Raw genomic sequence first — 223007 nt, 5'->3', positions numbered from 1 at the left:
ACACACAATGGATAGCGAAGGATCGTCGCCCAATCCAATCCACTGGACGGTCGTTCGTTTCCAGCGACGTTCATGGGTGTTGTTGGACAGTCGTTGTGCGCTTTTTTTTGGTAATGATTATCAGACGATCAGTCATTCGCCATTCCAACGATAAATCTTGCACGTGTGTACACAGCCTTAGTATGTTAGGATAACAATGTATACAGATGCACACTGCCCGCTCGCCCATCACCTTGAATAGGGAAGTAAGCAGGACACGTGGCTGTATAATAACAGACATGTTATGGGGAGTGCAGAGAAAGCTGACCACACCCCATGTCATATACGTCACGGTGACTCTGCACTTTAAACCCCGCCCCATCCTCGCGCTGCGTGGAACTTTACAGATTGGCCGTACATTACACAGGAGGGTGGGGGGTCACTTTGATCTGTTCCGCTTTATTTCTCACACGTCATAACACCGCACATCTCACCTAAACCGTAATATGTCATCCCTGTGCTCGGATAGACTCGCATTTGACCGCCACTTCTTTCCTGACGTCACAATGCAGACTGATGTCGAGCCCTTTTAATATGACGACCAATCAGATAAAAAGGCTGCGGCCGAGCCCCCGTGTTTACAGCCAATCAGCGTACGTAAGTGGTGATCGAGCCTCCCCTAGTCATGTGAGTGTTGAATGCCAGCATGGTAGACATGAGCTGCGGCAGCGCCATGCGGGCCCAGAGGTAGCACGGGGGACGGTGTGTGTCCGACAGGTGAGAGCCTACGAAGTGGCAGTTATTGCGATAGTTTATTCAGCTGTGTTTGCGAACGTTATTCACTGGAATTGTAATTCCGTACTTTGCTCGTGTGGCGAAAGTTGACGTGTTGACATTTTACACAGCGCGTGCTAGTGCGTGCCCACACCCACTCCTGAATCCGTGCGTGTGTGAGGAGGACAGGCTGTGTGGCCAGCTCTGGGAAGGGAGAGTACATTGCAGCTTATTCTAGAAATATGTTCCGGAACGTCACCCCATACTGTGACCACATTGCTAGGCCGGGGAAGTTATTTCCTGAGGTGTCTTCCCTGTCACAGGGGAATTCCACACACGTGCTGCCTTCCCATTTCTACATATGTCCTGACATACAACAGGAAATGATTAATATTTATTTCCTGTCATGTCACTGCATCCACAGATCGCCATATGTAACACATTCACACAAGCAATTCTCATTCCTAATAAAAGTGTGTAATGAAACTCTGCACATTCCCTCTATATAACATACATGTGGAAAGTTGTTCTACGAATGATGGCTGCCAGTTCCTTTCACTGCTGACAACACTTTGCAAAGCAATATTACCCGTAGTCAGGCTCTGAAAGCCAGATCTCTCTATTAGTTTTCACTTACATGCCCACAAATCCTAGGCACTGGCTGTCATGTGACCATAAAGAAAATGCGAATAAAAAAAGTATTTTATTTAGGAAAACATAAATTCATGGTACAGCACTGTGTAATATGTTGGTGCTATATAAATCCTGTTTAATAATAACATAATGTAGTGTAATAAAAGCTGATTTGTGTTCTGATCCACTTCTTCTGTATGGTTAGTTCTATATGAAATGTTTGTGTTTACTGTTATTTTTCTTATAGTGCTTAGTGGAAAACCAACTTTTGTTCCAGTTATGGAAATGAGCATTTTTTTCTTAAACGGTTTACTTATAGTTCTGTGGGTAGGTTGAAGGCAGATCTACTTTTATTTATTTTTACACGGTATTTATATAGCGCCATCATATTACACAGCTCTGTACAAAGTCCATAGTCATGTCACTAGCTGTCCCTCAATGGACCCTCACAATCTGATTTTGGGAGAACAGATGAACACCAGAAGCCATTTAACGTAACTGCATGTTATTGGGATGTTGGATGAAAACCCACACAAACATGGGGAGAACCTGCAAACTCCATGCAGATAGTGTCCTGGCCGAGATTCAAACCAGGGACCTAGCGCTGCAAAGACCAGAGCACTTACCACTGTACTACCACATTTAGGCACAAATAAAGAAAAACACTTCTGTTAGCTTTCTGTAATGCCTGGCAGTGATATTGATAATCTGGGTTTAGCAGAGAGTCATGATCATAGGAAGCTATGTGCACACCTGTCCTGGGCCAATGCTGCTGGTAGCACAAGGGCCTAGAGCTGGCCTTGATGGGAGATCTGTGGTCATGTGAATCTCCATGTAAATAATGCAGTTGGTGTGCAGTCTTGTTTCTCTGTATAAGTTTTGTAAGAATGTGTTTCTGTTTAAGTGTAACTAGGTGAATGTTATGTTTGTTCCTTACAGATTCATTTCAACACACAGTGACAGTGAACAAAGCGGTGGGAAGGTTCTCTGTTATCTGCATAGCAACTAATAAAAGCAGTAAAGTGTACATTTATGGGAGAGACGATCTTTTGTTTATCTACATATCTTTCTACATGAGGTTCATGGATAAACAAAGAATGCTGGCTACAGTAATTTTACATTAGTGTTTGGGGGGTTTTAGCAATATCTTTTCTCCATCAGGGCCGTGTAAGTAAACACGTCACTATTCTTTGCAAGGTTAGCAAAGTTGACTGAGACTTAAGCTGCCTACACACTTGCAATTTTTGTCGTTGGAAAGGATCTTTCACGATCCTTTCCAACGACAAGGGTCTGCACGATGCATGAACGGTGCTGTACATACAGCACCGTTCATGCTCTATGGAGAGGGGAGGGGGAGAGCGACGGAGCGGCACCCTGCTGCGCGCTCTCCCCCTTCCCTTTCATTACGATCGGCTGTCGTCCATCGTCCGTGGATCCGGCAGGACGGTCGTTCGGACGATGGACGACACCGACTGTACACACGGCAGATTTTCGCCCGATATTTGGCCGATGCCGATTATCGGGCGATAAAAATCTGCCGTGTGTACGTAGCTTTAGAAATGTTAATAAGACTAATGTCAGTTGTATAGTGCCATCACTGAAATGTATACTACTGTCCGACCGCTAACTGCATAGATTCTCTTGAAGCAAGATACTGTAAACAAAGTCATGGCAAGGAGAAGTGTGTAAAAATAGGTGGGGGGTTATCATATAATATACAATGGTTTAATGCACCCTTCACAGTTTAAGGACTGCACTATTGGGAATATAGTTGTGGGAAACTGTTGATAAAGACAGATGTTGATGTTAGATTGTGTATTGTTAGGTGATATGTTGAGTGTTTAGTTTTTTGGCAGATGGGAACAGATGAACACCGTTTTGCATCAAGTGTATCAGTATTACAAAACCAACGTTGTACTTGTTTGAGTTTAGATGATGCGATGGGCTATACAGACATGAAGCAAGATCCATACATTGGATCAGCCATTCTTGTGCGGAACTAGAACCGCTCGACTCACCTATCCACATTCTCCATATCCACCTATCCATGTTCTATTGCAGAGCTCCGCCATCTTCCTTCTTTCTTCCTAGGGATGATCTTCAGCCATGTAGAGTGGCCATGTTGGGATGATTGGGAGTTATTTATCCCCAGCACACCCAAGGGAAACTGGGATTCATCTGACGCTGTGAATGAGCAGCTTAACCTTTTCATCGGTGTGATCAGATGCAATATTCACTTGCCATTTCCTTAAGTTTAGTTCCACTTGACCCTGGGTTCAGTGGAACCTTAGATTTTTCTCCAGAAGCTGTGGCTGTGTGACTTGCATAGCTCTAGGGCCAATACCACTTGATAGAGTTTCCTACATGAAACCAAGGACCATTTTAGCTGCCCGTATTTGTGGCCTCCTGGGCACTGATGTATAGAGGGCATCCTTTCTTTTGGCACCAATGTACATACCATTTTTCCCATTGATTGCTTTAAAGCTGGGGGTTCCCCAACACCTGAAAATTATTTTAAGGGTTCGCTGGGGGAAAAGATTTAGAGAGCATATTCGTCTCTAAGGCCCACATATTCCTGACAAAGGGCACAACCCTATCACAATGATATGGTATAATGCACTTCGTCTAGGAACCAATGGGTTTCAGTGCATACAAGTAGTAGGGTCACAAAAAGTAAACCATTCTTAAGGCAGAATTGATGACACTAGCAGATCATTAAGTGGTACCACAGAGTTAAATAGCATTTATTACCCACTAAAAAGGTTCATATTGGAATGAATGTGTTTGTTTGTTTTTTTTTTTATTGAATGCTACATTCAGTGTACACAGGTGTTTTGCCAACCAATTTTTTTACCACTTTTGCAAGCAGTTTCAGGTGTTTTGAAGGACAGGAAGGGGGGGGGCAGAAAAAGAAAACTTTGTTGCAGCTGCCTACACAAACGTTTTCCAACACCTGTAAAAAGCCTATTGGTTACTGACTTGTGGTATTGCCATTGCTGACATCTCTCGGAAAATTGTAGTTACCTATCTGTTATATTGCTTATTATTTTTTTTTTTTAATAACTAACTTTGAACCAGAGATAATCAACCAGCATTTGTAGGAGGTCAGCAAGGCTACTGTCATATTTTTTATTGGTTATTTTAGTATTGTAAATTTGTTGAGTCATATCATCCTTACAAGTTCTTTTCATTTTCTCCTGGCTGTCCCAATAATAGAACAGAATTGCCTCATGCAGTATATTCTATACTGTAAGCAGAGAGCTGTGTATGATAAGCAGCTGTGCTGCTGACATGAATGAGTTTAAATATGTAACACAGAAAAACAACTTGTACAAATGCAGCCACACTCCCAATAAAAAGTTTAAGGCATCAAGTAACCAGAAACACATAGTATAAAGTGTAGATATCACTGCTTTTCATATCACCATTAAAGTATTTGAAGTAAAACCACACCTTTATCAGTAAACTGGCAAATACCTCAGCTGGATCTGTAGCAATAATTTACCAATAGCACTGTAAGTATGTGATCCAGACTAATACACTCTGTCTAAGGGTGACTGCTCTTAAGCTACGTACACACGTCCAATGGTTCTCGCCCGATAATAGGCTCAGGGCCGATATCGGGCGAAAATCTGGTGTGTGTGTACAGCGCTCGCCGTCCATCCTTCAAACGACCTTCCTGGCGGATCCACGGACAATGGACAGCCAACAATCCGAATGCAAGGGAAGAGGGATAGGGCAGCAGGGTGCCGCTCTGTCGTTCTCCCCCCTCCCCTCTCCATGGAGCAGAACAGTGCTGTATGTACAGAACTCGTTTATGCATTGTGCAGTCCTTAGTTGTTGGAAAGGATCGAGAAAGATCCTTTGCAACAACAATAAAGTTGAGCTTTATCTCCTAAATGCTACCTTTTTCATTTTTATTTATGTGGTTTTATCTTGTATCTATGTTGCAACAAGCTTCCAGATTTTCACATACACTAAGTTCAGTTCTAAAAAGCTAATAATCTCAATACATATTTTTTGGAATGTCAAGAGGGCACCTACGTGAACAGAGAGAACTCTTCTCCTGTAGTGTCCTGGCAGGGATTTGAACCTAAAAAACTCAGTGCTGGAAAAGCAAGGGTTATAGCCACTACCGCTTTCTAGAGTGGTAGTGGGTGAGACACAGTGCTTAAAGAAAAGAATTGTAACGAGTAACAAGAGTAATGATTTGTACTTCCATCTAAGCATTTTGTGGCAGACTACATGTATATGGAAAGGGTTAACATTGCCCATGATGGTCCTTCTCAGCCTGCTGGTTCTTACATCATTGCTGAGCAAGCTGGAAAATCTCTGCACAGGCTGAGACTGCAATTATCAGTATGTAACAGCACAAAATAATTCTTCAAGGGGTAATGGACCTTAGGAGCATAGGTGGTCAAACAAAGGTGTAGACCAGGGTCACTCTTTTTAGTAAAACATTTAATTTAAGAAGACTTCACAGGAGTTAATAGGACTGTTTATTTAATATGCGGTCATAGAATCACCTCCTAAAGTTCCAGGATGTCTGGTAATATAACTTTTCAAACAATACACTCAGGTTCACAGCAAACAAATATAATGAATGTAAATCTCCATAACACAGTGTTTGTTTGGGCAAAAAGTGTAACTAGTTCAAAATATGTAATGTACATGCAAACTATGGCCATTTATTTCCTCCATATATATTCCTTTGAATTTACCTGTTGATCCTGCTAACAAATGGCAGTGGATTTCTGGAGTAGCACAGATAACACCTGCTAAGATTGGTTTGACAACACTTGCTTAGTTCCTACAACTATTATTCACCTTTCAGCTGTAATGTAAGTGTGGCACTAATCCCCACCCACTAGGTAAAGAGAATGGGAATAAATAGAATACTTTGTGGTCATGTGACTGCATTTAAATCACATAAAATATGGCATTTAATGTTACCAGCAGAGCATGACTGGGAAATCTAGGAAGTGGCTTTTTGTGGAATATTATGCATAGAAGTATGCTGCCTACCATCTGTTCGATTATAACCTCTTTTGGGCAGCGTCCTCTCCTCCTGTGTCGCTGGTTATATCTGTCTGTCATTTGCAACCCCTATTTAATGTACAGCGCTATATTATATGTTGGCATTATATAAATACTGTCATCCAGATTTAGCCACAGTTCCACCAGACTTTTTCCTAGTTGTTTATAGCTGGTTAGTAAAAGTCAGACTGGGTTGATCATGTTGGGATTAGGGCTTTGAGGGTGCATATATACCGCCTGTTGCATGATTTTTTTTTACTGCATATTCTGTTCCTTTAGCCATGTGTTTAGGGCTGCAGAAAAAAGTTGTCCTTCAGAAGTCTTTCTGATGGCACTACAGGATATGAAACCAGTTCTGACTAAACCAGTTTCAAAACCTGCAATGAAACCTCCACTGTGCTCTATTGTTAACATCTTCATTTATTTTTTGTTCTCAAATCCTTTGGAGAAAACGCTTGCCAAAAGATGCTAAAAGAATTACCATGAATAAATATACCCATGACTGTTCTTGGACACAATTTGCTGGTCACCTTGAGGTTTTAACTTTCCACCTGGCTAGTTGGCTATCAGCACACAGCTCAGTCTGGGCCTCTTGCAGAGAGAGCTGTCAGTGAGTCTGGGTAGCTGGGAGGATCCACACGATTATTATACATTGTATCTTTCTGCCAAAGTCTGCCAGCAGAACTGACAACCCCTGGCTCTCACTAAAACTTTTCAACAGGTCAGATCATTAAGTGATTTGTTGCCCACAGCAGAGCTGTGGCATACCAGGGTGTAGACTTGCTGTATAAGGACAGGTTTAGACCTGCAGTGGGAGCCAACAATCCTGCACAGCTCCCATTAGCTGGTAGTTTGCCAGCTACTCAGCACACACCTGAAAAAGCCTAGCCGTTACAGCCTGGTATAATTGCCAGGTGCTTTTTGCTTGGTAGTATTTTCCATACTTGTAGAATCTTTATTGAAATAAAAATGAAGATTTGTAAATGTATTGCAAAGATATACTGCATTTTTTTGGCCTGATATACAATTTAAATCATTTTAAAAACTGATGTGGGGATTAAGCAAGAGAATAAATACCTAAAAAAAAATAGGTATGGTTTATCCCCTTCACTATTTATAATACATCGATTATACATGAAATACAGTTAGGTCCATAAATATTTGGACCGACAACTTTTTTCTAATTTTGGTTTTGTACATTACCACAATTAATTTTAAATGAAACAGCTCAGATGAGGTTGAATTGCAGACTTTCAGCTTTAGTTCAGTGGGTTGAAAAAAAAGATTGCATAAAAATGTGAGGAACTAAAGTGTTTTTTTTTTTTTACACAATCACTTCATTTCAGGGGTTTAAAAGTAATTGGACAAATTAAAAAGCTGAAAATAAAATGTTCATTTTCTAATACTTGGTTGAAAACCCTTTGCTGGCAATGACACACTATAGTCTTGAACTCATGGACATCACCAGATGCTGGGTTTCCTCGTTTTTAATGCTCGGGCAGGCCTTTACTGCAGCAGCTTTCAGTTTCTGTTTGTTTGTGGGCCTTTCTGTCCGAAGTTTAGACTTCAACAAGTGAAATGCATGCTCAATTGGGTTCAGATCAGGTGACTGACTTGGCCATTCAAGAATATTCCACTTCTTTGCTTTAATAAATTCCTGGGTTGCTTTGGCTGTAAGTTTTGGGTCATTGTCCATTTGTAATATGAAACGCCTCCCAATCAATGTGACAGCATTTAGCTGGATTTGAGCAGACAGTATGTCTCTGAACACCTCGGAATTCATTCGGCTGCTTCTGTCTTGTGTCACATCATGGATAAACACTAGTGTCCCAGAGCCACTGGCAGCCATGCACGCCCAAGCCATCACACTGCCTCTGCCATGTTTTACAGGTGTGGTATGCTTTGGATCGTGTTCCACGCCTTCTCCATACTTTTTTCTTGCCATCATTCTGGTAAAGGTTGATCTTGATTTCATCTGTCCAAAGAATGTTTTTCCAGAACTGTGCTGGCAGTTTTAGATGTTTTTGAGCAATGTCCAATCTAGCCTTTCTATTCTTGAGGCTTATGAGTGTCTTGCACCTTGCAGTGCACCCTCTGTATTTACTTCCATGCAGTCTTCTCTTTATGGTAGACTTGGGTATCTACTTCTACACCTACTTCCTGGAGAGTGTTGTTCACTTGGTTGGCTGTTGTGAAGGGGTTTCTCTTCACCATGGAAATGATTCTGTGATCATCCACCACTGCTGTCTTCCGTGGACATCCAGGTCTTTTGGTGTTGCTGAGTTCACCAGTGCTTTGTTTCTTTCTCATGATGTACCCAACTGTAGATTTTACCACTCCTAATATTGTAGCAATTTCTCGGATGGGTTTTTTCTGTTTTTGCAGCTTAAGGATGGCTTGTTTCACCTGCATGGAGAGCTCCTTTCACCGCATGTTATCTGCTTAATTGATAATGACCTAACGAAGGAATTGCCCACACCAGCCCCCATGAATTAGCCTTTGAGTCAATTGTCCAATTACTTTTGAGCCCATGAGATGAAGTGATTGTGTAATCACTTCACTTTTTTGTAAAAAAAAAAAAAAAAATAGTTCCTCACATTTTTATGCAATCTTTTTGTTCAATCCACTGAATTAAAGATGAAAGTCTGCAGTTTAACTGCATCTGAGTTGTTCAGTTTATAATTAATTGTGGTAATGTACAGAACCAAATATAGAAAAACGTTCTCTCTGTCCAAATATTTATGGACCTAACAGTATATTGCTCTAAAATCTTAAGGATGCAACATAGCTGACAGTCTTTCATTGCTTCAAGGGTTTTGCATTATTCTCTCTACATAAGTTTCACAATTGTGCTGCTGGCTAGCTGAGGTGGAGGCACTAGAGGGATACATATATCTATTCCTGTACCCCTGTTTTTCTTCCCTACCTTCTTTACACTCAATCTTTTGTATATTTATTGCACCCCATCATTAGCCCTAAAAAATTAAAACGCGGGGATAACAATGCTGGTAAACGCCCAAAAGCGCAGGTAAACTCTTCCATTGATTTCAGTAGGGCGTTTTACCGCATTTATAAGCACTTGAAACTTACACGTGTAAAAAACGCAGTATAGTCGTTTTCCAGCGTTTTAAAGGCAACGTTTACATGCATTTTAAAAACGTCTGTGTAGACCCATCCTAAAGCTATGTACACACGTCAGATTTTTATCGCCCGATAATCGGCATCAGCCAATTATCGGGCGAAAATCTGCTGTGTGTACAGTCTGTGTCGTCCATCGTCCGGACGACCGACCTGCCGGATCCACGGACGATGGACAACAGCCGATCGTAATGAAAGGGAAGGGGAGAGCGCGCAGCAGGGTGCCGCTCCGTCGCTCTCCCCCTCCCCTCTCCATAGAGCATGAACGGTGCTGTATGTACAGCATCGTTCATGCATCTTGCAGCCCCTTGTCGTTGGAAAGGATCGTGAAAGATCCTTTCCAACGACAAAAATTGCAAGTGTGTACGCAGCTTTAGTCAGATATGTCTCAGTTGCTGAAAGTTTTTTGTCTGACTGGAATGTGACTGAAATGTTTTGACGAAGAGTAATCTCCCTAAGAAATGTATTGTTGTATCTGAATAAATTATAAAATCATCGAAAAGTTAATTTATTTCAGTAATTCAAAAAGTGACTTGTATAATATATACAGTTGACTTTCAAAAATATGCCAACCACGGGATCCTGAGGTGTGCTAGAGTTTTGAAAATTCCAAGTTTTTGAAAGTAGTATTTGCCTCCACACACAGTCCAGCCTTTAGTTTCAGAAAGCAGGCAGCAGGGAAGTCTCAATGTGTATTTAGTTTAGCAAGCAAGACCTAACAGCTGTTTCTGCAGAAGAGCGCCATCAAAACACAGGTGGCCAAACAGTGTACTACAGTCCCTGTATTGAAAATGACATCCGAAATTCAAAACTGAACGACCCAGATTATCGGTGGCCGGATTTTCCATTGTCAACTGTAGATGAATTACACACAGTGATATTTTTAAGCATGTATAATTTTTTATTTTGCGAATTATCAGCAAGGGCACTATGTCTGTATATGTCTATGCAGCCCCATATGCTGTAATGAGCTGTGTGTTCTGATACCTTTGGCGATCATTAGGTTTTTCAACAATTTGTTCCACAGTAGTTCTGTACAATCAGACAAGATAACTTTCACCTTGTGTGTCCTTGATCCTTGAATGCCCATACCATTTGATCATCCTAACAATAGAACAGTCAGATGTTAACCTGGCAATATCTGCAGATCCTTCCAAATATTTTTGATAAGACTTTTCTTGTTGTAGGGTAACAATGTTGTGTCCTTGTCTTCCAATTTTACTTTGTCATTGTCGCTCTGTTATAAGATATATTGGTGGTGACTTCAAGTAACTAGTTCAGCATACATTACACAGGCATGGCCCACAGTTGTCGCCATTAGGATTCCTGCAGTAAGAAATGTCATGCAGCCATTGATGAAGTGTATATATAGTCCTTAATGGCAGAAGGTGATCAGAAGTAGCCCTGTAAACAACAATAAACTGTCAATTGTTTGATACATTTACTGCTACATTGTACTTTAACAAATTACTTTGACTCTGAGATACTAGTTTGCTTTTACTGGTTGGTTATAACTTTGTATTCGACTTATCTAGTCTACTGAGAAATTAATTACAGAGTTGTTTCTAGTAAACTACTGTATAAACTGTTTAAATGATGCTCACTTGTATTCTGATTAGTTCTTGTCTCTTTACAGATCGTTGAAGGGATATACAAGAACAGTTACATTTTATTGAGCATTTCCTCTACCCCATCATATCTAGGGGTAAAGGAATCCTTTCAAGGGAAATGGTTTCATTAAATTGCAGTGAACCTCTTTCTGCCTGTGATCTTCTTTCCAATGCTGCTTCCTATTGTGAACACAACATGGCAGTACCTCATTCTGGGGAGGTATCATTACTCACCCTTCTTGAAAACAATGCCAGCCCCTCTCCATCCCTGGCAGAACAGGGTAATAATGCAGCTGTGTCAGTAGAAGAGAATGGTGAAGATGAAGGTGGCCTTAAAGAAGTTGAAGGAATTATTTTGTCCCAGCTGGTGAGAGCAGTGGAGGATTCGAAAGAAACTACTTCTTTGGCACAACTAAAACTTCCAGACTTTTGTGCGCAGATTTCTGGGGACTTCTCTCCTACTCTTGAGGAAATTGAGGAGTTTTTAAAAGAAAACATGGATCTAATAAGAGAAGAACTGGCTGAGAAGCAGCCTATCCCTGGCACGTGGCTACAGGGCTGCATGACAAATGAGTCTGTGACTCAAACTACAGATCCAGCTCAACCAACTGAGGATGTGCCAACTCCAGAGACACCAGTTGTTTCAGATAGTTCACCTTCTGCAACAAGCAGTATTCCTGTAATACTTCAGATTCAGCCTATGTCTGTGCCTGGTACTGCTTCTTTGGCACAGAACCCAACAGGTGGTGTACGCCTTACACAGCTTGTAATCAGTGTACAAGGCCAAAACCTGTCGCTGGCCCCAATCCCAGGGCCTACTTCACCTGGGGACCAAAAGTATGTTAGAATTGCCCCCTTGCCAGTGGCGGTCCGACCTCTGACTATAGGAGGAGTATTTGTGAGCGAAGGACAGCAGAAGATACAAAAGGGAACACCAGCTGTCATCAGGGTTCATAAGTGTAGTCACCCTGGCTGTAACAAAATGTACACCAAAAGTTCACACCTTAAGGCCCACTTTCGGCGGCACACAGGGGAGAAGCCTTATGTCTGCACTTGGCCAGAGTGTGGTTGGAGGTAAGGGAACTAGTTTTGCTTTTAGTATGTTTTATATTAAAATCTTATCCCAGTGGTTGTTTAGTAAACCAAGATTAATAATAAGTCATGGTTAAGATGATACATTTGAGAGGCTACAGTATACCTTCAATATATTGAATATACGGAAACACAGGATTGAATGATTGGTCTGTATAAATCCAGTAAATAAGTTGCTCGGAATGAAGATAATAAAGACTTTGCATAGAACCTGTGTGTGTAAATTATAGTGAAAGTAATAAAAGATTACACCAAATACCATATCACATTTAAAGGTGATATGATTATGTTGCTGCACTTTGTAATATGTAGGCACTATATAAATACTGGTTAATAATAATAAAGGTCTGGTGACAATTGAATAAAGATCGAAAATCTATATTTATTTAAGATTAGAATGTATGTTGAATTTAGTCAGTGCTTTTGCACATTAAGTTCATGTACATTGTAACATATTAAAAAAAAACCAAAACATGCCAATGTGCATTTTTTAAAATTTGTTTCCCGTAGCATAAAATACTTTATTTTCTCTTAACGTGTTAATGTGGGAACATTCATATTTCTCAACTTGCTCAAATTAATGTTTAATGGTAACATGTTCTATTTTCACCTAGTATAGCGGTGTCAGTACATGGGGCCTACTCAACCAGTGCAGCCCAACAGACATGATGGGAATAGGCCCCTAATTATTTATAAACCTGGGAGCTGATAAGACATTTCTTGTTGCCAAATACTAATCAGCATTAATAGGTCAAGGCTGAAAAAAATTAATCGACACCCACTAGAAATTAACAGGATTCCTGTCCAGGAGGACCTAGCTACGGTTTCTAGCTACGGTACAGCACCCTCAGGAGATCACTCCTATTCAGAACCCAACTGAAACTGGAACTAAACCCCCATGTTACCTGTCCCCATTCCTTCATAGGGCATTACCCTCTTCTGTATTCTCTTCCCTTTGACATTTTTTGGCCATATTGATTGGCCAGGCTGGGATGACATAACTCCTGCACAGGCATGCGCAGGGGAAGCTGGGCTTGCTGGCAACCAAAGCGGACTCTGAGCATGTATAGCTCAGCTCAAGGGACATTGCCTGTCACTTAAAAGTAGAATTTTAATGAAATAAACTAAAGATCTGCTTCGAAAATTGACAATCTGACAGTTTTTCATTGAAGAAGTAGTCAGGCAATGTCCCTTCTACAATAAAGCATACTTACATGCCTGATTGGTATCTTCTTTAAAAATAAAAAGTATCCCCAGGACAGAATGAACTCTCATAAGAATTATCTAATCCCATCCTGGCCAAGGGCAGTAGAGAATAAAGAAGATGGTTGCAACAGAATAGAGACAGTTGAGTGTATTAAAAGAAAATTATTTTTAGGCAGGTAAGGTTATCGCCTGTCGCTTCTGCAATAAAGGACCTGGTAGCAGTTTTTTATTTTTAGAATTTAGTTTGGCTTTAACTGTGTCAGCTGCTGAAGGTTTTTTTTTTTTTCTTTTGATGCTAAAGCCTGTTAATTTTGATACAGAAATAATCCTGTTAAGTTCCCTACTATTGCTTGTCAGTGGTGGTCCTGTTCACATTCCCCTTTTTTTTTTTTTTCTAATGCGTCTGCATTACACAATAAAGTCTAATAACAATTTCCGAGCGATAAACGCTGCTTTAAAACTTCTGCACCACATTCAAGATTTCTCAAAAAAGTAAAGCCTCAAGCACCCTTAAGTAAAATAATAAATGAAAGGAGAAAATAGAAAGAATATGTTCTTCCATTGTCACGTGGGTTTCCTCTAGGCACTTTGGTAAAATTGCATGCTGTGGATGTGCTATTAAAATAAAGAATATACCAAATCAACCAAATATCAATTTAAAAGCAAAAATATATTTTGTAAATAAGGACAGATCATGCACAGAGCCATAAACAGAAGTATTTTCCACATTTAATATTCTAACTCTGAGGAGAAAAATATTGTGAAGAAAGTACAGGACAGCAAGGGGGATAAAGGGACTGGGGGGGGGGGGGGATATCATTAAGTCAAATCAAGAAATGATGCAAGGAACCTTAACTGATTATATGAAAGGGGTATTGAATTGCTGTCCTCTGTGTGTTTCATGGAAGTCAGAGTACATGCATTGATTGGTATATATTGGTATTTTGGACACCTAGCTTTTGCGTTGAGAGGTGCTTTAATGAAAAGTATTTTATTTAAACCTGTGATCACAGGTCCTATACAGTGGAGTAGGACTACCATAAATGCATAAGATGCCCCTTTTAGGCTTGGATGCAGTTTGGAAAGCTGCTGGAGATAGCTTTGGTACCACCAAAGTAGTACTTCAGCTAATGTCCCTAACCCAGTCTGAACCCAGTTTTTCCTTTTTTGGGGGAGAGGGGGGGGGGGGCACATTTAATTTACCAATATGGTTTTGGGATTTGGGAGGAAACAGAAGAGTTTGGAGGAGAACATTCAAATGCTGATGGTGTTCTAGCAGAGATTAGAATCCAGAATTCTAGTGTTGCAAGGAGAGAGTGCAAGCTTAAATTTAATTTGAAAGTCACAGTTGAATTGGCAATGACAATGTAATCATCTGGGATATGTATAAAATGGTTAGTTAAAAAAATAAAAATAAATATATATATATATATATATATATATATATATATATACAAACCAATCAAATTAAAGACTTAAACACTTTGAGTGTCTAGTGAGCAGTGTTTAAAAGTGTCAATGTTTGAGATATCTTTGAGGATGTTAGTTTTTATTATTTATACCGTTTGATTGCACTTTCTGCAGATTCTCCCGCTCTGATGAGCTTTCAAGACACAAAAGGTCCCACTCTGGTGTGAAGCCATATCAGTGTACAGTGTGTGATAAGAAGTTTGCACGCAGCGACCATCTGTCTAAACACATGAAGATTCACCGTGGTCAGCGAGTTGGTGGCTGTCGGACACCACGAACCAGCACTTAATGTAATCTTTTTAGTATCGTTCCTCTAATTGGCCAGACAGGGATACTTGTTTCTTCAATCATAACAACTCCTTGGATGTTACCCTAAACAAGACTTCCTGTACACAACCAATGTGTATAGGCAATTTAATCCAATCAAGATCAAGACCTGCATAATGTTATAGAACACCATATTGCAGGGTTTGCAAACAATGATCATACAAGCCAGGATACTGTATGTTACATTTTCAGTACCAGTTCTTCTATAGGTGTGGAACAGAATCTCTGTGAATGTTGCCCTACCTCTGACATTAACGTCCTGTTTCTGTGGGCTATAATTTGGTTACGGCTTTGGACATATATGTATGTACATATTTTGGACATACAAGTACATTGTACCATACTTCTGAATATTTGTACATGTGTGTAAAGCCTTGTTTTAGTTATATGTGATGATGTTAAATACCTTACATATGTGTAGCCATGCCTCTATTGTATGCATTTTAATATGTCCACATTTTAATGGTAATATGTTAAAGACCCTGTCAGGTCTTTACATACATTTAAATGAACACCTCCTTTATTGGAAGTGGTAGTATAAGTCTTTTTAGTTGTTTCTACCTTTTTTTTTCCAGAGCTGCAGGCTTTGTCTGTATCCTTGGCATTTGCCACTTTTGCAAACTTTGAATGCCTGTATTGCTGTTGAACTTCAGGGTTCCTTCCTCAATCCCCTACACCTGCAAGACTCAGCAGTTACATGGTGCTCAAAGTGTGAAACTATCAATTGAGACGGGAAACAACACTGGAGAGGTCATTTTACTTGCTTTCCCTGTCTTACAGGGAGCTGCTTTTTTATTTCTTTGGAGGCTTAATAGGCTCTTTTTTTAATGCATACAAAAAAGGGAAAATGTATATACGTAGGTAGGGTGCACTTAGACCAGTTTCATAAATACTATGAACACACGCATTCCCTATTCACAATTGGAGCATCCACTAATCAACCTTTGACTGTTGCGTGTGTAATTAGGAATGCTAAAAAACCTATTTGGACTTGTTATCTTAATTGGTCCGTTGTTCTCAGAGCCAATGGAGGTTCAGCTTGGTACTGAACAGGGTTGTGTATTATTCTTGCTGCTGAGTGTATATTTATGTACAACATATATGTGTATATATATCTGTAAAACAGATACTGAAAGCTGTTACATTAAAAAAAAAAAACTTCCAAGCTGTGATGCTGCAAGGTAACACTAATGTTAAGAAAAAAGTTAAAAGTATACTAATAAGAAATTTAGCTGGCATACATTACTGTTTTTTTTTTTTTTCCACACAATAAAATGCCATCGTATGGAGGATATATCCCACCTGCCCCATTTTTCTGTATTTTCCCCCATATGTCACAATGCATTCTCCTGTTTCCCATTGTTACAGAATCGGTTACTGACATATAGGGGGTAGGTGGAATGCCCGTGATTCCAATGCAAGCCACTGTAATCTCCTCTTTACTTGGAGGAAATGGCACTGTATAGAATCATATGGTCTCTGAAAGCCGAGCCACCTAGAAATACAGATTGCATTGTATCCAGTTTAACATTATTTTCTAACCCAGTTAAAAAAACGTCATGTGTATATTTTTAAATGTGAAAAAGTGAATTGGCTGTAAGAATACAGGTTGCCTCAACATAAAACAAGTGGTCTACGGGGCAACTGTCAGGAGATAGGGAGTGGTGACTGATGTGATTATCTTTCACTATCTTTAAACAGTTATGCCACTGAGCATGTATAATTTAATATAGTATCTTAAAATCTAATGTAGTATTTACAAGTTCAGTAGACTGACAAAGCATTACAATAATTGTAATTTGCAAATTTTAGGTTACTTTGATGTTTTCAGAATGGTAAACAAGTTATAGATACAATCGTACAAGATTTTGAATGTGTGTCTCAGTAAGACACATCTGAATGTTAAAAGTTAAATGGTTAAATCAACTATTTTTAGTTGAAGTTAAATAACGGTTATCATCACGCCAGTTGTAAAAGGCATGGATGTAAAAAAAATTATACAGGATCAAAAAGTTAGGGTAGCTATTTGGTCAGAGCACTTACCTAGTATACCTGAATTTTGAGTTTTACTACATTACCCAAATATAATTTTCATAATTTAGGTCTTTTCTGCAGCCTCAGGCAGAAATAAGGAGTGTGGAGCCTGTAAAGAGGCAAGAATTCAACATAATTTTTTTTGGACTTTTCACAGTAAATTTTGTCACTTTAGGTTTATGATGCACATCTATTATCTGTAAATTGGTTAGAAGAGAGGACAGTAAAAGATCTGTATCAAAGTGACCAAAGTGCTGAGTCTGCTTAGTTAAATATAGATCATCTAATGTCACTGGGCAGCAACCATCCTCCTGGGTATGTGTTTAGTGTAGCACCGATTATATAGCACTTAGGAATATTCAATATTCCCTATTTGTTGTTTGTCAGGATAATGTTTAATCCACAAAAGGAATCCTTATTTTAGTCTTATATGACCCTTATATAGAATTTCTGTGACTCAAATAACATTTTAACTAATTGCAGTATGCAAATGTGTTTTTTATGAAAAAAAAACTATTGGGACAAACATATATTCAAACTATTACGATAAACATGCAGTTTTTGTGTGTCCATTTTATAGTGTGCAAATCACTCCAAATGTGTCTTTATAAGAATTGCACACAATAAAAATGCCCCCAGTATATTTTTTTGATTTGCTTTATACTCTTGCCATTTATTTTAAATATCCACAGATGTAAATCTAATTTTTACAGGTACATTTAAAACTGATTTGTTGTTAGTTTTTTTTTTTTTTTTAATACAATTAATAACTAATACAAAAAGCATGTAATCTAGGCATAATGCAATCAAAATGCAGATCATGTTAAACGTTGAATTGTATCTTACACTGTTTTAACTACTCTACCCATTTTATACATTTGTGTATAAATCTGTGTATCCTGCTTTTTACCTTTTTACCTTTTTCACTGGGCGGTGTTTGGGAGGCATGCGCCCCCCATCCCCCTAAATAAAAATGTGTAAATGCAATCTTTTACTCAGACCGTATGTTTTAGAGTATTATGTATGGATTACATGTGATTAACCGTTTTTTATGTACCTGTGTATCGGTGAATATTTTGGATTAGTACAGTGGGACGTTGAACGAATAACCATAGAATAATGATTATATCTCATACCTATTTTTAGTTTATTGCAAAATGTATTTTGAAAAGAAATGTGATTTTGTTTTCAGTGTTGGTTTGTGTGTGCGCATGATTTTGTTTTTTTTTTGTTTTTGTCTTATCTTGGTATAGTTATTTTTAGAGACTACACCAATGTGTTATACGCTATGACCCTTATTTAATCAGTTGGCAACCAAAATTTCCCTGTATAAAGTTTCTGAAAATAACTTCTGGTTTGGGTAATCACACTTAATCTTAATGCAGTATTCCTAAATAAAGGCTTGTGGTGAACCACTGAAAATAGAAATATTGGAGCTGCCATTGGTGGCTTGTTATCAGAGATGCTGGTTTGATACTTCCAACCTTATTTTGTCTTTACTACCTTCTGAAACACTGCCTGAAACAATCAGTGATGTCTAAAGGTCTGATGTTCTAGGTTAGAGGTTCACTAGATAGTGAAGCCACTGAAATTCTATATATAAGGTGTGTATTTTTAAGCAGTAGATAATGTACACAAAAGTGTTACCTAAATTCCTAGACGCAAAAAATGACCACTGCATTTGCCAGTCTACAGGCCATGTACTGTATATATTTTATTTTAACGAGTTAAGGGCTCTGGAACAATGTTCTGTGCTTTTTTTTTTTTTTTTTTTTTTTTTTTTTTCTTTTCCAGAAATAGATATCCAAGCTGATGCCTTTCATAAAGTAAAGCATCACAGTTTTATTGTCAGGTTCTTCATACTGCTACTAGTCTGACCGCTTTACACTTATAGGTTGCTCCCATAATGTTCATTGTAGCTTTTGGCATCAAAATCTAAATCATTTAAAGGATTTCATGTTATGTTTACATTCTAAATATTGTATAGTTTTTATATTATCTTTCAAAGACGATCCGTCTTAGAGGTTTAATAAATATCACATTTTTCAGGTGCGTTTTATTTGACATAATAAATGATAATGTATCTTGTTAACTTTAAGTTGCTGTCTGTGTATTTATTTATTCTGTTTTTGTTTGAAAAATTACAGCCTTTTTGCATTACTCTGATTTTCTTTCAATGCCAATTCGAATCTGTGGATTGCTTTTTGACGAACATTGCATTTCTTTATTCCCACATAGTGCAGTAGTTATGTATATACAGTATACCGTATGTGGTGTGTTGGTTCTCGACAAAGGTTCTTTATTTTGTTGCGGTCACAACAGCTGCTCCACCTTTTTTCCCCCCACCCCACATTAAAAAACAACCTAGTAAACCAGCCATGAAAAAAAATTCACCACCATGACATCAGCAGCAAGGCTAACCAACAATGCATATGTACATATGAAAACGTAAGAAATGAGACTTACGTTTTACAAACTGTTTTTTATTACCTCTCAGCCACTACTTTCCCACTTATCTTGACTAGTGCCTTCTCATTGCCCAAACGTACTTTGCCTTAGAAATGTACTATTTCAGGAAATATCTATATGATTTTATTGCCCTAAAACTTTCATCGTTGCCCATTAAAAAAAACAATATTTTTAAGCTGATCCTGCTAAAATAAAAATAATTCAATATGCTTGACATGGATCATATATGCATACTTTAATCATACATGTATTTTACAGCTTAGCTTTATCTGTAGTACTGTTTGTGTAAACTACACTCACTGTGCCACTGATCCAAGACTGGGAAGCCTTTACAGTCTGATTGAAAAGAGCTGCTGTCTGGACTTGACAAGACTATTTTTATAGTTTATGGGTGAGTAAATTATATGCTAGTCAATTCTAGATATAGCATTTTGTGTAGCAGCATATAGATAAAAAAACCCTGGTACCAAAATAGAATATACCATGTGAAAATACCACTGCAGTTTACGGAGACTATTTATAGAGCTTGAAATTTATATTATGTATATTTTCATGGCCAAGTAACATTCCCAGGGGGTTATCTTGTTTTTTTTTTTTTTTTAAAGGTACACAAAATATTTTTTCCACTTGCAAATGCTATAATTCCTTTAGGTTATAAGTAACTGTGAAAACTAGATTACACTAATTCACAACTTTTTTTTTTTTAAATTAATTTACACTATTTTTGTATTTAACCACTATACCACTGTGTGTGTACACCGCCATATACCATTACCTTTAATAGAAGAAAGCTGATAAAACAGAACTCTTTTCAGTTTACATGGTATCAGATCCTTGCAATCTCTGTTTAGCAGGGCAGGAGTGTGAGAGGAACAAGCACAACATGGAACTTATCTTTCCATGTGCTGACAAGGAACAGGTTGTCAGATAGAGAAATCAGTGACAGAGAGATGAATTCATTATTTCCTGCCTCTTTCTACTGTCATGTAACAGCTTTGGCATGTTTATGACATCCAGTGTGAGTGAATGTGTTTCTGGCTGAGGCCATCTAGAGGAAAACAAAATGTACTTTCTTTGGAGTTAGGGTGACTATTGCAGAAGTTTTGGTACTTTATCTGATTTGTATCTTGGTCCTATTAGCTGAAGTTATTCCTTTAAACTGAACTGCAGGTAGCACCTTAAAAGTACTCTCCAACCTCCACCTCCTTCCCCTGTGTAGTGTCCCTTTGTAGTATTTTTTTTTAATTACCACAACCCCAATATGTGTAATTCGTTTCCCTATCCCTTGTGATCCCATTACAGAAGCTGCAAAAGATCTGTCCTTATAATCAGATGAAGAAGTCCACAGTCTCTGTGAAGAGACCAACTAGAGGAAGGGGACAGTGCATGGATAATCCCTCTACTGCTCTCACAGCTCCGACCACCCCACTCATCTCTACTACCATACATGGTTCCCATATTCTGCAGTCATGCTGTACATTATAGTGCTCAAGCAACCCTTTATCTGTCTCAGGCAGTTAAATCATCACAACCCTCTCTCCTCCTCTCTCCATTTCCCAATGGGCAGCTCATCCAAACAGTTTTTCACTAACTTTTGCTATTAGCTCTACTCTGTCACTGCTATCAGCACAAGATATCACAAACTTCAGATTCTTTAACTTATGGTTGTGTTTGTGTAGTCACTGCTTAATGACTCCAATATGTTTAAGTTAAGTAGTCCATCTGAAATAAACACAAGAACAAAATAGTAGGCTCCTCAAAGGACGAGGATTCTCATCTCACAATGCTGCCTCTCACACACTGTATCAGCACATAGGCACTCCTGGATGGACTGTATTTCCCTGCAGACCACCTTAAGAAATGCCAACATATCAAGCTGAGACTAAATGACTGACATGATGTAATGCAAATAGCTAAAAGGGGAGGGAAAGAACAACATAGAAAAGGAGGAGTAGGCTGAAGGAGTCTGTTACTCTAATCAGATAGAAAATTAAATTGTCTTAAGTTACTAGCTCTTGCTTCTAAAGCTACGTACACATGTCCAATGGTTCTCACCTGATAAACGGCGTGTCTACATCACCAGTTGTCCATTGTCCGAACGACTGTCCTGGCCGATCCACGGATGATAGACGAAGGATCCTAAAGCAAGGGAAGGGGAAGAGCGCACAGCAGGGTGCCGCTCCGTCGTTCTCCCCCTCCCCTCTGCATAGAGCAGAACGGTGCTCTATGTACAGCACTCGTTCATGCATCGTGTAATAATAGTCTTTGGAAAGGATCGTGAAAGATCCTTTACAACGACTATTATTGCACGTGTGTATGCGGCATAAGGCTTCTGTCAAAGTCACACAGGGAAATGAGACTCTTTACCAAGACAGGACTATCTACAAGCATACAAAATAAGAGTAGGGCTTTAGTTTTATCTACACTTTACACTACAAATTTTGAACTTTTATAAACATGGGGTGTTGACAACAGAATCAGTGTGTTACTAAAATTGCGAAGGACCTCGGGTACTGCAAATGAAAGAATGCTGTGGTGTGTGTGTGTGCACAATCAATGCTTCAGTCAGTGGTACGAGGTGATGGTGGTGCCAAGTCTTCAGTGGTCTTTTTTTCCCTCGAGATAGATATGGTACAACAAAGGCAAAAAACCTGAGCAAAATGATGTATGTCTGTGTTTCAAAGCAACACTATGCTCCAAAGTTTTAATTCATAAACTAAAATACTAAGTAATTGGTTTTGCTTTTTTTAATTGCCTTCCAATCAAGTGGTGGGCCATTTTTATGGTGGCCAGTAATAGTTCATAACTTCTGTCCCCCCAGCATGTTTATAATTCAATTAGACATATATTTTTTTTACTAGGACTATGGCTAAAGTGGAATCTTCTCGTCAGGAAAGCATGTGCAGATTGGGTGAAGTGGTCAGTTATCAAAAAGATATTCATCGTATAGGGCTTCTAGCGCAACTAATCCAATTACAATAACTCCATGGCACTTTGACTTTGTAACATTAAAGCTATTTGATTGGGTAAGATATTCAACTGTATACCACCATACCCATTCTCCATTCTTCAAAAATCAACTTGGCTCCTGCTAGAAATTCCATTTGCAGGAGCATTAGTCATTGACTTTCTGTTTTTAAGAATCAGTGAACAAAGGGGGTCTTCCAACTAATTTTTTTAAGACATGTTTACTTATATGTAGGATAAGGATAGGTAGACATATTTCTCTTTTTGCCATTTTCTGTTTGTTGTGATATTTTTAAAATTCCATTTAATAAAGGTTTAACGAAAATACACAAAAGCTATAAAAATGGCAATAACTTGACAGTTGATATAATGTGTCAATTAGAAAAATGGTGATAATTATTGCCAAAATAGTGTTCGATGTTACATTGTGAGTTATAAGCAAATTTTTTTATGATGAATTCAAAAAAGTAATATAATTTTTATCATTTTCTGACACACCCAAGTACATTATGCTATATGTAGGTAAATATGGGTAAATTAGGCTAAATGGAACCAAAAACACCCCACATACTGGGTCTGATTAATTAAAGCTCTCCAAGGAAAGGATACACTTTTATCAGTGAAGCTGGATGATATAGCATACCTGGAATGGATCTGGTCCAGGATTGAACACATTTCCTGCAAATAGCTAATGACCTGGAAGCAATCTATTCCAGGTTTGCTTGGTCATTCAGCTTCACTGATGAAAGTGTATCCGCTCTAGCCTTGAAGAGCTTTAATTAATCAGGCCCACTGTGTGAAAGAGGGTACACCCTAAAATGAAGGACAAATGCATTTGCAGGCCAGACACAGGCCTTTTTTCTATTACAAATCCAAAATTATCCAGTATGTCACCTATTTTTGCATATGTGGCAAAGCATTTAAATCATTGCATACTTGCTCCAAGGCCCAACTGTCAATCCAGAAGCAATAATATCCTATTGTCATACCTAATCAATCAGGAAACCCTTCTATTTATTAAAAAGTTAGTGGTCAGAAAACTTTATGGCCCAGTTTTTATAAGTTTTATGAAAATAATGCTTGAATGGGATTGAGCCTATACCTTTGTCTTTGAAAAGCAGTAATTATTCAATCAATAAAAAACTTACAAGGGAAGTCTACACTGGCCAACTAAGAAACAATACAGAAAATTCACCAGTGCTCAGCTCCAATAGGCAGCAATGGAGGACTTGTTAAACCCAAGAAAGTCTGGAATTCTCAGGTTACTGTACATGGAGAAGTGATATAGCCTCCAGTTAAGACTGCTCCTACTTTTTTGTTTCAGTTCAATTGTCACTGCTTTTAAAGTGGAACTTAAGCCCCACTTTACAAAAAGTAAAGGGGGAGAAACCTCCCAGAGTGAGTCATTGTGATATAACCCCGCCCACTGGGCAGGTTATGTACAGGGTCACAGTTCCCCGAGCCTGGGAACTGCATGGGGGACGTGGTCCACGCCTCTGGCCCGTGTGCCCCCCCAGCGGGGTCCTTTTTACCCTGCTCGGGGGTGCACCGGCCAGAGCCGCGGACCACTGGTTGGTGACCACTGTTTTATGTTATTATTAACATAAGGGTGTACATATTATTATTTAGTATTTATAAACCATTGACACACTGCAGTGTCTTGTAGTATAACGTCTTATCCATAAATTTAGTCTAAGGCAGCAATCGCAAACTGGTGGTCTGCGAGAAAGTTTTGGTGGTCCTCGGCTCTGTCTCCCGTTTGGACACAACCCACCCACTCTCCCATTGCAGGCTCAGACCTGCTTGCTAAACATTGTGGCGGGACAGTGGCGCAGGGCTTGGGACACTTTTGTTGCGTCCACAGACCTGCGCTACTGTCCCCCGGGACTTTAGCAAGCAGGTCTGAGCCTGCGATGAGAATGGGCCGGTTCTGGCATCATGACGTCACTCTGGGGGAAGTTTCTTGGCCTTTGAGTGACACATGGCTCCCCGTGCATGTGCAGTCTGGGTTTGGTGAATTTAGCGGTCTGTGAGGTCAGTAAGGTTGGCGACCACTCGTCTAAGGTCAGTTGCAGGGGAAGCCAATTATTTACCAGTATGTTTTTAGTATGTGGGAGAAAAACATTTTCCATGTAGACAGTATCCAACTTCCTATTTACAGTAGATGGTGTGCAAAAATAAATGCTCACACACATTTAAATTAGAACAGAGTCAATTGATAAATCTGAGGTTTTCTAGTGCTGTACATAGTTTTTTACAAAAGGTATTTTACATGTAGCATGTATGAATTTCAGTCACTTAACCAGAATACATATTCAAACAGGAGCTTTACCCTGACTTTCCTGGTACAGCAAATAAAGCACCACATTTGTTTCAGAAAATATTTCCTTTAATGTCACTGACAAATATATCATTGACCACTAGTTTCCACTGTGACTTTACTGATGGATCTGCTATGTGTATGTTATTATTAGTATAAGTTGTCAATCACAAAACATCTGTACGCACCATATTACTACAAGGATTGTGTATTACTAAAATTTCTTTGTGCGGAGTCATTAATCTCTAAATCATGGATGGATGTGTAGATCAAGCAGTCAAGAAGTTATAACACAACGCCAATGACAGATGATTAATATCAGCCTTTAGCAGAACATTTTCTATAGTTTTCTATGTATGATTTACAGGTCATATTTGTAAGACTTAATAGTAGGACCAAATATGTGTTAGTGGAAGGAAGCACAGCATACAGTGGCAGACAACATATTACAGAAACATTACAACAAAAGCTGGGCATCTGCAAACAGTGAGATGTGAGGACGCTGCTCATTGAAAACATTAAATAGTAAAGGTAAATTCCAGATTAAAATATTTTTTTTTTTACTGGAGAATCTGTCAGTTACACCATTTTCACTCTTACACTCCCTCCCAAGTTTAGACAATTTTCGTAGACCACTTACTGAGTTTGAAAAACTACGTGTAGATCAGGGACCCATACGCCACTTGACTTCTATGCCCGATTCTGAACTTATTGCTCCAGCTTCACACCGAAATACATATGGAAGTGGGAGCAGGACTTAAATGTTACATTTACTCCAGCACAAATAGCTATACTATCTTCTACTGCCCAGACCTTCATCAATCAGTTCCACATACCAGGAAACTGGGTACAAGCTTCTAGCGAGATGGTAGGGAATCCCTTTTATTCTACATAATATATACTCAGGTGTATCAGACAAATGTTGGCCATGCAACACAGGCAGGGGCACATTCTTGCACTTTTTCTGGATTTCCTAAGGGTTCATCCATTCTGGGAAAAGGTACATAACTTGCTGTCAAATTTTACTGATTTACCCATACCCTTTCAAGCTGGGTTCTTTCTCTTACACTATAACAACTTTAAACAAAAAATCTGCTGCAAGTCACTTTTAATACAATTTATTGATACGGCGAGATCATATATTCCGGCACTGCGGCGTCAGCAGGGGACCCCCTGCATAACACAATGGTTTGAGCGTGTGAACGAGCTCCAATAGATTGCAGGAACTCTCTTTGGATACATAAAATCGCATTGCATCACATGTACACTTTTACCGTGAGTGGTATTACCTTCCTGACCCTCCCTGTTCTCCCTGCTTCATGCTTGCCATACCCTAATTGCCAGGGAACCCCCTATCCCCCCCTTCCTTCCACTGTGCCCACTCCCACTGGGGGAGGATGGGGGCGCTTTGTACTTGGCGATTTTTCCCTCTGGATGACGTTTTTATTTCTGTTAATAGCAACCCTTTACCTCTGTTAACGATACTCCCTTTTATTATTGTAATCCTGATGTTTTCATTTATATGTTGTTAATTCCTCATGTTGAATTCACCACATAAAACCTTAAAATTATAAAACGAAATGTGTTTTTTATTTTTATGAGGAAGAGAAAATAAACATTACAACAGTTGCATATATAATGTTTACAGAAAGCTGTACAAATTTAACATAAAGGAGTGCAATAGTTATACAACTTGTTCACAGAACAAAAAGGAGTATTAAGGAGAATTACAACAAACACCAGGAAAAAGTTAAATCTCATTCGGAGGATCATTAGATAGCATCCAGTAAGCATACTGAGAGGTTTGCTAAAACGTGGATGTCCCTTGGCAGAGTGGCTATGTAGGATTCCCATAATTCAAAAAAAGGGGTGAGCCTTCAATTCTTTATCCAGAGAGGCCTTAAACCAGTCCATCTGGAATACATATCTCAGTTTCTCTAGAAAAAGGCCTAAGGTCTGGACTAATCTAATTGTGCAGTATTGACTACTTGGCTACCAGTGATATGATTGCCTATCCTTTTCCATATCCCTTGGTAACATGTACTCCCATAGGGTTAGGGGTAAAATTGTTTTATGTCTTTTTATGTTTATGTTTTTTTGTGTATGCAGTGTAATCTACCTTTCAATGGGGTAGAAACTCCAGTAACTAAATAAACATCTCTTCATTTTCAGGCTAATGGACTACAAGCACATTGATTGATCCCTGTCTTTAATATCTCTCCATACCTGGCTTCTCTCCATTTAGTTATTTACTTCCTGAGTTGCTTTTCAAGCCCAGGCAGCATCGTGTGTGGGGATATACTCTGTCCAGCCCCATGGAAGCATGAGAAAGGTAACAATGGTTCTACAACTTGAAAGTGATGTTCCACATTTAATTAGCTCTACCCACAGGAATGAAAGTAGTAAAATGAAAGCTACCTCAACATGTAATAGAAGATTTCAGTAAAAGTAAGGATTATTGTTTTAATTACTGCAGTGGTTGTTCATAGCAAAGGTGAAGGGAGTTAAGTGGATTTTTATGAGAAGACTAGAGTTTTGCTGACATAGTTTTACTACAGAACAAGTTAAAATAATAAAAAGCAATAAGAAAATGAAGCAGGAATGTATAATCCTGTTTTTTTTTTCTTATCAGCAATGACTGTGCATTTAGTATGGCTCACTACAACATGTCTATCAGGAAACAAAAGGTTTTCTGACCTTATCTAACATTTCTTCTAAAAAGAACTAAAACAGGTTGTGCCGGTAATCTGGTTTAATAGGTTTAGGTTATTAAAATGTACACACACACATACCCAGAAACTAAATAATCAAGTATCAGATTTCAAAGTGCATGGTGACATATTGAAAACAATAATCTGTGATATGCCTTCAAGACCTCTTTGACTTTTGTAACATTTGAGTTAATTTGTATTCCAAATGCAAGTTCAGAAAACTATTCTGTATTTACTTTTTCTAAATATTTAAATAATCGCTTATATATACAGTTAAGGGTTTGACTTTAATTTGAATGATTAATCACATTTAATAATAATTTGTTCTCCCACTATTTTACAATTTGTCCCTTTATTATTTATCCCTTTGCCACTAAGTGATTAAAAAAACATATTTATTAGAGGTTTTATGTCATTCATACTTTGTAACCTGAGTTGAAGAGCATTTCAAACCTCACTCAATTAATTAAAGGGAGGCAAGCTTAACCGGTAATGGCTGTGGTAATAATGGATGAGGAAAAGACATCCAGGAACAAGATAGCAAGATAGGTAAGATAGCAAATACATTTTGATACAAACTGTTTGCTTTTGGACATATGAGCTATTAATTCAACTTAAGTTTGTTCCTGACAAATAGTATTCCCCTCCCTGGGGTCCCAAAACAAACAGGCAGCTCCTGTACCTTTTGTATGCAGTCAGCCTTTTTACCTAGCAGCAAGCTCTTACTACAAAGAGAGTCAAAAATAGGAATACTATGCATTATCCAGCAACATATATTAGGATATCTACAAATCTAAGAATCATAAAAAAAGTCTGGCTATCAGGTAAGATGTGCATCTAAAAATGGAGCATTTATCCCACCCAAAGCACATGATGACAAAGATCCTACTTTCTAGAGAAATGTTCTCTGGTCTGATGGATCCAAGATTAAACAGTTTGGCCAAACTGACCATTACCTTTTATGTTTGGAAGACCATACCTTAAATTTGAAAGAAAAACGGTATAGTTTATAAGCCAAAGAACACTTTTAAGCATAGGGTGGGAGCATCATGTTGTGCTTTGCTGCAGGATGGACTGGTGCACTTAACAAAATAGATGCCATCATGTGGAAATTTATTTTAGATTGTAGGCTATAATTCACCGAATTACTCAATAATTACTTATAATTCACCTAATTACCGCATAACTCACCGAAATATGTTCAAAATTTTATAAATTTATTAATAACATTTTTTTTATAAAACATAACATAAAAAAAAACAACCTTTAAAAAAAAAAATTAAAAAAAAAAGTGTATAATGTAATTTAATTGTACAGTAGCTTATATAATATATATATAATACAATTATATATATATTATATAAAGATTTGTTTGTATTGGATTCAATATTTTTTTTTGTTTTGAGCTCAATACAAAAAGTTATTTGAATTTCCTGCCCCGCCTCCCGCACCGGCGCATGCAGCGACGTCACCGGGAAACCCAGAAGATCGTCACTGCACTCGCCGGGAGAAGACAGAAGAGGACCAGAGGAGCTGCGGGGACCGGGTAAGTATATTCTTTCAATTGTAATCGGATTGTCATACAATGTATGACAATCGGACTGCAATATAATGTTTGTTTACCCACCTGAGAAAAGTTCGGGTTTAACACGTGTTTTTACCCCGAACCAAGGTCGGGTTTAACGGCCGGGTGGTTAATATTGTTGAAAAAAATTATTTTTGCCCTGCTCAAAGTAAATGTCCGAAATAATATGCCAAACATATAGTTTGTTAGTATAAAACCTGTTAAGTGGCTAAAAAGTAAGCTTTAAAGACTCCATCCTAAATAAAGTATCACCTCTATTTATATGGACTGTTTAAAGATCTAATCTTTGCTCAAATATGTAGACGTCAACAATTTCCATGGGGGTATACACACTTTTTTTTTCACATGACTGTAGGTGTGATGATCATGTGTTAACCCACAATTTCATTACCTCACATAATTGTGTGAATGTGTGTGTATATATATATATATACATATATATATATATATATATATACACCAACTACAGAATAACATCATTTCCACTTAGCTTAAAGAATAAAGTAAAATGTACTGACTTCAGTCTTTTGATTATTCAGAATAAATATCAAATTATGCTTGCGAACATCCTGTTTGTTCTTACACATTATTAGGTATTTTGTAAGTGAGTTTTACTGTCATCTATTTAATTCATATAGATAAATTTATTTGAAAATAAACTGCTCATACAGCACAAAAAAATGTTCACCGCATATTCACCAACATAGTATGTAAAGTAAATGTTTGAAGAGAATGTTTCTCTTTTATATTTTAACATACATATCTCCCTATCAACCGTACCTATATACTTATCTCCCTATTGGTATTAAAATTCAATAAACCCCCAAAACACTATAAATCTTTCTAGAAAACAACATATATTTATTGCCGGTGGCTACAAAATATGCTCTGTTCAGAATCGCTTTATTTGTAGCCATTTTATTTTGTAGTAGAGAGCTGAATACCCTCATCCCTAATATAAATGCAAACAATTAAAGAGGAACTAAACCCAAAAGTGCCTAAAACAAAAAAAAATCCACTTACCTTCAATCCCGCAGGGCAGTCCGATCCACCTGGAGGTCTCTTCCATCGGGTACCGCGTCGTCCCAGGATCTGTCCTACATCACCCGACCCAGGTGCGAGATCGGGTAAAGTAGGTTGGAAATTTTTTTTTTTTTTCTCTTTGCGTGACAAAGCTCCTCTGCGCAGAAGGAGCACCCAAGAGCCTCCTGGGATGCCTGACGTAGGTATACGGGGAGGCGAATAAATGCGCTCCCATTCATTCTCGATCACCTAGGCGATCAAGCATTAGGGGGTGATGCTGCATTTTTTTTTTTTTTAAAAAAAGGGTTGCCAAAAAAACAAACAGAATTTTTAACATAACCAGGTTGTCTACCCTTTTATGTAAAGTAAAATTTCTCAGTTTAGGTACGCTTTAAGAGATACCTAGTTCTCTTTTAAGCAGGAAGCTGACATTACAGGATATACGCTGCCCTCTAGTGTTCAACCATAAATAGTAAAAACAGTCAGCTGCCTTTACAAAATTTGACTGTATAATCAAATACTTTAAAAGTAAAAACAAATAAAAAAAACATATATTTTACTAATTTAATAATGTGGAGACTGTGACCTTTAAATGTAGTAGAGACAATTGCATACAACTTTATTACCAGTTGTACCAGTTTATTACCAAAAAGCTTGGACTTGATCTGATCTTGGATTTGATCCTACTGAAGAGTGTAGAATGAAATAGACCTAAAACAGCCCTTTACCCTAGGGTACCTAAACATGTCCATAAGAAAATCGATACAATCAATTCACAGAAAACGTGACAGTCAGGCCATGTATTGTTTATGTTTCAATAGTTTTTATTACATTTTCCACAAAAAAACACACAAAAGTGAATTTTTAACCATATTTTTTTATATCACGTTATATTGGTCCTCATTGCCAAAGAATATCAGAAGTACAGAACCAAAAAAACAATAAAGTCTTTGATTTGTGCACAACCATCATGAGTAGTCTTGAGAGAATAGTAGGAAAAAGAGAGAGCCTAAGCTCCCCAGAATGCAATATTTTACTTGGAAAAATATTCAGTACACGGGTCTCATGTTTTATAAAAGAGCAAGACTAATGTTAAAAATATATTATATATTTTCATGACTTTGGAATAGTAATAAGTGCCACCAGCAACAGGTAAATTAAACAAGAATTATGTTGGGTAGCAGTATTTATAACTTGCTGAACAAAGCACCAAAAAGAAGTAATCGGTGTTATATTTTGGACCATCATATATTTCTATCCTACCCTACTGCCCACTGCCACTGAAGCCTAAAGAGCATTGTGTATTCAGACAAGTGCCTATCTGGTACAATTCACCACCCTAAAATAGATTTTTAATTTAGTTATGAGCTATCAATGATAAATTACACAGGTCAACATGTAATTTTCATCAGATATAAATTTATGTGGGCTTTGTAGTATTTTTGATGCGGATTTCAAATCTGTGTTCAGTTTTTCTCTAGCACGTCTACTTTTTGTGATGCAGCTATTATATATTGTGTGAAACTTGTTATAAATAGCCTTAATGAATTACAATATTTAACAACAGTTTTCCTTTTTAAAGTCAGAGACCGCACTAACTGCGATTGATTTCATTTGTCATCATGCCTAGAAATTGCCTTAATGATCCAGAGAGTTTCTGTTACGTGTGTGGTTCATTCATGATGAAAGCACAAAGTTGCCAAAAAAGAACTTAAAAAGATATACAAATTATAATTCAACTGTCCACTTGGTGACCAGGATAAATCTTGGGCTCCACATGTCATCTGTACCAGTTGTTCCAACAGACTGTGTGACTGGCTAGATCGGCGTAAAGCAGCAATGCCATTTGCAATCCTGATGGTGTGGAGAGAACCGCAAGACCATCTAATTCACTGCTATTTTTGCTGCCTCAACAAAAGTGGATTCTCAGGTAAAACTAATCACAAAATTGTATACCCCCATGTTCCCCATGATGATTTATTGCCAGTTCCGGTACCACCAAATGATGGACTTCTGTAGGTGATGCGTTGAGGTTGCAGCCGGTTACAACCCTGAATCTTCTGATCCTGACTACTTGGCCGATGAAGATTCAGAACCAGAGACCTTTACACAAGCAGAGCTGAGGGATCTAATTCATGGTCTAAATCTCTCCAAAGTCAAAGCAGAACTTTTTGCTTTAAAGCTTAAACAGAAGCACTTGCTTGCAAAGGGTGTAACTAACTACAGAAAACGAAATCATAACTTGACAATGTTATTCACTAGCGATGGCTCACTGTGCTACTGTCATGATATAAATGCACTCTTTAACAGTTTGTCACAAGAGCGTGTTCCATCTGAATGGCGTATCTTCATTGATTCCTCTAAAAGAAGCTTGAAAGCAGTCTTACAGCAAATTGGTAATTCCAAACCAAGTTTACCAATTGCCCATTCCGTTAAACTAAAGGAGTCCTATGACAACATAAAGTTACTACTTGAAGCAATCTATTATAAAGCACGCCAGTGGAACATCTGTGGGGATCTAAAGGCTTGCTGATGGGAATGCAAGGAGGATTCACAAAATATTGATGTTTCCTATGCCTGTGGGACAGCCGACCTACGTGAGGCCATTATGTCAGGCGTGATTGGCTACCAAGAGATACCCATATGCCCGGAACTAGCAGTATCAACCTTCTGCCTCTGTTTGATCTGCATAAAATATTTCTGCCACCTCTCCATATCAAGTTTGGCTTGCTGAAGAACCTTGTAAAGGGAATGGGTAAATCAAACTCCATGGGTTTTCAGTACCTTGTTGCTAAGTTTCCAAACATAAGCACTGCAAAAATGAAGGAAGGGATATTTATAGGGCCACAGATCAAGTCTGTTTTGCAGGATGATGTTTTCAAACAATCTCTCTCAGCAGCTGAGCTAGAAGCTTGGGATACGTTCAAGTGACTGTGTGAAAATTTCCTGGCCAACCATAAGTCTGCATACAAGGAAAGAGTTCAGAATCTGCTTGATTCATACCAGAAACGGTGTTTTCGCATGTCATTAAAAATAAATTTCTTGTACTCACATCTAGAATTCTTCCCGGAAAATCTTGGTATGGTGAGTGGCGAACAAGAACGTTTTCACCCGGACATCCAGTTATTGGAGCACCGCTACCAAGGTTTCTGGCATGAAAGTATGATGACTGACTACTACTGGTTGCTGTACCGCAACAATCCAAACAGTACACAAGAAATTTATACTCTAAGTATTTCTGAAGAAACAATGGTAGCTGACATTGTTCAGTAGATCAATACCAGTGTTCCTTATTTTACTTCACACTGAAGATGCATTAACATTCACTTCAATAGTGCTTACATTTTAGTACAAAATACATGCACGTACAATGTTAACTTTAATAGTACTTATAACTCAGGAACTGTACACGTTAAGGAACACTGAAAACGGATCTGAAATCTGCTCAAAAAACTGATTTAGAAAAGTTTGCTGTGGTTTCTGATTATCAAAACTGATTTTTTGTTGACCTGTGTTATTGGACGCTACGGAGAGGTTATATACCTCATTTTTCCACTCTTCCAGGTCCCAGATTGAATTTAAGTTCTGTTCCGAGGAAGACATGTGAGGATGCTAGAACCTTATATAAAGTGGATATTTGCCCCCTAGTGCAGGGAGTAGACTGATGTGGCTGTCCCAGGAGAACTTTTGTCCCTGTAAGAGAAGACAGGTAAAAGTATTTCAAAATATTTGTAGATGAATAATACTAGTACTAGTAGTAATACTAGTAGATGAATAATACTGTTTTGAGAAGAGTTTCTAACTTCAAAATCCCAGCAGACTATGGCTATATACACACGTGTTGTATGTACAGCTCATTCATTCATCCTTCAGTCCTTTGTCATTGGAAGCAATCGTGAAAGATCGTTTCCAACCACAAAAATCTAGCATTGTGCAAGAGACACAATGGACTCAGAACCTAGTTAATAAAACTAAAGAGAGCTTGGCAAATACTGCTTGACAAAATACTGCTTTGTAAAATGAAAAATGCAGTAATATTGCCTCTTCCAGGGTAAGTATCTGATAACAAAAATGTGCTTCTAAAAAGGGACCAATGTATTTTTATTACATATAAAAAAAATGGTGTCCACACATATAAAAAAATATATATTTTGCGTATTCAATGTGTTATAATCCAAATGAACTTGATAAAATGACAAACCCATGACCCTCCATGGTATTGATTCCACAAGTGGTTAATTTCATTTTGCCTATTCCAAGTCACAAGCAAAATCTGTCACTTCTGAATAAACAAACATTTACATATCAGGGAATCATTCAAAATAAAGATTAATTAAACAATGTTTCTTTGTTCGGATTTAGTCTACCTACACACACGGAATAATTGTAGTTGGAAACAAACGATTTATGACCGATTTTTTGATAATCATTAACAAAAAAAGTGCACAACAAAAGGCCAAGGACGCTGATGAATGAGGAATGTCGCTGAAAACGAAGGACTGTCCTGGCAGATCCGTTTGGGTGACGATCGTTCACTATTGTGTATAGTCGTTCAGTGATCGTAGAGCATCGTTCAATCGCTCACATATTACACAGCACTGTACAGTAGAAAGGGGTTGCAAACGAGAGATAGATACAGACAATGGCACAAGGGAGGACCCTGTCCCGGAGAGCTTACAATCTAAGAGGTAACACGGTTACTATTTAAAGTAAAATATTAATAGATGCAGGTTATGAAAACACAGATTGCTTTGCTGTGCTTATTGTTAGCTGCAGAATACGCTGTGATCAGCCTGTACCTATAAATGTATTGTAGTACCCAGTGCAGCCAGCAGCCATCACAACCAATGTAATGTACACTACTAGCAGCAAGTAAGCAGCCCTCCTACGCATTGTTCCTAATCTATCTGCAGAGCTATCGTGCTGCGCTGGTTTACATGACGTTATTTTTATACAGCCTCGTACACGAACAATATTTTGGGTGATCCTAACGATGATAAGAACTCTCCCAACTAATCTCTAGGTAACGCATTCACCAAATGTTACACTACGACACTGAGGTAAAAACCAAACATTTCCGGCCACTTGACCCGGAAGCGGAATCGTGTGTTCGGGTCACGGCACTTCCGGGGTCAGGAGCGCTGAATGTTTTGCTCAGAAGTAGTGTATGAGTAGGGACAGCTGTCATAGAGGGCCGGCTGGCTGGGGATCGGATGGCGGTGTAAACTGCGACAGGTAAGCGGCTCTGTGTCTCTTATTGAAGAGTTTATTGAATGTTGTTGCTGACACAAGTTTCGCTGCTGGTAACTCTTACTGAGGTGTTATATTGCGGAGAGTTAGTTGGCTTTTTTATGCTGGCTTTTACCTACTTATTTCATGCTGGCTCATTTGATTTCCTTCATAATAAATGCTTGTGCTTGCAGGCAGAGAGCCTACTTTCAGTGTAAAATGTCCACACTAGGCAAACTAATAATATTATATTAATTACTAATAAGCAGGATTCATATAGCGCCAACAAATTACGCAGTGCTGTACATTATATAGAGGTAGCAAATGACAGACTAATACAGACAGTGATACAGGAGGAGAGGACCCTGCCCTGAAGAGCTTACAATCTAGCAGGTGGGGGAATTCACACACAGGATGGGAGATATGTAGTGATGGTTTCAAAAGACAGAAGAAGAGGGGTAGGCAAGTTTGAAAACATGAGTTTTGAGAGCAGAAAGTAGAAGCAAGCTGAATAGGACAAGGAAAACCATTCCAGAGAGTTGGGGCAGCTCTAGAGAATTCTTGTATCCATGTGTGTGATGAGGTTATGAGTGAGGAAGACATTGGAGGAACGGAGGGAGAGGCTAGGGGAGTATTTTTTTTACCGGTTTAGAAATGTAAGTGGGACAATAACTGTGTAGGGATTTGAAGGCAAAGCACAGGAGCTTGAATTTGATTCTAAGGTGAAATGGAAAGTTACTGAATCTTATGCGTTTCATGTAGATGTAAATATGTTCCTATAATTTGATTGGCTATATATTTTTTTCACCAGGGTTTAATAATGGATAGTGCTATTACACTCTGGCAGTTTCTTCTTCAGCTTCTTCAGGAACCTCACCATAAGAAACTTATTTGTTGGACGTCAAATGATGGGGAGTTTAAACTTCTGCAGGCTGAGGAAGTGGCAAGACTGTGGGGTGTGCGCAAGAACAAGCCAAGTATGAACTATGACAAACTAAGTAGGGCACTTCGCTACTATTATGTAAAGGTAAATTTAAATAAAATACACATAATGCCTAATTGTGAAAAAGTTATGTTTTATGATCTCATGAACATAATGTTCTTAATAAATATGAGAAGATATGGTCTCTAAGAGTAAATCAGTTTTATTGCAACAGCAGCAACTAGCAATTGGACTGAATTGCTTGAAAAGCCATCAATAGAAAACATAAAATGGAAGTATTTCTTATAGGTATGGCATACATTTATCCAAACATCAGGAAATATTGCCACTGAGATACAAGATTAGTTGGTAAAATATAAATAAATAAATGGCTTTAGAGCCTCATGTGTCTGAATTAAATAGTTGTGACCTATATGTACAATTTCATTACATAAGATATAACTCCCACGTTCTTGCAGTGCAAAAGTGTGATGCCTGCCTTAGACTTCTTTAATTTATGATTGCAAATTCGAAGATGTTAAGAGGTAAAGTGTACCTAAACTGAGAAATTTCACTTTACATAAAAGGGTGCAGCACCACCCCCCAATTGAATGGGAGCGCAAAGTTCCCCGGGATACCTACGTCACGCATCCTGGGAGGCTCTTGGGTGCTCCATCTGCCTTTTCGTGTAAAGGGAAAAAAATTGCCGATCTCACACGCAGTGAGATCTGCAAGTTTTTTTTCCAAACTATGTCACCGAATCTCGCGCCTCTATCGGGTGTTGTAGGTAGAGGAGGCGAATATGGCTGGCTGGCTTGGAGACGGACACCGGAACAATGCGATTGTCCCGATAGAAGACACCTCCAGACCGACTGTTCTGCTGGATTGAAGGTAATTGTATTTTTTTTCTTGTTTTGGGCACTTTCGAGTTTACTTCCTCTTTAAGTTACATTTTGACTCGCAAGCAAAACATAACTACATAATACTCACCTTGAACTGCTATAAATTCATCCATTTCTAGCTGAAAAGTTTAGATAAGATCACCCCATTTTGCTGTATATGTTTTTTACTGCTATTTATGATGTGTGATGTGAAGAATTATTTCAAAGGGAAAGAAGATTAATAAAAACTGGTCAGAGCTACCTTCGGAGCAATTTTAGTACTAGGGCATCCACAGCATTATAATTTAGTACTCTACAGGAGTGTGTGTATTATATATAATTAGTGTCCTGAGGTCATTGATTATGTAGTTTCAGAATATATATAATATATATAATAATTCAATAGCTGGAAGACTTTTTTAAATAAATTATATTTTTGTTCCTTTTAGAACATTATCAAAAAAGTAAATGGGCAAAAGTTTGTCTATAAATTTGTCTCATACCCGGAAATCCTTACAATGGATCCACTGGCTTTGAGTAGAGGGGAAGAAGTAGATGGAAACTCAACTGATGTTGCCAACACCTGTGTTTTGAGAGACAAAGAAAACTGTAACAAGGAGCGATTGCCATGTCTTCCTGCCAAAACCTCAGGTCGTAATGATTACATTCACTCTGGTCTGTACTCATCTTTTACCCTTAACTCGCTGAATACAGCTGGAGTAAAGCTTTTCAGACATGCTGCTGTGGAAAATCCAGCAGAGAAGAATGTAGCATTAGAGCCACCCACTTCAGTGATTAAGTTTGTTACCACGCCAGCCAGAAATCCAGAACCTCCACAAGTTATCCCATCAGATTCTCCCCAGCCTCCAGAGTCTCAAAACAAACCTGCAGAGTCTCCTTCAGACATTACCATGCACTCTTGTCTTCCTCCACCTGCCCCTTGCATCTCACCCATTCTTGTATCTTCTGGAACATTATCACCCACTTTGACTTCTAATCAGGATATGACAATAGATACTGATTTGGAATCAGTAACTTCACAGGCTCTTGATTTTCCAAGTGAAGTATCCATGAATGTTCAAGACCCAAAGCTACAGTTGCAGGAGGCAGAACCTGAGCCTCACACTCGTCCCGAGTCTCATCATGAACCTGAACTCGAACCTGAGCAGGAACCTGAGCAAGAACTCTACGTTCTTGATATGAAGACTGGAAAATCAAAAAAGCCTAAAGAGTTGGAGTTGACTCCCACACTGGTAATCACCACAAGTGATTCCAATCCCTTGGGTATTCTCAGCCCTTCACTACCAACAGCATCTCTTACACCAGCATTCTTCTCCCAGGTAATGTTTATTTTATTTCTGTCTAGGCTTTGAACTGAAATAAAGCATTCACACCCACATCTTTTTATTCCATACTTCCTAATGACTGGGCTGCATAGCTTTGCTATAGCTGCATTATTTTGTCCATTCATAATTGGTATGTATGTCATGATATTTTTATTGTAGTATAGCTAAAACAAGCTTTACCAATATACTAGAAATACACATATTGAAATCGAATCTTTTCAGCATTTTATGCTTGGTATTATGTACTCTAATTTTATGCAAAGAAGGATTGTTCTTTATTAAGGGAAGTGTCTGCTATTTCTCTGTAGGAAGGAGGAAATAATGACACTTGACCAAATTCTATAACTACACATGTTTGTAGTCTTGTGTAAACTACTTCATGGTGATTTGTAGGTTACACAGTTGCAGGAGGGGAGCGAAAGGAAGGTAAGCATTTGTGGCTGCAAAGGGATGTAATAAAGTGAACCTGTTTATGTGCTCTTTGTACATTCCTGAAATTTGGTTTTCCTCCTCAGTACTAAATCTGTCTTAAAGTGGAACTAAACCTTACAATAAAAAACTGTGACCAGACAGTCCCTTCTGCAATAAAAAAATGTGCAAGTCAGATTGCAATTATTTCGTTGCACTCACTTGTTCTTGTTGTGTAGCAAGCAAGAACATATTCATGCAGTAATCATACACTGGGCTGTACATGTGCAACTTATTGTACTTTAATACATATCGCAAACGGACAGGTAAGTAGGTTTTTGCCTCATCACAATCAGTAATTGTGAACTATCGTTCTGCTTTAAGGGGCAGATGAATAGACTCCACTCAGTGACATTGTGTTCCTATTTTGCTTGATATGAAGACTGGAAAATTGTGTGTGTGTAAAAGAGGACTGTGGGAATTTTGCATTTGTGCCTTTGCAAACCCAATTATTACCTTGCAAAATTTGTGGTGACCTCGAGCCCCACTGCTTTTAGCTTGTGTAAAGAGCAGAGCTGTGAAAGAGGCCCAATATCCCCCCCGCCACAAATTTCATGCACAAGAAGAGAACCAGTCTGTCAGAACGGAGGTAATTCGCAGAGCCAAAATTTAGAAATGCACAAAGCACACTAAGATTTGAGGGAAACGCATGCCTTTTGTATTTAGACTTCAAACTTTGCAGTTTGTAGGGAAATCACATTGCTTGAACCTTGCGGCTTTCTTAGTTAAAGCATTCCTGCATTACTCTCATTGCATCTATGTTCATGCCACGGTATATATCCTTCCCTTTTGGTTCTATTTGACTACTGTTTGGAATTTTTCTGAGGTTCTTTCTTTGAATCTAATACCTTCTATGTGTTTGATAGATGTGTTAAAACACAGATTAAATCTCCACTCCCAGATTTTCTGTTCTAGTGTTGCATCTTGCCTGTTCAGTCTTGTCCTAATATGAGTAAGCAATGCTGTTTCTACAGGAACTGATTTCTGTATTCTTTCTAAATTTTCAGTGTGTACATATTTCACTAGAACTTTGCCTCTTTACATATCAGTATATTATTAGGGTTACTACTGCCCCAATAAAAAATATTATTGCTCCAATAGTAAAATAATTTGGGTGCAGTCACTATCAGGGGTTAGGGTAAGGATTTTAATGGATGTTCAATGCAGACACAAATGTAGCATGTAGCTAGTTTTGAAAACATTTTGGGAACCACAGACAGAGGGAAGGCAGATGTCCTTGCTTGTTTGTAAACACAAAGGTTGAACAAACTGCACCATATGGTCGAAGTTTAGGAGTAAGGTTGAGTGTTAAAAAGATAGAATTTGCTAACAAAGTAAGGTTTGCTGTACAATAATAACGATTAGGAGTATGCAGTGTTTTTAATCAGTTGTCTGACTTATAGGTGTGTGTAAGAGCTATGAAGCTCAGTGTAATTTTGGTATACAGGGAGCGGAGTTTGCATGTGATAATGATTTGCTGTCTCCGTGTACTTTACCGATATACATAAAAACATTAACCCATACTTGTACAATTAAATATATATATATATATTGTAATTACAGTAAATCTAAAAAAGATTGTACTTAGCTTTACTAATTGCCTGATTTACCTATGAGTCTGAGATGTAAGGCCCACTGAAGTCTAATGCTAACTTGCCAAATGTCTTGACTAACGCTAGTAACATACTGCTTTTCCAGGGAGAAGGTGGAAGCATTGACATTAAATCACTGGAAAAGGGTGGTTTGCAATACAGGTGTTCTAAAATGCACAAATACTGTATATGCTGTGTGTACCAGTACATTGAAGTAAACTCCTGGGGGCACACATTATTGGCCTGACTTATTAAACCTCTCCAAAACTGGAGAAGATAGACTATCATGGAAAAACCTGTGTGAACCAACAAGCCTGGAATGAATGTGGTTCAGGATTGAAAGCAATTACCCAACTAATAGCAAAGGAGTTTTAAGGAATCCATTCCAGGTTTACTGGATCATACAGGCTCATCCATTATAGTCCAGTGCTTAACCCAGAATTTTTTTGAAGCCGTGTGGGAAAAATTGTAGGCGGGTGGAAGCCCATGAATTGTGACCCAACTCTTCAGTAACCACCCAAAAACAGCCGGGTGGTTGCTGAAAAGTGCCGGGCGGTGCACCCAGCTAAAATGGGCTGGGGAGAACACTGATAGACTATCTTCTTCAGTTTTGGAGAGCTTTAATAAATGGTTTGTGTCAAACACAGAGCACAGTCTTCTATTGCTTACCTGTGATCTATTGCTTTCTGTTGTGGTTAATGTTATACATGGTCAAGTGACAGCTCATTTTCTCATCTTGAGTTCAGCTAGTTGGCAGAGCAGCACCTATTAGACATCAGTTGGCCTTTAACTGCTTACTTTAGTGGCATAGAGAAATCTGTAGACTTAATGTGTAAAGCCTAATTATGTGGCAATGTAAATCTTACATAAATTAACTTTTAGCTATATTTGCATACAAGAATCCAGTGTATTTGTATTGATCATCTAGATTTTATATATTTAAAAAATACAAGCCGAAATAAGAATGTGTAAATTGGTACAAATTAACTTTGTTTTTGCATAGCCTGTCAGTGTATGGCTGCCAAACATCTGCATTGCCATTTTTTATTATTCAAATTCTATTAGAAAGCTGTTACTTGCATCTACCACGATAGGTGACCTATGATAAGAGAAAATAAAGGCTGTGATTAAAGCACTTTGTTTCTATAAATTGTAGTTGCATGTCTGGTTTTTAGAGGCTCCAATAACTATCTACCTAGTAAAAATATACTGATCAAGAGTTCTAGTTTACCTTTGTAATCTGCATGCTTGTTTTGGCATGGCTCAGAAAATTATTGGACAGAGCCAGGCAATAAGTTTTCCACAAAGGTGATCTACATTTGCAGTACAAGTTTTCTTAAGTGAGCTGCTGACAGTCTCTATACACAAATACTTGGGCTGTCCAGATTTTTATGCACGCAATAAAAAATAAAATTATATAAAAATTTAGAGTAAAATATATTCTGTCTGTAAGCACCTTTTTAATACTCCAATGTACAGGTTTTTGTATTATTGTAAATGTTTTCTCTTTGTAGACCCCTATATTGCTAACGCCAAATGCCATGCTCTCCAGCATACACTTTTGGAGCACATTAAGTCCTGTGGCCCCTCTCAGCCCTGCAAGATTACATGGTGCTAATACCTTGTTCCAGGTAAGTGAGACATTTATTCAATGCCCATAATGTCTTATTTTTATAATAGTTGTTAGCTTCTTGTTCTTGAATGGCAAATTCAAATTATTTTATGTGGCAACTATGGGGCTTGCTTTTTCCTTTCTTAAAATCCTAAAGAGAAAGTTTTCAAGAAATCGGAAAAAATACCACACATGGATAAACTCTGAGAACGCGTTATACTTCAGTTCCTGAGAATGTGACCTAATTAAATCTTATTTTAAATGTTTTTTTCTTTTCATCTTATAACACATTCTGAAAGTGTTGTTCTGCACCTTTGGTGTATGTGTTGTGTTCACCATAGGTCAACATTTAATTTGCGCTTTTTGACCCTATATTTAGTCTGTGGGATTTAAGAGCTACCCCCTTAAAATATATTGGGGGGTGAAATCTTAAACGATGAAGCATGTATGTATATTTTGTATATATTTTTTTCATATTGTATTTGGCTGAAAATCTGTGTTTTGTTTATTCTTCAGTTTCCCTCTGCCTACAACAGCCATGTTCCACTCACATTGTCAAACTTCGACAGTCCATCCACACCAGGGCCCTTTACTCCTGATTTGCAAAAGTCCTAGCAGATATCCAGGACAAAAATGGGAATATCAACATTTTTATACATATTTGTCAAGTTCCAAATACAGCTGCCATTGTGGAGCACCTTTGCACCTAAGTACTATTTGATTGTAAATTTACCCTTTCAAATATTGCTTCTAGTAATGCAATTTCACAAAATTTGAGCCCGCTGATAAGCATATGCCATTATTCTTGCACTTGGCTTATTAGAGTGGATAAAATGGAGCAATGAACAAAAACCCCAGGAAGAGCACTATTTTTTTTCTAAATGATTACTAATGGGACCTTTTTTGATACAATTCCATCTGGCAAATTCCTTTATTCTGTAAACTGTTTTAACAACAGAATTTAATTTTTTATTTTTTGCCAAAAAAAAAATTTGTCTAGTAAAATTTAGTTGCACAGTGTACAGAAATAGGACCCCATGTTTCAAAATGACAAGTAAAAAACACAAAGCACTTATGCTGCATGGAGTCCAGAGGAATGGAGAAGACCTTCATGTTATGCACTGGCAATTAGAAAAAAAATGACAAAGAAAAAACAAGTTTGAATAAACATTATTATTCCGAAATACAAGCTTACAGACATAAAGTCAACCTACATCTAACTTTTCTATACATTTGTTTTGTAATTTAAAACTCTAGCAAAAAACTTCATTATGTAATGAAGTTGAGGGGAAAAAATGTTATTTTATTTTATCAGGAAACCTGATATGTCATAATTGCAAAAAAAAAAAAGCCACCCGCCAATATGCCCTTTTTTTGTGAGCTTTAAAATGTTATTACTGTAAGATCTATGCAAAATATTCATTTGAAAATCTGTTTTATTAGTGTTTGATGCATATTCTTTACGTACGTATATATACATATATATATATATATATATATATGTTACCCTTTATATTATAAAAAATATCCTATTTGTTTATATGTGGGCAATATTGCTCTTTTATAAATCATCCTATGTGTTCATGTGCAGTCTTTCTTGTTACAAGGGCAGAAAGTACGATTTTTACAATTTTTACTTGCATTAGGCACAATATATTCTGGTGACATTTTATTCTGTGAGGTAAACACTGGTACTATCTGTGAATCTTTTATCGTTAACAACAAGTATATTGTATATTTGTGTTTATTGTCATCCTTACATTTGCCAGCATATGATTTCTTTGAATTCGCCACCCTGTACCTCCTTAAGGATAATCTGTAGAAATGTTTAGGGGAACTTGGCAGATGTTGGCCAGCACTGTAAAAGCTGTGTTAAATGGATGAAAATAATGGAAAATATGGAAAAAATGTAATCCTATACACCTAAGCCATCTAAAACAGTGATTTTCAACCACTGTTCCGTGGCACACTAGTGTGCCGTGAGAGATCTTCAGGTGTACCGTGGGAAATTATCCAATTATGATTGTCGAGTGCCTGTGCTGTAGTGACTGGCAGAGTAATGTAATACTCTTCCATGTCAGTGGGTGGCAGTAGGTAGCTCAAGCGCCTTGTTTATTTTTAGAGGCGAGAATTAGCTACAAAGTGTATTTTGATTTGTGGTGTGCCGCAGGATTTCTTTAATGTAAAAAATGTGCCGTGGCTCAAAAAAGGTTGAAAAACACTGATCTAAAAGGTCGAATAGTCTTGATTAAAGGCTCGTTGCCCATCATGCATTGTGTTAATGCACACATTTACACACAAAAAACAAATTGCAATACACACTTGCCATGCATAGATGCTTCATTGCCTCTAATTACTAATTTCTATTAAGGCACCCCTAATGCACCCCTTCAGCCTAACAAACAGAAAGCACAACATGCATAATTTTCTTTGTGTCATACAGCAAATATATGATAATGTCTATGTGCACAACAAAAAATGGGTCTGGCAGCCTGGCGTAAACATGCCCCTAAATATAAATGTATTTGTCCTCAGCTTGAAGATAAATTTGTTCCCAGGATACTTTATTTCTTTTAAATATGCACTATAACAGGTAACTGTTCAAAACAAATCCTGGATGGAAAATTTTGGCTCTTAAGGACTTTACATCCCTGCCTGAAGTCAGTTAATAATTGTTTATACATTGACTAGCACTTATGTTTGTACTTATTCAAGAAACATTTTGAAAATTAGAAAAATCTTTTTCTGTTCCCAACATCAGGTAACAAATCTTTTGATTTCATTTGCAGCATTGGCATACATTGTGCCACTTCTTTGAGCATATGAACTCATTTCAACTACAGCTGTCATCAATTCCAAAGAGCAGGTATTGGGTTATCTACAAATCTACAAATGTCATAAAAATTCTCCAAATTAATTTTTTGACTGGCACCTGATTCCAGGTTCCATCTTTTTAATAAGCCTTGGATTCTGTTTTTTTATATAGCCCCTACTTCAGCAGGGCTAGATTTAATTCCAAAAAGGGGCGCATGCCCCCTTCTGAGATGAGGCATGTACCTCTTCTGAGCATGCTGGATTTGGAGCATGCGCAGAAGGGGGCATTTTTCTTTACTAAAGGGAAAGAGTTGCCGATCTCATGCATGCTCAGTGAGATTGGTCCCCCCCCCCCTTTACAGCTGGCTACATCACTTCAATCTAGCACCTGCGCAGTGCAAGATCGGGTGACATAGCCGGAAGAAGAAGACTGAAGATTGCAGAAGCCGGCACTTTCTCCGTGACGAGGCAAAGAATTACAGGATGGAGGTAAGTGATTTTTTTTTTTAAGTTTTATTTCATTTTGAGATCATATATCTTTTGGTTAGTGAAAATGATGGACGTCGTACTATGCAGCAAATACTTGCAATGCAAACTGGGAATGTGAAAAAATTCATACACCAGTTACCTTTTATTAAAACCTCATGTAAAAAGAACTCTATACAGCCCGATAGCTGGTGACACTGGCCTGCTTCTGTTCATTTTCTATTGGGAAGATGTCCATAGAAAAAAGAAATCCATTGCATACATAACAAAAAAACAAGTATGTTTTACTGGACAAACCCAGTTTTTCAGATTTGCTTATCTCTTGTTGTTCAAGGTTTAATATGTGAATGCATCATGTGGGACCTTTGTGAGGGGTACAGGTTGGGCTATATTCCCTCTTTATTAAGGAAGCACAGACATATTGCTGCATTTAGTTTTGTTGGTGGTCATTCACAGTCAGTCACAATCAGTACTGTCAGTTGGCTTCTAATATCTGTAATGGATTTTCTTTTCTAAATTAGAATTTTGTCTGCAGTCATTTTAAAGAAATTTTGTGCAATGAGATTTCTACTGTGTGTGTGTGTGTATGTATGTATGTGTGTGTATATATATATATATATATATATATATATATATATATATATATATATATATATATATATACACACATACATAGATATATATGTATGTGCTAATTTGTGTTTGAGCCTTTAACTTCCATATTGTTCTGTCTTTAAAAATCTTTAAATCAGCATGTTAAAGGGTAGCCATAAACATTTGGTACTTAAAATACATATCCGCAGTCTGAAATCTGATATTTTCCTAAAGAAAATATATTTTAATGTAATAGATACTATATATATTTTATATAGCAATATTTTTAGAAATGTTTGGTAAACTGTTGAAACAGTTATCACAGGTTTGTCTAGTCCAGGGGTCAGCAACCTTTACTATCAAAGAGCCATTTTCCTCCTCTTCCACTAAAGAAAAATAGTCTGGAGCCGCAAAACATAACACAGTTTATAAACTTTTAAAAGTTTTAATATTTTTTTAATTCTACCTGTTACAACAAGTGTGCATGTGTAGGCCTACTTTGAAATAAATTAAACACTGAACTATGCCCCTAGAAGCCTCCAGCTTCTAACGTATCATCCTGTTACATTAGCTGGAGGCTTCTTAAGTAACAGGGTAGATTTTTTTGATGGGCAGAGTTCTTTATGTTCTGACGATGCCTTAGCGATGAAATTTTAAGGGGTGTTAGCCACAGGTGTCCTCCACTTGCACCTCTAATTTTGTTCACCTGTACCCCCCAATCTTGAGTAATTGGGGTTTAGGTGCTAGAAGCCTCAAGCAATGTGTAACAGGGTAGATTATTTTGATGGGCAGAGTTCTTTATTTTCTGACGATGCTCTAGCGATTCAATTGTAGGTGGTGTTAGCCATAAGTGTCCCCCACTTGCACCTCTATTTTGGTCACCTGTACCGCCTCCCCCCTGTTCCAGAGAAATTGGGGTTCAGATGCTAGATGCTTCCAGCAATGTGTAACAGGGTAGATTTTTTTGATAGGCATTTTTTTTTATGAATTTTTAGGAGGTGTTAGCCACAGGTGTCCCGTACTTGCACCTCAAATTTTTTTCACCTGTACCCCCGTTTCCAGATAAATTGGGGTTTAGGTGCTAGAAGCCTCAAGCAATGTGTAACAGGGTAGATTATTTTGATGGGCAGAGTTCTTTATGTTCTGATGATAGCCTAACAATTAAATTTTAGGGGGTGTTAGTCACAGGTGTCCCCCACTTGCACCTACATTTTTGGTTTTGTACATCTCCCCATTCCAGAGGAATTGGGGTTCAAAGGAGGGGGATGTCATTGTACACACCCATTTGTACACACCCCGTGGTAGATTTATTTCACCGGTAGATTTTTTTTCATTAGAACACCGGATAGGGAATCCCCCTCCTCCGCAGTGTCTTGGGAGGAAGGGGATCCCCCATCAGAGATCTCCCCGCGGCAGCCGAAGGGAGCCACAACAAGGAGCCGCAGGTTGCAGACCCCTGGTCTAGTCAATGATCCTAAATCCAAGGGGGAGTGCAGGAAGGCTGCATACTATGCTTGCTGTATGGCAAAGTAAATTATGGGACATGTATTTATTTTATCTTTCTTTTTTTGTTAGTTATATCCTGAGGTATGCCTGCATTAGTTTCATTGGTTAGCTCTGATTAAAACAATCTTTATGTTCTTGCATGTTTTTATGTTTATTTTGTTTGAATTTATGGAATCTTGTATTTCAAGAGACATTCTATGACTGCCAAATGTATATGTTGGTTGTCTTTTGTGTATTGGGCCCTGTAACTTCATATTGCCATGAATAAGGTCTACCATGGGATGAAATTGAGCAAGCTGGGTGTATCATAGTAGCTGCTCAATAGCACTTATTTTCCAGCTGCAGACAGGCAAGGGGTTTACCGCTCCAGAATTTATCTGAGGAATCACATACCTAGTTATTATTTCCTTTAACTGTCTTTAATGTAGATATTATCAATTTTGTTTAAGATGGTATGGTAAACAAGATATCACGTGACTTTTTATTTGCAAATTTTCTATGGTAAACAGGCTGATCTGTTCAAGCACCGTATGTAGGTGTCCTAATTTTGTTTAATTAATGTTCTTTTTAAAATGGGTGGGTGAGAAATATAATCAGCTTCAAGCCAAAAAAGTGCATTTATCTGCTTTATTGGTAAATGTGCAGCCAGAAATGCAATTTTTTATTTTTTTCTAAATAAATATTTTAAAGATTAGTATGTCTGCTGTGGTGTTATTTTACAATCTAGACTACAAAACAAATATTTAGGCATTATTCCTAACGTGGCTGACCAGTTTCTGATATTTCTGATGGTTCTGTACGTAATGCACAGTAAGTAACTCTACAGAACTAAATTGTTAGGTATGTGGTGTTTAAAAGCCATGTGCCATTTTCCAGTTCGTGGGTCTTTTTTAATAACCCTTTAAAATAAATGCAATTCTGTGAAAATTTATGTAATCTCTATGGAAGTGTGTGTGTGTGTGTGTGTGTGTGTGTGTGTGTGTGTGTGTGTGTTATATAAAATAAATACAAACGTTTCCCAGCACATTTACCAGCTAGCCAGGAAAAAATTCATTATAGTAAAGCAAAGTTTTGGTAAATTGTGTTAAAAACTTATTTTTGCTGAAAAATGCACCGCAAGGTCACTGCCAATGTGAATTAGCCCTTACTCTTATCCAGTGTTCTTCGAGCAATTTGTGATTCTAACTTGAACAGATATCGATTATCTTTCTGGTTATCTGTAAGGGTGATATTCTTCCCAATTAACCACCACACTAATGTACTGTGAAAATAGTAATTATAGCAAGTTCCCTGAAGCCCAGAAAGTTATTTCAAGGGATCTCCCCATGTTAAAAAGGTGGAGAAACACTGCTCTAATAATAACAAATACATTTTAAAGAAATATTGCCAGGAGGCCAGCCTTCTCCCTAAAGTGGACCTATCACCAAAATAGAAAACCCTGTAAGGTAAAGATGAATATGCCCCCCTTTCCTTCTGTCTTTCCTGTCTTTGTTGCCACCTATGACATGCATCCCAGGAGGCTGCTGGCCTTTCTTTCTTTCTGAAGGAGCTTTATCTTCAATAGGGGAATAAAAATAAATGCCAATTTATGCATGCGCAGTGAGATTGGCACTGCAGCCCCCCCCCCACCTGATCTCGCACATGCCCAGTGGAAGATTGGGTGATGTAGACAGTAGCCAGAATAGGAAGCAAAAAGATTGTGGTGCCCGACGCTTTCTCCTTGCCAGGACAAAGGAGGATTACAGGACAGCACACAGGAAACATTAAAAGGTTCCTTCCTAACATCTTCATAACCTCAGGTTACCCCCTTACATCTCTCATCCTACCTATTGTTTGCTGCACAAACTGAAGAACTGCATAAAAACTTTAAAGCTACCATGACTCAACAGATCTACTCACTAAATCCAGGAGTGACCTTAATGCTTAAAATGTGAGCACTCATTATTTGACACTGAGACTTGGCAACCCTGGATAAAGAGGTATTTATTCTCTTTGTCATTACATAATACTTCTTGCAGAATCAACCACTTTCTTACCAATGTTTCCACATTAAGCCACAGACCATGCCCCTATACAGGTAGTCCCCGGGTTACATACGAGATAGGGACTGTAGTTTGTTAAATTTGTGTATAAGTTGGAACAGATACAATATTTTAATAAATGCATTTTGGACAGATTGCATATTATTAGGCAGCATGGTGTCAGTTACTGTATAAAATCCTTACTGTGAGCTAATCACAAACAAAGTAAAAAAAAAACCTTATGGAGCGTATACATTTAATAACTTCTGGAGCAAGCTGTGCTGTTTTATGCAAAAAGAAACAACTGCTGTTTGGCTTGGTCATTAAAGAGTTACAAGATGTTGCTCAGCTGTGTTTAGTAAAGATTTCTTCTGCAAGTCATGAAAACTGCCCCGTCCCCCCAACAAGCCTCCATCCTGCACACAAACAAGCACTTGTATGTAGGAGTCGTCTGTATGTCGGATGTCCTTAACTCGGGGACTACCTGTAAATAACACTAAACTCTCGCCCATAAATTCTAGTACTACTGAAAACTAATCAAATAGTGTTAGTATCATCTTCCCCAATATTTTTAACTAAATATTGGCCTCCAGTCTAATTTACTTTGGGGAAACTCACAAGTCTTTTATCAGGGTCACTATATTGTGTTCAATTTTCCTTACACATACATGTCCACAAATACAAAAATTGCCTCTAATCTGTGACCTTAAAAAGTGTCAACAACAATGGAGACCATTACAACTACCTTTGGTAGGCAAGATAACCTTCAAAATGTGTTTTACAAAAACTAAGTTTCCTTACTTGAACTCAAATATCTGCTAGGTTTTTTTTAATTTACTTGACTGGGAGCAACTTTAGACAAAGTGTAATGCAAGAGGCTTAGACCACTAACTTGCCAACACATTACATTTATTGCACTGTAAAAGTGTTTGGATGCCACATTTAGTTCCTAATGACATCATGCAGTACAGAACTATACCGTACTGTATAAAGTGACAAAGAATATGTTTTTGTAACAGCTTTTGTTATGATTATGACAAGAAACAAATGTTTGTTTTGCAGGCTCTTTACACATAAATAAGCTGGTTGTGTTTGTAAGAATGGCAGATCTCTACTGTTGATATGGCTTTTCATCCTTTCCTGGTTCTGATGTTTTCAATGATGTTTCTGTAAAAGCAAATGTTTGATATTTTAAGCACACGTTGCATTACAAGTTTTAAATATGTTAAATCACATGCATATTGGTTTGGCAAATGTAAACACTCGATTTGAGATGTAATGGCACTCATTCAAATGTCTGACAATTTGGCTTACCGACTTCCAATCATTGCTCAAGGACCTAGCACTGAGTTTTAATAAACATCTACATGTTTTAACAAGCATATATTCCAGCAACCTTTAGATTAGTAAAACTAAATGCAAAAAAAAACCCAAAATGGAATCATTAAGAAAAATTAGTGGGATCAGCTGGATTACGAACAAGTGTGACTTTTTTCGTTTTGGTTTGAGGGCTTAACTTTATATTATTAAAGTCATCTTAGTACCAAGCGAGGAAGTGTTGGTCTCTGACATTTTAGGTCTTCTCTCCCCCCCACAACCAGTTAACATAGTTCTCTCAATAGGCATAATTCAGTAAGCTATAATGGAGGTGAAATGCACCCGAAAATGTACATTACAACTGGTAAAAAATAAACAAAACCTAACATTTTTCCTGTCAGACACACAACACTTTAAAACATGCCTATTTTGAGGTCAGAAAATTACAAAAATAAAGGCTTCCTGGTATAACCACATTAAAAACTGATACACAGATGCTGTCATCGGTCTACTTTGTGAGGCATTTGTATATTAGGATGAAAACTGCAGTATGTTGTTATTGCACAAACTGGTGTCCTTACCATTTAATTCCCTTGGATGCAAGTTGTCAAGCACCAACAGCACAATATACAGAGTAAAGGCCAATGCGGAGAGGCTGACACCACAAACTAGAAAACTGTAACTCCCCTGGGTTTCAATCACCTGTTATGAATAATATACAAAACATTATTATAATTTTAAATTTATGTGACATGAATGTACACAACACAATAATGCCCATGCAAAGCAACAGTCTCGCTTTAATAACGGCACCACCAGCTTTTTTATGTACCTTTGCTTTACTCCCCTCCGCTGCTTACAGGTTACACAGCAAGAATAGACCATGGACTCTCATCCTACTCCCACTTGTCACCACTAAATGATTAAGCAGCAAAACATCAATGCTGTCCTGTGAGAAGCAGAACAGATCACTCACTGCCCCATATCAAGCCCTTACCCTCTATTTAAACCCTGAGGAATCTTATAGAAGGTAACTAAAAGTAAGTCAGTTTCTTGTTTTGCCCTGCATTGACAAAGCAATGCATACTTTTGGGTAAATTCAGATCTGCTTCAGAATGTGTTAAATGCTTATGGATGCCTACTATGCACAGCTAGGCTTCCAGGTGCATTAACCCATTAAGGTCCCTTGACAGCACCACGTATCCAGTGCAGCAGACGTGTCCGCTGTGGATGGTTCCCCTTGCACCGACATGATCACCTGCAGACTTTCTTTCTAAGAGGACCCTGCTTTTGGTCAGACAATAGGAACTGTGCATTTTAAAAAATTTTTTTGCAGTCTGTCAGGGTTTTCTCCCCCATCTTGATCATTGTTTTTTTTTTGTTCTATCATTCCCTGTTTAATGTACAGCACTGTGTAATATGTTGGCGCTTTATAAAAACTGAATGATAATATTTATTGGGGAGTTTTCCATTACCTGTTCTGAAAACACAACTGTTGACAGAGACATCTCTCAAAAATAAAAGGCAATCACCCTCTCAGATAATATATACTCCTGCACCAGTTACAAAAGAGAGGGTTATTTTTCCTAGTGGTGACACAGATAACAATAAAACCTGTACAGTTACCATGTTAGGTAGTATAAGGAAACTCTCAAACACGATGCAGAGAACAGTTAAAACAAATTTGTATTTAACATGTGCTAATAAAGTAATTGTGTCCTGTGTCTTCCACTAGGTGACACTCTTTTTTCAGTGCTGGTATAAAAGTAATGATAATGTTTTGGAAATGCCATAATGGGTATTGTGATTGAATTTAAAGTGTATATATTTAAAAAAAAATGAACCCTATCAAATTATAATTTTTTTTTTATAAAATTAAATGGTTGCAGTCATTATTTATCACAATAAATTTCCTATTCATACCATTCCCCAATATAATTCTCATTACTATAAGGCCTACTACATTGCTATAAAAAGGTATGTATAGAAATAAGTAATTTGCTTTTCTGTGTAAAGAATGAGTTGAGTTGTTTCTTACCATTCCTACTAGTATTTGAAGAACCATCTCACCTATTCCAGCGGAGGTTACAAGAACTGTAGTGGCACAGCCTGTAGGTACAAACAGAAATCCCTTTTTAGTTAGTCTGATGGCAGTGGTTTGATATCAGTAACTCTATACACATATAACAAACGCCCCAAGGTTTTTATAACAGTTTGAAAATTATTTAAAAAGTAGGTTCTGTGACTATTTGGAAGACTTAAATGATACTTTTTTTCCCCTTTTTTATGGTTAATTATATATAGGGCTCTCCACTAAGGTCTAATCACTTCTTCTATATACTACATACCCAACTACTGATATATATTTTGTAAAAACAAAGGTGTTGATATCAAAATACCCAATACATCACAACATGAAAAATATAATGTGGTAAATTGTTGATATGTTCAAAATGTTGGTGTTAAGTTCCCTAACATTTATTAGCAGCAACAAAATGCCCTCCACACTCGGATAATATTATAATAATAATAATAATAATATTCTTACTTTTGTTTGTCCTAAAGGGGGTGAGTGTGCACTACAAGGTATGCAATCAGATGATATGAACCACAGTGTGTGCTGAGGACAACATATAGTTGATTTAACCAACTGGATGGTGTGGCCGGAAGAGAAGAGGTAGTGTTTCCACACACAACAACAAAAGGCCTTGGTTTTTACAGAGTTGTACTTTGAAAGAGCCTGTGCGGTAACAGGGCCAATTGTATTATCTGACCTCTTTCAAACACTCTTAAAACTCATGTCCTGCTATGTAGTACCTATTTGCTGGATACAATCATTTTAAAGCCTCTGCAAGTTAGAGAATATTAGATTATTACATGCACATAGTTAAAGCCTTTTGATTTAAGTGCATGAAAACTGTTTTTCTTTTCTTTTTTAACACATTTATTCTTACCTTTGTAGTTTAGGATATCTTCTGTGTAGGCCAGCATGCTGGGGAAAACACTGCTGATGAAAATACCAAGAATAGCTGTTCCTATAAAAAGTCCAGCCATGGTATTCTGTGACAAAATCAGGAACAGAAATGCTCCTAAAACACCAATCTATAGAAAAAGAGGCATAAGTGATATTAGGCACTAATAAATATAGGTTATAGAAAGAATTATTCTCCTAATGACATAATTTTAAATACCAGTATCAGTATTTTTAAAATTGACGGTAAAACGAAATAATGGGACAGTTTGTTTCTTTATCACTTACAATGGACTTAAAATTAATTAATTAAATAATTATTGGAATTAAAATTAATGGACTTAAAAAAACGTTTAAAGTATGATATCAAGGTACAAATTAGATATTGCAGAAAATGCTACAAAGAAAAAAAAGTTTTGTTTATCTTTGTTTTATTATTCCCTATTGTATTTATCCAATAATTAAGCCTCCCTACCTTCGATATCCTTTACCTTCTTTCTCCCAAAGAAAATTAGCCACTTCAACTATTTACAGGTTGGTTCTAAAACGGCCGGTACAATCCATTAAAATGGGTCAACATCAGTATAAAGTCCCAATAAATATCTGCTCTCACACTTGACAGCAACACCTTAACATGTGCTTACAGAGTTCAACTACTGGAAGATTTACAGTAAGTGCTATGGCCTGTATTGAGTAGGCTGGCAAAGTTTTTGCCCTGACATACCACTAGCAAAAAAAGCCAGGAATAGAGTATACTAGAGTATACTACATCATTGGGGTTTACTCAGAAGTTGCCTATTTTCCTCTATGGTCGGAGCAAATAGAGTATGTAAAACTAAAAGCATCGGTGGCAAGTTTTGAACCTTGTACTTTCCTGCACTAGCAATGATATTGAGATATCAATATCTCAGCTTTGGGAGCCTGTTTACCTTTTTAATCTTAAAGGAAAGGGTAAATGTTTCAGAGAGCTATGATAGAAATGCATTTGTGTTTGAACTTACCAAGTTAATAAATAGCATTGTTCGAGGAGCCATTTTGTATGATGCAGGAATTGAGATGAGTCTTCCCAAGGTAATAGAAGCCCAAAAGAGGCTTGGTAGATACCCTGCTGTCTTGTGAGCTAGTGACAATGGTTCTTCCACAGCATAACTATAGACAAAGCCAGAGTATTCTCCCTATGAAAATTATAATCATGTTGATAAATGTGCATAATAATCTTATGTACAAATGTATTTAATTATATTTGCAGTATTTGTGTTACCACTGTCATACCAATGAACATAGACTTCCTGGTAAGTCAGTGACAATTTTACTTTAAAGCTTTTGCCCTGTTTAAAGATAATAGTATACGCTAAAGGTTGCAGGTCCCAATAATAAATGTCTTAATAATATAAGAGTTTATTTTGTATACTTTTACTTTTTCATTGCCTTTTTCAGTTTAGTTACTGGACGATTCTGTCTGTTGTAAAATATTCTGATTTGAAGATTTTTACAAGAATCCTGGCTACACATTTGGGGATGTATTTGCCCTCCGTAGTGCACAAAGATCAAATGGATTTTATCTCTTGCCATCAGGCGGGGGATAACACACAGTAAACAATAGATATTAATGATGGAGAAGGGGGCGCTACTGCTTAGTTATAATGTGGAAAAAGTGTTCGACCACCCCAACTGTGCTTTTATGTACAGCATTCTCACCTATATAGGAATTCTGGAACCCTTTCTGCAAGCCATCTGAGCATTATATTAGTGCCCTGCAGTGGCAGTTAGGTTCCCCCATTCAACTTCCCCGCTTATTAGAATTTATAACAGCACATGCCAAGGGTGCCCAATATCTCCCCTATTATTTGCATTATGAATCGAGCCATTAGCTCAGATTATCAAGCAACGCTCAGGTATTGAGAGAAAGTATAGAAACTCTGCTCTAAATCAATAGGATAGAGCAGAACACAAACAGGTAAACCTGCACTAAATAACTGGAAAATTGTGTTGCTAAAATAAGAATATTACAAGTATCCCCAAACCATGGCATTTAAAATAATGTTTTTGCTTTGCCTAAAGAGTAAAGAAGGCAATTTCAGGTTGTGCCCCCATTCTCCTCACAATTAGTGGATTTAATCTGTACTAAAGACTCCATTGGAAGAGAGGGTACCCCACTCCGGAGTTTGCTCAACATGTTCCCATTATATCCCGTAACACTGCATCACAAAAAAAAATTGTCTGCTACTTGGTCCATGTGTCCTATACTAAATCAAGTGCGCTGAATCCAAGTCTGAAGTCAGATTCTGTCTAGGACATCAGGATTTTAAGTTAAATACTTGTTATAGACGCGATTAGCTACATTCTCTCATTCCACAGTCCTTGTTCAACAAACTTGTACAATGTACACTTCAGAAGTGTTTCAGGCACTAGGTTTTAGGTTTGTGGCTCTCCGCTGTCTCCTGTTGCAGAAACCAGCAGTAGTCACCCATCATGTTGGGGTTGCACTGTCTTGATATCTTTTTTACATAACAGAAATGTCCTGGTGGAACTCTCCCCTTGTTCTTCACTCACATCACACAAATTAATTTTAAGTGACATTCGGCAGCCAATTTGATGGTATGCTGTTAGCATGTTGTTCACGAGTTCAGCAAAGTTTTTAGCTCGCTGGTTGCCCAGAAAGTTTTGTGCAACTAGCACAAATGAATCACATGCAGCAAGTGAATTGAGTTTGTTTCTGAATGTGGCATCACGCATCCAATTGCAGATTTGAGGACCAACAAAAATGCCTGCTTTCAATTTAGCATCTTTTAAAACTTTTCCAAACCTAATTTTCCTTCAGATACTGAAAACCTATACCATCACGGTCCTTTGCAATGACAACATTTTTCATTATTGCAAGTTTATAATGAAGTGGTGGAAGATAAACTTTCTGTATATTAATGAGTGATTTATGCTTCACGTTGTACTGGCCAACAGTGTGTTCAGGTCTGGGTGGCCATTCATTCACTTTGTAAGGGTTGTTGTCATCACGACTGTTCCACAGGCACAAAAGGCACATATATTTTGTATATCCCTATTGCAGGGCATGAAGGAGTGTCACCACCTTCGGGTCACCACAAACGTTCCAATTGTGTTCTGAAAAGTTAATCAATTTCAAAAAGACCTCCATGGATTCGTATGTCTCTTTCATTCCATCGCCATGAGCAAGAGGAACAGAAGGTTTTTCGTTACCTTTATGCAGCAATACAGCTTTCAAACTTGCTTTGCTCGAGTCTATGAACAATCTCCACTGCTCTGGTTTGTATTTGAAACCTAACTCCATCATCAGACCACTCGCGTCGCTCCAGAAGCAAATGTTGTTTTCCAGCTTGTAATAACCTGCAAACTTTGTGTGACTATCACAAAAGTGTGAAGTTCTCATTCCTTTTTGTAGCAAATTCCACTTCTTTAATCTGGAGGCTAACAGTTCAGACTTCTCTTTTGACAAATGCAGGTCCCTTACTAGTTCATCTAAATCTGATTGGCTTTTAAAATGTGGCTTACCCTCTTCAAATTGGGGTTCATAACATTCATTAACATTGGCATCATCCTCCTGTCCAACATGTCACTGTCAGTAACAACAGATGTGGAAGGGACTGGCACTGGATTCTCTGCATCATGTGGCACAGGCTTCAGAGCAGATTCACAATCAGGATAGATGCTTTTTGCTTAGTCTTCTTCGAAAACCCAACAATTTACAGAAGCAGCAGTCCGAGTGATGGTCTTTTGGCTCACGCCAAACCATAGGCACAGTAAAACACATTTTATTCCTTTTCCCATTCAACCATTGTTTTAGGCCAAGGTAACACACCTGACAGCAGATATGAGGTGCCCAGCTTTTATCCTGATCTCCAATTTCACATCCAAATGTTTTCCTGGCTGGTTGATAACCTATAACCTGTTGGCGTGATAATATATGCGCCAGAAATGTAATTTAGGTCGAGCACAAACATTTTAAACCCCATGGTTTTGGGGATACTTGTTAAAATTTATTTCTTCTTTTAGCCCCTGTAGTAGGAATGGTGAGGCTTTCCGAATATTCCACTTAAGAGCCACCTAAAAGGTAATCTTTTTTAGCCAAAAAAAAAAACATGGAATACTGAATACATGTATTGTGGATGTACAGGTGGATTTGTGTAAACTGTCTGGTCTGTGCCCTTGTGAACATTTTGTATCCTCCTTCCCATATTAGGTTGGGTGGGATTGACCTGATAAGAAGAAAGTTATGGCTGTTATGCCCGATGGGTCATGAGAAAGAAAGCAGCTGGTAATATACAAAATATATTCTCACACTAATCTCACATAATAATGTAACAAGGACGTTTGGCAAAAGTGAGCTAGGAATGGTCATAATTTGATTGGGTAACATCAGTGTATAATTGTTAACTCCAAATATTATACAATTGAGTGCTGACGCTGACATTTTCTTTCATCCCTTAGGTCTTACGTACCTCATTCCTGAACAATCCTCAGATCGCAGATAGTTTTACACAATAAATTATGCGACAATAGTGTTTGAATATTTTGTTTTGGTCCAACCCGGTTACTAGAGAACTGCTTACATTCCTGGACCTGTAAATCCCCTACTCAAGTGAGTGTGTGCTGGCGAATTTTTTTAAATCAAATCAAATTCTGAATACAGAACCAGCTATGCCATTAATAAAAATTGCATATATAGTCATGTGGGAATCTTGCTGGGTAGGGAGCTACCTTTTCAACTTTTCAACTTTCAGCTCTTAAGAGTTTGGTGTGCAATTTGTATAAAGAAAATGTGTACAAAGTTCTTATGCACTGGTACTATACTTAAGATAAGCTGCACACTATTTATCCTACATGTAGTAACCTATGCTGGAGATGTGGTTCTCAGGTTGGCACACTGTTTGACATCCTATAGATATGCCCAAGGATTATGCATTATTGGACAGAGGTTAATAATCTCCTCTCCAACATAGCAGACATCTCAATCTGGTTGGACCTGGTGACTCATTTGCTGAACATACCCATATCGAGACTCTCCACACACCCTCATTGCACACATACATATAGGCACCGGATGTCTACTGGAAATCAACTTCTCCTCCTTCTTTTTATGAGTTGAAGAAGGCTCGAGTGGGAAACTTGGTTGATGGAAGAGTTGTCTGCAAGATAATATAATCACTTAGATAAGTTTGATGCGATTTGCGTCCCATGGGATCAGGTGGTTTCATCTGGCTTGGTTATATATATATATATATATATATATATATATATATATAAAAACTTCAATCCTGCAGGACAGTCTGATCCATCCGTAGGTATTTTGCATCTGGTCCCGCGTCGTCCCGGCATCCATCGCTCCGGGCGCTGCCATCTTCTCCTCTTCTTTCTGGTTCTTCATCCTACGTCACCCAACCCAGGGGCGAGATCGGGTGAAGTACAATAAAAAAATAAATTTCCGTTCTCACTACGCATAAGTGAGATCAGCAAATTTTTTTATTTGTGCGAAAAGGCTCCTTCTGCGCATGCCCAAATTGGGGGGCGGTGCTGCATGCTTTAAAAAAAAAAAACAACAGAATTTTTACCTTACATAAAAGGGTTCTTTACCCTTTTATGTAAACTGCAAATTCTTCGTTTAGGTACGCTTTAACATCTATGGGGTTTTTTCTATGGTCACCTTCGCTACTTTCCCATCTTGCCTTTTTCAGTTGTTCTGGTATTATCTAATTTATGTTTATGTCTTTGTTGTATATTATAAATCTAAAAACTTTATTAAAAATTTTACATTTCAAGAAAAAAAAAAAACTGTAAAACTTGAAAACTTGTTCCACACCCCCCACGAAAAACAAAAAACAATGGACCTGAGTTCCTGATATTTTTCATATGTCTTTGGCCACCACCGTATGTCTGATCATGATCACTCATTCTACTCAAAGGACTTGCTGTCCTATCCCCGTTACACCACATCACTTCTGGGCAATGCACAACTGCCTAGACTATCCAGCACAGAAACCAAAAGGCATTAAAAGGTAGAAAGTAATAACCAAGTATATTAACAAACTTTGTTGTAGATTCATAGCTTTTTCTGTTTCAAAGAACAAGCTGTTTGTTCCACTCTGTCCTCTGCAAAATAAATCCTAAATGGGAGTATATAGTTCATTATAATGTAGCTGGTGTACTTTCCATTGATTTCTAATGAGGAAAGCTGTAGTGCCTGCATCTCTTGAAAAGAAATGAACCCCTAGGGAGTTTTTAGGGGATGCCTAAAACTTAACTTGTATCCTAGTGGAGACCTCTGTGAAAGTCAGTGATCCAATCACACAAGCAAGAAATTAGATGTCTGAGGGATTTTTTTATTACAGCAGTGGTATTCAGAACACTGCAAAGTTTTTACAAGATCATGGTTGCTGTATCAACGTGAAAAGGTATTACTTAATTTTGAAAAAAGACATTGGTACCAATTGTATGTCCTATATTAGGTTTTGTTATATGTTTTTTTTTCCTCTTGCTTGCTTTAATGAACGTGGGGTATCCCCTTAACACAAGATAGGCCCTACATCACAATCTGTTGGCTAGAAAAAAAATGTATATGTATATATGTGTGGTTCTTCCTTAGCTCCTAAACTTAGTACTTCCAAAAATGTGTTTTGGCCTTAGTTGGGTTTTACTTATTTTTGAATATGTCTAGGTAATTTATTACAGCATATATTACCTTTAAAGTGGTGGTAAACCCAAAACTAACCCAAAACAAAAAAAAATCACACTTACCTTCAACCCCGCAGATTAGTCTATGCGTCGGAAGGTTTCTTTCATCGGGTCCCATGGCCCGGTATCTGTCTTTGGCCCAGCGCAAGGGGAGTGCCGCCATCTTATCCCCTCTTCTTCTGTGTTCTTTTTCCTACGCCACCCAATCTCGGACTGAGCAAGATTGTATAATGAAAATTGGGAAAAACTTGCTGATCTCACTGCTCATTTTTTTCCCTATTGATGAAAGGAATCCTGCCCATGTTGAGATGCTGAGGCATGTGCAGAAGGAGCAGCCAAGAGCCTCCCAGGATGCGTGATGTAGGTATCCAGAGAGGCTGTGTGCTCCCATTCATTCTTGATCGTCTGGGCAATCGAGAATTAAGGGGGCAGTGCTTTCTTTTGAAAAAGGGTTTGTCTACCCTTTTATGAAAAGTAAAAATTCAGAGTTTAGGTACGCTTTAAGCTTTCCTAAAGCTACATGATGTTTTGTCCATATACTATACAGATGTTCCTCGCTTAGCGACCAGGTTCCGTTACTGCAACCTGGTCATTAAGAGAATTTGATGAGCTTAGGATAGACCTGGTCGGCAGTACTGCAAGCGTGCAGCGGCTGTCAGTGAAAGGCTGGGTTGGCTTTTTTGTTGAAGCGAGGACTATTGGGACTATGAACCCTGTTTAGAGAAGTAGTCATGTTTTAAGAATTTCCTTGCTTCTACATGGGTAATTTACTCTGCATCTCTGGATAAACAATAATCACTACAGTCATTTTTATTAGCAAATCCTAAAAATACACATTGTTTGGGGTGTTTCACAAGTTAAGATGAAAAATATTGGTGTAGCATACACTAGGAAGTAGTACTACTTGACAAATAACTAACTCCCTGGCCTATGCTGGCTTTTTGTTTCATTTGGTTAAATGCATGCTGCATGATTGTGATATATCTGACAATATGTGAGACCTTAATTTTAGCTTCACATTGTACTGATATCTATTACTGTTTTTTCTAATCTACAATCAGGCTGATTATTTCTGCTGATCTTCAGTTGGCTCTATCTTCAGTTACAGTCACACATCCTTTTCACTATGTATAGAATGTTACAAGGCCCCCCCTGACATATATCTAACTGTTAACAACACTGTTATTCGGCCCTCCCCTCAGGCACGTTGTCTTGGTGTCACCTTTGACTTGGCCCTCTCATTTACCCCCCATATTCAGAACATTTCCAGGTCCTGTCACTTTCACCTACGCAACATCTCCAAAATCCGCCCCTACCTGTCCCCTGAGACCACCAAACTCCTTGTACATGCTCTTATCATTTCTCGTCTGGACTGCTGTAACATCCTTCTCGCTGGTATTCCACTAACCCGACTCTCTCCTCTACAATCTATTATGAATGCTGCAGCCAGACTCATCCATCCTTCCCTCCGCTCCTCTTCCGCTGCATCTCTTTGTAGTTCTTTCCATTGGCTTCCTTTTCACCTTAGAATCAAATTTAAGCTCCTGTGCTTTGCCTTCAAATCCCTACACAGTTATTGTCCCACTTACATCTCTGACATGGTTAAAAAATACTCCCCCTGCCGCTCTCTCCGCTCCTCCAATGACCTACTAATGACTTCCTCACTCATAACCTCATCACATGCACGGATACAAGACTTCTCTAGAGCTGCTTCAACTCTCTGGAATGGTCTTCCTCGTCCTATTCGGCTTGCTCCTACTTTCTGCTCATTTAAAAGAGCACTCAAAACCCATTTTTTCAAACTTGCCTACCCGGCTTCTTCTGTCATTTGAAACCATCACTACTTCCCACACTACATATCTCCCATCCTTTTGTGTGTGAAATTCCCCCACCTACTAGATTGTAAGCTCTTCGGGGCAGGGTCCTCTCCTCCTGTATCACTGTCTGTATTAGTCTGTCATTTGCAATCCCTATTTAATGTACAGCGCTGCGTAATATGTTGGCGCTATATAAATCCTGTTTATTAATAATAATAATAATAATAATAATAATAATAATAATAATAAAAAGGCCCATCTAAAGAAAAATACATTTTGTGTAAAGTTTTCTTACCACTATCCCATCAGTCATGAACAGGATCACTGCAGAACATACATGAACCGCAAAAAATGTGTATGGAGCATTCCAAAATGTCTTACTCTGACAACAATAAAAATGACCTGGAAAAAAAACAGACTAGGTTTGCATAGTTTTGTAGTGCCAGACAAAAATAAGACTAAAGCTGCGTACACACTTCCAATTTTTATCGTTGGAAATGAACGACGAACGACCGATTGGCCAAAAATCGTTTGTAAAAAAAGTAACCAATGACGCCTACCAACGAGGATAGTCGTTGGAAATGAACGACCGGACCGGCGGATCTGATTGAACGACGATCGTTGACCATCTATCGTGTGTACGGTCGTTCAGTGATCGTTCATGGTCTGAGCATGCGCGATGAATGAACGTTCGCTCACTTCCTGTGGTGCACGTCACTTCCTGTATCGTTCAAACGATCTCATCTATCATGTGTACAATATCTGCGAACGATCATGTCGTTATCTGTATGTACAGGATCGGTGCTATACGATTGTTCGCAGATATCGTGCAGGATCGTTCGTCGTTCGTTTACCAATAAATAATAATTGGAAGTGTGTACGTAGCTTTAAACATATCTGAGGTTTGCAAACTTCGGCATAATATCAGAACTACCTAATATAACCTAATAATGGACCAATATCTAGGAGAGCAGGATTAGAGAGAAAAGCAGCAATTGACAAATTTAGCATAGTACACACAAGGAGATTTACTGCCAATTTGCACTAAACTGACTTATTTAATTAAGGTTCCAATTAGTAAGCAATCTCATGGAAGTCCTAAACAGTGCACACACTTGTATGGGATTTTAATTGTTTTCCCTGATAAAAAGCAATTGGAATCCCAATATACCAACATTTACTAATAAGTCTTACTATCCTTCCATATTTGATTGAAACAATCAAAAAAACTATATATTGCAACTGACCACCTGCTCACTTCTCTCCAGATTCACTTTGGTTCCAATCATTTTAGCAGATAGAAAGCAAAACTTTTACTGTGTGTACTATCCCTTAATAAATGGAATCGTATAAGCAAAAATACAGAAATAAATAAATAACTATACTAAATTAATCTTCTTACCCTTATCTCTTTGTGCTTCCTGTGTTTCTGTCATTTGACTGTCACTTATCTCATTCCCCTTCTGAATTTCCATTGCTAGTTCATCTGCAGTTAGTAAGGACCCTCTCTTGTGTTCACAGCCGGGCACCATGCCTTTACTGTACATCAGAAGAAAAACTGCAATAGGTACCGGAAGCTAGTAAAAAAATACATATATATAAATATGTCAAATTTGCTTTAAAGGTGGAGTTATATTGAAATATTACATTTTAGGACTCACTCTCATCTGCACATTTATTTGAGCTCCATAACTGAATGAATGTCAATGTGTAGCATTTTGTACATGAATGTGTGTTTTCTGGTATACTGGGTGATCCTGTCAGTAATACATGTTTTCCCTAGAATAAGAACATTTATCTATGGAGAATATTGTCACCAGGAAATAGGAAGTCTGTGTACTATAGAACATGCTCCTCTTTCTTAATTTCCATATTATAGGGTTCTGTAGTTCACAGACATAGATGATAGATTATAAGAATCCCAAAACAGGAGACAAAAGGAATGCAAATAGAAGGTTCATTTTTAGAACATACAGTTAGGTCCATAAATATTTGGACAGTGACAACTTTTTTCTAATTTTGGTTCTGTACATTACCACAATTAATTTTAAATGAAACAACTCAGATGCAGTTGAACTGCAGACTTTCAGCTGATGTCCCCGCTGCTCACTCTCCTGCTCGCATCACCCGGAGATAAGCCTCCGGGTGATGCGAGCAGGGAGCAGGCACTAGATCCAGGGGCTGCTGCCAGCGGGAAATCTCTGCTGGCATCACCCTCTGGAATTACTATTGGTGATCGCATCTGCAGTTAGATGCGATGCATCAAGCAGAAATCCTGCATGGTGCATCGCATCTAACTGCAGATGCGTGCATCGGGGTGGTGGGGACCCGGGCGGTATTTAAAAGCAGATTACTCCGTAATCTGCTTTTAAATTTCCCGCCCGGCCACGCCCCCCGACGGAGACGCGCCCCGCCATCACAGCGGGATCGTGAGATCGCCGCTGGAGCGCGGGGATAAGGTAAGAGGGACCCTCAAAGGTACCCCGAGTGTGACTCGGGATTACCGCTTTTTGCAATTTTTTCCACCCCGAGTCACACTCGGGAATACCGCTAGGGGGGTTAAAAAAACCCATTCCAGGTTTGCTGGATCACCCAGTTTCACTGATGAAAGATGAAGTCTCCAGCCTTGAAGAGCTTTAATAAATTAGGTCCATTGTGTTGTACTGCAGTGCAGTCCTGCCAATGCCTATTCTGTGTTGATGTGCTATTTTAAATCAACAGCACCACAATGCATTGAGCAGTGTGCTGTGCATTATGGTCACATTTTTTTCTAGGATGTGAAAGGAGAAAAGGTCTGATGCCAAATTCAGGCAGTTTTTGGCATCATATACCTCAGGATTTCCCAGAAGAAGAAGAAGAGTTTGGCCCACCCATTGCTTCCAGGACACTCAGCCTGAATACCAAAAACACAACTACCGGTACCTTTATGCAGGCCCTTTAATCCCATTTCCAGTGAAACCTAAGGTAGATGATGCCAAATATCCCCAGAAATTGTCATCAGATCAGAGTACATTTATTAACATACCATGACAAACAAACAAATCATAACAAACTAATACCATACAATACAAACCAACATATAAGGCCCCTGTACTATACATCATAATACTTTACATCATTCTCATTGAAGCAGAAATGTCAAAGTTAGAGGAGCAAGATCTCAATACAGAGAATTTTGCTTTGGTTTACTGTACATTTACCAAAGGCCTGAGAATGCTACAGGGCTATTTATGATTAGGAAAAGGAAAGCTCTGTGCAATCCTCCCTTGATGCCTACTTTGAGAAACTGACTCCAGCAGCCAAATCAGAACCTGACTCTATAATACCAGTCTCATGCTCTCCAACAAGTTGACTCATCATCTACCAAGATTGTTTAAGGTTGTACTGCTGTTTAAGCATTTACAGGAATTATTTATGTACAGAAAAGTACAAATAAATAATATGTTAAGACAAACCTCTATCCAAAATGCATGTAGTAAAAACAATTCTATCTGTTCCAACGTACATACAAATTCAACTTAATAACAAACCTAAAGAATGTTCATTACCCAGGGACTGCCTGTATAATAGATAGTTAATATATGTAAAATACATTGAAAATGAAATGTAGAGAAAGAAAAAAAAAGATATAACAATAAAAAATATTAGTATTTTAAAATAAAATTAATTGTTATGATGTCTGTTGTAAACTAAGTAATGTATCTGAAATAAAATCTTGTGCTCGTACATTTCTAGATAAACTTCTAAGTTGGATAATCAGTAATGGTGAGTAGATGTACCCAAATGGCTCAAAAGACTTACTGAATATTACCACAACAAGTAAGAATTACCGGGAATTAAGGAATTTTTAAGTAAATATTCATTTGATTATGTTATGCAATCATGTATATGCCTACATTAGGAATGAATAAATTGCTCACATTGATGGCAGCCATAATCCAAAAGGCATAGGCCACATTTGTTTGTGCTGGTCCATGAAGTGGAAGAACATAATGGGACATATTTCCTGGATGATGAGGCACAATTGAGTTCCTTATGTGTTCTAGATTCCGGCTCCCATTTAAGGTGGAGTTTGCCTGAATGCAGCTGGTGTCAGAAAGGAATGGATCTGCTATCAAAGGACTCAGAAGTGCTCCAAAACCAACAAAGAAATGAAGTACCTAAAAAAGTACATATATTTATTAATTAATGCTGATTCTAGCTTTCACACACAGTTAGTCTTATTTCTACTGTTGTGGTTTGCCTCCGTTTTTAAAAAGAAACAGGTATGTAGCATTGTATGTAATAGAACATGTACATCGATGTGCTTTTGTGGGTTGGGGATTAGCAAAAAGCTTCTTCATAATAAATAAATAATTTAGTTGAAGACGGGTGTGTGAGGTTAGGGTCAGATGATCAATAATAATGTGTCATTTTTCACAGGTTATACAATTCATATAATGTATTTATATTGTGTTACTTCTGCAGACTGTTAAATCAACATATAGAGTGACATTCTGACAATAATTAGTGTTCTCAGTGTAATTATAGAGTCATTCCTGAAAGGCATTTTAAAACTTAGCTTTTTCCAGACCTTCCCAATTTGTCAATACTAACCAACATATATAACTCAGTTTTCCATTACTGTTCACAATTTGTTTACAAACTGTCTGTTTAATCTATTGAAAATTCGGGAGGAAAAAATCACCAATTTTTCTCAGCTACTCATGGTGTTCCACTACCTCATCATTTTGATGCCTAAAAGTTCCATAAGGAAAACAGTAGCAGTCAATAAAACAACTTATTGACAAAGCACCTATTTCACTGTAATACACAGTCCAATGATTTTTATTTTTACATTTTCCAACGATCTGCCTGTTTGGTAGACAGTTTGGAATTTTTTAAGCCAAAGTCGTTGGAACATAATTTTAAGTGAAGTTGATGCATTTCACTTCGAAACAACCTAGCATGGTTATTATTGAATAATTAGAAAGCTCTTTCAATTTCCATTTAAATAAGACACAAAGACACAATTGATCTAGCACTCAACGCACAACCCCCTTTTATTTTTTCTTCCTTGGCCATAGAAAGATCACAAACCTATAGATGGCACATTGATTGTATTTTTAATATAGTTCACATACTATAGTTTAAATAACAGTACAGACAGTATGGAAGACATTTTTTTGTGTTGTGTGTTGCCCTTATTATTGCAAGTCTTTCCGCTAGATTTTCCTAGTCTGCAAAAGGTAGCCTAATGATACTGAAAGTACATTTTGAACATATAGCAATAGACATGTTTTGGTCTAGCATAGGGGCAATTATTGTTGGGACCTAAGGAATTTTTCTGCCTTCCATCTCAACCAGGACACCATTATTCCAGCCATCTTCACTAGGTGGTCTTTCTACATTGCCTGGATGTGGGGTAGGCTGTGACATTCTTTCTGTCCAGTTCATTTTTTAAAATCCCATATGCAATTCATAATGGTGCTTAGACCTCTCATTTCACCATATGCATCTCAGACAGACCATTGTTCAAGTTTAGGGTCTCAAGGATCTGGTTTATCCTTTTTCTTTTAAAGCAGAACTAAACTCTTTGTTACTTACCTGTCTCTGCTCCCTCACAGGGTGCCACCATCATCTTCTTTTTTTTTCTGTGTAGGATCTTTAACCATGTTAATGTCTGAACTGGGAGAACGTAATGAGTTTATTCATTCCCTGCACATGCCGGGAAACCCGGCATGTGCCGGCTATCCTGGCAACCAAAGTTGACGCTGCGCATGTGCAGTTGAGCTATTTTTATCAGATACCCAGAGGTATCAGGCAGGTAGGAGATATTATTTCAGAAGTGACATTGCATGTCCCTTTCCGCAAAAATAACCACCATATGTTTAGGACATGTGCAGACTTCTACATACATGTTTATAAATGAACTCCTTTCTACCAATTTTTCTCATAATATATTTCATAAAGTTATTAATATTTCTTATTGAACCAAAATGAAAAAAAAACTGTTTAATTAAACACAAATGCAATAGTACCTGCATCAATCAACAGAAAATACACATCCCTTGTTTTATTATTTAACAGATATTCTGCACAACTCTTACCTGTAGGAAAACAGCTGAGTCCTGCTTGTAAATTTTTACCAGTTGCAAATTGGAGATTGTGTCAATGCAACCCATGGAAAGCCCAGCTACGGCCATTACCACTGCAAGCACACCAACATGTCGGCAAAATGGAATGATAACAAACACCATGGAGATGATCAGAGAAGATGTGAAAAGAACAGACAAACACAGCTTCAACCTGTGGATAGCAAAAGGGGTAACAGTATTCAGAGGAAAATCTGGTGTAAAAAAAGATTTAGATTTGTTTATTAGGAATATCCATGGGTTAGTACTATATCTTTAAAGTAAGCCTTTACACATTCTCAAATCGTTTCATTTCCCAAATTGTTTTCCCCTCAAAATATTTAGATAGATAAAATGAAAATAGAAATAAACTTCAGAACTATTAGGACAATATAAACCATAATACCCTTAAGTATACATTTGAAAAATACATCTGAAGTTCCAATGTTGTATAAAACGTATTGTAACAGAAAAAAGAAAAGGCAAAGTTATCTTCAGACATGGAGCATTTAGGAGTTCCGGGCACACAGCCAATAGCAAGGCACCTGGGAGCGAATTCAAGCAAAAATATTCAGTCTTTGCCTGCGTTTGCAAACGCCTATGTAGGAGTTTTTTTTTTTATTGTCTAACCAAAGTATGAGAATAAAAAAAATCATGGGTTCTCCCCAATATTGAAACCAGACCCTTCTAATGGTCTGAGACCACAGGTGCTCCCTGTCCTCTCCATAAACGGTCTTATGGAATCTGGTTTGCCAAAAAAGCAAGGCAAAAACCTTTTAGCCCCAATCCCTTATGACAGAGACAAGACCTTGTTGTGACAGCTATAAAAAAATAATTTTGGACAAATATTTATAAAATATAACTGTGGGTGTTTATCAAATTAAACCACACCTATGATTACACCATCAATTCTAGAGTAAAGCCATAGTGGCATAAAAACATTTTACTATTAGTTTACCTGCCTTTCTTGCTTATGTGTTGCTGCAGCCCTCTATTGAATGTATGCAGATACTAACTTTAATAAATAGAGTATTTAAATGTGGTTAGACATTTCCCTTATGTGATATTGTGTGGATCACCCAAATATCAAGCACTACATTGTATCATGGGGAGATGCGTGTTTACAGGGTTCCTTGGTGACTAAAAATGAGGGATTACACCCTTGAAGTGTGAATTGTCAAGAGGCCTACAAGAGGGAAAATAAAGGTATGGAATGGCTCCAGTGTTTCTACAGAATAGTCATAGCCTTTCTCTGCGTTTCATAAATGCTGGACAAATATGTTTAAACCAATATTTACTGCACACGGTTGCAAACAGTTGCATTGTAGAAGATTAAAAGTGATCCAACATATGATATGTTGTAACCCACATATGATACCACATTAATCAATCTTTTAAATAGATCATTATAGATAGATAGATAGATAGATCATAGAGAAAAAAACAAAACACGTGTGTTTGGATTTTAAATGTTGAAAAGGCACAACAACTAAATATGCCAAGGTTGTTATGTTCCAGAGCTCTATGTACTAACCTATGTAATGGCTTATATATTGCCAAATGTGAATTATATTACTATAAGTTAGTTTTATTTGACCTGCCTATTTACATTATTATTATTTTCTCTGGTGTTCTCCACTAATCTGTCATAAGTTATTTTCATGGCTTATTGTATTCATTAAAAGTTATTGCTTGCCTTATACTTTATCTTTCAACATGTACGACTAATAGTATTATTTATTTTTTAATTTTCCAGTTTAATGCTTTGCTATGTTTGCAAGTAACAAAAAAAGAAACAAACAAAAAAATACTGGAAAAAACAAGATTTTCAACATCTCATATATGCAGCATATGTGTCACATGTGACAGCAGTTTTACTAATGTTAATTCTGGGATTTATGCTTCCTCTGTATTGGAGCATTTTGTCTAAGGCATGACATGCTAAGTAGAAGAGTTGGTGACCAAACACAGGAAGAAAATCAAAATTTGTGACGAGACACAATAATAATAGTCGCTATTACAGTACACTTTTTTCTGGTATGTTGTGTTGCCATTTGTGTACCAAAAATCTTCAAATATCTTTTACCTGAAAACTTTACATGCAAGTATATAATACAGTCAAGGTATAGAATACTGTATGTCTTTTGCTTTCAGTTTTGTGACATTGTAGGAAAGTTTGATTATTTTTTTATCTACCTGGTGTTTAAATAAGAGGTCACCTTGCACTTAATGCTGTAGGCACAAGTTAACACAAGTGTAATTTCCTATGAGCAGTAAAAGTAGGTGATAAACAGACCTGGTTAGCCCCAAACATAGAGGTTAACCCTCTAAATGGCACAGGTAAAAATTGCTATGCCTGAAACAATGATTTTTTGAAAACTACAGGTGAACAAAATATAAAAACAGCTTTTAAAATTGCATAAAAAATAAAATGAGCACTGCTGCTTTTCTGTTTTCTAAATTATTACAAAGAATTTGTAAAATCAATCTATTTCATATCTTTAACCTTGGGCTGTGCTCCAAAGCCACATGAGCATTGTTATCTTGTGTTCCACTTCGCTGTTTGTGATATGTAGCTTTCTTTTAACAAACTGTGGCACAAATGAATGACCAGCCAAAATTAACTACTTGGTATTCACATCACGTTACTGATGCTATTGTTTTTGTACGGGGCACCTACATGTATCTGATGGTGGTTGTGTTTACCAAAAGTCTCAGGCAATGCTTAAAATTGCTCATAAGACGAACTCATAGGCAGTTCAGCTTAGATAAGTGTCAGGTATGCCGCTAAAGAGAAAAGAAATATCTTAACTACTTGAACCCTACGCCCTAATAGGTAAGCCGGGTAAAGGTAACTCACCTTCCTCCTATACAGTAATACAATATAAATTGATTTGTCTTCTCTTCTATTTTCCTATGTCTATATCCGAACCTTTGTCACAAAACTTCTTAGCTTCTTTGCATCTTACTTTCTCTTCCTCAGAGCACCATTCTGTAATTAGGAATTTTCTCTAAAACCTACAAATCTGCTTGCTACATTCCTGAACCAGTACAATTCCTATTTCATTTCTAAGCAAAAGTGCTGCAGTTATGTCCCCACTCCATTCTTCTCCTGACTATTCAAAAACACACAGCCCCAGGCTTTATATTTGAATGGTCCTGACTTGAGGAAAGTGGGGACAAGATGGCAGTACTGGGTGCATGGGATTGGCAGGGATAAAGGCCCAGAGCTATATGGATTCAGGGATGTAACAAGACAGTCGTTAGAGAAAATGCTAAATTATGGGACAGTATTTAGGAGGATGTTGAACAGAAAGCAGATGCAAAGAAGGTAAGATGTTTCTCCCCAAGAGTTAGCTTTATTAAAATGCATGGTAATGCACCAGAATGCATGGCTTAGTGTATGTCAGCCCTAATGTAAGTGGTTACTGTGTCTGCAGTTGCATCCATTCACCCAGTTTATATATCCCACCCACTATCCTAAAACCTCTTGTTTTTGTGGTGGAACTGAGACATGCAGGAATTTCAAAGGGTTCAGATGTAATAAAGCAAAATACTTTTCTGTATGGCATTATGGGGTTTTCAAATGAAGCTGTTTCACAAATTTCCATTTAGCAGTCTTTGTAGCACTCTTATAGAAGTCATTCTCAGAGTAAGGATAAAGTTTAGCTCTAACGCCTCTCTAATTATACAGCAAACAGAAGCTAAAGTCTTAGGTTCCAGCCAATATGTAACATAAAAGTATTGCAGAACAGGATATTGTCATTGGCACGTCTAGCAGCATACAACTTAGGATCTGTGGAGCCATTATTTGCTCACAGGGAGGCTCCAGGATGTCATCTCTGAAGACAACTGGAAATACTACAATATTTCATAAAGTATATCGTTTAACAACTTTAAAGACTGTACACTTCCTTAATAACAACAGATAGATAGATAGATAGATAGATAGATAGATAGATAGATAGATAGATAGATAGATATCTGTTAGAAATTAAAAACAGGAGATACATTTAGGCTAAAAAAAACTTTTGCAAACCATCCATTAATATGTGTAATTAAAATCAGCCACTTAGCTAACGCCGGCTACACATTGACAGACTGTATATCTCAGATAGACTTCCGCTTAGGTGTGAAGTGAATTGGATGCAAAATCTACTCCAAATATTTGCAATGAGAAGAGACGTATAAGGGGGGATATGATCACCCTGTATAAATATATAAATGGTCCATATAAAGAACTCTCTTCCCCATTATTTACTTTGAGATCATTACAAAGAACAAGAGGGCACTCTTTGCGTCTGGAGGAAAAGAAGTAAGCTCCGGCTAAGGAAGGGATTCTTCACTGTAAGGTCTGTGAAAATGTGGAATCGGCTCCCTCAGGAAGTAGTTTCAACAACTACTATAGATTGCTTTAAGTAAAAGCTGGATGTTTTTCTAGAAGAATAGAATATAACTGGGTATTAAGGATTTAAAGTAAAAATAACAGTGACTGTTGATCCAGGGAACATCAGATTGCCTCATGGAATCAGGAAGGAATTTGTTTCCCCTGTTGAAGCAAATTGTACCAGGGTTTTTTTTGCCTTCTTCTGGTCCAACTATGTCTTATAGGGTTTTATATCTTGGATATTTTTTTCCCTAGTGGTTGAACTTGATGGACTTATGTCTTTTTTTCAACCTAACCTACTATGTAGCTATGCAACCACCCATTTTCTCATCCCTGGTTAGATCAGACGTGTTATTAGGTATTGACCACTAGACCAACACTCCCATTGTTTCTGATTCTGATTAAATTGATTGGGCCAAAATAGGCAGCCGATGTACCTGTGTGTACCAGTCCTAAGATTAGTGTCCATTCTCTTCATTTTAGTTTCATCATCTGTCTGGTTGTGGAGCAATACAAATATACAACAAAATAAATTAGTTTAAATAAAAGGGTTGTCTATTCTTTTATGTAAAGTAAAAATTTTGAGTTTAGGTCCATCTTCAGAGTCTAGTGCTCTGTACAACTGTCCCATGCTGGATCACTACATGGTCTACATCTAACGACTGTTACTGTAATCTTTTAGGCTGGATACAATGGAGTGTTTTCTGTTCTTCCTCCACCCTTTCCTTTCCACCAAACAGAACAGCTCTGTATCTGGATAACTAAAGACAATAACCAATAATTGCTTCCAGTGATGGTTCAGTAAACAATAGTGAATATAGAAAAGCCCTGGGAAAATGTATGGATTATTTTCTCTTTTTACAGGTGTCACAAGTTTATTTCTTCTTGCTTAGAACACTATAAACCAAAAAAGGTATGCATTAGTGTAAGATTTTTATTGCTAAGGTTTAATCTGACTACTGGTTCTTGTGATCAGTGTCTGTGCTACAGAAAATGTTGGTACTAAAATATATTGTCAAATATATAATATTTGTGGATCTGTTGTGTTAAAATCTCACACCCCATGCCCATTCTATACTTATCAATCCACAGAACAATTTCCCGAGACAGAAGATAAAGGGAAATCACCCCACAGACAGCAATATTTGTACCCGATAAACCTAAAAAAACTTCTCATGCTTGGGTGACCACACTAACTGTTCCATAGTATTAATGGGGGCAGTCATGGTTGCTATCCATGCTGGACATGCTTGGCAGCCTTTGTTTATCTCCAGTACATGTGAGTGATGGGAATAGTAGTTTACACAAGAAAGATCAGAATGTTTTTGTTTATAGTTTATCCCACAGAAATTGAAGAGAACACTGTATTCCTGGGAAGTTCAACAAGTATTTTCAGCCATCACAGCAGTCATCACGTCTAAAGACTGGTAGGCTGTAGTATGTGAAATGTTTGTTTTTGGGTTTAGTTATGCTTAACTAAAACCTAATCTATCCATGAAAAGAAAACATTTTGGGTTTTGTGCTTTATGTTTAGTAAATACAATTCACTTTCCTGAAGCCACAGCAGTGCAGATTTACTGCACTCAAGCAATATTTCATAAGTATATATTGAATATGTCAAAGGTCCACATATTAATATAACAGGTGTTAGACTAGTTAAGAAAGCATTTGAAAGTGACACTTTCTGTTTTTTTTTAAGTGGTTACACAAACTCATTACTGTAACAAGACTGATCTGATGTATATATTTTTAAACCAATTAAAGGTCACTGAATCTTACCATACACAAAGACAAAGTGACAAATATCAGACTGTATGCATCAAATGCAGAAAACGTTTTTTTTGTAACTCTTTTTTCTTTAATATGTCAACCGTAGCAAATGTAAACATGACAGAAGTGATGTTATGCCAATAAAACAGAAAGCAGCTTCCATCGTAATGTTTGTTCAGGTATATGAAGCTTTTTCAGCCGACCAGGAAATAACACACCTTAGACAGAATCTGCATTGTTGCACTGAAGCTTTTTATATTCAAATGCAATCTACATGAAGTCTAATTTAAAACTACTGAGAAGCTCTAATTAAAAGAATGTGAATTCTAGTGAAATAGCAATATGTGCATGCTGGTATTAGTGGTTTTAAAATATTTTATACATTTTCTGTACAGCAAGCAATTTGCCATATGAAGTAATTGGTAAAACAAGGAGCGTAAAATAAAAACTTGCTCAGTTAATAAACACAGGTTAGGTTAAAAAAAAAGTTCAGGACAAGTATGGAAGCGACTGAAATACATGCACCCTGTTCATTCTAAAATGGTATGTTTCTCAGTACATTATAGGAAAAAAAATATAAGGTATAATATTAATCAGAAAGCAGAAAGTTATAATAAAAAACTGTTTCTTCTAGGGCTCCCCCGATATTTTTTAAACCTTTGCAGCTATGTTTCTGTTTTTCTGAATAAATGTATGATAAAATGTAATCTGATCTTCATCAAGTCATAATCTTTTATGCAGATAATCTAATAAATCAAACAATGTACAAATCAGTTTATATGATCATAAATTTATGGTAAACCTTTTACTAACCTGTTCAATATAAATTAGGTATTTCATGGAAAACACACAAAAAAAAGGTTATCTTTGACATGAATAGTCAGTAGACCCAGAGATAAATATGCATTCACAAGCAAGTTTAGACTTTTCTATCTAGAAAGTACTGCTCAGGCATAAGAATGTGCCAGCCTTTCACCCAGCAGTGGCTCCTGGTGTAAATATCTGAGGGAACTTGGTTTGGGCACAATGGATAGCTGATAAGGTACGTGACAAAAAATGCCAAAAATCTATAACAGTGTGTAGGATGTACAAAACAGGTATTACGTGCTTGGGGTGGAACAACTGAATTTCAGCCAAGGCATAAAGAAAAGAGTCACGTAATGTGAAAAGTAATCATGGCTACAAAGCTCTGCATATTGGGTTTGGCTTAAAGGGGCATGGTTATGTATGTACATACAAACACAGTGTACTGAGTGCAGTGGTTAGGATTATATGGTGATCAGTGTGCTATATATAAGTGACTGGTAAAATATTGGTAAAACTTTGTAGGTAACAGCTGTTGCTAACTTTTTTAGGCTGAAGATAGGAGAGGGCAGGCCAGGTACTGGGCTTTTATACCTGAATGCCATGCAAATAATTTTATATAAGAAAAAAAATAAGCTTGTAGGGAGACAGGCTTCCTCACACCCTGCACTGGAAGGAGGGCTGATATCAAACATGCCATCACAGAGGTTGGCATGCTTATGATCACAGAAGGGTAGAGCATTGAATTGTAATAGATAGACAACCTGAAAGCTGTCAATTACAGAACCTATTACTGACAATTCCTAAAAAGAGACATGGTGGAGCACAGATATGGGGAAAGTTTAGGATCACCTTGTATAAATATTTAAATTACATGTGTAGTGAACTTGATATAAAGCTATTTAATTTAGGATCATGACAAAGAACAATGGACTACTCTTTGCACCTAAAGGAAAATAAGTTTAACCTCCGCTCAGGGAAAGGCTTCTGCATTGTAAGGACGGTGAAACTGTGGAATAGACCCTCTTAGTAAATAGTTCTAGCGAGCTCTTTTAGCAGGTGATCTCCCTTTTGCAATAACACAAACTTACCTGCTTTTTGGCAATCTTTTCTGTAAGGCACACTGGGCTGTGTATGCTCAGGTTAGCGTATGTTTCTGACATACATAGCTGCCAGGAACAGATCAACTCCCATGCTCATGTTTGGAAGTTAAATTATCCTGGCCAGTCAAGATGGGTGAAGACCTCTATCTGGAAAAGTACTGTTTAAATATGCCCAAAGTGGAGCAACGAAAGGTGATTGTATTAAAAAAAATGCAAACAGGTAGCCAGTACCCTGCAATAAAGAACCTGCCTGCTTGTATTTTTAATTTTTTTTTTTTAAGGTTTGTTTTCCAATTTAAATCTCTTGCCCGACACAGAAGATCCCACAACTTTTTTGTTCAAAAAATCTTTTCTTTTGTGAATTTTGGGAAGCTCTTTCTAATAATAAACAGGATTTATATAGCGCCAACATATTACGCAGCGCTGTACATTAAATATAATAGTCATCCATATATATTACTCCCTGTTCACTATTGCAGTGATATTATTCTACAGGTGTAGGCAAACAAGAAATAGATCCCCTCCATCTAGTATGTGACAGGGAGTGCTAATGAAGTCACAGACCAAAAGTAAGGCATTTTTTCTGCTGTGCTGCTATGTAACACTCATATGGAGTATTCTGTAGCAGGATAGGAAAACCAAAAGCTTATCAATTCAGAATCCTGGCCTTTGTACTGAACTACAGCTGTCATAGACAACCAGTGGGTACCAGTACTGAACCTCCCAAACAACTTGAACTTAGCATACAGCCTGTAATTAGGTTAGACTTTTCTGAAGGTAATGTTAATTTGTACACAGCCATTTCACAATTCCTAGAGAAGTATGACATAAGAGAAGGAGTAATAATGAGCTTACACCAGCCTCTATGCTTTTGTTGTTCTATTATCATGAGAATCAGCATAGGTCACTTCAAAGAAAATCGGAATTCTAAAGTGCTGAAGTACCAATGCTTTATGACGTTCTAATTTGTATCTGTAGTAGCAGGTGTACATGAATTTACATGAAAATGCAGAAATAAATAAAGAATGAAATGCAGAAGAAAAAAAAGAAAATCCCACTAAACGAACACTTCAAATACTTAAGTTTATGGTAACTTGTTTCTTCTGAAACTGTTTCAGCCTTTGCAAGCATCCCCCGGTCTGGTTGTAGGAAAATTTCTAAATTTTCCACCGCCTCCATCCTTTGGTGTGGTTCCTTCTACTGACTGTTAGGTCAATACAGGATGTGTGTCTCGGTGAGAGGAACCACAGCCCTTTTCCTTGGGCCTGGGACCCAGCTGAGTATTAAATTTGAGGATCTGTCTGTACAAAATCTGCCCCATTCACAAGGCAAATTGTAACTATATAACTGAGCTTTTGACATGGGACCAGCACTGGGAGCCGTAGGCAGCATTTTCTCCAGAAAAAAATGTATTTGAACCCTATAATCAATATTTGTCTTTCACAGCAATAAAATAGACAGTCATAGATTGGGACAATTACCTATTGTAAAAAAAAATATAATGTCAGTAAAAAAATATTTTTTGAATTTTTCAGGAGAGACAAAGATATATGCAGCTGAATTGAATGCAAATCTGTTTTTCCTTTTCTCTCCTCTCATATCTTTCTTATCCTAGAGGCCACCAACCGTACACTGCAAAAATAATGAAGATGGGGCCACGCTACACTGTTACAGTGAAGTCACTATTTGCATATATTATTTCCATATATATTTTTTTTATATTTGGCTGCCAATATACCATGACTTACGGGTCATTATTATTTATATTTTTACAACTCTGATTGCATAGTACATTACCAACAGACAGATAGTAATCAATTTCTGTACAAAAGCATCCAGTTTTTTAGCCAAGAAGCTCCTACTTTACTAAATAAAATTCTTTAGCTTTTAGCACCACACTAATCTATGTGTTTTTGTGGTGAAAGTCCCAAATGATTTACAGTAGTTGATTTACTCCTTTGTCCTGACACTTCCTTCTTTGCCCTTCCTCTGCCTGCTGCCTACGTCACTTGATCTCGCAATGAGCAGGCGCGAGATTGGGTAATGTAGATGGAAGAAAAAGAGTGCAATCTCAATGCGCATGCTCACGCTATACGCATGCGCACACAATCGGCTTTTACTCCTCCTCCAGCTCCTTCTGCACATGCCCGATCTCAGAGCAGGCAGAAGCCTTCTGGGATCCATGACGCATGTATACCGGGAGGCTCTGTGCTCCCATTCTGTATTTATTGCTGAGGAACTTTACTCTTTTTTTTTAAAAAGGGGTTTCAAAACACCTTTCCCAAAAAAAAGAAGGTATTTTTTGAGTATTACTTTGAGTGGCAGCAATTGTTTCTTTTTTTGGATTTAGTGCAGGCATGAATTGGAAATATTTAGCTGCCCTGCAAAGGTGACGTTTAGTCTTTTTGATGAATCTGTAAAGAGAAGAGGACTTCCAGGTGAACCTACTCCTCATTTGTGCAGAGCTATATATGTCCTAATACTGGTAACTTTTTTTGAGTTAGGGGCCACACTTTTCAGAAGTTTATGACATGGTAGTGTGGATTTAACATGTATTTGCAAATGTAAGCCACGCAGTTTTAATCCTGTGTAGTTAAAAAAGTCTAATTAGAATTGTTGCTGGCTGGACTAAGCTGGAGTCTTTTGTATTCATTTTAAGCAATCAGGTTTATTCAAGTCTTCACCAGATCCTGGTAGATGTAATTGAAAAAGCTCTCAAACTTACAACATAGGCTCACAATTATTTTTAGCCTAGCAATTTGTTAAAACGTTACCAGTCTGTTACTGGTACATGAAGAAAAAACGTATCCATTCCATAAGGGATGAATATTTATCTTAATAGGCATGCGGGCTTTAGCTTGGAACTTGGTTTTATCAGACTTCCACACTTCTAAAACCTTTTCTTAAGAATACGTCTTCATTTCCAAAGATCTGAAAAATTGCTGAAATAATTAAATGGGACTAGCTTCCAATGGACTCACAAGAGGTATTTCAATTTAGGTAGTCTGCCCACCTTTATTCATAGAAACATCAACAGAAAATAAACAAAATCCAGGGTTTTCCCCCATAAATGTTAGTCTTCTCTCTCTCGGTTGGTCTTTTGGTTGGACTATAGCATTCTAGGTTTGCCTGGGGTTGCATATCTTGGATCCTGTTAGTCAGATGCACCTGAAGTTGTAGATTTCTGCCAGGTTTGTGCAGGTTGCCCCTACCAACAACATTCTTAATAAGCTGCTTAGGCAAAACAAAACCCCAGCCCCTTCACCTGAGCCACCTGGCCTCTAGCTGCAACTCCCTGCTGATTCAAAGACAGGTACCTTTTTATCAATGGCCAGGTAAACCAGAGCCATTCTCATTTTGTGGCCTGGAAAAAGGGAGGAGTGCCTGGCCCATCCATTGCGTTCAGGACACTCCAGGCCTGGATCCCAAATAAAAAGCCTCAAATCTGCAGGGACACCATTACTAACAGCCTTATACAGGCCACATTAAGGTTACACATTTAAATTTAGAACCTGCTAATGACCAGCCAACTTTTTCCAATGTCCTAATATAAAAAACCTTGCACTTACCTGCTAGGGTTGCCCTTAACAGGTCCTACAAAGCTCATATCCAAGCTCACCACACACATCTTGGTAGTGGCCCGTACCCTAATCTCCACTAAGTGAAGTCTGTCTCCCCTCCATCCTTAGAAGAACTATACGCCCGCATTCAGGATGTCCGAATGATGGAATACCTTACTGCCCTGCTCAGGAACACTGTCACAAAATTCAAACAGGTCTGGGAGCCATGGGATGACTATTATGCTCAATTACAGATGTGATGGTCTTATTTTGCTCCCCTCCTTTTGTTATATAGCAAATTGCCTCAGAATCCCCTTTTCCCTTTTCCTCCCTCCCCATTTTTGATGTTATGTCCTGTATACAGGAATTTACTGGTTTGTCATGTTTATTACTGGAAACCACATTGCATTATTTGCACTCCACTACTGCTATTTTTTCTTGTAGCTTTTATGTATGTATATGTGTATATGTATATATACTTGTTCCTACTTTATGCCTTATGGTTTTTGTAATATGTTGCTAATGCTCCTGTATGATATGTTCTTGTCCATGTTCTTTTTGTTTTGTTTCTTTTGTTGTATTTGTAAAAAATTTTTTCAATAAAATCTCAGTTTCATGAAAAAAAAAAAAAAAACCTTGGTTTTCGTGAGTCAGATTCTCTATTTTTTTTTTTTTTTTTTTTGCATTTACAATTTTTTATGTGCACTTTCATATTTGATACTTTTTTTGTGTTTCCATCATTCGTTAATAGGCCCTATAATGCATGCTGATGCAAAGAAAACAGGACAGTTGTAAAATTGACCATTTAAAATAATAACTAACTCGTGTTCCTGCATTGAGATATTTGGGTTCACATACAGGCAGTAAGAGGTTTGAATAGGCCTTAAAAGCAACAACCTAACTTTATGTGAAGACAGTGACCAGCTTCTGGGCTGCAGCCCCCTACTCCAATATCTGATGTCTGGAATGGAGAAGGAAAGCGGTATGAAAGTACCACAGGTGGATCATACAAGTCAGCAAAAGCCACTGCAGAAGCTTAACACCATTGACTGACTGATGGGGTAACTTTTTGCAGTGACAAATACCAGCAGCATTCCTGTTCTTTTAAAGCAAATCATGAAGCCAATCATAAAGCTCTGAAACTTTCAAAATACAAGTGACTGTGTCATAATTTCTGATCACCTGAATATTAAAACTAATGGCAATATATAAAAAAAAAAGTCATAATTTTATGATTGTGCATTTGGCTGAACTTACACGTAGATAAGTTACAAATGTGGGCTTACAAAATAACTAAAAATAAAGTGCGTTAACAGGTCTCCTCAACCTGTAAGTCTCTGGACACTTGCCTAAATTGCCTTGTGGATAATCCAGCTCTGTCAGTTACACAGATGCTAGGAACAATTAGAGTATATATTATGTGCAATGTATGCAATACTACAGTCTAAAGCATACATATTAACTTTCTTCTTTTTACTATTTAGATCCTTCGATTTAAATCCTTTGTACTAGATTATAATGTGAAGCAATGGGCATTTGGAAGAATATGTCTTCTGCATGTTATTGGAGTCACAGATAGTTTATCTGTACCGTATTTGTAAGTTGAAATAGTAAATGGTGTGTGGTGTTGGACCTTTTCTTTTGCACAGGCCACCAAGTTCCTAAGCTCTCCCTGCATGCCACTTTTGTAGAATCAATTGCTAATAGAGTTATATAGAATATTTTGCCATATATACAAATGATCAATTTTTGATGACAGCAGGCAGTAGGTGCAGAAGAGTGTAGGAGTTATTTTATAAGGTAGTATGTACTGGAGAGAAGTGTGATTGGTATGATGGTGGGCAGGTAGTCATGGGCAAAATTCAAAGCCAATTTTGATGAATGCGAATTTGGCAAATTAGGTTTGCTAAAAAATTCTGTCAATCTCAAGGGGTAAAAGTAAGGTTTGTAGAGTTGTGACAGGAGGGATATGTCAAAGGGGAGAAAACAAGAGAGGCAAATGTGTTGGGAAGGTGAGGTAGCGAGAGAAGGGGGATGTGTTGGGGGAGGGTGGGGTGTCTGAATGTGTGTTGGGGAGTAAAGTGTGTGTCCCTACAGGAGTGCTGAAACAAGGTATGGATGTCTGTTGGGAAGGCGGTGAGGTCAGATGTCTTTTTAGGGGGTCATTTAAAAAGTCTGCAAAGGCACTAAGCTCCCTTAACCATTAGCTAAAGATCTCAAAATGTCTCTTTTGATTTATAGTCAGTAAGAGAGAAAAGTGAGGGAAATCTGGGACAAGCTATTCTTTCTGCTTCTTCTGTCTTTTTCTCTTTCTTTTCCAACAGTTCAGAACAAAGTGGGCTGAAGCCAAGAACCCTGTCCCTTTGCTCTTTTAGTGCTGCCCCAGCTCCATTCTTCCATTCTGAAGCTGTCAGTCTGCTCAGCCTATGTATATACAGTTAGTTGAAATGCACAGCAAACAAAGCTGACAGCTGCATAACAAATCATGAGAACTGCTAAGGAGGAAAAGCAAAGCAGCAGAGGGCATTGGAACAGGCTGGAGGGAAGATGAATTACCCAGAGGTAAGGTAAACTAGCTGGAGGGACAGTATAGTGCTGCTGTGTAGTAAGAACAACAATGTGATCTTTCATAAAAAGGGAATTTGCAGATGCTGTGTTGCATTGTGTCCCACTGATGTTTGCTGCTGGGGGAACCAGAAGTTCTAAGTTAACCTTACGTCTAAGGCGTATTTGGGAAAGTCAGTCAGCACACCAGTATATTTGTGGGATATGATGGGAAACCAGAGTGACTGGAGAAGAACAAATAAATTCTGGCCAAGATCTGTATCTGAGACCCTGGAGCTGAAAAGTGTCAGTGATAGTCATTGTGCCAACCTCTAACTCTATATTACTTGATTTCAATAAACTTTAGAAGAAAGAACGCATTCACTGTGTTAACACAAAATAAAATCAATTTGTTTTTTTTTTATAGGGTGGTTTATTCTTTATGTGTATGGGCAAAATTAGATTTACCAGTACCAAGCACATACCTACAAAATCCCACCTGAATAAATGTAAATTAAATACATAATTTGGCTATACTTCATACTATTTGTTAAATAAATTAGGTTTGTATCAAGAGATTGTACCTTGTGGCCATCTTGTTGATAAATAGCCATAACAACCAAAGTTATCTGTATCTGCCCACCATATTCTACACTAATCTTTACTCAAATGTATTTCTAAATAATGCACCCAATATGCTTTTTGTGTAGGATCTTCAACTTAAGCTGCAAATATTTTGTTTTCTAAAATGCTTTTTTTTCCTATTTTTATATAAACAGAAGATGACGTTCCATCAATTTTAAATGTGCAGCATAAATAGATGTGGAGCAATGTGATACTTACGACTTTTTAAAGGCTCCCCCCAAAGTGCTCCCCACCAGGAGACAGAACTGCTGAGCAAAGAAGACCCAGGTGATCTCCTGCAGGCTGCTATGTGTCAGGCATCTCAGGTCTAGCAAAGTTGGTCCCAAAAATGCAATGCATAATCCAAAGCTAATGAAGACACTCCAGTAGGTGATGGTAGTCCACAAGTGCTTCCTAAAGAGAGCAAGGAGGTTTACATCCAACCACATGTTACCTTTTCCCCAAACTGGGTAGGGGAACTGGTGAAGACACCAGACAGAAGTCACTCAACACCTGTGACTTGGCAGAGGAAAGTTCAGAGAGGGAGGAGAGCAGCTACTGAGATCCTCTATTGCTCCATGTTCTCTCCCACTAAGTAAATGTTCTCAGATGTTTCTGCCGCCTCTTGCACTATTCACACTATTTTTTTTGTACTTCCCATGTACTCTCTACATTTCGCTTTCTTGCTCCTTTTCTTAATGTATTCTTTCCTGCTGTTCCACTTCCCCGGCTTACATTGTCGGTGAATAATACTTCCACATTACATTATTCACTTGTGTCCTAATTTGGTTTTTCTTCCTTCTTTAGTTATATATACAGGAGGTGTGAGTAAGAAAAGAGGCCACCCCGAGACTGCCAGGGAAGGGGCATGGACTGGAGGGCACAAGGTACAGGATGTCTAAATCAAACATGCATTCCCCTCCCTTTAAACCTATTTAGACTTGTGTACTTGCTAAAACTGTTTCTAGAGGGCAGAGATTCCTGCAAACTTTTAATGTTAACGTTTAAACGTGCTGCTTAGAGCAATGAATTTCTGAACAGTAGTGCCTGTAAAGCACACATATAAGTAGATGTGTAATAAAATGGTCACAGTGAGCAATGCAAATATGTTGTATAGTAAATAAATAGTGTTATGTTGGCTGCACGTATGTGAACAAACGAGTCTGAGTGCTGGAAGAATGATTACAGCTCTATTATTTCGTCATAGGTGAATGATCCAGGAGCATTGGAGCGAATAGATGAAGAAGGTGGAACCTCTACTGAACTTTTTTTTTATTTTACTGTGACAGCGAAGACTGCAATAAAGGCAAAGATTTTTTAAAACAGGAAAAGAAAGAAAGCCACAGGGAGTAGGAAATACTACCAGATCAGCTAAGTAAGATTGTTCTCTCATATATATTTGTCTCTCCCATTGCATTTCTTTTTCTTTCTCTGACTGTTATTATCTATTTGTTGACTCTTCATTATGTTGTGTCTCCCTCTTTTGTTGTCTGTCCTATTCTGTATAGAGGTTTCTCTTATTATTTCTGTCTCTCTCGGTTTATGTATGTCTCCACCTTTCTTTTTCTCTTTTAATGTTTCTCTTTTCCTTTTCTGTGTCTCTATTCGGATTTCCCTATTTATTCATCTATTTGCCTATCTCTCTCTTTATTTTTGCTGTTTCTTTTTTTGTTTGCCAGCTCTTTATTTGTACTTTTCTCTTCGTTGTTTTTTTTTGTCTTTTGTCTGCCTCCCTTATTTTTTGGCTGCCTTTATCCCTTTTTATCTCCTTTTCAGGATTTGTTCTTTCTGGCTGTCTTTCCTTCTGTTTCACTGACTTTGACTGTCTTTACTTTGTTCTTCTTCCTGGCTGTCTCTTTTTCCAGAAAGGGACAATTACCTGAGTACAGAGTACATTTCAGAGTACAGAAAGGGACAGTATCAGCAGTATCACAGCAATACAATGCAGAGAGGGATCAGGCAAGAAACACGGGGCTACAAAGGTTCAGTCCTGAAATTTACAAGGCAGAAATATTATACAGCAAAATATCAGTGCAGAAAATTAGAGGGCAGATATATGGGGCTAGAAATGATCAGTTTATAAAGTAATAATGTCAGAGATATAATGCAACAAAAAATTTGCCCAGGGTCAAGTTGTAGCAACATAGTATAAAAAAGGTTAAATCATGACAAGGGTAGTGCGGATCCGGTGCCCTTGCTCCACTCCATCCCCCCCCCCCTCTATGTCCCCCCAACCATTAACCAAGTACTTTTTCCCCCCACCCCCTTTCTTAATTTCCCAACCAACCTCCTCCTACCCCTTCATACATAAGACACCACACTCCTTCATGGACTTAAAATTGGCTGGCAAGCAGCCGTTTATTTGTAAACAAACTAATTAACATACATTTGCATAAATAACCATAAATATATAACTTTAACTATAAATACATTAATTAACCATAAATAACATACATAACATTAATATTAATATTATCCTGAACAAAACATGAATAACTATAAATAACTATATAAATAACTATGTAAAAAACTCCAAATCTACACTTTAATGCCTTTTATTAACCCTCAACATTTAAATGTTAACCTCCTCTTTTAAACTTTGGCCTATCCTCCTTTACCAGGCTGCAGGTCTTGAAAGGTAAAGCCCGTCCAGTGCAATATTTGCAACCCACCATAACCACCGTTAAGGCCCCTAGGCCCACCTTGCCTCAGGGGCCCACCTCAACCTTCTTAAAGGGGCACTCCACCACCTGGGATGCCCCTTCACCACCGAATTACCACCGGGCACTTACCTTCCCCCCGACCCCAACCGCCACAGCGCACAAGGGTTACCACTCATCCTTGAGCGCCCCTCCACACTCGCAGGGCCCTCTGCACTCCATCATGCAGGCCCAAGAACCACAAATCCGTCCCTTTGGCATTCAGGTGCACACCATCCCCCCTCAAGTACCACCATGTCTCATCCTCCAGATCCCTGTGCCTCACAACCACTCCCCCATGCCTAGCCAAAAATCTACCCACCTCCTGGTTTACCTTAATCCTACCCCGATTAACTCCTTCTACAGACCTTGCACCCCGTCACGTAGTCCTAGCAATTATGTCAGACCACACAATCACCATCCCCGGAAACTCCACTTGTAAACGCAAGAGATCCAACCTAATGTCCCTGATCAGTTCCCTAATACCTCTTTTACCCAAATCATTACCCCCTGCATGAATTACCAACACATTGGGCGGTTTATCCAGCGTTACAAACTTCCTAACTTCCGGCACCACCCGACTCGTGGCTTCAGATCTAGGGACCCCCAGCTGCCTGCCGTTCTTCCTGACCTCTGCTCTCTTGGCACCCCACCACACATAAGAATGTCCAAGGATCCACACCAAACCAGGGTCCAAACCTGCAAATAAAAACATACCATGCCAACCCATATAAACATTGCAGTGATCTGTTATCCCCCCCCCCCCCCTTGAACCAAAAAACCCCTTAAACCAAGTGCGGCCTCACATATACTTTAAAACGCCTAGACTCCCACCGACCGATTTTCTTAATTACAGACTCCCCAACCCCCCATCTCGCCGCCTCAGTGGCCGGCCCAATGTGAAATGAATGTGAGGAATAATCCTTAGCCCGCACTCCTAATCTACCCAAACCTTGTCGGAAAACAGACACAAACTGAAAACGAGACAAAAACGTCCCATCCTCATGTACCAACAGGGGGCCAACTCCTTGAGGCCTAACCTTCAAAAATTCCACTACCGCCTGCACCGGGCAAACCCCTGAACCCTGTAAAGGAAAAAGATCCACTTGAAAGCCCCTACCCAATAGGTCTGTTTTCGACTTCCTGATCTTCAAACTTACCTTATCCGAATGTACCACCACATCTTCCACCAAAATCCCACCGGGCCGGTCTTTCGCCGGACTCACCAACTCCCCAACTCTCATAGCCCCAAAAAACGCCGTCACAAAGTCAGCCCTGAACAACTAGACTTCATACCCCCCAAAACACAACGCCCCCAAACCCCCCACCAAACCTTGTAACAAATCAAAAGTCAAAGGCCTCCTACTGTCCTGGACCTTCTTACCCCTCCGGTACCCCTTCAGCTCTTGTCTAACAATAAAGGCCTTAGTCACGTCCTCCCTGCCCCTGAACTTAAACCCAAATGCCAAACCCACCACCAATCTATTCACTACAGCCACAGACGCCCCTTCCGCAAACTTCTTTGCCAAAAGACACAAGACCCCATGAATCGGCTGCAGCCCCCCTCCCCAAACATTTCTCCCAGGCACTCCATTCCTCCCATACCGCTGCATACGCCTTCCAGGTTCGCTCACTCACCGACCTCCGAACTAACCCTCCGATAATCCCCTTGCAACATCCCACAGGTGAACCGGGCACTGATGACCACTTTTCTCCGCCTCCGGGGCTAACTCGCGAAACCTTTGCCACTGCAAACGAGACAAAGCATCAGCCACACTATTAGCTACCCCAGGTATATGCGTGCAAAAATAAATACATTATGGTCTATTTATTTAAATATGAAATGCCTTAACAACCTCACTGCAGGCCCCGAGGATACCGAAAAGCTGTCGATGGCCTGCACCACCACCAAGTTGTCACAACAGAAGCGAACCTTCTTATTGGCCATATCCTTCCCCCACAATTCCAATGACAAGACAATCGGAAACAGCTCCAGCAGTATCAAATTCTTCACCAAACCTTCCTCAACCCAAACCTGCGGCCAAACCCCTGCACACCATTTTCCTAAGCTCCAAACCCAACCCCACCAGCCGCATCCGTGAATAACTCTAAATCTACTGCATCAATTGGCCCCTCTAGCCACAAAGCCTTCCCATTAAATCGGTCTAAAAACAAATCCCATGCCAACAAATCAGCAAATTCAACCTAACGAAATGTCCCGGCGCCTTAACCCCTGCCGTAGCTGCCGCCAACCTTCTACAAAAAACCCTGCCCATGCGCACTACTCTACAAGCAAAATTCAGCTTCCCTAGCAAAGACTGAACTTCCTGCAACCTCATTTTTTGCCGCCCAATAGCCGCCCGCACCTCCAACTGAAGCGCTAACATTTTATCCTCAGGTAGCCTACTCTCCATCGCCACCGTATCCAATTCAATGCCTAAAGAGGTCAGAGCCGTCACGGGCCCTTCCGTTTTGTCATCCGCCAAGGGAACCCCAATCCCAATCACGCAATCTGGGTGCACCGGCAAAAGCCGAAAGGCGGCCTCAATATCCGCTTTCGCCAACAACGCCCCCAGCCCATACCTCCTCACCCATTTTATCGCCGCATCAAAAGACGTGTAAGCCACTGCACATGCCGCCGGATCAATGCCATCATTAACCGAACCCCCACGAGGGTTTTCCCTCCTGAATCCTGAATCCCATCCCATCCTGAATTTTCCAACCTCTTTTTTAGGGACCAAACCTAATGGACAAACAACCAACCCCTCTACCGGCGGGGAAGAAAAGGGGCCACTCATCCTGCCCAAACTCACCTCTTTGGCCAATTTGTCTTTTACCACCTCCGGAAATCACAGCACCGATGTCAAATTCCGTGGCTCCCTTGCCGTGCCCACCACTTCGCTGGGAATCTGGAAGCCCTCCTGAAACCCCTCTTCTTTTGGATTTGGATACTTATCTAAAAAGGGGAGCATCCTTCCTACCATCACCGGCGTCGCCCCCTTTTCCAACCCCTTCCCCGCCCCTCCCGGAGTCCTATTTAAAACACCTCGCCAAGCCGTGGTTACCCCCACATCCTGAGCATTCATGACAAAATCGACAACTCCCCCCGAATTTGCAACCCCCTTCATTGTATAACCAACACACACCTTTCTTCCTGTTCCCCGGCTGCCCCCCCCCCCCCCCCGCTTGGGCCCCACTATTTCCTGGAAAAAGCTGCTCCCCCCTTGCCGCCCTACGGCCATCAACCTCATCCACAAACCGATATCCTTATTACCCCCCCTCAGCGACGGTCTCACTACCTTCCGCTGACGTAACTGCTCGTCATAGCGCAGCCAACACACACCCCCCCCCATATTGTCTATACGCCTCCCGGACAGTATCCAAATAACAAAACAACGCCGCACATTGGTCCGGCTGTTTTTTGCTAATCACCCCCGCCAAAATGCTAAACGCCTGAAGCCAATTAAGAAATGTGCGGGGAATCCACCTGTGTCTCCTCTGCTCGTTCTCTTCCTTTTCATCTCCCGTACCCCCCAGCCTGCGTGCTTGCGCCCCCTGACCACCCGCGCTGTTTGCCCCACTTTTCCCCCCGACCTACCCCCTTCACCTCTGCCAACTTCTGTCCCCCGTTTACTGCCAACCCCCCCTCTCCTTCGCTTGCTGATGTCCCTGATCCTCCCCCCAACTTGCTTTTATTAAAAATGCCCCTTGTCTCACCCCCCTCCAGCCTGCGCACCACCTCCTTAAGACCTGCCAGTATTCCTTGCACCCCACCCCCACCAAACCCATCTCATCAAACCCCCTCCCCCACCCCCCCAGCAGCTTGCCCTCCCCGCCCCTCCCCTACTCCAAAATCACCTAACCCCCAACCCCCCAACGGACCCCCAATGGACCTACCTTGCCGCCCCGGGTCCAGGGGACCTACCTTGCCACCTCCGGGTCGCGCACCGCCTCCGGTACCTGGCCCGCTGCTTTGTCCTCACCCGAGGACACTTCTCCCTCCGAGCACGGGTCTTCCGGGATCGAAGCCGGGCCCACGTCACTTCCGGGGGATTCCGATGACGCGGCCCGGCTCCACCCCATGTCACTTCCTCGCAGAACGCGAGGCCCCGGCTTCAGGTGTGGCCTTAAACGGGGGCTGTGGCCCCTGGCGGCCACAACCCCCTTGCCACCTGTGCTTAACTGGGACCTCACACCGCCGGAGGTCCCAGTCCTCAGCGAGGCCTCCCCCACTGAGACCTCAGTGCTTTTAACAGGGGGCTGCGCTCCCTGCCAGCCACAGCACCCCTGCCCGAACTCTGCCTGTGAAGGGGATTCCTCCCTGACTTAGTGCTGCCCCGGGCCAATCTGCGCCCAGCAGCCCGGCCAGGAGGGTCCCTGGAGGGGCTCCCAGAATGGCGCTGAGTACGGTTAAAGGGTTCAGGACTCAGGCGCACCGGAGGCCTACTCCTCCGTGGCCGCAACCCTTCTAATCTATCTTGTGAGGGACCCCCTGCTGCACCCCCCACCGCTTTTGCGACCCTAGCCTGCAGCCAAGCTTCACCATGTGAAGCCGCTGCAACCCTGAGCTGACTCATTAATGCGTCAAAAGACTCCATTAATCCTACCTGCATCCACCCTCAATTTTCTTCTTGTAAAAACTGTGACGACTTCCGACACAGCCCCCTTTTATCTGTTTATTATCTCCACCCCCCTTTACTTCACTTCCTATCTCCTTCTTCTCCTCCCAACACATGTTTCAAATTTTCCTATCTCCCTCTTTCGTTACTAACTCCTGCCCCCCTCTCTCTTTTCGCTGGGCAGCCCCTTACACCCTTGTCATGAGGCCCTGCTCTTAATTGCTGTGGGCCTTTCTATAATGTTACACTGCAGCAATCTGCGGTACAGTACAAGACAATTAGCAGGTTCACAGTGTGGAAGTATGGAGTAGCAAGTGAAATGTTTACACATTCACAGGGCAGCAAGCCATTGGTTCAGAGTCGTGTATGTAGCTTGTACAGTATAGTGTAGCAAGAGATCAATAGGCACAGCAGTAGTAATATGGTTGCAGTATGAACAAACCATTCAGATAAGAATAGGTAATGTGCAGGTCAGCACATCAGAATAGGCTCCAGAGACAATACAGAGTGGATCGCATGAGGGTGAAGATTAGGGGTCCTGTGCAACCCAATCACGGCTTTGGAACTGCATACACACCATCATTATGGCATAATGGAAAAAGACCAGCAGGTAGATTCTTAGCCTATGTAAGTCAGTTCATGTCTCCTCTGTACTAAAAAGCATCGGCTTTAGCGGTGATCAATGGCAGATTTAGCTGGGGAATGTCAGAAAATGGTTGGGATCCTGGTCATCACTCTAACATTGTTTTTTCAAGTTAAGCAGGTCCATGGTTTTATACAAAGAAGAAGAAGATTTCATCCTATACATATGTTATATATCACATAGGTCACATCCCTTATTAAACCCAGAAAAAAAGAATATACGGTGAAGAAGGTCCATGGTTTTGCCAAGGTGTTAAAATTGGCAACAAATTAACAATAAAAACTTACAATGTTATGAAAAGACATTACTTGTTTTTTGGGTCTAATGAGTTTTATAAAGAGATTTGGTTTAGGTTGTTTATAGCTTCCATTTTTGAAGGTTTTATTCTTTTTTTCTCTTCTACACTTTGGCCATTCCAAGCTGACATTTGCCCAGTCTTACAGTCAGCCCTGGTCTGTGGTCTTCTGGTTCTGGAAGGCCACTACTTGTAGCTGGTGGTCCTTCAACATGTCATCTCTATTGCAAGAAAAAGCCTGGTAGCTCTTAGAATCCTATAATAAAGGACTCTGAGAACATCTTCTTTCCACTGCTAACTACTGTTTTGTAACTACTGCTACTTGTATTGAGTAAAATACAATTGGTATGCCAGAAAAGCCTCTGTTTCTTTCTATATTCTCTTGAAATATATTCTTTTGAAATTCTTTGCTTTCAAACTGCTATCTTCGGCTTCAATAAAGAGATTTCCCCTCACTCCCACCTCACTGATAACAGCTTTACCAGACAAAAGGGCCTGATTTAATACAGTTCTATATAAATGGAGAAGATAGACTATTATGGGTGAACCTGGGTGATCTTTCAAACCTGAATTGAATTCTTAAAAATCATTTGCTTTTTTAGGGCCAGGTCTATTCCAGGTTTGCTGGATCATCTAGGTTCTCCCACGATAGATATCTTCATCAGTCTTCATCCAGGCCCAAATTTTGAGAAAACTTCATGTCTTTTTCTTTCTGACTTTTGCCATTGTTTCTTTATATCCCTGATTCTTTTTTAAAATGTTTTTGTTTTCGAAGGTTTATGTGCAGTGGAAAGTATTTGGCAGTTCAGGAGGCAGGAGTGGTAAGTATTCCCCTCTTCTTTACTACCCTGTTATTTATAGGCAGTTTCTGTTTAGTGATAGATTTCCTTTACAGTCATTTGCTTGTGTTTGAAGGCTGCAATTTACTTAAATTGTTCCTGAGGGTATTGAAACACCTTTAAATTTTAATCAACTAATGCTATGCAACAATCAACTAATCGATGATAAGAAGATCAATGCATACACAGCCACTCCTCAATCCTACATTAAGATACCAAGGGCTCTAATCCCATCCCTTCATGTTCCTCCTTGGCTAACAATTACCATCAATGTGAGTCTCTATATCCCCTGAGGAAGCCAATGTGCAAAACGCATTGTGAACTGAGAAAAATCCTCACCACTTTGAAATATGACATTATGATCATACATATCATACACTGTATTTCTTCTTCATTTGCTGTCCAATTGATTTCTAGGAATGGAAATAGACATTTTTTAGACTAAATAAATAATTACCTATGTTTTAGGAACATAATGAAGCAATAGAACAAGGTAATGAACCTGGCGTCTTTATTATTAATAATAAAAAGTATTTATATAGCACCAACATATTACGCAGCACTGTACAATAAAAAGGACCCTGCCCAGAAGAGGTTACACTTTATGAGGTGGGGGAAATATCACACAATAGGAGCGAAGATATGGCATGGTGGGAAGTAGTGAGGGTATATAAGACAGAAGATGGGCAGGCAGGTAAAAGTTTAAATATTGTATACACATCATCTACACTTCTCTTGCATCATGCTTAGATATTTTATTCAAGAAAAGAGCACGGCTTTTCATGCCATTAGATTGATTTACTAAAGGAATATAGGCTGTAATATATAGGCTGTTTTTTTGTAAAGTAGCTCATTTACTTAGCTCAGGGAATGAGGTGAAGCTCTGCAGACTTCAGCTACCCAATCATGTAAATAAAAAACCTGTTTTTATATTTCCTTGCATGTGATTGGGTATTCTTTGCAAAGTTAAATTTCACCACATTCACAAAATGAAGTACCCCTTGCAAAGTGAACAGCCTATATTCCTTTATTAAATCAACCCAAATATATTTACCTAAGCCACAATGGCCAGTACCCCCCTAAAACAAGGTGGACCTATACTGAGAGATTATAAAAGCTGCCATTGCTGAACTTATTCTGAAGAATACTAATTGCCTGGACCAAAGTCTCACTTTGAACATTAGTGATTCAAACAGGTGGTTATTGCAGAAAGGGACAGGCTATATCCCTTCAATCCAGGGGAACATGAAAGCAAGCATTTTTTTTTTATAACTAAGTCACACATGGCTGCTTACCTAATCTGTAAATGTAGGTCCACTTTAACTGCAGACAGTGTTATTTGTAACACCACCTCTTTAGGATTTACAGACAAAAATTTGCAGATATTTTATGACAGTTGGAGGAAGATAGCCTTTGGTCTCTACCAGAAGCCAGCAGCAATAATCCAGGCAAACCAGGTTTCAAGTTTTTCATAAGAAAAAAAATAATATTGACTATATAAAATTAGAAAATTGTCATCAGGAGGACAAACTCGCCAATTTCACTATTTGGGTAGACAGGAATGGACCTGGCTGAAACACCTTTGTAGGTGATCAGGACCCTTATTTTATGTGCAACTGAATTTTCTAGATCATTTCTAAGAGACACAATGGCATGAGAACATGGGCCAGAAATTCCCACCCTGGTATAATTTCAGTAAAAGGTTAAAAACAGCGCGTACAATGAATGCCAGCATACAGTTGCAGCAATTCTACTTGACCATTCCACCACTGCTATAGCGATATAAAAATAAAGTAATGCACTCAGGAACTTGAATCCATTGAACCAAGTGAGATTTGTTCTCCAATACCAAGCAAGACACTTTCAGAATCGCCTAAACCCAACTTTTTTAGGCTACCTTCATTCCTATGGAATGATTCTCCTTTCTCTGGTCATAGAGATGGTATTTGATTCAATCTCCTTAGGGTATAATTTTTACATATGATTTTTTGAACAATTTTGAGCAAGATAATCTACCCTACATATTACAATTAGATATTGTAGTTTTTTTATTGAACTATTTTCATATTTACAGAGGTACCTGCCAAGCATGCCTTTTATTCCCCCTTACTCTTCATGTCAACGTTTGAAGACCATAACCAAAAGGGTGGATTGGGTATCTCTGTAATGCTGAACTATTATGGCCTTCCCCCATTGCTTCATTATATGCCTAAACCAATACCCCCCGATGATTTAAAGTTTTTGACATTCACTCTCTCCTAATGTTCAGTGGTATCACACCTTTCCAATATTTTAGGGCCACTCATGAAGCCCCTATTGCCAGTTTTTTAAAATTTATCTAACATTGTCATTTTATATCTTCTCTCCCGAAACAGCATTCCAATCTACTGTTTCACTGTTTCTCACTGTTTTACACAGACGCCAGAAAGAACACCAGGCTCATGGCATTATTTCTGTAATACAGTCTTTGCTTAACTCTTTTAAAACTCTTTCCAAATTTATTGTATACTGTACAGTGATGAAAAGAGGAGCTGGGAATTACCATTGAATATTTGAGTTGGCTTGACTTCCATTGTACCAGGCTACCCCAAAAACTTATAGACAATGTCATCTCCAAATTTAGAAGAACTGCATTGATACCCTTCTAAATAAACCTACAGTATATCCAGTATCTCCAAAACACAAAAAATAACTGGTTTCATATTGAGTATACTAAACAGACCGTCACCCATTCTTTGAAGCCCCTAATGGTATTTAATTCTCCTTAGCTGTATACTCGGTCAATTTTTGCAGGAAATAGAAGTTCTTTTGTTTCATTTTGGAACCTTTTGTTATGTTCTGTTTGTAATACAAAACTGTACCTACCATGGAGAACTTGTTCCCCATTCCCAATTCTTCTTCCTGTTTGTACAGAAGACCAAAGTATTCTATTTATTCTATGCATACATTGTTTGTAAGAAATCAGAGTATTTATTGTAGTTGCATTTCAATAAAAACATTGTACACAAAAAGAATTCAATGACCTACCTGGAGTGGTTAAATAATGACATTTTATAGGAAAGTAAGCAGACAGAAAACCTGCCTTGATATTTTGCAAAATCAAGATGGCAGCAAACATAACATGAGGAGAATGACCAGGGCCCTACAGGTTTGAATATATCAAATACTATAACAAATGTATTAATATAACAAGTTTGCAGAAAGAGTGGTTTTTCAGTGGCAACAGTAGAAGAAAAATAATTCGACAAATGATGGTAAAAAATAAAGGTAACTTTTTATGGCTAAAGCTACGTACACACTTCCAGTGGTTCTCGTCCGATAACTGGCTTAGGGCCGATATAGGACGAGAATCTGAAGTGTGTACAGTGAGCGTTGTTCATCGTCCGAACTGTCCTGGCGGATCCACGGACGATGAACGACGAATAATCGTAATGAAAGTGAAGGGGGAGAGAGAGCACAGCGGGGTGCCGCTCCATCGCTCTCCCCCTCCCCTCTGCATAAAGATCCTTTCCAACGACTATAATTGCAAGTGTGTATGCAGCTTAAGGATAGAATGATTCCAGCCTTCAGCACCAGAACCAAGATCACCAGGCTCCTATGGGTTCAAATTTTTTTTTGTAAACTTGCAGCAGACAAAAAGAATGTTTGATCTCAAGGACAACAGGAGGAAGACAATCAGACCACCATTGGTTCAAAACAGTAAATTTTTAAAAGGAAGACAAAAGCTATCACAGCAGCGCCTTTTATTTTATTATTTATTATTTTCCAGGTGGTTCCCTGAACCTCCTTTTGTTTTGCTTTTAGGTATCACAACCCTTAGTTGCTACTACTAACCTACCCTGCTATTGGTTCATCGTTGTTCCTGTCATAGTAAGGAGGCTTTGGGGTGAAATGTTGATTTACCATACAGAAAAGGAAAGAAAAACTTCCCATATATTGTCAAGCTAGAAACAAATCACATCTTCTTGCTGAGATAAACTGCCATTCTATTCAAGAAGCCTGGACCTCAGGAGGTATGAATTTTCCACAAAGCAAAATCTAAAATAGAACAACAGGAGCAGAAAGATTGGGCTCGTACTGGTTTAATAAATCAAAATTTTCTATCAAGTCATATAAAAAAGTTAGAGTACAGGGGCATCAGCTGCAGCTGTAAGGTAGCCAAACATCCATTATTTTATTTATTAGAACCATGTTGTGGCAAGGTACCAATATTACAGGGTATACGGTTACAACGTTGCTTTGGTTATCCTAGGTTGATGGGCAAGCCTGGATATAGCCCAAAACATGTGAGCCAAATATCCTTACAGATCTAAAGATCTCTGGACATGTGTATGCCCAAGGTAAGTGTAGTAGGAGACACTATTCTGCAACTTCTACATGTTTTATTTGCCCTAGACCTAAATAAAGATTGCCCTCCTTTGCCAATGGTGTAAAGGAAGGACAGAAGTAGCAAATAAGTGAAGGAAGTAGAAACGTGAAGAGTAGACCTGTGCCTAATAAAGGGTAATAATGTGTGGGTTGTCGCAAGTACCTGAGAGTACTGTTCCATGGTGTTCACCAGGTATAGGTGTACGGATTTAGAATTTGCCTGCATAGGCTAATGCATAAGTCATAGGTTGCATATCTTTTAGAGGGGCTCATTAGATAATGTTTTTTTACGGGTATTTATTTATTTGAAGTGAGCCCTAGTTGCCATATATGCTATTTCTCGGGTTCTTGTAGTCAGTGAGTTTTTACATTTTGCATATGTTGTTCAATTCAGAAATACAATCCCCAGAAGAGGGAATGGTAATTTTTCTCCAAACCAGGGGAATAACTATGCATAATAAACTTACTACTATTAAAAATGAACATATCTGTGTCCACAGTTTTTCCACAGTTTTGAGGTAGAATTTTATTGCTAAATTAGGTGTTTACAGTTGCAGCACAACAAAAAATATATTAGGAGTCCAGTTGCTATTTAGCCACACTAGCATTTAAAACTAAATCGCAAAAAAATCCCAAAGAACAATGCAAACATTTTTGTATTTTAAATGCACAATATTTGGCAAGTATTGAAGCAAATAAATGTCCCCTAATAATTGTAATATTTGCAAATCTTACACATTACAGATGACAATTGTTTTATACATTTTTTTCCCAGTAAATAAGACAATGAACCATATAAGTACCAACAATAAACTTTATTTTTCTTCACATTCACAGTCCACAAATAATTTGTCAGCAAAGTCACACATCATCAATATAGGTTACATACAAAATAATCTTAACATCAGTAAAAAAAACATTCAGAGCGGCATTTCCAGAATACAATCTCTGTCATTCCTTTTTAGCAGAGCCTTTTTCACTTAAATACCAAAATCTATCATTATTGGTTACAAAAAATAAAGAAAACCCCCCCATTAATTTACCCTTTGAATGTCTTTTTAAAAGTAACCCTTATATATTCTAGGAATTAACAAAACTTGGCAAAATTCTGCAAAATATTTTTCTGCAATATGTTCTTGGCAAATCATATACACAATAAACTCCTTTTCAGATTAAATATAAAAAAATTAAGAAGTTTAAGGTGAAGTATCCTATACTGATGTCTAATATCACACGATAAGCCAGGAAATTTGGCAAGTTAGATAAAATGGCATATATGAAAGGGAGGAACTATGAAAAATGTACTGTAAGCTTCACTAGGAGTTAGTTAAAAAAACTTTTTAATCAGGGTTGCAGTTTTTCAGCCAACAACTTCATGTTCTTTTAATAGAATCACTGCAGATGTATATAAGATCATACGATATAAATCATATGAAAATACATAATAATGAGCATGCATGCTTAACTGTCTAAAAATAATAGAAAGGAAACCTTATCCGTATCTATCAGATTGTTCATTTGAAAAATGCATATGTAATAATGTAGATATGCGGAAGAAGTTGATCGTAAACAAAGAGAGGGTTTTTTTTTTGGCAAACTTTATACTAAACATTTTTAGTTGTTAAACAAACATTTGGCAAATCATCCATAGCATTAGTGTTGAAGAAGTTTGGCAAAAGTGGGGGTTGAGGAGTAAAATAAAAATTTGGCACAGGACTTTCACATCCAAAATAAAAATCAAGAAAACAACAGGTAAATCAATAGATTTCAAAATTTTTGTATTCTACGTAGATTGTACATGTAGATCTATGTAGATTGTACATGATTGCGAGGTTTCCTAAATGTCACAATTCTATGCAGATTAGATAAATTTCATGTAAATAAACAATTTAGTAATATGCAGTTCTTGCAGTGCAACTGTCTATAAATAAAATCCAGAGTTAATTTAGAATGAACTCATTCGTTTGTAAATTATTAATTATATGCACAAAACTACCACTTCAAAAAATCATAATAAATTCTGTCAAAAATATCCTTATTCTGAAATTGACTGGCAATCCCCCAAATTCAAAGACATCGTGCTTGTCCTTTAACTCATGTTTTTTTTATGGTGTTTACGTTTTGTCTTTTTGCATATTTGTGTAGTGCTGGCATATTAATAAATACATTGCAAATGACCTAAATGTATTCACATCTGTCCCTGCTCTGGAGTAATTTACAATCTATTGTTTCTATCAAAGACGCACACACACATTCACTCTCTGTTACTTTGGTTAAAAGTCAATTAATCTAAAAACATTTTTTGGGTAAAAGCCAAAACCTGGAGAAAACCCATACAAAACATGGGAGAAATACAATTGTCCTGCATATAGTGTAGTAGATAAACCCACAACCCAGTCCTGTAAGGTTAAGTTACCATAGGTCTGTATTTTCTTTTAAAAAATAGGTTGTATCTTTTGTTTTTTAGTATGTTTTTTTCTGTTTTATTTTTTATTGTTTCTGTTTAAGAACACCTTCTCAATATAGTATTCAACCCTATTCCTGATTTTCTCAATTTACTTCTTGTTTTGTTTACAACATATTTATCACACAAATAAAACACTGGGTTATAAGTATCTGAATTTGTAGAGTTCTTTACACTATCATTTCAACACAAAAATTGGAAGCTTTTTAAATTAATCTAGATTAATAATACATCAATTATACATATATATCTTTACATATTTTATTCCATATATGAATTTTACCCAGACAGTCAAATGCCTTAAATCACTGGTAGAACACTTTTATATGTGTGTACATATGTGTATACACATGTATATTAATATATAGTTAGATATATACAGACATGCATGCAGACAAACTCATTGATACTTTGTTGCTATGTGCCCAAAAATATTGTACTAACAGTATAGATATATATTGGTCAGACACAAATACAGGATTTTATTACTATATTGTTGGTTGCCTACCTAGATTTTGGACTCAGATTAGCAATGCCAGTAATTTTACGTTTGCATTTTTACCAAACAATGGCAGAAAGGCTATCTGTAAAGTGTAGTAACTTCATTTCTGATCAGTAAAACTTTCTCACCATTTCAAAGAGGTTTCCAGTTTTAAAGCAAACTTTCAGCTAAATACATTCCAGTTGCATTAAAACATAGGGTGCATAAAGTCTTACCATTTATTCTGTTTTATACAAAAAAAAATAGTTACAGCCTATGTAGATAAGCCTGTCCCTTACCTGCATGCTGCAGCAAGGAACCCTCACAAGAGGTTTCACAACAGCCAGGCCAGGAGCATAAGCATTGCAGAGCTTTAGGTATGACTTAGTAGGGAGAAGGTCTTACATCTGCAAAGAGAAAATGCTTCCAATGTGTTTTAGAAAAAGATAAAAAAAAACATACTATAAACAATAAACACTTTTTGTTTTAATGCACCTGAAATATATTTAGCCATTTTAAACGTACTGTTTATTTGGGCTTTACAATTTATAGTATAGACCTATATAAGGGAATATGGACAAGTTGAGTAGTAAACTGGGTATATATATGGTCCCAACAACAATCCTCTTGCCTATAGTCACATGCAAAAAGTATGACTGAGGAAAGGTGATTGCTTAATACTGGAATAAAGATTTTGAGCACATAAATGCATACTACTTCATGGATCTATTGTATTTAGCATTGAGGTTTATGCTGTTTACTTAGCAAAGCAAATTATCACTATGCAAGGGATAAGCCACCTAACGTCAAAAATCAGTTTGCAGAGAATACGCAAGTAGGTGCAATTAGGTAAATATAAAAAATAACATGCCTTCACATGTTTGGATAGCTAACATCAGAAAACTCTACCTCATTTCTAAACTAAGTGAAATATGCCTTGCAGACTGATAGTTACTACAAGTTAAGTGAACAGTGTAAACTCTAGAGTAAATCAATGTTTCTATGCACTCAAAAACAGGAAAAGCTGTACCTTGAAGCTAGGAGTTCTTTGGTGGTGATACTTTCATTGGGTTCTTAAACTTTCAGTTTATTCAAAAAAAAATAATTCTGTAAGCAGTGAACAACTCACACTTTGTTAATATTTGTCTGCTGTGTATAAGCGCTGTAAGGCTTTTGGGGGGCAATCATAAGTCTAAAATTTACAGTGGACAATCTAACAAAAGATAATGAAACAGACCCGTAGCTTTTGGTTTCTGCACATCGCTACTTTGCACTTTAAAATTATTGCTGCAAAAAAGTTTGCAAATCATTATGAATGTTCTGATTACATAAAGATTTCATTACTTAAGGGGAACAAGTCACTAACAGATGTGTGTAAATTTCTTCATCTTTCATTATAAACTATGAAGATTGTGAAGGCATATCTGTAATATTATAATATACTACACTTTTAGCTTCATTTAGTTTGTCTGAAGATGACTGATAACATTTAAGAGTCAGAGATGAGAGGCCTCCTTATGTATTTTTCTTGCCCTAAATGGTATTTAAAAAAATACTGTTAACCTGTATTCTAGCTCCAAAGTCACCATATAGTTCCCATAGGGCCCTGCATGCAATTACATATATTTTAACTGCAGAGATGTACTATGTGATACTGGTACATACTGCAAAGCAGTGTTCAGTGGGATGCTGAATTTAAGGAAATGTTATATACTACAAAATATTTCAGTGTTATATATGTTTAATTACGTTTTAATAAATCCCACTATAACAAATGCCAGTATATGTTTATGCCAGACACTGTGCAGCTGTAACGGGGTGGACTCCAAAGGAGCTCTGTACACACAGCACTGTCCACTTTATTGAAAGGGGAAAGACCAGTGGGAGGTATCCCACTGTGTCCTCCCTCATACGAAAGTGGTTTTCCCTGGTCAGTAATTTAGTGATCTGCCAAAAGAACAGCTGTCCACACACTACATTATTGCTAAAGGGAATCACAATAATTTGTCTCAGGTGACAATGATCCAGCATGTGTACGTAGCTTAAGTCTCTGTCTAGCACTCTTTGCGGCATGGCCAAGTATTCAGCTAAAATGAATTTATCATATCAGTAAAAAATAACCTGTAATGAAACTTAAGTAAGACTTTGCCACTTCATAAAATAAATAGTCTTCCGTTAATAAATATCCACATATCAAAAAAGTACCTGAGACACGGTAAACTTCACTAGGGCTTCAACTCAATGCCATTTAAGTGCACACTAGGAAAGTTGAAATGCATTAACTGAGGTTAAAATTTATCTAAAAAAAGGAACAAAAGTGTGATAAACTGCAGCTCACCAGTCATTAGATGAATTGGCTTTAAGAGTTTTTTAAAACTTTTTTTGGTTGCAGGTTCAGAGAAGTACCCGTTGATCCTGCTAGAAATACAATGTGCCAGAAATGTCCCATAAACTAAACTGAAATTTCAAACAATGTTATCAGCCCTGCTTTCTTCTGTGTATTACTGAATACCTCCTTGTTATGGAGATAAGAAATAGGTAGGGTAGTCTGATTTAGGAAAGCAGCCCATAATGACTATGTTATGTCTTATTAGATATATTACAATGAATTGGTGTTGTGTAGGATGAAAAGTGTGTTAAAGAAGGTAAAAAGAGGGAAAAAAAAAATGCTATCTATAAATCTCTATACTGGTAAGTAATGTAAATTCACTTGAATTTATCAAATTTTGGAGTTATTTGTGAAGTATTCCAAGTAATTCTTGGGTTTTTATCAGAACTGTATAAAAATTAAGCATTTAAAGCATAAATACAACCCTAAACGGTCTACTCTGAACAGAGGGTTGAATAATCTTTAAGGTAGTTTGAAGTCCTGTTAGAGGGATTTACTATTACTTACAAATACGGAGATATATCGGGTGTCTTTTTATATAAAATAAAATCTGAAAAAAACTACCAACCACAAACTTCACAGTAGCATCTGAAATAGTACGCTGTTTACCCGTTTTGCATGTCATTGCTTAACATGGAAAATATCTGGACAAGGAGTCCATTCACAGCTACCAATACTTCTAAACAGTGCAGAGTTGCAGCTTTGTATCCTGCAAAGATTTGTAACTGTTAAAAATAGTAGTACCAACTCAGACCTACAAAGGCAAGTGACATAAATAAATGCCATATATCCTTAAAGTGCATCTATGCCCAGACTATGGACAATAAAGTATTTACATACTTTTAACAAGCAGAAATGAGCTTTTAAAGTTCACAATAAATAAAAAAGGGCTTAGTTTAAAGCTGCAGTCTAACCTAACCTTTCTTTTTTTTGGACTGCAATAAAGGAGTAAATAAGAGTTAAAGCGGAAGTAAACCCAAAACAAAAAAATACCACTTTCCTTCAATCCCGCAGATCAGTCTATCCGTCGGGAGGTTTCTTCCATCAGGTCCTGTGTCTTCCCAATATCTGTCTTCAGCCTGGCACTCCCTCTGACATCTTCCGGGTTCATCTTTTGCGTCACCCATCCTCACGCTGCTCAGGCGCGAGATCGAGTGACATAGATTGGGTAAAAAAATAGTGAGATTGGCATTTTTTTTTCTATTGATGAAAGGGCTCCTTCTGCGCATGCCCAAAGATGCTCAGGTATACACAGAAGGAGTAGCCAATAGCCTCCCGCGATGCGTGATGTCGGTATCCCGGGAGGCTCTGCGCTCCCATTCATTCTTGATCGCCTAGGCCAGAGGTGTCAAACTCAGGCCCGCGGGTCAAATCTGTCCCACACTAAAATTAAATTTGGCCCACGAGAAAATACCAAATACTCTACTAGCTCTACTAGAGCTGGCCCAGCGGTAGACAGTGCATGCACCGCTAATACTAAAAATTCCAGAATGCTCTGCTGGCGTGTCAATCTGGACCCACAAGTGCCCCCTCCTCGGTTGACATTCATTAGTGACATTCCTCAATTGTAGATATTTTTTCAATAAATTTCAAAGTTGGTCCGCAACCTTGTCGAAAGTTTCCTTTTGGCCCACTGTGTATGAGTTTGACACCCATGGCCTAGGCGATCAAGAATTAAAATAGCTGCGCCTTTTTTTTTTTTTTAAAAAAAGGTGTTGCACACAAACGAACAAAATTTTTACTTTAATTAAAAGGGTTGTCAACTGTTTTATGTAAAGTAAAAATTTAGAGTTTATGTACACTTTAAGATTGATTTTGTATTTGTATATTTGCTTGAATTTTGGGAGGTATGCAAATTGGACAGTAGGATTGGAGTAGAACTTATCACAAGTAGACTGCATTTTTGGTATATAGGTAAGTTTACACCTTGGGTAAATTATCTAGGTAGATTAATATTATTTAATGGGCACAGTTAACTGTTGAGATATTCATTTATATCTCGGTTGGAATAGATGGGTATATCTAACTAATCAGGCAGGCATGATTTAAACCAGATATTTTTTAGCTTACACATGTTGTATTTAAAATAGTAGTTTAGCTGTCATTGAATACTTCTCTTTGACCCTTAAGTTCATTTCCACTCCTTATCTTTTACATTTTGAAAAACCTGTTTAGAGTTGGGTGGCTTTGACCTGAAACAGAGTCCTGTCCCCTGGTTTTTTTTTCTACTTATGTGAGCACAATTTGAGGAGAGGGTGCATCCCTGGCCGAATCATACCTGTATGATGTATAAAAATTTTTGTAAGGCAATAGTAGTGTATATAATGTTATTGTTTAAATGATGTTTGTAACTATAGGTCTTGTTACTGTTATTTCCTGAAGAACCGGACCACGTATCCGTGAAATACATTGAATTGAACATGTACAAGACCATGGGGACTACATACAATTGAATTGCAGCTGTAACTGCAGCATGATTGTCATTATGTTATTGTGTTACATAAGTTGTTTTCATTTTTTTGTATAACATAACAAATGTTTGCTGGCATTTTAATGATGTGGTGTATATTTTGATGCCTTAAAAGTCCCATTAATTACAATTTAGCTATACTTTGTTTTTTTGGCAGATGGACCAACAGGATCGTCCAGCACATTTCTGTCCTGTCAGTCATTTTATCTCTGCTTCATTTGTGGGCATCTTCTAGTGTGGTATACATGCAAAAGCTGTCCTGAGAAAGCCTATGTGCTGGTAAAGTGTGTGAGAGGCAGTGATGTGGGCTGAGAATTCCTGTTTTTATTGAAGTATTTTGCTTTTACACAGACCACCGCTAAATGTCCACTCAGGGGAGACACAAAGCATTTCCATGAGACATGTCCTGTGCCAACAATGTTTCTGCAGAAGCACAGGCATAATACAAATCTAAAATAATCTAAAATATAATCTAATACCACGCTTAATGATGTATTGTCAGCAGTAGCATAGGAGAACTGATAACAACAGGTAAGTGAAAAACTATTTTAGAGATAGTTCCACATGGAGGAAGGTAGGTATGGAGCAAGTTTTAGGTTTTCTAAGTGTCAACACAGGAGAATAGGTTGGCCTGATTTAAGTAAATAAAAGAAATACAGTGTTGCCTTCACACTATAACGTACAGCATGTCTGCAGAGTATGGAAACCATGTATGACAGTGGAGTTGAGAACAGTGATTGAGCTGAGCTCTAAAAGAAATACTGAGACGTTCCCTACACTGACACACCTCCCGTCTTTGATGGTCACTGAACACAAAGGCTGCCAAAGACTTTGTACACTTTCCCTCCACGTTTCATGAATTACATTTTTGTAGCTCCAGTAATGTGGTCACAGGGCTACGAAAAAGGATTACACCACAGGAATAAAGTCATTAAAAAATACACTACACCAGGTGAGAGGAGGGAGGTTTAGGGGTACGGACTACAGTTTAACTTAATTGGATATTTACTGCTTATTTAGAATATGTTTTTACTTAATTGTGCAAAGTTTGGATGAAGTTTTGTTTTTTTAATAAACAGAGATTAGTATGTCACCGATATAAATTGTTTGCCCGCGTTACTGCAACTTGTGTTTTTCTGTCTTTTACTTCTGCTGTTATTATGGTAAATGGTGGTTGTCAGGAAAAGTTCCCTATCTGTATACAGACAGTGAAAAAGGAGCTGGTAAAATCAATATTTTATTATGGAAATATATATTAAGTATCAGTTTATGGTTCTGTGGCTCTGAAAGAGCAAATAAAATGGTAATCAGCTACTCGAGAAAGTCCAAAACAAATTAGGTGCATGTGCTCCACTATTCATGTGTCAGGATAAATGACATTGGATCACAGAGGTATAACATACAGCAGTATAGCTGGGGCTTGGAATCTACCAACAGCAGTAATTCAGGATGCATATGTCACTGAAAAACCTTCATGCTCTTAGCTCACTATTAATCTTAACAAATGCTAAATGTGCCGTTTCTCAAAGAACAGAAGACTGGAGTTTTATCATTTATGGTATATCAAACACAAGAATGGAGAATATTCTTCACTGACTATGCTATGCTGCCAATTTATATACATAGACTATTTAATGAACTGTCCTTGAGGCATAGTTTTACCTGCTTTCCTTGCTTTTGCAACCTAAGCATATGAAAGGAGCAGCATACTTGGTGCAAACCCATCTGCACAAAAAGTACCCATCCAGAATGGGGAATTTTAGTGTATGCAAAAAGCAAACAAGGCACATATCTGTTATCCCCTTCCCTATATTATGTTCCCTATACTAGCTTTTATTAATTTTTTAATTTCCCCTATATTTGCATCAGATGAGGTTTCTCTGTGTCAGAATTTTTCTTCAATATAGTAAATTCATTTTGATTAAGGCTTACATAACAATTTTATAATAAAACCTAAAACTTCAGCAGTTGATCACCAGTACAAAGCTCTACCTGACTGATTAGGTTATGACACACCTAAGCCGCTTAGACTTTATTCCTGAAAAGTTTTTCTAGTAAACTGGAAATTGCTCCTTATTTCAGCTATGTTGTGTCGTGAAACAGATGCAATTTTTCTGGACAATCTCCATTATGAAATGTAAAGAACTCATTTTACAGCTGTTTCCTAATGGCACAAAATTCCATACCGTCATTTACCAGGTATAAAGTTAAGGATACTGTAATTGAGGTGCCACAGCTGGAATTAAGGGAAATCTAGTTTACTACAGAAACTACTAGCTGAGGTACCAACAACTGAGATAATATTCTCTTTAGAATAAAAGAATAAAGTAATAATATTGTTTATGTAGAAATATCACAGATCAAATACACAATGCTACAATAAAGCTAGACAGAAATAGGATCAACATATAGCGGCAAAATTTAGTTTAACCAAGATGATATGTATGTAAATCAGGGACTCTAAAAATTTTGGAATGTACTAGGAGTCTTCTCTGGCTGCATAGACAAGTAATAGGTTTTCCTGTGGTACAAAATCTGCAACCAGAGAATCTCATAGCAAAGAACATCAATACTCTGAAGTCTACTAATAATTACAAAATCGAATTAAATATGTTTAGGAAAACATTACAGTTTTAAAAGGGGCTAATAGGGTGCTAGTTTGCATGATAAAAGCAGGCCCCTTGATTTATGTTCCAGTTTCCTGGATTTCTTGTTGACACCTACAATACAGTACATCTGGATCAAGACTCACTGCAAACCCTTCAGAAGATTATAATACTCAAATTATTTGTCAATACTGCAGGAGTCTCTGACAGTGGAGGATAAGAGTAACTTGAGACTGAGAGTGCCCTGCTCTGGTTTTAGAATATACTCTGTCGCCTGTTTTTCCCACGTCCTGTTAAAACAAAACAAGGTTCTATTAAATAAGTCTTTTGTACAAGCAACATAAAAAAAACATATTTTATACATTTATTTACAAAGTACATGATTATACCTGCATGTTTTGCAGGTAAGTCATTTTATAAAAATGAAGCCAAAATGGTGTCATGTGCAAAAAAGCTCCACGATTTAGTAGCTTGTAGAGCTATCTTTAGTACCAATACCCTGAAATAATAATTTATTATATGACTTCAATTTCTCACATTTGGGCCTGATTTGTTAAAGCTCTCTAGGGCTGGAGAAGATATACTTTCAGCAGTAAACGGATGATCCAGAAAACCTGGATTTTTAAAAAATAATTTGCTATTTGTTTTAAATCCTGGACCAGATCTATTGCAGGTTTGCTGGATCACCTAGGTTCACTGATAAAAGTGTATCCTCTCCAGTTTTAGAGAGCTTTAGTAAATCTGGCCCATCGATGTTGTATTTTTTACCACGTTGCTTTAGTTCATTGGGGTTTGCAGGTCTTGCCACAGCATTTCAGTTGGGTTGAGGTCTGGACTTTGAGTGAGCCATTGCAACACCTTGATTCTTTTTTTTTTTTCAGGTCATTATGTAGTAGATTTGTTGAGTGTGCTTGGGATCATTGTCCTGTTTCATGACTCAATTTTGGCAAAGCTGCAATAAGTAAGATTCTACAAAGATAGTGTAATATATTAAACATACTACAGTACCAATGTTAGTGATCTAATTGGATTATATCATAAATCATAAGATTGACTCTTTTGTACCGACGCGTTTCAATGTTTGGCTTCTTGAGGGGATTCATAGAGACTTAAACACCATCCCTTCCAGCATCTATCATCACCACAACTATATCACTACTAACTACAGGAGTGAATAATCTACCTTCAACTACACTATATGTAATTATTCAGACCGATAACTAATAATTCCTCAATACTACTATCCTACTAACTAGTATTGATCTACTATCAACATAAGTCTCCATGAATCCCCTGAAGAAGCAAGCTTCCTAAAGTGTTACATTTTGAAAAATTCTACATTCTAATTTTATGATTCCATAACAACTGCCATGATAAATACGGATTGCTATGGCTTAGTGAATTAAGCCTTTAGTTCCCAGGAACACCAAAATACATCCACATAAAAAAAGAAAATGATACCTGTCTGGTTGAAGATGGAGCCCCGATAGCCAGGGTCTTTCTGAAGCTGGATTTCTTTATCAGTAAAGATTGAAGCATCTACACAAAGACAGCACAGTATAGTAATCTGAGATTTGGTAAAAATAAACTATAAAACTAAGAATTAAACCCATATTTTCTAGAATGTTTTGGTAAACCTTTACATGATGTAAATGCTTACTATCTGGCAGTGTGTGTATTCTTTCCCCAAGGCTTTTAAAATAAGGGTGTCTTAGACCTCCATCTGCAGATATCCTCTTCTTGTCTTCATACTAGAAAAGGAGAAAATACATACATGTTGGTACAAGAAATGCTTAACAATGAGATGGTTAAATGCCAGAGAAACACAATTTTACCACTGTGAAAGGTCCAATTAACATTGGCTACATGCTTGTTTTTAGTTGTGAAACAATAAAACCAAGTTGAGAACCATTGTTATATCAATAAAAGTATGGAAGCCATACTGATTTCTGAATTGATACTTTCAAACCACACTTAAAAACGGAAAACAGTTCCCCTTTCTAAAGATATTACAGGATATGCCACATCCCTTATTTAACAATAAACAAAACTGAAGAAGCAATGAGGATGCAAAACAGCAATCCTCTGGACTTTTAAGGCATTTCAAATAGTTTACAACGCACACAATTTTGTATAAAATCATAAAGCACGGATTTAATAAAAATATAATTAAAAGGTACATAAAACCATAATAACCACTGTATCACATATTAGGTCTCTATTGTATGGGTGTGATATATATTCTTTGCATTTCGTGGAACAAAGTCCGATTCATCAGGAATGCAGAGACCTATATTAGAAAACAAATCTTGAACTACCACAAATTTTGGATTTGGAGTAAGTATAAGGAGTGGGTTTTTCATATATTTTTATTTGTGGTTAAATACATATTTACATAGGGGTTATTTGAATGGTGAATATGGTGATAATGTACTATTTGGATTAGATATGTAATGATTGTCAAGAGTGCTATATATAAAGTTTGGTTGAGCATAGGTGTTTGGTACACTAAATGTATTTGTACACATTGGCATATATATGCACTTGGTAGTGGAAATGAGGGGCACTATATATTTGTAAATGCGTTTGTCACCCTTGGGAACCCATCAGTTAAATGATGATGGTGAAAAAGTAGAAGTGATTGCGAATAAATACAACTGTCAAAGCTCGCTTAAACATACAAATTTATAAATATTTTATGTATTTATGCCGCATATCGGTGTCAATATATAATTTGATTTTGCTGTGCATTAGCATTTAGTTCTTCTGCTATGGTCCGGGTCTGCCCTAAATACCATTTAATGAAAGAATTGCCTTGCTAGTTCGGGTGCAATCTCTGGGAGCCACTGTATAGATGTGGGTAGTCAAGATTTTATAAATAATTTACATTAGTATTTGTAAATATGTTATAATATTATTTGTGTATTTTTTGGTTTATGTAAAATTTGTGGTATTTAAAGAGTTGTTTTGCTAATATAGGTCTCTGCATTCCTGATGAAGCGAGCTATGTTCCACGAAATGTGTAGAACATATATCTCACACCGATACAATAGAGTCCTAATACGTGATACAGTGATTAATATGGTTTATGTACCTTTTAGTTATATTTTGAATAAATCTGTGTTTTACGGTTTAAGATACATTGTGTGCATTGTAGTCCCGAGGAATGCTCTTTTGCATCCTCTTTGCTTCTTCTGTTTTCCTTTCAACAACACTGACTGACTGGCAAATATGAAGCATATGAAGTCTACACCTGATCTACATTTGTCCATTTTTCAATTTAGGAAGTATTCAAAATTAATGGATTAGCATGAAACCAGACAGCTAGCCTGGTCAACAGTAATCTACACATTTAATACATTTAATCTACACAGTAATCTACACATGGTCAACAGTAATCTACACATTCTCAGGTCAGTTTAAATTAAAGGAAAGGTTTACTTTTCGTGAAAATCTCATACCTGCCCAGACCCCCCAACTCCTCCCTGGAATCAATAAAGAATGTCTTTGTCCCCAGCTTGGTGCAAACAACCAGGATGACAGTTATTCTCTATCATAATTATCTTATTCTCTATCTTCATTGGGAAAATACATGAAGATAGATCATGTTGTTACATTTTTTCATTTTAGAGTAAGAAAGGGTTAAAAGCCCTTTCCCGTTCAACAGAAAATGAGAAAAAACAGAAACAGGAATTTTGGATATTTAGAGAGCTGTTAGATCTTTGTGTGACTGGTCGCGAAGACAAAAAAAGTGGTGTATCTATCAAGTACAGACAACAATAAAACCTTGACTAAGTGTCTAACTCCTCCCTACAATATCCACAACTAGAAAAAAAAAAGCCTTTACATAATTTGTGTGTTTATTATTTACGTCTTAATTAATTACATATACAATATACATACCAACAAAAGGCTGTTTAGAAGATCAATACCATCAGAATCAAGTCTGAAACAAATAAATGGCTGTATGTTTATTCTCATAACAATAAAGGCACACAGTTGCTTCCATAAAGAATACAACAATTAGTTAGCAATGACTTAGTTTTAAGCTTTTTTTACTGAAATGCAAGGCACAGATGTCACAGATTTCCATTGTGGACCAAAGCATAATCAAGCTTCCTTATGCTGCACATACCACTTCTCTGAAGTAAAGTGTATGTTGCTTCAGGAGCTATGTTCCTTTCCTAGGCAGTTTCAGCTGCATGGATGAGTCTTTATCTAGCTATGTTGTATGTATGTTGACCATTGTGATGTCATTGACCACCAGGTAGGTGAGGGATAAGGTAAGTAAATGTTATCTTTACATCATTTCTTGACATAAATGGATATAAACCCTTAATGTTAGGGGTAGCCCCACTGTAAGGGATTTTTCAATTCCTGAAGTTTAGCTTATGTCACTACAAGCATGCTTATTCAAGGTCAGTGGCTCATTAGGTGCATGGGTTAATAAATAGGATACATTTACGGCACTAAAATTTATGCAATAGTAAAGTTGCTTTTCACTTGCATGATATCTTTTGAAACGATATCACCACCGAAAACATCTTATCTGATGCTGTAAAACGGTTAAGGTTAAGAGCAAAGATTAAGAGTTTACTGAATATTCAGCTTTGTTTGCAAAAATAATTTGCAAATAATATGAATACCAATCCAGTTGAACCTCAATACACCTTGATGTGCTACATACCCCTTCCATTTTCTTGGTAAATGGTTAATATAAACCTTACAATAAACATTAACTTTTATATTGTTTTTGATGTTTGGATTGCACTATATTTCCTCTGCTAAAAATGCATATGTACAGAATTCCACAACTAATAGAATTATGTAAACTCAGCTGAAACCAATCAAGTTCTATCAAAAACATTTTTTTGTTTTTACTACCTTGGTATGTGGCTTTTCAGGGGCTGTGCACGGTACTGTGGAAATCCATAAGCTTTAAACTCTTTATTAGAAGTAATTCCAGGCCACGTCTCCTCTGTGGGTGTTCCTAATGAAAGATAGGTATCGGTTATTTTTGAAATAAGTTGGAGAAAAAAGTTTTTCAAAATGCAAAGTCTTCAAATGCATGAATATAAAAGTTGTCTCCCTTATATTGACTTTTTATCAATCAGTTCGTAGAATATCCCAGTGAACTCCACCATCATTTTTGTGTTATAGAAATGTCTTGGGGGGGGTATAAGGCCAAATAAAGGGGTAGCACTGGGAACTCACTAGGGAATAAATAGTATGTTGAGTGGGGGGGAGGGGGTTATTGGCTTGGGTAGAGTAAGGAATGGAAAAGAATTAGTTGGGAGAAAGGGATATCATTCCTGTTGCCCATGAGGTAGATATATGTATCACCTTAGTTATTACGGTTCAGACGTAAGTGCTGCCAGATAATTTGCAGAATCAAGGAACATGATCCAGTAGAACCATCGTTGTCTGGTAGCTTTCTCCATGCCTCTTAGAGAGGCAGTGAGGTGTTCAATTAATTGTAGTTCCTCAATACGCTCAAACCATTGTGCAACTCCAGTGGTCCCCCGTAGGCGCCACAGTGGTGGGATGCAGGCTCTCGAGCATCCACATGATGGATCAGGAGTGAATTGCGATAGGTATTTCAGTTGAAATTATTAGGATGCAGGAGGTAAAACCCAGCGTCAAAGAGGATCAGGAGGTCTGTGAATTTCTGTAGCAAACAGTGGACTCTCTCCCAGAAAGGGTGAACCACCCAACTATCCCAGAAAATATGCAGGAGTGTGCCTCTAGCTGCATTGCACCACCAACATATATCTGAAATTTCTGGAAACGTCAGATATATGTTGTAGGAGTGTAGGAGTGAAGGCACCCTTTACCACCTGGTAAGGGTTTTATACCCTGTTTCTTGGTACGTGGAGCTAATTCAAGAGGTTTGTGCAATAGAAATGAATTATTCCCTCTTGGTGGGAGTGAAGGTAGTATCTAGGTTCAGGGACCATTTTAATATGTATGGTGGCGTGAAATCAGTATCTGGGACACATGGTGCAGCCTAGAGCTTAGAAGTGAAAAACTGGGCCTTGATTAGGATACAGCATTTCAAAATCTGTAAGAGATCTATGGAAAGTATTTTGATTTGGGAGTGAGTGCAAGAGGTGAGGCAACTGGCGTACTCTCCTAAACCCTAACAACATCTTTGGAGGAAAACACTCACATGTCTTGGCCCTAGTTCAGTTAAGGCCTGGCAGCCAGGGTCATCTATGCCGAAACCACTCTATTACTCTGCCCAGATGAACTGCAGCATAATATAAGGATCCATAACTCCCCTCCCCCCATCTCTTTGAGAGATGCAAGATATCAAAATGAAGCCTTTGGGCTCCTGGAATCAAATACATTGAGTGAAAATGGTGGAAGAGTATAGCAGTTTGGGCAGTCCCAGTAGGCTAGCTCACTTTTAAATTTACCCAGTAATAGTAAAAATTATAGGGCACACAGCCTGAAAAGATCCAGAGGCATATGGACCCCCAGGTACCTAGTTGCCTCTGTGGACCAGTAAAATGGGACCACAGCTTTAAGCCCCTTTTTTTAAGCCTTAATTTGTCTTTTTTCTACTATTTTTATTGGTACCAATCATGGGTTTATAATACATTTTGGACCCTAGGTCTACTACTAAGCGATTCCGATAAGACCTTGCATTGTTGTTTGTTCAAATTGATCAGTATTTGTAGTTCTTCGGTCCACAAGGGCACATATTTTCTAGTTTATATGATCTTACGTGCTTTGGTTTGAATAGAGATATATTTCATATTCACTGACCAATGGTTGTTATTTTATTGTATTGTGATTGTATTGTATGTGCCTTGACTATTTGTATGTTGTTAATTATCTTATAAACTCAATACAAATGATTGAAAAGAAAACATTAAGTCATCTGCAAATTCTGCTATCCTATACTTGCATCCCACAATAGGCACCTATATTTGGATTTTTCTCAGTCTGGTGTAGTAGTAGCTCAAGTGTGGAAATAAATATCAAAGGGGAGAGGGGGCAGCCCTGACGGGTGCCTTAGATATTGCCTCATGGAATCAGGAATGAATTTTTTTTCCTATGTTGGAGCAAATTGTACCAGGTTTTTTTGCCTTCCTCTGGATCAAATATGTCCATAGGGTTTATATTTGGGATATGTGTATTTCCCTAGTGGTTGAACTTGATGGACTTATGTCTTTTTTCAAACTGACTTACTATGTATCTATCTATATTGACAGAGGATCTGAGAGCACCCTATTTACCAATAAACGCCATCGAAAAGCTTTCTCGGCATCAGTCAAGAGAAGCATCGTTTGGAGGTCCTTACTCTGGGCCCAGTGCATAGGATCCAGGGTTTCTGCGTTGTCTCGGGTTTCTCCATTTGGCACAAATCCTACTTGGTCTGGGTGTATTAGACCCGGTATGAAAGGGGTAAGAGGAGCAGCGAGTATCTTTGAGTACAATTCACATCCTCCACAAGTAATGATATTGGTCTGTAGCTAGCGCAAGCCATAGGGTCCCTCCCCTCCTTAGGAAGCACAGTAAGGTGAGCTTTGATTAGGTTCCTGAGTATCAGACATTGAGGGTATAGGGAGTTAAAGGCTTCTACAAGGCAGGGCAGTAAGGCCCAGGAGGACTCTAAAGTAGGTATTGGGGCCTCACAAAAAGCATTAGATGTTTTGGATGGTGGTGCATAGTTTAGGAAGTGCCTAAACTAATCTATGAGGGGGGTACTAGGGGTGGTGAATACCCTATGTCCCTATAAAGCCCCAATGTAGATAAGGACAACCTAATTGGGGTAATGGAATACAACAGCACCTGAGCAGAGATATAACCAGTATGGGCTTCTGCACATGGAACTGCAAAGAGAATTATAAACAGTGAATATTTGTGGGGATAAAATTTAGGTGCCTGGTCTGCGAAGTCAAAACTCCTACATTTCACACATGTGGCCTCCTTATACGGTAGGGATCACTTTTGTTGCGATCCCCTGGAAAAGTGACCACTAGGGAACTGGAGGCCTGTCTTGTGTCAGCGCAAGAGTGTTACTGACCCATTCACATAGTTGAGCCAATCCATATCCCACCTCCTATTGTATGCTGCTTCCCCACCTCTAGATTGTAAGCTCTTCGGGGCAGGGTCCTATGTGTCACTGTCTGTATACGTCTGTCATTTGCATATGCAACCCCTTTTTAATGTACAGCACTGCGTAATATATTGGAGCTGTATAGATACTGTTGATTACTATTATTAATATTAAAAATAATAATAGTAATACAGAATATCAATGGGAGCATTTCCAAAAAGAGGCCTGGGAGCTGCTTGTGAGTGTAAAGTGTTAACATTGCTATTCCATTGCAAACAATCAAATGGAAGGGATGTCGCTGTTTGTATGTGTCCTGGCCCCTGATGAGGTCAAGGGCACAGCAACTGTTTATGGAGAGTAAAGCTGGATAGGTCAGGCAGAATCTGTATTTGAATGCCATCAATGTTCGGTGGACTGTTCTCCTGGTCTTTAATCTGTAGGAACAGAGAGGACACCGACTACCGTACTGAACATTGAGACTTCTGTATGACCTGCATGCATGATTCCAAAGAGGCAGAGTTCCCCTCTAATGCCATGACTCTTGCTGTAGTGCTTTGGTGCACTTCCTCTAGCTCCTTTTGCAAGGTCCCCTCTAATATGGCAGCCAGGCTCAATGTCTCTTTTAGTGGATACCTAGGTTTATAGGTTTGCTGGATCACCCAGATTCACCTATATTAGTGAATTTTCACCAGTCCTGGAGCTTAGATAAATCAGACTCATAGATCATAACTCAGACTCATGTTCATACAAGTATCCTAATGTAAATGATGTGATGAATTTATGAATTGCTATAATTTTAAGCTGTAGGTGGCCAGTTGTATTTTTCTGTGTTGTTAGACACAAGTGATCACCCAAATAGGAGAACAGAAGTAAAGTAGTGTAAGAGGAACCAAGTAATTTCTACACAGGTATTTGATGTTTCTTGTGTCTACAAGATCTAAATGAGTATCTATATACACAGATAGAAATATCCGGTTTATTAGGCAAGGCAGGGCAAAGTCAACTAACTGCAAACAATATGTAAACTAGAATAATTGAAGTAGCAGCTGAAAAAACGAGATACTAACAGATTCAGTAAAAAGGATACCTCAAGTAAGTTTAGGCTTTGGCAGCACCCATACAGAAATACAGAAGCTGCTTTTCCTCCAAAGTAGGGTCGGGATTGTAATTTTGCCGAGACAAGCTGGGAAAGCACTTGTATTTAATGAAGGATATACCCTAGGATTATTGTCAAACATATTGTATTGTATGAACAATATGTTAAAAGTGTTAGTACATGATGTCTGCACATAAATTATTTACAAATAATTACAATGATTATTATTGTTTAATTTATCCATGTACTTTGAAATAGTTGGGGTTTTTTAATACAATTTTTAAATATATATTTAAAGGCAAACTAAACTTAAAAAAAAAAAAAAACACACTCACCTTTAATTCCACAGATCATGCCGTAGATGTCCTGGATTGGGTCCCGCTCTGTCCTGGAATCATCCTTCTTCCCAGCATTGAGGAAGCGCTGAGCACTGTCATCTTTGTTTCAAAGTAGCCTGCTTTAAAGAGGAAAAAAAAGAGTACCGATCTCACTGCGCATGCGTGAGATCTGCATTTTTTTCCCCCAATGTAGGAAAAAGCTCCTTCTATGCATGCCTGATCTTACGCAAGCTCAGAAGGAGCAGCCTGGGATGTATGACGTAGGCATCTCAGGAGGATCTGCCCCCCATTCTGTTTTGATTGCCGCGGCGATCAGGACAAAAGGCGAGGGGCTTCACCCTTTGTTTGTCTACCCTTTTAAGTAAAAATTTTGGTGATAGCTCCTCTTTATTTGGTATACATATAGATCAGAATACCTAAAAATATTGTTTAGATTTGGATTCACGTAAAAAAATCTCAATCTAAATAGTCTTTCTAGGCTGCCACCCTGTGGAATAATAATTTATTGCATGGCTGAAATTGTATATGCTTACTGCACACAGTTTTTGCTATATCAAAACAAAAGTTTCATAAAGAAATATTGCAAACTCACCAAGAAATCTAAAGATTAAATGCAGTTCCTCCTTTACTGTAGAACCGGGAAACATTGGCCGCCCAGTAGACATCTCATACAAAATACAGCCAACTCCCCTGTAAAGAAATGTCAGATTATTTAAACCTTGGAAAACAGTAATCGGTTTTATTTTACCACACAGTTTTCTCAGCAGTACAAACATAACTCTGCTGTATTAAATTTTGGTTTGAACATCAAAGAAAGAAAAATTGTAGAAATATAATTTTGCAAATAAATGGAATTAATTACAGTCATGAAACATGTTCAGCTCTCACACTGTACTGATTTAAAGCCAATATTTTTATGATCATCATCATCATTAATATTTATATAGTACCAACATATTAGGCAGTACTTTGGAGACCATACAGAGAAACTAACTTCATGCTAACCTTATGTAATGTCGTGGCCAAGATTCAAATTATTTGAAAAATGTTTGTATAAATAGGAGTTTTCAAACTCAGTATTCTCAAGGCAAATGACTTACAATAGCTCAAATACATTTAATTATATATTTAGAAAAATGAAGTGCACATCTACATGTTAAGAAAAAGAAAAAATATTTTATAATAGGTGTATGTAGTTTTTTGCTTAGCAAAACTGAGATGTCCAATTATACTCACCACATATCGATAGGTGTGCCATATTCTGTTGCTCCCAGCAGTACATTGGGTGGTCGATACCACAGTGTCACCACTTCATTGGAATAGGTTTTCGTGGGTACAGACTTGGCTCTCGCAAGACCTAAGTGTGAGCATTACAAAAATAAAACATTGTAGTACCATATTACATGGCATCAACTAATATTAGATTAGAAACTAACCCAGAGAACAGAGATCACGTTGCATGGCTGTACTTTCTATATCAGGATTTATCCTATAGATATGACTGACAGCTATTACTCTGTCTTATCTTCTGTAATGCACTAAAACTTTGACAGAAAAATCCCAGTGTTTTCCATGGTTCAGTCACTACTCACTGACAAATGCCAGTGCAGGGATTATGTTGGTTAGTAGAGAAACATGTGATGTGATGCAGAATTCCTGCACATTACCACAACAGTTACAACAGGCAAGTGTAACATCATCAGAAAAATGTGCAATACTCCATCTCATGTAATGACAGTGTATGTAGGTTTGCACTGCATTTGGTAATCATGCTATAACATTTGCATAAGTATGCACAGCAATTTAAAACTAAAAAGTTTCAAAATAGCCCCAAAGTAAAAACAAACTGAAGAAAAAATCTGCATAGAACCAGCAGAGACATCTTGAAAAACCCTCAAAACAGAAATTCTTTCACTGTATCCCTGGTACTTCTTGATAGGTTATGAAAGTAATGCAAAGTAGGTGTACCTAATTTCTGACCTTTGCATAGACAATACAAGGGTTCTGCTTCTAAGAGGCAAGGCTAGAACTAGTAGAGGTACATACAGTTAGCAGCTGACACAATTGTTCTAAAAATACCTACTATTGTAAAATATTAATATTATTATTATTAATAATAATAATAATAATAATAATAATAATAATAAAAAACAGGATTTATATAGCACCAACATATTACGCAGCACTGTACATTAAATAGGGGTAGCTGATGACAGACAGATACAGACAGTGACAGAGGAGGAGGAGAGGACCCTGCCCCGAGGAGCTTACAATTTAGGAGAGTACAAACTGCTATGATGGCGGGCATCAAAGAATGCAGGGATGAATCGTTATGTATTTTATTTCTGCACCTTGACTCATAAGCACAGAGTACAAATCTACTAAATCTGGTAGTAGGAATTGCTTTACCCTCCACTCCTACAATGTAAAGCCTCTTCCTACAACTTGATTGGTTTGGTGACTACTCTGCTTAATGGAATGTAGAAGTGTGACTTGAAGCAAATGTGAGTCAGTTTCAAAGATTCTCAAGAGAGGCAGGAGAAAATTCCATATAAAGAATTGATCCATACAATGCTAAAGATGTTTAATCTCAGCAGTGGCATGTTTTTTTTTTGTAATGTAAATTTGTATTAACAATTTGAAAAATACAAAAGTACACACAATACAAAAAGTACAAAGTAAAATATCTTGGTGTCAGACCTGAGAGGAAAAACGGGGTATCAAAGAAGGAAGACTAAGAAATACAGAGAAAGTAAACTACTACTAGGGAGGCTGGCTTAGAGAAAAAAGTCTAAAGTGCTATTAGGAGCTCTCAATGTGCGTTGGTGGGAACTTAAGTAGATGCAAGTTGATATTGATCCAATGTGTACCATATCTCTTGGTGTTTGTCCAAGCCATCTTGTAGTCTGGCCGTTAGCAAACTCCATAAACCTAATGTCTTGTATAGTTATATAAATCTAGTTCTGTAGAGACACTGACTTCCACTGCAATGTAATGCACCTAGCCACTGTTAGAACATGGATCATCATTTTAGTATACATTTTTGAGAGATGTTTAATAAGGAGGCCCAGGAGATGTGTTAGGGGATGGCAACCTAGTGAAGAGCCCGTTCACTATCCCCCAAAATGGTAAAATGTGTGGACAGTTTTACAGAATGAGGATCAATGAGTCCGCCACCTTCCCACACCCTTATATTGCTGTGTCTTCCTTTGTTATCTAAATCTTCCAATTGGCGACATAATTCCGTTTGCAGATTCCTGAGAATGGATGCGGTCCTTTAATTGGGTCAACACAGATTAAGTCACCTGAAGATCATCATCCACTGAATCCATTTTATCCACCAGGGAGTGAAGGTCACCCGCAAAACAAGAATCTTTGCCCTGCAAGCCTCTTTGACCCCATGTATAAGTTGGTATAAGTCCTTCCTGGGCAGAATAGCTTATATATATTCCTGCCATGCCATATATAGCGCTGCTGGTGTCCGGCACTAAGGTGGAGCACATCATATCCCGATCAGAGCTGGCCAGTGAGGAGCCTGGTGGCATCTCTGACTAGGGAGTATAATTGGGTGGCCACAGAAGAGAGGGAATTGCAGCCAGCAGGGCCAGGGAAGGCAAGGGGTCACGTTGCTCATTATGTCACATCTGTTTGTTGGAGCCTTGAGCCTGAAGCGGTGTGGTAGTAAGTAGGGATGAGTCACATGGCGATATCAGTCTTCTACTTTTTAGCTGTGGAGGGGTGGCTAAATTGTCAGTCTTGACCTGTGGAGGAGTAGTAGGTATTGGTGAGGTATGCAACCATTAAGATGTAAGCAATAAACCACGCTGGCCACAGACATTAGTGGCTTTCCAGCTGGAGGGCTCCTGTCCCTTTTAATTACGAGGGGTGGCTGAAAAATCCTCTTCTGATGTCCAAGGTATGCCCTGGTGGGAAGATTTTCCTAGTCCTCTGGAGCCTTTATGTTGAAGTTAAAGAAAACCTGTATAGGAGGAGGACTGTGGAGAGAAAGAAAGTGGCCACATATCTGAAAGTTCGGCTGGAGCCGAAGGAGCCATCTTGGACGAGCAGTCTCCAGTCACTGATCCAAGCGGCAAAAGAGCCGGAATCGTGGATCAGCATGGCAGATTGGTTGTTCTGTGGTTCCCAGAAGACTTGGGATCATGCTGATGTCTCTGCTTCTCCATTTAGGCATTGGATTGCAGTGTTAGAGATGCTAGATTGTAGACCACAGCGGGGGCTGTATCACAGCACAACTGCTGCAGGCACCATGTGACCATGCCCCACGTAGCATGTATTTTTAGCATTTCAGAATAATGTTTTTAGAATCACCTTTTTACACACATAGGACTGTGAAACTATTCTTCCTAAAATATTCTCTTGACACATTTAAATTACAACAGCATTGCCAGTGTGCAAATCCATTCTTTTGGAATATGTAGTGCTGATCTGAACCACCTGGTAATCTGCCACACTTTCTCATTATACCTAAAAATTAATACCAAAAAACAAATGATATATCTCAATGTTGGGGGTTTTCCTCCACAAGATTTATGGCTATTGATAACAATTCTTTCAGAAATAGCATATTAGTGTAATTAGATTTTTAGACACTGTTTCTGCCTGTTAAAAAACACATTTTTCTGTGTTAAATATTTGAATTTATAGCAATAAACTGTTTTTTTCTGCCTGATCTCTATCCATACATAACAAGGCAAACATTAGAACACTTTTATACACAGAATGTACACACACCAAAGTCTGCTAGCTTTAACTCTCCTTTTTCATTGATTAATAGATTCTGTGGCTTGAGATCTCTGTGCAGGACTTTTCTGCGGTGGCAGTAAGACAAGCCTCGAAGCAGCTGAAACATAAATATCTGTAAAGATAGAAACAATTGTTACTGGGGTATATTGCTAAATTTACATATAATCTTCATATTATGTCATTATTTAGACTGTTCTAAAGCCAGAAAAAGAATTAACAGAGCAATAGTGTTACATAAAAAAGGTAGAGATCTTGGAGAGATTGTGATAAGGTTTCCAAATTTTCAACAGGCACCAATATATTAGATGCTAAAGTGAGATGAAATGAAAATGGTAATTGCGTCATTTTCTTGCTCTTCATATTCTGGTTTGTTTTGTCAGCTTTTGAGAGACTTAGTACAACAGTGTGGTGATTGGCATCTAACCTCTGCTTTCAGATTTCACAGTAGCTGATCTGTCTCGAAGGTCAGCACATAGTGGCAATTAGTACATAAATCCTAATCACCTACCTAAACTAAAACCTCTCGCAGGGGAATATAACTAATACAACATGAATTAGAACTAACGACCCAGGCAATGTTAAAAAGTTAAGATTTTTTGAACTGAAAAGATTCTAAAGGATTTTTGTGAATACAATGCTGTCCGTCCAACAAATATTTATTTTGATATTAAGGCAAAGTGAGTTTTTTTGTTTAAACAAATGTTTGCAATACTAAGCACAAGGTAAGCATGTAATATTCTTGAAATCATCCTTTGCCCCAATCTGTGCCTGGTAGTCTTAGATTTGGCACTCCGTGGTGTGGCAGTTTTCATATGTACTCCCAGCATTAATGCACATGGCATTGCATGCCATTGACAGAATATTCTATAGAAATTCTATCCAAATAGTTGCAAGGAGTCTTTACTGACTTGACTATAGATGTTAGTAATCATAGTAATAAACCTTTCTCAGTCTTTGCCTCTTACCTTAACATTTTGCATTGACATCAAGCTACCACAGTTGTCCAAGTATTGTTTTAGGTCACTATCCTAGAAAAAATATAAAAATATATTACATAAATCAGTCATTAGTGGTTTCCTACTTTACTAGTGGAACTACTTTAAAATTCACAAAAATTGGTTTAATTTTTTAACTTGTTATTCTGTTCTTATAAGGAAAAACAAACCATTAACAAACATGCATTGCATAAAAGGCATTCTGCCAGCAAATAACAAGTTAGGATGATGTACATGGTTCAAAACTGGGCTAAAACAGATTTAAGGTTACAGTGTCAGGGTGTCTTTAAATTTCTATCATTCAACAAATGAAGTGGAATTTTGAGTTCTGAAAAAAACATATGGTAGAATATAACATATTTTTAGGTCAAATATTTATTAGGTCAAAATAGCATTTAAGGGCTAATAATCTACATTTTTGCTATTATAAAACATTTACATGAACATTTAAATTGCTTAAATAACAAAGATGAAATAAATACAAAAACATGATCATGATTTATTAGTATCTGAAAGAGTAAATTCAAGAGGAACTCACAAACAAAGGGGTGTGGCAAATTGTTTGCGGGCAATTAAAAAAACACACTTTTAATCACAATCCAGAAGCATCACTCACAAAAGGAATTCATTACAGTAATCCTAGCAACAATGCTGAGGTTATGCGGAAAAAAAGAAAACAAACCAATGTATAAACATTTGCTCACAATTACCAACTGGTACAAACAGAATACCCACAAAATGCTTTACAAATTACATTTCTCCCTAATAATGATATGGCTAGAATAAGAGGAATTACCTTCTCAACTAAAATGCCCTCCAAATATAACTTCAATTTTAGATGGGATGGTGATACCCGGAGAACTGCTAACCAGCCTATTTTGAGACAATGTAATCCTCACTAAAACACAACCAAAGGTTAAAAGTTTTTTTCTGTATCTCATTGATTTTATTTTTGAGAGCTGAACTAATGGGCATCATGTCAAAGAGAACCTGTTTTCAAGAATGACACAGGTACATGGAACAGAGAATATGCTCAACTTCTGCATAGATACACTGACATTTTTATTATATTTGATTATTATATTTGATTATAAAGCTCATTGAAAAAGGTAATAAAGGTAGTTATTAAGGTAATTTAAACATTGTAGGGCGTTTATGAACCACACTTTGTTTATATGATTATCCTTTCTATGTTTGTATAAAAGTTGTTTCTATTCGCTGCTTCTGAAACTATTAAAGCTCTCCAAGACTGGAGAAGATATACTTTCATCAGTAAACCTAGGGGATCCAGCAAATCTGGAATGGATTTCTTAAAAGACATTTGCTGTACACAAAACTGTGTACAAAAAAACTTTATATAGGAGAAGGCTGCAAAATGCTTTATGATACTGAGGTTTGATGATTTTTGTCACAATTAGGTGTTATTTCTATCTACCTTCTTAGTTTTTGGACTATGAAATTAGAGAAACCCTTTTTTTCTTTTAGAATACTTGATCTAGCACTCTATATTGTATTACCTATGCATGGAAAAAAAAAAACAATTAATTGTGAAATCCTCCAAACAACCTTTTTGCCTGCTAATGTTCAAAACAGGGCAGGTTGTGTATTGACCCTGAAACAACATTTATACGATAATAACTAATAATAAATAATAATTTATAACAATATTCTGAAGTTTACATATAATAGAATAGAAGAGCGGGTTGAGTGTTGACCTTGCAACAGTTTAGGTCCTTCATGATGAAAAATGTAATGGGTACTGAAACATACCACATTAAGAAGTCCATGATCAGACCATTGTAAAAGGCCCAGGTAAGTAGCTGTTTGAAGAGCATTAGTTTCCAACATTAGTTCCCAACAACCAGACCTTGAGGCTGATCATGATCCTGATCATATCCTCTTTAAACCTCTCTTCTCAAGGGAGAATAGATTCAGTTCAGCTAATCTCTCCTCATAGCTGACCTTCTCCGTTCTTTTTATTAGTTTAGTTGCCCTTCTCTGCACTCTCTAATTCCACAATGTCCTTTTTGTGAACTAGTGCCCAAAACTGGACTGAATATTCTAGATGTGGCCTGACCAATGCTTTGTACTGGGGCAGGGAAGGTAAGTAAATACAGCGCTTACGTGATCCGCCGGCGTCCCGCGTCCATCGCCGCAATCTCTGTCTTCTTACTTCTTCTTCCGATGTCTTCTGCACACGATGAGTCACCAGGTTCCTGGTGACGTTGGTGCGTGTGTATGTTGCCGGCGGGGCGGGAAATTCAAAATCCATTTGTATAGCATTCAATACGAAATAAATGTAAGCAGTACATTGTTTTCAAGAACTATTATTTTACAGTATTTATAATAGTATGACTATAATATTTATTTTAGATTTTATTTAAAAAAAAAAAAATAAATTATTACAAGATTTTGTGTTTTAAACTTTATTATACGCATACTATTATATCATACTATAAAATAAATTTTCATAAAAAACAATGTACCACTTTAAGACATATAAAACCGGAAAGAAATATACAGCTAGGGAGGTTAATTTTAGCCCCTAACTTTTTACCCATTGGAAAATATTTTTTCAGTGTGTTTGTGTAGAACAGACAAGAAACATTCATGAAGACAATATACTCTCCCAGCCCAAGTCATGGAGAGCCACCCTTAATAAAGGAAAATTTGCTTTCCTAAAATTAAATCTTTCCTGTTTTAGCCTTTTGTTTAAAACTTATAATAAATGAAATCATAATATGGTCACTGCTACCCAAACTTTCTTTAAGTTTTTTTCTGCACTGCGTTTGTTATAAACTCTGAATTATTGGAAAAAAATAGGTGTCTCAGAGTATCTTTTCTATTTAGAGCTTCTATACACTGTACCATGAAATTATCTTGTATTCATAATTCAAAATTGGGAGTTAGTACAGGATTTCAGACTGTAGAACCTCAACAAAGTGGCTATGCAAAAACTAAATATGTGGTTAAGGAAAGAGGTAAAAGAACAAATAAAAGCAAAAGTTACACTGGTCATAAAACAACAGACAAAAAGAACATACAACCACACAAGAGATTGGAGCTCCTACAGCAAGAACCAGAAGAAAAAGGTCAAATGGATGAAATCAGGAGCAACGGAAAAATAAGGAATTAGGATGAATGAGGGGGGAATATTGTTTACATACCTCCTGTTTCCCAATGTTTCGAATCGATCAGAACATGCTCAAAGGGAGTGTGGTTGTATACTTTACAAAGAACTAGTTTGCTCTCCCCATCAGAAGTCACGCACAAATGTTTTGCCAAGAGACCTACACTGTTTTAGCAACAGCCCAGGCCCATCAGTTCATGTACCCCCTAAGCGTCTTCCCACAATATCACTACCAATGTCTTCAAAGTCATTTGCTATTTGTTAGTAAATATTTTCAATTCTGGACCAGATCCATTACAAGTTTGCCAGATCACCCAGCTTCATTGATGAAAGTGTTTGCTCTCCAGTCTTGGGGCCCCATGTGTTTCAATGGCAGTAATTGAAAAACACCAAGGAATGTTTAATTCCATGTTTTATAAATAAAGCAATTGGAGCTATAAGTGAAGAAAAAAATCTAGTATTATCGCTATATTGTAAAGGGGACCTGAATCAATTAGCTGTATAAAACAATGATCACACAAAGGTCCCAGAGAGGTAAGTAATGCAGAAAGAAAGGTTTAGAAAATAAAAAATCCCTATGATTAATGAAAAACACAATTCAGCCAATAACTGATAAGATTATAATTGTAAATGTTCAAATTCATTTCACATTTGTATATTTAATGGTTTATGTTTGTATTTCGACTATATATTAGGTATGTTAAGCTTACCAGATATTCAAAGACTAATGTTAAAGAATATTCTGTGTGGATGATATCATGAAGTGTTACGATGTTAGCATGCTTTAGATTCTTCAAAAGGGACACTGGAAAAGAGAAAATACATAGAAAAAACACGTAAGCTATATTAGCACTACACACAGATGTGGAAATAACTATTTTACTTACTAACTAATTACTATATAACATTTACTTGCATTAGTGTAATCAAGTAGTTCTTTGTTGTTTGTTTTTGTACTATTTGTACTATGTAAATCTTTAACTTTACTTTCCTAAAAACATACATACAAATGTATGTATGTTTGTATGTATGTACATTTTAAATAACAATTGTTACCAAGTAAAATGTATGATAAATGTAAGAAAAATGTAAATAAGCCACTCTTATATTTCCTATTATATAAGCCACTCTTATATTTCCTATTTCCTATTCCTATAATACCTATTTGTGGCAGCACCTACTAAACATACTGTATCAATTCAACAAATTGTCTTAATAGATCTGGTTGTAATTAACAATTCCAGTCTGAAGGTTGTGCCTGTTCTGCTACTCACATGCTACTCAGAGATGAAGAAGAGCCTGGCTATCGCAGCTTATCTTGGGAAAAGCTCCCACATCTGGCTCTAGCTAAAGTGTAGAGCTTCCAAACTTCTGTTTCAGGGAACTATGAGCAGGCACAAGAGTCTGCTGGTTGGATCTTACAAGTCTGTTCTGTGAACTCTACTTACTTTGAAAACCAACTACTGCTCAACTCAAAAGGATGTTAAGGGAGCAATGGAATGGTGATTTGAAATAAATATACCATGGATAGGGCACAAAAATACAATAGCACCTGCCATCATTTGACATGTTTGCAGTTTGTTTGACATGTTTTGATATTAGACAGGTATGCACAGTCTTCTTTCAAAGAATGGCTTAAAAAATCATGAAGTTTCTGATTCCCAAATTTGGTACCCCTTGGCCATGGTGAGGAGTACAAGTAAGTGTGCAATTGTTGTCTAATACATATTAACCTTAGCTAAAGCTGACATAAATCGTATAATAATATTTGTTCCTTAGTGATTTTTTGCATTTGATTATTCTCAATACTGTAAATGAGCCTTCTCATTTAGAATTCTTTGTCGACTTTAAAAAATATGTTCTTAAAAAGAGGTTTTAAATATTGTTTGTCAGCATTTTTATTTTATTGTTACACTGTTACACATTGTTAAACTCTAAAGGCATTCCTTAAATTAAAAACAACTAGTTTGAGATTTATATATCCATGTCCTTTTTTTTTGCAATACACTGGAGAGACCCCCTTCCTCTAAGTAACTTTTGCTCTGATTACTCTAATTTTACTTTAAGTTTCATTATATTTTGTTACTTTTTACTTGTGGCGGAGTAGATGTTTTGGAGTGTAACTTTATATAATCAAAATAACAGTATCTTCACTTGGTAGAATACTTTAGTACAGCTGGTTTTGCTTTCCATGAAAAAAACATGAAAAAAATTGCATTTGGATGTAAATTGTAGGCCTAAGGTATTTTCAAACCCCCAATGCAAAATATATTCAAATCTATATTTTCAATTAAAAACCTCCAAACACTAAAATTTATTTTTGTAAGAAGAGTGGATTGGACTGCGCTCAATTGTTTACAGTACAATGCAAATATTGGCCTAGAATCATTCCTCATCTTTCAAAGTGTGTACTGACACCCTGGATGCGTTTATTATGTTTACCTTGAACATCCTAGTTGTGTACATGTGTGTGTATCCATGTGTAAAATAATGCATGACAGCGGTGGGTCCTTTTAATTTTTTTTTAATTATTTTCTTAAATACCATTTTTAATTTTTTTTTCACTTTATTACTATCACAAAGAGCGTTACAAGTCCCTATGCACTAATATATTTTATGCAAAGGGCCCCGTCATTGAAATATGAGGATTTTTTTTAGGTTTCCTGTGCACTGCTTGTAAACTGCTTACACATGACTCTTTTTGTCTCATTCTTTAATTTTTTTTAACTCTTTAAGCAGTATGAAAATTTCACAAAAAAGAACACGTGACAATACTCACCAGATAGCTGACTTCTTGTAAAGCAGCTAATAAAACTGTTTGTGAATACTGATACTTGTGATTAGTCAGCTCTTTAGTGAAATACATGCTTATGTAATGCTGGTAAATTATATGCCGGGAATATTAAGATGCACATGTAACTAACTGCATACTTTCCCCCAAAATGTAAGACCATTCATAGGCCAACATAATATTAACATTTTTGAATAAAAGCTAAAAAATCTTTTAAACAGTTTTTATCTTTGATGTTAATTTCAATTTTCTTTAATAATAACATAATTGGTTTCTCCCTCGTACCTTCTCTGATGGCTGTGCATGGTGCTCCTTCCTCATGCTCTAGTCTGATCTCTTTTAAAGCCACCAAGTTCTCTGTCAGTTTGCTGCGTCCCTTAAACACAGTAGCATATGTGCCCTGCAAAACAGTTTACAGACAGATTTTAAAACTGGGAACCATGCAGTCCATTGTGTGTAGTTCAAATAAAACAGATTTTAGTAATTCTGTGTATGACTGCATATTTATTGTACAGCTCTGCATAATAGGTTGGTGCAATATAAATACGGTTTATTAATATTATTATTATTATTAATATTATTATTAATAAAAACTGTACTGATGAAAAACAATACACCACAAAATGTATAGCATATATAAATATTTAGGGAAGAGGCACGGTTATTTAAAAAAGAAATAAAAATAATTGCAGGCAAGCGTGGAGTACTCACTACAATGTCCTAAGCAGGGTTGTTGCATGCTACATTACATACATACACACAAAAACATGGTTACCCTGACAGGGCTTTAAATCCATGGAAGGACATGCTCTCCAGGTTATGTTGAGCCAAACAGGAAGCTACATGCACATGCAGATGTTAGGGGAGAGCACAAAAGCACACTCGAAGTCACATGGTGAAATGAATGATGAACCCTTTGGGCCTGATTTATTAAAGCTCTCTATAACTGGAGATGATACACTTTCATCGGTGAACCTGGGTGATCTAGAAAACCAGGAATGAATATGGCCCAGGATTAAAAACATTTGCTAACGAATAGCAAATGACTTGCATTTCAGGTTCACCAATGAAGTGCATCTACTCCAGGCTTGGAGAGCTTTATAAAATCAGACCCTTTGAGTCAAACTGTGCTTATTTACCAGACCTTAACCAAAACACCAAATTATGGGCTTTACTGTTAGGTGCAACGGGATGAATCCATTGGATATATCTTGTATATATCTTAGCAGATGGTAGCTCATCAGGGAACAAAGGTGAAAAGTCATCAGCCACAAATCTGAACTAGGGACAGTCAAAATATAAGGGTGAGCAGTGACCAAATTAAGTCAGGAACTAAGAGAAGCTGAGAACCAGAGGAACATAATCCAGGAACCCAGAAACTCAGGAACTGGAATCTGGGGTACTCTGGATAACAAGAACAATGGAATTTTGTACCCTTCTATACTACAATCTTGGCTATACTCTGTCAAAACACAGTCACACTTTCGTTTGACGTTTTATGTTTAATAATCATGGATGTACAGTGAAAGATGTAATACATTTTAGACAGATAGATGTCCCATAAATTCTTTCTTACCTCTCCCAGTTTGTCCAGCTTAACATACGTTTCCAGTTTTCCAAATCCAATATCTGACTGCAGAAAAAAGTCAAATTAGTAATTACATTGTTCAAAAGAAAGTATGTTCAAAGTTTTAGTTAAAATAAAGAGTGACGGATACTGGGCTTTACAGGAGCTTGTGCGGCAATCTTGCCCACGGGTCACTACTGCCTTCCCAGTTTATACAGGACCAAGGTCCCCTGGTCACTACCTCTCCTGCACACCAGCACTGCAGAGTCTATACAGTGATAGCCCAGCTCAGGGAACCCACCAAGACCAGAGAATCCACAGAACTCATCCACAGAAGGGCGGCCATCTTACCCACGTAGGGATCAGATTCAGGGAAGCATCAACATTATACATCTCTGCCAAAATTCACCCTCTTCAGCATCCTTTGTATTCCAGCTCCTGATCATTCTTACAGAGCAGTATGATGCAGTGATTTATCTTGGATGGGACTCCCTCATCAGGCCAGGCTGTTCAAAGTGGTGATCCGTACCAGTGCGAAGAAATCTAATTATTTCTCCCTTAAGCACAGCTACTATAGTGCAATCCATACTCTCAAGGCACAGCACATAGTCTGAGGGGGCCATTTCATAATAAAGACTTTGGGCGACATTGCGGCCTGTGCTGTTCTGGGCCCCCAGGCCAGCGGGCCACTTCTCACAAAAAAGGGGAATCAGCAACTTTTTTGCCAAATCAAGATTACCTGGAGCGATAGGAGATGGTCCTGTCACCAGACACTCATCTGCACACACGCCCCAGATTGATCAAAACCTGGCTGACCCTAGTCAGGACAACACAAATATAGGATCCCCTCTCCACCGAGGATCTGTGGATGAGTTAAAGAACAGCCACTTCAGTCCACTAATTCCAGAGAGTACTGGGACTGAGATGAGCATCTCAAATCAATACCTACCAAATCTGACTCTGTAATCTGAAGATTACAACCAACGCACACAAGACTCCTTCAGGCCGGAAATAAAATCTCGGTAAAGATTTGGGCTCCTGTATCGCAGAAGTTGAGCAAGTCACAGATGATCTCCGTGGACACATACACAAACATGCGCAGACTCTCAATGAACACTCGGCATTGATATGAAAATTAATATATCACCATGACGATCTGGAGAATCGTAGTAGGTGGAATAACATTAGGATTAGGGGCCTGCCAGAATCTGTGGAACCTAAAGACTTGCATGCAGCTACTTTTTATGATTTGCTACGCAAGCCCAGAGAAAACCTTATTGAAAATGACTGGATCCACAGGCAAGATCCCAGAAAGAATTCACATTTAACAACAAACCTATCATATTCCTAACAGATCTCTCCCAGCAAACTTTGGCCCTTCACAGAGCACTGCAACCACTACTGGATCTCCTGAGTGATAACATTGTTAAATTGAGATGAGGCTTCCCCTTTCATTTAATTTATCCCATACAGAGGGAACAAGTCGGCGACCTTCCGGCATTTGGGAGACCTTGCTCCATTTTTGGGAACTTTTGAACTTCCTCAGTTTAGCTCTCTAGGTATACCTTACAAGCATGTTTATCCTTTAACTTTACCTTACTTTTTTTCTTGAAATTGTAATTTGTAATACATTTTTCACAAAGAAAAGTGATTTACGTACAATACAAACAGGGATAGGGGAGGGTAATGGAACAACTCTCTAACAATAGCAACTATGAAGGTGTTGGGTATTTGAAGAGTATAAAGGTATTTATTACTAAATCAACATGGTTTGTGGAGAAAATACAACTATAACATAATGTCCATCGAGTAAAAACACTAGTCCATCTTAGGAAGTGCAAATTCCTGGGGTAATGTAAACAATTAACACCTAACTCAGTATCAGGAAGGCAAAACTGCATGTATTCGGGTAATAACAAATCAAACAAACCTTACAAAGGCAAGTGCAAAAATAAAGTACTGAATGTTAGTAGCAGACTCTGGCAAATGAGGAGGAAGTTAAGAGGACAACAGGGAAGTGTGTGTGTGTGTTGCATGATATATATTATGTAAATATATTATGCCAATATATTATGTAATGTGACTGGTATATATTCCAATAATCAATTATCTTGAATCCTACAATGCATCTCGAGAGAGGTACAGTGCTTTTCGGATGAGATGCTATAAGGATGAGAGCAGCCAACAGGATTTGTTAAATCACTTTGCGTGTGCCAGACGGAGTCTGAGTATGATACCAGTGGAATAAAGTTTTATAGCTGTTTTCTTTGTAAGTGACACACATAGAGCTTTTGCCAAGGTCCACAGCTCTGACAACTCATACAATGGCTGTTCCCTAGCCAAGATTTTCTCCTACATCTCTCCTACATCTTCTTACACATGCATGTATAAGAATTTTTCACTAGTAGCGCGATTCTGAAGAGTGCGCGAGTGAAGAGATTTCTAGATTGTGGAAACTAAGCCCTTGAAGTAGGGGCTATCCCTACAGATTCTCTCAAAAGGAATGAGGGCAGGAAACCCTGAATTGGAAGGAATATAGCACCTGATTTGCAGGTATGTGTAAAATGAATTGCGAGACATATATATTACTATTATCCTGGAGATCAGAAAAGGAGAATATCCTTCTCTGGGCTGTATGACACTGATGAGGAGAGGCTCAGGTATCAATGGGTTAGGTTTATTGGAGTTTATTGTAGAGACTGGGTTGCTAAGGGCAAATATGGCTTTACATTGCCTCCAGGGAGTCCTTAAATTCTTTAAATGGAGGGGGGAAGTTATAGGTTAAATTTGTGGATACGAGGAAATAATGTTCACACCTCTGTTTTTTATGTGGGAGGATTTCCATGTAAAGAGATTGGAATTTTGGAAGGAGGCGGTCAGGGAGGGCAAAATATTAAATGGGAGAGCCTCTGTTTTCTGGGATTTGATAATCATATCTCTCCAATTCCTTCTAAAGATTTGGAAGAGAAGTGAGGGGCTGGGTGAGAGTGAGAAGGATATCACCTGCATACAGGGAAATGGTGTAGGGGGCTCTGAGAATGTAACAACTTTGATGTCATGATTGGCCCAAATAGCGGTCGCTAGGGGTCCTATGGAGAAGGGGAGCAGTAGAGGTGATAGTGGACAGTCCTGCCTAGTCCCATTACTAATAGGAAAGGGCTGGGGCAAAGCATGAGGAAGTTTTACTGTTGCTAATGGTGTAGTATAGCGCATATTAATCGCATGTAGAAAAGGTCCTTTGATTCCAAACTGACAAAGGCGAGCAACTCGTAATGGCCAACTAAGGCGATCAAAGGCCTTCTCCGCATCCTGGCTTAAAATAAAGGACGGTGTTTTGTTCTTATTAAGGGCATAATTTACTGATGTAGCTCTACATGTATTATCGCTGTCATGCCTAAAAGGAATAAAACCTGTCTGATCCTTATGGATCATCAAGGGATATAGCTTAGATAAACAGTTCACCAGTATCCTAGTGAACATTTTAATGTCATAGAGCAATAGGTCTAAAATTTGAGCATTCTGTATGATCTTTCCCTTGTTTAGGTATCACAGTAATGTGAGAAAGTAGCATGGAGGATGGGACAGGGTCCTCCTCCATGAACCCACTGCAGAGAGATAGGAGGTACATAAGGAGAGTGTAGAGGAATGTTTTGTATTATAAATAAGGAAGGCCAACATCTTTACCAGGAGCTTTATTGGAGGGAAGACTTTTATTTACTAGAGTCACTACTCTTCTGTGACTGACATATTAAACATATTTAGGCAGGCTAAGTTGATTCTAGGGAGTTTAAGTGAGGAGAGATAATTTTGAATCTTAGCTGTTAAGGAATCCTCAGGGGAGCTCTGTGCATGAGAGACAGTGCAGTGTCATAGCCCAACTAACCTTCCTCATATCCTGTCACTTTAGCCATAGTCTAAGGGTGATAGTTTTGCGTAGCAGAAAGTGTGGGGTGGCGCAGAAGCTCTGTCTCCGCAACAGTGGCTTCGAATTGCCACCTTGTGGGCCTCCCACAAGATAGAAGTGGCAGCAACAGAGCCTGTATTCTCCTGAAAACACTACTCTGGAGCAGAAGAGATGGAGATCTTAGTGGACTCCTGTTTAAGAAGAAACTCATTGAGATGCCAGTGCCACACCCTTGGGGGCCATAGTGGAGATGCGGAACTCTAGAGAGATGAGGGCATGGTCCGACTATGTGATTGGGTAGATATCAGTGGAGAAACAAATGCAGAGGAGCGGCAGATTTACAAAAAAGTGATCAAAGTGGGTTTGTGTCTTATGGGGAGCAGAGTAGAATGAGAATTATCTCTCATTTAGGTGCTGAATCCACCAAGAATCAAATAAGGGGACTTAGGGGAAAGGGAGAGTCTGTCAAATGTAGGGGAAAAATTAGGTTAAAGTTCTAACCAACCACTAGGTAGGTATGAGTGAGCGTGGTGTATTAAGTAGTTGTAGTGTTATGGTCATTTTTATGATTTTTTAGCTAATATGAGAATAGTTGGAGTAAAGTTAAATTTGATTTTAGCCACACATTCCTTTGGAAATGGACTGATCTGCCAGGCAGCATTTAACAGAAAACGGGCTGGGCAAACCTGGTAGGATAATGTAAACATATAGAGACTGAACAAAGAGAGACAAGGTTAGAGACAGATTGACCTAGGATGGAAAGAGTGATGAGATGACCCAGAGATGAGACTGGAATGTATACAGGCAAGGAGCAGCAGAAATGTCTGAAGTCCTGAAGTGAAGCTAAGTAACAATTATAACATAACTATAATATTAGGTTTAATTATAACAACTCCAGCAGTGCCCGGGCCGCCCTCCAGCGATGACCGGCATCTTCTTCCACTGGCGATGCTGGCCGGGCATCTACGTAACCTGGTGATGCCCTGCCGGCATCTGCGTCCCCGGCTTGTGAACGTTGGGGACACGAAGCCAAGGAGCGCGTAGCTGGAGGGCGGGATCATTGGGCTGGTAGGCGGGACCAGGTGGGAATTTTGAAATACTATTTTTAAATGTACCTTTTACATTTAAAAATACTTAGTATTTATACTGCCAGGAAGGTTAAAGATGTGTTTGAATAGAATGGCCAAGTCTGCTCTTTTATCTGGGAAGAAGGAGCCAAGTGGGAGACAAGATAATATCTGGAGGCAAATTTGAAGTCACCCCTGCTATCATAGTCTGTTTCCTGCAGGAACAGATTATCCGCTGCCGGACGGCTAAACTCCCAGAGACCTAGCTTCCTCTTCTTGTTGGAGTTAAAGGCCCTTAAACATTAAATGACACTAACTTGAAGGCCATGGCACAGACCTGGAAAAGTATTATCTGCTTGTAATATTATTATTATACATTATTTTTTTAGCACCAACATATTAAGCAGCACTGTACAAGTCCATAGTCATGTCCCTAGCTGTCCCAATTAACTACATGTTTTTGGATTGTGGGAGGGAACCGGAAAACCTGAAGGAAACCCACACAAACACGGGGAGAACCTGCAAAGTCCAAGGTGCTACCTCAGAGCCACCATGCTAGTATCCTGCTTATTGGTTTTGTGGTGAAGGTGGATAATCCCATTCTTAGCATGTTGTAGCTCATCATCCGTACCCTCCTCTATGCTGGAAAGGTGATGGAAACCAGCTTGCAGGACCCCAATCTTGGAACAACAGGTAGCTTGGTCTTCTGTAATCTTGGAAATCTTGTTTGGAAGCAAGATGCTGTAGAAAATCATGCCAGGAGTATGGGAAACATCTTGCTCCTTGGCTATGGTGGATGGCGATGGGGGTTTAGGTGAGGGACCTGCCACAAGTTGGACAGAAGAGCATGCAATCACCCTGGCAGCAGAGGCAGTAAGGCCCAGGTCCCAGAGAGTTGCATAGTAGGGTGCTTCTGGACTGTGGGGGATCTAAAACCGCATGGCACACGGTAAAGCTTCAGGGAAGCCAGAAGCTGGGAAGGCAGCATGGTGAATATTGGGGCCAAGTAGAAACCGCAGCAAAAGAGTAGGCAGAGAAGCTTTCTGAAGCCTGTGGAGCTAGGGAAGGTCCAGGCAAGAAGCCTGCCACATCAGGGCTTGGTGGTGTAGGAGAGCAGGAAGCTCTGGCCAGCACCATTTTGGATAAGGAATCCGGCTGCACACTCCCCTCCAGAAACACACAGATCATTGGCTGTGTGGTGAGTGAAAGTGGGGAAGGAATGAAGGGATCCCTTCCACTGCACTGCCTCCCCATTCTGCCCATTTTAGAAGCCCAGGACGCTGACAGAAGGGGTTGTAGCCGGCTGGAAATGGAGCTCACTCAACAAGCATCCTTTCGCAAGGCCCACCAAGCCACTCCTCCGAAATGTTTATCTTTAAACCAGATAGCCTGTTAGACACCGAAGTACTTGTTATTGAAAGTTATCCTCCTTTGTTTTTGCCCTAGCAGCTAACCCCCGAAACCAGTTCTTACCTATGCGTAGAGAGACACAGGTGAGAACGGTACTAACTGCAATTCCAATACAGGAATGGTGGGGGGGCAGGGTTGGGTTGAAGGAAGAAACAACTAAATATTAGATGTGGAGAAAGTGCATCTATACCCAAAATGTAATATTTTTCAGGTTTCACAAAAATACCCCCTGCATCAAGACACAGCAGTTGATGGAAAAGTCTAGGTGGGATTGACTTGATTGAATGTTAAACCTTTTAAGCTGTGTGGTTGCACACAAATTGCAACTGATTAGAGATGGTCTCTATTTTGTGTGCAACTATCATTTTCATTTTCCAGATAAGGAGCATACTCTGCCATTACCTTCATTTCAGTAAAGAGAAATAGTTCTACATTGAGTTTAGTTTGAAATTGCAGCTGGTGTACAAAACTTTCACATAATTCAGTCATTATTTTTACTAACCAAGGATGCTCTTCTTGATATCCTTGTCAGAGGTTTTGGATCATCTTCTGTACTATTCATCTGCAGTTTTTCAAGAAATTCTGGAGGTAAACGAATGTCCACGGGTAAAGACAGCTTTTTACTGACATCCTTGACAAAACAATAGACATATAATAAATATATTGCTTTTTTATGTACTTTCAATATTAATCTATATACATTTTTATATCAAGTCTACCTCGACAACTCAATGAAAACATATGAAACAGTTACTGAAACAAATACAAAAAAAAAAAAAAAAAAACATTTAAATACTCATTAAAAGAGAAATAAAAAATAAAAAAATAAAATGCTGTTAGATATGTCAAAAGCAACCTTTTTTCTTTTAGCCAAGATATAAGCACAGTTCTTTGCATTATGTTATCAAATAGCAAAGAAGCATAATTATACAGTTTGTGGACAAAAAATCTGAGGCTTCATGACACAAAGCTAATTGTGTTAGAAAATAGCAAAATATTATGTTCCCTTTACATGCTCTGACCTGTATTTATACATTAACTTAATCTTAGACTGGCCTTTTCACTTAAAGTATATGTAAGCCCTGTTGATCTGGATTGGCTGCATTTATTGGAGTGGGCCTGATTTATTAGAGCTCTCCAAGGCTGGAGAAGATACACTTTCAAATGGTGACCCTGAGTGATCCAGCAAACCTGGAAAAAAGTGGTCCTGAATTGAAAATGTTTGCTAACAAATAGAAAATTACTTTCCATTCCATTCCAGATTTGGATCAACCCAGGTTCATCGTTAAAAGTGTATCTTTTCCAATCTTGGAGAGCTTTAATAAATCAAGCCCAGTGATAGAACAGCATTCATAGGGAAGATAGCAGTTGCATATTGGCTGGCTCACTTACAGGCAAAGTTTGCCAGCAGAAGAACCATAGCCCTAACATGAATTCCTAGAAGCATTCTTGAATAAAATACCACCATACACCCCCAAAACATTTTAATTGTATGCATTTTTCTATATGTACAGTATATGGCATGAAGTGATACATACAAGTCAGTGAAAAATGACTGAATAATGATGTTCTTTTTTAAACTATCCAAGCTTACTTAAAGGTCTAAGGGGCTTGCAACATTCTAAATTGTGGTTAAAGGAGTGAAAATGCTGATTGAATTACAATGTGAAAACTATTATGCTGTCTGATCTCCCTCTGCCTGCAGGCTTCTAACCGGCTAAAAGTTTATATGATTGTATAAATCTTCATATATATATTTTGTGAAGCTTACTACACTTGATATATAATTGGATACAAATGGTCTCGATAATTTAGGCTGGCCCAAAATTTTAAAAATTTTGTGAGCAATGGAGTTCCAATAAAACTTGCTAAGCAGAACCTTTAGCCCAGAGTGGGTGGATCTAGTCCAATATATAAAAACAAAATGTCAATAAATTTAAAAAAACCTAGGAAATGGTATAAGAGCTGAAAGCCCATTGGATGAAGCACACAGATTTAAATTTAACATCTACTTCAAATTCTCCTTCTACAACCCTATTTAAGCAGTGCACAACACACTTACTTCCATAGAGAGACGTCGATGGGCAGCATTTCTATAACCCAGTGCTGTGGGGGATAATCCTTCTACATCAGATGGAGTTAGTGCAGCACTTCCTGGACTCAACTGGGCCATCTGCAGATTGGAGTGACCTAGTCCTAGGGAGACACAATGGAAAAAGTTTAAAGCTGAGTTTGTTCTCCTGAACATGAAAAATGTGCATGAAGACAGAAATTTATTTAAGTGAATTTGCAAATTTTTTTAAAAATATACCAGCTACCAAAAGTACAGGCCGCAATATTTTTTTCTCATTTTATTTTCTGTTAGACCCCTTGGATTCTGGAGCATGCATTAGGTATAAACCTCAGCTTCTGCCCACAGTAAAAGTTCTCACATTGGAAAACAATTTGAAAGGTACTTGCAAACACAATATAGCGTTACAACATAAACTGTTGAGAAAATGCAAAATGTACAATATTCTCATAATTGTCTGGCTTTATTTTTTTAAAGCTGGACTCCAGCCAAAGGATGTTTTTTTTTTATCATTGAGGTGAGTGCCCCTACTAACTCCAAATGCTTTTTAAGGTGTTGATAGATCAGGAGTAAAACGTAACTAACTTATTGCTCCTGCAGGAGCCAGTGCTTTCTGCAAGATTCCGTTAGCCTCTATAAAAGCCCTGTGGCCCTGCTGGTTTATCAGCTCTGGACTTTATGGGATGTTGCCAGGGAGTCAATGCTCCACTCACAAACTGGAGCACAGGCAGTGAAGAGAGCACTGCCTGCAGCAGGAACGGGACGCAAAATTAAGCTATATGATCTAGATTGGTTAGGTTAGTTTACTTATTCATCTTTTTGTATGTTCTTACCATCAAAGTACCATTTTTCACATCACAAAAAAAGGCTAGGCTAGGCTAGGCAAAAGCCTGTATAGTATTGTGTTCATTGCACACCGTTAGCCAGATGTAGTAGGTAAACATCCAATATTCATAAAAATTCACAAGACAGGGACACCCAAAAACACTTTTACCGTGTTTCCCCGAAAAAAAGACACTACCCGAAAGTAAGCCCTAGCAGGATTTTTGGCTGTTTTCGAGCAAGCTTGAAATATAAGACCTCCCCCGAAAGTAAGCCCTATTGGCTTCTTGGGAGGGTGTGGTCATGTGGTACACGGAGGGATACCAAGAGGAAGGAGGGAGCAGAGAGAGAGAGAGCAGGAGATTTCAAAAGCACTGGAGCAAGGGGTGAAGAAACCAGAAGTACTCTGGTGTGACACTAGCACTAAGAGGTTGGTGGATTCTCTTTTCAAAAGGTCCTTGCTGGTATTTTATTCATTAGCAGCAATGCATATTTATTAATTGATTTTTTTTTTTTTGCTTTTACTCAGATATAACATGTTACTCTATGAGTCACATGTTAATTGTCAGCACATTTTCTTGTGTTATGTTGCAATTGTTTGCTTATGAAGCTGTGTTTTTTTTTTTTCATTACTCATTTATGTCAATTCTTATTCATGACTTCTTGTATATAACAGAAGAAATCTGTGATTTTGACAGGTCACAGGTAACACAGAGGTATCTTTCTATAGTAATATTGGTTGCAGGTTTTGGTAAATACAGATTTTTGTACATGAATAAATATAGATTTTTTGTGAGAAAAATAAGACATCCCCTGAAAATAGGCCTCAATGAGATTTTCAGAGGTAAAATAAATAAAAGACACTGTCCTATTTTCGGGGAATTACGGTATGTCCTGCACATTAACAAAGCGAAGCAGCAAACACAGTTTTAAAGCAAGAGAAACTTGCTTAGCAGGTCTATAGCATAAAACAAACAGAAAGAAAACCCAAGCATCTGTCAACTCATCTATGTAAAGGTCTGTGCACAGCTGAGACTAATGGAAGGTCTGGCAATCAGGTAGGATGTGGATCCAAAAAGTTGGCTTTCTGCATATCAGTTATAAACCCCTAGAAGCCCCTGTTGGTGAGAAGCCTAGGTAATACATACACCACGTACAATCTTGCTAGCAAGTGCCTTACATACCCGACCCCTCAAATAGCTGAGTCCCTGGCCCATGAATGTTGAATAGTTACTCCTTGCAGGGGTTGATTTCTGGCTGAGGTTTACTGGAAGTTCTTCCCCCCAAATTCCCCATTTTTCAGAAATATGTAGGCAAGCATCAGAGACATCAGTTTGTATAGAAAATTGATTATTGGCTGAATATAGGGTAACAATACAGATAATGGTAAACCCAGCTTTATGAATCAAATTCAAGGCTGCCTGGACCTTCCGTAGTTGTGAATTGTAGTCAAGACTAAAAACTATATAATTTAGATATGCTGAACTATATGGATAGTGGTGTTTTTACAAATGCAATGTAATTCTTTGGAATGAGTCCTGGGCCTCATGTAAACTAAATGGAGGACGATACAATTAATATGGCATCCAAAGTCTTTCTTTTCCTTTACTCTGTTAATGTAACATGTCAATACCCTTTAGTAAGATTGAGGGCAGTCAAGTACCTGGCAGGAACAAACCTTTTCTATCAAACTCAGCCAGGATAATGGACAAGTTTTAAATATGTATATTTTATTAAGTTGCCTGATGTCACTACTGAATCTCAGGCTGCCATCCAGCCTAGAAGGAATAGGTGACTTGACTAATTGCTTACTTTATTCAACAAGTCAAGTACTAACATTTCCTGCACTTTTACTGAATTGGGGTTTTCTGAGCATTAGGTACCTAAAAAGGCTGGGATAGGATTAGTCACATTGTCATGCTAACCTACATAACTTGACCATGTAATTCTGAAAAAAAAAACTTTGTTTTTTCTGCAAGAAGTATGAATATGAGTAGAAGACTGGGTTTCTGATTTCCTAACCTCTGATATGCACTGATGATACTTTAAGGCCACTTTCCACTGGGTGAGCCCATTCCTGGGATGTATTAGGTTAATCTGGCAAATTTGGGGTTGCAATATCTTTTCAGGCTGGTATAACTAGAAGTTGATATCACTGGTTTATCTGTGATACCAACCCCGCTATTTTAACAAAAATGTACTCATTACAGTAGGACCCAAAACTAAGACTTTGACTCCCAGGTTAAAGATTCAATTATAGCAGAAAGTTTATAAACTCTGGCCTGATGGACTTGTTGTATATATGTTTCTGAACAATATTATCAGTATCCTATCCTCCATCCAAGTAATGTGTTTTGTTACACTTTTTAGAGTGTTGGCCTCTTTATTCCATATTTCCCTGGCTGTTGTGTGGTAGAGATCCCTACCAAACATAGAATTAAATGGGAAAAACAATTGAAGTTGTATAAAGCTTTTCTGTTTCCGTAATACAAAATTTAAATTTTGTTTACTTCAAAATATAAATTGGAAAAACTCTCTATAGGTTTCTGGCACTTTCCTTATTGAAAAAATTGCAAGTAACAAATCATAGTACTTTCCATTCTTTTCAACCACTTTTTTAGCATATTCCTCATGGATCTTTAAAGACAGTTAAACCATCCAATCATTTTAGTGGTAGCACACTGTAAAGCATATGTGAGTAACTTACAACAAAGGAGAGAGCTCTTTGTAACCTTTACATAAGGGGTTTCTTGATCTGTCAAAATTTTCATTAGGATTACCTATACTGGAAACAGCTGTACTGGAACAGCTCTTTGACTATAACCTTACAGGATGTGTTTCTGGGAGGCTACTTCTAGATATCAGGTGGCAAAGTCAAGGATTGCCAATAAGTGATCATGTTCCCTGGCTGACTTCAGCAGTGGCCCAGTCAGATCAATATCAACCCCCTCAAGGAGGACCCTTATTAAAGACAGGGGTAATGGCAGATTTGGTTGGTTAGGGTATATTTATTTGGCAGGATACCCAGGGCATGATTTACAATGTCCCTTAACTGCTTTGTAAATACTGTGCCAAAATAAGCTGCTGACTTTATTCATTTGTTTTTTCAACCCCTAACATATGAAAATGGAACAAATAAAAAATAATGATTGAGTATTACCGGAACCGCTTCCTTCCATGCTCCTGATAGATGCCTGCTCCGCTGCTGTAGGGACAGGTTCACTAGCTGATGCCTTTTTAAGATTACTTGGCAGGCTTCATTGCACTTCTAACATTAGCTGAATAGTCTGCTGCTGGTTAGCAGTTGCCTATAAAATCTGTTTTACTATTTTTGAAAAGAGGTATTTTGTATGAAGTACAACAAATTAACAAACACAATTCCTAATAAAACATAAAGCAATTGTTCACTTTTTTGACATCTGTACTCTTTTACCCTGGGCTCCAAATCCAGGAGCACGTGCCAGACCCAGTCATAAAATAATATTATCTGCTTATTCCAAGCTAGGTGCACATATCCTAAACAACCAGTATTTTATTATGATTAGACACTCATACGAGATATTGTGTATTGACTTTAGGCATATTGAGTTCCACAATATTTGCATATTTAAAATATAATGTTTATAAAGTGTGTTGAAATAAGATAAAACTATGAACATGTTTTTTTTTAATGAAATTCACCTTCAGAGCAATTATTACTCTGGAATCAGTTGTCAGGAGCATATAAAAAATGTTATTTGACTATTCTTCTTTTTGGCTGGCAATTTACCTTGGAGGGCATTACCACCCAAAGTGACACTTTATTTACTACTGGAAAAACATGGGGTGTTCTGAGCCTTTAATGTTTTAAGATGTACACTCGTGACAACTTCTGGTTTCTTCTGTCCACATATTGAATTCTCCATAATGTAAACTAAATCCAATATGAAGAGTGGAAACCTTTCATAGCAGCCATAGTAAGCATGTGGCCCACAAACTCATCAAATAACAGCAAAATATGTGCTAGAAATAAAACAGAAGTAACCTCTGCTTAGTGACAAGAACCGACAGGCAGACTTTTTGTAAAGGTACTCTAGTCTGCCTGTCAACTCTTTTTGCCAATTTATCCCCAATGAAATGTACAGTTTAAGCACACATTTTTGCAATAATGAAGAGTTCCTATGCACTTGTGCCAGAGCTATGTAATCATCTAGCCAATGAAGATAGCTGAAGACTCTGGACCTGAAATAAAACCAAGTAAAGATGGTAAGTAAAGGATGTACTAATTTCTGATTGGAACTTTGATAGTGCACCTCTGGAGGAGTTCCTTTTGGCAGGTATGTCTGCCATAAAGATACATTGGGCGTACTTGCACAAGATAGCTAAAACCCCCAGGGGCACAAAACCTTGGAGGATTAAATTCCACTATAAGATTAGTATTTATGAGCTTGGCATAGAACTATTTGATATGTGGCCTGAAATAGACATTTAATGCAATAGCAAAACATTTCCTACTTGCATAAGTAAATACAGCAGTGGAAATACTATCCAACACCAGTATTCCTAAACTCAGCATGAAAAAACATTACCCTGTTGAGTAAGCTTAGTTTCCTAGGACGGTAGGATATTATTACACCTGAATTGAGGAAAATAACAAATGGGGTTGCACAGTCCATTTTTAGCAATACCTCTGCAGAAGTAAAAAAAAAAGTGGGAGGTTACATCAGCTATGCCGCCTGTGGTACTTCAGAGCTGATGCTAAGACAATGACTTTCTCACAGGTATCAGAAAAATGCTTTCTCTGTAAAATATCATTATTGCAATAGGTACACAGATCAGTCACTGCATACATCTAGAAGGTTGGTGAACTTGCATGCCCCCCAGGAGCCCGTTTAAACTTGAACACAGGAGGCAAACACCTAGCTGGAAAGCTACATGCTTTGAAACGCGTAACTGTTTGGTATAACTGTCTCATCAAAATGATAGCTATAAAGAAGTTAAAACCAAAAATTCAACATTATCAGATAGAAATGCACCAAATGGAAAAGTAAATTAGAAAAGAAAGATGATGGTGTGTGCATTCTAGTGAATCACTGATTTAAAAGGTTAGGTTTTTTTGGGATTCTTTATCCTGTACTGGATACATATAATGAGCATCTTTGAAAGAACTGCTGGATTTAGGCTCCCTGTGTGTTTGATTCTTGCTCTGATTATCCTTGCACCCACACACTCAGTTCTGTCCCCTGCAAATTCCCTTTCTAATTAGGAATCTGTCTATGTGACTTCTACCTCCTCTACGTAGTAGAATTAATAAATTAATTTATCATGCACAGAACTGTCATTTCCTGCAGCTGTGATCTCTACATGCTATTTGATGAAAGACTAAAGGAACAGGGTAAAAAACTTCTGTGGGTGGAAGAAACAGGTTCACGACTTAACCTGTAACCTAAAATCCAACAGATCAGTAAATTAATAGAATGGGAACCAAAAGTCCTTTCTAATGCATTTTAGAGATACACATGAAAGACAATATCAAGCTGTAAATAATATTATAATAAGTATGTTAATGTTTCACATTACACATTTTTATATATAATATATCTGATATAATTGGAATTACACATGTGTATTAAAACTACAATAATTCGTATTACATTTATTATTATCCTTGCCACTGACTACTGATGAAAGTACAGGGTGCTTTTCTATTATTGTCTGTCACCAACTACCAATAAAGGGAGGTGACCTTTACTGTCACTGACCCTTAATAAAAACAGAAGACCCGAATATTACTGCTAGCAAGCACAAAGTGTTTTTTTTTTTATTATTGTTTTACTATAACTGGCACCTCCAATAGACTTTAATATAAACCTATTTCTTTTGAGTGCACCCCAGACCCTATTTGGTCCAAAATGTAGCAAACAGGAAAAGGTGCCAAAATAAGAGCCATGGAGTGCTATGGTGATCTTCCTAAACTCTGCAGAAAAAAATTAGTAGGACTTCATGAATCTCATATCTAGAAAAGCAAACAAGACCAAAAAATGAGATATACACAAATAACCCCTTTCCACCAATAATACACAAACTTAGTACAGTGCTCAAAACATTAAAACCTAATCATTTATTTTGATCTAGCAGACTGAAAAAAAAATATATTACCTTTGTTATCTGTATACAATATAACAAAATTATGAGATTTACCTGGGGCTCTACACAACCCAGAGTTACATTATACCATCACAAACTGAAGGGAGATATCAGTATCCTCTTGGTAGCCACTTATTATAAAGTGAGCCACATAATCTCTCATATCCTATGACATACTTAAAATGAAGCCAAATTAGGAGTTTAAATAGATACAATGGCCTGAAAATCTGTTATCACCTCTATATTTTGGTTACTACAAAACCTTTAAACCCCTTAATTATTAGCACATCACTAATATTTTGTGACATTTAGCAATGGCAAATGGACACACACAAATGAACTTTAAGTATTCACTTGAGTCTAGCACATATGCCCAATAACGCCCTAATATTATTTCTGAGCATTTATCCCTTGTTGTTTTATAAAACAACATCACTTTACAACATTCAGTTCCACATTAGATATATTTATATAGTCAATACTGTATTTTTATAGTTTATGTATGTTTTAAAACCATTAATACAAAAAAATACATATAATGTGTACATTTAATATACTAGTATAACCGATCTTCTTCTTCCAATTATATCTAACCAGAAAACAGGCTGTAGCAGAACACAATCAGGCCCTGTCAGCTGATAGATAGGGTTGTGCTGTAGGGCAAAGCTGTGTCAATCACAGGACAGAAATACAAATTGTAAGATAAAACAGCTATCATACATGTATTTCATTTGTGTATCTAGAGCTTTGCCAGAAATTCTACAGTAAGAAACATTAACAAGTGAACAGAAATACAAATCCCTTGGAAGCTCTAATACAAGTATTTCAATTTGCTGGTCTGGACCATTCAGATGTGTGCTAATACAATGCTAAGGAGAAAAGACATCAGCAATGAACTTAGAGAAGTGATATTTGCTGCCTAATATTCTGGGAAAAGTTATATGACTTTTTCCAGTTTGAAATCCATCATTCTACAGTAAGAAAGAATACATTTTAGACAGAAATACAAATCCCTTGGAAGATAAAACAGCTCTCCTAAAAGTATTTCATCTGTGTATCCAGCGCTTTGGCAGGGGATTAGATTTAATTATATTATGACAACATTAAAATTGGGCCTACATTAATATTCATAACACTTTGACTGTATGTGAATAAAGATATGTGCCTGGAAGAGGTTACAGTTATATAAAATCCAACATAGGACGTATAGATCCATGGTCATTACTAATCACGTCTGCATGCATAGAAATTGCTATCAGTTCTTTTATTAATTTGTGAACATTTCACTCCGGTCATGTTTGAATCATCTCTAATGTGTGTGATCTGGCAGGTAAACAAGCACAGATTGAAAAGCTTTGCTGTACTTAAACCAACAGAGTTAGAAACAGAGGTGAAATTACTGGAGCAAGCAAAATCTACTCAAATGAGTAAAAAAGTAATGTATACTAAATAAATTATATAAACACAGTCATTAAGAAAGAAAGAACTTTCAATTCTAAGGTTTTAGCAGGTCTTAAACTACATTGAATATATTCAGATAAATAACACCAAATTACACATTACACTATGTCATTTTTTAACCAAAACTAAATCAAAATGTATAAATGTAAAAAATTAAATACATTTTTAGAAAGTTCTATGGGAATTAAGAAGGTAAGTAGCAGCCAGTTGCTGCTAATCAAACGCACTTGATTAACTAATCATCAGCAAATGTGACCACCTAAATAAAAACAGAATTTCTGGCAGTTTGCTAGTCTGAGCATTTAGATGTGTGCCAACACAATTCTAAGGAGGAAAGACAATAACAATGAACTCTACGCAGAGTCTAAGCAATAACCAGGTCTTCTCCAGAGGCTTTAGGGGTGAAAATGTTGCGCCCCTGGTTACTGCCAGGTTGCGGTCCTTGGGCACACCAAGGTGGGCAAATCACGGTACCAAATCACAAAGCAGAAGCATAGTTGAGGAAGTCCAGGGTCGAGGCAGGCAGCAAGCAAGAAAGGTCAGGTCACATGCCAGGGATCCAGGAGACAGACACTAGTGACACAGGGGCCACTGCGGGCACAGGGAACACATGAGACACTGGAAGCACAGGTGAAACAGGAATATACACAGACAGACAGGAACAGGACAGGGAAGATGGCTGGGAACCAACAGACTGGACAATGAGGGGTTGAGGCAGGAGCTGGACAGAGGAAACACTGAACTGCCCGCATGCGCAGGAGAGAGGCGTCTTTAGTGAAGACAAAGTAAGTGTGACACTGTTTATTAATCTGGTAAAGATTATAACACTATTTTCCAAACAGTCTGAAGTCCATCATTCCACAGCAATAAAGATCATCCATGCCAGAAGAAAGATTAAAGAGACCGAATCGAGTCAGATTGTGGAGGGATTGATAGTTCTGTGGAAGTAAATGTAACATGTTTTTATTTATTGAAAGTTCTGCTTTAGAAGAGCTGTGTAAACAAATGCCTGCAAACTTCATGAGAGACTGATAAAATCTTACAGAAAAAGATTACTACTAGTTATTGCTACTAAAATTGATTCTACAAGCTACTGAATCATGGGGTGTAAAACATGTAATATAAATAGGGACCAAGCAAAAAAAGTACCATATCCCTTATTATTATTAAGATCATAAGTAACAAAAATCTTTTATGATATTTTCATGGTACATGACAAAATGACTGCTTTCCAGATTCAACTCTACTTGACGATTTTAAGCTATTTGCAGATAGATGCTTTGGGGAGGGAGTGTGAGCAAGGAGCTTGGGTAGTAAGAGAAGACTGGCAGCAGAAAGAAGGTTAGGAGATAATGGCAAGATCTACAATGCTACACACAACATAGCAACTTTTACAAATTAAGTGACAGCTAATAAAGATGATGAGGTAGTTACATTTCAAAGCAGGAAAGCCTAATTTTGGACTACGTAAACTTTAAAGGAGGTTTCCAGATTTAACCAAAACCTTGCCGGCTAACAAACCCTTGTCCCCCTAAATTGAGATTTTTTTTTTTGCAAGGATAGACCAAAAAACAACAAAGAAAGGACCCACTCAATGTCAAAAGGAATGTTGCCTGGTCTAGGGAGTGCACCCTTGCTGTCCTTCCTTTTTCCACCCAGGCTGGCTGGAAAAAAATATTGGTAACCTATGACAGTAGCCTGCCTAATAACCCTAAAAAGTGTCAGATGTAAAAAGTAATTAGATTTGCCTACCAAAGAGGTTAGTTGTGTTGTGAAGTTTAGCAGATAAACTCATCCCTATCTCAGGCAAGATAAGATTGCTAGTAATTCAGAATAATAATTATTTCCATAACATTTAAAGATTCCAAAACTGTATATAAATGTTTATGAAAATCTAATTGCAAATGTTAATGCTACAAATATAAAAGGGTGACATAGCATTTTGATAATGGAGCTTTATAAACAACATGAGGCATCTGGGTTCTTAAAACACACACACAAGCCTTTGCTTCAATTGCTAGGTGCATCAGTCCAAAATTTATATATATAAGTATTTTGATGGCAATTATGAATACACTGCACTTGACCAACTGATTGCTCACCAACAGATACTTAGTGGGTAGTTAAATAGTAAAAATACATATTTTTGTCAAAACTACTATACCTAATAAATTATTGCATAACATATCTAATATCAACAAACACTAAGGGGTGTATTTATGTTTTTACTAAGGATTCACTACACTTTTACTTAAGAATCATACATGTCATAGGATTAGATTGAAAAAAATGTTATTAGTAAAAGTTGGGTGAATCTTAGGGGAAAATATTGATTGAAGTTATAGCAATACAAAAAGCTATCTACATGCAAGACTACAACAAATACAGGCATACATTTGTGTGACACAAAAATGGACCCTTGTGCAACAAACGAAAGTGATATTGTCTGTTTATCAGCTAACTCAAGACTGATTTATGACTTAGAAAAGCCAAAGAATGCTTTGAATCTTTAAACATTAAACCAGGATAGGACCCAAATTGGTCATGACAGACATTTTATAAGTCACTTTTTCTTTTGATTGCTATGTATTGTCATTTAATAACACGAACTTGGACTTTTTCAGGGCCATGTTTACCCTGCAGGGATAAACACGATTTCATCATTCCAGGATAATTATGTCCCTATACACACTTTTAAAAAAATTCAAAGGTGTTTGTATGAATTTTTAAAATGTAGGTGATTTCTACCCATAACTTTTACAAAAACCAGATGTAAACATAATTAGACAAAATACGCAAACTGATCTGTAAATTTATTATATTTGATATTACTTTTTCCCTGAATATGTAAAAAAGGGTTAGATGTCAGGTTTTTACAGTCAGCCAAAGAAATATAGTTTTACACTCAAACCCATTGGCACCACAAATAAATAAAGTGGGAAACCCCTGCAGAAACAATAAAAGGTGATTTCTCATTTTAAATGTTTTGCCTTGCCATTCATGTTGTACTGATTTTTTTGAAAAATTCTTATAATTCTCATACACAATACATATAAAATTGTACATACAATTTCCCAATCCTAATTGTAAATACAATTTAAAACCCAATTTAAAGGAAGTTACAAATGTATATTCAGAATTGTATCCTAAATATCCCCCAAATAAATCTTTTTCGTCCAAACTTAAAATTTTTCTTTTATGTTTTTAAACATCTCCAGACTATTCTTTCCACAGAAAACAAAATCTTTCTATATTAAAGATATGTGCTTTGTTTTATGACTGCTAAGTTTAATGTCCATATGGACATGGTCTAAGGGTATTAGTGGTGTACCTTAGGGTTTAGAGTTGGGAACAAAACAGACATTTATATAACTCAATCCGATAGAGGTAGGAAGAAACATAAAATTACCAAAAAAAAAAAAAAAAAAAAATAATAAAAACAATACAGTAGCCGTCACAAAAAGAAGTAAACATATAAATACAATTTACAGCATGTTACTTTTTGGTAACATGAACAGTAACTCAAAAGTCAAACTTGAAATCAGAATGAAATGACCTTTGAGGAGTCCTATTGGTCACCAAATTTTAAAGAATAATAACAGGAAGAAAGAAAAAGAAGATAGGAAAGAAAGTTAAGAAGAAAATTTGGGAAAATAGTAAGAGTTAAACAACAGTAGAGGTAGTAGGCGTGAGGGTTGGAGAGAAGAGGGAAGGAAAAAGAAGGGGAGGGGAGGTTAGGGTGAAAGCCCATCAAAGCTCTGAGGTCCAATGCAGGAAGACGGAGCAGCCATAATCCGCAGAAGTCTTGAAGTCATCCCAGTAAAACCAGGTACGTACAGGTGAGCGGGCAGATCGGTCACCTGATCTCACAAGGTCTTCCATATATTGTATATCATTCACCCTGGTTACCCATTGTTGAACAGTTGGCGGAACAGTTTGCCTCCACAGTGAGGGGATGCAAGCTATGGCAGCATTTAATAGATGGCACAAAAGACATTTTTTATAATGTTTCCTCTACATCGCTGACACATGCAGCAGAGAAAGCTCCGGTTTGTCATGAATCAACACCCCTGTCAATCTCTGTACTATTTCTGCAACACCCACCCAAAACGGGGATAGAACTGGGCAGTCCCAAAATATGTGTAAAAAGGTACCTGTGTGTTGGCCACATTCAGCTTGTGTGTGGAAAAATCTTTACCAGTCGATCAGGGGTTCTATATCACCTAGTAAGTAGTTTGTAGTTGCTGATACGGGTTGCTAATAGAGGCCTAATGGCCATAGTGAAGCATGAGGTCTATTTGGTCTTTCGTAAATTTAGTGTTAAGGTCCCTCCCCTATTTGGCTATAAAATTGGGCAAAGGAGAGTCATGTGTAGTCAACTGCAATTTATACATGTAGGAGAGCACACTTCTCAAGGGATCTCCGACGACACATAGGCTCTCTATGGAGGCGATAGAAGTCCTGTGCCAACTGTAGGAACGAGATAAGGTGTTGGTATTGTATTCTTCTCCACGTATCAAAGCAAGGGGTGGAGTGGTCTACCTGAAGTTGCTCTATGCTAGGCTAGGTGGAGGGTTGCGAAAAATGTGTAGCTTGGAAAATGCCATTTTCAATCCAAATCCTAAAGATCGGATCTTTCCTACTGGTTGGGAACTTGGGGTGCCCCAGTATAGGAGACATGGGGGAAGGGAAGTCAACAATCCCTTCTGCACAGAAATACTTTGGAACCCTAACTCTAAGCGTCTCACCTATCAAAGGATGGCAAAATAGCATGGCGATTTCTTTAGGTGGGGACCATGCCACAACACTTAACAGTACAGGGGACATTGCGTCTTCCAGTTGAACCCAGCCCTTAAAACTGGCATGTCTGCAGCAGTCTACCAAGCGGGTCAGGTGAATTGCCCTGTGATGCAATGTCAGGTGCGGGAAGGCTATGCCTCCTTTAGCATTTGGCAGCCGAAAAAGGAATATGTTAATACGGGGGGTACAAAATTTATGCAGCAAGCGGAGAGGGAGTTGCACAGGTAGAGTCTGTAGTAAATACAGGAGACGGGGCATAATATTAATTTTTAGAATTATAGAGCGGCCGAACCACGAAAAGGCCTGTTCTACTACCCTCCTCAGATCATCCGGGATATTGGTTCCTAGATAACGAATAAAACTGTGCGCCTATTTAAATGCGAATGAAGGTGACAAGGTATTCCGAAGCTCAGCAGGCAAGTTAACATCTAGTACTTTCGATTTTTGAAGGTTTACCTTATAATCAGAGAACTGTGCATAATGGTGCAGTTCCTTCAGCAGGTTAGGGATGGTCACCTGGGGAGCAGTGATATAGAAAAGAAGGTTGTCTACGTAGGTAGCGACTTTGAGTTCAGTGGATCCCACTCTAACACCCCTAACATCCAGTTTCTTGCAGATATGTCCCAGCAGAGGCTCAAGAAGTAAAAAAAAAAGCGGGGGAGATGGCAGGCAGCCTTGCCTTGTTCCATTGGTAATGGAGAATGGGTGGTAAAGAATTCCATTAACCCTGACTGATGCAGCGGGGTTCCTGTACAAGGCCTGTAACCACATGAAAAATTTATCAGGAATGCCTCTGAGGGTCAGGACCTGTCTTATATAGTCCCAGTTCACATGGTCAGTGTTGGGACCTTTACTGTTTAATATCTTTATAAATGATATAGAGTTTGGGATTAAAAGTACTATTTCTGTGTTTGGAGATGACACCAAACTATGTTATGGAATTAAGTCCATACAGGATGTCTATAATCTACAAGCAGACCTGGATGTACTGTTTGATTGGGCAGCCAAGTGGTAAATTACATTTTATATAGATAAATGTATAAATGTTATGCACTTGGGGGCTAACAACATGCATGCTCCATACTGTATGGGGGGGAAAACATTTGGGGGAGTCAGAAATGGAAAAGGATCCGGGGGTTCTGGTAGATCATAGACTTAATAACAGCATGCAATGCCAAGCTGCAATATCTAAATCTAGTAAAGTACTTTCTTGTAATAAAACAGGAATAGACTGCAGAGATAGAGACATAATCCTGCCCCTGTACAAAGCAATGGTCAGACCACATCTGGAATATGCAGTACAGTTTTAGGCACCGGTTCACAAAAAGGACTTTGTGGAATTGGAGAGAGTGCAGAGAAGGACAACTAAACTAATAAAAAGAATGGAGGAACTCAGCTATGGGAAGAAATTAGCTGAGTTATTAGGGATATGATCACCCTGTATAAATATATAAATGGTTCATATAGAGAACTCTTTTCCCAATTATTCACTTTGAGATCATTACAAAGAACAAGAGGGAAATCTTTGCATCTGGAGGAAAACGAAGTTTAAGCTTCAGATAAGGAAGGGATTCTTCACTGTAAGGTCTGTTAAAATGTGGAATCAGCTCCCTCAGGAGAATATAACTGGGTATTAAGGATTTAAAGTAAAGATAACAAATATTGTTGATCCAGGAAACATCCGATTTCCACACGGAATCAGGAAGGAATTTTTTTCCTGGTGAAACAAATTGTAGCAAGGTTTTTTTACCTACATCTGGACCAACTATGTCTTATAGGGTTTTATATCTGGGATATGTTTATTTCCCTAATGGTTGAACTTGATGTCTTTTTTAAACCTAACCTAATATGTAACTATGGAACTTTGATACCTCTATTCTTTAACTCTCTGGTTAAAGGAAATACTTTAAGCATTAGATATAATTTTTTTTTTGTGTTAGCAGTTTAAAGAGACATACAAAAAATTCAACTGTTTCTCCATGGTATAAATAGTTAAATAAGATTGGTCTAGAAATGAACATTAATGTTAGTAAGCGCCCCAGTAGTTTAATGTATATATCCCATTCTGCTTTTACCTACATTTTGGACATCTGTGTTTCTGACTGCAGAATTTTTCCTGGAAAACAAATTCTGATAAAATGATATTTGACATAAACAGGATTTATTTTCTATCCTAAAAAGGGTACTATTACATTTGTTTGCAGTAGGAAAAATAAAGCCAGAAGTGACAACTGTACCCTAAAGGACTGACTGGTTCCTGTCCAGAATATAGCAAACAAGCCACAGTATATCATTATTAGTATTACACTAGATATTTTACAATACATTTTATGCAGCGCTTTACAAAGTCTACAGTCATGTCACTAGCTTTCCCTCAAGGGGCTCACAATCTAATGTCCCAACCTCAGTCATATGCCTTTAAAACAGTCTAAGGTCAATTTTGGGGGTCAATGTTGGGTTTCCCAACATACAGTAAATATCAGATGTTTAAACAGGCACATACAAGTTGAGCCTTCTGATGAAGCTAAAAGGTGAATTGCGTTAAGAACTTCAACTTCAAAAACTACAAACAAGAGGCAAAAACAAATTCTGGGGAAAGTGTCCCACAAAATTGTGTTGTGCGCTGAGTGTTTTTAATGTTGTATATACATATGTAAATTAATACATTATATGACTTTTTAAATGTATGAAGTAAACAGTTGACTAAAAGTCATGCCACTGGAAATTTTCAGGTACAGAAAAAAAGAACATAAATGGCCAGTATAGAACAGACTAGAAGAGACTAAAATTTATTCACCTAAGATCAACTAGCTGGTGTACCCCATCTTCTGGATATCACCATAAAAAAGGAAGAACTAGGGTAGAACTACAGCTTCCTCTTAAGAATAATAGCTGTCAATGTCCTGCAGGAAGGTGTTACAGATCAAATTGATCATGTGCTGAGCAGAGCTCAGATTTCCAGCTCAGAGCTAAACAATTTAGACAATTAAAGCTAAGTACACACTTCCAATTATTATCGTTAGAAAACGAACGACGAACGATCCTGCACGATATCTACGAACGATCGTATAGCACCGATCCTGCACATAGAGGTAACGACACGATCGTTCGTAGATATTGTACACACAATAGATACGATCGTTTGAGCGATAGAGGAACTATGTGCACGACAGGAAAGTGAACGGACGTTCGTTCATCACGCATGCTCTGAACATGGACGATCAACGAACGACCGTACACACGAACGATGTTCAACGATCGTCGTCCAATCCGATCCGCCGGTCCGGTCGTTCGTTTCCAGCGACTTTCCTCGTTCGTCGGCATCGTTGGTTACTTTTTTATGCACGATTTTTTGCCCAATCGATCGTTAGTCGTTCGATTGGAACGATAAAAATTGGAAGTGTGTACGCACCTTTAGTCACTGTTTGGTAACCAATTTACAAAAGACTGACATGAGAGCCAATGACATAGAAACTCATGTCTATAGATGGACTTTTTTTGTCTGTCAAACCATAAAGAATGTAAAGTCCACAAAAGCAATCACCTGTTAGAGCAACATGAATTAATACTGGGAATTACTTAGGGAAAGAGAAAAGTTTGTTGGACTGGGCCTACTCTCTGAGAATTTAGGAGGTAAGAATATCATCAGGTGTTGGTAATTCTGAGGAATCCCAGTGTTTTTGTTGCTCATCTGGCAGAGACTCTTTATTCTTTAGCCCAACTGGTGCAATGCCTAGTATGTATATTGGTGTGCTGCAGTCTCATTTATTCTGGGAAACACCCAAAGTACCTGTGTTGTGAAAAACACACTCAACAACAAATTCCTGTGTTTTGTGTTGCAAAGTTTTAAATAGCATACACAACTTATTTGAAGATTTTTTGTTTCATTAAACAGCCCATTAGGAAAAGCAATGCCTTAATGCAACACATGTTAACACACAGCAAAACATGTGAAAATGCACTGCAAATTTGTGGGCTTGTAAAGTATATTTAAATCAAAACATTTTCTGTGTTTTGAATGTAATAGGTAAGGGTGAAAATCATAGTTTTTGTCCCATCTGTGTCCTAACTGAGGAGATGTCTTTTCAGTCCCTGTCCATAGACACAACAGGAAACATTAGGAAATGTCTCCCAACTGAATGAAAATTCCTCTTAGACAAATGTTATTGTCATTGAGATGAGAGAGGACAAATTTTCTTAATAAAATGGGGTCATGGAGAAGAGGTAGGGGTTATTTTCTGGTGCCCCTAGAATTTGATCTAACACACTGGACAACTAAAACAAAATTCCTCTAGAAAAGAAGGTAGCAGCTGTAAAAAAAAGTATGCTAGCAAAAGCTACTTTTGAGATAAACATGGGGGAATCCGGTAGAAGTTGAAGCATATAAACTCAGAAGATGACCCAAAAACATATCAGAATGACTATACCAGAATTATATACATATACATGACAGATCAAACAGATGCATAATGTAACAAGGTGGAAGTATTTTTGGGACTACTAGTGTCAGGAAGGGTTAAAGAGTGACACAAAACACTCAGGCACTGCTTAATTAAAAGTTAGTACTTATCTATATTGGATGCATACAATGGTCCAAAACAGCAATAGTTCCAGCACCATGATTACACAACCCCAGAGTGCCCATTTTCAAATCATCTAATTGGGAAGAGTCAGGCAGAGAGGAGCTGGCATTTCTTTGCACGTATCCAGAAAATGTCAGTACTCAATTGTATGCTATCTGGTGTTAACAATTATACACTGATCTTAACCAATCCAATCTTTACGTGACCATTTTTTGTTCACTTTGACTAAACTTCCTTTTTACATTAATAATAATGCGAAAACCTTGCAATTGTTAGTATAAGGTTATATTTTGTATATTACCAGCTGCGTTTTAACAGCCATAACTTTCTTCTTACCAAGTCACTTACCAAGGGGGACACAAGATGATCACAAGGGCACAGACCAGACAGTTTACACAAGTCCACCTGTACATCCACAATACATGTATTCCAGTAATCCATGTTTTTGTATTTAACTTGCTAAGAAATTTAATTGTTAGGTGGATCTCTAGTGGAATAACCAGAAAGCTTCACCATCCCTGCTTAACATTGAAATAGAAAACAGGCTAAACGGTAGTCGATGAGGTAAACCATTGCAGCAATGCCTTACAACTTGTTTAAGGGCATGCTTCACTAATTAAAATAGATTTAAAAAGGTGTGTTGATTAGGTGACCAAGAGATTTCTCAGTATGTGATTGGCGTTGGAGTAAGAATTTTCCATGTTTGGCCTTAGAAGCATGATATAGCAGATATCTCAGGGATATCCCAATGGTGAATGGTAAAGTAAAAGGTTCAACCAAAACTATGATGCATATTTAAAGGTCTTGCTGCAGTGGCAAAATTGTGAAAGAAAAAATCAACTTCAAAAGCCATTGCCAATAGTTTCCCAGTTATACTGTGCAGGACAAAAATGTGAATTAAATCTGACAGGTAGTGAAAGCACCAATTCCAATAAGGAATGAGTTGGGAACCTCCCAAATTTGGCTAGAGAACGATAAGAACAATTATTTTCTTATATTTCACAGGTCACAGAAATTGTGAGTGATGGGGTGTTCTGCGTAAAGATGCATCAAGGCCTCTTATGCTCTGCTCTTTCAAAGTCATAGAGGGTATCATTTAAATTTGAAGACAGCTGCTTTGTATCTTATGTTCTTATATCTATTCTAAATTTAACCTCAACTACAATTGTGGGGTATAATTACCAATGTAAAAATTAACTACAGTGGGGTGTGATGTGCAATACCTTTCAGGAAGGTATGTTGTGGTTTCCATATAAAATATACATTTTGCTGCACATTCCATGTTCCATTTTAATCAATAGTTTTAGATTACTTTGGCATGTCTGCATATTATTAAAGCCCTGTACAAACATTAAGTTATTGTTGCTGGAAACTATTAATATTGTTTGTGTGAAGCAACAGTGGGAACAAATTTTCTATGGAGATGGTAGGGGGGAATATGAGTAGGAAGAACACCTCAACAGCAGGCAATATTAGCCTGTCATTTAGTGATCTGGCAGGATGGATCACTAAACAATGTCAGGTCACCAAAACATAGCATCTATATGTAGCCAAAATCTATCAAAGGCTAAAACATCTGTGAAAAGAACATTTGTATGTGTTTTCATTTCCCAAATTTAATTTTACATAGTGCTGCATATGAACATAATGCAGTTAACATTTTATGTTAAAGGAGACAGGTCTGTCTAACAGGTAATTTGTCCACATCTGCTAAATCAACAGATACAAGACCTATTGATCCAACAGAAAAGATTTTTTTGTATTTAAAAAGAACTCCAATCAGAAAAAATTGACATGCATTACAGAGAAGGAATTATTTATATATATCTTCTGACACTGTTTTGGTCATCATTTACGTTATCAGGTTAATGTTCATTTGTAATATATTTACTCACGTTCATTTTGCTTGCTGTTTATCTGATAGTACTGCTCTGTAAACTCCGCTAAAGACTCTTCAATAGTTTCAGTTCGTGGAACAGAAAGAGAAAATCGTCGCTTAAAATTTTTCACCTTGTTCATGGTGACGGAGTAAACCTAAAAGTGCAAAAGAGATAAGTGTTTGAGATAGACTAAACAAAAATAAAAGAGGAAAGGATACAGTATATGAGACAAGTAAGTGGGATAATGAAACCTTATGACAAAAAGAAGATTTGACAAAGATATGATATTAAAAGAAGATATGACAAAAAGAAGGAAAAGGGATTCTGGAGGAAATAGGGACATTGTATACAGACAATCTCTGTAAAGAAAGACAGGTTACATACATTACACAAATCTGCAATGAGAAACAAATGACTATTAATCAATATTTCATAGAAGGATATCAGCAACGAGAAGACAGAAGTACAGGCTGGCTAAGAAAGGAGCGGAGTGAGAGAATGTGGGAGGACTACATATGCTGCATCTCTTATCACCATTCTATAAAAGTGATGAAAGTGCTAAAATGATTTCTTCTGCAAAATAGTGCTGTATACCTGTTTTCTCTAATTCTTATCATCCTATACCTATTGTTCTACAGTGGTTTAGTTTTAGAATAAAAATAGTATCTTTCATCACAGAGTCACTGCAAGTGTTAATGTTCTATTTGCCTAACCTTTAAGGTGCAATTACTTCTGCTTTTTTCTATAATTTGTTCCCAGGGATATCTCGCCCAGTCTGAGTAAACAAAACCCATCCTTCTGTTAGGATAGAAAACACTTATCTGCTGCCCTTCCCTATAAATAGTGCATTACCAACTAGGTTAACAATATATACATTATAGGATACCTTGCACAGTCAGGTCTACAGACTTTGATATATACAGAAACCCTAAAGTAAAAAAAAAAGGTATTTATATTCACCTTGTATGATCAGTAAATATAAAGTGATTTTATATTATACTTATATATAATATATAATAAATACAAACATACACATTTTATTACATATATCCCAACCTGTCTAACCTTAATTTGTTTTATTAATTATTCTTGGCCATGCGCAGAAGGAGCCCTTTCATCAATAGGGGAAAAAATTTGCTGATATCACGCAATTAAATTTAAATTTAGGTGACGTAGGAAAAAGTACGTGGATAAAGAGAGGAGAAGATTTTGGCACGGATACTGAAATGACGCTGGACCCGATGGAAGAAACCTCCTGATGGACAGACTGATCTGTGGGAATGCAGGTAAGTGTGATTTTTTGGTTTTGGGTTTACTTCCGCTTTAGGACAAAAAAAGCTGTTAACCCATGCGGGAAAGGGATACACTAAAAAGGTAAATGTTTGTTTTTTTCTGGACTTCAAACTACATTAATACCTGGTAATTCTGCCATGAAGGTTCTTATTTAGGCACTTGTTTGAGAATTTGAACTCCCTGACCTTTGCTCATTCATATTTAATAATGCCTTATGATGGATGTTCGGTCTAAATTAATAACCTTTAGCTGGCCATGTTAACATACAAAACAATGATTTGCTTTTAAGGAATGCAGAAGTTACTTTAAATAGCATTTACAACCATAAAATATGCTTTTACTATAACCTTTTTTGATGAGTTTATTTGCATACATATTCTTACAAGTAATATAATATTGCTCTATACTCAGCAGTCAGCAAAATTGGTTGATCAGCAGTAGTAAAATGCCCATTTTCCCAGTCCTGATAGAAATATTTTACCAGGCAGGAAATGTAGGGGAAAACTATTATTAGCAACATGGAAATATACCATAAATGTTTTTTTAATATATGGTGGAGGGGAAGGATCTGTTCTTTTTTATGGCAGTCTATAGGTAAGGGCACTAGATAACAAGAAACATCTGGCAATTTAAAACAAAACAAAAAAAATAACAATAAGATTTTTTTTGCCTTGACATGTTCTTCAGCTTGCTTATGCTAAAGCTCCTAAAGATTGTAAAAAAATGGGTTTACATATACTTCCATTTCCCAGTAACAACCATGTCTTCATTAGCTGTCCTTTTGTAATGTGATTATCGTAATATTAATATTATTGGTGTTCAAGTTAAAATAGCTCAAGGGCCATACAAGGGTATCTACAAGTCCAAGTTGAGGACCACATCTAATTAAGCATTATTTATTACAATTTCCAATTTAAAAATATCAGGCAATAGCCAGGTGTATCCACGCTTCCTTACTAATTTTAAAGCTAATTTAGATTTTTTTTTTGTCAGAACTGTTTCAATTTACCATTGTCTAAAGCTACATAGAGTACTGTACCACTCCTGTCCTTTTTGATTCTTCTGCCAGAAAAAAAATGTCTACTTTCACTGAGGAAAAGCACAGAAGACAGAATTGGAGAATCGGCGGTTTATAAAGGTGGTAAAGGTAAATGTAGACAGGGAGGGTTATTTTGCTTGTGTAAACAAACTGGATCTTGTTTAGGTAGAAGCACTGGTTTCTTAGTGGTGGTCATTCTAAACTTGTCAACTAGGTGATACTGTGCTAACTTTCATTAGCAATTAATACAAATGACACTGTACTGTTAAAGGCAATTAGACATACAAACATTAAAACACACAAAAACAAATAAAAACAAATAACTTTGAAGGACATTGGGACCATTTGAGATCTGTGGTGAACCACAGATTTTTGCCACAGGCTCGACTACAGGTCCAATTGATTCCATTTAGGCGAATAGGAGAAATATTGCTAGAATAGGGATAAACCCCTTTTTATGAATCCCCCCTCCCCATTCAATGGAGTAATAGCATCCCTTACATTGGTCTCAGTAGATATAATAGCACTGTTTTTCACTGGTTACTAAACAACTATCCTGCTCTGCTTTATCACCCTTCATATTGGCAGAGTCTATGGTGTGCTCCTTGAATATACTCTGCATAAAAAAAAAACAGAATCACAAGCGTTATTGGAGGTTGTTCTTTTTGCAGTTTCAGGAACTGATCCTACCATTCTGGCAGTGTGCAAGATATGCTCCGGAAATATACTGAAACATTAAGCCAATTTACAACCTTGTTGGTGAATCTGATTTCTAGACCATAAAAACATAATAAATGGCATTTCCTTGGCAAAATCCACAATACCAGAGATAAGCAAAACAGTTGAGGAAGACTGAGATTTTAAATGGGAAGGTTTGCAGATATCCATAAATGATTATGGACAGATAGCTTAAAAATTGATTCTTTGACTTTAATGTTGTAGAAGATGCTAACCCTAAAAAAAGTATAGAGATGAAGACACTTTTCTGCCACTCATTTACTCATCTTAACAATATCTAGGGCAAACATATAAAGCAACTAGAAATTTTAAAAACAGTAGCCCACATACTTTTTTAATGATGTAGTCACCCCAAAAAAAAAGACTGGCACTTCAAACAAGAAGGGGGGCCCAGCTCCTAAAATACCAGTGGCACCAATTTCTTCACCATCTTCACCTTCATAACTAAACACCAATTTTGGGTGTTCTGATATGAAATGTGCCTGTTCCTGATAAATCTATGCCAGCTTAACTTTTAAAGTGTGGTAAGTATGTAAAAATGTGTACTCGTCCATAATTTTTTGCTTTTTATCTCAGGATATATTGTCAATCCTTGCTGTTTAACCCCAGTCCTCAGGAGCACATTTTTTAATACATTTTTAGTAATTGAACAGTTCAGTTCAACGGTTCAGAAAATGCCTAGAACAGGGAAAATACACCCTGAAATGAAAACAAACCCTGCATGTGTCGCTCGATAATTAAATCTGAACACCCCTGGGCTAGCTATTTTTTTACTTGTACCATCAATGGACAGCTGAGCCAAAACCAATCCACAAGTTTGATGCTAAAACCTGCACTAGAATTCAGAAATACTATTACTAGTTTAGATTTTTCTCTTTGCCACCCTTCCTACTACAAGATAAGTTATTCTTGTGGCTGTCATGAGTAATTCTGTTTTTAAATTCTCTCTTAGCTTTTCAGGTTTATTTGTTTACATGCTGAAAAAACAGAGGTTGTTTTTTAGTCAAACATTAAAAAATATGGGGGGGGGGGGGTCAATACATCCCTTTATGTTAAGTAAAAAATTCTGTTTAAAAAAGGAAAAGGGTGCATTGAGAATGAATGGGAGCGCAAAGCCTCCCAGGATACCTAGGAATGCATCCCGGAAGGCTCTTGTGTGCGCCTTCTGCGCATGCCTGAGCATCCTGGGCATGCGCAGAAGGAGCCCTTTCATCAATAGGGAAACAATTTGCTGATTTCACGCGATGAAATTTGAAATCAGGTGACGTAGGAAAAAGAACGCAAAAGAAGAAAGGAGAAGATTTCGGGGCTTGACGCTCCCTCTGCACCAGGCCGAAGGCGGATACCAGAATGGCATGGGACCCGATGGAAGAAACCTCCCGACGGATAAACTGATCTGCGGGAATGAAGGTAAGTGTGATTTTTTGGTTTTGGGTTTACTTCCCATACTTTTTTCTATCCTACGCCACCTGATCCCATGCCTGGGTCGGGTGACGTAGGAAGAAGAACCAGGAAGAAGAGGAAAAGTATGAAAACTATGAACACATTATGAACACATCTAGGTTCAAAGTTGTCGAAATTCCATCTTCAGCCTTTAGATAAGCAGCAGACTGGGGACTCACTGCAGAATGCCCTGTTAAACCTCGGAATGCCCCTTAATGTCTACATAATGAGTTATTATCATTCCCTTTGTCTTAGTAAATTGAAGGAAAAGTAAAATGTGTAGAAAAATAATATGAAAGCATAATACGTTTTATAGGAAACTATTAAAGACCCCTCTCCCTCCATGCGCACAAACAAATGATGTCAAAATGTACATAAGTGACTATTATGCATTAGGCAACAACGTGCATGCCACAGGTGGAAACATTTTGGTGCCATATTTATTACCTTATTTACCAAGATTTTTTTCAATGTTAAAAATACAAAATAAGGTTTCAGACAAAAGAAGGTGTCTCAGTTTGTATTCGAGTAGATATGGCAGTGGTTTCAAAATACATTTGGCAAACATGATCCATTGTTGTCACTGTAAGCAAGCTGCTCCAGAGAAATGATATACAACAGATGATTGCAATGTAAAGAGAGAAAAAAAAGAGGTGAAATTGTTTGTTCCAAAAATCTAATTTCTTTAGGATTCACAAAGCTTTACCTTTTGGTTATGGGTTGTATCAACCTTAACAAAACTATTTATAGTAAAGAGATACAATTACCATTTAAATCTCAGCTTTCGAAATTTCTCAAAGTCAAATTTGGTCCAGGCTTCTCTCACCTATAAAGGCCACCCATCTTATCAGTAGGCTAACAGGTAGGCTCTAGAGCAGGGGTGTCAAACTCAAATACACAGAGGGCCGAAAATTAAAAAATTCAGGGCCAAACTTAAAATTTATTGAAAAAACTGAGGAAGTTTACTACTTCATCCATAACTAACAAAAACAAACCCCTCTACACACACTTTAGGGTTGAAAAGACTAATTTTTGTTTATCCATATAGGCTGTGTGTTGTTCATCCTCTCGCATCACAAGTTTGTCGGACACTAAATATTACACTATGCAGTCTCTAATGAAACAAACACAATGCCCCTGGTAGTCAGGCACCATGTGATCATTGTCTAGGCTTTGTGTCACATGATGGGTGTACAAGAATAATGTCTATGTATTGCATGTATTGAAAATGATTTGGCCCGCGGCCAGAGTTTGATATCCCTGCTCTAGAGGTTACAGAAGTTCAACTTGCACATTAAACAATTACTCTCATCTTCCATAAAGGATTATAGAACTTTCACTAAAGGTATTCTTTTCATTATTTCTTACAAAATTTTTACGTCCCAAAAAAACTGTTTAAGGCAATACATCTTTGTTTTGGGCTTTTAAAAAATATATATTGTATTCTGTTTAAATCCCTCTGCTGTCGATTTACTTGCCAGTCACTTCAAAATAAGATCAGTTTTAATTTGTGGAGACAATAACTAGTTTGATGGTGTCATTTTTAGAGGAGTGTGAATGTAAACATACAGAATAGAACACATGTGTGAATATTATCCAGACCAGAAGTATTGTGAATGTCATTCACAACATCCAATGTGTTGACTGAGATGTACATGTGTTTTGGGGGTTAATCACCAAGCAGTACAGGCAATAGTTTACATGCCTCACAAATGAAAAATTGCAGTAAACACTCCAAATCTGATTGTTAAAGCTTGTTTAATCTGCTCATATTTTGTCTTCCTTTCTTCCTTCATCCACAGATAATGAAGTTTTTTTTACAGTGTGACCCAGTGATAATATTACTAGGTTTTTGTGCTTCTCAATACAATGCAGTCAGATCTTGCCTGGTAGGGACTATCGGGTCGCTCACTATGTCAGATTCTAGCTATATGTTTTAAAAAATCTGGGCTACATAATGTTAAATGTCCTCCAGCAAGGATTTAATGGCCCTATCTGATTTGCTATCATGGCAGAACTTGGGTGATGCAGAAAACCTGGAATGGATTTCCTAAAATTCTTTGCTATTATTTAGCAAATGTTTTCGGTTCAGGACCAGATCCATTTCAAGTTTCATAATTCACACAGGTTCTCCCATGATGTTGTCCTCTCCAATCCTAAATCAGAGCCATTGGCCCTGATTAATTTAAGTTCTCCAAGGCTAGAGAGAATACATTTTCACCAGTGAAGCTGGGTAATCCAGCAAACCTGTAATGACATTCCCAAAGTCAAGCTATTTGTTAGGAAATGTTTTCAAACCTTGACCAGATCCATTCCAGATTTGCTGGATCACCCAGCTTCACTGATAAAAGTGTATTCCCTCCAGCCTTGGAGAACTTTAATAAATCAGGGCCATTGAATCTGCATGATAAATCAGCATTTTTTGTTCAGTTTCCAGGCTCATTATAGGAGGTCACTCACGTTCTCCCTCTGGATTCAATTCCCTTCTGACTCCTCCAACTACATGGCAGCACCAATGCAGCAACAACACAGGAAATCACATCAACCGTTTAGTGTGACCATAGGCAACTGCTTTTCTCAAACCTCACCTTGGTCTGCAAATACAGAATACCCAAACTCTGATCTATTAGGTTCCCAGTGCTAGGATTATTTTCTGATAACATAGTTAAAATGAGTATTGGACACACTTACTTTCCTAGAGACTTTTTTTAGGAATACTTGTAATGCATTACCATAACAGGAGTCATGATCAGTTGATAAATTATTCGGCTTGAAAAAACAATGGGTACTCTTATCTGTAATTTGTATGTGAATCAACAATGCTATGACAGATTCACAGAACTGGGCAGCGTCATCAAGCACTCGGCAAACAGATCCAATCTGCCTTGTAGGGTAGGAAGCTGGTTATGGACTCTGGCTCGCTCTCTATTTAGGAAAACCTAAGCTGTTTTGGGGAACACAATCAGCATTATCACGTTAGGACAAGGGAACACTCTCCTGGCCCTCACTGCCTAATACATCTTCTGCAGTCTGCAGGACTGGGCTGTCATTTAGCAAAGAGGGAAGTGAAAAATATCACTGAGGACCGCATTTTTTGTTGAGTTAGATCTTACAGTTGATTTTTACAAATTTTTGGGTGGTGAATTTAGAAATGACCCCAGTTTTTTGCTATCACATCTAGTTTTTATGATACAAGGTACCCTCCATTTTTGTCATAAAACATACAAATTTTACATACAATGAAAAAATAATGAAATAATAACCTAAATGTACTGTTAATTTAAATTTCTTTTGTTCATACAAAGGATTTATTGTTACTCTATGACATTTTTTATATCCCCTCCACCCTGATACCACCCTTCCATGACCTTCAAATCTTGGTGGAATTGTTCAGCTTGCTCATCACTGACTGCACCAAGGTTTTCCGGGAAATTAGAAAGATGGCTATGCAGAAAATGCTCCTTGATGCTCATATTGCAACCAAGCATTTTGTAGCTCTCCAAGAGTTTCTGGACAATTTCTGCTTAATTATTTGCTCCTGCGTTTCCAAGAAAGACCTTGACAATGGCTTTGAATAATAACCAAGCATTTTTTTGGACTTCTGACATTGTCCGGATAAAATGTTCATCTTTGATGAGCTGCCGAACCTGTGGACCATCAAACACACAAGCCTTTATTTTTTTAAATGACAGGTTAGGAAATGCCAATATGAGGTACTTGAAACAGTCTCCTTCAGTTGGCAAAGCTTTAACAAACTGCTTCATCAGACCCAGTTTCATGTGCAGAGGCGGGAATATAATATTCTATCAACAAGTGGCCCATATAGAATGTTTGGATAACCTGGTTTTGGGTCAGATCTTGGGAGGCCTAAACCTTTCCACCCAATGGCTCTCACAAACTCTACTGTCACACATGCACAGATAACAGGGATACTTGGTGTATCCGTGTTGCTGACCAAGAAGGAAGCATACCATTTTAAGGTCAACACAGATGACCCCATTGTGTTGGTGATATTGCAACAACTCAATGACTCTCTTTATGTCTGCATATTCTTCAAAAAGAGAAACTGAATGGCCAATTAGGACTGACCCAAATATATTGCCATTGTCAGGAGGACACATTTTAAGCTCCGCTTTGAGCCATCGATAAATAGTCGCCATTCAGTTGAGTTATAGATTGGAATTTCCAATTCCTCCATTAAACCAGGTATGTTATGGCAATACACAAAGCCACGGTCAGTTCTAAACTATTGCAGAAATGCAATTTCTCTGGTTCAAAAGTATGATACCTTTGTTCTTTTTTCAAGTACGTTTTTCCAACGCAGTCTTGATGGTAGAGTTCTGATGGTCCCAAATCACTCAACTCAACAATGCTGATCAAATCCCTTACGAACAGAGTCCTCTTCAAATTGTCCTCTTCATCATTGTTGTCACCTAGTTTATAACTCTAATCATGTTTTTCAAGAGAGGGTAGTGTAACGAAAACCAGCACTGGGATTTATTCTGAATGAGCCACTGGGTTTATAGCCGATTGTAGACTAGGATACTCTATTGTACATTTATTTTTCTTGTTATATCCTGAAGTTTTCACAATACAAAAGTAATAGTCACTGAAATGATTTCCTGGCTCTCGCCAAACTATAGGTATACCAAATAGCATCTTATCACATGTTCCCTTTGTCCACATCAGTAAACCCCCGAAACACTGTTTGCACACCTTATGAGGGGGCAAAGACCTATCTTGATCACCAAGTTTAACTTTGAAATATGCCAAATAGGCTTGCTCTACAAATGTGCTGATGTTCGCCCTCTGACTGGGAATGGTGAAACTGCCACAGATATATCAAAATGAATCAGGGTTGTTTAGGCACTTGCGACGAGAAACAGCAGAGCCTGATCTGAACGAAAGGAAATACGTGTGTAAGTAGAAAAATAAATTTTGCTTATTCACTACATAGAGCAACACACAACCTCTGACCACACTGTCTTGCATGTAAATGAATAGTGTATACAAATCCACGCTACAGCATTCACAATAATATCAGCGGCAGAGTAAAAATCTGACGTGATAGAAGAAAACTAACTGCACTTTCATAATCAGCTTACCTATTTTAGTGTAAATAAGCCTAAAAATTTAAGTCAACAAAAAATTTGTTCAAAATTGTTTCCCAGTGTATTTTCATCAAAACAAACCTTTATCTGTATATACTGAAACTTTATATTTAACCTTTCATATGTAAACTATTACAATTTGCATAGTAGTTCCCCAGTAATAAAAATAAAAATTTTAAATATATTTACACCCTCCCCTGCCAAGAACTTACTAGCATGTATGCTTATTCACTTAACATGTTTTCCCATTACTGGCTGAAGGCCATTTCTTTTTTTTTCACTGGCCATGGATGTTATGGTATTTGTTATCTCACCACTGAGACCACAGGTGCTAAAGCATTCTTTTACCTTACCACTGCCACCAGGGTCTTTCCCTCTCCAACTGACCATTGCTTTCATGGCATGTCTTCTCGTACTTTTACAGTAAATGCTGTACTCTGCAGATTGTATGTCACATATTGTTGACCGCAAGTGTTACATACACTTTTGGTGCAGTAAAATGCCACAATTAACTATCTATTCACACCAGGGTTGTTTGCCATAATGTGCTTAATGCGTGTGTGCTATTTTGCATTAATACAAGCAATGTCAAGACAGTCTAGTCATGAAACTGGCATTGTTTATAGTCTTTCAATCAGTATCTGTTTTGGCTTTTTGGTCCATTTAGGTCTCTTTAACCTCCCTGCCGTTAAGCCCGACCTTCGTACGGGCTCAAAAAAGTTGCTCTTTTCGTTAAGCCCGAAATTTTCCATACATTAAAATCCCCACTTACCCAGGTAAGTGGGGATTTTAATGTAGGGAAAATCTCGGTCCCCCTGTGCTCATCCAGCGTCGGGTTTGTGTTCCAGCGTCGTCCTCCGTCAATCGTCGTCCGCCGGTCTCCGTTTCCAGCGTCGGGTGCCTTCTCGTATACCAGCGGGACCAGGTAAGAAGCCGGCCGGCATCTTGTGCTCCGCTGGCCGGCCGGCGGAACACAAGATGCCGGCCGGTTTCTTACCTGCTCCCGCTGATCATCCAGCGTTGTTCTAGTTCCAGCGCCGGGTGATCTCTGAAACAAGAAGCCGTCCGGCGGAGGAAAAAAACAGCCGGCCGGCTTCTTTTGCGTGCGTGATGACGTCGGCGCGTGTGCGGGAAATTCAAATAGAAACTCATTAATTCATTTTGTATTGGATTCAATACAAACTCCTGTATTCAATCCAATACAAAATAATTCAAATAAATACAAAGTTTGTAATTGGTAAATTCAAACTGTCATTTTGTATTGGATTGGATACAAACTCCCGTATCCAATCCAATACAAAAAATTAAAAAAAATAAAATAAAAGTAAATAACTTGGAAATTCAAATTTATATTTTGTATTTGATTGGATACAAACTTGCGTATCCAATCCAATACAAAATAATATAAAATTAATACAAAGTACATAACTTGTAAATTCAAACGCTCATTTTGTATTGGATTGAATACAAACTCCTGTATCCAATCCAATACAAAAAAATAAATAAAATAAAAGTAAATAACTTGGAAATTCAAATTCTTATTTTGTATTGGATTGGATACAAACTCCCGTATCCAATCAATACAAAATAATTCAAAACAAACCCCAATAAATACACAATCAAAGTTTTAAAAATTGCCACTTATTCCCTGGATGGCTAGTGTGTAACACTGTGTCTTATCTTACCTTTGCTGATCTTCGCCTAATTTTGACCATTTGCTGCCTGCTTTGACCTCTGCCTGGACTCCGACATCTCTGCCTGCCACCTGCCCTGACCTCTGCCTGGACTCTGACATCTCCGCCTGCTTTGACCTCTGCTTGGACTCTGACATCTCTGCCTGGACCTGGACATCACCGCCTGCCTGACCCCCCCTGCCATGGCTTCAAGCTTTGTTTATGTAGTCATGTTTAAGCGGATTTTTGTGTTTTTCCTTTAATTTTATTAAAAGTAATTTTTTTTTTTTAAATGATTGTGTGTTTCAAACATTTTTTATATTCATAATATCTACTAGAACCCCTGTTCGGACATATTTCTGTAAGTTACAGGTCTACAATTTAAAAAAAAAATTTCATGAAAAACAGTGGATCACTTTTGGTACAGAAATCTAGACCTCAGTGTAACGCTCAGGAGGTTAATTTTATTGTTTTGACAGTGGTCAGTCACTGTCTACCTTAAGTAAATATGCTAATGTTGCATTTGTGTTTTTCTTTTTCTTAATTTCCATTTTCAAATTCCTATCTCTGCCCTTTGTTCAGTCAGTATAGAAAAACAGCTTACTGAATGACAGTATGTCTGCTGACTGAAAAAAGATGATAAATACCATTTTCATTCCATTGCCAATCTTCTTGGCTGCCTGGTGTGGACACACTGGCCCTGATTTATAAAAGCTCTCCAAGGCTGGAGAGAATACACTTTCAGAAGTGTAATCCAGCAAACTTAGGATGGTCCTGGTTCAGGATTCACTTGCCAGCAAATAGCAAATGATTTTTAAAAATCCATTCCATGTTTTCTGGATCACCCAGCTTCACTTGTGAAAGTGTTTTCTCTCCAGCCTTGGAGAACTTTAATAAATCAGGGCCACTGACTTTAATAGTTTATAGTCTTTAGCCTCAACAAGTAAGCAGTAAAAAAAAAAACATTGCATTATTGCATTCAGTAGCTCAATGAAGTAAAAGTCAAGAAAGCCAGCTAACAAGTTTCAGTTGGTTACAATTCTCCGCATGTCTTCCTGAATAAAAGTTTACTTGCAGCTGTGAAACAAAAAGGTTGAAAAAATAAAACAGCACTTAAAGAAATGCTTTACTCTATGTTTAAAAACAATACAAGCAAAGTCAAACTGGAAGCAAAGAATAAATGTAGAATTTCACTTAATGTGGGGTACCATGGACTAACAGGGCCCAGTTATGAATGTGATTTGATTTGATTTTCCTGGTAAAATTGGTATTAAAATAGAATACAGTTGTCCTACAGCACAGTGCCAAAGTGACTAGTAATAGCTAAGTTCCCCTTTAGAACAATGACCAATACAATCAGAGCTACTCCCAAACATGTAAAGCACATGTATGATATTGAAGGAAATCTATATATCTGTTAAGTTCTGTATAAAAAAAACAGGAATCTTTTATATTATAGGCTGGCATGCTACAACTCTCTTTACCAGCCAAATTTCAGTTATGTGAAAAAAAGCAGAACAGGCAAACAAGCCTCAGTAGTGGTAGATAACAGACAACCCAGCTAAATAGGTCAGATGAAGGACACTCTTGCTATATCTGCTAGCTTATACAATTCATAGAATTCAAAGTAAAAAAATATAACGAATATATAAAATGCATATATAAAATGCAAAATGCAAGAATTATGACATAAAAAAAGATATAAAATAGGAAAAAATCTTATTGTATTAAACTGTAAAAAAATATCAAAACCAATTAAAATTCAAAATTAAAATGAGAATTTTACTTTGAATTTTTCTTTATGAAACTTGTACAATAATAAGTGTTTTTTTATGTTTAATGTATAAATTGTACCCAAATTTTAACCTTGTCATGCAAAAGGTGGTCACCATGATCCAGTCAAATAATAGAGTAACATATCACAGTAGCAAGAAGTTACACAGTTTGAGATTTACATCAGGGTATTGGTGATGGAAAAATACAGACACAGGAGGGGAGGACCCTGCCCGGACGGGCTTACAATCGAGGAGGTGGGGGAAGTACCACACAATAGGAGGGGAGATATGTAGTGGTGGGAAATAGTGACAGTTAAAAAGACCGAAAAAGACAGATAAGCACATTTGAAAAAATGGGTTTTGAGTGCTCTTTTAAAGGCCAAAAGAAAAAGTTTACAGAGGTGTTTTGGGACTTTTTGTGGTATTGCATAGGAACTCATTAGTACATTGCTAAATAAAAATTAAATACTTTGGATTTTAATACTTGAAATAAAACATGTAAAAATGTCAAACAAACAAGTTAAAAAGACCTCTTATTATACATTTCATGGATTGCAACCTCCTCACTACAAGCATACACAATTGTTTTAACTCTGTGGAACAGATTCCAACTATGCTTATATGTAGTTGCGACACGTATCACAGGTCAGTGTCTGCTTCGTCAGGTTAAGGGAGGTGAATATTCTAGGTCAGAAAAATATAATAAAGATAACAATATTTTTACATATATTTAGCAAAAAAAAACAAGTAGTCACAAATAAATTCATGACTTTCATTCATCGGCATGAGGTTATAAATTGTACATCCATTTGTACAATTTGTACAAATGGATGTACAATTTATAACCTCATGCCGATGAGGTACGTTTTTGTACAATTTGTACAAGTTTCGAATCAATATAGCAAGTCAGTCAGTAATACTATGCTCTTTTAAAGGAGCAGAAAGTAAGAGCAATCTAAATAGGATGAAGAAGAACATTACAGAGAGTCGGGGCAGCTCTAGGAAAGTCTTGGAGCTGTGCATACGATGGTTATAAGTGAGGTTAAAAGTGAGGAAGTCAGTAGTAGGTATTGGAGTAGCGAAGAGATCGGCTAGGGGAGTATTTTTTTACCAGGTCAGAAAGGTAAGTGGGGAATGAACTGTGGAGGGATTTGAAGGTAAAGCACATGGGCTTGAATTTGATTCTAAGACAAAATGGAAGCAAATGAAGAGAACTACAAAGAGATACAGCAGAAGAGAAGCAATGGGAAGGATGGATGAGTCGGGCTGAAGCATTCATAATAGATTGTATTAGAGGAGAGGAGAGAGTCGGGTTAGTGGAATACCAGAGAGGAGGATGTAACAGTAGTCCAGACGAGAGATGATAAGAGCATGTACAGGGAGTTTGGTGGTCTCTGGGGACAGGTAGGGGGGGATTTTGGAGATGTTGTGCAGGTGAAAGTGACAGTACCTGGAAATGTTCTGAATATGAGGGGTAAATGAAGAGGTAGAATCGAAGGTGACGCCAAGACAAGGTGCCTGACGGGAGGGACGAATACCAGTGTTGTTTATTGTTAACAGTTAGAATATGTCAGGGGGAGATCTGAAATGTTAGGGGGTGGGGGGAGATGAGTTTGGTTTTATCTAGGTAGAGTTTCAGAAATCTGACAGGCATCCATGATGAGATAGCCAAAAGGCAGAATGAAACCTTATCCAGGACTGAGGGAGACAAGTCAGGGGTGTCACACTGACAGTCTGGACATGCACAATGCATCTTCATTTCTCTCATAGAGTTGGCACTCCTCATGAGAGCGCCACCTCTATGACCAGAAGAAAGTCCATGTTGAATGTGGTATCCTCCTGTTGTTTGGAGTCAGCTCAACATTAAAAACAGTATAATCAATTTTTACTGTTCTTACTAAAACATATTTTGACCAGAAATGCATTTTTGTTCAACAACTAAATGTATCTACAGATCCAGGGAGTTGCCATGGGCACTAAATTTGCCCCCCACTTACGCTAATTCTTATTTAGGAGGGTGGGCACAACATCTCTTTTCAAGCGAGAACCGCTCGATGTATGTCATGTGGACTATGTGTGCCATGGTTTAACTTGGCATAGGTTCATTGATGATGTCCTCATCCTTTGAAGTGGTAGTCTAACAGCACTACAGGGATTTTATTTGAAGCTACAACAAAACGACTTTAATCTAAAATTTACTATGGCATATGACTACTATTCCATCACCTTTTTTAGAATTAACAAATCGGATTGGAGAAGATTCTACTATTCGTACCGTTTTGTACCATAAAGACACTGCAGGAAACACCATTTTCCATGCAACAAGTTCACATCCCAGACCCTTAGTAAAAAGCATACGATTTTGAAATGGCATTAAAAGAAACTGCACTTCCAATGAGGATTTTGAGGCCCAAATAAAACTTCTTAAGGATTAATTATTACTTGGAAGATAAACTATTTGCCAAAAGTACTGGAACCTACTAATCACAGATCCCAAAACTTCTAAACATTGTCCCTCAACCAGAAATTCTGTTTAGACAATCCATTTCCTTTAAAGATCGATTAGTATTCATAGTCATTTTGTTTATGATATTGTAGGTTTTTCTCAACATCAATGTGGCACTTTCAAATGAAAAAGTTTCTTACAATTCAAACTTGATTTTGAAATCTGATACAATCTCTCTTTCAAATAGTTTTATATTTAAACCCAAACATAATGTAAATTGTGCCACTGTTGGAGTAATTTATCTAATTATTTGCATATGTGGTTGCTTCTATGTGGGCAAGACCAAGAAACAACTAGAAAAGTGAATTTATGAACACATATATGCCACCAATAATTGAAAAATCACAACTCTTATTAGCCATCATGTTGGTGCTGTGCATACTTTCAACACAGATGTTAATAAATACATTGCTTTGAATAGAACTCATCCCAACATAAGCAACATAAGCCCAAACTACAGCATGAGCTTAGTGACAGTGATAGTGATGGTATATGCTATAAAATACCCTGGTCTCAATAAAGCAATGCATTTTTTAAAACCTTTTTGTAATTTTAACTGCACAGAGGATTTCTCCTTCTCTCTTCTTTTTGTTTCTTCTACTTTCATGGATATTAAAAGTGGAGAAATTATTATACAATCTTTATATACCATTAGTTCTTAAACTTTGTACAGTATTGTATGGTATTATATTATAATCAGGTATTTTTTGCTATTGTATAATTTTATCCATCTATGTTGGATTGGTTTCACTTCAAGCGGACCTAAACTAAAGTTTTTACCTTACATCAAAGGGTAATCAACCTTCTTTTTTGGGGGGGGGGTTAGAGGGCAAAAGAAGATGACAGCACTTGGTGTGCCGGGACAAAGGAGGAGACTGGGATGACGCAGAACTTGATCTAGATAACCCCTGGAAGAAAACAACGGATCTTTGAAGGTAAAGGTGAGTTTCTTTTTCCCAAGTTTACTTTCGCTTTTAATATGGTGAATTTTTATGTATATATTGAATTTCAATGAGATTTTATATTGGTCCAGCCAGGGCCATTTATATCCCCCATATGGCACATGTACATCTCAGTGTAAAAAAAAAGAACAGGCAAGATTTTATTTAACTATAGTTTCCCTTTATTAGTTACATAATTCTGGTCTGACTTCTAAATGACTTTGTAACTAAAGGGCAGTTAACAATACAAAATAAACAGCAGAGTAAGGTTATCTAACACACATCAAAGATCTTCAGGAAATAGTACAATATGTGAACAAGCAGTCAACAAATGCTAATTGCTGGTTTACTTTCTTCAAACAGGACCTTAACTTTGAAATCTGTTTCCAAAAAGGCAAGAAGAGGGCAATGTGGATCTCTGTATAACATGAATCTCCAGCAAGAAAAACATTAAAACGGACTTAAACTAAAATTTTTACTTTACATGAAAGGGTAGGCAACCTAATATTTAAAGTAAAAATAACTTTTTTTTGGTGTGTGTGTGTGTGTGTGTGTGGGGGGGGGGGTTTAAAAATGGTAAAGCCCCTCCCTCTTCTGTTTTTAACATGATAAAACATGTAATTTGGCACGTGATTTGGGATCGAAGAAGGCTTCAGAACTCCTAACATTAAGACTGCGTAAGAAAAAAGGTATTGTACTTTCGAACCAGAGAAATTGCATTTCTGCAGTACTTTACAAACTTACAGTTGCTTTCTGTATTGCCATAACATACCTGGTTTATTGGAGGAATTGGGAATTCCAATCTTTAACTCAACTGAAGGGTGACTATTCATCAATACTTCAAAGCGAAGCCTTCACAATGGCAAAATATTTGGGTCAGTCCCAATTGGCCATTCAGTTTCTTTTTCTGAAGATTATGCAGACATAAAGAGAGTCATTGATTTGTTGCAATATCATCAACAGAATTGGGTCATCTGCGTTGACCTTAAAATGGTATGTTTTTTACCTTGGTCAGCAACGCGGATACATCAAGTATCCCTGTTACCTGTGCATGAGGGGACATCAGAGCTCGTGAGAGGCATTGGGCGGAAAGGAATTGGCCTCCAAGATCTGCCCTAAAACCAGGTGATCCAAACATTTTACATGAGCCACTTATTGATAAAAAGAATATTATAATCCCGCCTTTGCACATTAAACTGGGTCTAATGAAGCAGTTTGTTAAAGCTTTGCCAACTGAAGGAGATTGTTTCAAGTACCTCATTTTGGCATTTCCTAGCCTGTCATTTGAAAAAATAAAGGCCGGTGTGTTTGATGCTCCACAGATTCGGCAGCTCATCAAAGATGAACAGTTCATCAGGACAATGTCAGAAGTCGAAAAGAATGCTTGGTTATCATTCAAAGCCATTGTCAAGGACTTTCTTGAAAACACACAAAACATAATTACACAGAAGTTCTCAAAAAACCCTTGGAGAGCTACAAAATGCTTGGTTGCAATATGAGCATTAAGGTGCATTTTCTGCATAGCCAACTTTCTAACTTCCCGGAAAATCTTGGTGCAGTCAGTGATGAGCAAGGTGAACGATTCCACCAAGATTTGAAGGTCATAGAAGGATGGTATCAGGGTAGATGGGATGTACATATTATGGCTGAAAATTGTTGGAGCATCCGGCAGGATTGTCCTAACACTGAACACTCCAGGAAAAGCTGTAAGTGTAAATTTTTACCTTAACCACTTAATTTTCAAATGTTTTACTGTAAAAAAATGTCATAGAGTAACAATAAATCATTTGTATGAATGAAAGTTAAATAAACAGTACATTCAAGTTATTGTTTTATTATTTTTTCATTGAATGTAAAATTTGTATGTTTTTTGACAAAAATAGAGGGTACCCTGTATCGTAAAAACTGCATGTGATAGCAAAAAACTGGACATTCTGGATTCTGGTAATTTCTGGATTCACCACCTAAAAATTTGTAAAACACAAGTGTAAGATCTAACTCAACAAAAAAAGCGTTCCTCAGTGTTATCAAGCAGTGTCTTGTAAATTTATCACTGCCATATATCAGGTTATCACATTTTATAACCTGGGAAACACTGGCTATAAATTATACTGTATACTACATATGCAAATTATTATGTTGTTTAGATCAGAATGGCTTCAGTAAAAGTACAAATGCCCAACCATTCATCTTCTTTTTTTATTCTATATAAACACAGGAAGTCTCCAGTTAAATCACTATGGCAAGTATAGAATGACCCCTCCTTCTAATATTAATCTGGACATGGCTTCTACTTCATTTAAAATATAACAGCTCTTTATTGTATTCTAGTTATATATATTATCTCTGTACAGTACAATACACTATGATCACACTCTGAATAGAAGTAGGAATCCTAATTAACAAAAAAAAACTAGGCAAACAAAAGCATTGACCACCATCCCTGAAAGGTTTTTTGGTGTGCTTCAGCACATCACTATTGCTGGACAGTTTGATGTTTTTGTAAATATGCATGACAATATAAAACAAGGAATGTGAAATTTAAAAAAAGAATCCACTGATTACTTAGGAATGGGGATATAGCTGGGGTGCCCATATGCACAGCATTTCCTACATATTATGTCAATTGGGGCCTTAGGGAAGGTGGGGGTCCAGGGGTATTGCCCAGTTTGACCATCTAAAACTGTTAGTATATGTACTAATTGCATACAGCTACACAATTCAATATGTTTAGTGATATTAGTCCTTTAAATTCTCCACCAGGGCTCTGTCAGTTAAATTTATACCTTTGCTTAGCATGATTTACTATGATCATCATTTACAAAATGTGTGTTGTAGGCATTGTAAAAATGATTAATTCCACAAGCATACAAAACGGGTTAACAGGGCAGAAGCCAGTGATTATCTTTCATTTGTCATACTGTTTTGAGATTGCACCTCAAGCCGGGATGTGAAACTTCCTCTGTCAGATTTTTCTCCCTGCCACTGCTTCTATAAATAAACCTATTCTCCCTCCTCTGTCCTCCTACACGCTTGTGAGGAGGACTAAAGTAAACTAGTTGCTGTCAATGTAAGAATAGTTTAGTATTTCTCATTGTATGTAAACATTGCTACATTTAAAAGAATCCTGTAACATGTGTACAGCCAGCAAATTAGCAGACACCTTGCAGAAGCCCCATAAGGTACCACTTCTTTCCATGACAGCACTGCTATTCTCCCCAGTGCACAATAAAATTAGATCCAAAATCCCAGACTTGCAGGTTCAGGGATTATTTGCACAAACTGACCTGTTGGCCCAAACATTCCCTTAAAGGTAAGATAATGTGTGTCTGTCCTGTAAGAACATTTACTTTCAGAATAGTTTTTGCACATACATTTCCAGGGCTCTGATGGTGCATAAGAGACCCAGGCTGATCCTCCCCTCCACAACACTGATCGACTGCTTGCTAATAACAGAACTAATTATTTTAAAGCTGAACTACAATTAGAATTAATGCATGGATGCATGTAGCTGTGTAATTGTTCCCTGTATCAAACCTGTACAATCTACTGCTCAGTCTGTATAAAAGAGCTCAAAATCCACCTTATGATCCTGCTAGGTACACACATTTTGTCTCTGGGGTACAATTCTCAAACACTATAATGAATCTATAGATAGACAGTGTTGAAACTCTTGGACATGAAGAGTGTAAGAACTTACTTATAAAATAAGCAGTGTTTAAAACATTGCTTGGGATAACACTGCAAGTGCACGGGACACAACTAGGTTACTGGCAAGATCAACAGATTTTATTTCCACTTATCAAGAAAGCTTAGGCGAAAGTTTTTACTGGTATGTTTGAGATACTAAAAGGTAATACCACTGCAGTGTACCACACAACACTTATTCTGAGTTACAATGTGCTAAAAAGTAATACATATCATAGTTCATCAATTATGCCAACCCCTAGGTAATATGCATGAGTAAAAAAAAGAAAAACAGCAGCAATGTTTCTTAAACATTGAAGAAATAGGGGCAATAATTAAAAGGGGTAATAAGTAAAGGGGTAACTAATATCAAGTATAAGATTTTTGTTTATTTTCTAACTATCTGGTAGCACACCTTCCCCTAAGGAAGCCTTCTGGGCAAAACGCGTAGGGCTAGGAGACAGTTATTGCTCTTCTCCTCAACACAATTCATTTCTTTTGTTGGCATTGAACCAACAGACATTTACTAATGGAAGCTTTTCATGTTTAGTGTTTGAGTCCGTTATCCCACCAAATGCAGTGGGTGGACGATCCCTTTGTATGCTTTTGGAGAATTTTTTGTTTAGTTATTTGGTGTCCATTATTCTTGCTAGTGTTGAGGGTTGGACCATTTGATGTGAATGTTTTTAGGTAATCTTATGTATAGTTTAGAGTCCATACCCCTCCCCCTCCCCGTGCTATTCTCTAGGCGGATGGACCTGGACCACACACATATCCCATTGGATATTTTTCTTTAATCTCTATGTTAGTCTACATTTAAAAAATAATTAAAAAAGATTTATTGAATATACAGTGTGCCAAAAAAATCGTGCTGTTTTCTTTTTTAAATGCACAAAAAGCTGTAGTACAGTGTGTCCTGATGTGTATGGGCCCAAAAACACCTGACCAATGTCTGCAAGAAGAAGGCTTCTCTAGATAATTGCACTGTTTATGACAAAGTCATGAAAGAGTGAGCTTGCACAAAAATTGGTATCTATGGCAATACCCAGGGCTTCTGTGCTGTCATAGTCACAGTTGAAAAACAAAGCTCATAAACAGGGGAAATAGGTGTTGGGGTCTAGGTTTACTAGGGATAAGTATTTTGAGATATTCATTATCTACTTCTGGTTATGCATATTAAAATTTGTTGGCTGCTGATTTCAAATACTTTACTGGTTTTAAACACTTAGTGGGATCCCACCTTTTTAATTGTTTTTTGGTCAACCAAGTGTTAAAAAGTGGTATGGCTGAACAATAAAATAATTTACATTGCTTAAAAGCCAACACTGAGGTTTCTGTTGCTGACTTTAATGAATGATAAAGCTCTGGCCTGAACTAGCAAGTGACATTTATTAATAATAATAATAATAATAATAAAAAAGAAAAAAAAAACTAGCTTTATCCTATCAGATTTAAAGCTACTGTACAAACCTGCAGGTGAGAGGAGGTTAAGAAAAACTGAATGACAACAAAGAGGGAGTTAGGGCACACTTATGAGCATTATCTATAATGCTGCTTGCGATGTTTAAAAAATTAAAACGCAAGGTTAAAAAATTAAAACACGCGGCATAGACGTTTTTCAGAGTTTTAAAATCAAGCTTTAAAACGCTAATAAAAATGAATAAAAAAAGGGGTAGGAACGTTTACATGCGTTTTTAAAAATGTTAATCTGCATAGGTACAAAAAGTCTGTCTTCTTCTGACAGAAACTGGCCTTTTTTCCTAAGTAGCACAGACATTCCTCTTCCATTTAATGCATTGATGTACATGTGGGAGATTTCACTCTTTCGTGTCAGTAAGATGGAGACTTGGATCTAATCGGTTTTAATCAATAAAAAAAATATTCAGGAAGACAATTTGGATAATTGACTAAAGAAATTGATCATTTAGAACAGTAAAAAGAATGTAAACATTTATTAGTATTCCAATAATCTGAAAAGCACCTGCATATTTGCAGCTGACAGGAGAAAAGGGTGATAGAGAAGATAACTTTTACCTTTCTATACTTATTCATTTCACACCATAATGGCTCACGTCAATAGCTGTTCTTGTCAAATGCAACCATTTTCACAAGTTTGACAAGACCGACAAGCTTGACAATGCTCCTGATGCGCAGTGAGATAAGCACTTTTTTAGGTGCATTATTATTTTTATACAAATACAGCAGCATATGTCAGGCAGAGGAAGCAAGAAAAAGGAAGAAGATGGCGGTGCCCAGTGCTTTCTCCGCGCTGGGACAAAGGAAGAAACCTGGACGACGCGAGACCATATTGAAGACAGCTCTGGAGGGATCAAGGGATCTGTGAAAGCAAAGGTAAGTGTGATTTTTTTTAATATTTTTATTCTAGTTCCACTTTAATGAGAAAGTATAAAGTTTACAGATTGAGGAGGTCTTTTTCAGCGCGGCTTACTGATTGATTTTAGTATGTTTTTCCTCCTAAGACTGGATTGAAGGATTTCACTTAGCTTTTTAGCATTTAGTTTTCTAAAGTGAACCGGTAACAACTGGTTATTACACTATGAATATTTCAGTCTGTGTTGGATAACAGTGCAGGAGTCAGCAAAGTGTATATTCACCGCTGTAGCTACAACAATTGGGCTTTGGCCCATCTGCTTCAAGGTTCGACGTATTGTGCATTCAGAGATGCTCTCCTTCTTACCAAATGTTTATTTGAGTTACTTTCCATCAGTCTGGCCATATTCCTCTAACCTGTGGCACCAACATATTTTCTCTTTTAGGACTGTTCTCTAAAACCCTAGATGATTGTTGGTGAAAAAAAATCAAGCAGATAAAAAGTTTTTGAAACACAGATTAGATATTAATAGAAACACGCTGATTAGTGGAACTAAATGTAAAAAGTACAAAAATGTGACCAAGCAGGTCTTTTATTGCAAAAGGGACAGGCAATGTTCTTTCTAAAATAAAATAAACATACCTCCATGATCACATATTTTCAATACACACTCCTATCCAAGTTCTGTTGCAGGTGCTACCATCTTCCTCTTCTTCTCATCTTTGGCCACCTTGTATTGCAGAAGAGACATCACCTGTCCTTTTCTGCAATAAAACCTGCCTGCTTACTCATTTTGCATGTGGAACTATAGTACGTTTAAACAGGTTTACCAATTATTTTGTTAGGCGAGTTTATTTTATCAATATAAGGTCCAGCATTTGTTCTCTCCCAATCTACTATGAAATGTGAAGATAACACCAGTGGCATACTCATAGCCAGGGTATGGTAAAAGGTCTGCATCAGGTACAGCTAATGGCATTTACCCCTTGGGCATTTTCCTCTACTATACAGTAATGGGCTAGTCAGAAGAGTAAAGACTCTCCCCACCAATGTACACATTCAATTACATGTTTGTTACATCAATACTGTGGCGATTATCTTCAAAACGCACTCGCTGCATAGAGGTACTTCAGACATTTAATCCAATTTAAGGATGCTTTTCTCCAACACAGCAAAAAATTCCAGGCTTTTCCTTTAAAGGGGAGCCAAGTCATCACAGCATTACATGCAAAAAAAACCCAAAATTTAGCCTCCTGGCTCTTGTCTAATAGACCTAAATGTAGGAGACCTACTACTCCGTCTTCAAAGGCAGGTGTATAATATAATTATTTGTGCTATAGTACATAAACATTCTTTAAAGAAATAAGGCACTGCTTGGCTTTGTACACATTATCAGCACTTAATTCCTACTTTTGTTCTCTACTATTTAGTTTTAAAACAGTCATAAACTCAAAAAACAAAAAGTCACCTGGAGGTAGTACTAATTTGGAAAAGATAAATGCAATGTCTTAAATTCCTTGCACCCTGTGCCATTTTGTTTAGACAGCACATATGTGTAATGTAGAGCAGCGTTACTCACTAGTGGTCTGCAGCTCTGGCCGATGTACCCCCCAGCGGGGTCAGGAGATGGACCCTGCTTGGGGGAGTGCACTGGCCAGAGCTGTGGACCATGCCTCCTGTATGCATTGCAGGCTAAGAGCCGTGGGGCGGTTGTGTCTCTGGACACAACCCACCCACTCTCTCATCGCAGGCTCAGACCTGCAGGATTGCAGCATACAGAGCCAGCTGCTATAGACAAGATAACTTCTGTGCAAATCATCACTGGCAATCAAATGGCCAATAGCCTGGACCTGTCATTGCTGCAGGGTGGGTCTGTAAGTTTGTGCAATAATCAGCAAGTATGCTGTGCATACTTGTTGATTATGGCAGCAGCTCATCCAAGTATACTTCAGATTTAGGGCCCATTTATACCTATGCATACATATCAAAGCACACTTCTATGTGCTGTGCACTGCAGTACTGTATTGTCAAAAGGACCCAAACAGTAAAGTATCTGCCAACATGCAGCAGTGTATCATAACAAACATACCATGAGACATGATTTAGTGCATTGGCAAAAATGTTGCATATCTGTTAATTGGTCTATTGAGGCGTGCAGGTAGCCAATAGCTGTAAGTAGGTTCTAAATGGCTCCTTTCTTTACCTCTTACACTTTGGTATTTTCATTACTAGCATTTTAGGAGTTTCTAAGAATTTACTGTAGTGATTTACTGTTTGTTGCATGTACCATATAGTCACCATTGCTTTTTGTTTGCCGATATACAAAATATTTTTATGATTTACATTTTTTAGGATAATAATATGTTAACTGTTACAATACACAGAAACAGCCTGTTTGTTGCTTGCACTATTGTTTATGATTATAGCACATACATTATCATGATTGCCATTTGGGCTTTTTTATTTTGGTCTGACTACATATATACAACATTCAGAACAATAAAGAACATTTTTACTGTCTCAATTTCCTTTTCTTATTAGTAGAATTCATTTCAAGATAATACTGAAACTACATCTGACATTCAGAAGAGTGTTACAATATACCTGTCCTCGATATCAAATACACATATGAAACTGACTCAGACAGTGGGCTTCGAGCATGTAAAGCTAAATAAGCTAAAACAATAATCAGGAAGTATATCTATATTGAATTTATTATTAAATTATCACTATTAAACTGTATTTATATAGTGCCAACATATTATGCAGCTCTATATATTGAATAGCTAAAATGTCCTTTAATGTTGAGGTAAGATGGTAAGACTTTGACAGGTCATGTACAGTCATGTGAAAAAGAAAGTATGTCCAATTCTAAAGTGTGATGCATCAGGACATACTAAAAAACCATCTCCACATTTCATCGTAGCCCTCCTATTATCGACAGACCCTGAAAAGGCATTTGATTTGGTGGATTAGACGTTCATGGACCAAGCTTACTTCATTTAGGATTAGGCCCTATAATATGCTCTACAGCAGCAGTGCGCACAAATGGGTTCCTGTTAGAGCCTTTTCCCTTAATGGCATGTGCCGAGGATGCCCACTGTCTCCACTAATTTTCATTCTGACATTAGAACCATTACACAGAGCACTGCTAACCCAGATACCATGGCCTAATGCTCCACAAAAAAAAAATCTTGTTTTTTGTTACTAACCCAGTCGTATCTCTACCTAATTATATATTCTAAGTCTGAGGCAATGAATATATCCCTGGAGCCTGTGCTGTGTGCAGTTAGTAACTCCTGCTCTTTTCGATGAACCTCAGAGGGCCTAAAATATCTTGTCATCTATCTGTCTAGAGACTTATCCTGCATTTTCCATTTGAATTTTGCCTCTCATTTGAAGAAATGGAAAACAATTAATTTCTCTTGGTTTGGTTGAATACAGGTGGTTTAAATTAATATTTTGTCTCACTTTCTAAATTTTTTTCAGACTTTACCATATGGATTCCCAGTTTCTTTTTACACACTGTTTATGCAAATGTTTCTAATTCATTTGTGGGAATAGAATGCTGAGAATCAATGGATGTTTTCTATTCTATCCACGGCCAGCAGGGACCAAGACCTCTAATTGTACTGTGCAGCCTAGGACAGGCTGGAGCAGTCAGTCAGCCCGAAATCACTGCAGTCTGTCTCCATGGCTAGCTCACACCCAGACCTCCATCCTCCTGAATTACCCTACCAAAAGCCCTACATGGAAGATATGCCAGAAAATATTTTCCTACCCAAACATCCCACTTCACCCATCGCTCCTGTAACCGATACTGGGTAATCCCTCTTTTGCACCAGAAAGGGAAGCCCCTGTCCTCCAACATCTCAGTCATACAGGGGTACAAGTCAAAGATTTGGTCCTCCTAGGAACCCCAAGACCAAGATTTTGGGGAGTGTGAAAGTTGTCACATTTTTTACACTGTCTGCCCAATAGTAGAGATTGTTCACACCAGCTGACCCCCTTCAAATGACTATACATGGGGATGGGAGTGGACAGACATGTTCTCTGTGCCATGTATTTCTGCCTAATGACCCCCTGAGGGTCTTTGTCCCAACTTTCATGCTGGGAGGAGGAGCTGGGTATGTCATTGGAAACAACCCAGAAACCGGGATTTATCTGGCTGACCCACCACTCCTCTATTATCAGAAGCCTAATTATAAAATCATGGTCTTGCTCTATTCTAAGGTCCTTCTGGTTAGCAGTGCAAGAGATCACACAAAAATTTACAGACTACACAGTCCCTGATGACCGGGCATTTTTCTTACTCATAGGTCCTCAGCAGTGAAACATCTAGCTAGGGCTTGTATCCTACTTCATTTAAAGTCCACTACTTGCCCCTCTGTGTCCCAATGGTTTTGGAGTGTAAATGAGATAATTAACATGGAAGACCCATCTGCAAAATGAGGGAAAATTTGATGCCACCTGGTTTTACAGGAAACCATTCATGGACACTCCTGAAAATAAGTGATATCTGACCCTCCTCGTATAAAGTCTATATTAAATACTAGGGTCGGTTTCACTGCTTAGGTACTTGCCTTTGTGTAAAGTTTTCTTGATGTCCCACCTCATGCCCTCTAAAATGTACCTCCTGTTTAACATCGCTGTTAGCAAAGTGATGTATCATGTTGTCTTAGACCCTTGTTATTGTGTTTTTAGTACCTTGTATGTCTGTATTTCTGCACAAATGAATAAAGAATGCTATCAAAAAAAATCGCCTGTAAAACTACAAACATGCCCCCATCCAGGAGAAATAGAAAAATGAGCGTGGGGGCATATGACAGCTTAATATCGTAGTATGTAACTGTGCAAATATCAGGTCTTTGGGATTCTTAAAACTGTCTTTTCATTTCGTGAGAAGCTGTGATGGCAGAGCCACAAACAAGTTTTACGTCGTTGGAGTTACGGGCGGTCATGAAGTTTTTGTTTCTCCAGGACATTCACACTGATATGTCACAAACACTGGGGGAGAAGTGTGCTTCCTACAGCACTGTCAAAACCTGGATATCTCTTCAAGATTGGGCATTTCACCGTTGAAGATGAGCCCCACAGTGGGCGCCCCCCAACCTCAATTGACCTGGCAACCCAATGCTGTCCATGAGCTGATTATTGAAGACCGTCAAAAAAAGCGCAAAAAAGATAGCACAGATACATGACATCCTACGGGAGGGTGTTGGGTTTGTTATCTCCACTATCCCAGACATGGACAAGCTTTCAGCGAAGTGGGTGCCAAAATGTTTGAACAGTGATCGTAAGAAGGAATGAGTTGAATCATCCAAAGCCGTTTTGGACCATTTTGAAGCCGCACAGGACTTTTTAGCTTGGTTAGTGACTGAGGATGAAACCTGGCTCCACATCTATGATCCTGAAACCAAAACAGTCAAAGGAATGGAGCCACAGCGGGTCCCCGGGGCCGAAGAAGTTCCGAACCCAGAAATCAAAGTTGACCAAAGAGATCCTTTTTTGCAGGACAATGCACCTGTGCACACGTCCAAAGTTGTGGCTGTCAAATTGAACACCCTGGGTTTGCAATTGGTCCACCATCCCCCCTACTCACCTGACCTTGCCTCTTCCGACTATTATCTGTTCCCGAATTTGAAGAAACACCTGAAGGGGCAACGCTTTAAGAACATTTCTGATGTCAAGGATGCTGCTGAGACCTGGTTTGCGGCCCAATCAAAGGACTTTTATTTGAACGGTCTAGAAAAGCTGCAACTAAGCTGTACCAAGTGCAGTACACCATCAGTCTCAAGGGGGAATATGTTGAATACATTTCTTATTTCATAACTCCGACTCTCTTCCTTTTGGGCAAAGCCAGGAACTTCTCAGCACCCCCTTGTATACCCCAAGACTTAATAGCCCATGGAACTACCTTTTTGGAGCAATACCTTAGTAATCATTTTCTGTATGATTTTACCAATTGCTACTATCAATGTGAAGGAAGTTTGGCCTGCTCTTTTTTACAACATTGCATCAATTAATTTAAATTTGCAGCTCTTTTGAGTACTGCCGCTGCATTTTTACTAGGTTGAGGTCTGGACTTTGAATAGGTACAGCACTGTGTGATATATTGGCGCTATATACGTCCTATTTAATAATAATACAAATCAATTTTTTTCTTCCTAAGCCATTTTGTTGTAGATTTGTTTTTTTTTTTTGCTTGTGTCTTGTTGCATAACTCATTTTCGGACAAACTTTTGCTGCCACACAGATAGCCTAATATTTGACCCTAAAATACTTTGTTATTCATGGTTAACTCATTGATTTCAAGGTGCCCAATCATGTGGCTGCAAAACAAGCAAAATCGTCACCACTCCACTACCATGCTTAACATTTGGTATGGGATATTTGTGCTAATAATATGTATCTCTTCCATTATTGGAAATTTTCCCCTGAGCACTGCACAGTCTGACCTTGAGGTAAATTTGCTTGGACACCCACTTCTTGAAAGATTGCGTGTGTTAATTTTTTTCCACTTATGAGTAATCTTTCTCAGTGTAAAATGATGGCCTTCAGATTGCTTGGAAATAGCCTTTTAAAAACTTCCCAGATTGATGGACAGCAACTACGGCTTCTGTAAGGCCATTACGAATATATTTTGTTCATTGCATTGTGTTTACACACACCTGAATGCTACAGACCAGCAAACTGCTTTTTATACAAGTGGTCACACTTGCAGATGATTAACTAATCAAGTGTATTTATTATCAGCTCCTTACTGCTGCTTAACATTTTAATTCCTATGGAAATGATAAGGGTGTACTACATTTTTCGCACACCGCTTCTGCATTTTGACATTGTTGTTTATATCTGTATATATGTAAAAATGACCCGATGTAATGTCAAGTATTGTTAAACTGTTATTGATTTTCCCTAATTTTAAGACTACTATCAATTTTTTTTTATCGTCCTGATATGCAGAATTTTAGAAATGTTCATCTTTACATGGCAGTAATTGTGCTTCTAGATTTAAATTCAAAAGGCAGCTAAACCCAAATGACAGCATTATGCTTTAAAAATGTGAAGATTTTTAGGTAGTTTTTGCCTGTTTGTACATCAATGGGATTTATTACATAATATTGTTTATACAGGGAATTAAATATGTCTTTTAGTGTAAATAGCCTAAAGTCAAGTCAGACACATGTGTGACTTGTTTCAATAAACAAACTAAACAGGAATTTCCGTACATACTCACCCAGCAAATATTGTCAGTAAATCCTTTTTTCATCAGTCATCTTCTCTTCCTTCCCCAAACAATGTTTCTAGTGTCTCCTTATTGTCTGCCCAACAACATAAGTGGATGTTGGGGGAGTTTTCCTGAATACAGGAGACCAAGACCTAATCTTTCATGTAATTGAATGCTAGGGAAATAAATATTCTAAAAAAATATATATATATATTTTCCAAAGATTTAAAATTGCCTTATTACTCTATTACCAGGATTGAGCTTGTATCACTGTAGCAGATCACCAACCAATGTATTTATAAAAATACTATTGACATCCAGTCACATTATTGGCTCGTTTTTACCAGTGCACTACACCCACACGTTACCGCAACAGATATAATTTGGCAGGTGGGTTGCAGTACCATTAAAAAAAAAAGTAAATGGCACCTCAACATACCTAAAAAATGTACATGTGCTACAATACAATGAAGTAAAACACACAGCTTCCTATGCACTGTGGAAAAATGCAGCTTGCCCTATTTGCCCCACCAAGGGTGCCATTGTACCAATCACTTTGAAAAGGCAAAAAATAAAATGATTTTTTCTTAGTTCCCCTGCAATATCTGTCAAAGATAAGTAAAGTAAAGTTATGTCAGTAAAGTTAAAATAATGCAGCTACTTGTGAAGCTTTTGTATTTTTCCCATATTCTTATTAGAGCTGGCACTATAAAAAAAAACACCTCCAGTCATGCCCATTGCTTACTTCTTACCTCTCACTTTCAGCTGCAATGTCTGGGAAACAGAAAATTACAAACATTTGGCTTAATAGGGTAAAATAGGTTATTTGTTTATTTTGTGAGGCTTGTGCATCATATAGAAACTACATTGGTACTTAAAAACTTATTATAAGCTTGTTATAAAGGAGGTTATAACAAGCTAATACCTAAAAATTACATGTATTTAATCCACTAATGGATTTGTAAAATACACTTTAAAACTGTAGTACACCCTAAAATGCTGAAAAAGAAAGTATTCTAAATAAAGAAAAATCATATTTTTTTAGGGAGGGGGGGGGGGTACACTGGTGTGTCCTGGCTAACATGTTCAAACATATGATATCATATCCTCTTTATTCTACAATGGACTTTTTAACAAACAAAAGTCATTGATATCTAGATGCCCAGGGCAAATTTTTTGTCAGCAGCACGAATCAATAAACCTGAAAGTAACTTTAGGACTAGCTTGCATAACAAAATATATTTTTGAATAAGTTATTTTTTGTTTTCTTTTTAAAATGTTCTGACTCAACTCAGTCCTAGTTCCCCTGGAAGCTGTGCTGTCTTGCATTGTCTGGCACTCAAGGATGTCCTAGAATACAATGCAGGACAGCTGGTTGTGCACTGTATATGAAGACATCAGATAGCTGGTAAAGCAGCATAGTGAAGCAGGTTTAAGGGACTAGGTGTGCAGAGAATAAGCAGCCTGTTAGATATTCTGGAAGATATTCCTAATTAATAAGTATTTCAATTAATTCCCTTTGCCTGTCCAACAAGTACAGTTTGGGGGCAACCCACAGCATTGTAAATTTTAGTCATATCTTAGAGTGGAGTATTTATCATATGTATCTCTATGAAGAAAAAAAAACCTCATCTGTGATACTTCCTGATATTTACTGGCATGTGTGTTGAATATTCCCTGTGAAACTCGAAATAAAAATACCTTAAATGTCTCCACTTTATACCTATTTCACAATTTTACTTAACATGTCATTTTCAGCACCTTGAAATTATATATCAGACCAAACACACAGAAATTTACAAAAAAAAAAAGAACCTTGGTTTTTAGCTTCTAGGCTAACAATCATATTTGAAATCGAACAAGTCATTACTTTTTCCTTTAAAGTATTTGCCACACTATACTTTCATAATAAACAACAACCAAAGCAACTTATTTTTGCTTTGACATGGGTAGAAATAACAAGCTTGCCTTTTAGAATACAACAAAACCATAAGGCCAATTCAAATTAAGCAATTATTATTTGATCTGGATTACATTGTATCTGCCACTTACTTTGGAGAATGCATTTGCTTTTGACAGTACACATTATACTGCAGGTCACTTTGATCTGTTTTGTACAGTTCTCTTTTCATCTGGTGATTAAATGTACAGTCTCACAAAAAGGGGAAAGGTCATTTAGGTATGTAGCTAGATACTCAAACGTCAGTTCAACCGAACTCATAATGAAAGACATGGATTCAGCATCAAAGTCACCAAGAACATTGTAAACCATTTGGTGATTTAACTCTCCAGCAACTATCAGCGCCTTATAGTAGATATTTGTAAAACAGTGGAAAATAAATTGGTAACAAAACTCGAGTTGCTCATAGCCACCAACCAGTGTTTAACTTTTGTTCTATTAAATGCATAAAGGAACTGGACTGGTCACTATGGGCAACTACACTTTTATTTATACTTTCAATTATTTTGTTTTAAATATACCCTAAAAGATTTTGGACCAAGTAACACTTTAACATTTTTTGTTATTCTGTTACTACAAAAACTGTTAATACTTTGTTTCCTTACATATAGAGCTTTTGCAACTCTTAGAACACCAGAAAGAGAAATTACACTATATTGAAGACATAAAACAATGCCCCCATCATTGATGGCAGTGCAGGGGTCCCCCCTCCACATTGGTAAGTATCTTTGAAGGACCCATCTACTGTACAACTCAGAAAGCCTCCCCTAAATTGGTAAGCAGTGGAAAAGGACACACTTCATTGTTAGGAATTACAGAAGTGCCCTCTTACAATGATGATCAGTGGGAAAAGGACCCTCTTAGTGTAAATAAAGGAAAGAATACACCTTATATTGATGGTCAGTGGGAGGAATATTGTCTTACAGACAACTAGACTTATCACTGGTTTCAGTTTTTTCTCAACTACTCAAGAGAGTACGCAGGCACTATACAGGAAGACCAGTATCCCTAAACAAAAATCCTGACTAGAGTGCACCCTCCACAGAGTTAGGATTTCAGGCAAAAGGACAGAAAAGAAACCTTATAGTGTCTTTAAAATGTAAACAGACCTTTGTAAACTTTTAAATGGCTGATAAATAAGCTTTAAATTAAACTTTCCTAAGCACTATGTGTATCTAAAATACTGTATTACAATTTTAGAAATGTTGTTATAGTTTTTAAAGAAAAAACATTTCTGTTCCAACCCCTACCAACATTCTTCAGGCTTACATGGCAAATCATTTCATTTTCTAATGATATTGCAATGACATTCTTAGCTGGAAGCCATGACCGAGGAAGAAGGATGTTTGTAGGGAGCATTTACATACTGCATGTTTTTTTAGACATTAAATACAATTTACTCGCCAACAAAACTGCAAGAAAAACCAAAAACAATTAAAAAAGTGTTTCAGCAAGTATATTTACTAGTTTCAATAATAACTCCTAAAAGTAAAATATCTGCACTTTATTTTTTTTTTGAATACTTATAAATGTCCATACCAGCTCCAATTGCACTTATGGGTGTTTATACAATCATTCAAAGGCACTTTAAAGCAGATGAGGAATTTATAGGCATTTTAGATGTTTTAGGCAGGCATTTAAGTGCCAAATATGAAAATTATTGCTTATAAACACCTAGAAACGCTTCTATTTGTTTTTTAGTTGAAGCATTTGTGAACCTGTACAAACGTTTAAAAACACCTATTAACACTTTCATTGTTTTCTAAACACCTATAAATGCTTGTAAACACCCCAATTTGTTTCAGCAAACATGACCCTTTAGAATGGAAAGGATTAAAATTTTAAATTTGGGTGTTTAAACTCTGCGAAAACAGTTCATGTGGACCTAAGACTTAAAGCGTAACTACCCTGTTGATACTCACCTGTACCTGTTCCATTGTGGGTGCCGACATCTTTCTTTTTTATCCCTGCCATTCCATTTTTTGACACCTTTATTGGCATAGAGTTCTTTCAGTGCAGGCGCGGAAAGCCAGGATATGCCAGGTGTCCTGGCAAGCAAAACTGAGCTGGGCATGAGCAGCTCAGCAAAATTTGATAGCTAGGGGGGCCATCACGCAGGCAAGAATACTTATTGCAGAAGTAGTCCCTTTTTGCAATAAACACCAGCCTGATTTTCAACTTTAGGCAATGAAATATTTCATTTAAAATTTAAAAAACTGCTGCAAACATTAATAAACAGGGATTGTTTATTGAATACTTTATATAAATATATGAAGCAAACATAACAGAAACAAGTCCCAATCATGAGGCAATGATTTTCTGTTTAGGAACACTAAATTTAGCATATCCTTAGCTAGCAAACATGGTAATTGAAGAGGCCCTTAATTGTTAAGACATTATATCAACTTAATACAATTACCAGAATATAATAAAACTTTTTTGTAGAAACTTGTATTTTATATAACCATTTATAGCAGACAGAACTTTTGCCTGGCAACTACATTAGAATACATATAGCAGCTTGGTAATGAGAAATTTAATTCCTAGGAAGTGATTTTGAAGGCCATGAAATAGAGATGTGTACTCAATTAACCTCCTTTGTACCCTGGCAAAATGGATAGAACGTGCAGATTTCAGAAAATTATTTAAGAAGATTAAACACATTACAGATGCAATGGATCATCTAAATGCATAACAATATAATATATGACTATAAGGGCACAGAATGACAATTTTGACAAAAATGATCACATGATCAGATAGATAAGTGCAACCACTTAAGAAGATACCTCCTTCATCAATACAATGGGAGAAGCTTTTCCCATTAGAACAAAAAGAAATAAATATCAATAGAAACATTGGAATTCCTGTCATTTCCCGCTGTAATACAATGTGTTTTTGCTTTTGCCTATGTCCCTATAGCAGAGATAAAGATACCAACAGTAACAAATACTGAGGGTCTATAAACCTTTCCCAACTGTATCCAAAACAAAATCAAAGTTTGTACTAGAGTCACCCTGTAAAGTAAATGCTACTCCATGGTTATTTTTACGTTCTTTTGTTCGGTACAAAGTCTTAACTGAAATATACAACTAAACAACATGTAACTAAAACATGTATCAACAACTAAGTTATTATTCTTGTAATTGACTGTCCAGTGTTCATCTTTTGTTGCAGGGTTATCATTGGAAGGGAAATTTTTTTCCCCATTTATTTATATATATATGTTAAAGCACCCATTAGTTTCCAGCCTGGCACAGCCAATATGTCCTTTAGCATCATGGTAGTTAAAAAGGGTTTCAAAATAAAAGTGTCACCCACCGCCCATGTATCACAAGTAGAATTAAATATTAAAATTGGTATACATTATAAACAAAATGCCACATACTGGCTAACAGAAACAATGAATATAGGTCAGCAGTTATAAGAAATGCAAATCACTATTCATTCAGTTTATTGCTACCTGCAGAAAAGAAAGCAAAGGTACAGAAAAACCTGTGCTTCTGTGCTTTTTGTCTGGAAGAAGGGACCCAGTGTGTAATCTAGAAGACAGAAAACATACTGTGGATTATTGTTACCCCTTTTAGAACAAAATTGTTTTGGCAAAGTTTTTCAGAGGAGGAAGTTGTCAATTGTGAGGTTACATCCTTTTCCCAATGAAAAAAATGGATGAAAATTTTCTTCAGGATTTCTGGGGCATATTGATTTCTGGGGTATATTGCATATTGATAGTTATGGAATTAGCATTACAATGATTTTAGTTTGCTGCAAATGACACAAATACACAAAACAGGTTCTGTCTCTACCTAGCCAATATTTATTTGCCAGTAGTCCTAGCTTAAAGACTAAAATATAGATGACAAATAATGGGAAAAATGAATTCCTACAAAGCCTTGCAGTATTAACCATCTTCTTTGTCACTGTTCCTACTGTTCTGACCATTGAAAAATGCATTCAAACAGTACAACAGTACAAACAGAACATAACAAAGAGCAAACCCTAGAAAAGTTACAAAGTTACTCAGAAGCCTCATTTCATATATATTGGTGCCTGCCTGTGAACATATCATCAAATGTAATCTAGTAGTGGAAACATAATTGCCTGCTGGGAAAAGATACCTAATAGCAGGTTTATCACTTGTCAAATCAAAATAAGAAATACTGTATGTACCATTTATGGTGTTGTTACATTTATACCCTTTATGTCCACATGTTTTTTTCTCTTCTTTATCTTTTGGACCCAGTGATCATTCTTTTTCTATGTTTTGCCATACAGAAACATAGGTGCTGTAATGTGTCATCAGGAGCCAACCATTTTAAGGTAACTGTGGCGGTTATTGTGATCAAAACACAAATGTCTGCTTTGGCTTATCAGGAGCAAAGAACATTCTATAACAGACAGGGTTCTCTAACCTATCTGATCACCATCTCAACAAGTTGCCTCATCCAAAGGGTGTCTTGTTGCCAGTAAATCTTTGTGGGCCGGAATGAGAAACTGAGAAATGGGAATTGTATTGTAATGGCATTTAAAATAGCCAATACTTTGCAAAATCCCTGCTATTAATATCATATATTTAGCAGAGCGGATGGCTGAGAGAATGGCAGTCAAGTAATGGTTCCATATAGGCAATTGCATGCTCCAGCCACCCTTTTCTTATAGGCCAAAAAAAACAGGAATATACCATAGACGTGCCCTTTGATTAGCAGTTACATTGAACTGGGTTGTAAAAACAACCTTCATGTAATAAAGAAATCATAGATGTGTCAGTCAGAATCATTATCAGTGAATATGCCAAGTCAAGGTGGCATACGTAGCTAGGGACTCATACCCTAATTTTTACTATAATTTCTTTATACTATATATATTACAATTACTATTTCTGTACACAACAATATTATTATGAAACAGGTTTTATATAGCACCAACATATTAGGCAGCACTGTACATTAAATAAGGGTTGCAAATGAAAGACAGATACAGATAGTAACACAGGGGGAGGGGAGGACTCTGCCTCGATGAGCTTACAATAGTACAAAACTGCAATAAGTAGAAACCAGTGTGTAAACCTAAAACTTTGATTCCTGTGTGAATATGTAGATGAGCAATATGTATAAGTGAAGAAGTGTATATGACAAAAAAAGCTGGATAACCTTATATCAGATCCAGTTAGCTCTCCATCTAGTAACCTGTTGGCCACATGTGGCCCCACAGCAGCCATTTTTGGCTTGACCCCATGCAGTTTTCATCCTCTGGCTCATGGGGGGTCTGTATGCTGAAGAAGGTGAACAAATGTCTGCAACCCCAAACAGAATAAACCCCACTTAGCAAGAAACAGTGAAACCAGAGCAATCCAATTCCAAATGGTACACAATACAAATGAGGTGGCTGGTATTGAAAATGTTTTTCAAATTCAGAGAGCCATAGGGGCCAGGGAAGAAAAACTTCAGAGGGCCAAGGAGCTAAGTATAGAAGGCTGCAAGGAGGCAGACACCTGCAATTAAAAGCAAATCTTTCTCTATAATGGAAAGTCTGCTTACACTCTCATAGATACCTCCCCTTCTGTAAATTACCTTCTGCTTGAAATGTCTATTTGGGGATGGCATCCCAATGATTTGGGGAAATATGCCTGCTCTACCTCTCATTGGAAAAAAGAAGCATGCAAACTAACAAATAAGAAAATAAACTGAACTTAAACTGTTAGAGTTCCTCCAAAATCTATAGGGCTAAGTTCCTGGGAGAAGCCTCTATTATCAGTAAACCCATTTCTTTGTTTTCGGTATCTAGTACACAAATCCAATGTAAATCCTGGTGATGATTAAATCAGCCTTTTTAGAGTGTAGCCAGCTGCTTTGATTCCCACTTACTTATACAGCTGCTCTTGTTAATTAGTAATGAAATACGCAAGGGCATACAGTATATACCAGATTGCACAAGGTGTTTGAGAATCAAAAGAGTTAACCGTAACTATTGCACCAGGTGTATTATGATTATTCTTTTTAAATGTTCTTTTACAGCATCACACAGAAATAAACCCTGTTAGAAGTCAAAAAGCGTTAAACCACCCACATAGCCCATGAAAGCCTATTAATATAGTGCGACTAAGAAAATGACCCTGGTTTTTATTATTTGCCTCCAGCCTGCATATTAGGATAATGATTTCACACTAAGAGACATGGTGCTTGTGATGGTAAAACAAGCAATCACTGTAATCTTTTTTAACTTAACACTTTTTCTGCATCTGTCTTAGCTTACATGACCTATGGTTGATATGTTTGCTGGATAGCTTTATTATTTGTAGGTCTGAATTACTCACTTTTTTTTCTCCCTTGTCCAAACTGTCCTTAGTACAAGATGCAAAAATGATTACCCAACCTAATACAAGATAAAAGAATTAATGTCAGCTAAGAAAGTGTTAATGCCCTGCTGTACTGCAGAACCACACAGCAGGGAAAGGGTTTTCACTGCAAGCTAAGCCAGCTTCTGCCACACATAACATCCAGTCTCCTGGTTAGCTGCTGACATGAGCAATTGATCTACCCCCGAGCTGACACAAAAACACAACACACTGTAATGAACACAAAATATAATTATAATACCCATGTCGCTATTGCGTTAATGAGAAAGTACAGTGACATTTTCTCTATTTTTGCTGGAGGTTAGCATACGTTGCCTCAGGCAGTTAATGGTTAATTATGAAAAATGAGAACATAATCAAGGAAGTAGATTGTGTTTTATTGGAAACAATGTTTATCAACAAATTATCTTTTTTCCTTCTGGATGAAGGTCTAAAAAGGAGTTGGATTTGTATACTGTATGTCATGCTAGAAATGCTGTTATCCTGTACATACAAACAGTAGACCTGTTATCCTATTTCCAGGAAAGCGGTCACTTTTACAGATCCCTAAGCAATTGCCAAAACCACTTTTCCAGTACTTCAGACTAGGCACAAATTGGCCTTGCTCTTTACACAGATTACTTACTGTTTTATAAAAGGATCGCAGATATGTGATTAGAAAAGAGGCTTTGCTTCTACTACATGTACAGTGTTGGGCTGATACTGAAAAAGTAGAGCAAATACGAACTGTCGGTTGCAGAAAGTAATCAGACTCAATGTTTATTTTAAAATAAAGTAATAGGAATAATTTTAATGGTTACACTAGGTAACTTCCATACATTGTTTTTTGTTTTTTTTTTAAACCTGTTCAGCATTTCTGAATCCTAAAATAAGCTGTTCAATTGCCATCAGAAAAGTAGAACTGACTAGACATGCATTACATTTGTAACATGTGCAGTTCCATTTATTGCAGTCTAATCTGCCATAATGCTGTCATTTAAAGATGTTGGTGCATTACTGGTGTTAAAAACAAATTAATGAATTAAAAAAAAAAAAGATTTAAGCTGTGTCCTTAGCAGAGAGTTATAAGGATGTCCTATACGCGATGATGTGCATGGTCTTCAATGACAGTAGCCTTGTCACATGGTCTGGAATCCAGCCATTTTTCTCATGCGGACACAAAATACTGTGAAAAGCTGTCAGCCTTGCCTTGCTTTAATTGTTAGCAGCAATGATAAAAGCTTCTATCTGACAGTAACCTTGGGCCCCATTTAAACTACTTGTTGCAATTACAAGTGGTAATATGTAAATGGCACCCCAACACACCTCCAGAATAGGTGCAATGAAATGCTGTCAGACCAGCACAGTGCATCTGCTGCAAAATAAATGCAGGTAGCCTTTTTCATTTCATTAGGGTATATTGCAATCTTTTTGTTTTAAAGAGGGAGTTTATTAAAATGTAACACAATGTACTTCAATGAATGAAAACACTTTCACTACAGCAAACTGCATTGTGGTGCAAATGGGCTATAAGTGAATCATTTTCATAGGTTTGAGAATTTATGCATTGGAACATGCTAATGTTCTGTTTGAGCATGCTATATCATATCGGTTTGTATTTGATATCAACCTCCAAGGTTGCATATTTTGCACCTTTACATATATGGAATCATGAGCTGAGTACTATACTAATCCAACATGAAAGAGATGTTTGACCTAATTCATGAGTGCCAATTCTTTAACACAGTATAGCCAGGCAATGCACGTCAATGCATGTACCAAATGGTAACTGCACTTACCTTTGGATGAAGTCTTCTGCAGTCTGTGAGACACAGAATGTTTACAAATCCTGCCACTTACAGAAGCTCATGATTTGAAACTTCTAAAAGCAGGTGAATACACCATTTGGGGCCTGCAATATGAGGATGGTGTCTGCTGTTTGTGATTGTCTTGGGTGAAAATCTAGCATCAGTACAGGTTTCCCACAATATCATATAGCTATATGCTGCGCCTAAACAACTTACCGCTAACCGGCTGTATTGCAGTCCCCTACACCACCCGCTTGTACTTCCCCCTCTCCATAGAAAGGAACAATAGCCACTGTCACCTGAAATAACCACTGACAACTGTTTTAAGTGGCAATTTTGAGGCATATGTAAAATGCTTTCAACTACTGCAAACTGTACTTAAAATTCTAATTTCCTAATAATGTACAGCAACCAATTAGAATCTATTATGCATTTGTCTGATTTCATTGATTAGTGAATTCTGATTGCTTGCTATTAACAATAAAACTTTCATTGAATAAGACCAATGATCATAGTTTAAGCGTTTTCCAAAAATGCATTTTAACTACTAATATGAAAAAAAAAAGAAACAAGAAAACATGAAATTGAAATATTCTCTTATCTGGTAATAAAGTTCATTATAACCAAACAATATCTAAATATCGCACGCATTTGCAAATAATGTATATTAGCTGACTTACAAGCTCACATTACAAACAATACAAAAATAAATATGTCATAAGTAAATAAGTGATATCAAGTATGATGTCTACATGTAACCCATAGAGGGAAAATAAGCAATGTCATGCCTTTCATTGATCTTCATGTGTTCTATAGAGAAGTATCAATGGCATTCTGTTCAGTGTTTACATAAAATGTATTTCTCATTCAAATCTGTGCCATTAAACACTGGCATTCTCACAGCTCACATCTACAATCCTTCCTAGCCCTGATGGTGGGTAATTAATGTATCATGACATATATCACAGAAATGTAGAACACATATGCAGCTGCTGGGATATAACCAATGCAATCAGCCTTCCTATCTGTAGGTATGATTTCCATACAGTGTGCAGATATAAATGTGAACTTCACCTTTTCATCCTGAGTTAGTCACGTGCTGCACAATTCTACCTGCCCTCTGTTAGTATAAAGCACACAGAATGGTGCATTCCACAGGTGTAATTTCTATGTGCTAAATGCTCATTCACACTAAAGTACAAGTCAACAAATATCAAGCTAACCATATAAACCGCAGGCAAAAAATCCTGTGCAATTGGTACCTCGGTGCTGTCCCTTTAAAATGCATTCCAGCTTACCTTCGCTCTATTTACACAGCACAGACAGGGGGCTGCCAATGGATGTTCTTGTTGCACGGTGCCCCCCTTTCCTCACGTTTGGTAGATGCCCCCTCCCCGTCCACCTTTGCCCAGTACCTCACTAGGAGAGAGCTAGCAGCTGCCCTGTGGATGTCAGCCAGAAATCCCAGCCTCCTGGCTCTCTGCTTTCAAAGCCCTTGATGTGTCGCCTTTGCTCCGCCCTCTTAACCCGTTTGTTGCTGGACCGATTTTCTCACTTTTGCTCGCATGATGAAATGCAGAATGTAAACTTTAAAAGCCATTGACAACACTAATAAAAGCAAAAGTCATATAAAATTAAATGATATCACTTTATTCTTTTTCTAACCTCAGTGTTATGTTACAGGATTATTTTAGTTGGTCAGGACAAGGTTCAACAATCAGAAAAAGAAGTTAGCTGACTACCTGAATATACTAATTGGCCTGTTTTTTATTTTGTCAATGGATTTTAAATCTCCAATGCATGGGCAAACTCCAAGATGAAAACGCTGAGATTCGTTGGGCCTAAAATTGTAAGAGAGTGGTTTAGAGCAGCGGTCACCAACCTTTCAGACCTCAAGGACCACTATATTCATAATTTTAAATCTTGCGAGCTATTAATATGAATTTTAAAAAAAAATATATACATTTGTAAAGTAATGATCTACCTAATGGTGCCTGACAAGGACTGTGGAGGCTCTGATTTATTGATTAGCTCACTGGTATGTGAAGTATTACTATTGTTACTATTATTATTAGTTGCATTATCTGGTATTTTTAAAGAAATGCAAAATATTTGTTTGCTTTTCCTCACTTATTATGGGTTTATTTCATTTGAATCAAAGACCAAGAAATGATAGTTATCAAAGTCAAACTATTTGATGCTATTAAATAAAACAGTTAAAGAAAATACACAGGTAACGTCATACTTACCTAAAAGAGCATCTGAGAAACAAACAAATAAAATAAAATATTAGGATGGGAATTGGTATTCGCGGGGTGACTGTTGTAATGGTGGAAACAATACTGAAGCGTTTGCCTCATACAACTTAGGAGTACACTGACTATACACTGCGCCTCCCTTGTTTTTCCATCTCTAGTATAGTTTGTGAATTTAGTACAATATAAATGGTCATTATGAATATAGGAATTTATTAGAATATTGTTTTTGCTTTATTAATAATAAAACATAAAAATTCCAAGTAACGTCCAAATTGTTCTGTGGACCACCAAAATTTTCTCACGGTCCACCAGCGGTCAATGGACGGTATAGAAGTGATAACACCAGATGGTCACAATTCAGTTTTGTCAATGTACAGAAAATCTGTGCTAGTTCCCCAGTTATCCATCTCTTACCGTCCTGCAAAGGTCACCGATTCACATAGAGCTGATAATAAAGGATGGGAAAGGGGTCTTACAAATGGTGTAAATGTATCTTTCTACTTGGACCACGTCTGCAAAGTACACAAAACTAGATGACACAACTTAAAACAAGTTTATGGCTATTGTGCAAGAAGAAAGCCTATTTTAAAACTTGGCTTGTCATGGCTGATACTGTATGTTTTTGGCAGGCAAAGGGTTATAGGACATGCAGTTGCCTGTCCTTGTAGGGCTCTGAATGTGATGTGCCAAAGCCAGAAGATGCCAACACATACAAGGCTGAAATAAGTCTTCGCCTGCATGACTGGGGAATAAAATATATGTATTCTTTACATTTTATGTAATGTGAATATAGACTAGTGAACAGTGTAAAATAAAGGCTAGTGAGCAGTAGATATATAAATATTCAGTATAACTTCACAGAGTTTGGAAGCACTACTTATTGTTTCCTTTGTAACCCACAGACGATTTGCCATGTGCACTTGTCAGAAAATAATAAACCTAAATAAACTAATGATCGCACGTGACTGACTTTCCATTTACAGAACTTGAGGCAGATGATATTATTAATTGTATTTCTTTTACTCTTCACTTTTGTTAGACTTATTGAGATACAGGAGTATGTGTCTCAAAAGAATAAATTTGGGGATTTCCTTTAGAGACACATAACTGGAGGTTTGAGGTCCCCTTTATGTGCTGTCCATCCAAATGATTGGATAGCAAAACCTGCTATCCCCCTGTGATCTGGCCATAGCAAAAGTTGTGTTAGGCTGTTAAAAAGGAGCACCCCACATCCTGCTAGCAAATGCCCCAGTTGGTCTGAATAATAAATGGACCATATACCTAGCAATCTAAACTGTTACCAGTTGACACCAAAACAACACTCAAGTATGATGACACCAAGACAACACTCAAGTATGTTCACTGTTATTCTTTTTTATTTTTTTGGTGTTGCATTTGTTTTAGGCTTTATTAAATTGTAATGCTTTCATTTAGTTTTTTTGTCACATGGTGACAAACTACCTGTGTGTGGGGCAGAGATTAACAGATTGGTTAACTTTGTCTACAACAGGTCCTTCGATTGTTGTCCTGTGAACTAGAAAATTTCTGTTTATGGTAGGGCTGGGATCATCACAACCTTTCCATACACACAGCATGTGGCCAGGCTCTTGGGAATCAAGGCATTAGCATTTTGGAGTGAATTACATCATTGTTTTCATGTGGAGTAGAACAAAGAAGGATGGGGAATTGGTGGAGTTCGGTAATGCAGTTGGTTTGAAGTTATAAAAGCACTGTGTTGGTAATTAGCACAATACCCATTAAACTGGTTACCACTAAAAGTTCTGATGTTGTCTAGCTGAATCATTCTGTTGGCAATAGAAGTAGGGAACTGCTGGTGTCATAGACACCACCATTGCATTGGTCAGACCTAAATAACCATGATATACAACGAAAGAAGAAACAGAGATTAATAGTGTCAATAGTAGGTGAAAATTACTCACATGTAGGGGCAGGAATTAAGAATCCCTTGCATTTGCCACATCTTCTGATTTTGGAGATGGAGATGTGCTGCATCTATCACACTTGCAACTACATCCATCACAACAGACAGACCAACAAACACATTCAAGAAAACAATAAGATGGTTGCCTGAAGCAAACACAAGACCAATAAAGTTAGTACAAAAGTTTGCCAGGAGAGTTATACGTGCAAGACTGGTGGCACATAGACAACAGGAGGTGGAATTGAAGGTCACTGGGAACAAATTTACTAAACAGAAGCAATCCAGCAGCTTGCAATGGTACAGAGAATTGCCGGACAAGCAAAAATGGGCTACATATTTGCAGCAAAAAATCAAAAGCAGTGGTTAAGCTCATGGAAAAGACAAGTATATTTCAGCAAAAGGTAAATGTATACTGCCAATTAAATAGTAAGTGGAAAGGTATAAACACTGAATAATTGTGAATGTACAAGGCAAGACAAAGACACTGAGTAATACCAAGAGATGCACACCAGTTGATAATAGCAAAAGAAGCGTGTGCAGGAATAAACATTTATTCGCCTACAGGAATGAACCATGTGCAATAAAATTACCCTTAATGGCCACTAATTTGCCTTGACTGGACAATGCGAAACTTGTCCTGGAAAATAAAGCTACCACAGAATAAACAACCATTGGCCAAAATGTTTATTGAGTTACACTCTCACAAGGCCACAATACTGAATCTCCAGATTGAAACTTTTTTTTTGTATAAATTAAAGTTTTCATAATCTAAACCTGCCTAATCGCTAATTTTAAGATCTAAAGACCCACTCAATAAAAATACAGAAGGCCACGTTGGGAGGCAAAAAACATCAATGTAAGCATGTAAAATGGCAACAGCAACACATTTCAAAAGTTGTCATAAACTGGATTAAGATTAGCCCCAAACAGTCTTGGGCCTGTAGGCTTATTAGCTTGCTCTGCTCTGATTAACCTCCTTGAGACATGTTAAGCTAAATTTAGGACATGTTGTCCTAACACTATTCTAACTTTTCAGTCTGGCTTCTACATCTGAGTAAAAAGAGATAGAGTTTGGTGTCATGTCTTGTGGTAATACTGTATATACCAGAAACATTTTGTGCATCCATTCTTGCTTTTGCTAATGTGCTTATATAGCTTTACACCCTGAACAGTGGCACTTAACTGAAGTCCAAAAAGAAATAACTAACTTCATTGACAAATCTGTTGTTTGCAGTTTGTATTTTGGGAAATATTCATGTACAGATTTTAATATTACTATGCTTGTCTCAGTAATGCACATTACAATTGCTCAAGGGACTGCATTGGTCTATTTGCTACTCTGTTTATGTGATTTTTACAAATTTACTCTCAATATCTGATTAAAAATATATTCCAAATATAAAATACTGTCTTCATATTTAACAGACAACTAAGGCAAGCACTTGGCACATGCCTGCATTTCTAGTACAAATCTACTTCTCCGTTTGTGCTGTCTTTTCTTTCAGGCTATTTTATGAAAGTGCTTCCGGAGTTGCACTGTGCATCCATCAATATGTGTAACAAACTCTTTCCAAGGTCAGGAACTGGTGAGATGATTATGAAGGCTTGTTCCTATGCACAACAGCTCAACTCTCAGTAGCAGTGCAGAGCAGCAATGCTCAGAGCAGCAATGCTCATTCAGGCTAGGGAGGTGTTTTTCTCAACTAGGGTTCAATGGAAATCCTAGGGTTCCTCCAGAGGTTGCTAAGGATTCTTTGAGCAATCAGCAGTTTTGCCTGTCTCCCTGACCCTTTTAGCTATCAATATTGGTGACATTCTTCATACTGACCACCAAACTAAAATACTGTGAGCTGTGGATAAAGTACCTGCACATCACCTCCAAAATCTGCCCCTATCCGTCCCCGGAGACCACCAAATTCCTTGTACATGCTTTTATTATTTCTAGTCTGGACTACTGTCTCCTAAAACCCCACTTCCCACCACTTCATATCCCCCTACTATTGTGTGATACTTCCCCCACTTCCTAGATTGTAAGCTCTTCAGGACAGGGGCCTCTCCTCCTCCTTTGTTACTGTCTGTATCTGTCTGTCATTTGCAACCCCTGTTTATTGTACAGTGCTGCGTAATATGTTGGCACTATATAAATCCTGTTTTTTATAATAATAATATTATAGAAATTATAGTTGGGGGTTCCCCAGAGACCTGAAAGTTATTTCAGGGCCATTGGTTACGCTTTTCATAATATAAGGAACATGAGGCCAACCATGGAGATAGGGTATAGCCTTCCAAGTTATAGGTCCATAATATCCTGAAAGGTATTTTAAGGAGTTTATTCATGTTAAAAAGGTCAAGAAACACTGGCCCAGGGTGTACAAGCACTGCTGCATGGAGAGGACCTACATACTGGTGAGTGAGAGTGAGTGAGAAAAGAATTAGGTAAGTATTACTGTTTACTACTCTACCCCTTTAAGACAAAGACCCTGATTTATGAAAGCTCTCCAAGGCTGGAGAGAATACACTTTCAGAAGTGAACTGGGTTATCCAGCAAACCTGGAATGGATCTGCTCCAGGATTCAAAACATTTACGAGCAAATAGAAAATGATTTTTAAAAATCCATTACATGTTTTCTGGATCACCCAGTTCACTTCTGAAAGTGTATTCTCTCCAGCCTTGGAGAGCTTTCATAAATCAGGGCCAAAGTGTTACAAAAATTAGTAGGAAAAGTATATGTATAGTGTAGCAAGGTATACATTGCACTCAGAATCCTGCAGCTTATGTGTTAAAAGGCTCCATGAAAAGTTCATTCTTGTTGGTTGTTCTTTCTAATATCTTTTGGAAAAATACAAAAACAATGGTCTTGAAGCTGGTCAGGAAAGAATTGGGTTATTTTTTTTTTTTTTGCGTACGCAAGGTGACACCAAGGTTTGGAACTTTGGCTAGCTCTGTATCAAGGCTGCTATTTGTGTTAGTATAGTTCAGGCAGTACTACAAAGTGAGGGAGCTAGGTACCAGATGGAGGATGTTTATTTTTGCTGTATTGCTTATTATTTTTGGGCAAATAAATTGCAGATAGCAACCTGAACATAACGGATTCACTTGACAAATTGCCTGTTTCATCCCATTAAACCTTTGCTCCAACTTTAACCAGGATATGAATTGATAATATGGGTTCATACTTGGTCCAAGTCTCCTGGTTCAAGATATGAACATATACTAATATATAAAAAATGTTGTGACCCAACATAAACCTAAAACCATGCAATAGACGTCAGGAAATATGTGTGTTTTTCACACCTGCCTTTATTTACTCTGAGATTTACTTTCAGCTCATTGCTTTATTCTGATTATTGTGATCAGTGTTTATACTGTTGTCTGCTTACTTGGATATCACTTAGTATTTGGATCTGTTCTGTTTGCCTTCTGACCCTTGGCCTATCTGCCCCCACATTCTGCCTTCTGATTCTTTTACCACATTCTAGTATAAGATACTGTTGCTTGGGGAGAGAACATTCTGCATCCCTGCACCTGTTTGCAGTTGCCTCTACATGTGTTTGCCCAGCTTATGCTAGCTCTGCACTTACACTAGTCCATCCAGTTTCAGTGGTCACCAGCAGAACCTCTACAAAGAGATCCAGTGCTAGTGCTTGTGTGTCCCTACATCTTTAAGTGCGCTAAACATCTCTGGCATAGTTGATCCACTGAATTAATGACACTCACAACTCCTCCAGAGTCTATTTTCTTGTAATTCTTTACCTCCACAGTAATCATTTTCTTACACCAGGACCTGAACAGAAGTATATAAAAAGACTGGTTTTGGATGGTCAAACCTTTCAACTGACATCCTTTTCAGTGAGCATGTTGACAGTGACCAGCACAATATAAGTTTGTAATTAAATGAGCCAATAGATGAATTTGCCTAGATTGTATAGGCCTTGGTTTGTCAGAAGGAGTCTATTCTCTTGCCAGGCAATTACTTTCATACACATAGGGGCAATGAGGTGGTGGAGTTTTGTGCTGAAAAGGACAATGTAAAGTAAAATCTAAATGTCAAATTTTCAAAATAAACCCTTTATAAAAACATAAATACTGACATAGTGAAAACATGAAATACATTTTTACCTAATCAGGAAATAGTAAAAAAAATGCCAGACAATGGACCTCATTGGATGGCTAAAGACTGATTTTCCAGAAAACATAATCCATACATAATATGTACTTGAGATTGGGCATTTGTTAAAAACGTCTCAGCAGAATATATATACTGTTTCCCCGAAAATAAGCCCTAGCATGATTTTTGGACTAAAGGTGCTCATTTCACCTCTCTAGCGGTCTAATTCCATCCAAATCTTCATGCAAAAAGTGGTACAATTGTTTGCATGGAAATTTATTTTTCATTGTAGGCTGTACACACTTGCAATAATTATCGTTGGAAATGAGTGACTAATGAGCGTTCGTCCGATAATCATTAACAAAAACGGTGCTCAATGACGCCGACGGACAAGGATTGTCGCTATAAACAAAAAACCGTCCCGGCGGATCTGATTGCGCAACGATCTTTCGCTATCTATTGTGTGTATGGTCGTTCAGTGATCGTGGATGGTTCTGTAGTAAACTTTCTCCTTTACAGGTCACTTCCTGCATCATTCAAGCGATCGTATCTAGCGTGTGTACATTATTGGTTGATTATATTTTAACGATCGTATCGTTACAGCAATATGATCGTTCAAAATAATCGTGCATAATTGTTAGTCGATTATTTTCTAATGACAAATATTGCACGTGTGTACCTAGCTTTAGGCATAACTCACTGATATTTAGTAAATTTATTAAATTTATTAATAAACTTTAAACAACAAAACACAAAAATCTGTTAAAAAATAAAAATAAAAAAAAAATATTTAAACATGTAATGTAACTGTATAGTAGCATATATAATATATATATAGTATAGTAGCATAAACAATATAATATAATTATATATATATTTTATGAATATTTCTTTGTATTGGATTCAATACAGCTATTTTGTATTGAATCATATACAAAATTATCTGAATTTCCTGCTGATCCTCCCACCCACACTGACGCATGTACTGATGTCACCGGGAAACCCCGTAGATCCGTCTCTGCCCTTCGCGGATGTAGATCGGAGGAGCAGCACGTGTCCCCAGCACCTGCGAGGACCAGCAGGAGGCCGGGGGACAGCGAGCATGGTAAGTTTTTTTTTTTCTTTTTTGTTAAAAGCATACCCAAGTGTGACTCGGGATTACCACTTTTTGCAGGTAAAATCCACCCCGAGTCACACTCTGGATTACTGCTAGGGGGGTTAAGGAAAGCGCTATTGCTAAACATGAGAAACTGGGGCCAATGGTTGTAAAGGAAATGGAGTCATAAGGAATTAAAGATGGAATTCAGGGTTTGGAGACTTATATTGATGTTCCAGAATGTGATGACATGACTATATTTGAATAAATGTTGATTTTTTTATTCAAGAATAAATGTCGATTGTTGTTCATGAAAAAATAGGACAATCCCTGAAAATTTGGGCCTTTTTTTGAGCAAAAATTAATATGACACTGCCTTATTTTCAGGTAAACAGGGTATATGCATTAAAAAAAGCTTCAGGGCATATCCATTTGCACCCTCTTTTGTGCAGAGTTTTATCCAATCCATATGACCAGATTATCTGACAGGAGAAATAGGGGTTTCTGTAAACCAAAGGAAAGGCACATATAATTGGCACCACAAGGCAAATACCTGGAATATTGAAACTTCATTTAGTCCCAGATACCCGGATACCTGGCAGATACTGGCATCATACACTAAGCTGCGCATGCGCAGTGCAGCGGTTTTTGGCAGGTAAGTATGCCTATTGCAAATAGGACATTGCCTGTCCCTTTCTGCAGATTGCCCGTCTGCTTGCAGATTTTGCAAGTGGAGCTAAAGTTAACCTGAACTTAACGATTTTATACAGAAAATATACAAATATACCTAAAATTACTCTTAAATCACATTAAAAAAAACTTTGATTAAAAATTTTGATAGCTTACTCCACACAGTGTATTTCTCGCAGATACCATGGGAAATAGAACCTTATGTCATTATTGTTGTTATGAAATTTGGTAATAATGCTGTTAAAAAATAATCCAAAGGCTGATAACATGCTGAACATGAAGGTGACTTTGTACCCACTAGACACTTCACACTGAACATGGCTTCAGATTGTTAAAACAAGAACCTAGAGTTATCATTTACATTCCAGAGACTCCAGGAGTCCAGACTCAGAGTACTCTACTAAACAAACATCAAGTTCCTAATAGTCAATGCTTGACCCTGTCTCCTCTAACCTTTCACATGATATAGGGGAAACAAAATCGAGCATCCCCTGCCAAGCAGGTAGTCAATATTTACATATAGGAACATTAGATTTGTGGACTCCCTGAACCAAATAGAACTATAGGTAATTACTGTTGGGGTGCACAACATGAATTGTTTAAAATCAGCACTTATGCATATTCCATTTCAAATGATGGGTTCAATATGACTGTTGGTGAGCCTTAATGGGGGTTGCCTTTAAAATGTCAATGTGGACAAATCTAGCAGGATGACCCCAGCTGGGGTTTGGATCCAAGGAACTGGAAGGAAAGATGACACCTCATTCAACAGGAAGATCACACCATACTAGTTGTGAGGTATGGGGGTTCTGCATGGAAGCATCTACTGCAAAAACTTCTCCAATCATCCTGCCTGGTGTATAAACATACTTGCTATCTGATGACCCCCAAAGGAGCCTGAACTAACTGGTCAGCTGAGTCAGAGGACTTGCCCCCAATGCAACAGTGACACCTACTGGAGAAAATCAGTGGGCACATGTGAGCAGTGTATTTCCGGAAGTGGGAGGGCACCCAAGTATGGGGTGGATGCATGGGTGTGGCTGAATGTGGCCAGGGGTCCTAGAGATGTATAAGAAGGGACAACAGCCATAAATAATTGTTTTATACCTCTCTATTGCCTCTCTCTTACTTACTCTTTTCTCTCTCCAATGTTCTTGGAACCCAGCCAGGGCCAGGATATAGAGGACAGACTCAACATATCATTTTACTTTGTCAATGTGATCATTATTTGGCTTATTTGGAATAATTGTTGATTATTTGTTAATTCTTTTCTCTGTCAATTATGCATTGGCATCCCCACTCTGGGTGATTGAAGCCTTCCTGACCCTTTTCAGAAAGGTGTTTTGATGAACCCACGCGCACCTCCTCCGCAGCCAGCATGCTCCTGTGTCTCCGCCAAGCTTTGCTTACTGTGGGTTAGTTTGCAGTACAATTCCGAACCTTGGCAGCTGAACTCACTTGGAACAATGAGGCTCTCCACGCTACCTTCCGGCAAGTCCTTTCTGACTACATGAAGCCTCCCCTGTTCCTCCTGTCTCTGATGAACCAATGCAGCTAGGCCGATCTAGGCTATCCCAAGAGGAGAGGACCTGGTGCCTCTTTTCTGGTCTCTGTCTGTTCTGCGAACAGAAGGGACAAGTTATCAAATCTTGTCCACAGAGGCCGGGAAACTTTAGCGCCTAGCATGCTCTGAGGGGGGGCATGTTAGGTCACTCTTCTATCCCCTCCAATCAGCGACCCTCCATAGCCATCCAGCTTCACCACAACAACTCCACACTTGCCCTTAAAGCCTTCATTGATTTGGGAGCAGCTAGAAATTTCATTTCTGTCACCCTCCTCAAGAAATGCGGTGGGCCTATTGAGCCATTATCACAACCTCTGCAAATCTCTGTGGTTGATGGGACCCTCCTTTAATGTGGACTTACCAGCTTTCAGACTAGACCCATTGAAATGTCTGTTGGTGTGCTACATCACAAAACCATAACTTTTCTTGTGCTTCCTCAAGCTACCTCTGACGTAATTCTTGGCCTCCCATGGCTTTAACTACACTCCCCAGTGCTGGACTGGTCTACTCCAGAGATATTGGCTTGGGGTCCCTTGTGTAATTCCAAATGCTTGACCAAACTCACACCCATCGGGCCTTTTGCTTTCTCTACTCCAGAAGTTGCAGCATCTATTACCAGTCAATATATGGATTTCAAGGACGACTTTTCCAATTACAAGGCTGAGCAACTACCTCCTAATCAGTTCTATGACTGCGCAATCGACCTCGTTCCTAACTCCAGACCTCCAAGGAGGTCGAGTATACCCCCTCAGTCTCCCTGAGACCCAGGCAATGAGCGAGTATATCAAAGAAAATCTGCAACGGGGGTTTATACTTAAGTCTTTTTCCCCTGCTAGGGCAGGGTTTTTCTTTGTTCAGAAAAAGGACGGGACTCTCTGGCCATGAATTGATTACCGCGGTCTGAATGCCATCACCATAAACAACGGCTATCCCCTGCCACTCATTCCTGAGCTCCTCGACCATTTCTGTGATGCACAGATCTTTACCAAACTAGACCTCAGAGGTAGATACAATCTAATCCGGATCAAAGGGGGGGATGAATGAAAAACCGCATTTAACACCAAGGATGGGCATAATGAATACCTTGTGATGCCCTTTGGTCTCTGCAATGCCCCAGCAGTTTTCCAGTATTTTGTTAATGAGGTGTTTCGAGACCTTTTATACATCTGTGTTGTAGTCTATTTAGATGACATCTTGTTTTTTTCCCAATTTGTGTTTTTTTCCTGGTTCATTCAGCGAGAACACAACCTCATGGCGAATCACAAGGCCGTTCTCGCTTACATGTTCGGTAAGTGAGAAAGGCTCGATTCGCCGCGAGATCGAAATTACAAATCTCACTCGCTCATCCCTACTTGGAACATAGATAAACTATTTCCAAACTAGTTTACATACTAACGGTAGATTATCAGTAAAACCTCATACATATATATAAATCAAATGCAATGGGCCTATGCTTGTCCGTCCTCTTCTGTATGCTACTTTACAACAAAGGTTTTTGTAATTTTGGCCAAACAGTTTAGAGAAACCAGTGCTGTCAAAATTGTTTTATCTATATCTGCTGTTGACTCTCCTCACTCAAATGTACAACCTATATAAGACCATAAAATATAAGTCTTCTCTCATGTACAAGTTGTTGAGTGAAACTCCTTGCTTACTTCTCTTGCTTCTGGTGCCAGAATCTTGAAATATTGACTCAGGAAGCAAGATAGATAGTGGATGATTTCTTTGAAATAACCTGCTATATGAACTTTTCTAAATCGTATATTTATGTAATCAGGAAAACACAAATGAAAAAATAGGTTCAATATCTGCTAGAGATGGTGACATCAGAGACATAAGAGCTGTATCTATTAGCACACATAATGCAATGTTAGTTACATGTAAATAAAAAAAACAGGCTGAAGACACTTGGGAAGAAAAAAACATTTTAAAAAGTTGATAAAAAAAAATGATGTAAACATCATGGGGACAGAGTGTCTGTTTTTTCGGAATTTTGAGTTTGTAAAATGTGTGGATGGAGTTAACTGAAGTTTGGGAAAACTGTTGTCTGATCCACATCTCTGCACATGGTCAATAAAATATTTCTAATTTCATTTTCCTGTGAAATCCTGAAGGATCCTGTGAATCCACCTACAAGGTATGATATTTTTGTAAATAGAACAATCTACTTAAGTATGTGCACCTTTTTTTGTAATCAGAAATCATAGGGTGTGTTGCCAAATAACTTTTTTTCAAACAATTTGGTAACTATGTTTAATGCCAAGGGTTGTTCAGCGTAGTCCAACAAAACTTTAATTTTATCCTTGAAAAAAAACACCCACAAAAAAAGACAAAAACGCAAAACACCCCCAACAATGAATTATTTGGGTGAATGGGAAGTATCAAGAATGCTGACTTGATGTCTGTTTTTACTGGGAGTTCATCATTATCTTCTTGAGAATTCCAGACTAAGTCAAGAGAAATGTTAACAGTGTGAAGTTTTTACCAGTTTCATCAGTGACCGATCACCCTTTGGGATACAACAAAATTGTTAAACATCCTGAATATAACAATTTCTCTCTTTGTAATCACACTTAATAGCAACATCACCAGAATATACGGAGATTGAAACTGCAATTGAAACTGACATGTGGCCTAACAGTTCTCCAAAGCTGGAGAGGATACACTTTCATCAATGAAACTGGGTAATCCAGCAAACATGGAATTAATTCCTTGAAAATCATTTGCTATTTGCTAGCAAATGTTTTCAATCCTGGACCAGATGCACTCCAGTTTTGCTGGATCACCCAGCTTCACTGGTGAAAGTGTATCTTCTCCAGCTTAGGAGAGCAACATTAAATCAGGCCCACTGTGAGGAATTAAAGTATCATAGAGTTAAAAAAGCTCTGGTATGAAACCTCCCACTCTACACCAGGTACTATGTGACTTCTGAAGTCTAGTAGGGTTTCTCTGGCTTTTTTAAAAACTTTTTTTTTTTAAGTCACTTCTCTTCCTGCACTTATTCAAAAAGACTGCACCCTGTAACTAAAGACTAGCTGGTATTTTTGCTAAACACAACAGTGTTGATCTGTCTGTATGTACCATTATTGCTTTTCTCCCACATGCTGCCAGAGAGCTATAAAGACTGCAAGTGCCACTATTGTGCATGTTACACAACAAAGCCTCCTACTTGGAACTAGGGATGAGCGAGAAGGCCTCTGACTGTCTCGCAAAAACCTGGAAAACGTCTCTGCAGTTGCCGGGAGAACATTGAAGAATAAGGACGTGTCACGAGGACCTGGACGGATGTGGGTCAGCGGGAGCAATAGCAGTGTGTGGCCTCTGGTCAGCTATCTCCAGGGAGACCGCATTGGTAGGTGTCATGGAGAGCCTAAGAGTGTAATACACACAATAGAACTTGCACTAAATGTGCTGACTGTTGACGGATTACCAAAACTGACTAGCTAGTAGCTCATGTAAAAGTAAAGATGTCTGCCTAACCTATTCTACATACACAATTTCCTAAACTAAACAGTCTTACCTAATATATGCCCTATAAAACACAGAACTATGTAGCTAACAATTAACTAAGAAAGCTCCTACACTGTCCCTGTCACACTACACATCTCTCCCTACGTCTATCCAATACACAGAACACAAGATGGAGTGACTAACACCTCCCTCCTTCCCTGTATTTATATGCCTGTGCTCAGATCTCTCATGATTGGCTGCTGGGCCTCGCTGTGCATCCTGGGAGCAAATGATTCGCTCCCAGCCGCGATTCCCGCAAAAATTTACTGCCCCATGTTTTTTTCCTGGTTCATTCAGCGAGAACACAACCTCATGGCGAATCACAAGGCCGTTCTCGCTTACATGTTCGGTAAGTGAGAAAGGCTCGATTGTGTTAAAAAGGCAGCAATACTAAGCCCCTTCAATATTCCCTTTTTGTGACAGCTGAAGACAGACCGTGAATGCAGTGCATAATAGGCATCACCAAGCATCCTTCACTGTATACTGGTGCAAAGAGAGAAAGATGCAAAGACACTGTTAGGGATTGCTGATCACTTTGTAAAGACCAAAGAGTACCGTGTGTGGCAGCACATCACTGCCATATAGACTTTGGAAAAAGTTAACTACAAAAAGAAAATACTGATGTGGGGGTCTTCAAGGAAAAGAAAGTATTAGGGACCATATTTATTGTACAGTACTACATAATATGTTGGTGCTTTATAAATAAATGGTATTATTATTTTTATTAAGATCTAAGACCAGAACATAAAATAACTAATATCGTGACTACTTCCCTAGATGGAGCAATGGTGCCTAAAATGGTAAACTGACACTAATTTTCAGGCTACCTGCAACACCTCCAAAAAACTACTAAGGTTAAATGCAGCATAGCCTGTTTTGCAATGCTGTAGAAAAAGGACTGGGGGTCTTCAACCCCGTGCACTCGTGCCTCCAATGAAGTGTCCTTGTTGATTGCAAAGAAAATGCATCCCTTCACTGATGCAGACTTTGCAATAGATTGTATACTTGCTGCTGTTGATGACATTAGTCCCGAGCAACACAACGCTTTCAAGGCAATCTCGCTGTCTGCCTGCACTGTGATTTGATGCGTGGAGGACTTGGCCTCTGATGTCCGGTCTTCGATGTTTGCGAAGTTCAATACTCTCGAATTATTCTGTATCGCCTTGGATGAGAGCTGTGATATTAAGATACCTTAAACTTTCCTTGGACACCTTGTTACTTCTGGCCTAGTGTGGCTTCTTGACCTGCTGAAATGGCCTAGTAGTCCAAAAAGTTTGCCGACCCCTGATCTAAGGTATCTACATAGCAAGTGTGAACATGTCTTATACTGTGTCTGTTAACATAAGCTTATCCCACAAAAGTGACCTGCCTATTCACAGCAGAATTTAATTATTATAACTATTAAACAGGATTTATATAGCGCCAACATTTTACGCAGGACTGTACAATAAATAGGGGTTGCAAATGACAGACAGATACAGAGAGTGACAAAGGGGGAGGGGAGGACTCTGCCCCGATGAGCTTACAATCTAGGAGGTGGGGGAAGTATTACACAATAGGAGGGAAGCTATGTAGTGGTGGGAAGTAGTGAGGGTTTAGGAGACAGAAGAAGATGGGTAGACAAGTTTGAGTGCTCTTTTAAATGAGCAGAAAATAGGAGCAAGCCGAAAAGGATGGGGAAGACTATTCCAGAGAGTTGGGGCACCTCTAGAAATGTCTTGAAGCCGTGCGTGTGATGGGATTATGAATGAATAAGTCATTAGTAGGTCAATGGAGGAGCGAAGAGAGCGGCTAGGGCAGTGGTCACCAATCTTTTCGGTTCCGCGGACCACTAAAATTACCGGCTCCGGACTGCGCATGCGCAGGGAGCCGAGTGTCACTAAAGGGGGGACCCTCCCCCATAGTGATGTCATGATGCCATAACCGCGTCCACTCTCCCATCGCAGACCTGAGCCTGCCCACTTCCCTGAGCCTGGGATTTGTACGGGGGACGTAGGATGTAGCGCCGCGGACCACCAAAATTTTCTTGGGGACCACCAGTGGTTGATGTCCGCTGGGCTAGGGGAGTATTTCTTATGTATTTCTTTACCTGCTATCATTACTAATCTGTACAATGCTGGTTTTCTTGAATTTGAGGTAATCTGTTTCATGCTCTGCTTTTCAGATTTTTGCATTTTTACTTCAGAAAGTATTCTTTCAAGTTGATTTATCCATGTCATATTTCTTCTTGCTGGGGAGGTCACTGTTTTGCTGCTAGTATGCAGTATAAAATATTTTATCACTATTTATCTGTACTCTTTTCTTTTAAGCAAATTTAAGAAATGTTACATAACATGCAAGCTAAATGGGCTTTGATTTAGCATCATACAAGTCACACACGTGCACTGGATTTTCATTATGCTGGCAACCAACTCCAGTTGTGGCATCTTACAGAAACCTTACAACAAAAGCATGATCTTTTTAAATGTGTAATCTTAAGAAATCAATTTGGAATTTAAACTGCACTTCCGATTTCCTATGGATTACTCCAGAATTTTTTTCCTTTTTCCTAAAATGTTTAAACACACTTGTAAGTAATCTGTAAAAAAATGTAATATTTTCCAATAAAAACAAGCATAACAAAATTCCAAGCTTTGCTCACAATAGGCATGATGAGTCAAAGCATTTAAGAGCTGCAGTTATATAATAATAAATCAGATCTTTGATAGTTGGGAAATGGCAACAGTTCTTTGCACTGAAAATGAAGTAAAGAGCATGCACACAATAATTTAACAAGGCCACAAGAGGGCAGCCTCTGATAACTTGCAGAAAATTTCACAGACTTTTGTTGCAATGACATGACAATTTTTAGTTTGTTGAAAGATGTGATGTGATTTTTTAGCATTTGTAGTTTATTTTTCTTTGGGTGGGGGGGATATCAATGTGACAACATAATATATATTAAAAAACCCACTCAGTTTTTTTAATATTTGAAATCACAAAAACACTAAAATTAAAAGCTATTTGTAGTTAGTTGTATGTAAGAAGGTAATACAGGTTGACATTCAAAAAATCCTGCAACCTCTGGACCTGAGGATTTTTGAAGGTTATACTTACCTTCACACACAGGGCAGCCTTTCTCTCCCAGCACCTGTGGACATCTGCCACAGTTCCAGGGAGCAGGCAGCAGGGACGTCTCAAGACCTAACAGCTGTTTCTGGAGAACAGTGCCATCAAAACATAAGTGGCCAAACAGTATAATACAGTCCCTGTTTTGAAAATGTGCTCCGAAATTCATGACGGTAAACTGAAGGAACCAGATTATCGATGGCCAGATTTTCCATTGTCAACCTTTAGTGATCTTTCTTGCCTAGGTGACATGGCAAAGGGGTTGTTAAAAGCTTTTGTTTTGTGAAAAAGAGGCCTCTAGGGCTTTTGACTGCAACTAAAACTAAACATGTGTAGCCATGTTTTTTGAAGGGGGAGGGGGGTGACATCAGATGACCCACTCCAAACAGGCTGTAGCTCCGTAGGTTCCAGGGAGGACTAGAGCCTTCGCTAGGTGAAAGAGTGGATTTTGTTGATCCGTTTGGCAGTGCCTCCATCCAGGATAGGACCCCTGAGAGCAGAGAAGATTCTTTTTCTAGGGAAATTAACCAGTAATCTAAATGAGATGTTTGGGAGAAGAGGAACTACTGCACCCAGCATACAATAACAGCATTAAGAGCTAACTGTACACACAGAATAGAAAAAATAATGTTTATAAAGTAAATAATAATTAAATAGGATAAATATTCAACATACAGGAATAGTATATGAACAAATAAATTCAACAAGTGTCCTGGTGGAGTTGTATACACATGCAGGGCAAAGATATCTATTTGTATCTAGATAGTAGCAAAGTTTATTTTCAGGGGCCCCTGTGATAAGCGCAGATGTGGCATCAGCTAGAATCCCTTTGAGTCAGGATGGTGGTGATGAGGAGATCTTCCAACAGGTGCTGGAACAGCTTGAAGAGTAGCTTGTCTCTAAAGGAGTCAGCCTATCCACTCTGCCGCTCGGTCCCTAAGGAGTCTCTATCCTGCTGCTGCAACCAGACCTCTAGCTCTCTATGGATCATTGGTTGCCTAACCCAGTGATTTTCAACTACTGTGCTGCGGCACACTAGGGTGCTGTGAGAGACCTTCAGGTGTACTGTAGGAAACTATCCAATTTCCCTTGTCGCATTTCTGTGCTATAGCGACTGGCAGTGTAATGTAATACTCTTCCATGTCAGTGGGTGGCAGTAGGTAGCTTAATTGCCTTGTTTATTCTTAGAGACAAGAGAATTAGCTACAGAGTGTCATTTTGTAACATTTTTGATTTGTGGTTTTTTCAATGTAAAAAATGTGCTGTTGTTTAAAAAAGGTTGAAAAAACACTGGCCTAACCTATTCTGATTAAGGAGCTCTGCACTAATTCCAACTAAACTCCCAGACCAAGAGGGGACTACAGCTATTCAGAGTAATGGTAGCTGTATGTAAAATCTAATACAGATAGATTCACCAAATAGTATTAATACTTCACATGCACACAATTACACAGACCTGTATCTCCTCAGCACTGTGCAGATAACACTAACAAAGGGGTCAGGTATAACTCTGTAACCAGACTTAATAGGAAAATGGAAAGCATGGGCTTCAATAATCCCCCAGGAAGAATATAGCACACTTGCCTGTTAGTTTCTTCTTCCGGTCTGGATCCCTCAAATGAGTATCGGTATCTCCTTCAAGACAACCTTGGAAGGTACCTAAGGCCCAACCAGTGTACAGGGGACCCAACTGCAGTCTCCACATGTCTTCACCCTTTTACCATCTGTGCCATAAAGTGTGGCTTTACTAAACTCTTCCAGCCTAAATTGACAGGCAGCAGAGATCAAAGAATGTTACTACAGAAGATGAAAGCTGTACTGTTGCCACCTGCTTTTAAGCAGTGTTTTTTTTATCTTTTTGGTTAGCCTACGCTGCCTTCTGGGGTACTTCCTCATAGTGATGCTTTTATGTACAATGGAATAAAATTCGCTTACGAGTTTTTTTTTTTATATAAACTTTATTTATAGACACAGAAAAGACAATGTACAAAGTAACAACCAAAATATCATCAGAACAGTACAAAGTACAAAGTAAAAGAGAACAAACAATAACAGGCTCAAGATTAGTGTTACAAAGATCGGGCCGTAAAAAAAAAACATCAGCAATATACAAAAATCATAGCAAGTATCAACAGTGCGACATAGTACAGTGGTATAACATCGTGTGTGCCCGTTCCTTGTTGTATAAGAATTAACAGATTAACAAAATCACGTCATTTCCTTTTGCCAAACAATACTCGAAATTGAAAAAAAGAAAAAAGAACACAGGTTCATAAACCATTGAACCAAAATAAAAACAGCCAAAACTTGGGGTGGGGAGGGAGGAAGGGAAACTTTTCTGTTCCGGTAAACTAGCATCCTATTTCTTTATTTTTTTTTTCTATTTTCATGTCATCTCTATGTCATAGTATGTCTTGTCACTCGAGGCATGAAGTGGATCCCATTTAATGGCTTATCACACTACCCATAGTGGATCTTATAGGAAATGTAAATTGTGCCACGTGGAATAGCGATACCGGTGCAAGACTTGGCACAATTCAGCTGGCTTCAGGGAATATTCCATATAAGCATACCATTTATCAAAAAATTTTGTCACAGCTTTGTCATTTGCCACCTCTAACAAATCCCTACGGTATAACATATCCATTGAAGATTCTATCAGTTTCAACCGGGGTGGATCTGCTTGAATCCACTGTAGCATTATTGCCCTACAGGAAGCCAGTAAACACAAGGATATCCAGTTTTTTGTCCCCCTAGCCAGTTTGCATACCTGTACATCCCAGTTCCCAAACACAAGAAGAGGTTCCATTATCAACTGTAGGTTCGTTACTTTCTTAATATAGGATAGGACCTCGGTCCACAACAGTTGGATTGTGGTACATTCCCACAGGTTATGTTTGAGCGTCACCTTTTCGCAAACACATCTCAAACATATAGTTTGACTGGTCAGGGCATTAAGGTGTTCCTCAGTAAGCGGGCGGAATATCTTATAGGCTCTGTGGACAATCTTAAATTGTGTTTCTCTCCACAGTTCGTTTGGAGTAGTCTGTCTTACTGCAAGATATCCCTGCGCTATTTTATCATACAGGGCTGGGATATCAAAGTCTTTTTGGCAACCTTGGGACAACCCAGCTGAAAGAGATTTAGAGTAGAGCATTAGTAATCTCGGATAAATAGATGATATGGAAGGAGGTGTTACAGACTGCAGATTATCAAATCTATCCCTTTCCACCACCTTAGCCGGATTCAATAGTATCGCCTTACAGAATTCTCTGTATTGTAGGTAATATAGTGGGTGTGCGGCCTGAAGGGGTAGGGCATACTGCCGAACCAATGCCCTCAAGGTTACCGGTCTTGGAAGATCTGGCGAGAAAAAATCACCCACGGTCCGTAGGCCCTTTGCTGCCCAGACTCGGTAACAACTATGGTCCAAACCTTGGCGGAACTGGGGGTTGCCTTGAATCCACAAATATTTAGACAAAGATCATGGTAACTCCATTTTACATCTGAATTCTTTCCAAGTAAGTATCGTATCCCTTACCAGTATGTTGCATTTAAGGTGTTGTGGAAGTTGTGAAATTTTATTATGTAAAAGTGCTACTAAGTGCCAAGGAAGGACTAATGGTTTTTTCCAATTCTGTGTTGGAGTAATAGGAGGTATCCTTGATCCAATCCATGACATGGCGACTAGTGCAGGCTAGATTATAAAGCCTGATGTTTGGGAAATTATAGCCCCCTTCCAACACTGGGAGTTGTAATTTAGTTAACTTTATCCGAGGCCTCTTTCCCTGCCATAAAAATCTGGAAAATAACTAATTTAGAGCTTTTATGTCAGCATGCTTCAATAGAAGTGGTATGGTTTGGAGCGGATACAATAAACGTGGAAATGATACCATCTTGACAGGGTGGCATCGCCCCATGAATGACAATGGCAGCTTCTCCCACATTAGTTCGTTTTGTATTTTTTGAAATATTGGAGGGTAGTTGAGTTTATATAGAGACGTGGGGGACCTGCCTATATGTATCCCCAAATATTTAAAATTGTCTTTGACAACCGTTAAGGGTGAAGTTGATATCCACCGCCTGTCTCTGATATTAGTCAGGGGAAGTATCTCACTGTTTGAGAAATTGATTTTCAGGCCTGCTACTTCTCCAAAGAGGGTTAGTATATGTTGAATAGTATTTATGTCTGCTGTGGGGTTGGAAGTGAACAGTAAAATATCATCTGCGAAAAATGCAGCCCTTATTTCTGTATCATGCATTGTTATCCCGTGAAGGGAGGTTGTGTTTTCTATATAACGTAACAGGGGTTCGATTGCCAAATTAAACAATAGTGACGAGAGAAGGCAGCCTTGCCTTGTGCCTCGGCCCAAGGGTATGGTATGGGATAGGAAGCCCGGTGTATTTATCTGAGCTTGGGGATCAGAATACATGGCTCCTAATATATCAAAGAAAGGTCCTCTTATACCAATTCTATTAAGCACTTTGAACAACCATGGGATGTGCACGCTATCAAATGCTTTTTCAGCATCAATACTTATTATAGCCAGGTCTAATTGTGGGTGACATTTAGCATATTCCAGAACTGAAAGCACCCTACGTATGTTGGTAACTGCTGATCCCCCTTTGACAAATCCTACCTGCATAGGTGAATTAATACTAGGTAGGTAACGCGCCAGTCTGTCAGCCAAGATTTTGGAAAGTAGTTTAGGACATCGGGTGTCCTCTCTGGGGCAGGGAGGCTCCTTGTCTCCCTGCGTGCGTGCGCGATGACGTCGGCACGTGTGCGGGAAATTCAAACTGAAACTCATTCAAACAGATTTTGTATTGGATTGAATGCAAACTCCTGTATCCAATCCAATACAAAATAATTAAAAATAAATACAAAGTATGTAATTGGTAAATTCAAACTCTCATTTTGTATTGGATTGAATACAGGAGTTTGTATTCAATCCAATACATAATGAGAGTTTGAATTTTGTTCTCATTTTGTATTTGTATTGGATCGAATACAAAGTTCTGTATCCAGTCCAATACAAAGTATTAAAACATTAAAAGTAATTTTTTTTTTTTACATAATTGTGTGTTTCAAACATTTTTTATATTCATGATATCTACTAGAACCCTGTTCGGACATATTTCTGTACGTTACAGGTCTACAACTTAAAAAAAAAATTGCATGAAAAACAGTGTAACGCTTTTGGTACAGAAATCTAGACCTCAGTGTAACGCTCAGGTGGTTAAACAGAAATAAACATAAAACATATACAACATTTTAAAACAAATATTTACCAATATTCAAAAACTTTCAAAAACAAACAGTAATAAAAACTGGATCAGCATCACTATAGGTGGATTACATTGTCAGAGTTCAGGAAAAACCATCTGTATTTAAAGTTAGATACATAGGGCCTAATTTATTAAAGCTCTCCAAGCTCTCCAAGGCTGGAGACCATATACTTTCATCAGTGGTGATCAAGCAAACCTGGAACTGGATTCTAAAAAGTCATTTGATGTTAGCAAATGTTTTCAGTCCTGAACCAGATCCGTTCCAGGTTTGCTGGATCAACTATGTTCACTGATGAAAGTGTATCTTCTCGAGTCTTGAAGAGCTTTAATAAATCAGGCTTGTAGACTCTGAAAAATGCACTATATACACTTATAGATGAAAGATACATTGCCTCCTTACCGCTTCTAAGGAACTTTGCATAAGATGTAATACAACCAGGTGGTGATTGTCCAAAATATAGTACTGGTTAAAATTGCCTCAGTGGAGCTTCCAAAGTTTACTATAGCTTGGGAGAAAGAACTAAATACTAAATGGTTGTCCAATATTGTGCATATCTATCTAAACCAGACTATAAGACGTTAGTCACAAGTGTAATTTTTATACACTACAAAGAGCACTCATGGATTCCTAACTTATCCTCAAGGGTGAGTCAGAATTTCTCAAGAGTCAGCATTTTTTGTGTTTTGGAGTTATGGAGAAATACATACATAAATGGATGTGACAACTAAATTTTAAATGTTAAATGCACAAAAATTGATTCATTCATACTGTAGCAGAACTTATTTGTCAAACAACAATATTAATGTCATTCATCTTATGTGTTTTATATATAGACATGTCCCTGTAGGAAAATGGATGTAGGAGAGTATGTTTAAAACGTCAAGGCCATTCAATATACCCACACATATCTATTACCTTTCTTTCATAAATTCCAGAATGTGTTATGTTGGGGATGACTGATTGGGATAGCGTCAGTTTTTCTTTTTCTTCCTTCAAGTAGAGAATAGTTTTCCACTGTTAGACTACCCCCTTGCAGCCAAATCATGTTTTTTTTCCCTAGCAAAATTGCAATATTTGTTTAGGATAGTTTGGATTAGGGCTTCCCTACAAATTTACACACAAACACACATTTTATTTAGCATGAAGGAAAGTTTTATTGCAACTTCCCATTAAACCTTCCCACCAAACAGCAACTTCATTTACCACCTGGCACATGATAAAAAATGTTAGAGGGAACTCCTCCAGTCTTATAGTTTCCTCCTAGG

The 223007-nt window shown here is 37.9% G+C and overlaps 4 protein-coding genes across 5 annotated transcripts; 2 read left to right on the top strand and 2 right to left on the bottom strand.

Annotated features, from left to right (window-relative positions):
- The first annotated feature begins 647 nt into the window (after positions 1-647).
- LOC140340085 (Krueppel-like factor 15) lies at positions 648-19393 on the top strand. The gene is made up of 3 exons (XM_072425093.1): positions 648-756; positions 11198-12245; positions 15054-19393. The coding sequence occupies exons 2-3, from the start codon at positions 11290-11292 to the stop codon at positions 15226-15228; spliced, it is 1131 nt and encodes a 376-aa protein (XP_072281194.1). The 5' UTR covers positions 648-756; positions 11198-11289; the 3' UTR covers positions 15229-19393.
- Positions 19394-35488: 16095 nt separating this feature from the next.
- Positions 35489-43493, top strand: ELK4 (ETS transcription factor ELK4). The gene is made up of 5 exons (XM_072425081.1): positions 35489-35610; positions 36416-36631; positions 37857-38747; positions 42328-42444; positions 42942-43493. The coding sequence occupies exons 2-5, from the start codon at positions 36425-36427 to the stop codon at positions 43038-43040; spliced, it is 1314 nt and encodes a 437-aa protein (XP_072281182.1). The 5' UTR covers positions 35489-35610; positions 36416-36424; the 3' UTR covers positions 43041-43493.
- A 6298-nt stretch (positions 43494-49791) lies between these two features.
- On the bottom strand, positions 49792-84387 carry MFSD4A (major facilitator superfamily domain containing 4A). The gene is made up of 10 exons (XM_072425068.1): positions 83778-84387; positions 68743-68941; positions 66574-66813; positions 64056-64230; positions 62949-63055; positions 55136-55309; positions 54118-54265; positions 53202-53272; positions 51745-51865; positions 49792-51013 (listed from the first exon to the last, which is right to left on the bottom strand). Exons 1-10 carry the CDS (start codon positions 84005-84007, stop codon positions 50958-50960), a joined length of 1521 nt encoding a protein of 506 aa, XP_072281169.1. The 5' UTR covers positions 84008-84387; the 3' UTR covers positions 49792-50957.
- A 13430-nt stretch (positions 84388-97817) lies between these two features.
- CDK18 (cyclin dependent kinase 18) lies at positions 97818-199631 on the bottom strand. Of its 2 annotated transcripts, XM_072425002.1 has the most exons (16): positions 199474-199631; positions 158320-158458; positions 138624-138757; positions 137064-137192; positions 130190-130246; positions 128899-129013; positions 126533-126627; positions 122663-122725; positions 121686-121809; positions 118170-118290; positions 117526-117623; positions 112316-112421; positions 111335-111377; positions 109092-109182; positions 108893-108970; positions 97818-107721 (listed from the first exon to the last, which is right to left on the bottom strand). In XM_072425002.1, exons 2-16 carry the CDS (start codon positions 158441-158443, stop codon positions 107687-107689), a joined length of 1413 nt encoding a protein of 470 aa, XP_072281103.1. In that variant the 5' UTR covers positions 158444-158458; positions 199474-199631; the 3' UTR covers positions 97818-107686. The 2 variants fall into 2 exon arrangements, with proteins under 2 accessions (XP_072281103.1, XP_072281092.1); XM_072424991.1 differs by having other exon boundaries at positions 97818-108970.
- Positions 199632-223007: the final 23376 nt, after the last annotated feature.

Source organism: Pyxicephalus adspersus, chromosome 1 (genome assembly GCF_032062135.1).
Source record: "Pyxicephalus adspersus chromosome 1, UCB_Pads_2.0, whole genome shotgun sequence".
Classification (NCBI taxonomy): Eukaryota; Metazoa; Chordata; class Amphibia; order Anura; family Pyxicephalidae; genus Pyxicephalus; species Pyxicephalus adspersus.
This window is presented reverse-complemented; position numbering and strand designations above follow the sequence as displayed.

Excerpts from the sequence above, each read along its gene's own strand:
- LOC140340085 (XM_072425093.1), top strand. The coding sequence starts at position 11,290 with ATGGTTTCATTAAATTGCAGTGAACCTCTTTCTGCCTGTGATCTTCTT. Across the intron at positions 12,246-15,053 it reads TGGCCAGAGTGTGGTTGGAG|ATTCTCCCGCTCTGATGAGC; the intron begins GTAAGGGAACTA and ends CACTTTCTGCAG.
- CDK18 (XM_072424991.1), bottom strand. The coding sequence starts at position 158,443 with ATGAACAAGGTGAAAAATTTTAAGCGACGATTTTCTCTTTCTGTTCCA. Across the intron at positions 138,758-158,319 it reads AAACAGCAAGCAAAATGAAC|GACTAGGTCACTCCAATCTG; the intron begins GTGAGTAAATAT and ends GTGTCTCCCTAG. Across the intron at positions 118,291-121,685 it reads GTTAAAGCTAGCAGACTTTG|GTCTTGCGAGAGCCAAGTCT; the intron begins GTGTGTGTACAT and ends GCTCACACTTAG.
- ELK4 (XM_072425081.1), top strand. The coding sequence starts at position 36,425 with ATGGATAGTGCTATTACACTCTGGCAGTTTCTTCTTCAGCTTCTTCAG. Across the intron at positions 36,632-37,856 it reads TTCGCTACTATTATGTAAAG|AACATTATCAAAAAAGTAAA; the intron begins GTAAATTTAAAT and ends TGTTCCTTTTAG. Across the intron at positions 38,748-42,327 it reads CACCAGCATTCTTCTCCCAG|ACCCCTATATTGCTAACGCC; the intron begins GTAATGTTTATT and ends TTCTCTTTGTAG.
- MFSD4A (XM_072425068.1), bottom strand. The coding sequence starts at position 84,007 with ATGTGGTTGGATGTAAACCTCCTTGCTCTCTTTAGGAAGCACTTGTGG. Across the intron at positions 63,056-64,055 it reads GGAAGCACAAAGAGATAAGG|GTCATTTTTATTGTTGTCAG; the intron begins GTAAGAAGATTA and ends TTTTTTTTCCAG. Across the intron at positions 53,273-54,117 it reads AGATATCCTAAACTACAAAG|GCTGTGCCACTACAGTTCTT; the intron begins GTAAGAATAAAT and ends TTGTACCTACAG.